This window comes from Ursus arctos, chromosome X (genome assembly GCF_023065955.2).
Source record: "Ursus arctos isolate Adak ecotype North America chromosome X, UrsArc2.0, whole genome shotgun sequence".
NCBI lineage: Eukaryota > Metazoa > Chordata > Mammalia > Carnivora > Ursidae > Ursus > Ursus arctos.
The window spans coordinates 114,273,991-114,517,783 of record NC_079873.1 but is presented as its reverse complement, the minus strand read 5'-3'; the positions used below and the strand labels follow the sequence as shown (position 1 = coordinate 114,517,783).

Here is a 243,793-nt window from a genome sequence, read left to right as displayed (position 1 = left end):
TTATCCAGACCCTCATGAATTGTTCCTGACTTTTGAATAAGACGTGGGTGAATTTATCTAGATACGCTTACTCCTCATTTAGCTCTAGTTTTTAAGCTCAGTTTTTAATGCCCAGGGTCTCTGTTACTAATTGAGAAGCCTGTATTATAAAAGGGCCTTCTACTTCCATTAATCTGTGCATCCATAAAACATTATCTGTATCACATTAAATATATTATAGCAGTGAGTTCCGATTAGTTTCCCCACATTTTCTTCATATGGGAAACACAAGGGGTGACATTTATCAAGCGGCTAAAATATAGCTCCTTAAAGTTTTATCTTTATATACATTTAATTATATGAAATTTGAACCTGGCTCCTTAAATCCTTGATGTGCTAGTTTTGAGTCTATTTTCTCTCAGAGGCATTCCTCACCCTTCCCTGCTCTGCTCTGTACTGTAGGGATAGGGAATGACCCCCTCAAGCTGTTTCCCATGCTCCCATGTTAGCTGGCTTCCAGCTGGGTCCAACCAATGGAAAGCACTAGCTGGAGGCTTGGGGGCAGGTGGGAGCCCGGGTGTCTCTACCTCAGGCTGCATCTGTAAGAGCGGCTGAAACCCCAGCTGCTCCACACAGGCCCACCATGATTCCCATTCCTGCCAAAAGACCAGGCCATAGGCTCCAGGATCTTCCCCGCCCATCTGTCCCCTCAAGCCTAAGATGGTTCTGGCCTCCTACTCTAATCTCTGGGTTGCTTTGCATAGAGCCCCAGTTGGCTTTTTAGCTCAGCCAACACGTGTGTAATCAATTCCCTGTATTAAGTTCCATTTATTTTAAATACATGTAATGGTCTGTTTTCCAGTTTGGACCTTGACCACTGCTTTTGGCTTGAAAACTGTCTTCAGGCTCAGACAACAACCAGGTTAAAGAACCTAGCTACTGCTTTCTTTCTTGAAGGTGTTCCATGAAAAACTGGCGTCCAGTGATTTGTTGTTACATGGTCTATGCAAAAAGTGATCCTTGGTTTGGAACACAGTGGGTTCAACAAAGTCACATGGGTTTCTTTAATATTAGATCTTTCGTAGACTTTAATGCTCTAGAATGCATTGGAATTTGTCCGACAGGGTAAAATCATACATGGAAATTCCCAAAGTTATTTAGCCAGGGAGCCCACTTTTTCAAGGAACACCTAATAACATTTCCCAGGACTCTCATGTTTCATACAACCCAGTTTGGAAAATGGTGAATAACAGTAATCTCAGGCAGGCTTTTGATAGGAGCGGGGCAGAATCATTTCAGATCAATAGTGTTGGCCATATAGCAATGTTGTTTAAGTGATGAACATACTTTACCCCCCCTTTTTTTTTAAAGATTTATTTACTTGAGAGAGAGAGTGCTCAAGTGGGGAGAGGGGCAGAGGGAGAGGGAGAATCTCGGGGAGCCCAGCTTGGGGCTCAATCTCACAACCCTGAAATCAGGACCTGAGCTGAAATCACAAGCTGGTCACTTCACCGACTGAGCCACCCAGCGCCCCAGTGATGTGCGTACTTTAGATACCAGGCGGAGGTGGCTAACCTGCTGCCTCATTATGAAAATTGGAGGAGCTTGCTTGTATGCTCACTCAGGCGGCAGGAAACGGGTAGGAGGAGCAAACTTACCTTGGGAAACACCTGATTGAGTAGTACTGGAGGGAAACCCAGTTCAACACCCTCAACTTTGATGAAAGGGAAAATCCAGGCCTGGGGCATTTTATTACTTTTTTTAAGGATTCTATTCTTAAGTAATCTCTACACCCAACGTGGGGCTCAAACCCACAATTCTGAGATCAAGAGCCGCACTGTTCCACCTACTGGGCCAGCCAGGCGCCCCAGGGCCTGGGGCAGTTTGAGGCTAACCCGCTTCACGGCTAAGTGCATCGGCACGACCCCTGTTCATGGTTTCAGCTGCGGTACAATGGCACCTGGCCCACAGGAAAATGATTACAGAAAGATTTGCTTTTTGATCATCCTAGACTCTGCAGGACATGCTTTTGGGGTTCTGGACAAACTGCACAGTGGGGTGTAGCAAGAAACGCATTGGGTCAGACTTGGGTTCAGTCCTGAGGGGCCAGGGCAAGATAATTAGCTCATCTGAGCCTCAATTTTTTTTTTTTGTAAGAACTTTTTATTTGGGAGAGCGAAAGAGAGAGCACAGTGAGCACACAAGTGGGGGGTGGGGGCAGAGAGTGAAGCAGACTCCCCCCGAGACAGGAGCCCAACAAGGGGCTCGATCTCAAGATCCTGGGATCATGACCTACGCGGAAGGCAGATGCTTAACAGACTGAGCCACCCAGGCGCCCCTGAGCCTCAGTTTATCTGTAAGAATTTGGAGTTTAATGATCTCCACATAGAGATACTGCGGAGATTAAATGAGGTATGTGAAAGCATTCCATGAAGTGTTATGCAGACAATAGCTAACAGTTTGAGTATTCTATAGTTAGCTCAATTTAATGTCCTCTCCCATTAATATTTTTATGCTTTACTGTGCTCTTTCCCTTTCCTTTTTTTTTTTTTTTAAAGCTCTACATCCAATGTGGGGCTTGAACTCACGGTCCCATGATCAAGAGCTGCATATGCTACTGACCGAGCCAGCCAGGTGCCCTGATTTATTGTGTTTTGACTGTTTTTTTTCAAATCATAATTTAGAACTAAATTCAGACTAAGTTGCAAAAAGTACAAAAAATTCCCATATACTCCCTATTCAGATTCTACAAAATATAACACGGTCACAGTTTCAAAAATCATTTAACATCGATAAAACCTATGATAGCATATAGCCTATATACCTCAGTTAAACTCACCAAGTACCCTCCTCATGTCCAATTTCTGGTCCAGGACTGAACTGAGGACCACATACCAAGTGAGCCAGCTAGGCACCCCAATTTTTAAAAATAAGATTTAAAAGAAAAAAATTTAGAAAGACTATTTATGAGAGAGAGAGAGAGAGAGGGAGAATCCTTAGCAGACTCCCTACTGAGCACCGAGCCCAGTGCGGGACTCAATCCCAGGACCCCAAGATCATGACCTGAGCCAAAGTCAGACACTTAACTGAGCCACCCAAGTGCCCCATTAAATTTTGTTTTTAAAATATGCTCGTTTATTTTCGTTTGTCTTTTCTAAGTAAGCTCTACGCCCAGTGTGGGGCTTGAACTCATGACACCAAGATCAAGTTGCATGTTCTACCAACAGAGCCAGCCAGGAGCCCCCACGATCTTTATAATTTTGAGATTACTGGTCAGTTATTGTGTAGAATTATCCCTCAGTTTTGGTGTCATGCTTTCTTATGGTTAATATTAATAATTAGCATTCATATTGTGATGGCTTGTTTATTCATGCCATTGGGGGTGATATAATGATGGAAATAGTGTTCTGGTTAAGCTTATGGACTCTAGTCAGAATACCTATGTTCAAAATCCGGCTCTAGCAGGGATGTCTGGCTGGCATGTAGTGAGTTTGAGCCCCATGTTAGGTGTATTTTACTTAAAAAAAAAAATCTGGGGCAGCTGGGTGGCTCAGTGCGTTAAGCACCCGACTCTTGATTTTGGCTCAGGTCATGCTCTCAGGGTTGTGAGATCAAGCCCCAGGTTGAGCTTTGCTTTCAATATGTCCGTCTGCTTGAGATGCTTTCCCTCGGCCCCTCCCGCCACTCATGTGTGCACTTGTGCATACTCTAAAATAAATAAATTTAAAAAAATCTGGCTCTACCAGGTAGTGCAGGGCGGGACTGCTGAAAGGTTGCTTTTCTTCTAAGTACTGTTATTGGAAAAACATTGTTCTCTTTACAGTTCTCTTATTTGTATCCATCTTTTCTCTTCAATTCCCCAAGAGCCCGTAGAAGTATCTTCCTGGAACAAAGGCCCCTCGCTAAGGGCAACCAACCTTCCAGGCTTGCCTGGAACTTTCCTAACGTCAGCACTTAAAGTTCCATGACCTGGAAGACCTTTCACTTCCCAGCTGAGATGGTGTGGTATGCTGAATAACAGCCCCCCGAAGATGTCCACGTCCTTCCTAATTCCTTGAACCTGTCAATATGTCACCTTACCATGGAAAAAGGGACATTGCAGATGTGACTTAAAGATCTCGAGCTGGAGAGATATCCTGGATTATCCACATGGATCCAATGTAATCACAGAGGGAATGCAGGAGGGTCAGACTCAGAGATGTGACAATGGGAGCGGAGAGATTTGAAGATGGACCAGGAAGGGATCATGAGACAAGGAATCACGTTACTTTTTTTTTTTTAAGATTTTATTTATTTGAGAGCGAGAACACGAGCAGTGTGTGTGGGGGGGTGTATGAGGGGCAGAGAGAGAGGAAGCAGACTCCTCACCATGCAGGGAGCCAGATGTAGGGCTCAATCCCAGGACCCTGAGATCATAACCCGAGCCGAAGGCAGACGCTCAACCAACCGAACCACCCAGGCGCCCCATCACAAAACCTGGAAGTTATAAAAGGCAAGGGAGCAGATCTCCTCTAGAGCTTCCAGGAAAAACACACCTTGATTTTAGGACTTCCAGAATTGTAAGAGAATACATTTGTGTTGCAAAAAAAAAAAAAAAAAAAAAAAAAAAAAAAAATCTTGCTCTACCAGACGGTGTGACCTTGGTTTGTGACTCAGTTTCTTTATCTGTCAAACGGAGGAATCTGAGTATCTACTTCATAAGACTGAATTATGAAAGGCATGAGTACACACCATAAGTCATTAGAACAGCGCCTGGCACACATTAAGTGCGGTTTAAGTGTTACTTGGAGTAGTTGTGATTTTAGTGGCTTTACTGGCAAATTGATGAAGAGACCAAGGAAGCAGCAGGCATTTTAACTATGAACATCCTTTGCCCCTCTCCACACGAAGAGCCAGGGCCAAAGACCTTCTGGTCCACCAAGAGGTGCACTGTTCCTTTCAGCCAGAGGCCCGCTCCTAGCACTTGCTCTTCAAGCCCACGAGGACTTGCTTGAACCACAAGCAACATTTCTTCAACACAAATGGTTAACATACTAGGAACCGAGCCCATGTTTCCTTGCCCGTAAGTTGCTGGGAAAATGTGTCGAATCAATTTTACAAAGTTGTGAAATAATTAGCCCCTGTTTTTCTGACTATTCCCAGAACTCAGGCCTTCAAGCTTCATTAGTATGCGGGCAGCTCGTCAGCCGTGGACCCACCCACTGAATAACCATAGTGATAACCTCAGCCCCTAACCTTTCTATGTGCTTCTTGCTGAAGGGCCAAACCACTCAGACCCTCACAATACTTACTTTATTGGCCAATCCTGGGGAGACTCAGCAGTGAGGCAGCTCCCCACAAAGCTGGATGGGGGAAGGGAAGGAAGCCTGCACAGACTAATTAATTCCAAGAAGGTAGAAAGAATCTACCCCAGCTACATCTATAAAAATTTGGTAAATGACAACTATTCATTAAAAAGATCAAAGCAATAAAACACCCCTTAATATAAAAATAATGATTTCATCTGAATAACAAATGGTATTTTGCAAAGCAGTTTTGATCCCTTTACCTCATTTGACCACCCCTCACCCCCAAGACACCATTTTACAGGCGAGAAGGGGACTGAGAGGGAAATGGCTCAAAGTGACAACGCTGAAAACTTTAACTCAGGTCTCACCTCCAAATACAGCTCCTTTCTCACTTACCAAAAAATAAAAAGGAGACACCTGAAATTAATATAACACAGTATGTTACCTATGCTGGAATTAAAGAAGCTTAATTAAAAAATAAAAATAAAAACGAAATTCACTAAACGTAGGTCGAAGACTTAACATGATCAGAAGGCTACAAAAACATAGAGACTTAAGTGTAAAAATGTAATGCAACCAGCTATGGTGGAGAAAGTTCAGTTTCTTAGCAGTCAAGGACAGTAGGGCTTTCACAAGATCTGAGATGCAGGCTGAGCCAGGGGGAGGGGATGCAGAGGTGGGAGGGGGAAGGGATGCAGAGGCGGGAGGAGGGGCAGGGAGAGGGAGGTGTACACACACGCTTTTGGACCAAATTTCAAGCGACTGTAGAATCGCTGCATGTTTGGATACTTAAGAATCAAATGATTTCAATGAGATCGAGACACAGACCACATATCACACTACCTCCAATGTGTGGGCAGCCGAGAGCACACTGCCAAGCACACACTAGTAGATTTTCAATATGTATTCACTGATTTGGCTGCACTTTTATCTATGCAGACAGTCCCACTCAAAACTCCCAGAAAAACTCTACCCTCCCCAAATTAGGTATTGCCCTAAAATGCCAGTTGAACGCATGTAGAGACAGGCAAAGAGAAAACTAAAAAACAATTTCCCATCACCATATTGCTTCTGTATTTTTATGTCAAACTGAGACCTTCCCAAAAAAAGAGGCTCAAATATCAATCATATCATACCAAAGTTTATTGATACATCAAACAAAAATTTCTGTAATGAAAAAGGCAAGTTGCATTCATAAAAGATGGCATTCACAGTCATTATAGAAAGCAACGACATAGATGTAAAAAATTGCTTAAGTGAAAAATGTAATATTGCAGTCCCATTTTGCAAGCTGAAAAATGATTTTGTTAACACTTGCATAAAATCTGCACATTTATATACTGCATGTTGTTAAAAAAATTCCATCACTAAATTATTGTGAATTTTGCAAATTTAGGCCTACATTTATACTGTTGCTGGTGTAGATGTTGTAGATTCGGAATCTATGTTTTATGTTTAGTAGGTTACACCTTCAAACACTGGACAACAGTTGTGAAAATTACAAGGACATCTTGATAGTTCAAATTTGTTCAAATGATGGGTATGTGATCCTATTATTACATTTTTCCCCTTTCTCTGTCACAGAATAAGGTGGTTAGGTTGTAGTGCTAAGAATACTGTAGGATGGCTTACTTCGAGTGGTTATATCTGCTAACCCATGCTAGCCATTTTTCAGCTCATTAATAAAATATCTTTCAAAAAGGAAAGTCGGGTCCCTCTCAACGATCTAGGCCATGATTATCACTGTCATGAATTTGAGCTGCAGTGTAACGTGTAGCTGAGACAGGACTTTAAATCCCCCTTAGTCGCCTTTCTTCCTGGCTGCGAGGAATTTTACATGCCACCGTTAACGTCTCCACTGCCCCGGATGTTCTGATTATGGCAACCTCCAATGGTTTGCGCTGAACGAGTCTCTCTCTACACTGTGGATCTCTCATTTGTATTCACAGTCCCTCTAGTACTTAGTGAAACAACAATAACAACACAGCAACGACTCTAACACGAACAAGAACAACAAAAAACATCAAAAGCTTTCCTGGGTCTGATTTTTTTAGCTCTTTGGAATAGGCAAAGAATATACAGACTTTGTTTTCAGTAGATAACCTCAAATACAGGCGACCAGAACACAGCGCACTGGCTAAGCTGTGAATGACATCTAACAAAATACCCCAAAATAATACTGATCGGTGAGAACAAATGACATAATGAAAAAGGGGCATAATGACAGATTGGTTTCTGATAACTGTAATTATGTCCTTCCTAGAAAAATGACACCTAGACATTAACACAAAATCTATATGGAAAAATCAATGTGCCACGTGGACCATATAAATACACTGGTAGAGACTGAATTCAATACTTTTCTAAATCAAGGTACAATATAAACACTAATAATAATACAGGCATGCCAGAAAGACAACCAAACATGGAAACCGGTATGAAAACACCTAGTAATCTCTACGCCCAATGTGGGGTTTGAACTCATGACCCCAAGATCCAAGAGACGCATGCTTCACTGACTGAGCCAGCCATGCGCCCCGGAAAACGCTTTTTAAGAGCCCACTTCAATCTAGTCGTCAAATGTAGCCATTTATATCCAAAAGGCGTGTTTCATTTTAACATTTAATAAAGACGTTTCACATTTATTTTTATGTTTTAAGTGAACTCAGTAGGAGGCTAAAGCCTCCTTCTAGTCCAGTAAGTTGAGGACTTTACCAAAGTGAATCTCATGGTTTAAAGTGAGACCATCACCTAACCATGTTTGCTAAGAGAGAAAACATTCATGTTCAGAATCATGGCTTTGTAGGCTGAATCACCACCGTCTTGGGATGGATCCCTCTTTCCCAAATTGGTAAGTTAAAAAAAAAAAAAGTGCTGCATATACGCACAAACGCAGCCTCCTTCAAAAAACCATCATTAACAGTTTGAAATAAGCTATTTTCCCCCCTCTCCACAAAAAATTATAAAAGACTGATGTTCAGATGGCTTTACTTTTTATGTAACTATGGTTTTGCCTATCTCACCTCAGATCCCAGTAAAACTAATATAGGAAAAATCTGTTTTATCTTAACTCTCTTGACAGGCTACTTACTAAGTGATTGGAAATGTTTTATTTTCAAATCTAGTAGCCACACACCCATTAAGTAGGATTTAATTCAGAAGAACAAAAATAAAATACGCAATTTTTTTGATTCTCACAAAAATATCCAGGATGAACATTCTTTTCACGTAAGGGTTCAAGGTATTTTTCTGGCAAGGGTAGTCTATGAAGACAAAATTAGCATGTGGGTGAACAGAAAGGATTAACTATTCTTATGTACTGATACCATTTAGTCTTCTTGTATGTTCAAGTATTCCTTTCATATGTTTGAAAAAAAAATAATTTATCATTCAGCAGGAAAAAGAAATGTGATCCAAACAGCCTATTTCTTCTGCCAGGCAAAAAAAGGTAAGATTAGCAAAGTCTATTCATTCCCATTGTATGACTTCTACTTTATATTATATTTAGATCCATTCACAGAGTTCATGGGTTAAAAGGAGCACTCATTTGGTAGTTATATTATTCTATCTAAAGCCAGAAATTCTAATTATTCGTGCTTTCAACTTTCACGTGATTCGTAACTTAGAGCTTTGGCCGTAATGGCTACTTAACAGTAACTGTAAATGCTTAAGAGAGTCATTTGGTATTTTAATGGACATTGATTCTGAACCCTAGACATAAGAGAGTGGTTTAATTTGTTGCATATTGAGTATCCTGAGATGGTAACTTTTTGTAGTTGTTTCTTCCTGCTTTCTTTTTTAGCTGTAACCATTGTCAATATGCTTGTAGGACAATAACATAGGCAGTTCAAGATTCGGATTCTGAAAAATTTAAAATATACAGAGTTAAAAGGTTTATTTTAACAATAATGTGAAGCCATCTGTTTAGCATTTGCAAAAATAAATCAAGTAGTAAATTTTGTTATGAGAGTAAAGGAACGATCTGAAAGTGCCAAGTTTTATTCACATGCAGGGGGAAAAAAACCTGACACAATAACCAGTTTTTAATCCTTTCTTCATTTGTTAGCTGAATAGATTCAGACTTGCTTTCTGCTTTTGGAATGCTCCAGGGCTCTCCTGTCACTGTTCCCACAAGGACTCTCTGGTCCGTGAGCTCCTTGAAAACACGGAGATTTTATTTTCCTATCTCCAGCACCTAGCCAGGTACTCGGACATGTTGAACAAATGAATTGATTACTGTTTTTTGAGGATGTGTAAATTTTGACAGAGGAAGTCTAAAGATATACTCAGTTTTGAAAGGCTGTTGTACAAGTATTTTTCCTTTACTGAAAGAAACATGTTTCTTCCCCATATAATGCTGAGGTTAATTTTCTTTTTGGTAGATCATGTATCTATGAGTCAATGGATGCTTCTGTTTTTCTTATTCATCATCTTTTTAGAAAAGCGACCACAGAAATGTCCCGAAATCTGTAGATTCTTCTCTGTCCTCTGAACATTATCAAATGCTATTACAGGGATAGGGCGTGGTAGACCAACTGATCACACAGTAAAAATCAGGTATGTTGAGAAGTGGAAGTCTTCGATCTCGGGAGGGAGCCTAACTTTCATTCTCCACTCTAAAATCCAACCTTTTAAAACAGGAATAGGGGAGGGCCTTCAGGGGTATGCTATTTTCTTCCCATTTTGGTGCACCTTCCTTGCCATGACTGGACTAGAAGTCCTCTAGAATATGTTCCATTTCTTTCATGTTCCCTACTTTCTTAAGAGTTCTTCACGTAGCAGGGTCATGGTGACTGAACCGCACCAAAATAAGGCTGCCGTTCACATTGAGAACTTATAAAAGGAGTCATGCAGCTCGCTCATCAAGCGACAAACTCAGTGGCTGAACTACTTGCCAAGTATTTTCCTCGGAAGAAAAACAACGCTACACGAAAAGATATTCGTGGAAGAAATAACTATGTTAAAAATAAAACAATTGTTTAAAAAATAAAACTTCCTCAATTCTATGTTCCTCATCCTTTGTTATTGTAGGATTTCAGGCCCTGGAGAGGCCAAAAGCAGAAGCAGTGTCTGCTACCCAACCTAGTCTCCCAAACCACAGACCAAGCTAAAGAAAGCAATCCAGGGGGATACAGAATTAGCTGGAAACAGTATGGCTAAAATGCACCATACAGCTTAGGACAAGGCCATCCGGGACAAAAAGGTAAACAACTTTGAAGGCTACCGGGAAGCAGATCATTACTGAGGGAAGATACAAAGCAGGTGTCACTCAAAATGACTGGAGCAAAAAGAGTCTGCTTCCCGAAGAACACCGAGGATGCAGACTATGATAAACCGTAGGCGATAGAACCAAAGTATTCGTGCCATTAGCTTCGTTCTTATTCTTTGCTCAGGGGTGGGGGAGTTGACAGCTGATGAAAACATGGGCCTATGAGGAGGATTCACACTTGTTAGCTCCAAAGAGAACTGAACTGCAATTTCATTCCTGATGATCATTAGTTTTTATGTGTGCATGAAAGACGGCCCTCCCCTAAGCTGTATTGAGTTTTTTCCAAGCTGGTAAGCTTGTAAACTTCATTCACGAATTACTCTGAATTCCTACGGGTGGATAAAGGACCTCTCAAGGCCTGGGATGACAGAGGCCCTTGCAGTGGGAAACAAAATACACACAAAGGAGTCATTCCGAGTTCAAGGACTCCTCCCATGGCATATCAATTCCTCCCGACTATTTTTTGGGGGTAAATGAAACAATATGTTACAAAATGAATTTACTCATTTTTGGAAAAAACAATTCTGAAGCAGTCTACATAACTAGGCTAGCATCCCCCTGAATAGCTAGGAAAGATTTTACCTTTACCTCTGAAAGTTGAAACATTTAGCTTGAATAAAACTTGACATTAAAAAAGTGATTAGATTGGTTCATTAATTTTGGGGATCAGACATTTACGAGTACATTAGGTGTATACCTGCAAACACACAGACACAGCACATGGAGGTACAAACACACCGGATTATTTCCACATACTTCCCAAAAGAACATGCAATGCTAAATCGACTTGACAGTATACAGATGCAATTTTGGAATATTGATTTTCAATTTTCTAAATGATTTTTTAAAATCCAAATGGTATTTCCTAATCAGTATTAACGAATACCGCCATGACAACTTGCCCCTTACAAATTCAATATACTTTCATTGTATTTTTATTGCCCTTCAAGCTCTGCAAAATGCCTAACATTTTATTTGGGGGCTTAACAAATTTCAAATACAGATTTTTCCCATATTCCAAGTAATGCATCTTTATATTTTTTGTAAAGAATCGTATAAAGTTCACCACACCAACAGCAGAGAAAATTTAGAGAGTGGTATTTTCATTTTTTTTCCTTATAATGCTGTTAATCTGTTTCTTTAAAAGCCAGCCCGCTTGTTTAACACTAGGTACCTGTTACAATATATTAGATTCGTCTGAGAATGTTCGTAAAAGAAGAGGTCTGACTGAAGGTCTGGCGGATAATGAGTCAGATGCCCTTTTACAGCTCAGATTTCTCTGTAATAGTGAGGTAAAGATACTTAAAGAAATCATTTGAAGACTGGTTAACCTACCTGGTGATAAAAACGTAGAAGAAAAAAATCATTTCCTATAGACTACTCTTTCAGCCAAGAGTACAAATGATTACACTACAGCAAACGCATAACATTTAAATGAATATATATTGACAGGCCTAAGAAAGTCTCCAACTCGAATTGAATTGTTTTCATGGTAGAAGTATGCAGACATTAGTAGTGTATGGCAAACTGGGGTTTTTGAAATGACACCGGTAGGCTGGTTATGTGGTAGATGAGTCAATATGGTTTGATTAGTAAACCTTACCATCCTTTTGGTGAACACCTCTGAGAGTTGTGCTGGTGCTGAGTGTATCGAACAAAGAGAAATTTGTGCAAAACATTCCTGTCTTGGTGAACAGACTAGCTCTAACACGCTGTGGCTTCTACTGCGGACCAGGAATCAATGGGACTAGACACTTACAGTCCAAGTGTTTGAAAATCACTTCCTCTTCAATGTGACAAATTGAGAAGGTGAACAAATGATTAAAGGAAAATGACAAAATACTCTTTTAAGTATCAAATAGAAGATATAAAAATGAGTAATGAGAAATAATTTTTCATAAAGAGTCAGAAAATGGTGTCAAGCAAATGAGAATGCAAGCACGTTGGTACATTAAGAAAGGAAATCACCTTATTCACTCCAAGAGAAACTGTGATTGCTGGAAGTTTGAGAAAGCATGAAGATAGTAGATGTTCCTGAGGAAGGGAGGCGTTTCGTTACCTTGTTCACAATTGCACAAAGGGTGGAAAATTGCAGTAGAAAAAAGAGAAATGCAGAAACCAAAAAAAAAAAAAAAAAGTAAATATTCTCTGAAATCTAAGACATTTAAAAAGAAACCTTGAGAATTCGAAGTCGAAATGACATGTTAGTTTTGAAGGCATTACTCTCTGAAGTAACAGTCAAATTAGAGTTGGGAATAGTCTCTATTATATGTGCAAACTACTATTTCTCTGTTTAACAGTTTAAAATTATTTTGTTAATGGGAAGATTGACTATTTTGAATAAAATAATTTAAAAATACGCTTCTCATTAAAATAAGGCTTACTTCTAATCTTTAATTCAGTAACCTACATTGTTCAAAATCCATTGGTCAGAGAGCTATGTCCAGGGTCCATCACCAATCTAACCTTGAAGGAACTCTCTGCCCTATCCAATCGCATAGATACAATATGAAGGGACTGACTGCTCTTGGGCCCGTACAGGTTAAAAGCCTAACAAAACTAACACAGTGGGAAGATACCTGGTGAAACCACACTTCAGTCCCATTTATCGTTGGACCAATGCTTAATTTCCTTTATTCTAACATAATTTGGTTGGTTTCCCCCTTTTCTTACAGACACCTTTTTAAAAGGGTAGGCTAAAGACCTATGATTTCTCCTTTAAAATGCCTAGAGAAAGTAAAAATTGTTAACTTCAAGTTTAATCAGAAAACCCAACAGGTTATTATTTTTCCTTCTTATTCCATGCCTGAAGTTATAAGCTAAGTCACAGAGTTGGTTTTGGCATTGCCCAAGCAAAACAGAAGATGAGTGGTCAACGATGGGGACGAGTTTAACAATTCTGCTAATTAAGATTACCCATTTTATCTACTTAGTGACTAATGAAAATAGGTCTTAAAAAAAAAACCGGCGAAAGTATCATATGCATCTAGCAGAATCTAATAAACAATAAAACTTTTAAAGGCAAATACTTTGACTTATTCATATTATGTTTTAACATAACCATATTTTTTCCTGTTCATATTTTACCTTCAAGTTGGTGACATGTTGGCAACATGCAAATTACCAATTGATAAAGCTAGAGAAATCTATAGTTTCTGAGAAAAAAAATTTAAATTGTTCTGCCTTCTATTTTGTGGGCAAAAATCTCGCAACAAAATGAACACGATACCAAGCCCCCCACCCCCATGTTTAATATACGAGCCTAATTATTTAAGACTGCAACTATAAGCACATTTTGGTGCACTCAAAAGCTTACATCCGACCGTCAGAGATAAAAGTACTTCTATGAAGCAGAAATTTTAGGAGTTAATAGATTAGGTTACTTTATAAAGGAAAAAGAAAGGGAGTATGACAGTACAGAAGGCAGTGGAGAGCACGGAAAGAGTATCTGAAGCAATCAAAAACCGATATAGCCAGCAAGTGGTGGGGGGGAGGGGAGGAGTGAAGGAAGCGAGATAATGAGCTAAAAGAGGATGAAATTTCCACATTCCTTTGCAGTCATCTAAAGAGCTTTGATACCAGCTCAGGCTCAATGAGCAGTATGTCAAAGAGGCCAATGCATAAAGGTCCATCTCAACAGCCACAGTGTTAGGATTCAACTTTTTGTCTAATCCAGTTAACAGGGCTATTATCTATCCTTACAACCCACGGTTGTACGGGACACTGTGAGAATCACAATCGTCATCAGCCTTGGCACCACCGTTATTAAAAGGATAAGTTATAGTCCCCCAAATTTTCCCAGTGCTTTCTCTGGGAATTTTGCTCAGACAGCTGACATTCTTCCTTTTCCTGTCTTCCACTCCGAAAGAGCTCCCTCCAGAATGGAATATTTCTTCTAGTTTGTGCAGACATCCCATGCTAGGCATGGCCGTGTTGCTAGGTCCATTTCCATTAGCTTATAGTGTTCCAGGGTCTAGTAGGGCTAGGTCCCTTTCTGATGGTGGTAGTTTACGTGGGAAAACTTCCATAACGTGTTGAGAAGAAGTCTTCCACTGGATATGGGGAGTGGTATTTACTACTTGGCCAGAAAGTTCAGGTGTTACTTCACTGGTTAAGAGAGAGCCCAACAACTGTGCTAGGAGACCCAACTTTTTGAAATACCAGAAATCCTAAACTTTAAATTTCCTTTGAAGTGTTATCTTGTTCCACTGTTTGGTGCTCAATGGCGGTTTCACCATGTCCTGTCAGCAGCACGGTGATGTAGCTTTGTCCATTTATAAGCTAAAGAAAAGCCTTATGATCCTTAATGATAGGATTTTAGCTCAAAAATGAACCACACTGCTGAAAAGACAGCTGAGGAATAGGTAGCTTAAACGAACCTTTGAGTTAAATGACCGAGGGAACCTATTTTCGAAGAAAGTAGAATTCTTTACAACGCTGATGTCATGACAGAACTCAGCTGGGGCGGAGGCCGCCATACCAGCCTCTTTCCTGGCGGCTTCAGGAGGTCGTGACTTGAAATAGCTCAGATGTGTTACAACACGCCGTATCACCGAGTCCACTATTCTGCTTTATACCTGCTTACAGAAGAGCTCCGTATAAATCCCCTTTATAACTTAACTACAGTGAGAGCTCCCTGTGAGCTGGGGCTACATCTGGTTCATCCCTGAATTACTGAGACCTAGTATAGTAGCTAACTTATAGTGGACCCTCAGGCAATGTATGCTGAATTGAATGGAATCTAACAGAAGGCTGCTTCTATAATTGTTAAATGTAAATGGCCTAGCTTCGGATTCAAATGCCAGAGCCATTTTCACTACCCGCCACTGAGTTCCTTCGGAAAGCAGCTGCCAAGACCCACAGGAGGACAGCACGGGCAGCCAACTTGCCACAGGTATTTCTGGCTCTGTGCACAAAGGATCCAAGATGCTAACTGGTTGAGGTCCAGGGGGAATCTTCTACCTCTAGGTAGGGACACACACTTTACCCCATTAGGGAGCCTGTCGGGTATGAGGCTGACCCAGTGTAAAAGAATTTTTTGCCTCTCTTTAAAAGTGAGGCCAATGCCTTAGCAAGGGATACTAAAGCAAGAAGGAAGTCACCCGGGATGTCAGACGGCTGGTGATGAAGATACTCTTTCTCCTTCATCTTAAAAGTGGCCTCTGCCTCTTTGATATGGCCAAACAGGGCCTTATGTAAACAGATGTGACATCAGAATAGCCATGGCTGCCATGTTTCAGTTGGCCTTTATGCATTCATACGCACTACTTTGCTCTTGCATTTTCTCACAAGGGAAAAAAAAAAAAGAGGCAGTGCTGCTGAGTGCCCACAACTTTTTGTCTCATCTGCAACTCTCAAAAATCCCGCAGAGTCTGAAAAACCATTTAGCATTTCAGACACTGGATGTAAAGAGAGATGTTCATCAGTAGGCGGTTCAACACATGTTCTGGTTCAATGAGGGTAGGAATAAATGAATGAGTGAGTGAATGAATGAAGGTGATTATGGACATTTTCCTGATTGTTCTAGCACACCAGCATGCCAAGCTATAGCACAGACACTAGAATTCCTCCTATCATGGACATAACCCATGGCAAACAAATTTCATGCTGAACCTCATGCTTTCAACAGAAGTTCGTCATCTCCTGTCTGCATGGAAAGAAGATGTTTTACGTCTTTATCTGTGACTGCTTTGTAGCCTCCCTCCATTTAATTTATGTCAAAGTCACCTCCAGCCAGGGTCTACTTTTGTTTTTTTAAAAGAAAGGGCCTCAGGAAGAGGATAAGATGGTATGTTTGAAGGTTTTGATTTCGGAGATTTTTGTATCATCTTTAGAGCATGAAGCTGGGTGTGAGCCATTACTTAGCATGAGCTCCATTAACCCAAATAAGAAAAACATTTAGGAGCGTCCCAAAAGTGTACTCCCAAATAAGGGGACTAGAAGAGCACCTCAGAGATCCTTCCCAGACAAACTGTCTATTAGAACAAGGCACCAAACCACTTTCTTCCAGTGACATTTTTTATTTGGCTTGATCTAAATTGCCACTTGAGCCATTCTGGGAAGAACCTGTTGTATCATACCTGTTTTAGCCCTTTTAGACCTTTTACTAAGGTCGATGCAGACAAGTAAATGCCACTTTCCCATCCTAAGACTAAACACCAGGCCGGAGGGAGTTAGTAGGGGCCTACTGGAAGGATTAAAGAGTAGACTAAGGCGGTCTTAGCTAGGCTCATGTTACTGGGGGCACTGCCACCCACAAGGCATGCAGAAGCAGCGAGTTAAGGCCAGTTCTGACCACCTAACTGTACAGGGATTGGCTTTGCATACCAAAATCAATGTGGCTGATTCCACTGGTAATCTATTGATTTTGACTGGGGCTGATACTGACTTACCGATCGTGAAGGTCCTCTTTAACACAGCTAGTCACTAAAGATTTTCTCATTATAATCATTTTAGTTCCCTACACCTACATGATGCCAACCACTGGAGTCTCTCAAATCAACAGGCCAAAACCAAAATCAGACAAACCAGTTTTGTGGCTAAACTGGTTGGCAAATCTGATCGAATAGGTCTGGGAGATATACCTTAGACTATTTCCTGAAAATACTGCATTGGAGGGACTATACAATCGAGTTGGTGTCAAGAGGATAAAAACAGCATTCTGTTTGGCAAAATGAGTTAAGTGCTGGCAGGAAGAAGACATATTTAATTAATCTGTTGGTCAAAATTTGCCAGAAGTTTTCTTTTCCAAGCTAATCTACCCCTTTCACTTTAAAGGCTTTTTAGGAATGTTTAAAAGATACCCGACAATGCAGGGCCAAGCAATTAGGCTGGCAAAGGGTAATAACTTCTCATTCCCACAAGAAATTTACAATTTAAGCAGCAAAAATAAAAACACACTCATAAAACAATCTTAATTTTTACAAGTGTGTTCAGGAGGGTAAGGATGCAGAAATCACATCTAGGGAATTCTCTTTGGTTTAAATATACTGCTGGACAGACAGGGCTAGAAGCGACACAGAGATTAAGCAGCACTATAATTAAAGGAAGGGGAAAGGTTTGAAAGAAGCAAATTGGGATTATCAACTGAAAAATCTGCAAACAACCCACAGGGAAATTTCTAAGGTTAAAGCTGGAATGTTGGTGTGGAAATTCCTGGTGTGAAAATTCTAGGCTAAAAAAAAAAAAAACCACCCCGTTTTTTCCATTTAAAATTCCATATGGAGCATATGAGATACTCCATATGGATTGCTAAAGGTCACATAGAACACTATTAAGGAATCTACTTACCACCTGCATTGGATAACGAAGTTTTTACTATACTTTTTATGCAGAAGAGGAAATTAAGTGATGAACCTGTAAGGAGGGGTTTAACATGCTGTAACTAATGCAAATCTATTTAATAAGGTTTTTAGTTCATGGCAGATATTGAAGCCCCTTCCAAAAATCAACTTTTAATATAAACTTAGTTCTTACCCTGGCACTTCTTCTTCTTACATTCTTTAATACTATCAGGAGAATCTCAGGGAAAAGGCTGATAAATATTAGAAGAACTATGGCCAACCATGTAGATACAGAAGACAGCATTTGAGCAAATACGAAATACATTCTCTGTTGTTTGAGAAAAGGCCTAGAGCGGAAAGAACACACAGAATGGAAAGGAAATTAGTTCCCGTCATATGAAACAGATGTGTAATTGAAACTATCTTTTGTATTTACAGGGACTCTTCTAATTACACACATTAATAGAAATATTTTTCTTTAAGAATATCCCAAAAGTACCAAACAGATTTCATTTACTAAATATTTAGTGAAAAAAGGAGTGATAATTAAAGGGGAAGAATGACAGTAAAATGCATCTGAGTTGAAAACCAAGCAATCAACTTTAAAACTGCCACCTGGAGAATATTTATTGGCATTAGAAAATACTGGAGCTTCAAAGATATTCAAGAGCAACGGTTAATTTTTACGCTAACGAGCATTTTATTTCTCAGCTGTTTTGTTAATATGAGAATGGACTGTGCTCTACATTCAGAAATTTAAGACGTTTTTATATGCCCCCTCCCAACTCTACATAAAGATAGAAAGGACTGTTGAGCTTCTCTTTCTACCATTCTTATCCACAGATACATACTGAGTATCCAGGGAGTAAGCTGGCAGAAGAATACTGCTAATAGGACATTAAGTCTTGGAGTCCAGAAATCTAGGACCCCTCATTCTGATGTTGGATTTCATTCTAAGTCATCCACTGAACTGTCTGGTGGCCAGAGAAAAGCCTCCCTAGGCTAAATGTTGTTGGAAGCAGAGGGGGAGGAAGTGTAAAGTGGCTGATCAGGGTTGGGATGCACAACAGACTCTCCCTGGATTAGGAGCTCTGGACAGATAACTGGTTGTCTCATTTATTAGATTACCCATTGGGCTCACTGAAGATAAACTGGTTTCTCATTAAAAAAAAAATATCGATGTTTGTGCACTCTTATGTAACATAATAAAATCAAGCTTTTGGCTCTAGGTATATGGGGCTAGAGTGTGGCACAGGAAGTGAGCAGAACAGTGAGATGGAGAATTTTATGAGGTCCGGGCTAAAAAGGTTTTCCAGGGTCCCTACCATCCAAAAAAGAATTATGCAGAGCTCTACCCTTCACTCTAATTCTGAAGGGAACCCTGACTTATTTTCTAGGCAGTTAATTGACCATAATAAGCGTCCAGTAGACAACTAACAACTAGTCATTGGGTATTCCGCACAGTACTCACAATACTCTGTAATTAACAGCTCTAGATCTATCTTTCTTTCTTTCTTTCTTTCTTTCTTTCTTTCTTTCTCTTCTTTTCTTTTTTCTTTTCTTTTCTTTGTTTGTTTCCCCTGCCCTGCAGCTCTAGATTTTTCTTTATCTTGACACCTATGGTGCTTTATGGGGGAAGAGCAAAAAACAAAAGCTATTATTCTTGGATTGGGTCTGGAGCTCAGAAATCATCATTCTCACTGCTAAACCCCAGAGGGGTGTGTCACAATGCCTCAGGGTTGAATGTGTCCAGAGGTAATAGCTGAAACCAGCATTTAGCTGAAATCTCACACAGTTTCTGGTCATATTTTGCTGGTTGCTTTGTAATTTTATATTCATGTAGTAGCTCAACTCAGCTCTACTTATGGATAGCACTACAGGCTACGAAATAAAAATAGATATATTTCATTTTTAGTAAGTATCGCTAATGACTAGAAAGAGGTGTAACAATATCTTAATCATTTAAAGGATTTATTTTAATCAATAAGGAATAGTCTGTGGTAAGAGAAACTAGTTTGCTAGAAACATTTTATTCTTGTGGAAATTTTGCATTAGTTCAGATGCTGATTACACAGATTTATAGACAGAACTATGGTGCTCTGGGCAGAGTTACAACTGTATATTACATTAGGTTAATCAACTTTGATTAATTTATATATTATTAAAGAAAACAGAGACTTCTGTCAGCTTCACTGCTTCAATAATTACCTCTATAGGTGCTCAATATATGCGTGATTACATTTTTTGGAACTGCTTAAGTGATTAGGTAGTTCATATTTTTATTTCTTAAGGCTTTTATTTAAAAAGCTTTTCAAAACAGTAAGAATTTTTTCTAATTAAGTCTCAAGGGATAATAAACACGGCCTCACATCTCCGTGATAACATGGAATGTTTTGTACCTGTGATTTTGCTCAAACCAGTGAGAAAATGTACTCCTAGAATCTCATTCTATGGCTTCCCCTAGCCATGCTCTCTGCTGCCGGCATCCTTGTCAAGAGAAGCCACTGATTAATGAAAACACCTACAATATTTAAAAACAAAATAAAGGCCTCTGGGAGTAAGAAAAGGAGATGACAATCTGACTTCTTTTCATTCCTTATAACTCTCCCAGTCACAGCTTCTGTGTCCTTCTCACTAGATCCTAATCTCCTAGAGGGAGGGGTACAGCCTATTCATCTTGGTTTCCCAGAGTGCCTCACACACAACAGATTCCGAATAAACATCTACCGAACCAAGATGAACTCAAGGAACTTTAAGGCCACACTGTAGAGTCTGCCTTTACCCCACCCCAAACAATGAGACGTGATTTTAAGATATAACCCTCTGAATATTAAGTGGTATATATTCTTTCCTTGAGCACAAGTATAGTGACAAGATTGACAGTAATATACCATAAAGAGAATAGAATCCAAATGGATAATAGTGTATCTACCGGCCACCGTGTCCTGTAGAAACTTCAGAGGATGAATATTTCCACTGGAAACCACATGAAGGGCTAGAACCTGCAGTTTCACTTCACAGAGAGATGTTTACATACCTTCAAGTGGAAAGATTTGGGCAGGGGCTACTAGAAAGGAGGACTTTTGAATGACTTGTATAAGTCGATATACTTGCATTTGAAATCTTACCTGAAGTTTACTTCCAGCCCATTAATATTAAAGACCTGCCATCTTATATAATCAACACTTTAAAAGTATAATTAATGTTCGCACAATGTACATATACATATATCTACTTTGTTATTTTACATATTACTCACACATGTTCAGCTGCTTACCAAATAATTCCTCCCCAGAAGAATGAGAAAAATACATAAAAGGCTAAAGAACCCCAAATCACAAAGTGATTTATCCATGTCCAGAAACGAGTATCCAAGGCGAGCTGAAAAGATACAACACAGGAGACTTCATGATGGGTACAACCTACACCAGGCAGTAAGTACACTATGCTGAGAACTTGCATACAATATGATACCTATGGGAGGATCTCACTTGGGCCAGGCAACTAGAAGAGAGGGAAACTAAAAGAAGAATAGAACCCAGACTTTTCAAAGGGCTAGGCTAAGAACGAGCTAAGTTCTGTCCCAAGGCCTCTAGACCCAAGAGGACAGGCTTGGAGGTACGATCAAGCAAGTAGCTGGTAGGTAAGGGGCTGCAGAGGCCTCGCTACTGAAGGAAGGGCAGGCACTGAGGTAACTGTAATATCCTCAGACTGGAGCCCTAAGTCCTCAGGTAGTGGTGGCTGGGAAGCTGACGACAAAAGGAGAAGGCCTAGTTGGTGGAGGCAGGTATACTGAAAAGTAGTACAAGAGGGAAGGGTTAGTTAGCAACCATACGAAGGAGTCTTGATAGCTCAAACACAACAGATGGGGATTATTAAATGCAAAGGCAACCAGCTCCACACACCTGGCACCATGTAGCAATGAATCACGGGCCTGACTAGGTAGTGTGCCTTTCAACTGCAAAACCCTTATCTAATCCATTAAATTAATAACATTTTCAGTTGCCTTAGATTTTAATCCCTCCATGTTTCTGCCAGGGCTGATTGTTTCCTTAGATTGTGGCACCTGGGATTTTCAAATGCAATCTAAAAATAAAAAGTATGGTCTGTTCTGCTTGTTTAAAATTTCTGGGCCACATGGACCAATATCCAGGGCATTTGATTTTTGAAGAGGAGGTGGTGTCTCCGTTTTTTTTAACTTGCTGTGACACCCTGGTCCTTGACTCCCTGTTCTAAGTTTCTTGTTCATAAATAGGCTGTTGAGAACATTGTTAATATAGACCAGGCTTGAATTCCCACCTCTGGGCTGCTAGGGAGAGGGTCACGATAATATCCATCCAAAGATGAGAGAGTGAACGTCTTTTGAGGGACACATGAAAGATACTACAGTAAGGCCCACTTTAACTATGAAGGCTTTGGGGCCATAAGCAAGACCAGAGGAAACAAAGGCGGGGAGGCTTCCGTCTGAAATCCTGATCCTGTGAAACCTAATAATAAATAGCAACAACCAGCAACTATTGTTCTGATCACATTCTATGTGCCAAACGCTTTATGTGTATTCACTAATTGACATCCCACCAAAAATCCTAAGAGAGGAAGGTACTACTTTTATCTCCATTTCACAGAAGAAGAAATGAGGGTACTGAGAAACAAAGTCACTTGCCCAAAAATAGCAGCTAGTAAGTGGCTAAATGGAGATGAATTGTAACATTTTCTTTTGCAGTCCTACAATATTACTGAAATAGTAGATGAAAAATGCAAACATATGTTAGTTCTATTTGGTATGACAAATGCATCAGGAATAAAAACTTAGAGAGGAAACGATTAGAGGTTCTTTGTCAGTCATACTTCTGGAATTCTAGTTCCACTGAGCATACTGGAATTCATTTACTCATTCTCAGATTCCACGTGAAGTGTTTATTACTGGACTGATCATCAAAAGAATTTGATTATGCTTTCAAGTATATTACATAACTGCATGTTAATGCCAATGATTCTTGTATGTTACCTGCTGCATATTGTTATGCATTTCATCACTAATATGGATAAATTTCAGTGATAAATACATTATATAAAATTTCATCTCTACTGAGCTCTTTTGCACACATATCTTGCTCCTGGATACCTACTCAACTGTCTTAAGTACTCCCATTCCTTTGAGGCCTGGTGTTTGTAAACAGATACATAATCTTAAAAACTATTCAAGTACTTAACATGGAAACACAAAACACACACACACACTCACAGCCTATTTATATACTACTTATACTGTCTTGAAGAAAGAAGAGGCAGATTTTCAACATAACTATGGTGGACGAATTTTTCAAAAAATGAGACAAAAAGGATAGACAATATTCTGGAAAAAATGGATCACAAATAGCATGCCAATGTCTAAATATCTAACATCATACATATTTCAGTAAGCATTCAGACTTGAATAACACCTGCAATACAATAGTATGAAACCAGAATAGTTTGAGACCAGAAAGAATTACAAAAATGGCATTAAATATATTTGAATAAATAAAAATCTAACCTTCAGAGTTACAGTGAATACTAAGACTGTAAAAACAATGGTTCCAAAAGTCCAGTTTCCATATACCTGAAAAACATTTAACAATTACATGCACCATGAATACACAAGCCTGCTTACGAAAATAAAAAGGCAAATTTAATCTTGGGTGTAACTGCTAAAGATTTGCATATAAAATATTGAGGGAAATATCTGATCAAAAGATCAGGCCAAAATGTTGGATTTTACTGTGACCCTAAATTTTCTTGGACAGCTACAACACACTTGCGGTTGGTAGGGTTTATTTCCATTACGCCATGTAGTACCGAACAGGGAACACACTGGTGTAATAAAGGCAGAAAAAAACCCCTATTCCACTAACAGTAATGTTCATCAAAACAAGTCATTTGAATGATTCATGTCTCTAAAGAGTTTGATATGGGCTTTCTCTGTAATAAAGAACTAAAGCTCTCAAATGAGGGCTAATTTGTAGACAAAGGGGCTCACATTTTAAAAATAGAGTCTAATTTTTTTGGCGGTAAATATCAGAGCAGTCAGCATGTGCACATCAAAGAAAAGCAGAGAGCATGTACAAGTCCATAACTATGGCAATGAATGGCACATATGCTTACCAAATGCTGTCAAGATCTGAATGCATAACATTAAAACAGAAAATGAAATGTAAAACGTTTTAAAAGAACAATAAAAAAAATTAACAGAAGCGAAAAAAAAAAAGGATCTGATCAAATCATACATGGTGTTGTTTAATCGCTGATAGCAGTTCTTACACTTACTGTAATTTTAGCAAACATTTAGAAGGATGGTGACATATACGGTCAAGTCTAATTTGGTTTTCACAAACTCAAAATGGGTGATGGATAAGACACAGGCTGGGGAAGTACTACATCTGTATTTCCTCCACAGTTACTCAGTGACTAATACTTTTTTTTAAGTAACCTTTACGCCCAATGCCCAACGTGGGGCTCGAACTCACGACCCCGAGAACAAGAGTCACATGCTCTACTGACTGAGTCAACCAGGTGCCCCCAGGGGATTAATAATTTCAAGGGAGTCATATTAAACCAACTTGTGTTAGTCCAAATTAGAAAGGTTTTGGCCTGTAGTAACCTAATTTCAAAGTAGCATTCACATTCATTGGGCCTATTACTTCTTCAACAGATGTTGACTGTATAGGTTCTGGACAGAGTTACTGTACTCAGTAAATCATTTTTGAACCTTAGCTTTGCTTCACATTATAATGATAAAGAATGAGTAACCATTAAACAGGAAGTCCAGAAATAGCAAAGAATGAACGTAGTGAAAGCACAGGTGAAATGGTGGGCTCGAGCCTCACCGTGTGGCCGTGGCAAGACCTCGCCCCACCAGCGGTGCTCTCCCAGAACATAGCCAGGGGAAAATCATCCCACTGCAGGCGCTGATTTATGTACTCACTTGCTAGGAAGGCACTGGTAGGATGAGGATAGTCTTTTTGGAAAACACTATGCTTCCACGGGGAAGGGAAGGAAATTCCATCTCTTTAACTATCGGGCAAACACGGCAAAGATATGGTAGCTACACCCTTCAACTCCAAGCACGAAAGGCCACTAACCATAGGAAGGGAGTGGGGCCAGACTTTACTTTTAAAACAGGAAAAGTCTTGGGGAGCCTGACTGGCTCAGTCAGTAGACCATGCGACTCTTGATCTTGGGGTCCTGAGTTCAAGCCCCATGTTGAGGGGTACAGTTGACTTAAAAAAAAAAAAGGGAAAGTATAGGGGTCTAAATTCTGAAGTCCTAAGAACTCTGTTCGTCTATTAAAAATTACAGCCAAGTTAAGCTTCCAGAAGGTTTGCACGTAAGCTCTCTAGTTAGCCATGCACACGGGAAGTGGTTTCTTTTTTAAATTATTATGTTCAATTAGCCAGCATACAGTACATCATTAGTTTTTGATGTAGTGTTCAACGACTCATTAGTTGCATATCACACCCAGTGCTCATTACTACACATGCCCCCCTTAATGTCCATCATTCGGTTACCCCATCCCCCCACCCCCCTCCCTTCTGTAACCCTCAGTTTGATCGGGAAGTGGTTTCTTACTTCAATACTTCTGTTGTTCTAAAAAAGTTCTAAGAAATAAATGCTGCCCTTAAGAAAAAGTTTACAAAATTATTACAGCTAGATTGTATGTATGATAAATCCAGTGCCTATAGATAAAAAATAAACCATGCTTACAATACCAAGATGTAATGAAATATTTTTTTACCTTTGCATTTTCTTCTAGGGATGAAGTCTGAAAAAGAAAGTAAGTCCCAAAGAAGAACACTGTCCCTTCAAATGCAGCTAGAAACGTCCAATATAAGAAGGGTCCCAACTGTAGCATGGCATTGCCAGAAATTTTCCTATTGAGAAATGGAAAAAGAAACCACAGGTTAATGAATCTCTGTAGGCTGTCTACTTAAAGATCCAGTGAAATGCCAAACGTGCATATAGGTGTGACCCTGTTATCATGAAGAGGGTACCCCAGAGGGACTGGAGAGCCATACTGAGCCACAGGTTCATCTCCGTGCAATTGTTTCTAGACTGAGTAAATAGTCAAAGCACTAAGTTTAAAACTCTGGCCACTGACAACAATAACATCATCAAAAATAATTAACTCCCATTTATTGAGTACTAGGTCAGTAAACCGGGTTAAGAGATTTATATATATTGTCCGTTTCTATCCGCATAAAAACCACACGAGACAGGTACTTTTGTCAGTCCCATTTACAAAAAATGAGCCTCCAAAAGATGGATCAGAATGGTTCCCAAACTACGATGCACACTGCAATCACTTGGGGATCTTTAGAAACACTGATGCCTGACTCCCACCCTCAATCTGATTTAACTGGCATGAGGTGTAATCTGGGCATTAAGAGATTTCTGAAGCTCCCCAGGTGACTCCAGTGTGCAGTAAATTTAGAAACACCAGCGTAGCAGCACGCCCGAGTCATTCAGTTAGTAAGGGGACGTGCTGGTATACAGCCACAGACTCATCTGCCTTCAAGTCATATGCATATGCTCTCAACTGAGCTACCACGGCTTTTCCAACTACAATTGCTAACATATTTCTTTTAATCAAGATTTCTTCTTGGGAATGTAACCTTTTTTAGGCCTCAGGGTACCCTTTATATTTTTTTCAATTGAGTCAAATAATGTTTCAAGCTGTGTAGTCATGTTTTCATAAATGGCAGGTGGATCAAAACTTTAAACTCTGTTAAAATAACACAATCTTCTCGGCACAAGTTGGAGTGTTAAATATGGCTACTAATTCTAATGGAGCAGAGCTGCAGGAAGAAGATGGGTTTGTGCAAGGAATTCTTTTGGCTTCCATATCAAATTGCCTTTTTTTTTTTTTAAGAAAGAGAGTGTGGGGCAGGGAGAGAGAGAATCTTAAGCAGGTTCCATGCTCTGTGAGGAGCCGGACATGGGGCTTGATCTCACGACCCTGAGATCATGACCTGAGCCGAAATAAGTCGATCACTTAACCGACTGAGCCACCCAGGCGCCCCTCAAGTTGTTCTTAACATTTATCAGAAGGTAGGTAATCACTGATACAGCACACTGTTGCCGATACCACACAGCACATCACTTGGCTTTATCGAATAAGAAACACCTTTATAATGTAAATGCAAGTGATCCTTGTTCACTTGGTATTGAGTACTGTGGGGACTGCCGAAAACATGGCAATTATGTAACTTTTACCTACCAGGACTTCTAGGTGCATGAAGGAATTTGAAATCTGGGGGATGCATAATGCAATGTGTTGCTGTTTGCCCCAGAAAAACTGCAGGAGCAAAGAGGTGGCTGCTTCTCCGAGAAGAAACAAGCTCTCCCCACACACAATAAGTCACATTCTCAAGGCAACTGGGAGCCACAGGGAAGGCACCTTCCTAAAGATTCTTGCGATGAGTGCCCAGCAACTGCCAGCCCCGGAAGCTTTTGCGAGTCATTGAATTTGGGCTGAAGCAGGAGTGGATCCTGTCTTACTGGACTGTCTCTGGGAGTACACTACACACCGTGAGACGAAGGGGAGGGGATCATGGTATGCTGGGTGATATGCGAGGCTTTCTAGCTGCCCTCAAATGAATGACAAAGCTGTTGGAAACTCAGAGTATGACAGCCACCATGAAGGAGAACACGAGAGAAAATGAAGATTTGGGGGTAGTTGCCCCGAAGAACAGGCCCAAGCACCTGCCTATGACGGGAAGTGGCAGGTGTACTGGAATCTTTCTTTCGCCTTTTAAAGCTGTAGAAGAAACAAACTATGCCTCTTCCCTCTACAGAAGAACGACAGTTTACTATTTAAATTTCTCTTAGAAGCATGAACATATCCGAATAGACCGTTTCGTGTCACAATATTTGGGAAGTGCCCGAGTCACTATGTCCCGGCAGGTGAAATTTGTAGTATGTCACACGATGCCAGCCGTAATATTAAGCGGTACGGCTGCAGACAGGGCCACAGAGGATGACTAGGGCTTCATGTTTCCAAAGGAATAATCGGGGTAACAGAGCAATCTACAGTACAGGTGCCGGCGGAGGTCAGCGTCTCATGGCTTTCCTTCAGTCAGGTGTAGCAAGTAGACCCTCTACGGAAAATCACCTGTGACCTACACCTGTCATTCCCTAACTAAAACTTCACGGACACCCTTAAAATAATTTGTACTCAATAGCTTTCTTCAGGTTTTCAACATTCTTAATGTATGAGAGCGCTCAGCATAGCCCTGAAGTTACGCGGAGGAGGGTGTTAGAATAAGATTAATAGCTCCCATCTACTTGAAAACGATGTGCCAGGGACTGTTTTAAATTGTTTTACATGTAGTCACTCATTTAATCCTCGCAAGAACACCGTGATTGGCTGCTACTGTTACCCATATTTTACCGAAGGTGAAACTGAGGCACAAGACAAAGTCACATGTTAGCAAGAAGCAGAGCCGGGACTGGAGTGCAGGAAGCTAGCTGGAGCTCTCGGTGGGACTGAATGGGAGGGATTTTGCTCCCTGCCGCCAAAATCCCACCTTAGCCAGAGCAGCCGCACTACTGGACTTCACTGTGACTGTTGTCCGGAGACAGAGCACTGCTGCTCAGTGTTTGAAAACCTCCAGCCAGCTGGAAAGTACACGGGGCTAGTCATCAGGGGGACTCCATTCCCATCTTGATTTGGCCTCTAGTTACACCATGTGTCCTTAGGTCAGTCATTTCTGGGCCCTGGTTGCTCATTTAAAAAGAGAGAGCATGCAAACTGATGCTCTGTAAGATTTCTCCTAGGCCTTCGATGATTCCCCTCTACATCTAACTATCCCCTTGCCACAAATACAGGGAAAAGCGGAACACGCTAATGCCAGAAAAATGCTGTCAGCAAACTCCAGTTTGGGGAAAAGTCTGCAAGATAAATGACCCAGTTTTGTCAACAAATAAATTTCCAGGTTAACCTACAGGTTAAAACACATGGACTTTATATTCTGATTCAAACAGGCATGCTATAAAGAGAAATGAGTCAATGTGGGGGCGCCTGGGTGGCTCAGATGGTTAAGCATCTGCCTTCAGCTCAGGTCATGATCTCTGGGTTCTAGGATGGGACCGAGCCCCATATGGGGCTCTCTACTCAACGAGGAGTCTGCTTCTCCCTCTCCTTTTGCCCCTCCCCACCATTCATGCTCTTTCCCTCCCAAATGAAATAAATAAAAAATCTTAAAAAAAAAAAGAAAGAGTCAGCTGGAGAAATCTGAACCTTGACTGGATGTCTGATAATATCATGGACTTGTTAAAGTTTTAGGGATGATAGGGTACTATTATTTTTTTAAGTTCTTTAAGAGAAACTTACTGAAATAACTATCTTATATAATGTTTAGTATTTAGTAAAAATAAGCCTAAGTCTGTAATAGAGGAAACAGGGTTATTCATGAACTAGGACAGACCCTGAACTGATAATTATTGAAGCTGAGTAGTGAGGATAGGGAAGTTCACTTTATTACTAGTATTTTTTTTTAAAGATTTTATTTATTTATTTGACAGAGAGAGAGAGAGAGACAGCAAGAGAGGGAACACAAGTAGGGGGAGCGGGAGAGGGAGAAGCAGGCTTCCCGCTGAACAGGGAGCCTGACGCGGGGCTCGATCCCAGGACCCTGGGATCATGACCTGAGCTGAAGGCAGATGCTTAACGACTGAGCCACCCAGGCGCCCCTATTACTAGTATTTTTGCTACTACTGTGCATGTCTGAAATGTTCAATTTTTCCGTCTTTAAAATAATGACAGATTTTATAAAGCTGGTTAAGTCTAGCAATTACTAAATGTAAGTTTAAAGAAATCCCTTAAATTTGTGCACCTTCACTTCATACAAATAAACCACCCGCGTCGCTCTCTTGCACTTGCTATCCACTATTTAGCAATGCTTATCATCTGCTATAAATTAACATCTTCATCCTTAGGTGTAGGCTTAACTTATAAAAATCCAACAAAATCATGCATTAAGCAACTGGCCAAGTGCCCCATCCATACAGAAAAACATCCATTTACAACTGACACAAAATGGATGTAATGGCTTGATGCGTTCATTATTTTCTCCAGCAATACGGTCTTAGAACAGGGCTAACAAAGTAGAGGAGCCTATGCTTCTGGGGCAGTTGAAGTGTCGGAGCACCTGGGTGGCTCAGTCGGTTAAGCAACCAACTTCTGGTTTCAGCTCAGGTTATGATCTTGGGGTCATGAGACTGAGCCCCACGTTGGGCTCCACACTCACTGAGTCCACTTTGGATTCTCTCCCTCTGCCCCTGCCCTCACTCACATGTGTGTACACGTTCTTTCTCTAAAATAAATCAATAAAATCTTAAAAAAAATAAAAGAGAAAGTCTAACATAATATCAGTTCAACCCATTATAGGTAGGAATCAATACTCTATAAATCTTTGTGTGTGTCCTTTTTTCTTTTTTGGTAGTTAAAATAGTGTGCCTTCCTGTGAGACTCCAGAACTCTATGACAACGTAGGTTCACGTTTTAGGAATTAGTAGATTTTCAACTAGATGGTTCACACATATTCATGGACAGGACCTACATCTAGGACACAGATCATTTTCCTATTGAATCGTACGGTTTAAGTAGCTCAAAATTCAGAACAGAACCATGTAATCCAATCAGGTGGGCAGCTGTGTCCTTCCTATCAGTGGATGAAACGAAACCCACGATTTTGAAAGTCTGACATGGTTTTTAACTCTATGTTCTACTTACATATACAATCGGGGATCTGAGGTCAGAGTGTCAATGTTGATGTGCTGCTCCAGCAGACTGTAGGCCAGGATGGGCAAGGATGTGAAGCAGATATTGTACATTGTCAGGTAAGCAGCATCATACAGTGGCTGAAAGGACAAACAACAGAAGAAAATATGAATGTGTTTGCAAAAATCACAAGCTGAAACAAGACACTTTCCTCTCACGCTTGTTGTGATAGCAAAAGAAGTTAATACATAAGGTCACTCTCACTGATAATTACAGAAAAGAAATTAACATATTGTGATGTGTCGTATTAATATATCCTCCCTTTACATAGGCTCTTATTCAGAATAAGGTCTATTTCTAACAAATATTTACTAATAGATTTTGAAAAGATCTTTCAGTGAACAAAGACGAATGAAATACAAGCCTGGAATCCCTCAGGGAAACTGAGCATAGGTAGTGGCCAGCCTGTGTCATAGTGGTTTAGTTGTTAATATTTTACATGGTTTTCAGTATCACTATCAACCTTCTCTAGGTTCTATTTATGACACTGAATGTGGCTATTTACTAAGGATTAAATAAATGTATTTACAAAAACAAAGCTAAAAATATGTACACAGGCATGACTTCCCTAGGCTCCAGACCAAAATTTCCACCTTTCTGCTGGCTGTCCCACAGGCATCTGCAACTGAAAATGTCTAAAACCAAACTCATTCACTTTCCCCTTAAATCTGCTTTCTCCTATGTTCTCTCCCTCAGTGAACAGCCCCCACCATGTGGCAACCTGAGTAGCTATCTTGGTGCCTGGCACCACCTGGGCGCTCAAGAAATATTTTGAAATGAGTGATTGTCCTATCTCACTAGCCATTTCTTCTTAGTCTCCTACTGCCTGAGCCCTCTGTTGGAGTGTTCCAGCGCTCAGTGTTTGGCACTTCATACTCACTCCCTAGGTAATCTCACCAGTTACGTGTTTTAATACCATCCATTCACCGAACATTCCCAAATATTTATCTCTGGCCCAGACCTGTCCCCACATATCCAGTTACCCACTTGTTACCTCCTGGAAATGTATTTCAAACCTACATCCAGAACTGAACTCCTGACCTGCCCTTAGCTCAAACCGGCTCCTCTTGAAGTATTCCCCATCTCAGGAAAGGGCAACTAAACCTTGGTGATCAAGCAGAACCAAAATCTTGGATGCATCCTTGACTCTTCTCTTTTTTCACACCCACATCCAGTCAATTAACAAGTGTTTACTGGCTCTACCTTCAAATATATTCAGAATCAGATCACTTCTCAGCATCTCCACAGTTACCTCCCTGCAAGCTTCCTAAATGGCTCCCTACTTCTTCCCCTTGACCTACGGTCCACACAATGGCCCAAGCAGTTCTGTCTGAAAGTCAGTCAAATCAAGTCACTGTTTTGTTCAAACTCTGCAGTGGATTCCTTTATCTCTGAAAGTTAAAAAAAAAAAAAGTTCCTACAAAGGGGTGGCTATACAGTCCCACTTGATCTGGCTTCTTCTACCTGTCTGGCCTTATCTCTTAGCTCTCTCCCACTCCAGCAGCAGTGCCTTCCTCACTGTACCTCCAACGCGTCAGGCACACTCCTGATTTAGGACTTCCTTTGACCTGGCTGTTGCCCCTGCCTGGAACACTTTCCCTTCAGATATCCTCATGGATTACGCCCTCACTCACAAGTATCAGCGCAAACGTCACCTTCTCAGAGAGACCAACCTTGATTTAAAGTTGCCGCTCCCTTTCTCATGGACACATTTCTCCTGTTATCTTGTTTTTTATTTTCCTATAGGACCAATCACCTTTGATCTTATGTTATACATTTATTATTTTTACTGTCTCTCTTTACACTAGAATTCAAGCTCTATGTGGGCAGGGATTTTTATTTACTTTATTGACAGGCATAACTTGAGAAAAGCAAGGCAGCGCCCCATATCCAGACTGTCCTGGCACTCGCAAGCTAGGCACTGGTGTTCTCCTGTCGAACACGAACAATTTCATAGAATAACAACATGAAATAAGGCTATTCTGTCACCATGATGGATCAAGACAAGAACATGACCACTCCATAATCACGCTGAACACAGAATATGAATATTGTCCAAATCAGAACATTAACCAATATCCCTGTTCTAGTGAATAGGGGTGACTGTTGTTTCTTGACCAATGACACCAGTAGCCTCCGAGTCTTCAATCCTCCTGGTAAGATGTACTGAAATGCTTACCCCCACCTACTGACAGCATCCAATCAAGAGGAAGCCCCCCATCTTAAACTTTTCCCCAAATGGCCTAATTCAAGCTCAAATCTTTTTTTTTTTAAGGATTTTATTTTTAAGTAATCTCTACACTCAACACAGGGCTCGAACTCACAACCTCGAGATCAAGAGTTGCACACTCTGACAGAGTCAGTCAGGTGTCCCAAGCCCAAATCTAAGATTTTTCTAATACTCTCTTCCTGAGAGGCTCCATTGTACCTCATGTTGTTTCATTAACCTGTTCTGGTTTTTTTTGTTTGTTTCTGTATCATTTATTTCTGCTGTAATTTTCATTATTTCCCTTCTTTTGCTGGCTTTAGGCTTTATTTGCTGTTCGTTTTCTAGCTCCTTTAGGTGTAAGGTTAGGCTGTGTATTTGAGATTTTTCTTGCTTCCTGAGGTGGGACTCTATGGCAATATAATTCCTTGTTATGACGGCCTTTGCTGCATCCCAAAGGTTTTGGACTGTCATGTTATCATTTCCATTTGCTTCCATGTATTTTTAAAAATTTCTTCTTTAATTTCCTGGTTGACCCATTCATTCTTTAGTAGGATGTTCTTTAACCTGCATGTATTTGTGGTCCTTTCAAATATTTTCTTGTGGTTGACTTCAAGTTTCATAGCACTGTGGTCTGAAAATATGCATGGCATGATCTCAATCTTTTTGTACTTTCTGAGGCCTGTTCTGTGACCCAGTATGTGATCTATCCTGGAGAATGTTCCATGTGCACTCGAAAAGAATGTGTATTCTGTTGCTTTAGGATGAAATGTTCTGAATATATTTGTGAAGTCCATCTGGTCCAGTGTGTCATTCAAAGCCATCGTTTCCTTGCTGATCTTCTGCTTAGATGATCTGTCCATTGCTGTGAGTGGGGTGTTAAAATCCCCTACTATTATTGTATTACTGTCAGGGAGTTTCTTTACATTTATTATTGATTTATATATTTGGGTGTTCCCAAGCTGAGGACATATTTATAATTCTTAGATCTTTTTGATGGATATATCCCTTAATTATGATATAATGCTCTTTTCCATCTCTTGTTACAGTCTTTGTTTTAAAATCTAGTTTGTCTGGGGCACCTGGGTGGTGCAGTTGGTTAAGTGTCCGACTCTTGGTTTCGGCTTGTGTTGTGATCTCAGGGTCATGAGACTGAGCCCCAGGGCTCAGTGATCAGCACAGAGTCCACCTGGGACTCTCTCTCCCTCTCCTTCTGCCTCTCCCCGCCACGCTCTCTCTCATTCTCTAAGATGAATAAATAAATCTTAAAAAAAAAAATCTAGTTTATCTGATATAAGTATGGCTACTCTGGTTTCCTTTTGACGTCCATTAGCATGTCAGATGATTCTCCATCCCCCCACTTTCTTTTGTTTTTTTTTTTTTGAGAGAGAGTGTGAAAATGGGGGGGAGGGGTACAGGGAGAGGGAGAAAGAATCTTAAGCAGGCTCCACACCCAGTGTGGAGCCTGACATGGGGCTCGATCTCATGACCCTGAGATCATGACCTGGGCTGAAATCAACAGTCAGACACTTAACCAACTGAGCCACCCAGGCACCCCCATCCCTTCACTTTCAATCTACAGGTATCTTTAGGTCTAAAATGAGTCCCTTGTAAGCAGCATATAGATGGATCTTGTTTTTTATCCATTCTGATACCTATGTCTTTTGATTGGAGCATTCACTCCATTTACATTCACAGTGATTATTGAAAGAGATGAGTTTAGTGCTATTGTGTCACCTGCAGAGTTGGTGTTTCTGGTGATGTTCTCTGGTCCTTTTTAGTCTTTGTTGATTTTGATCTTTTTTTTTTCTCTACTCAGTGAGTCCCCCTTAAAATTTCTTGCAGGGCTGATTTAGTGGTCATGAACTCCTTTAGTTTTTGTTTGTGTGGGAAATAATTTCTCTCTCCTATTATGAATGATAGCCTTGCTGGATAAAGAATTCCTGGCTGCATATTTTTCCCATTCAGCATGTTGAATATTTCCTGCCACTTCTTTCTGGCCTGTCACGTTTCTGTGGACAGACCTGCTGCAAACCTCATCTTTCTTCCCTTGTAGGTGAAGGACTTTTATCCCCCCCTCACTGTTTTCAGGATTCTTTCCTTGTCTGTATTTTGTGAATTTGACTAGGACATACCTTGGCTAGGGTCAGCTTTTGTTGAATTTAATGGGAGTTCTCTGTGGTTCTTGGATTTTGATGTCTGTGTCCTTCCCCAAATTAGGGAAGTTTTCAGCTATAATTTATTTGAATAAACCTTCCGCGCCTTTTTCTCTCTCTTCACCTTCTGGGACTCCTATGATACGAATGTTATGTTTTAATAAGTCACTTAGTTCCCTAAGCCTATGTTTGTGGTTCATTACCTTTCTTTCCCTCTTCTTTTCAGCTTCATTATTTTCAATAATTTTATCTTCTATATCACTGATTGACTCCTCCGCTTCATCCATCCTCATCTTTATGGTCTCCACTTGGGACTACATCTTGGTTATAGCATTTTTATTTTCGGCCTGACTAGATTTAAGTTCTTTTATCTCCATAGTAAAGGATTCTCTAGTGTCTTCTATGCTTTTTTCAAGCCCAGCTAGTATTTTATAATCATTTTTAAAAATTCTAGTTCAGACATCTTATTTGTATCTGTATTGATTAAATCCTAGCCCTGAGTTCCACTTCCTGTTCTTTCTTTTGGGGTGAATTTCTCCATCTTGTAATTTTGTCCAGAAAAGAAAGAAAACAAAAAACCCCACAAAAAAACAATAAAAAAGAAAAACCCAAAAAATCCAAAACTCTCCCCAAAAACCTAGATCCTGGGTGTGTTTTGGTCTGGTGGTTAAAAGACTCTAGATCCCAAAGTTATTTAAATAAATAATAAAAATAAACAAAGAAATACAAAAATATAAAGCATATATAAATAAAAATTTTAAAAATTAATAAAAATTCTACAAAATGAATTGAAAAAATAAGAAAATAAATGAAAAATAATAAAAAAATAAAGAATAAAAAGTAAAAAGGAAGCTAGATCCTATTTTCCTCTAGAACTGAAGCTTTGCAGCACTTTATGAGCAGTAAACTTGGTGCAAGCGAGTTGTTTGTGCTGGTTTTCTGGGAGAGCAGCCTGTCATAATGATTCTCAGGTGGACTTATCCTAGTGGAAATGCGCCTCCAGGGAGCAGGGGGGCGGGGCTTGGTGTAAGCAGCTCCAGATTCCACTAGGTGGTGCTGTTTTGCTCCCTGAAGGCTTTCAGCACGGATGGGTGGGATGAATATGGTGGTGCACCACTCTAGCCCCAGAGCTGAAAGTTCCTGGCCCCTCACTCCTCAGTGAGCCCTCATAGAAGAGCAGTCAATCACTCCTGTGTCCCTGATTTCCAGCAGAACCCTGCGTTCAACTGGTCTGTGTTCGAGCTTTTTTTTCCTTTAATCTCAGGCACACGACTGAGTTTCAAAACTCCAAATTTTAGGGACTACCACAGCACAGATGTGCATGGTTCTTCTGGGGGAGGGTCTTGCCACACTTTTGGTGGTTGCCAGCCCCTGCCAGGAAAGCGGTCACACAACCGTGCAGGGGTTCGCAGTATATGGCAAAACAGAGCAGAAAGCTGGCACCAAGACTCACTGTTCTCGCGACCCAGGGGATTCTCAGACCACCGTGTCAGTCCCGGGATTACGCCCTGCTTTGCTACCTGAGCACCTTTAAGCTGGGCACATCCTCCACTGTAGCTGACTTTGAAAAGTTCAGATTTTTGCACTCTGCCGCTTATGATACTTTGCAGTAGACTCTAGGCTCCCTCCCCGCCACTATATCCACAGCTGTATCTCCCCCAGTTCAACTCTCCGTACCTCCTACCTTCCAAAAGGTGTTTGCTTTTCTACTTGTGGACTTGCAGTTTTTGTTCTCTCAGACCCCCCTCTGGTTGATTTCTTGGGTGTTCAGAATGATTTGTAACTATGTAGCTGTGTTCAAGGGAAAAGACATACTTAGGGTCGCCCAAATGCTCCACCATCCCAACTCCTTCACGAAGATTTAAACTCAGCAAAAATTATCTACTGAATTGAAAAGAACCCCCAAATAGGTGTTTTGTTCCTTTTAATTTTCAAGGGAGAGGATTAGTTTGTTGGCACACAATACTATATTTTCGTCGGAAACTACCCCATTTTCACTAATGAGAAAATTGAAAACAACAAACAAACAAAAAGATTGCCTGGTGAGTAATTTAGTCTTGAATTTCACTCAAACAAAAGCAGCATCAATCTACTTTTGTTCCACTATGGGTACTTCGATGTTACATGAGAGATAATTGTAATTCTTAGATGCATAATTAGGAGACAGAATGTTCTCAAAACAAACAACAGGTTTAATTGATAATAGTTTCTTTCTTTTGATAATAGTTTCTTATTAAACATGCTACAAATGATTTCTTTTCACATAGGAAAAAGACCAGTACTATCCTAGCTTTGCTAAAGAAAGAGATGCTTTTGGCTTAAAAGAATCTGAATCCTGGTCCCATTTCTACATTCTCTGTAGCTTGCTCTCCAATTTCCAGGGTTGGAGAGAACATGTGATGTGGAGTTCAGCTGAAAAAGGCTGTCTCCCTGTATGTACTCTAAACAGATTTGCAATAATGGTTGCTACATCCAGCACTAGCACAAGGCCAAAGTAAAAAATAAAGGTACTGCACATCATGCCACCACCTCCGGGAGACCTTCTTTTTACCCCACACCTTTTCTCTAAGATGTCTAACAGCTCCCTCCCTCCTCTCCTTCAGATCTCTGCCCAAATGTCACCTCAGAGAGAACTTTCCAGATCATCTCTAAAACAGCAGACTTCTGCATTCATACTCTACCAGTTTATAATGCTTTACTACCTGACATTTGTATGACTGCAGTCTGTCCCCCTAACACCATACTGCAAACTCCATGGGGTAAGACTTTGCTTTGATCACTGTTATATCCCCGGCACTTAGCCTGGCATACAGTAGGCACTCAAGAGATACTCATTAAATGAATGAACCTACCATCTGAGCAACTGAGGAAGCCAAACATCAACTCCTATGGAAACCTCAACACCTAAGGTAATCTAAGCAGACCCCAGACAGACTAGGGTCTGAGTCTCATCTGGCTTTATAAGGAATAAGTCCCTTCTTCATACAACTTGTAAACACACTCTTTTCAAATTAAAAACGTTTTAACCAGATTAAGCCAATTTCCTCTTAGCACTTTGCTACAAAATTTGAAATGTCTTTTTATTTTTAAAAAGATTTTATTTAGGGGCGCCTGGGTAGCACAGTCGTTAATCGTCTGCCTTCCGCTCAGGGCGTGATCCTGGCGTTCCGGGATTGAGTCCCACATCGGGCTCCTCTGCTGGGAGCCTGCTGCTGTGTTCCCTCTCTCGCTGCTGTCTCTCTGTCACATAAATAAATAAAATCTTAAAAAAAAAAGATTTTATTTATTTGACAGAGAGAGGGAAGAAGAGAGTGAGAAAGAAAGTACAAGCAGGGGGAAGGGCAGAGAGGGAAAAGCGCGATGCAGGACTTGATCCCAGGACCCTGGAATCATGACCTGAGCTGACGGCAGATGCTTAACCCACTGAGCCACCCAGGCACCCCTGGAACGTCTGTTTAATACTTGCACTCATCCACGGAAGTGAGGAATATGAAACATTTCATCAGTAGTAATCTGAACGTTCAGACAAAGCAGGTTCATCAGAATTTAGAAAACTCTCTGTAACTAATACTGTTAGTTTTGCATACAAGAAGGCCGCTGGCACTTCCTACAGCTGGTAGATGATTAATTCATAAAGCATCCTGCTGAACTGGCACCACGGACTTGGTGACATGGCACTGATGTAAGAGATAACGTACCAAATGAAGAGGCAAGTTCTAGGGAAAGAGAGCAGTCACTTCCCATTCAGAAGAATGCACTGTTAAAAATACTGCCATGAAATTAGGAAAAAAAAATCACTTCCTAGCAGGAGGAAGGAAGCATGCCTTGAAATTTAGAAACTGGGTTTCTAATGTCTGTGGCGATGCTACCATTAGCTCAGCTTGGCAAAATCACTGAATTCTCATAGATTAACTACAAAATATCTAAGTCATTGAGTAATACAGCTCCTGTATCGGGCTATACTTCCACTAGAAGCAACGCAAGATCCATTTCAGTTGTTAAAGCTATAAATGTGCATGCCCATCCCACCACTGATGTATCAAAATAACATCCTATTCTTTATGTAATAACAGATGTTCAGAAAACAATAAAGGACAAAAAATGTAGAGCTGCTCAAGTAATCCAAGGCTCTATCCAGGGATCACGGCTTCTTGGCCGGTTGAAATATCAACATTTTTCTAGAAAATCAACCTGAGAAACTGCAAAGGTGTGAGATTTTATTCGATGAAATATTAAACTACACCATTTTAGGATTATTGGAAAACATGGTTTATACTGAGTAAAAGAAATACTCTTAAGGTTATCTCAACTCCAAGAGGAGGCACCAAATAACTTTCAAGAAGAAAGTAATAAGAACATCACTAAAGCAAAGACATAAACATTTGCTCTTGTCAAAAACTAGGGCAAGAAGATCAACTGTTGAACCAAAAAATTAAAAAATAAAATAAAATTCTTTTACTTTGAACATACCTCTCTCATCTTTACAATCCAATACATAAAATGGTAATTTATTAATAGCCAACATAAAGTACATTATAACAAATAACTAGGGAAACAAACCTGTTGTGAGAATCCACAGAAGAACTGGTATAAAAATTGTGGCAAAATGAAACAAAGGTTCTGGAAAAAAATGTAAAAAAGAGTTAATGTTTTCACTTGAACTTTCTAAACTAACACAGGATACTGTACTCCAAATAGTCTACGGTCAATCCCAAGCCCTTCTAACACCACAACACAATAAATCTCTACTAGAGTTGTAAGCAAACAACTCAAAGACAAGTGATTAACTCGTGTGAATACCAACTTTTGCCTCACCAAGCAGAAAGAGGATCTCAGTTTAGGAGAACCTCTTGCTATTCTTCCTTGAGGGAAGAAATAAGTTCATACAAATACAAACATTTAGGTATTACCCCTTAAATGCCAATGTGATTTGCAATATCAACGTAAGGTAGACTGACATAAAGCTCCAAGTGTACGTTTCAAGTCAATTAATGCCAATAAACAGCGAGGATACTGTCACAGTATATGTTGACACTAACAGTATCAGCTGATGCTTTACTGTCTTTATTACTGCCTCATCAAACAACTGACATATTACTGATCACCCATTATTTGCAAAGATGGTATTGTGGGTAATACAAGAGAAAACAGAACAAAGCTTCTTACCCCCTAAGGGACTTATTTAATTGGGAGAACACTAAAAACAAACAGGAAAAAATATAAGCTGAGAATTCACAAGACAGTAAAAGCCACTAGGTAGGACTATAAATACTGAAATTAATGTCTTCAGGCAAAATCATCAGAACTAGTATTTTCAAATGAGTGCCATCTGTCAGGGTAGGATGGGACCTTATTTGAGTGCTGCTGTCACTTGTTCATGATGTCTCTGGACTTCTCTTTGGGTAGCTCTTCAAGAGCCCATTTTTGGGCTATGTCAGAACACTAGTCTCTTTCCTTCTGTCACATATTCTCACTTAGCTAATTTACCAGGCTAGGAGACTTGAAGCTGTTTTTAAAAATCCAATGTCTCCTCGAAGGATGAACATCTGCCATAACTGAGGATATTTAGGTAAATATACTACAGGCTCTGGAGGATGTTCCTAAAGAAAAATGCTATACATGTATTGAGTTAAGTCCTACAGCATCGGCGTGTCAGAGCTCCCAAGGTCATTTCTTGGAAGGGTGACACTTACGTGTATGCATCAATTTTGGTAGAATGTAAAACCATACTTAAAAAAAAAAGTGTTCTGAGGTTGGAGGAGGCAGTACTCAGTGGGGATTATGGGGGTGCTTTGTGGGAAGGGAAGGTCTGACTCTCCCACTAGAATGTAAGTCCCATGAGAACAGAAACTTTGCCTGTCTTATTCCATTATGAATCTTAAGGTCTTAAAACTGTGCTTGGCACACGGTAACACATTCAAATGTATCTGTTGAATGAATAAATAAATTATAACTTGAACAAGGTGTTAAAGATGGATAGGATATGTTGACAGCAGGAACCAAGGCAAGGGACATATATTTTAAACACAGAAGGTAGGACAGGGTCAGACCATGGGGTGCCTTAAAAGGCAGACTAATCCTTAGACAATGGAGAGTGAAGTTTCTGGAGCACAGGTTAAAAAGTGGCAGTTTCCCAACATTGACTTGGCTGAATGATGCAAGGTGGACTGAGCGGAGAAACAGAAGGCAGGAACAACAGTCACTGAAGCACTTCAGGAGTGAAGCAATTATTACTTGAAGATGCACTGGCAAGGGAAGGGGAAGGAAGGCTTTTCAGCCCAGCCAAAGAGGGTTGAAAGTATTAGAAGTCACCCTGGGATAAAAGGCAGCAGTAGAAAAGGAATACTGCTAAGTCAGTGACTAAGATGATAATGGGCACAGAGATCCTAATGAAGACAGAGGGCATTAGCTACGCAAGTAATTCCCTAAATTGGGAACAGGGATATGTTAATTACTGGCCACTGGTAAACAGCCGGGTCAATGCTTGTTTTGTTTTCCTTAGCAGAGCATTCCTTCCATCTGGTGGTAGGCGCCTGAATTGCAGGCCAAAATCTTGAGGCAAACCAGGCCTCAGAAATGGGTTCAGAGCGCTAGGCAGATATGCATGGCAAATCTTCATGGGCTCTCCTACTAGGGGTAAGTAAGAATAACCACCTCCCCAAGTGGGGCTGTTAAATTACTGAGTTCAAGGCCTGAGAGAACCCTAACTGTGATGTACAGAGTCCTGGACTGAGAGTAAATAAACCTATTGTGCAAATCTAGCTCTGCCACCTCTGAGCTGAAGAGGGGAAAGGCAAGTTTCGTAAACTCTCTGAGCTCTGCTTTCCACATATTTTAAATGAAAATAATAGTAATTGCTCATAGGAGATTTGTGAGGATTGCCTAAGAAAATAAAGTGCTTTTGTCAACCAGCGAAGTATCTTACACATACTGGGTTAATCATCATTATCACCATCATCTATGTTTGGCCTGGATACCAGCTGATACTGGATGACAGGGTCTTAGCAAACCTGTAAACCCGGGTTCACACTTACGTATGTATGTATTTACTTATTTTTTAAGATTTTATTTTTAAGTAGTCTCTACACCCAACGTGGGGCTCAAACTCACAATCCTGAGATCAAGAGTCACACACTCCACTGACTGAGCCAGCCAGGCACCCCAACACATTTTTTTTTTAAACATTTTTTAAAGTACGCTCCATGCTAAACATAGGGCTCACACTCACAACCCTGTGATCAAGAGTTCCATGCTCTACTGACTGAGCCAGCCAGGTGCCCCTCACAGTTATGTATGTCTTTTAGAAAATATAAAGCTAGTAAGCCCGGGAATTGATCACAGAAAACTGACACACAAAAACAGTTGCTGTGCTTTCCCTTCTGTGAAATATAGGGCATGAAATCCAAACACCATAAAGGTTTGAATCATTTCACCTGCACATGAACTTGGTAATGCACCCACAAAGTAGAATCTAATTAAGAATTTTGGTAATTTCTATCCCCTGGTAGACGAAAATGAGTAGGCAGGCTCAGTTTAACATGAACTCTAATGCTTGGTGATAAAAGAAAACCAAGGTACTGCTGGGAAAATGACCTCAGTGTCCAGTCATAGGGGTTTGGAATCCCACACCATTATCGTGTTTTAGGTGAATAATTAACTGGGTGAGAAAATTGTTCACAATATATTATTAAGTGAAAAGGGCAAAGTGCAAAACAGTATGGTTTAGGACTGACTCCTAGTAAGTATGGGGATTCTTACGGGGTGATGGAAATGTTCTGGAATTACTGGCAATGGTTGCTCATCATAGCGACTACACTAAATAACACCGTATTGTACACTTTAAGTGTATGATAGTGATTTCTGTTATGTGAAGTATATCTCAATATAAAAATTGAAAAAAAGCCCCAGTAGGGTATAAAAACAATACAGGGGCACCTATATTGGTTGGTGGAGCATGTGACTCTTGATCTTGGGATTGAGTTCAGGCCCCAGGTTGGGCATAGAGCTTACTTGAAAAAAGAAAGAAAAAACACCCCCCCCAACCCAAAACCGATGTCAACACAATTCCATTTATATAGAACAGTTCACATAAAATGTCACCATTGGTTCTCTCTGTGGGTACGATTATAATTACAGATGACTTCAAAATCTTCATTTTGGAAAAAGAGTTATATATAAGAGGGATTTGAGAAAAGTCACTGTTGCATGATTTTCCTTTCGATTAGAGCATTAAGTCACTAAGCAAGATTCTCAGAGAACCTCCTCTTGAAGAGAACCATGCCAATGTTTTACATACTTAAAAAATAATTAAAATCAATCAGGATTAGAGAGGAAGGACCAAAATGGTATGCAAACAAAAATTTAACCTACCTCTATTACACATAAATAACATAACCACACAGAAATGGTGGAAAAGGAAAAAAAAAGTAACCTTGGAAATAGTATTTTGACTATAAGGCTGAAGACAAAAAGAAGTACATAACAAATATATCACTCAAGGTAAGTTGGTTGCTCACAGGATTATGAGTTAGCAATTCTGAAACTATGAGTATTCTAGGATTAAGCAAGTAAATAAACATACTGAGGATAATGAGAACTGGGGTTCTCACCACTGGAGAAATGAGTTACAAGTAAGGAAAAGGGGAAGGGCAGAATGAAACTTTGTGGTGTTGGCTGGAATCAAAGGACCAGTATAAACTGAGTTCACATTCTGGGTTCATACTGCTACCTATGATTCTGGCCCAACGTAGCTGTGTATGCACACACACACACATATACACAGATATAAACAGATTTGTGTGTATACCCATACATATTTCCTAGATCTATCCACTGACAAGGCCTAGAACCAACCGCAGCTCAGCAGCAACGAGCACAATTAGCACCCAGATCTTGATTTCTAAATGCCATTGGCAAATAAAAGGAACCAGTGTTCCTTGGAGAAATGTCTGAATCCAGGACTAGAGCAGGAAAAAATACAAGATGAGCATAGAATATCATACAGTCCCAGAAAATAAGTCTTCAAAAAAGGTTGGGGAGTGGGGGAGAATAGGGAGTTGATGCTCAGTAGGTCTAAGGTTTTCGTTTTGCAAGGCAAGTTTTAGAGCTCTGCTGTACACCACTGTACCTACAGCTAACAATACTGTATCGGACGTTTCAAAATCTGGGGGCGCCTGGGTGGCTCAGTCGTTAAGCGTCTGCCTTCGGCTCAGGGCGTGATCCCAGGGTCCTGGGATCAAGCCCCGCATTGGGCTCCCTGCTCTGCTGGGACCCTGCTTCTTCCTCTCCCACTCCCCTGCTTGTGTTCCCTCTCTCGCTGGCTGTCTCTCTCTGTCAAATAAATAAATAAAATCTTTTAAAAAAATCAATCTGTTAAGCGGGAAGAGCTCATGTTAGACATTCTTATCACTATAAAGTAAAGAACGATGGGGATATGTTGAAAGAACACAGGCTAAATTTGTGACAATCTGAGTTAAGAGAATAAATAACAACAGGAACAGATCTTTAACTCATAGAATAAAGTATGTATTTTAGTAGCAGAATGCTCTTTAGAACCCCAAAACACCATCTGAATCAAGTTATCGAAGTTAACATTATCCTGAGGGAGACTACTGACAACACACGCCTCCTGGTATGATGCACTAAGCAGGTTACAACACTGCTTCTATGGTATTGGTGCCAAAAAAGCATAACCTGAATCTCAAGATAAGCAAACATTAGACACCCAAATTGAGGGACATTCTACAAACTGGCCAGTACTCTTCAAAAATGTTAAGATGACGAAGACAAAGAAGCCAGGAGTATTCCAGTGTAAAGAAGACTAAGATAGGACAGCTAAATGCAATCATGAGCCTGAAATGGACCACAAAGAGATTATCAGTGGGACCACTGGCAAAACTCCAATACTACATGTAGACAAGTTAATAACATGCCAATTAATTTCAATTTACAGATCTTGATAACTATGTTGTGTGTTATCTAAGGTGTTAACAGTATGACAAAGAGTATATGAAAATTATTTCACTAATTTCACTTTTTTAAAGTCTGAAATTATTTCAACACAAAAAGTGAAAAAAACTTTAAAAATTATACCGAACAGAACACAGGACAAGAGATCAAGTTCTGGCCTATGTCGGCTTAAAATGATTTTCATACTTTAGACGTTACTTCACCTTCATGTATGCCAGGTTCATGAGGCATAAATGAGTGGCTTGTTCTATATTCATGGGACTCCAAATTGTGCCCTGAGGAATCTGTGGGCAAGACAAGGAAATAGAGCAAGGAAACAGCCCTGGATCCATCATCCTTCAATGTATGCAATTCTGCTTCTATCTGCTTCACCTGTGTAATTTCACTTGAAAAGAGGACTCTGCTACTAAAAAGAGTAGTTTGGAATACTGTTTAGGATAAAAAGGGAACCAACTATTGATAAAAATGGTACAATGTGGATGAAGCATAAACACATTATGCTAAGGGAAATAGGCCAGACACAAAAGAGCACATATGATTTTATTTATATGGAGTTCTAAAACAGGCAACTCTATAATGTGCACACTGCATAAATCATACCTAAATTTATATTATATGTTGTTAAGTATCACTATATGTTGTATAGCAATATAAATCAGATTAGTCACTGGTGCAAGGTAGAGGAGTCTGACCGGGAAAGAGCACATGGGAACTTTCTGGGGTGATGGTTACATGGATGTATACATTTGTCAAAATGGAACTGTACACTTTTAATGGGTACATTTTACTGTATTTAAACTCCACTTCAGAAAGCTGACTTAAAAATTTCATCCCAAATTGCTTGCATTAAAAGGAATTTCTAGTTTCTTTCTTTCTTTTTTTTTTTAAAGATTTTTTATTTATTTGACAGAGTGCATGGGGGGGCAGAGGTAGAGGGAGAGAAGCTCAAGCGGAGTCCCCACTGAGCAAGGCTTGATCTCACGACCCTGAGCCGAAATCAAGAGTCGGACGCTTTACCAACTGAGCCATCCAGGAGCCCCAGGAATTTCTAGTTTCTGATCCATTAGATAGATCACCTACGTTTTCTAGTTTCTGATTCATTAGATAGATCACCTATGTTTTGTCGACTACAAATCTCAGTACTAAGATAGCAAAAGAACTATGAAAGGTGGGAGGAAAATACTATGACCAAGCTGAACCAATGCTGGGTAAGATGGTGGTAAGTTCAATTACAGATATTTCGTTCCATACCTTATAGAAGAAATACTGTACAAGGTGTGCTATTCTCACATAATATAGATGTCCGTGAGCCAAGAGCAGTTTCTTTAAATGTTTAAACTTCGGAACAGCATAATCGCTATTCCTGGCTGCTTGGCGACCTTCTTTGCCTTTAATACCTGAAAGAGAGAAAATCTCTATGAGTATTTTATAAAATAAACAACCTCCTGATTTGTTGTTTTCACACTTTTAACTTGTTTATGTGGCATAGTTCACTCGTATACATTTTTTTTAAAGATTTTATTTATTTATTTGACAGAGATAGAGACAGCCAGCGAGAGAGGGAACACAAGCAGGGGGAGTGGGAGAGGAAGAAGCAGGCTCCCAGCGGAGGAGCCTGATGTGGGGCTCGATCCCACAAGGCCAGGATCACGCCCTGAGCCGAAGGCAGACGCTTCACCGCTGTGCCACCCAGGCGCCCCTCGTATAAATTTTTTTAACCAAAAAGTGCTGTAACAGTGACATTGAGTGTCACCAATAAAAAGTAAAACTTAGTTGGTAATTACTTATTTATAACATGATATAAACAATTAAATAGAATCATTGTTTTAATCATTCAAGGCAAAAATTAAGGAAAAAATTATATCTGAAAATTGATCTGAAAAAAAGGCACTTAGTGCGTACACGTACATGCCCCTACACAAGGGGCTAGATTGCTTTAGCAGCTTAGAGACCTGGGGTTTGTGGTCTAGGAGCTCAGAACTGAAGAGTTACAATGAAATGGTGAAGTCCCATCACTGAATGAAACTCTGAGTAGTAGCGCAAGTATTCCATGAGCTCAAGGCCCTTTCCACATTGAATAACTAATGAGTACAACTGAGAGTTCCACAATAAATCGGGTTACTTCCAGATGGAAAGAATTTGGGAATCCAAACTGCAGTAATAATAATTCCCAAGATACCTATACCATTATTTCTTCCCTTCAAAAAACAAACAAACAAAAAACCAAAACCAAAACCAAAAAAAACCTTGCCGGGGTGTTAGGATTCCTGCCTATCAGCAGCCTGACATGGGAAAAAAAAATGGTGCAGGCAGTAGAAAAAGCTGTTGTTGCATGCCAACATATAAATTTGACACTACAGCCCTAAGTACCCATAAATATTGCCATGTGGAAAACCAGCCAACCAATGATCATTTCTTAGTCCCAAACAGTCAAGAATCTCAGAAGATATAGTGCAGCAACATAAGCAGGCGATGTGGCCGGGGGCAGAAAATCAATAAAATTTCATGCATGCTGTCAAGGTGAGAGCTAAATGATCAACTGCAGTGCCAGTAGGTCTGGGAAATTCACTTTACTTGGCTAATATAAAAATATCCTCTAACTTTGTATTGCTACGTTTCCACCAGGGGTAGGACTTTGGGATGGACACATTAGATGAGGACCTTCATTAAATGAATAATTATCATTCCCAAATTAAAATTCAAGATGAGCAACCAAAACATTCTCTCTAGAATAGAAGACTGAGCGACCTAACAAGCAATACTGATACCTTACAGCCGCCATCTCATTAGGTGGTTCTTACCTATTCCCACATGGGATTCCAAGATCATACTAACATCATTGGCACCATCACCTATCGACAGTGTTATCGGGCTGCCTTTTAAATTCTTCACCATTCTGACAATCTAAACATTAAATATAAAAGAGGTACAGAACAGGTCAAAGCAGAATGTGAGACTACTATATTGCACGTATATGCCTCGTTCACACTTGTAAATGGAGGCCTTGCGAACAAACAGAAAGGTAGTTTGTGCATATCATGTACAATAGCCTTGAATTCTCAGAGGTAAAATAACATAGCTTTTCAAATGTCACACCAGTGCCCACTTTTTTTTTTTGGTTCCATGCATATACGAAGTGTCAGAAAACCTTGCCTCCTATCTATAGTAGAGGCCAACATATTTCCTTGTCCTTGCTTCATGTGTCCTTTCAGATGAGGTGTTGAATGTGACAGTGGAGACCAGGAAGCTCATTTGAGGTAACACGCATAGGGTTAGTGGAATAAGAGTAGAAGTTAGAGAACAACGCTTCTAGAACCTCTCCATCTCTCCTCTCTGCAGATACAACCACTCCCTTCGGTGCATTCCCATATTCCCAGGGACTTCCCCAGTGGTAAATTCTTTTTTTTTTTTTTTTGAAGATTTTATTTATTTAGTTGAGAGACAGAGACAGCGAGAGAGGGAACACAAGCAAGGGGGGTTTGAGAGGGAGAAGCAGGCTTCCCACTGAGCAGGGAGCCCGATGCAGGGCTCGATCCCAGGATTCTGGGATCATGATCTGAGCCGAAGGCAGATGCTTAACGACTGAGCCGCCCACGCACCCCCCCCAATGGTAAATTCTTACACCCATCCAGCTGCCAACTAAACTTTACCAAATCTCCCAATACCCAGTATAATTTCATCTCTTCTACAGATAGCTGCGTTTTTAAATGGGGGCATCTTAAAGGTGGTGAGATGAGCAGAAAGTTCCCTGAGGTATGTGTATAAAGCCTGTCACTATTCCCTGAGTGTCTCTTCAAGATGTGTCAACGGCACAATGCAGCTCACTGCTGTGCTCACGGCAGGTACCGAATAAAAGAAACCTTCTCCTGGTGGAGTCACTTGTGGAAGTATATTGGGTAAGCAGCCGCCCTCCCACCCTATGTTTTAGATAATGACTGCTTTATGCGTCACCCCTCAAAACCCTCTAGAATCTGGCAGCTTTAAAAAAGTGTCTATAATGCAGAAGCTAACTAATGCCTTGCAGAAATTCTGTCCTCAGAATTGCTTTCACCAGTTAACATAAATAAAATCCATTTTCAACATAAGTGATTAAAAATAACTGACATGAGGCTAAGCCACCCCACAGTCTTTTCTTTAAACAAAATTCAGTCAGGTTTTAGTTTACTAAATTGCATACAGAAAACCCACATCCAATTCCATTGAACACGAAAATAGTGTTATTGTGGCAGGCCAGCTTTCCCCTATTCCCTCCCCTCAACTTGGTTCTTTGAAAAAATTTTGAGAGACTCTCAGAAATAATCTGTAAATGAGTCAAAGACAAACTTAAAGAACCCACACTAACTTTTGTGTTTGATGGCCTACAATTATGGTTAACCTAATTGCACCTATGAAACTTGTGCAGTAATGATTTGTACCTCAAGGAAGAAAAAGTGCAGCCCAGAAAGGTCTAGGGAAGGCGATAAAATTAGCAAGGGTGACAGCTTCTGCATGAAAATACAGATTAAGAAGATTAAAGGTCGTCCTTGTGGAAAGATAAAAAGATATATAATCATGGACTATAAAATCATGAAAGATTTGGTTAGAGAAACACAGGTTTTTTTTTTGTTTTGTTTTGGTTTTTTTTTTTTTTACTGTGCCCCGGGTCACCTGGATTAAGAACTTCTCCTCAATCTCTAAGGTAGCTTCATGCGAAAGAAATCAATTTGCCAAAAACTATGTATCGACCAACCACAACTGCACACAATGCAACGTGCAATGTCATGTGCAAATATCCAAGAAAGACAGAAGGCTGGTCACACACCTTAAGAAACATCTAATGGAACAGTAGAGACAGGGAATGAATACAAGAATATTAGGCAACCAGATTAACAATAAACACTAACAGTGTGAAGTATCTGTGCAAGGGAATATATAACACTGTTGTCTAAGTTGTTCACATAAAAATGCCCATGATGGCAGAGAAGGGAGAAGACACTACATGCCAGAGTAATCCAGGAATGATTTCACAGAAGGGAGAGTAATTTTATTTAAATCATGAAAGATGGTTAAAGATCTGTGTGGATGGGAAAAAGAGGCTTGGAAGAATACTCCAGAGAGAGGGAATGGCATGCTCTAAGGCACACAGCCAGATTAAGTACAATATACGCTCAAAAGACAGACTGGCTCGACCAGATCAGTGCGTTTTCATATGGGGGGCATGGACAGCTACATCTGGGTCCAGATCAACAGACAGCGATACTATGAAAGTGGTCGCAGGGTGCAGGAGGAACAGGAAGAAAAGACAAGACTGCAGGCAAAGAGCCAAGTTAGGTGGCTAGTTACAGGTAGAGTTCAATGAGCAGTTAAAGGCTTGCCATCTGCCAGGAAAGAAGAAATGAAAAAGACAACGTACTAGAAAACGGACAGAATTTGGTGACTGAAACCACATGGAAGAGTAAAGCATGGGGGAAGTCACCACAGATTTCAAGGTTCTCAATCTAGAAACCTGGAAGTACAGTGAGCTCAGTAACTGATGCAAAAGAAGATAAGGAAGACGATGGGCTCTAAAGAGAGCTGGGTCGAGATAGTAATGACAACACCCAAGAAGACGTGTTCAGTAGGCAGCTGGAGAAGAAAGTAAAAGCCTAAGTATTTGGATTGGAGAAGCGACTGCAAGATCACCTGTATGGACCTAACAGGAGAGTGGGTGATATCCCGGAAGATGGGATTAGAGCGAAGGAAAGAAAACAGGCCGAGGACTGAACTACAGGGGGGCTCCATACTTTGGCTGGGAGAAGCAGTATGGGGTTAGGAATTCAAATAACCACCTGGGCAGTGAGTAGCCAGAATCCAATGAGCAACCTGAGCAACAGACAATAAATGTAGGGGGAAAAAAAGAGAGACTGCCTCTGACTAAAGGGACAGATTTCTATGGCTATGGCTCTGGTAGGATCTTCTTCCTCAATTGGGGCTAATCAAGGCTCTGAAGGTTGAAGGAAAAAAAGAGCACCCGATTGTGGTGGGGATTGAGAGTGAGAAGAAAGTAGACAGAGACAATGCCCTCAATTAGGATGGGCTGTGTGTGTGCGTGTGTGAAGCAGGGAGTAGAGTTCGTGTGAAGGACAAACCAAGGACACAGCCATTCCTTGGGTCTAGAGTAAGCAGTTGAAGACTATGAAGAAGTAATATGAAGGTATGTGAAAGAATACAGTGTGTACAGAAGTGAAGAAATTTGTAACTGAGACTCTAAGGTTCTTTGTACCAAGTGCAAAAAAGCAAGGTGAAGCAGATCAACGCGGGCTGGAGGAGCTGGAGAAAAGAGCATATGGGAGGTGGCCCCTGAATTGGGTTTAATTATGAGTAAAATTTCCGTTAGGCCAAGAGGAATTCAGAGAGAATTCCAGATGAGGAAAGCTTTGGAGGTTGGCATGAGCACAGCAAGGGGAAGGGACACAAAGGGAGGACCAACCAAAAGGAGTGGAGGACTCAGGCTGGGTACGGGAATGACAGTGGACAGAGCACGTAGAGACACGATAAGGGCCAACATAGGTGAGCCTGAATGCCAGAGTCATCTGCCTTTCATCCTCAGGGACTAGGAAACTATGAAAGGATCTGAGAAAGAATATATAATGGGAGAAATGGTGTTTTAACAAAATTAATTTGGGAGTGTGGCAAGAGATTGAAGGGGGAAGGGGGAAAGCCAGGAGACTGACGAGGAGGCTAAATCACAGAGTCTGTGTGTGAAGTCACAGGACTTGGACTGGGATGGAAGTGAAAGGTTTAAAAAGATGGCACATAAATGAGAGCTATGATAAAAGGTAGGATCAATGGGGCACAGTGACTAGATAGTGAGTGAGGGAGAAGACAGGGGTCAAAGGTCGTTTGGTGACTTAGGGAGCAAAAAAAAAATGTGGTGCTGGAGACAAGAATAATGAAGACAAGGGAGAAAATACACTGGCCTGAAGGTGAAAATTATAAGATCTGTCTTGGACACTAGAATTTAATATGACAGTGGGGATTCCACATGGAGCTGTCTAGCAGGCAGCTAGAAATACAAGATTTCATGTAAAGGAAAAGTCAGTACCAGAGACTGTCAATGAGAGTCCTAGAAATTCATGTTTAGAGAGACAGGCTATAAGTGAAAAGCAGAAGGAAGACTTAGCCCCAGAGAAAAATGATAATTAGTGAGAAGTGAGAAGATGACACAAAATAAAAAGACACTAGGTTGCCAAGTAGGACAAAAAAAAAAAAAAGTCAAGACTGTGGACTATAGACAGAAACCCAGGGAGGAAAGTTTTAAGGAGGATATGACTGATAGTGTTAACTGTGGCAGAGAAACGAGGAGGAGAACAAAAGACAGCGCGATGGATTTGGCAAGGAGGTCACTGCTGGCCTCCAGGTGATCCAACGGACGTGATGACATGAGGAGAAGAAAGAACACACGGGGCTAATGTCACAGAGGAGTGAGGAGCAGTGGAATGGAGGCAGCACGCACCAAGCACTCATTAGAGAAGTCTGGAAGGCAAGGAATTGGACAGCCAGCTTGAGGGGACAAGAAGCATGGGTTCATTCACACTGGTGGGCAGACCTCTGAATTTGACCGCGAAGAAGCAGCAGCCTGGGAAGATGTAATAAGGTAAAAAGGGCTCTTTGAAGAAACAAAAGTGAAGTGAACATTTGCACATATGTGTATAGAAATCCCCGGAACGGAACATTATCTAATACCCGTTACCTGGGCTTTCTGTAATGGCGCCATCCGGCAGCAGAGCACTGCAGTGCACTTCATGCATATCTGCAAGAAAATGCTTTTGTAATTGTTAGAACTGGAGTCTTGACTAGAATTTAATATGAGTGACAATGTGGAGCCATCGATGATTAATCCATATTCCTGATGTTCTGTCCATGCTCTGGAAAAGAAAAACAACGCTGTTAATTGAATCTCCTATACATTCCTATTTTGAAACCTGATTGTTTTTCAAACCACAAAGAGGAGGGTCCTGAATAAAAATCATCATCAATCTGGTTCCTGAACCTATAAACTGTAGAGAAGCAACTGTTTTTAATGAAGGCACAACAGACATTTTCCCATGACGTCTTTGAGACTCAAGCTGCCCATATAGATGCTAAGTTCTAAAAGGTATAGAAATAATGGACTTTGGCAGCTGGTCTCTGTGTAAGAAAGTCAAGGCGAACTGTGGAAATTACAGATCGGTCACTCAAACTCTGATATGGAGACAAATCATTAATCTAAAAACTTCTTAGTAATAGAGGAAAAAAGACAAAATGGCTTTGGGTATACAAATCACAGAAGACCTCTTCCTGAATGACAAAGCCTGTCAACAGATCTGGCTTCTCAAAAATGATGGAGAGCCTAAAAAGACATGGTGCTCATTAAAATATACCATTCAATAATGATATATGTTCCTTAAATAAGTATCATTTTATACTGGATTAGTGGTTCTCAACCACAGCCTTCCCATTAGAATCACCTGGACAGCTTTAAAAAATTGCCCATGCCTGAGGTCTATTCCCAGACAAATTAAATCAGAGTATCTTGGGCAGCGCTTGGTTATTTACAGGTTTATGTTTCAGAAAGCTCTGTAGGTGATTCTCATGCATAGCTAGGACGACTAAGAGATATTAGGGGCTAGGAAAGACAAATATAACAGGTGCAAGTACTTAAGAATAACATGTGGGAGGGGCTCCTGGGTGGCACAGTCAGTCAAGGGACTGACTCTTGGTCTCGCCTCAGGTCATGATCTCAGGGTCCTGAGATCGAACCCCATGACGGGCTCCGCTCGCCCTCTCCAACCCCACCCCCCCCCCACCCCGGTGTGCATGCCCTCTGTCTCTAAAATAAATAAATTAATCTTTAAAAAGAAAAAACCATATGAGGGAAAACTTATGACTGAGAAAATTCTACCAATTAACATGTCATTTTTTTTTGCAATTAAGAAAAAAACAGTGATTAATCAATTTTTGCTCAGGGAATCCTGGATGCCACTGGAGGACCAGTGCAGCGCAAGTATTAGACACAGCACGACCTCATCATTATCGATTCGTTTGTCTAATTTTAGCCTTCCTGAAGCTTAATGTTTAAGGGAATCTTGTTAAAATTCCTGAGAATTTTGTTCAAGTGTAGATTCTGACTCACTAGGTTGGTGGTGGGACAGGAGATTCTGCATTTCTGACAAGCTTCTAGTGATAATGGAGCGCTGTTCCATGGAGCAAATGCTTGAGTAGTGAGAGCCTAATATGCCTCCTCATTCGTTTATTCCATATTCCCTCAGTGTATATACTAACACTATGGTATTTTGTGCTTGTCCATACTCCGCTTCATAATCTTAGAAGCATGTTTTATTCACTAATTACAGAGCTATCAATCATGTGTTCTCCTTTGCTCCTCTACTCACAGAGCTGACTTAATGTGCAGAGAGCAGTGGCTCAATAACAAATCAAGCAATATTTATAAGCATCAATCCTAAGTAGGACATATAAGAAGAATGGGAAGAATCATTAACGCATCTTTCCCGGGAGAACAGAGAAACTTCCTTGAGGTGACAGAAGTATACATGGGAGAATATATGCAAACAAACAAGATACTAACTGGCTAATAGCCAGAGGTTGGGACAGTAAATACACACAGAAAAGACCAGTGGAACTGAAGGACAAGGCAGAATGAGATGAGGGGAGAGAAGTATGCTGTGGTGCACTAGGAAAGCAAGGTGAAAAGGTCACCTGAGGCCTTTGCTGCGACCTCATTCTGTGTATAACGGAGAACCACTCATCTGGCAGAGGGACTTGAGGGATTCAAGGCAAGAGTTGCTAGGAATTTGAAGTGCAGCACTAGCGGGGAAATTGGAAACCTGAATAAGGCTCGGTGGCTGATGTGAAGCGGAAAGGACAAAGAAACAGAAGCTGACAAAAGTGATTCTGAGTCTGATGCTTATATAACTTGAGGGAAGTCTGTGCCCCACTCCAACAGATGAACCGTAAGAGGGAATGTTCTGAGATGGTGAGTTAAGTTTTTCTGAAGCCCTGGCTTTTACAGAAGTACCCCAGAGCTGCTGAATGGTGTTATGGACTGAACCGTGTCCGGTGCCCCGCCCCCTTCCCAAGTCCTACGTTGAAGCTCTAACCCCCCATGTGACGGTATCTGTGACTAGGTTTAAGTGAAGTCACGAGGGTGGAGCCCTTATGATGAGATTAGTGCCCTTATAAGAAGAGATACTAGACCTTCATCTGTCTGTGCCATGTAAAAACGCAGTGAGAAGGTAGCTCTCTGTAAGCCAGGGAGAGGGACCTCACTGGAACTGGACTCCAGAAATATGAGAAATAAGTTTCTACTGTTTAAGCCGCCCAGTCTATGATATTTTGTTACGTTAGCCAGAACAGATGAAGACAAATGGACAAGTAACATGGAATTTGGACTGCCTTTATAGATACCATTTGGCTAAAGAAAGGAAATATTTATGACAAGCAATCAATGAGACCATGTTTACTCTCACAGATGCCCAAGTGCCAAAACAATGGCTGGTTTAGAATGGGCCACAGCCTCATAAAGGCGGGAAAGTTGTCTGTAAAGCCTGTTCAAATATTAGACATGAGGATCCAGATAGAGCACAGCTGTTAAAAACATGGGCTCTGGATTTGGATAGACTTGTTCCACCCCTTATTAGCTGTGTGATCTTATATAAGTTACTGCATCTCTCTGAGCCTTACTCTATCTGTAAAATGAAGGAAATAGATAGCCTTACTGGGCTGCGATGAAGACGAAGTGAGAATAATTATATAAAGTGCTAATATTGTTCCTGAAACAAAGGGTATGCTCAAGAAATGTAAAATAATATCATCTAGGGGTCTCTGGATTTAGTGCGAGCACATCCCGTGGCATTCCAGAAGAGGCAGCTGATTTGCTTATAGCCATAGTAAATTCCAGCACCTGGTTTAGGCAAGGCTAAGCCTTGGTCAATGATCTCTGGGCACGGAATTATTATGTATCAGTGGCTTTCCTTGAGACCCTTAAGTTCTATAAGCTCTTCCTAAGCAGCCCGTTGAAAGCAGAGTTGAAGTGGCCATGTTATTAACAGCTATTTGGTTCCCGGAGGAGTTCTGGGGCATGTAAATCCACAGAAAAAATGGCTCCAGGACCTCAAATTACGTGGAAAGTGTTATAGAGACTGGTTTCCTTATATTCAATTGAAAAGACCACAAAAAGGAGTATTTTTTTCTTGCCATGGACCAAGCTGGAGGATCAGTGCTAAATACCCAAACCCTAAACATGAAGAAATTGAACTACTTTTCTAAACCTTGAGAAATACAGGATTGTCTTTTGAATTAAAGGAGAGGTGAAAAGTGCTAAATAATCTCAAAGGAGCCATCGGCCCAAGTCCTCAGGGAAGGTTTTAACTTAAAAGGACAAAACACCTGCAAACAAAGAATGATAAATCATAGAAAACGGAACCTTCTGCATAAACAGCTGTGATTTACATTTATACCCACGCCTAAGTATAAGAAACTGGTGCACTCTCTTACTTTTTAAGGCTTCTAGTACTTTTAGGAAAATCATGCAGCAACTTCTTACGATATTCTATCAACAGTTCATGTAATCGATCTTCTTTCCTTTCACTTTCTTCGATGGTTTTTGTAGTCAGTTCCAAGAGCTCAGTGCTGGTTTGGAAGAGGCGGCACGCATAGCAGGTGGATTTGGCCGTCTCCATCTTGTCCCCAGTAAGCACCCAGACTTTCAGACCTGCTGCATGCAGAGCTTCGATGGTCTCAGCTGCTTGATCCTGTAGCCTGGGAACACAAAGGAAACCTTGCTATCCTCAGAGATTCCTCACAGAGATTCTGCAAGAAGGCTTGCAAAAGAGGATATTTTTACAATTCACAGCAATTCTGGAGTCCTGACACATTATCAGTTGGTTTTCTTATATATTCTCTACTCTTGCTGGGAGTATTATCTCTGGCATGGTTTTACTTACCAAAATGAATTTCAAGCAGTGAGGTTTGGAAAAGTTAACGACATCTCTTCAGGTAACTGGTATCCAATGGCGGAATGGAGAACCATCCCTCTTAGCTAAAATGTTCATAAACTCACCAGACATTCTTATTCACTGTCACTTTACTATAGTTCATTAAATTTTATATCTCACCATATAAATACTTAACATGGTTCGAAATGGAAAGGGCCAAACCTAGTGAGATATCAAGGGAAGTTAGTGAATCCCCATTGCCGAGGAGCTTTGAGAATAGGAAAGCCAACCATCCCGAGAGAGAATTTAAGCATAAATCCGAAAGGCACAGAGAGAAGAATACTTTCTCTGAGTTCCCTTTGGTCAGAGAACAAGAAAGAAATTAGACTAAAGGAATCCCATTAAAATTTTAAAACCTTCTAATGTGGCTGAATATACATATATATATGTACGTATACAGACATATGTATACATACATATACATACATATGTATGTTTGTGTACATATATATATGTAACTTTTTTTGGTGAAGTCTCATAATTTGCATTTATAATTTCTTCAAAACTCCTAAAATATTAAGAGTCTAAAATGTATTCTTTCAGGGAGATCAATGCTAGAGCCCTACAATCCTGTCTAGTGGAGCTCAGCCTGGAGAGTTAAAGCAAATTCTTTGAAAGTATGCAAAAACATGCTCTAGCCTGTCGAACCAGGTTAGAATGAGCTCTTACGTTGTTTGCTCTCACTTGAATTTCCTTTCCGCTCATTTCTGTCTGTCAAAATCTTAGCAATTCTATCAGGCACCAGCTCAAAGGATGCCTCTAGCACAAAGCTCTCAATACATCATAAGCCTATTTCATAAATATCTGCATAAATAAATGGATGGCTTTGTAAACATTCAAAAGATCTTAGAGACGACAGATTCATTCTTTTTTTTTTTTTTAAGATTTATTTATTTATTTATTAGACAGAGACAGCCAGCGAGAGAGGGAACACAAGCAGGGGGAGTGAGAGAGGAAGAAGCAGGCTCCTAGTGGAGGAGCCTGATGTGGGGCTCGATCCCGGAATGCCAGGATTACGCCCTGAGCCGAAGGCAGACGCTTAACGACTGCGCCACCCAGGCGCCCCATCATTCTTCTAGACCACAAATATTTAACTTAAAAAAAAATCATTCCCACAAATAGTTCAAAGTCTGGTCTATCAACAGATCTGAATAGAAGATTTCAAAATCTGAGAATAAATTACCAATCTGGACAGATACCACCCTAAATGGTCATTAAAATGACAAGAATATCATTTTGTAATTACTTGTCTTCCACCGCAGTGGCTCCAATTAAATTCATGTTTGTCTCAATATCATCAAAAACCTTTTCCATTTTTTCTTCTCTGTCTTGTAAGGCCATTTTTGCCTCTATGAGCTGTCTGTTAATTCTTTCATAATCATCTGGAGCGATTTCTTTGAAGGCTACACAAAGTGTCCGATACCCGTCCTAGAAACAAAGTAGGAGATCTCTAGTTATCCAAATAATTGAAAAAAAAAATTCCGCACTCTCTTCAAATACTCTCATTTCACTGTACAAAAGAAATTCTGATATATGTTTAGTTAAAATAAAAAACACTAAGAGATTGCAACTAAAAAGGTAACATTCAGTTAGGTTCAGAATAACAAAATAATAGCTTTTAGAGTTAAAAGAAAAAAAAGCAGAACATAAACCAAAGATTCTTGAAAAGTCTTCAAGTCTGCAAATTCTGAACAGAAACTTGCTCCAGGATAACGTTTTACATTAAAGTAAGGAACATAATATTTCTAAATCCCCCAATAAAAATGGACCATAAAAAATAAGCTAAAATTCATTCTAACATTTAAATAGCAATCCCATAAAATAGTCATCTTTAGCATCTCTAGAGGGATATAGGCTCACCATTGCATTACGTTCCACATGGGCTTTAGTTAACTCAATTTCGTGATTTTGCACCCTGGGGAAGACTGCTGAGTCTGCTCCTTTACAAAAGAGAAGTATGTCTCCTAAAATAAATAAAAAAACAAGTTCTCAACTCAGAATTTTAAGACTGGTATTGGGATTTTACTAACAGGTACCTATCAAGGTGGCCTCTCCCACTCAGCTACTGTGTATCCTCAGCCTGCCCTGCAATGTTCCCCCAAATGGAATGAGACATCTTGACCTTTACTTTCATAGGACAAAGCTCACTACCTCTTAAGACCGATATGGACACAAGTAACTCAAGAGTGTACACCAAGTACCTCTGTTAGAATGTACTTCCTTTCAGGGAATCATGGGAGACTGTACTTATGTCAAGGAGCTCCTTCTGAATTCTCTGAAAATGTTGTCAAGCATGTTCTAAAGTGCACACATGGCATCTACAGATGTCAAGGACCAAACCCAAGAGCAAATAAAATAAAATCATTTTGAATAAACTATTGAGGTTGCTTTTAAAAACAGTGGCTTGGCAGTTTGTACTGGAAACTTGAAAATAGCACCGTAGAATGCCAGTATAAGTATGGCTTTATATCAGTCCATGCATCCGGCAAAGTAGTCACTGTTGAGCATTAAGAAACACACTTCACCTTATAAAGCAAAACGCTGAGTTCAAGAAGTTAAAAAGAAGTATAGCTCTGAGGTCAAGGCCCTTGACAGACCACTTCCCCAGACGTCACACTATTTGCAGTGGAATGCATACATGCATGTGTACAGGTAAGAACACCAAGTATTTCAAATGTTAAGTGGTTTTCTTTTTTAATTTTCTCTCACACATCCACAGTGTATTTAAAAGTCACAAAACAAATTTGGCATTCACATAATGAAATCAATTTCATGACCGGCAGGCACACCACAAAGTATGAATAAAGTGGGAAACGTTCCCTCAAGGGTCTGCCATATCTTCCCATTCTCACGCTAAGGAATTTCGGATAGATTTAACACTAAAAGGTAAATTACTGGGATTATAAATCAAGGAAATTTTGAAAAACCACCTAGGGACAGACAGTTACAGTCTCTCTCTTTCACACACACACACACACACACACACACACACACACACACACACACGCAGAGGCATGTGGGAGCCTGCAAATAAGGCAGGAGTGCTCCCCCATGGCTCTTGCTCAATCTGAGCAGAAGGTATCTCAGCTACCACGGCTCTTCCAAAGGACAAGGGGGAACCCTGGGATGATGGTACTGGTTCCAATGCAAAGGGCAAGCTTCATCCCTTTGCCAAACAAAGAGCCCAGCATGCTGGAGTAAAGCCACCATACCCTTTTTCCCAGCAGTCTGGCCCTTAGTCATCCCTAGCTTGCCTGTTCCCCGGAATTATAAAGCAGTAGGGAATGAGGAGGAAGGTCAGACAGGGAGAGCCAGCAATTGTCTAACACTCAAGAATTCTACTGCTAGTTAATCTCAAACCAACCAATTGTATGGGGCTGCTGCATGTCGACATTACTGGTGATTGGTCAGTACCATGAACTATAAAGAGTCACCCTTTCAGTTTCTGTTTGGACACTCAGGACTGGAGAGTAGAGTCAGTTTCCAAGAAAATGCATATACTGTCATACGAGGGGTTCTGCCACTGACAATTTGGCAAACTGAACATATGTGCTTATATAAATACATTAAGGCATACATGTTAGTTACCGCTTTGCATGACTCCAGGCAGTCATCTATTACTACATGAGATGTTTTCCTTTCTTAAAATAAGTGATCAACATACAAATCTACAAATGGAAAAAGAGAAAAAGTCAAGTGTTTAAAATGTATACCTGCTTGAGTCTTCACAATGACACTCATGCGACGACGGACAGAATCGAAGTTTAAGGTGTGAAGAAGTTCATACCTTTATGAGCAGAAAAATGAGAAAAAGAAGTTCATACATTTATGAGGAGAAAAATGAGAAAAAGAAAATATCTAGAACACAGTGAGAAAAATAAACTGCCACAGAAACATCCTGAATAGAATTCTCCCCTTTTGGTAAGGGTTGCCGGCCGAGTGCACAACTGGCGCTTTCCGTTGGGCCTCTGAAATTTTTCTGCACTTAGAATGTGGTGTCAGAGGATGCCAGTGTTGGTTAAGGGATATCTATATCCTCTCATTAGATTACTGCAAATGGTAAGGAGAGAGTGACTACACAGGACTGGCGGATAAAGAGCTGGAGGGGTCTAGAAATAGTCTCACCCTGCCAATCATTTTAACCATCGATGGGGTGTTTACTATTGGTCGAGCACAATGCTAGGTACTGGAAAACAGACATGAATCTGCCTGAGTTCCTTCCCTCGAGAGGCTCATCGCGTGAGAAGGGAAGCGGAGGGTGATGAGCTGACTCCCTCTCAATCTGCCATACGCTATAATAAAGGAACTCACAGGGCGGATGTGAAAGTGCAGAAAGAAGATATCTGAAGGAAGGCTTCCTGGAAGAGGTAGTGCCTGGGCTGTCTTCTGCAGAGCGACATGATGAAAAAAGGGTGTCCTGGCATCATGAGTAGAGAAAAGGGCATGTGCAAAATAGTTCACTAAAGCGTGAAACTAGTTGATAGGGGCACAGCAAGAGGGCTAAGCAAGGGCTGGGAGCTAAGAACACTGTGGGCCATTTCAGAGGTTTGGAATTTTATCCTAAGAGCAATAGGAATTTACTGAAGGGTTTAAACAGTGGAATGATATGATCAGATTTGTACTGAGCTAATAAATCAGATGAAAGAATGCAGAAGAGTAAAAATAAGAGTTAATTATTACAAAAACGTGGGGAAATATTTTTTGAAAATGAGCAACTTGGACACAAGTATGTGACCTAAAAATATTTACCATGAAGCCTGTTTCTGATGGGAGTGAGCAGGTCACCAGCTCTGGGATGTATGTTAAGAGATCTTCATGTAGCATTGTCATTTGGTGTTGACCAGATGGGGGCACTGTTGTGAACTGGCTAGAATCTGGACTTTAATTAAAGGCCCCGGGCTCCTGGTAGTCAGGCCAAAGAGCCTTTGCCTGGCTTTTAAGCATCACTTCCCAAAGGGGTACATTCCCCAAACGCATCTACACATATTACAGGTTTCTGAGATGGGTATCATGAGATGCTAGAGGCCAGAATAGAAGTCAGATAAGATAATTACATTTCAAGTTCAGATGAAGGAATTCAAATTAATCACAGAGCCTAATTAAAATCTGCTATTAAAGCCAAGGTGGTTTTGTTCACTGGGATCTCTACAGGGGAAAAAAAAACAAACCAACATCCAAAACACTGCTGCCTCAGGGTACTTGCCCTGGGGCTCACACTTGAGCATGGAGAATAAGACAAAGCATCTGACACCAAAGCTGCCACGACTGGCTGAGCTTGCAATCCCAGAGTGATTGGCTGGGTTCTAGATAGCAGAAGGTTCCATGCAAGTTCATGGATTCTTCTTGCAGTGTGTGCTGGAGACCTAAAATTGGCATCTGTGTTTCAGAAAGAAAGTCCAGGCCGACTCTCATTCGGGCTATTGGACCTACATGTAAACCACATAGGAATAATTTCCACCGCAAGTCCCAGTTTCTACCTCTCTATGAAAAATGTCTTCTGCTCCAACTACCTCTACACAAAACTCCAACCGGGAAAGCAGAGTCTTACACACTTATAGATGTAATGCGTTTCCTTTGTTGCTCATCCTAAAGGCACCCAAGGTTGACTGTGGGGTTAAGACGTGATAAACATTAAACACAAAGTGCTACTTACTCTTCTATTTCTTTTCTTTGGTTCTCTACTCTCATATGGCCATTCCGAATTCCCACAAATGTGAACCCATACCTGTCAAAAGCAACAAAAAGACCTTTGTGTATCTCTGAAGAACGATTGATTTTCCCCTGCACTGGGGTTACTCATACTTGTTTATTGTTTTCTTCTCTCTCATGTGAAAAAAATCAGTCTATAACTAGACTTCTCTTTACTGGCGGAGAAGACAGGAAAGAGGAAGTCAAAGCCCAGTCACAACTTGTAATCAAGAGGCAATTTGTAATTCCAATTCTGTAGCAAACACATTGGGCGACCTTTTAACCACTTAATCATCTCAGGCCTCAAGGGTAAAACAGGACTGTCAGTTACAAAGTGACGTCCAAATTGCTGAGAGCACTTCAGAAGTGACGTGTGGTGTACAAAAAGCGGCCACTGTTATATAATTTGCGGAGTATAATATGAACACTTGGACTTCTGTTTGGTATGCATACATAGTAACGCAAGTTACATCTATGCATTGCTATTTTCTTTTCGGTCTTAATTGGCTAGGTTTGGGGAATTTTCTAAAACCTTCAGATAAAGCAGTTCAGCTTTTTATTAATGAATATTTAGAAGATAAGGTTATTGAAGCAAACAGAGAAAAAACAACTCCAGTCCTCCTGTGATTTCACTTTCTCAGAAGTACAAGAAGTGCTTACTTCTTTTTTTTACTCTTCAAAAATGCTAATGTATTTCTCTACAACTTACCTCAGGGTTTTTAAAACGGCCTTATTGAGGTATGACTGATATACAAGAACTACACATATTTAATGTGTGCAATTTGAGAAGTTCGGACACGTGCAAACCCCCATGGGATTCTTACCAGAGGCAAGGTAAGAGACCTATCCAACACCGCTCACAGCTTCCCTGCGTCCCACTGGTGTTCTGTTGTTTGTGGCAAACACTTAACATGAGATCTACCCTCTTAACAAATTCTGAAGTGCAAAGCACTGTGTTAACTATGGGTACAACGCTGTACAGCGGATCTCTAGAATTTATTCATCCAGCCTAACAGACGTGCTTACTTTTTAGCTCCTTTCACCAAAGCGATTTCATCTGGTGAAGAGGACATGTAAGTTAATTCAGCCGACTCTGTAGGTCCGTCAACGGCATCATTTGTTTTAATCTCTACAGTATGACATAAACACAAGGCACGCAGAAAGAGCTCTTCTCGGTTCTGTTGAACAGTAACAGAAAAATGACTCTATTATTTTCCCTTTTGATCATTTGGTAGTCAGTGAACAGAGACAAGGTATTAACGTGAGAAAATGTTATAACCTCCAGCAAACTGAGTAGCAGAAATTTCTAAATCCCTAATACTCAAATGAGCTCTGTATCCTCCCTTGGACCTAACGGCATCCCTGGTTCTCAGCTAACGTACCCTAGGGGCTGTGTTAACTCATTCAGGTTACTGTCGCGCCACCTCATACTAAATCAGTGAATTCTTTATGGCCTAAAAGAGTTCATTCAGTATCCAATTCACAACTTGGCAATAGCTCAGGTGCAGGGAGACTTGGGTTCATTTAACGTCTAGACACTCCTGGGACTTGAATGATTTCAAAAGACTTCATTCTTGGAGCAGCTCGTATTTTTAAAGACAAAGCATAAAGAATTATGATCATTATGATCAGACAGGCAAGTGAAATTTTTGCCCAAAAGCCGTTTTCCACAATCCTCCCTATTTATAAATTCTACTTGTTAACAATTTCCAGAGGTGTTCGTGAAACAAGAAAGTTGAAGTCAAAAGAGCAAATGGTTATTCCCAAGTCGCTGTCATGCACTCGGAATCTTCATTTCTACTACACAAAGTTAACACATGCACACAGAGTTTGATTTCTCAAGGTAAAATGGTAATTCAGAAAATGCCACCTTATCTGCTTTGTCAAAATAAGTTAAGGGTCCATCAGTTTGAGAGAGTCCATCAGTCTCCTGAGCTGCACCTTTATACTTGTGCCCATCTATGCAGCACTCGATGAATTCCATGCTATTTTCAGTGAGTGTTCCAGTTTTGTCTGTAAATATATAATCCACCTAAAAACAAGGACACAAACATATGCAGTTTTACCTTCTTCGGTGTGATTAATTTTTCTTTAAGCTGTAAGGCAGGGCTCTTTTCATATCCATAGCAAAGCAGTGTTTCTAAGACTTCTCGTCAAATGTCAGGTAGTTACAAAAGCAGTATTATGAGAAGAGTGTGAAAGGAATAAGAATTTTTTTTCAATTAAAAAAAATTATTTTAAGTAAACTCCATACCACATGTGGGGTTCCAACTCACAACCCCAAATTAAAGAGTTGTATGCTCCACTGACTGAGCCAGCCAGATGCCCCTGAACAAGTATCTTTAAATGCGGTATCACATGTCCAAGGTAGACACACTCGAATACAGAAGATAAATAGGAAAGAAAAATGTGGGTATTTTATCAAACTAAGAAACTTTCAGCTTATTACTCATCGATTTTGATGTAAAGAAGTTCTAAAATAAAAATTTTTCCAAGTGGGAAATAAGAATATACTGACCACTTATTATACACACACAGAAAAAAATTATTTGACAGGAACTTAAATTAACTGGGATGTAACAAAACTTTTCCTCGAAAAGTAAAATTTTCTATGAATATACTGGATTGAAGTAAAATGTACTATATAATGCAGACAGAATCACAGAGTATCGATGGTCAGGAAAAATATTAACAGCTACTAACGTTCAAAAACATAATTGAAGTTTCTTTCCACATACTGTGTATATTTTTAGATACTCCTGAAAAAAGTTTCCAAGTTAAAAAAAAACCAGTTTATAATAATAGGTTAAAATATAATATAAGCAAAAAAAGTATAATATAAGCATTCTTTCATAAATAATGGAAAAAGTAAGCTATGAAATAAACTTTCCATGTAAAATAAACCATTTTGAGCATTTCCATTTTATCTCAGTTTTTATCTCTTCTATTTATAACATCTGGCTTTTGGAAACCCACAATTTTGTCCTCCTTTTTGGCAATTTATGCTTAAATAGTTAAAATTATGGGCTGACAGGAACAAGCATAAGCACAAGATGAAGGTTTTCATTATGTAAGGGAGAAAGAGATGAACTCCAGCAGTAGTTGCTTTCTAATTATTTTTCAAAGCTTTTCACGGGAGCAGCACTGGCACAAATATAGCATTTCGATCTTCCTTTTTTTGCTCTGTTAAGCCAGCCAAGTTTGAATTCTCTCTTTAAATTAATCCAAGTGGTATTATTCCTGTATCATCTAGATTTTTCCAGTTTAAATAAAACCCTTCGGGACTTTTTTCTGATCAAAATTATTTACCTTCATTTTCCCCTGAAGGTTGTCCTGGGTTACTGCAGCTCCTACACTTGGGTGAGCATTAACGCATCTAGAAATCTTTTATAAGTGTCAAAGGTGGTAGTTTAAAAAAATATATCGTGCAATTGTTTCCCTACATACAACATTTTATGCAGTATGGATCTGCATATGATTAAGCTCATAGGTATAGGCCAACAAACTATACCCTAACACAGTAATTATCAAATCACAGTGTGCACCACACTCACTCGGAGGGCTTGTTAAAACTCAGATCGCTGGCCTCTATTCCGCAGTTTCTGATTCAGCAGCTCTGGGGCACGGCTAGGTAATGTGCACTTCTAATTACGTTCCCAGGTGATGCTGATGCTGCTGGTCCAGGGATTGTACTTTGAGCACCACTGCTCTAATACGTGCCCTGTACTCGGCAAAGGCGGAGGAGAGGATCGGCTGTTGCTAAAAAGTATTCTCATATTTAAAGGAGAAAGAGGACTAAAGAGTGAGAGGCTGCTGCTTGCCTGACTCTCCATAGCCACTTCCCCTCTACTGGTGGGTTTGAGCCTGCTGGAAAGGTACTTCGCTATCGGCAAGTTCAAACTCTTCATTTTATGGATGCAAAGCCTAAAGTGAGACAGCTGTTCCAGACTGGAAAGAGCCCTGAACTAAAGGTTCATGAATGCATGGAAATTCCTATTTTGTGGGTCAAAAATTTTCATATCGTTCATCCTAGTGGAACATCTGGATTGGTGTCTTGGTTTCACCACCTATTAACTTTGTGACCTTGGAAAATTCTCATCTCTGTAAACTTTAAGTATTAACCTTAAATAACCAACCCTGCTGCACAAGGCTGTAAAGATTGGAAAATAAAGTACAACAATAAATGTTTATAAATGATAAGGTATTATATCGATGCTGATAGTCACTGCTGTTAACTTGACCAAAATCACACAGTACTGGACTCTTACCATATCTCACATGCCCTATTTTTCTGATCAATTATCATCACATTACTATAGTTAGGTATGATATGTGTGTTTCCCTAACTGAATGGTGAACAACTTGAGGACTTCTGGTTTACTTTGTAATAGTAACCTCAGTACCACGAACATATTCTTGATATACAGTGCAAGTCCAATACATTAACAATGGGACTGAATTACTGGAACCAGAGTAAATACCCAGACACACCATTAGGCATAGCTGTAAGACTTGAAGGGGATATAAAGCAGGAGGCTACCCCAAAATATTTTCAAGATGGGTTGAAACCATCTGGTTGCCTAAAGACTGATGCCTGATTATAAAAGACTCCATTCTTGTCCAACTGAACTGAACAGGCTACTTCTGTTGTTGTTTTTTTAAAATATTTATTTTAGAGGGAGAGAGTGCGCGCGTGGGCGCACAAGTGGGAGGGGAAGAGGGCAAGGGAGAGAGAATCTCAAGTAGACCCCACGCTGGGCGCAGAGCCTGACCTGGGGCTGGATCTCACAACCTGGAGATCACGACCTGAGGTGAAACCAAGAGTCGGTTGCTCAACCGACTGTGCCACCCAGCTGCCCCTACTTCTTTTTGTTTCTCAAGTCAAACACTGTCCTAAACATATTTTCCCGTTTTTTCAATATCAGTGTGGGTCATTTTTTTAAAGTTGGGCTCCACGCCCAGCATGGAGCCCAATGCAGGGCCCAAACCCATGATCCCGAGATCAAGACCTGAGCCAAGACCAAGAGCTGGACACTCAACCGACTGAGCCACCCAGTCACCCCTCAGTGTGGGTCATTTTAAAAGAGATTAAGCAAGTATTTGCAATGGTATTGATGGGACCTAATTGACACTACTTTTTATAACATAAAAAGTCCTACAGATCTGAAATTACGACTCATCAAGGAGGAAACTGGTTACACTTAATTTTGTGTGTACTGGTCCATTGAATGCTAAATGGCCTAGGAAACTATTTCAAGACTTCTTTGCATTTTCATTCAGGTAGCTTCTGCACATATAAGCTGATAATGAAGTCAAGTTGTTTTTACACCATATAAATTAAAGTGGTGGTCTGGCTATTAACTCAGTGATTTGACTAAATGACAATCACACCCAGAAAGGCAGGTTTGGGTAGGGGAAAGAAGTGGTAGCTGAAATGAAAACTGTAGTTTCTTTTCACTGATCAAATTTACCAGATCATTACCCAAAGCTCTACTTTATTTTCTGCAGTGTGAATACAGCCTGAATGATAGGAATGAGATTACATTCCTATAGGTAATATGGAATCTGCTGAGGTGGGGATCTGAAGATGTAAGAATCTCATTTAGTGGCACCTGCCTTGGATATTCTGCCTGTCTCTAGTGAGCATTAGAAGTCACATGCGGCATGATGGCTGTTCTATTTGCAGTGTCCTGGGGCTATGGCCGCATTCATCCTTGGATAGGTGAATCCACAGAGCCAGGCACTGGATCTAGAATCGGCAGATTTACTCAACTGAATCACCTGTCAGGGAAAGTTCACCAGAGGTGGCTTGTAACTCAATTTTTTTTTTTTCCCACGCAACAATGCTGTAGATTGATGCTTTTTACTGGGACTAGAGTAGTTCTGTTCAGACAGCTCTGTTTCTGGATGAAATCTTCTGGTTTAAAAAGACTAAGTAAGGTCAGCTGTGGCAGCTGAAGTCACCTTCAAAAGAATCTTCTGGGAACAATATCTAAGGGGAAAAAGCATTTGTTCATTCATTTCTCATTTTATCCTCAGTGACTCAGTATCTCTGTGGGATGCACATTCCACAGTCTGGGATCCTGGAGTCATGGAGTCAGGTCTCAACAAAAATGATATCTGGAGTGTCCTTTCACCCTTGTGACTGTCGTTGTGAAGATGGCACTTCGGTTTAGGCAAGGCTGGGTAAAGAACAGAAAGAGCGGGGGCAGCGGGGGGCTAAATTCAGGAAGAGAGTTTTGAGGTGTGGATGCAACTTGGCACCATTTAAAACCAGTGTGAGGCCCTGTTCCAGCCGCACAGTTCCAGTAACTGAATCTGCATCTCCCAGTCACAGAAATGACATTTCCACAGCCTTGACATTCTAAATATCAAGAGAATTAAATGAAAGCCAAAAAATTTCCCCAGCTTGTGAAGATCATTACGTGACACACAGTAAATTCAGACAAAGGGAAAAACTTTCTCAACACTGATGAGAAAAGCACCTACAAAGTCATCCTGTGAAGAATTACAGCTAGACTGCACTGCGTTGGGAAACAAATGCACCTGGGTTAGAAATGAGGCCACAGCCTGGGCTGCACTGGTATATGAAGCAAAAAGCATTGTGAGGAGTACATGCCCTCACATTTTGCCTTCATTTAAATTCCTGCGCTGGAATCAACAACGCTGCTTGCTAGGACCATATTCCGTCTTATCAGAAACGTACCAAGAAAATGTCAAGAGGACAACTCTGGTCAATGTTGCTTATGGAACAAAACACATTTATAAAACAGCTTTATTTACTACCCCATAGTCTATCCCTAAATGGTAATAGATGGTGATGAAGACCAACTACATGGGTCTGTTCCAAAGCAAGAGCCCGTAATCTAACAACATCACCGGGTCAGTTTTAAAGAAAATTTCTGTAACACTCAAATTTAATATACAAATCAGGATACTCCTCAAAAATGCCAGCAAAATAAATAAATAATTAATGCCACAGCTATGAAAACATTGCTTGTCTTTTTTATGCATAAAGGAACATCTGAATCACATTTCCAAATGTGAAATGGTCACATACATTGGTAAGCCAAAGTATAAGAACAGATATTTTCACTATATTAACTTATTTTAAGTAAAAATATATTCTAACCTGACCAAGTTCTTCATTAAGGTCTGATGTGTTGACCAGGGCTCCTTCATTAATTTCTTCATCATAGAAGTCCTTATCCCATGAAATGAAGAAGGAGCCCAAGAATTTCTGCATTTCTACCGTGACATACATGGATACAGGAATGATAAAGTTGAACAGAACCATAAATGACAGGAAGTCAGTGAACATTTTCAAAACCTAAAACAAAAGAAATAGTTCGTGCTGATTAGATACACAGTTCTATCAAACAAGTACAAAATAAAGAACTAATTAACTTTCTTTTTATTTCAATGCTGAAAGCACTGCTGCTGCTATTTTATTGAGGGTGTTTTTAAATGTTGTTGGCCAAAATCCTTATCACAGTCTGTGACAACATTTAAAAACACCCTCAATTTTGTCATTATACTTCAGTAAAGGTACCTTTTGACTTCACGCTTTTTCATTTCCTAAATTCTCTGCCCTCTCCCCAATATGAATGTAGGATCAAAGCTTCTGTGTAGGCATCTATTTTTTATATTCCTATCGTGATATATCACAAGCTCACATATAGTCACATGCCAGAGAACCTTGGTGAGTTGTTTAAAACTCTTAACTAAAGAGCTAAAGATAAGCACAGATGCCTGAAGTACAAGAAAAAAAATACTATAAAACTTCTTAAGTATCTAATAGCTTAGGGCTACCATACAACCAAGAGAAAACCCAGAAGCTAACAAGAACTATCATTATCTGAACAACATTTCAATAAAGGGTGGCTTGGTCACAAAGTACTAGAGTTAAAATTTTTAGCAAGAGTTACAAGTTCCAACACAAAATCGATTACCTTCAAAGTTTCCCGCTCTTTCTGAGTCTTTTGGTTATACCAAGGTTCATCGTTATAGGGGGTACTTTGCCAAACGTACTTTAGAGTAGTGCACACTGCAGCTTTGGTCAGTAAGATAAATAAATACACAATCAGGAAGGCATTAATGGATCTGAAAAATAAGATATTACGGATTTAAAAACTATACAATTAAGATATCAAACACGTATAAATTAAACCATTAAAGTTTCCTAAAGCTTCTCTTGTGTGCACGATGTGTAACCACAGCACAAACCTGGACGTATGAACCTCAGTTATCACTGCAGAACCCTAATTTTCAGGTGGTAAAGTGGAAAGGACAGCTCTGACCTGTCTGTTGGCCACCGATGCTCCCCAAAGTGCCGTGGCTGACGAGCTTAACACACCTTTTTTTTTTTTTTTTTAAATAAGGATCCTATAAAGTGACAGGAGACACACATGCATATATAGTATCTACTCAACCCTTATAGAAAGAGTAGGTTGTTTCCATTTCCCTAAATCCTAAGAGTTTGCAGAAGGTGGGGGAACAAATGTGAAATCCTCAAACTTAGTATGGATTCTTTTAATCTGAAAGTAGGGCTACGGAGAGGTTAACACTGATACACGGGATATCCATGGCAACAACAGAGCGAGATCCATGCTGTAGCAATTGGCTTGAAGCTCTAGCTGGAGACTATTATCTATGTTGTTGAACTTCCTTACATACAGCAACCAGAGGAACCCAAACCACTATCCAGCAGCAAAAGGGAATAAATTTATATTTCAACTAAATGTTGCCTTTGAATAGCTACACGAGCTTAGGCAAATCACTCATCTCAGAGACCATTTCTTCATCTGTAAAGCAGACAGGCTAATAGGAGTTACTCTATGGAGCTGCTCAGAGGATTAAACAGAATCAGACATACAAATCACTGAGCACAATTCTGGAACATAAAAAGTGCTCAGTGTGGTAGCTGCTATTATTAATAATTGGTGTTTTTTGTTATGGTTGTTATTCAGAATTACTGAAAAGTAACTATATTACAGTTCAGTTGCTACTAAAGAAATTGTGGTACACACTAACTTTTCTTTCTTTTTTTTAAAGATTTTATTTTTTTATTTGTTAGAGTGCGTGCACAAGCAAGGAGAGCGACAGGTAGAGGGAGAAGCAGGCTCCCTACTGAGCAGGGAGCCCGATGCGGGGCTCGATCCTAGGACCCCGGGATCATGACGTGAGCTGAAGGCAGACGCTTAACTGACGGAGCCACCCAGGTGTCCCCACACTAACTTTTCAACAGCAGAACGCTTCTGAGATTTCCCTTGGTAGTTCAAAGCCATTTTGGTTTCCATCCCAGTGTAAACAGCAACTCCTAAGGAATAAAAGAATACAATGAAAACTAGGTTACAAGTACGACTGTCAACCAACTCCCCACTAAGTTGGGTCTATCCATTTTCCCCCCATCTATAAAAGTAGGCATTCTAAACCTTAGTTACCAGCTGACATATCATTTATAATATAATTTTAATTCTATATACCTTATTTGTCATATTTAAAGTTAGTTTATTTACCATCTTATAAATTCCTAACACCTAAAAATAGGCTTAGACTGAGTGGCAATTAACAGCAATGTCCAATTTTTAACATGCACTATTCATGCACAGGCTTTACAAAGTGTATTTCTGATAAGGAGATCTTAAAAATTGTTCACCATATATCTTCTTGGTATTTTTTAGTGTAGCTCCTTTCAACAAGAGATTTTCAGGTCCCAAAGACCTAAATGAAAAATGAACACAGCTTATCCAAACAGCCCAATAAATATAGCATCATCAACTCTGGGGACATATTTTACCCTAACACACATCTATCTCCAAGGGGTTCAGAATGTATCTTTCCGCTTATATCATATGCTTACTCCCCAGGATGAGCTGAAAGATCTTTCCCTCTGAACTTACTTGAGGGGACAGCCCAGATGGAAGCATAGCCCAGCAGGAGCCAGCAACACACAGAGGTAAAGAGGTGCACAGAGATAAAAGGGTTCTGAGTCACAGACAGCGAGAACAGTACAGAGCAGCAGACAGCAAGCAGCAGAAAGAAAAAGTGACAAATAGAAGACTGGGGAAAGCAGCCATCAAAGTGGGAAAGACACACTGACATATTTAGAGAGAGTAAGCCCGCCTTTGGGGCAATCATTGGGCGCCCGGCGTTTAAATTCCTTTCGAGCATGGCTATAAAGGCCAAGTGGAAAAATTGAGGTAATTAACTGGATGATAGAAGAGGGAAGAAAACATCCCTTTTTATATAAATTGCTTCATTATAAATGATTAGCCTTTCATTTTGCTTCAGTCCAGGTAATTCTCTCAGCTTTTTATCTACTGCCTTACCCCTCAATTGCTCTCCCTTAGCCACTGTTCTGCAGGTATACTCGCAACAGAGTCTGTCACTGCACAACCAAGAACCGAAAGCACAGTGCCCAGAATAGATCTGGGAGTATCAGTCCAAGGGCCTGGAGCTCTGCGATTTTGGACACCCTCGGCACCATTTGCAACACCACCCCCTCCACCCACACACAGAGCCCCTACCCATCCCAAGGTTACATTACTTAAGACTCACTACTGGGATGCTGGCTAGTTAATCCAGGTTTATTCACCTCTACATCCTTTTCTCTAAAGAAAAGTATTTGGGTATTTTAAGGGGCTTTAAAGAGAAATATACCCGCCTCCTCCCGAATAGGACAGATTAAAGGAACAACAAACTAACCTGGCAACCGCCTCAAGACTATTACTATAGATATTGATTCGCCCAACAAACCTGCGAAAAGAACATAACGGCAAATGTGTCTTCTATATCAAGGTAAAAATCTATATACCACGTAAACGAGAATGAATCAAAATACAAATAATACAAAAGAGATAAGACTGAATGAACTTCAAAAACCTATTATATTTCTGGGAAAAAAAAGTTATGCTGAACCAACAGGATGTGTAACATTTCCATATAATTTAAAAAATAATATTATGGATTATAAGAACACAAGGATTCGAAATTGATTTTCAAACGCTAGTTGGCCCTGTGCATGCACACAGCACCCGCACTCATTTATACGTTACATAAATAATTAACCTCTAGTTCAGATTCATGTGAAGAAAGGTTTCCGGTGCTAACGCACAACTTCCAAAACCCTTAGTTCAGTGGTTCTTCCACTTGTGCAGGCATCAGACTCACTGGAGTGCTTACTACACTGGGGATTTCAGGGCCCCATCCCCAAGCTTTTGATTCAGGTGAGAATCTGCATTTCCAACAAGTTCCCAGGTGACGCTGTGCTAGCCCAAGATCACACTTTGAGAACCACTGCATTAGTCTTAGAAGGCAAACATTTGATTACCATCTTGGAAATCTCCAACCTGTGCCTTTCGGCTGATCTCAATACTGAGCTTGATCTGATCACTTAATATGGCTAGGCACATGAAAATCTGCATTTCTCCAAAAATGGGGCAAGAAGGCCTAACTCTCCTTAACAAGAGAGTTATGAGTATTTTATAATTTGCATTATCATTGTTTTCCAGGCAAATTGAACTATTATTACTATATACACAATGTATGACGGTCTGCTCATTTATTCACCACATATTAATTGTGCCAGTGTTGTGGTAGGTGCTGGAGACGCACGAGTAAGCCAGAAAGACATGTTCCTTCCACTACAGACAGACAAGTTAACAGGCAATTACAATGTAAACCATCACCACACAGGTGGTGTAAATACAGGTATTCTGAAGTCACAAAGCAAGGGCACTGAATCCAGTCCAGGGAAATCAGGAATAACCTTCCCTGCCCTAAAATTCTCCTTCATATTTAAGGTAAATGAAAAATTTTGGAGTTGCCATATAAACATGCAAAAATGTATATTGGTCTCTAACACAGGCAGAATCAGTCACTCCTTTTTCTGTGATTCCATGGGCCTTTTACTCCATTCTATTATGTCGCTATACCATAGGCCTAGCTTTAATATATATTTTATCTGCCCTGAAAACTCTGAGCTCCCTGCAGGCAGGGAACAGCTGTTTTGTTTTATGGTCCCAGTTCCTACTCTCAAGGTGGATACAGAAGAAAGGAAAGAGGAAAGAAGGAATGACGGGAAGGAGGGAAGGCATTGTTCTCGTGGTAGGATGAATACTTTGTTTTTCCACTACTGTGCGCTGGTGTTAAGCCACATCCAACCATTTGGTCCCCCATTATGACCAACAGAATTCATTAACAAGATGCCTGGCATGGGAAATTGATGCCATCTGTAAGAGGGAATAGAATGAAATTAATTGGCCCACGTGGGGATAAAGCTTGTTACTCTACCCTCGTTAACAGCATGCTCTAATCAACCAAACTAACCAGTCTTAACAATCCAATGCCAAATTTCTGACAACCCACAATGACTGTCAACCAGCAAATCTACTCCAGAAAGCCTAAGTATAGTAAAATAGAGGAAAGTACACCATTTCACGGCTCCCTCAACTTAACTGTTTACTGTAGACAAAAAGCAGCCTATTTGAAATACTCAGTTCATCATAATCATCATAAAAAAGGATAGTGCAGGGCCCCATATCCACTTCCTCTCTTTAATGCTGGATGACATATCAAGTGGTTTATTTTTGTTCTAATTAGCTCTGATTAATGCATGAATCTGACAGAGAAGCCTTATGAGATAACATAATCTTAAAATTTGATAGATGGTCATGTTTACAAATAACAAAAATACAAGAAAAATCACAAGTACAGTGTCTGGGCCCACAATGATTTATCTTAGGCTGGTAGTGAACAAGGCTGATTTGATTCATTTCCCTGCCAGAAGGAAAGAACAGCTCATAGAAACACGAATGGAGGAGGGCTGGAAAGTGGTGGGTGTTACTTTGCAATATTGGTGGCAAAGAGCAGCAGAGTCAACAGACTATCAGACAGCTGTAGAATGCAACCAGGTGATTCTTACTTGTAGAGGTCAGGCTGAGGCTGCTCACATTCAATTGCTGCTCGGAGGGTATCAATGGACTCGGCTGTACATAGTGCAATGGTATCCCGTACCGCATAATGTGTCTAGATGAAAACACGCAGAAGAACAAGCAAAACCAAGAAAAAGGGATTCTTTCCATAATCGTACACCCACCTTATTCCAGCAACACAGTATGTTTTAGTTAGAGGCTTTGGTAGAATAATATAAATATTGATGCACATTTCCCACTAACTAAATTTTATGGTATTATTCTTCAAATATATTACAAATAATTAGAAAGATAACCCTGCTGCAAAGGGATTTAAAAGATAATGAAAAAACTAAAAGCTTTTCCTGATAGTGACAGCAGGGAGAATTCCATTTGTAGCATGCATATCCTTAACTGAAAACCCAGTGAAAAATTTAATCCATTTGCTTTTTCTCTTATTTATAGAACTGAGACCTGTTATTCTGTTCACCATAGAGTATGGGGATATCAATGTGATATGAATTGAACATAAATAACCCTCTGGGTCATAAGAAGGCTAACATTTTACCAATAGAAAGAAAAAATTCATTAATACTTCCACTATACAAATAGCATAATTAATTATCTTGAAAATGCTCAAAGAGGCTACATTTCATAGGAGGAGCAGTGATATGATGTGTCTTGCTTTAGTCAGACAGTTGGAATTGTCTACTAGTGTTTATTATGCACTTGATTTACCCAGAACTTAAGGCAGGCTCCAAAAAACCCATTTATAAATCATCAAAGGAGGGCTAACACAGACTCAAAGACTGCACCACTTACACAGAAGGGAAAGCTGTTGCATGGTCTTCTGGGAATATTACGGAACTGCCTGAGCTCTATTTAAAGCTCTCCTCTGATTCTGAAGACCTATGTACTTTTAGCTGATTTGATTGGATCAACTTAACTGAAAAAAGAAATCACTTAAAAGTTTTCTTCCTCTAAACAACTTTTTCCCCTACTAGGGAATCTTTAGGTAGATTTCTTGATTTTTATCTTGACGTTTCCTCAAATTAACTTTGTTTTTGAACAGTTTAAATGCACTAGTTCATCACCATGCCCTTGAAGTACAGAATTAGTCATCTAACAGGCATTTCAGTTCCTGTTTCACATACTGACTCCTGGTTCTCGACTCCAGATGGAAAAAACAAGCAGAGAAAAGCCTTCAAGGATACACCCAGAGGTGAGCACATTAGTGCCCTTCCTTAAAGGCAGCATACAGAGGATACATTTTCATACCCTGTGGAGCTCTGGACAACGGCCTAGAACTGATTGCCAGAAAGTACCATGGAAATAAGTTATCCTCCAATTTGAGCAAACTTACTTTAGCTCACTTATAATTCTTCCTAGCTGCAATGAACAAATATTTGCCAAACAAAACCCTAAGGTATTTTTTTAAAAAGCAATCAAACTACTCCAAGACAGAGTTTCTATATGCCACGAGTAAACATTTTTAAAGAAAATATTCATCACTTTTAAAATAAAAATAGATCGGTGGTTAGAGTACATGAAGTTATTTTTATAATTACATAGTTTAAGCCTATAATGACATTCATTTAAAAAAGCCAAAATAAAACATCATATGGGATATGTCAATATCAAATGCAAACAGTGCTACAAAAAACGTGGTGGCTTTTATTTGGGGCATGGATTTTCCTCGATGAACACCAGCCTTTTCCCTAAAGTTGAATAATTGCTTAGAAGTTCAAACACAGGGGCGCCTGGGTGGCTCAGTTGCTAAGCGTCTGCCTTCGGCTCAGGGCGTGATCCCAGGGTCCTGGGATCGAGCCCCGCATCAGGCTCCCTGCTCCACCGGGAGCGCTGGGAGCCTGCTTCTTCCTCTCCCACTCCCCCTGCTTGTGTTCCCTCTCTCGCTGGCTGTCTCTCTCTCTGTCAAATAAATAAAGAAAATCTTAAAAAAAAAAAAAAAAAAAAAGAAGTTCAAACACAATTATATAAAAGCTGCCTTCAAGTATAAAACTTGCCCAAAGAGGAAAAAATAAGATAAAAGACTGGGAGCAGTGGGAGGCACTAGAATATGATTAACTATCCTGAGCTCGAGATGTTCAGGCAAGGTTTACTTTCCATTACCTTGCAATTGGATTCCCCATCGAGACTGGCTGTAGTAACGTAACAGGTTCCATCACCAGTGCAGGAGGAGAGAAGAATAAGATCACAGGGGAAAGTTTCATCTGCCTGTACTTCTACTACATCACCAACCTAGTAGAGAGAGAAAAAGAAATATAAATATTCGTAATTCCAAACAAAGCATTCATTATACCTCAAACTAAAGCCAAAACAGCAGCGAGAGACTTCTCCTGCTCCTAGAGAGGGTCTCAGCATCCCATGCCACGTGAAAGATAATGAAAGAATATCATTCAACATTTGGAATCCTCTGTAAGGTCACAAGGACTGACTGATGCAGTCAGATTACCTTACTATTGAACTTTACTTTCATACAGACGATTTCAGTACCCAGGCACCCATTCGCTCTCTGATGTTTTTTTTTTTTTTTTAAGATTTTATTTATTTATTTGATAGAGATAGAGACAGCCAGCGAGAGAGGGAACACAAGCAGGGGGAGTGGGAGAGGAAGAAGCAGGCTCATAGCGGAGGAGCCTGATGTGGGGCTCGATCCCATCACGCCGGGATCACGCCCTGAGCCGAAGGCAGGCGCTTAACCGCTGTGCCACCCAGGCGCCCCCGCTCTCTGATGTTTTTGGCACTGCTGTTTGATAAGACAACGACCATTATCAGTTCATGAATGAATCAAGAAAATCTGCGTGTCTCAACCTGAGCACTTCCTTGAACACTGGGCAGCCACTGTCCTCCTCTGCGTCGTGTATATTTTAATATGCTTTGCCTTCCACGTGCTAATAGCTGTTACTGTTGGGTGCCGAGTCCCTCTTTAGTGCTCGGAAAAACTTGGTTAATTAGAGGGGCACCTATTTTTCCCATAACATTTGACAAAAAAAAAAAAATAATTTTCAAATAGGTCACTTTCCAATAATTCATCTGCTACCAGAAGAATCCATTAATATAGCCATGAGAAACAATTTCCTCTCAGCAAGTACCCAAAGCTCAAGTACAGGAAAAACATGAGAAGAAATCATGAACCATTTCTAGTACAGATAATTTAAAATGTAAGGAATAAATCATAATGGTTAAAAGGTCGAACTTTTTCTTAAAGATTTTATTTATGTATTTTGGGGGGGAGGAGCAGAGGGAGAGGGACAAGTAGATTCCATGCTCAGCGCGAGTCCAATGTGGGGCTCGATCTCCTGACCCTGGGAACATGACCTGAGCCGAAATCAAGAGTCAGATGCTTAACCCACTGAGCCACCCAGGCGCCCCAGAAGGTAGGACTTTGTAACCTGACTTTATGGCCCAGCTCTGCCACTTCACCACATAAGCTCGGGTGAGTGCCTCAGATGATATGAACTCCCTCGAAGGATTGGTTTGAGCATGAAATGAGGACACAGGTAAAGTGGTTAGCCAAGTACCTGGCACATATTCACCATTTGATAATTATTATGAATACATGGCAACTACTCTACTCCCAACCTATGAACAGTGCTAACAGTTGTGGGGAAGGATATAAGAAATCGTCCAGAATTCAGCGCTTCCCGAACTTTTTCATACCGTGGCACACAGAGAAAATGATTAAGTGTCCGCTTTGTACAGCACCTCAGATAAAGGGAGGAAGCTGTCCTTGCCAGAAGACAACCCACTTTGGGTGCTGAGTAAATGACACACCTGTCTTCTATTTACTACATGATTTGGCAGAGAAAGATGAGGATTTCAAGACCTATTTGGGAACAATTTTATTTTCTTGCCAATCTTAATCGCAGCCAAGAGCAATAGCATCAATAACTGAACTAATTTGTAAATAATATTTTGTTGGATCTTCCCTTCCTCACTTACATAAACACTTATGTTGCTTACATAAAACCACAATCTATGATTAAATACACAGAAGACAAATAACAAACAAAATCCTAAATCATCTCAGAAGAAGGAAACGCTCATTAAAGAATGGAAGATAATTCTCAGGCACATAAAACCCACGAATAGACAATTTCTTCTACAACACGTATGATTTGCTCAGATAGGAACTATAAAGGTTCTATACCTGGAGTGCAAGTTGAGGCTGGTGAGATGGCCAGAGGGCAGATCTCAGAGGGCTGGCAGCCCAGGCTCAGGTTAGGCCTTACCCTAAGGCAAGGGGGGCAGGGTGGGAAGGGGCTTTTAAAGAAAGGGAACAACAGGGTCCACTGAGACACTCAACTTGGGCCCTTTCCATTTAGCATGTTAAAAACAGTAAGAGAACATCACCATCCCTCATGATAAGTGTTCGAAAAGGATAGATAATCTACACAATTATGTGTTTTTTTAGTTCATCAGAGAGCTGAGGTTGCGAGGCAACCAAGTGAACTGAATTTCAAAGGGCGAAAAGTCCTTCCGAGGAGACACAAGAGAAACGCACTGTTTCACAATTGACAAGGCACAGGAGCAAGAGATGACTGCCATAAAAGGGCAGAAGAAGAAAACAATCAGATTCGAACCGATTCTGAAAGGTTTGGTAGGAGCTAATGTGACACTGTGAAATCTGCAAACCTGAGAGAAAAGAGGAAATCATCACCACTTATCATTTCTTCTTTCCAGGCATCCATTGGGTGCTTGTGAGAAAACACGAGGGCAGGAGAGGACAGGAGCCTTCCCTCACCAGTACGGGCATGCCAGTTGTGACTGACCACTGCAGAGACAGAGGCAAAATATGCCAGAATCGTGGCGCCTTCTCTCGTTTGAGGCAAAAGCCATCTATGTGTAGGAGAAAGGCAAGAAAGCCTCCCTGGCCTAGTCTCGGGAAAACAACACCACTGCTAGAGGAGACAGAACAAACACCGTCTGCTGCTGGGGATGGGACAGAAAACCCATGGGTCTCGGGGCCCTAGGGCTAATAAAAGGCAAAATTCAACTGCCATTGGAGGTGGGGTGGGAGCACTGAGACCAAGTATTCAGTAGTGAGGCAAAGGTGCATACGCACCGCTTAATACTGCCATTGGAGCAGGAGAACCAAGAAACACTCTGTTCCTCCCAGGAGCCTTGCAATACTAATAACAATAAGAAATCGCAATCTACCGCCAGGGGAGGAACAGGAGTACTGAGCAAGGCCCTCTGGCCCCCCAGGCCCTACACAAAGCACGAAGCAACAGCAAAGCAGCACTCCCAGGACTGGAATTTCCAGTGGGGTACGGGAAGCAGCAATAGCTCCAACGAACACCAAAGCTAGCTCGCGACTCCCAACTAGACTGACTTAACCTTTACATCCACGCACCGACGGAAGAGCTGTGCCCATTTCAGATCATAAATTCTATTTACCTTGGTTTGAAGCACTGTTTTACATACAATGTCCAAAATTCAATTAAAAAAAAAATACAAGACACACAGAACACATGACAAAAATGACCTAACATCAAGATATAAAGGAGTCAGCACAGGCCCAATCCCAGAAACGTTGAGAATTTGGATTATGAAACAGGCATGTAAAAATAAAAATCGCTATGATTAAGATACTGAAATATTTCGTGGAAAAGGCAGACAACATACATGTGTAGATGAGGAATCTGGGCAGAGATGGAAACTCTAAAAAAAGTCAAAAGGAAAAAGATTTCCTTCCATGGGCTTATCAGCGGACTAGATACAAAAAAGGAAATAATCAGAAAACCTGAAGAAACTCTTCCAGTATTTCTAATACCAAAACCCATATTCCCTTCCTTACAAAGAACCATACTTTTACCTTGGAATTCCTCAAGTCCTCTTTGCCGGCTTTCTTCTCTATATTCTAGGATTCGATCCAGTCCCATGGCTTCATGTACCATCTACATGTCGACGAAATCCAAATTTCAATTGCCAGCTCAAACATCTCTAAGCTCCAGGCTTGACAATCCCATCTGGATGTCTAACAGGTATCTCAAAATGAACATGGCTAAAATGGAATTTTTGATTTCCCTTTCACTCTTACATGTCACTAAACCTATTCTTCTCCCAGCCTTCTCCATCTTATTTAATAACCAGAATTTTGTTTAATAGCTCTACTTAATTCACCCAGTTGCTCAGGCCGAAACCAAGAAGGTTATCCTTATTCTTTTTTGCTCTTTTTCTCCCTCCCTGAATCTAGTACATCACTAAGTCCTGATGATTCTACCTCCAAAAAATATCCTGAATATATCCATTTATCTTAATCATGAGACAGGTGGTACAAAGTCGTGGTTATAAGCACAACTCATAACCCAAACTTGTTTCAAATCCAGGTTTTCCACTTACTCGTCATGGACAAGTTTCTTAATCTCCCTGTGCCTCAGTTTTATCATTTGTAAAGAGGGAATAATCAAAGTACCTACTTCATAGGACTGTTATAAAGTAAGGACTAAATCAGTTAATAGAACGTGAAAGGGAATGCCTGGCATATTCACGTTTATATATAAATGTTAACTACTATTTTTATTATTGTTATCTCTACTACTGTCACTCCCTGGTTTTGAAACTATTCAAAAAATTTCCACTGCATCGAGGATACACACAAGTTACTCTCTTACTCAACAATAGCCTACCCACTCCCCCAGGCAAGCAAACATTTAGATACTTTTAGTTTATAGGCATTTCTTGCCACACACAAATATTCCAGAAAGGGCTGAATCAAACAGCATTTCATACAACAACATCAGCTGATTTAATTAAGATTATACCTGGTTGAGATCAGCCTCAAGGCAAAGGAGCCTGATGAACAGAAGGTGGAAAATGGGGTGGGGGTCTTTCTAAGAGGGTGGGGGTGACAGCAAAATCAGAAAGAGGAAACAAGAGAAAGGGAGAGATGTGGGAAACATTTACTTGCTTCACAATTTTACTTAGGGCCCTGGGAGCAACAGACTTAATGCTATGAATCATTTAGGCTTCTTATGCTGAACAACAATGTTGGGTTTCTAAGACCGGTTGGGCAACTTCAGATCCTAACCACTCTAGTTGAAGGTCTTCCCTATGGGATGCAGAGAATGCAGAAAAGAAAGAAGGGTGATAGACATTCTATGTCAATCTCAGGTAACTTTCCCACTCTGTAGCCTTTTCCCCATTATTACTAAAAGAAGATGCGAGACAAGTTACCTATTGCTGTAAATATGGAGAACTTATGTCCAACCATTCCCGGTATTTAATAAATAATTCAGCACTGATAATACTTGATAAAAGTACAGGGAAGAGAGTACCATTTTTAATTAATTCCTATCACAACTCTGAACCTTTTGGGAATGGTATTTTCACCTACCCTCTTCTCTTTCTGTTCCACCCATCTTCTTTCCTTGTTCTGGAGAATTTGATTCCTATTACCTGTCATATTTTAATCCATATTCATATAGAAATATTTTTTAAAAAATTGTATCTTGGAAGATCAATAAAATCAACACACCCTTAGCTAGACTAAGAAAAAAAGAAAGACTCAAATAACGAAAAAAGACATTACATCTGATGCCACAGAAATAAAAAGGATTGTAAGAGACTACTACAAACAGGCACTGGAGGAGATAATGCTAAGTGAAATAAGTCAAGCAGAGAAAGACAACTATCATATGATTGCTCTCATCTATGGAACATAAAAACTAGGAAGATCGGTAGGAGAAGAAAGGGATAAAGAAAGGGGGGGTAATCAGAAGGGGGAATGGAACATGAGAGACTATGGACTATGAGAAACAAACTGAGGGCCTCAGAGGGGAGGGGGGTGGGGGAATGGGATAGACCGGTGATGGGTAGTAAGGAGGGCACGTATTGCATGGAGCACTGGGTGTTATACGCAACTAATGAATCATCGAACTTTACATCGGAAACCGGGGATGTACTGTATGGTGACTAACATAATATAATAAAAAAATCATTAAAAAAAAAAAGAGACTACTACAAACAACTATATGCCAACAAATAGGATAACCTAGAATAAATAGATAAACACCTAGAAACATACAACCTGCCAAAACTGAATCATGAAAATATAAAAAATCTGAACAGACCCAAAGCTAGTGAGGAGATTGAAGCAGGAAAACCTTAGGGCTAGATGACCTCATAGGAGAATTATGCCAAACATTTAAAGAAGTAATAACACCAATTCTTCTCAAACTCTTCTGAAGAATCAAAGAGGAGGGAATACTCCCAAACTTGTTCTATAAGGCCAGAATTACTGATACCATTTTACCAGGAAAAGACAGTATAAGAGAAGAAGACTACAGACCAATATCTTCAATGAATATTGATGAAAAAATCCTGAACAAATACTACCCAACCAAATCCAACAGCACATTAAAATGATCATACACCATGACCAAATGGGATGTATCCTTGGGAATGAAAGGATATACACAAAAATCAATCAGTGTAATGCAACACATAACAACAATAGACAAAAGCTATATAATCATCTCAAATCAATGCAGAAAAAGCATTTGACATAATTCAATACTCTTTCATGATAAAAACACTCAATGAACTAGAAAGAGAAAGAAAAATGACCTCAACATAATAAAAGCCATATATGAAAAGCCCGCAGCTAATATCATACTCAGTGAGGAAAGAGTGAAAGCTTTTCCTGTAGTATCAGGAACAAAGCAAAGATATCCACTCCCAGCATGGCTATTCAACATTGTACTGGGAAGTGCTAGCCAGAGCAATTACACCTGCCCCCACCCCCCAAAAAAGGCATACAAGTTGGAAAAGCAGTAAAATTATTCTGGTTTGCAGATGACATAACATTATACATAAAAAACCCTAGATTCCACACACACAAAAACCTATTAGAATTAATAAATGAATTCAACAAAGTTGCAGGATATAAAATCAACACTCGAAATCAGTTGCATTTCTATACACTAACAATGACCAATCCAAAAAGGAAATTAAAAAAGCAATCTCTATTTATAATAGCATCAAAAGAGAGAAAGCATTTTGGAATAAACTTGACCAAAGAAGTTAAAGACTTGCACATTGAAAGCTACAAAGAACTGCTAAAAGAAATCAAAGATAATGAAAATAAATGGAAAGCCACTTCATGTTCATGAATTGGAAGACTTAAGACTGTTTAAATGCCTATACCATTCAAGCAATCTGCAAACTCAATGGAATTCATACCAATATGCCAATGACATTTTTTGCAGACATAGAAAAAAATTCCTATAAGTCATATGGAATCTCAAGGGACCCCAAATACAGAAAACAATCTTGAAAAGAAAAAACAAACTTGGGGAGTCTTCACACTCCAGACTTCAAAACAAACTACAAAGCAACAGTAATTAAGACAGTATGGTACTGGCATAAAGACAAATATATAGACCAATGAAGAGAGAAACCACAAATAAACCCTTAGCATACATGGCCAAATGATTTTCAACAAGGGTCCCAAGACTATGCAATAGGGAAAGGACAGTCTCTTCAACAAATGGTGTTGGGAAAGCTGGATATCCATATGCAAACAATGAGGTTCGACTCTTACCTTACACCACATACAAAAATTACTCAAAATGAATTAAAGGCCTAAATATAAGGGGCACGTGGGTGGCTCAGTTGGTTAAGTGTCTGCCTTCGGCTCAGGTCATTATCTCAGGGTCCTGGGATCAAGCCCCACATCGGGCTCCCTGCTCAGCAGGGTCTCTGCTTCTCCCTCTGCGTGCTGCTCCCCCTGCTTATGCTTTCTCTCTCTCAAAAAAATAAATAAAATTATAGAAAAATAAAAAGACCTAAATGTAAGTCCTAAACTTTTTAGACTCCTAGAAGAACATCAGGGAAAAGCTGAATTCAGGACATTGGATTCAGTAATGATTTCCTGGACATACACCAAAAGTGAAGGTTAAAAAAAAAAAAAAATCAACGTTAGAAATGGGAATATATTGGGGCACCCAGGTGTCGGTCGGTTAAGCATCTAACTCTTGGTGTTGGCTCAGGTTTTTGATTTCAGAGTCGTGAATTCGGGCCCTGTGTTGGGCTCCATGCTGGGTGTGGAGCCTACTTAAAAAAAAAAAAAGAAATGGGAATGTATCAAACTTAAAAACTTTGCACCAAAGGAAACAATCAATAGAATGAAAAGGTAACCTATGGGATGGGAGAAAATACTTGCCAATCATATATCTGATAAGGAGTTAATATCCAGACTATATATGAGACTTCTACAACTCAACAATAAACAAATACCCCAGTTAAAAAACAGGCAAAGGATCTGAGTAGACATTTCTCCAAATAAGATATACAAATGGCCAAAACGCACATGAAAAGATGTTCCACATCTCTAATCATTTGGGAAATGTAAGTCAAAAACACAATGAAATATTTCACACCCATCAGGATGGCCACCATCAAAAGAACAGAAACTAACAAGCGCCGGAGAGGATGTGGAGAAGTTGAAACCCTTGCACACTCCAAGTGCAAAGGTAACATGATATATCCATATGGAAAACAGTATGCAGGTTCCTCAAAAACTTAAAAACAGAATTACCATATGATTAAGAAATTTTATTTTTGGGTATATATCTAACATAATTCAAAGCAGGATCTGAAAGAGTTATTTGTACACCTGTGCTTGTCACAGCATTATCTACATTACTAAGAGGTGGAAGCAACTCAAATGTCCAACTACTAAGAGGTGGAAGCAACTCAAATGTCCAACTACTAAGAGGTGGAAGCAACTCAAATGTCCAACAAATGAATTGATAAAGAAAAGACAGTATGCATACTAAGGAATATTACGTAGTCTTAAAAGAGAGGAATTTCTGTCATATGCTACAACATGGATGAACCTTGAAGACATGACGCTAAGTGAAATAAGCCAGTCACAAAAGGACAAATACTGTATGATTCCATTCGTAGAAGTATTTCTCAAAAGCACTCAGTCATAGAAACAGAAAGTAGAAAGGTGTTTACCAAGGGGCTGGAAGCAGGGGGAGTTTGTGTTTAATGGGTATAAAGTTTTAGTAGTACAAGATGAAAAGATTCTGGAGATCTGCTGTACAACAATGTGAATATACTAACACTACTGAACTGTACACTAAAAATGGTTAGTTAAGATGAGGGGGGGATACCTGGCTGGCTTAGTCGGTGGAGCATGTGATTCTTGATCTCAGGGTTGTGAATTTGAGCCCCACAATGGGTGCAGGATTTTTTTAAAACAATAAAATCTTAGTGGCGTCTGGGTGGCTCAGTCGGTTAAGCTGCTGACTCTTGGTTTCAGCTCAGGTCATGGTCTCATGCGTCCTGGGATGGAGCCCCAGCGTTGTCAGGTTCCGTGGTCAGCAGGGAGTGTCCCTTAAGAATCTCTTCCTCTGCTTCTCCCTAACCACCCCCCAAAATAATAAATCTTTACAAAAAATAAATAAAAACAAAAAAAAAATGGTTAAGATGGGCCCTCTTGGGGCCTCACTTTCAAGATGACCAAGAAAAGAAGGAATAATGGTTGTGCCACAAAGGGCCGCAGCCATGTGCAGGCTACTCACAGCATCAACTGTGCAGTTGCCTGCCGAAGGTCAAGGCCATTGAGAAGTTTGTTACTGGGACCAGAGTAGAGGCCACCGCCATCAGGGCCATTTCCAAAGCGAAGGTCTTCTAGGCCTATGTGAGACTGCTGTCTGTGAGACTACATTACTGGGTGAGCTGCGCCATTCACAGCAAGGAAGCCCAGAATCGCTCTCCTGAAACATGGAAGAACCCAACACTCCCACACCTACCCCGATTTAGACCCGCGGGTGCTACCCCACCACCCCCACCAAAGCCCAGGTAAGCAGCTAAGTCCTTAAGCACTGAAGAAAAACTGTTGTCTAGAAAAAAAAATAAAATGGAGATTATACTTTAAAAAAATGGTTAAGATGGTCAATTTAATGTTATATGCTTCTTGATCACAATAACAAAATGAAATAAAAAAATAAATAATACTTTGAGACTGAGATAAAATATTTATAAAGCACATTATGTGATAAAAGACTGTTATCCAAAATATTTTAAAAAAATCTTTTAAAACTCAACGATAAAATGAGCACTCTGATTAAACAATGGGTACAGACCTGAATAGACAACCTTATGAAAGAAGATATTCAGATGTCAAGGACGCATATGAAGAAATGCTGAACACCATATGTCATCAGGGGAATGCAAATTAAAACAAAAACGAGATACCCACTACACACCTATTAGAATTGCCAAAATTCAAAACACTTGACAACAAATGCTGGCCAGGATGTGGAGAAACAGAAACTCTCATTCAGTGCTGATGGGAATGCAAAATGAACAGCGTCTTTGGAGATAGCTTGGCAGTTTCTCACAAAATTAAACATGCTTTTACAATCCAATCCAATAAGCACACTCCTTGATATTTACCCAAATAAATTAAAATCTTATGTCCATGCAAAAACTTGCGAAGAAATGTTTATAGCAGCCTTGTTCATAATTGCTACAATTTGGAAGCAACGAAGATGTCCCTTAGAAGGTGAATGGATATATAAACTGGTCCATCTAGACAATGGAGTATTATTCAGTGCTAACAAGAAATGAGCCATTGAGACATGAAAAGACATGGCATAAACTTAAATGCATATTGTTAAGAAGCCAATCTGAAAAGGCTACATACTGTATATGATTCTAACAGTATAATATTATGGAAAAGCAAAACTATGGAGAGAGTAAAAAGATTAGTGGTGACCTGGGGTTGGCGGGATGAAGGGATGACGAGGCAAAGCTCACACAAAGGATGTTTAGGGCAGTGAAATGATTCTATAGGATACTAATAATGGTATGGATACTTCTCATTAGACATTTGTCTAAGGCCACTGAATTTGGAACAAGAGTGAACCCTAATGAAAACTATGGACTTTGGGTGATGATGATTGTGCCAGTGTAGGTTCATGGATTGCAACAAAAATACCACTATGGAATGCTGATAGCGAGGGAAGTTGTACACATGTGGGGAAAGAGGGTATATGTGAAATCTGTACTTTCCTCCATTTTGCTGTGAACCCAAAACTGCTCTAAAAAAGTAAAGTTTATTATTAATTAAAATACAATCTGTTGGGAGCAAAAAAGATTATTTGATATGCACAGGTCTAAAATCTTATTGACTGGGATCTTATTAGGTAATAATCAACAATGATTAACTTGGATCTTGGCTGATAGTAAAAAATAATACTATCTTCCAATTCTCATACATTGCTGGTAGAATGCAAAATGGCACAACTGCTGTGGAAAACAACTTGGTGGTTCGTGAAAAAGTTGAACACAGAACTACCATATCATGTAGCACTTCTACTCCTAGTATATATCCCAAAGAACTGAAAACAAGTGTTCAAACAAAAACTTGTCCATGAATGTTCATACCAGCAATGTTCATAACAGCCAACAGGTGGAAAAAACCCCTAAATGTCCATCAACTGATGAATGGATAAAGAAAAAATGGTAGAGCCATATGATGGAATATTTAGCCATAAAAAGCAAGAATTACTAACACATGCTACAATAATAACAGACCCTGAGAACATTGAGAGAAGGCAGACACAAAAGGCCACATAGTGTCTGATTCCATTTACATGAAATAATCTAGAATAGGTAAATCCATAGAGACAGAAAGAAGATTAGTGGTTGCCAGGGCCTGGGTGAGGAGGAATGTGGCATGACTACTTAATGCCTACGGGGGTTACCTTTTGGGGTGATGAAAATGTTCTGGAACTAGATAGTGTTGGCATTTGTATAACAATGTGAATGTACTAAATGTCACTAAATTGTATGTTTTAAAATGCTGTGTTTTTACCACAATAAAAAAAAAAGAACTACAAAAATACCTTGATTTTTTCACTCTCTTTTCTCACTCGCTTTGCATTTTCAATTATGTAAACAGTGCTCTTGTTGACTTCATTGTCAGCTCTGTGTCTTAGCCAATCCTCATATCCCTAGAATAAAAATAACTATAGTTAAGCTCACATAATACAGTGAAGTTGTTAATAAATTTCTATAACCCCCTCTATGAGTCACCAGCAGATATTTATACTTATAGTATTAATCTCAACTCACAGTGCTAAAGAGACAACATTGTTCATTTTTACAGCAAGAACTAAGATACGTTTTCAAAATACCCTTTAGGTAAATAGCTTTACTGGTTTCTCCATTCTACAGATAAGTATCAATGAAAATATAGGCATCAGAAGCTTAATATTCTTCAACCGTGAAAGGCTATGATTTATTCTTCTAATTCTACTCTTATTCAAGTTAATGTTAATTTCTGTACTTTTTAATTTGACAATTTTTTTCTGGATTTTCTTATAGCTCACTTAAATATATTCTTATTTATATTTATACTTATTATATCTTATTTATATTTATACTTAAATATATTCTTCTGTAGTAGACTATTGGGAGTGATCATCACCAAGGAAATGTAATTCCTCCCCAGTGACAGAGAACAGAAAAGGCAAGTTAGGATTATTTTGGCACAGAATCCATGATAAGGAGGTCAACAGATAAGGTTTTGGAGGTCAACAGTTAAACTTCTCCATTGACGGTGGTAAAGGAAGCCATAAATTGGTGGTCATTTTTTAGAGTTAAAAGTAATCAGGGAAAGGTCTAATGGCTCATTTTAGTTTGGGTTTTTTGTATGAAGTAAATTTAAGCCAAAAGAACTAAGGAAGGAGGATGTTCATTTGTTTGAGCATGACCTCTTCTCCTTTTTACATCACATTGCTTTTTTTCTTTAGAATAATGTCTGTACCTTTTCAAATGTAACTGTTTAAAAAAAAATCTCTTGATCGCCTTCCGCTTTTTTTCTCCAGGGCTATATTCATTCTTGTTCTGTTCCTCTTTATGACAATGCTAGGCTATCACTTCCTATGGCACTTTCTGTGATGTCAGTGAGGAAAGAAAGGCCTAACATGAACTAGTATAGGGAGTAAAATGAATCAGTAAGAGCTTTTGTAAACCATACAGGCTATTCTTGGAACCAGCAATTCTATGATGTTAAAGAAAATAATCCTAACAGCCGAAGGGAAAGAACATTCCAAAAGTCTTTATTTAGCAACCAAACACTTGATAAAATATTCTTGCAGTTTCTGGTAGGCAAGATAGAAGACCAGATAACCCCGAGAGGAAAGGTAAGCTCGTTCAAAATACCATTAAACAGACCATCACTTTCGAAGTTCTTGAGGATAGTTTTTAAAGCTCTTTGGTAAGTACTGTCTAAAAGTATGTTTGCAATTAGTCAGGTCCAATGGACTGTCCAGTACATGATAAACGTTGCTGACCCATCCTTTACCTCCACTTTCCCATTTCCACTTTCAATTTCATGTGGAATTTTTCAAAGGTACTATCATATAAACTGGTCAAAATACTTCAAAGACGTCAGCGTCAGACACCATGGCAATTGTCAGCTTTGATGAAAAACAAGAATAAAAGTCTCCTCTGGCCACCACCCACTTCGGCAGCATCAGGGAAGACAACAAATATCGAGTACTCGTGCTCTTGAGTTCTCTGCTTTAGGCAACAACAACAACAATTCACTAGAATGGGAATTTTTCACAAAGATATGCCACACTGAAAAAAATTCATACACATTAAAAATTCACCTCTCATTTCCTGACTGAGCTGTACCTTCTGCCTTCTTTCTTTTAGGGTTACAACCCCACAACACAAATACTGAGGAAAAAAGGGGCAATTAAAGATGTACCTTACGGTCATTTTAATATGTTTTCAATAGGAAGTCAAATATAAACTAAATCCATCAAGGATGCTGCTCACTCTATATGAATATGAAAAAGGACCTTGGGCAATGATACTCAAACCAGATGGGACTGAAATGCAGGCATAATTGGAAATAAGAAATTTACCTGCTTGATGGCTGTAACAGTTATAACAAAGAAAAGCGGAAGTCCACTGGTAACCGGGCTAGTTGGTGTGTCTACTGTGACCTAGGTAAAGAATGAAATTGAATATAAAAGGAAAATAAGCCATTCACTTATATGAAGGACTCACATGCTGCCACCATTTCAGGCAGAAGTACAGACAAAACATATCCTGGTAGCAGGGCCAGTGTTAACTTTCATTAAAACAAAAGCAATCCACAGAGCAGTTAGTGTAAGGAACCAGTTCTAATTCAGGCTTAGTTTTCATTCCAGTTTGGCTTCACGCCTTCAATGAAATAGAACCAATCATTTACCATCTCTTTGTTGAGTACCATTCTTTCAGCCCCTGTGCTATCAGAGGCCAGGCTCTAGAGATGTTGCTTTAGATAAGATAGAGAGTAGTCCCTGCCCTTGTAAAGCTAACAGCTTACAGGAAAACTAGACAGTCGAACAAATGAAACGCTGAAATCTAAAGAGTAAAGCAGAGTTAACTAGATGAAAGATGGACTTTCAGGCAAGCACACAGGACAGCATATACAAAGTCTCTACAGTAGGAGGGCAGTGGGTGGGGGGGCGCACATGTAAAGAAAGAAAGAAGCCAGAGGCAGGACAGAGTGTGGTGTAAGATGGGGCTGGAGAGGGGGCAGAGGAAAGCCCAAGCAGGGCCCTCTAGGCTAGAGTTCACTGTTTATCCCATGGTGGGAAAGAGCTGAAGCTGTTAGGCAAGGAGAGCTCCCATGAACAGAACTGCATTTTGAGAAGATCACTCTCCCCGATTTGTGGATAATAGAATGTAAGCGTGAAGGTGGGGAGTTCACGTACGAGGCTACTGCCATAATGCACGTACAAGATGATGGCTTGGACAAGGGGGGGCAGCAACAGACATGCAAAGAACTTCCACGGATAGTTAGGGGTTAAAATGGTAGGAATGGCAAGGAATTTCTTGTCAGGGGTGATTAAAGATGACTTCTAAGTGTCCGGTGAACACGGCTGGGTAGATGTTGTCATCGTTCACTGAAACAACAAATACCGAGAGAGGACTAGACCTGAGGGACGGAGGACCAGGAGTTCAATCTGCCCCTACTACTCACTTTCATCTCTATCCCCACCCAGGCTGGGCTCTACCACACCCCCCGAGTTAGGGACACAGGCTTTTACGTGGCTGTGGGCCTTCATGCACAGCGTGAGACACCCATCTGGCATTCTTCACCAGGTCAACTTGCTCTAATCTTTCAAGGCTTAGTTCAGATATCATCTACTCTTTAAAGCCTTCTTAAGCTCCTCTCGGTTAGAAAGACATATTAACTTCCACTGTATCTCCAGAGCATGATGCTCGTGCTACTTTTATGATTTGTACTGCATTAAATTAAATGGATACATGACTGTAACATACATTCCTTAAGGACAGAAAAGCCGTATCTTGATCTTCATTGTATCTGCTAGAATCTTTATTATCTGGAATACTGCAAGGCACACAGTAGGTGCTTGGTATACATTCACTGAACCGAACTGAACGGTGTTTCACGGGACAAAGAACGACTCTTCTGAGCATAATTTTGTATGCAGTTTATTTTATGTGTTTTGTAAGGTATCTTACCATGGATCTAGAGTAGCTCCTTTTCAAATGCCCCATCATTTAAGACTGAAATTAGCCCTTTCCCATATCACAACCCAGATTGGTTTTAAGTAGCAGGGCTAAATTAAATTACAGTGCCATTTACTCAAAGCCTCAAAGTGGATAAACAGAAGCACTTAACATTAACAAGGCATTGGAGCAATTTCACTGGGATGTTTCTGCTTCGTTTACAAAATGAAACGAGGGAAAAAACACCCTTACTGTAATAAAATTTTCTGGGGGTAATTTTGGTGAGGGACAACTTATAATGACTCATAGACTTAAAGATGGAAGAAGCAATTTAAGATGTCTAAGATTTAAAACACAAAACATTAGCAGGAACAGAGAGAAGATCAAGTCCACCAGGCTTTCACACTTAAATGAATGAGGGAGAGCAAAACAGGTATCAGGAAGAAAAGTGATAACTTTTCAATTAAGCTGAATCTGGTGTTTAATGAAGTAAAATTTAATTTGAACTGTTTTCAATTTTAATACATGCTATTGTATTTAATGGTACACAATATATGTCCTTCTAGGATGAACAAAGATATGAAATCCATGAAAGTTTTTAAACAAAGTAACAAATTCTCAACAGGTTTCCTAGTAAAAATGCTACTTTGGAAATTTATAAAATCATATAAATCTTAAACTGTAATATTAGTACTTTAAAAAGTTTTATTAAAACAAGCCCTAAAACATCTTTTTAGACACAGGGCATTTTAAAGTTAGAAATGGATTGAAAATCTGTTTGGAGTAATTATGTTTCTAAAAGGGGAGTGGTTGTTTATGGAGCTCTTACCTGCACAAGGAAAATGATGAGAAAATAAAAATTTGCAATTCTTCTAAACTGTTCAAACAGATTCTTTGGGAGGAAATTCCAAAGTGTATACTGTACGGGAGAAAGAAAAAAGAGTATCACTAGAAAGGAAACTTGAAAAATTCTAATAACAACTCATATGGGCCAGATTATCACAATACTTTGAAAACATGTTAAAACCCAGACTTCACACATACAAATAAGCATACACTTAGAGGTATACTATATAAGAAATAAAGTTTTCATTTGGAGTATCACAACTGGGCCATTTAGTCCCCAGTCTTTGCTTTCCCTGACCTGATCTAAATTAGGTTCCTTGTTAGGTGTTCTCAGGTCATCCTATACTTCCTTGATAATACTCATTACAGTGAATAACTACAGATGTGTGCATTTTTTATTAAAGTTGCTTGCTCACTCAATAGGCAGTAAGTTCCATAAGGACAGGCTGTTCATTTGTCTTTTCATTACTTTTCCTCCAACACCTAGCAGACACAAAGTAGACACTCAATAAATTAGCTGGATGAATGAATGAACAAATTAATCCCTCTGGCTCATCTAACCACTGGAGTCTGGATCATCATCACCAATATAACTCTGACCCCCACCTCCATGACAGTCGAGGTATACACATAACCTTAGGTCATAGAGGCTTTCACTTTAATCAACAACATGCCATACTGGGCTTTGGTAACTGGTAATAGGTTAAAGGTTTGATGCTAAGTAGTACATGGGCAGGAGAAGAAAACTCCTGGGCCAACTGTTGAATCACATAAGACTTTCTCGCTAATATCTTAAGCTCAAGGATGAGGTCATTTAAAAATCACCATAAGAAGTTGCATTTTCTAGATATCTTAATAAAGACCAGAAACCAGAAAGAAAGAAGTGTTTCTTAACCTAAAAGATCTAAATTTATACTTAGATGATCTCCACCACAAATATGGTGAGAAAATATCCATTGAATTAGGTAAGATGACTGAAATGCCATAGTTGCAGAGCATGACACAATATACGTGAATTTACTAACCTCTCTTTAAAAGGCTTATGGGCTCAAGATTCAGGGAATCCCAAGAAAATGAAGATAAATGGAGGCAAACATATTCAGTAAAGGAGCTGCATTACAACCAACAGCCAACCTAGAAGGTTCTTCCCCCGGATTCATAGAAGCGCTTCAAGGAAGCTCATTCAAAATGAAGTACAAAATTACAGTGAGATATCACCTCACACCTGTCACAATGGCTAAAACAGAAAACATAAGGAACTACGGGTATTGGTGAGGATGTGGAGAAAAAAGAACCGTTCCTCTTGCACTGTTGGTGGGAATGCAAACTGGTGCAGCCACTGTGGAAAACAGTATGGAGGGTCCTCAAAAAGATAAAAAATAGAACTACCCTATGATCCAGTACTTGCACTACTAGGTATTTACACACAAAATACAAAACACTAATACAAAGGGATACATGCACCCCTATGTTTATAGCAGCACTATTTACAATAGCCAAATTATGGAAGCAGCCCAAGTGTCCATCGATAGATGAATGGATAAAGAAGAGGTGGTGATATATACACAATGGAATACTACTCAGCCATAAAAAGGATGAAATCTTGCCACTTGTAACAACATGGATGGAACTAGAGAGTATAATGCTAAGTGAAATAAGTCAGAGAAAGACAAATACCATGATTTCATACGGATGTGGACTTTAAGAAACAAAACAAAGGTAAAAAAAAAAGAGAGACAAACCAAGAAACAGACTGTTAACTCTAGAGAACAAACTGATGGTTACCAGGGGGGAGGGGGGCAGGGGGGCAGGGGGATGGGTAAAACAGGGGATGGGGATTAAGGAGCACGCTTGTCGTGATGAGCACCGGGTAATGTACAGGAGCGTTCAATCACTACACCACGCACCCGAAACTAACATTGCACTGCATGCTAACTAAACTGGAATTTAAGGCCTTAATAAACAACAATGAAAAATGAAATACAGAATTGTGTGGATATGCAGCAATTGGGGGAAGAGAATCCACACTTTTTATCAGGTTCCCAAGGCAGCTTGTAACCAAAAACAAAAGGGATCAAAACCACTGATCCAGTCCCTTTGAAGCTGATGTAGTCCAGGATCAGCACTTGACTGTCCCAATTACTTAGGATCAATTTTCTAAAACAATAAGCTAAACTCCCACAACAGGCTAACAGCTGAGCTTCTGGCTTGTTGACCTTCTGTTCCCTAACTAAGGGGTTTTTAATTAAACAAACAAACATCAGGGACTGTTAGAGTCCTCTGTGGGGTGTTAACACATCAAAAGGGAACATTTTTGTTGTTGTTTCTAGGCCCCCACGGTTTGTTTACCACTGTTTTAACTTATTAAATGAACTGCTTCCTTGGGGAACTCTGACTATTACCATTATAGGAAACTATTGCTATATGCTCTCTTCTTTCCTGCATCAGGTCATGAGCTATTAAGATGTCAGGGAACATATCGTAAGCCCCCTTAACCACAGCTGCCTAGAACAATGTTTGGTACATAGAAGGCACAAGAAATCTTGATCTTAAGTGTTGGCCATTTACTCCACTGCTCCACACCAATGTGAAGTAGAACTTTCTCTTTTTTTAAGTACCACTCTTTCTCCCGTGAATTCGGAAGAGTAAAGGGAGTCACCACCACACTAGGATTTAGTAACTTCAGCTAAAAAGGCACCATCCAGGGAGTGTGAAAAGATTCAAAGAGATATCCAATAAATTCTACTGACAATCTGAGTTTTAAAATGAGGTAGAATGCTAGTGTAATTTTAGGCTTGAAGCTTTAATTCAAGACAGTCTTTCACATAGGAGTTCTAAATTTAACCTTGGGCATACCTTCGAAGTGTTAGGTGGAGCTCACGGATTCTTAACCCACTGTAGCACCTTCAAGATTGAGGCTCAGAATTTTTTAAGGGAAAAAATGTGTAATGGGGCAATATGATGGAAACTACAGATCCTAGCAGCAAGCAGCCAGGGCTCCTTTGGCTAAAGAAGGGGATTTCCAAATGTCGTACCAGCTACAAAATTCGGGTGATTCCCAAAGGTTCCTGCTGATTGTATTCAAGTAGGAAGGCTGCAGAGAACAAGGTTTTTTATGAAAAGTATTGTGTTCCCCAAGAAGAAAAGAACACTAATTTTATCAGTAAGTAAAATTTAAAGTAGGTCACAGTATTGATCTTCAGTGTTCCCTGCATTAATAAGATTTATTCCCAGTGTTACACTGGCATTATGGATGGCATTGGTAAACAAAAAGCACCCATTAAGAGAAAGGTATTTTTTTCATCGAAGGGTTAAAAAAGGAAATCAACACTTGCTACAAAGTTGGAAGGCAGCTAACATATGCTATATAAATTGTACATTTCTTCAATTAAAAGATTCTGGTGAAAATACAAACAGCCAAAAGACACTGTGAGGAAGGAAAAGTTCCAATTATCAAAATATTGTTCTCTCCAGAATGGACCCAAAGGCCTCTTTTAAAGAGAGATCACACCACACAATCAAAACACATGTACTGCTCAGGACCGTAGTAATAGTAATCACAGAAATGTAATTTAACAATACCACCTACCATTTACGGAGTCGTTACTATAGGCCGAGCACAGCGCTTAAACTGTGGATTATTTTACCCTCACCACAATCCTCTGAGGTAAGTACTGTTAATATCTCCATTTTACAGATAAGAAAACTGAGACACAGAAGGGTTCTATGCCTTACTTTAAATTCAAACCCAGGTCTTCTGTCTACAAGGATGAAGCTCTTTACCACTACGCTATACATATGCTCTCCTCTTCTAATTATTCATTGTATTAAGATTTCATTCTTTTTCTGAAGTTAGTATTCCGTCAGTTCCTTTTTCTGCTCTAGAGCTTTTAGGAAAAAGCGGATCACTGGTAAACTACATGGCCAGTAAACTAGAAAAACTGTAAACATGTAATATTTACAGAGAAAAGACAGGTGTTAGTTTATCAGTGTAGAAATGTGCACTTCTTTATTCTGATTTCTAAAAGATACACACAGAGATATATATGCAAATCTGTTCAGAAACAATCTTTATTTGCCCCATGAGCTCTTGACTATTAAAAAAAATATCCTCATGGATTGTTTTGCCTACTGGCAAAGCTGAAGCTAGATAAAATATGAGAAATATTATATTAAATATGAAAAGATTTGACAATTAAACAGAGTCTTCTAGTTCTTTTACAATGTGAAATTGCAAAGTATATTACAAGAAAATGGTTATCATTAGTTCAACGAAAGTCACTTTACCATCAGTGTGTGACATTATCATCTTTCACATAAAACACTATGGGAAACAATAATTCCCTAGAAAGTATTTTAGATTTTGTTTGATGCAAAATGCAAGAGAAAACAGAGAAAGGAGCCCCAATAGCACAATGATGTGAAAAGGGATTTTTATTCAGAACCACGAGACCTGATAAAGCAGTTCTGCTCCTGACTTTATTGCTCACTCTGCTTGGTGACCATGGCACTAACTTAATTTCTCTGGGCTTGCTTTCTCCATCTGTAGAGTCAGCAAGTTGAACCGATAATCTCCCAGGATCTTCCAGTTCTGTAAGTCTATGATTCTGAGTCAAAGGACTACTACTGTTGTCTTGGATCCTACAGGGTGAGTTACAATTTTCAATCAAAGGACCATTCACTATCCTGGGCACAGGTATGAAAACTTCTGGCTGAGGACAAATTTTCTGCCATAAGGTTCAAGGTGAACAGGAAATAGACATTTTACCCAAAGACACTCAAAGCGTTCTATAGGCCAATAGACCTGGGCTCATTAGGCAACAGTTTTCACTCATTCTGTCCATATTTTACATGTTAATCTCCTACCTAAATATAATCTGTACTATGTATCACTACCTCAAGAGAAATCACACATGTTTGAAAACCAAATGTTAAATTTTTAAAGAAAGGGAATAATTTTGTTTCAGGTCTTAGGTGTTTGCAAACTTGCAGTGATCCAGTTGTCACTAACGTTTTACATCTGCCTTGCCAGGCTACATGAGGAAGTGAGGAAAGTCTATCGAGATCTGTCAATCTATCAATTACCTGCCATCTAGCACGTAGTACTTAACCTGGTCAGCCAAAGGTAAAGATTAGCAAGCTGATATTAGTAAAATGAGGACGACCGGGTACTAGAAACTATAGAGACTGCTTATGGAACATCAGCTATAAATGTCATTCTAGGATAGCACCCTCCGAAAGAATGTAAATTATTTAGAACCTAGTCCATCCACTTAAGAGAAATTCAGGAAGCTTTGGGCAAGCAAATAATTCCTAGTTTTAGCACCCTTTAAGGCTTAACGTAATATGTATCATCAACAGGCACTATGAATAACAAGGGAAAGCAAGTGACTAATATTTCAGCTATGACAAGACAGAGTGATACTGTTTAAGAAAAACAGCCTTTTGGTGGCATAATGACCACAGTTTGTATACGGAATAGGTACACATCTGTGTATGCATATATAAACACACCAGCTTCCTTGGAAGCATAAAGAAGTGCCATTATCTGAATCACTACATGTATCTATTGAATTAAAAAAACAACTTACCTTAGATGAGACTATTCTATTATCACAAAATCTTTGTGCAATGTAAGCTTCTGTTTCTGAAACTGGATGATTGCCAACGAACACTGTGCGTGTACCAACTCTGTTCTCTTCTCCAGCACACTGACCAAGAGAAAGGGGGGAAAAGTCAGTTTCTTATCACATTTGTCCATGCTTCTGAGCTCAGAATTCTCACCTAAGCACATCTGACAATCCTCTAGAGACAGAGAGAAGACAAGACAGAGTACCAGAGAGGGGAAGAAAACCTTGTTAGGTTACTCAAACTCCACTAGGCTCTTAGTTGCTGACTTAGTGAAGATTAGTGGGAGGGTTGCTTGAGACAACTGTTCTGAGGCCAACCCTGCTATTTTAAAATACTTAAATTAAAATTAATCCTAGAAAACCAGTATTTTTACTGCCATTTTTCTTTCTTCCACAAAATCTCAACCATCACCATCACAGCAACACACTCAAAAGGTCAGATTGGGAATATTTAATTTATCATATGACAACTATTGAAGACCATCTTGTCAATTCCTTACCAGAGAACATAAAGCAGAATGCAAATTGCTTCCAAACAGAAAATAATTACTTGTGAGTATAGCAAAATAGAATGGCTGTCTCTAATGATGATCAACTATTTCTACAAAGAGAAGTTGAAATTCTTTGGTTTTACAGGAAAGACATCCTTAGTGATTTCTCAGAGCCTACTGTCAAAAAGTCCCATTTCACACAATATATCTCTAATGCCCTTTTATATTTATTTATTTATTTATTTATTTATTTTATTTTATTTTTTTTTAGAGACGGAGATGGGGAGGGGCAGAGGAAGAAGGAGAGAGAGAGAATTCCAGAGCAGGCTCCATAGCCAGCATAAAGCCCGATGCAGGGCTTGATCTCACAACCCTGAGACCACAACCCCAGCCAAAATCAAGAGTCGGTTGCTTAACCAACTGAGCCACCCAGGTGCCCCCACTTTTACATTTTTTAAAAGTAGGTTCTAGAAGTTGTAGAATCTAGAAGTTCGAAGGTTGAGCTCCATTTTACCTTACCCTTTTACTTCACTGAGGTTTTACTCCATTTTTTTAAAGATTCTCCAATAAATTTATTTTGTAAATTTTTTGCATTTTATATTTTATTGGCTTACAATTTAGAAAAATTTATACAATTTTGAACACTGAACTATTTATCATTTTAACATGAATTCAGATATACTTCAGTTTATTTCTAATTGACCTTCAAATGCAGCAGCTCATGAGTTTAGTGTAAGTATTCTTGCCACCCCATCCTACTGTCACTGAGTCAAAGTTCAAGATACAGACAGATACAAATACAAAACACACACATAAACAGACATAAACAAGCCTTTTATGAAGTAAACAAATCTTTTATAATGTAAATAACAGTTCCCTTTTGGAACTTTCTATATCCAGTTCATGCCTTTTCTGAAATTGGGATATTCACACACATTAGACACAATCTTTACAAAGCAAAGCTTTTATCTCTTTGCAAACTCAGGTAATTCTTGAGAGCAATATTTTTCTTATTGATCGGAAAAGAACAGAGTGTGGAAGGTCAAAGAGGAAAAATCACTTCAAATAATCAAAACAGAAGAGGTCTGAAAAATAATACATTTAATAGTGTAGGGAGAAAAATTTTAAGTATAGATTCTATTGAAAATATTGATATTCAAAGGAATAGCTTTGGACCCATTGCCAAAAACTCAGATTTTTTTCTCAGTTAATTAAAACCAAGAGTGTTTATTTAGGAAGATACATTAAGTCTTTGAAGTAAGAATGAAAGAACCATACAATTTAATTTCTATATAAATGACTAAATATACAAAGCATCAAATATAAACAGTAGTGTAGCAAGAAAATAAATTGGCAGAAATAATTTACTCAACCAGTAGCAATAATTAAGACAACCATCTGAAAGATATTCTGTACACTAAGAATGAAAAAAATGTTGTTACACGATTTTACAGCATACAACGGAATTCAATTCTAATTCATTACTATTATACTTCTTTCTTCTTCAGTACCAGTGGACCCACATCATCCCCTATCAATTCACTGTGTTTATTATGTGAACCATCACATGCAGGAAAGTCTTGGAACGTCAACACCTATAATACGCTGCTTTAATAAGACACAAATCTTCAACGTTTATTTCATTCACCACTTTGGGATTTTCCTTTTGTATTTTAAGATTAATCATGCTTGGGGCGCCGGGGTGGCGACTCTTGGTTTTGGCTCATATCATGAACTCAGGGTCATGCGACAGAACCCTGCCACGGGCTCCCACTCAGTTTCAAGTCTGCTTATGTTTCTCTCTCCCTCCCCCTCTGCCCCGCCCCCCCCCCCCGCCCAACCCCACGCTTGCTCTCGCGCGTGCGCGCGTGCGCTCTCTCTTGCAAATAAATGAATAAATAATTTTAAAAAATTAATCAAGCTATCGTTTTTTCTTTGAGAGGAATGGATAAATTGCAAGGTAGCCAAGTAGCGCAAGTACCCTCAAGAAAAGCAATAACCGAAGCCATTCTGAAACTGTGGGCTAAATGAACTGTAATGCTCTCGGGGACAGGGAGATGCTTTAGATATTCGGGAAGCTGCACCTTCACGATGCGGGCCAGCTCTCCAGCACCATCCTCTCCAGCAGTGACCACTCCTCTCTCAGACCCACTGCTCTCCGGCTGAGCTGCCATGCCTCTACTCTTCAGGATAACACACTTTTTAAAAAAGATTTTATTTGAGAGAGAGAGTGCACGAGTGGGGGTGGGTGGAGGGCGGCGGCAAAGGAGAGGGAAAAGCAGACTCCCCACTGAGCAGGGAGCCTGAGGCGGGGCTTGATCCCAGGACCCTGAGATCAAGACCTGAGCAGAAGGCAGACTTTTAAACCAACCGCCACTGCGCCACCCAGGCGCCCTTGGGATAGTCTTCTTTGATGGTACTATATTATCATGTTTGAGACAACCATATATTTAAGTCAAAAAAAAAAAAAAAAAAAGATAGGAACCAATATCTACATACATATTTCCATTATTTTTTAAAAAGATCACTCCCTAACCCAGAAAGTTTTAAAGTACGTAGGCTCAAGGATTTTCCTTCCTTTCAATGATCTATTTAAAAAGCCAAAGATGTAATAATCCTGACCCCAAAGTAATTATTTTAAGCAAGACTACTTAGAGATTGCAAAGTTCTCCAAATGTTTGTTTGGATGTATTTCAATCTAAATTTTTGTACCTTATATCGATATTACAGGGAAAATGATTTTGCAGTTTAAAAAGTAAAAATCAAACAAAGGTAGAGATAAGAACTCTTGACTCTTCATTTTCATTAAAGCTTATTAAATAATTATTTAGTGGGGTACTGCTTTCAAACTCTGTAGGGAATCAATCAAAAAGTAATTGGGATAACCCTGGCATGGGTGAACAGAATCTCTATCCATGGCAATGTAGAAAAAGTCAGTAAGTATCTGTGCTAGACAGCTTAGCTATTTACCCACTCACACAAAGACAGGACATTATTAGAACAACTGATTGTACAAGGTCCTTCGCATGCTAAGACTCCATGGTAAATTTTCAAACAGTTCCTGGTTATCGTTCCAATAAACAATACCTTTATCAGAATGGCAGCTATAGGGGACGCCTGGGTGGCTCAGCCGGTTAAGTGTCTGCCTTTGGCTCAGGTGATGATCTCATGGGTCCTAAGATCAAGCCACGCATTGGGCTCCCTGCTCAGTGGGGAGTCTGCTTCTCCCTCTCCCTCTACTGCTCCCCCATGCACTCTCTTTCTCCCTCTAATAAAGTCATAAAAAAATGAAAAGAATGGCAGCTATATACATTTTGATTCAGGGACCAACTTCTTTGTTTGCAACTGTAACATACAAGGTCTGACATAGCTTACTGGTAAGAGCACTAAATTTTCCATAATCTCCATTTTGCAAATTGTAAACAGAAAGTGAATACACCTTGCTAAAGTAAAGCTCATTCTGCTTCACCCTTACCCTCCCCTTCTGTTGCAAATTATGGTCTTTGCTGTAGTCTCTACAACAGACCTGAACCTTATAATGTACAGATTTGAATTACGGAAATTGTCAAATTACTTGACAATTCTGCATATACATATACAACCTTTAATATTTGTATGGTTGTTTAGTTTTTCACACAACCAAGAAGACACTATAGAGTAAATAAGGAAGAGTTACCTTTTATGCCAGTTCTCAGATCATTCTACAAATGAAAAGGAGGAAGAAGAAAGGAGAAGAGGTAGTGGGGTCAGTGAAGCGGGATGTTTCCTGCACTGCTAATATAGATTGTTCCCCTTGGTTAACAGTGGCCACTGATTAAGCTTAAAAGAGAAATGAACCAGTAGTTCCCCAATTCTGAATTGTCTTCAACTTTCTTTTCTGGCAGGTAATGGCATTCCAGAGAACAAAAGGAAGGAACAAGCTTAACACAGTTTTTCAGGCACATAATATTTTTATGAATTCCCTACATTTGAATGGCATTTAGTTTTACTAAGAGCTTTCCCCATACATTATCTCTCTGATCACTTTCAAATAAGGCCTATGTGACCTCTATCTCTATTAAGTTGGAGAAAATGGATTGAAATTGCTGTGTAGGTTTGGGAGGGTGGGGAAGGGTGCTCCCGGCAGTGATCATTGTTAGATGATGAAATAGGGGCCTGAGAGGAGCTGTGTAATGTCCACTCCTGAGCATTTTTTAAAAAAGGACAAAGCCTCCTCAGCCCAGGCAGATTTGGGTTTGCAGCTGCCTGGGACTGGGGCTGGAGTGGGGTGAAATAGAGGACTTTTCCATGCCTGCTTCACCCTAAAATCTGAAGAACCTACAATTTCTGGTAGAATTTGCTCTAACTTATAACATTGTTGTTTGCATAAAAATGGCAGTGCTGAACTCAAGCATAAATTTCTCTGTAATTTTCCACTTGCTGCCAATGTTGAGTGTTAAAAACAGTAGTTTTAGGTTCCCGTGATTGTGAATAATGTAGGTGCTTTAGCCAGGGCAGAGAAACTCCAAGTAGGAATCATAAAAAAAAATTCCCTTTTGGATGGCACACGATGTTGTCTGGAGTGGGAATGTATGATTCCTGCCATCTCATAATGAATTTTAATTTATTAAGAGTCCATCCTGTGTTGAACTGCTTCCCAACCAAATGTCCTTAGAAATGGCATTTTTAAAAAACTGAAATATGCTGGCATGGATTCCACTTTAATGACACGTCATACACTACAATAAAAAGTATGGGAGGGGCGCCTGGGTGGCACAGCGGTTAAGCGTCTGCCTTTGGCTCAGGACGTGATCCCAGCGTTCTTGGATCGAGCCCCACATCAGGCTCCTCTGCTATGAGCCTGCTTCTTCCTCTCCCACTCCCCCTGCTTGTGTTCCCTCTCTCGCTGGCTGTCTCTATCTCTGTTGAATAAATAAATAAAATCTTAAAAAAAAAAAAGTATGGGAAAATATTAAAAAATATAATATATGAGTTAACAGAGAAAGCAATTCAGTTTTTTTCCTCAAGATAAAAGCCACCCTTTTGTGCCCTTGATTTATACTTCCATAATATAAACAGTATTGTAGGGGGAAAAAAAGGTAAGTAATTTATACCAAAACATAGTGTCTCAATAAAAATCAGTGAAATGGCACTATTATTCAACTAGTACCATCTTAAAATCCCATGCCTTAGCTTGTCGTAACACATAAAAAGCTGTTGAAAGTATAATTTGTTTCTTGATTGCCTCTAGACTACTCAATAAGAACTGAGAGAAAATAGAGACCTCAATATAAGACTGTCACTATAAAAGCTGGCACAGAATCTAAAACAGAGCTCATGTCCTCATCCTTTCCAGGTGCTTGCAGACTTAAAATGTATCACTTAGTTATAGATCAGTGGTTCTTAATTCTGGCCACACATTGGCTTTAAACATAACACCAATGTCTCCGTCTTATTTAATATTTAATTTTTCTGGAAGCTCCCCAGGTGATAACACTAATTTGCAGCCCATGCCTATGAAAACTGCTATAGTCTTTCACCCTGAATTAGTGACTGCTCTTAACTAAGATCTTACAAGTTTTTAGTACACCAGCCATAATCCCACATTTTTAAAGTAATTAAAATAATTTAAACAACCTGCTTTTCAAAGCATAAAAATACAAATAACCCTCAAATAGTGCCTCCTCCAATCGCTTTAAGCTGCTCACAAAATGAGATTCCCCTTCAATACTTCTTTTGCATGTGGTTAATCTACTATCAATTATTTAGATCATAGATAATGAAAATTATAGGCCCTGATATAATGCAAAGCTACTCAGGTTGTCAGTAAATCATCACTGATGTCATCCCTGGCAATTACAGCATTGTTTTTACTTATTAATTTTTATATTTAAAAAATTTTTAAAGTAGGCTCCATGGCGCCCAGCATGGGTCCTGAACTCCCCCTGAGATGGAGACCCAAGCCGAGATCAAGAGGCTCAACCCACTGAGCCGCCTAGAAGCCCCACAGCATTATTTTTATTGGTCATCAGACTGTTCTTTGTGAGTTATTAAAGCAAATGTTAAGTATTTGCTCAGAAATGAACAAAAACGGATTATTAAAATTCTGAAAACCTGGCAACGATTTAAAACTGTTCTCTGCATCCCAGCCCTAAAGCTATTTTCTTTTCTGAAGCACTAGTATTTTTGAACAGCATAATCAGTCTTAAAAAGGTCAAATGAACTCAAAATTGAAAGAAAGAACTAGCGTTTCAATCAAAATTTCAGGCGTCTATTAAAATGCTCCTAAAAGTCAGTATTTCTGTCCTAGGGTTGGAGGGGTGAGGGGCAGGGGAGGAGAGGCACCACATTGCCAGGGAACATTTCCAGTGTATTAAGTCTCTTGGTTAAAATTGCTACAAGGTATTCAGTGGTCACATTGCTAAGGTTTCCAAGCCCACTCCATTATAGCAAGCCAAGAAGAATAGTCTTGATGTGTAATTGATAGTTTTAACTCTAAAAGGAGCCTTAAAATCGCACTTTTCAGATTTTGCTTTTACGGCATCTTCTTAAGTGATTAAGCCGTCTCTCTCCTTTGCCAGGGGTAGTGAAGCAAGACCAGGAGAAGACATTTTGTGTTGTCTTGCCCTTTAAAGCTTAATTATGGTCATATTAACCAAAAATCTCAAATACCTGATCAAAAGACAACTGAATATTCAAAGTACATCCCTAGGCACAAAGACTGTCTCTAACTAGGCATTACCTGATGGCAGCACATTTAACTGAACAGAATCTGCTATAGGAAATGGATATTAAACCCCACAAAACCTAAAATCAGCAAGCACAATGCTTAGGACTTAGGTAAGAACAATACCTCGCTTCGAAACTCAAGAGTTAGACTTTGATTATCAAAAATGTGATCCACTGAGCAGTTTAATTTCACCAGGGACAATCAATTCTAAGTGTTCTCAATCTGATCCCCCTCCCCACCATCCCTTTACTCCAAGAACCTCAGGGCTACAGAAATGTGGCTCTAAAGATGAAACACAGCTGTCTTTAGGATGGCTAATAATCGACTAATCAAAACTGCTATAAGCATTTAGTAATTCAAGACTCTAACAGGAATTTTCTTAATGATTTAGAGATTCTTCCATTTACAGAAAGTAACCTGAGATTCTTAAAAGTTCTGGCTGGGGCTCAGCAACTCCACTTTCCTTGTTGACAGCTCTTACCCTAGAGCCTGACAATATGCACACAAATTTGAGATGAACTCAGCATACAGGTCTGTAAGGCTTGGGAAGTTACTTTTCACTTTCACTATCCATAGCTACATACCACCCTGCATTCCAAACCAACCTAAAAACTTAAAAAACTTTCAAAATCTAAATAGAGAGGCACAAAGCTTCTAAGGATAGGAACAACAGTGACACTGACTGATAATCCTGCTAAGCATTTACCATAGCCCTAAGGAAATGGATAAAAATGTATATGCAAATAGAAAGCAACAAGGCCCCAAGACCTCAAAGACCAACCTGGCTGAAAAGAGATCAGAATAAAATATAGATCACAAACCTCAGAGGCAGGAGGGAAAGATGCGACCATCTGCATACCAACATGTGAAACCGTGCTTGCGACCATCTGCATACCGACATGTGAAAACGTGCTAACACAAAGGCAGCTAAATCGCAGAGAAAACGCTGCAGATTATCAAGCAACTTGTACCAACCCCTGCGATCCTTGTCAAGTTTCTCAGAATTCGGGAAGACAGCCAACTGTGGCTTGCAAGTTTCTGTACCTCCGAGGGAGGCGGCAAAGGCAGCACTAGAAGGCCGGTTTGTTCCTTAAGACTTTGAAGCAACACGCCGGTGTCCTGGCCTCTGTTATCGCACCATTTGCCATCTTTTTTGTTACTCTTCTCCAAACACCTGATTTGCCTTTGTAACTTTTGATTTCAAAGTATCCGTTTTAAAATGTTAATATCTTGTACCACAGAGTATTTTGAGTATTTTTCTCCACATCTTGTAAAGTTCTTTTCTAACCCATGCCTACAATAGATGGACCGTGACAAGAAGTGGAACTAAAAATATCAAACTTTTGACAAAAGTTCAATTGAACTCTGGGTTCTCATCAGGTAAATAGTTTAAGAGGAAGAGATACAATGTAGGCATTCTCTCTGATACACTGAGTCACCCCACCAACAGAGTGACTATTACTGTATACTGAAGATTCAAAAACGTGTAGCAATATATATATATATATATATATATGGCCTAAGCAAATGGTTTTTGTGGAAAAGTCCCTTAGGGCTGAAGGATTTTTTTTTTTTATCACTTTTTAGAGATCTCACAGGGAAGAAAGTTTTATCTCAGCAGCAAACAGTAATGTCTAACAATGGCAAGGAAAGGAACCACTGGATATTAGAGTAGAAAAATGCCTTTACCAATATCCACCTAGAAGAGACAAATTCTCATCCAAATATCACTTTCTAGGTCACCAGAGAAGAATTTTCATTACAGCGTAGGAAGAGATAAACCCTGGCAAGAGCAAAAAAAAAAAATATATATATATATATACTGTAAAAGAGGTGTCTGAAGTCCCGAACGGGGTTTTATCTCCCATTTCAATGATAGCATCATTACTATAAAGGTGATAATAAGTTTTTAGAAAGGTCTAACAGCTCAAATGTATGCTGGAGTATGTCCAGTGGAACCAATGAATGCATTCCCCCCCCCCGGTTTTGTTAAACATTACACAGAAAGCAAACTAGCTAGAAAATAAATGTCCAGCATGTAAACGTAATTGGTTTAAATAGCACATCCAGGCTATAACTATTATTTTAACATGCCCAACAAAAGAGGTAAAAAACAAGATTCCACTGTGGAGGAAGGTTGAGTTGAATAATCAAGAAAATAAGGGGGAGGGGCTGAGTTGTGACTCAAGCCTCACAAAAGGTAGCTCCTTCTAGAGTGAAGTATTTCTCACCTTCCACTGAACCATGTTTTTGTGGCAACCTTCTTGGCTCAAATTACAATGTCTTTAAAGAAGTCTGTTCTTGAAAACAGCACCCTCCCTATAGGTGAAGGCTTTCAGGGCAAGGTTTGGAGGGAACAGGAGAAGCAATAAAGACATGACCCTGGGAAGTATTATTGATACCTATGCTTGTATTATACACCTTAGTATATACCTATGACTTAGGTGAGCCTCCACTTTCTTAACAGCAAAAGAAGGTCACAGAACTGAAAAGACTGCTTATTGTAGGATGAACAAAACACCCAGAGATCACCTTAAAGGACTGTAAAGGCTATTTACTTGAGAAGAGGATGAAGCTTGCAGATACTAACCAACTATGTGAATATAAAATTCCAGGAACTGGGTCAGCAGCACAGAACTAGGCAATGGTCTCAACATAATTCAGGTGTAAATGTGTTATTTACAGCAAGAAAGTTTCTGGCTCTATACAAGAGGCATAGGCAATTCTGAGGTCATCCCTACACAAAGGGATGGGGTGAATTATGGCCCATTGGCAGAGAGTGCTTGGCGTTGAAAACACTGCTCCTTAGCGTGCATGAAGAGGACTACAGCTGGCCAGGGGGGTTGTCAGGTGACACATCTGCCCACGAGTGAGGGCCACTCAAGGAGTCCCCTGGTGCCTGCTGTCTATAACATAGGCCATTAGTCCTTTGGAACTGTTGATCTGACGTCATGGATGTAAAATTAGCAAACCATTTCTCCCTTCGTGGCAGAGCACATGGTCACTTGGGAACTGTCCTGGAAATACTGATGGTGTCTCTAAATCTCCCTTCTCTCCTCCCAAAAGCTTTGGACTCGAAGCTGCTGTGCACTATAAAGATTGGGTGCTGCTATAAATTTAACAGTTGACCTGTAATTATTCCTAAAACATGCTTAAAAGACTCATCAGAAATTAGCAATATGTTTGAAGCATAATGTATAACTTTCAGTATACTGAAGAAAGACCACATCAAATAAATACTTATTTATGGTTTCACTGTATTACATATGTGTATTATTTGTGTATAATAAAAACTGATTCGTGAAAAAAATTTTTAGGGGGAAGGAGGGGCATTGGGGGGGGAGAGGGAGACAGAGCGAGAGAATGAATCTTAAGCTGGGTGTGGAGCCTGACTTGGGGCTCCATCTCACAACCCTGAGATCATCACTTGAGACAAAATCAAGAGTCAGACAGACACTTAACTGACTGAGCAATCCAAGCACCCTGATTTGTGAAATTTTAATATGCCTTTGGGTAGTGCCAACTAGGAATGTCACCATAAAATGGACTGCGAAGAATATCAGAATACATCACACAATGTTTCCCAAACTGCATTACATGGGACAATAATGGTTTCTCAGAGAAGGGGAAAGGCTGCTCCCGTAATCCTCCCTACTGGGCAATGCTATTCCTTTTTCTTTTCTTTTATTTTTTTATTTTTTTTAAAGATTTTATTCATTTATTCGACAGAGAGAGAGACAGCCAGCGAGAGAGGGAACACAAGCAGGGGGAGTGGGAGAGGAAGAAGCAGGCTCACAGCGGAAGAGCCTGATGTGGGGCTCGATCCTGCAACACCAGGATCACGCCCTGAGCCGAAGGCAGACGCTTAACCGCTGTGCCACCCAGGCGCCCCATCTTTTCTTTTTTTTAAAGATTTATTTATTTTAGAGCAAGAGCGCACGCACAGGAGTGGGAGGGGCAGAGGGAGAGAGAATCTCAAGCAGACCCCATGCTGAGCATGGAGCCCGACATAGGACTCAACATGGGGCTCGATCTCACGACCCTGGGATCGTGACCTAAGCTGAAACTAAGAGTCGAATGCTTAATCCACTGCACCACCCAGGTACCCCTGGGAAATGTTATTCTAATATATTTCTTAACCTCTTCACAATCAGTAATTTCGGCAAAGCACTCAATATTGGCAAGGCACTCAAGAGTATGAGGTGAGATAATTGTTAAATTTGTGACAACTTCTCTCCATGCATGCCAAAAATAGATAAGGAAAATTAACTGTTTGGCCATGATCCCAAGTGGGTCCTTCTGCTTCTAAGGATTAATTATGAGAGGCAAGAAACCAGGAGATCTTGGTTCTAATTGCCTTCTACCGATTAGTCTGTGTGTGTCTTGGGGAAGTCCGAGAATTGATGTCTTTCTAGGTAACTCAAGGAGAGCTTGACTAAGTAACCTAAAAAGATCAGGGGAATTGGGGCCAGATTTCTAGCAATAAAACATGAAATGTGGTTTTGGATGTTGTATCATTTGCCACCTGTTTCAGCCTGGACCAAAACAACAACAACAAAAAACTATTCAAGGGAGGGAAGAGATTACTTGTTTGAGGAAAAAGAGTAATTTACAAACCAATACACATGAGAAGATAATGTTTTCAGGATGCAATTTATTCATAGGCTTCAAAGTAGAAAAGGAGGGAAAAATAAAGGAAACACAGGTCACCAAGACCAAGGAAAGGCTCATGTGCCTTAAGGGTGATAATTTTGGTACACTAAAAGGTACATTAGCTTTTCGGGGCTTTAAGAATGCCCATTTAAACTACCACAGTGTCAATTTATTTAATGGTAACCTTTATAAGTGAAAAAATGAATGCCTTCTCAAATGTGCCTGTGACCCAAGGAAAACAGTTTATTCTTCTGATAAAATAGAATGAACTTTATGTCCCGGCAGTCAGGGTACAAACAACCTCAAGTTAAAACAGGTTAGGATTAACCGCCATTAAGAACAATTTAAAAAATTTATGAAGCACTTAGAATTACAAATTTTACTTGTATAAAGGTTTTTTACTATAAAATGAAACACACGCAGAGATATAAAACCACTTGAAAGAATTTTTATTAGAGCAGACACATTCAAAATGTATGACTTCTCAAAAACAAGCACTACTCACACTAAAGGTCATACCACCCCCAGACCAAACATTTTTTTGTTTTGTTTTTTACCAAATAGGACAAACAGTAATTTGAGGTTCTGTTCAAGTACATGATTGAAAATAGCAGTCAGATATTTCCAAAGCACACATAGGGGGTATTTAGAACAATTATAAGAATTTTACAGCCAACATTAAAAATACCTGGCAAGCTCTGAACAGGAAAAATGCTTTCAGCTAAATCATGAAACAGCACAGTGGTTGTAGCATTAAGTGATTGTTGCTCAGTGGAACACAGCAGATTAGTTGTGACGAGTACTCGATAATTAAATGTGCACAAAGACTCAATTCTCCTGATTGCAATGCATTTCACTCTACTTCACTTTATTATAAAAGGCATATGTGTATGCAAATGTGTTAATACATTTCTAAGTCTATTCTTACTCTACTCTGTAAACTCAGATACAATGTAAAACCTTCTAAACACCAACAAAGAATAAACAATTACAGCATTAGTTAAGGGTAGAAAATGGCAGAACCTAAGAGAACGCAGATGATTCTTGAAGGTTAGAAATTAAAAAGCATCTGCACATGTTAGCATTATTACTGAGGGCCAATTGTTGTGGACTGATAACTACGGATGGGCAGGAATAATCTTATAGTGCACTTAAGTATTCTAAGATGTCCTGTTTCTGTCCATTTGGTTCCCAGCCATTTGCTATGGTCTCTGCCCTGGACCAAAGATAAGCAGGTACATTTCTTCCCTGGGCGCTGGGCACAGTTAGCTTAAAAAAAAAAAAAAGAGGAATAAAGGGAAAGAACAAGGAAATGGGTAGAAATATAAATGTGTCAAACCAAAAGAAAATTACCTGTGATGAGAACGTTCTGCTCTAAGATTGCATGGGGCTTCCTCAGCATTCTCAATGCAACTCGCAAAAGACATCTCCAGTAGAAGAGTTTTTAAGCAACACATACACTCAAAAGGAAGAAATTTCTTTAGATGTCAGATTAGTCTTTTAGACCTCATCTTTGATCCTAAAAATGGTGGGTAAGACGAAAAGGTTGGGTTCTCCTAATACTTGCAAGCTTTTCTTAGAAGGCAATGTACCAGAATGATGTTGGACACTGATTTTACAGATTTAGAATCCAATTCAGTCCAGTGTGCCCCTTTGAGCTTCACTGTAACGTTTCATAATATTGAGCAACAATGTGATAAGGTATCAAAGAATGAAATATTCAATGCAAATAAGGGGAGGTTCATTCATGCATTGAATTAAATTAGATTTTACATATTTGAGAGAGAAAGAGCACAAGCAGTGGCGGGGGGGGCAGAGGAAAAGGGAGAAGTAGACTACCCAGTGAGCAGGGAGTCAGATCCCAGGACTCAGGGATCACGACCCAAGCCGAAGGCAGATGCTTAACTGAGCCACACAGGTGTCCCTCGTTCACGTATTTTAAAGATAACAGTCTTCTAGGGTGGCTAGAATTTTCAAATGACATGGAAAACAAAAAGTGTTGGTGAGGATATGAAGATATTGGAGCTAAACAAGGAATTATCATGAGCCAGCTATTTTACTCTTATGTATATACCCCAAAAGAACTGAAAACAGGTGTTCAAGCAAAAACTTATGCACTGATGTTCATACAGAACTATTTACAATACAATCAAAAAGTGGAAACCACTGAAATATCTATCAACTGATGAATGGATAGACAAAGTGTGGTCTATCCATCCAATGGAATACTATTCAAGCGTAGAAAGGAGTGACTACTGATATATGCTATACCATAGAAATGAACCTTATAAAGATTACACTAAGTGAGAGAAACAGACACAAAAGGTCACATATTATATGATTCCATTTAGATAAAATATTCAGAACAGGTAAATCCATAAAAAGAGAAAGCAAGTTGGTGGCTGTCAGGAGCTGGAAGGAAGGCAGACTGGGGACTGACTACTTAAGGGTTATGAATTTTCCTTTTGAGATGATGAAAATGCTACAGAACGTGATGGATTTGGTGGTTTCACGTGTGAATGCACTAAATCCCACAGAATCATTTTTAAAATTATTAATTTTATGTTACGTGAATTTCACCACAATAAAAGAAAGTAACACCTGTGCCTTATAGCAGGTCACGAGGCAAAATTGTTAATACAATTGATGCCTCCATTCAACTGGTATTTACTACTATGCAAGATACTGTAGATAAAGTGATGAATAAAAAACTGACACCCTTTCTGCCTTTAAGGAGCTTGGAGTGTAGTGGGGGAGACCAGATATTAATCAAATACTTACACAAATCAGCTAAGTAGCAGGAATGATGGCTGCGTAGCGTTCGGAGAGCTGACCCAGCCAGGACCACGTGACCACCACACACAACAAAAGCCTGATCAGATAGACCGCTCCTCCAGTCCCCGTTTTCATAGCTTCCCACTGATCTTAGAACTGAAAATTAAAATCCTTACTCTGACCTGCAAGGTCTTGCAGAGCCAGGTCTCTTCCTCCTGTTTCTCCAACCTTGTCGTGCCCCAAGCCTCTCTGCCTTGTTTTCTCTGTTACAGCCCACTGGCCTTCCTTCCAACCCACTTCCATCCTTCCTGCTCCAGGGCTCCTAATCGAATTGAATACTCTTCCGTCTCCCCTGCACCTTCTTAACCTGTAGTCACCCATTAGATCTCTCAACTATCACTTTCTCCTGAAAGCCTTCCCTGATGGCAATTCAAATGAAGAGAGACCAATAACCTTTTCTCCAAAATCTATGCCTGCTTCAGAAATTTACAATGAACAAAGCAAAAAGAAAATCTGAATTCAGCTTTTCAAAAAGCCCTAACTCCAAGTCTCCCCAAAATTCTCCTCTGACATTCAGCCAAAGAAATCCTTTGTGAATTCCTTGACTTTGCAGAAAGTGTGTTTTCTTAAACCTTCTGATTAGTTTCAATAAAAACAAGGCAGTGATTGTGGCAATAAGAACTTTGTATTGTCTACTGACACAAGCTCATTAAACATAATTTAATGTGGCTGGTTATTGTGATGCTTTGTTAACTGATTTATATACACTTCAGACAATTTTATGCACAGCAGTATTCAGATTCATCAATCGCAGTTGATTAAACAGTTGATTAAAAATGGTGGTTATGGTCATTTCTGTTAAAAAAAAAAAAGTCAGGCATCAGGCCAGGAATATAATCCTCAATGTAACATTGTTTCTGTGAAGAAAATTAGATTAGACTTATATTACTTTGACTTCCATGAATATAACCTGCCATAATGTACAAGGACAAGTTATAGAAGGTTTTCAGGAGGGCCCACCAACTAGCTAGTATGCACTGTGAAACAGAGGCTAGGTCCAAGGCAAACACAATTCAAATCAGCCGGCCATGCACTGTTCTTTTCAAGTCTACCTCATTCAATAATCATAAACTGGGGCAGGGTATTTTTTGCAGCACTGATTTCTCTGCAGGAAGAGCACAGAGAAGTATTACTAACATACAGAAAGTCCCACACAAAAAGACTCTGCTAAAGCTGTCAAAGGACATTTATACAATATTAAGATTATCCCTGTGCTTTTGGGAAGTGAAAATAAACTGCATTTTAAGAGTAACATCTCAATGATTAACAGATACTATTTATATAGTATTTGATATAACAATTTGTAATGAGGCTTGCATAAAGGGTTTACTAATAAGTAAACAACAGCATGTAAGCAGCACCACTATTTCTTGGATCATAGCTTCCAGTCTTAAAGAACACTATTGAGAAATCAACACAAAATCCAGATACCCTACTCCAAGTGAAAACCAGGACTAGTTCGTTTTTTTTCAGTAGTTTTCAGGTTGATATGGCTGTTGGTACAATGGGCTGTCAAAGAAATCTATTTGTTCAAATGAAACTTCAAATAAGAATATTAGAGCCCAACATTCAAGAGCAGCACAGCCATAAGGAAAATCTCTCCTTTCATCAATATTCAAAAAACAACCTAGTGAATTTTCTCCCTTCAGTTTTTGCTATTCCTATGCCGAGACTACAGTGGACCTTTTGTAGAAAAACAACTCAAACACACAAGTGGTATATTTAAAAATTTTTAGCCATTCTGATAGCAGAAAAGGCAAAAAGCAAAAAAAAAAAAAAAAAAAAAGTTAAATGCTCTGGAGCTGACAAATAATGGAACCTAGAAAGATGTGGGTTTTTTTGTTTGTTTGTTTTTTTTTTGGTTTCTAAGTGGTCATTTTCCCAGAGGCGCCTGGGTGGCTCAGTTGGTTAAGCATCTACCTTGGGCTCAGGTCATGATCCCAGGATCCTGGGATAGAGCCCTTGTACCCCGCTCCCTGCAGGAGTCTGCTTTTCCCTCTCCCTCTGCCCCTTCCCCTGCTTGTGCTCAAACAAATTAAGTGGTAATTTCCCTAAAGAAAATCCTTCCTTCTTACTATTCCCCCTAGCTAACTATGTTTCTGAGACTGGGAAATCTCAGGTTATAACTCAAAGAAGATGAGCCTAGGGGGCTCCCTAGGCCCCCACATAGCTTGCCTTGCCCAAAATAAATGAGCACATTTGAAACTCCAGACCCTCTACCTGACCCCTCCAAGGTTAACAATCTTCCCCCTGCCACCCTGCCAGTCAACAACTTTCCCCCTTCTTTACCCTTTAACCATTTGCCACCATGGGAGGTCATTAGTCAGGAAGCAGGGGCAGACTGGGGTACACCCCAATCATTTAGCTCCTTTGTCCCCTGTATGTTACCTCTCACTGACCTCTTAGCTGGGGTTGCACCCCAATTCCTGACATACAATCTCATGGGGTTGACCAAAGAATACAAGTAGGACATAAGAGAAGGAAGCATATAAATCCACTTGTGGCACACTGCTAAGTAAACACACAAGTAGGGAGGAAGAATAAGATTTGCTGAAATGCAGAGGCTGACTAAGGCCAGGTAGAGTTAGTGCAGGAAGATTTCCAGATTAATGCATGTCAGAGCCTTGGGGAACTTTGACCTCTTTTAATCCAGACTATGATTAAGTTCATTTTCAAATCTATTATATATTTCACATGTGCCATGTTCCAAAACTAGATTTTGGATACAATGACAAGAGGATTTTATTTTTAGTCACATACTGTGCTTGGTTTCAGGGCTTCTCTAACACAAGCCTGACCTTTCCTAGCCATTCCAACTACATTTTCTACTAGAAATCCCGGGCAAGAAGGCTCTGCTCCTATCAAACTAGTCTCCCTCCTCATTTTCTAAGTATCGCAGCTTATTCCCAACTGCTGTTCCCCTGGACTGAAATTACCTGCATGAGTCTCCTTGAAAGTAACCTGAAGGTTCAACTATGCCAAATTCAGCAGTCTAATCAAAAGACCCTGTGACATATGGAGGGCTGTAGGTACATAAAATTGGCAAACCTTTACATATTGGCTTTCCCCTCAAGGTGATTACCCACTGGTTCTTGGAGCTCTTTGTCTCATTCTTCTAGTATACATTTGTGATTTGCTTCCTCAATAAGGATAAGCAACACCTAAGTATGTTATAAAGAGATGAAGAATTCTATAGATGGATAGAAAAGTAGATGGACAGAGTGACAGAATTACAGAGAAACAGATATGGCTCATCATTTGACTCAACAGCCTGGCCCCAAAATCAGTATATCATTTAGAGCCCTTTGAGATTACCAAGGATCATCAAGCTATGAACTGAGACGAGAATACAATCTGACCAAGGCTAGAGTCTCAAAGTTTAATCATCTCATATCTTCTAATGGGTCTAATTTTGATGTTCAAAAATCAGAGGCATTCTGACACTTTCCACTCTAATGACCTTCTTTCAGAAAGCCTGGCAAATACAAAGTGGTTTCAAAGTGGTTATACAAGAGATGAGAAAGAAAGACGAGCATACTGGCTGGGTATATGGGTTCTGGAGCCAGATATCCGGGTTCAAATCCTAGTTCTGCCCCTTACTAGCTAAGCGACCTTGGCCAAATTCCTTAACCACATTATGTCTCAGTTTTCTTATCTGTATAAAAGAGTATGATGCTGGTGATAATTTATGAGACAATTAAGAGACAGTGCCTTCAAACACTAAATAAATACTCAAATGTTAGTTGCTGTTATATAGCACACGGAAATAACAAATTCCTTTGCTGCCACTGACCAGTTGCTTCCAACACCGAAAAAACATGTCTACATAAAAAAGATGTAATCCTAATAGCTGAAATATATCTGCAGGGTTATTACACTTGCAACACAGTGGCACAAATGAAATCAACGTGAACATTTTCATAACCAGAATAAAAAAAGAGATACAATCCTTGTAAAGTGGGAACAGAGAGAAAGAAAGCATGCTTATAAAATCAAAGTGATGATGGATATTTAAGTGACCTATGCCACACCGACCAGATAATACTTAATTAGCATATGAGCATAAGACAGAATAGTACATTTTGACTTCGCTTAGGATTTCAATGGAACTAGAAGACCTATAGGTCATTCACAATACTTGCAAAAAAAAAAAAAAAACTAGAGCCAATTTCAAAAGGCTCCTCAAAGGTTATGGTAAATGACTCAGCTTAGGGTTGGAATTCAGGGAGTATCAGAGAGGGGAGGGCTCTGGCTTAAGCACTAGGCTGAAAGCAGGAATAAACAGCAAGTGTACTACCCAGCTATGAAATAGCACACAGCTCTGCAACACCTGCAATGCAGGGAACGCTGGGTGCTGAGAGTAAGAGGAAAGGGCAGACACAGGCAGACGGTGTGAGAAAACCTCCCATCCTGACCTTAGGGGAGGAGGAGGTGGTCAGAGCTACGGGATGCTGTGGACAAAGAGAGAACCACAGGTTTAGTCCTGGAAACAGCTGGCCTCAGACATTCACCTTCTCCCCCTGTTCCTTCACAAAAAATCAAATAATATGTCCAGAGGTGGAGATCCCCTAAACCAAAGGCCTATCCTTTTCTAAAACTGAAACAAACATGTAAAGAGCATCAAAAGAGGCAGGCACAGTGATAACCATCATTCCTATGCTAAACTCCTGTTTTCAAGATATTTAGAGAAACTGGGGTGCCTGGGTGGCACAGTAGGTTAAGCATCTGACTCTTGGTTTCAGCTCAGGTCATGATTTCAGGGTCGTGGGATGGAGCCAGGAGTCAGGCTCTGTGCTGGCCCTGGAGCCTGCTTAAAATCCTCTCCCTCCCTCTGCTCCTCCTCCACCTCTCTCCTTCTCTTAAAAAAAAAAAGTGAGAGAGATTTAGATAAATCGCCATAAATATTTCTGCTTTTTCATTAATGTGTTTAACAGTTAATCTTTACAAATCTTTGAAATCATTTTTAAAACATGCTTATGCTTGCCACATAGGCTGTCCCATTCATTTTTTTTTAAAGATTTTATTTATTTATTTGGCAGAGAGAGAGAGACAGCCAGCGAGAGAGGGAACACAAGCAGGGGGAGTGGGAGAGGAAGAAGCAGGCTTCCTGCGGAGGAGCCTGAGAGGAGCCTGATGTGGGGGTTCGATCCCAGAATGCTGGGATGTCACACCCTGGGCCGAAGGCAGACGCTTAACGACTGAGCCACCCAGTCGCCCCTGTCCCATTCATTTTTGATGTTTAAATGGATTTGCTTTGGGAATAATTAAGAAATCAACTCCTACAACAAGAGCGAAGTTGTAGGCCACTACAGATCGCTCAATCTGTTGTGTGATAATCTCTATCATATAACTTTCATTATGAATCTTCTAATTTTAATGTGATCTTCCAAAAGTAAGTTTGTCTTATACATTTATACCTAAAGGTTTATAGTAAAGGAGTATACATTGCTTGACCTTAGCCTCTACCTGTTACCTGGTATATAACAAACTGGAGAAAGATTTGCTTTCTTAAATAATACCCCCCCCCGAATTCCTCAACAGCTAAATTCTGAGATTTTGTGGTATCACTGGCTATAAATCTCAGTATTAATCACCCTGGACTTGGTTTAGTAGACTGAAGTCTACCTGATAATCAGGATTAAAGAGCTAATCAAAACTGGCTTTGTAAATGTTTAAGTAAGGCTGGGTTCAGCAATTAATTGTCCATGGCATAATGCAATCCCAACTAACTCCTAAGGTTTACTTTTGCCATTGTTCTTTCTTTTTCTTTATAAATAAATAAATAGATACATTTATTCAAATGAATAAACACCCAACCACCCAGTTGCTATAGGGAAAACAGGACTTGGGCTTTGATGGTGACCATAAAATACTATGAAGAAATTCCTTCATTTACTCCCAGGAATAAACATTTAAAATTTGTTTAAAAAAACTAACTATGCAAGGTGATGGATGGGTTAGCTAATCTTACTGTAGTCATCATTTCTCAATATATACGTATTTCAAATCATTAGGTTGTATGCCTTACATTTACACAATGTTAAAAAAATTTTTTTTTAAGATTTTGTTTTTATTTATTTAGAGAGATGGAAGAGAGCACTAGCATGGGGAGAGGGAGAGGAAGAATCTCCAGCAAACGTCTCGCTGAGCATGGAGCCTGACACAGGGCTCGATCTCATGTCCCTGAGATCATGACCTGACCCGAAATCAGGAATCAGACACTTAACTGAGTCACCCAGGTGTCCCAATGTTGTATGTCAGGTGAATTTCAATATAGTTGGGGAAAAAAAATTGAAAGTAACACGAAGTATACCATAACTAAGGATTTTGGCTGCACTTCTAGAACAGTACGTTTATTGTTACAATTTATAATTTGAACAAAGCAGACTCTCATTAGTTAAAATAAACGTCAGAGTTTGGGGCAAGAAACACATAAACTAGAACTCTATTCAGGCTCAGACCCAAAGAGCATCTGCAGAGAGAAAAGACTAATGAGAGCCAATTGCCAGGTACTCCTATGGCACTCTGGACTATTCACGTGGCATTTATTGCAGATGTCAACCAAAAAAATTTGGGAACCCCCAAACCAATTACTTCAACCCAGGACTCTCATCCAACTGCCCATCCTCATCCTCCTACTGCTCTGTGCTTTTCTCCACCTCCTATTCCGAACTCCACACTGTTCCCCTTCCCTCCCTCTCTCCTAAACCACTGATTCAACTGTGGGCCACACAATCTGCCATCCTTGTTAATCAAACTCTCTACAGCCTTAACATCAGAAAACCTCCCCTACAAATACTTGGCTTCCCTGAGACTGGCTTTCTTTTCTTTTTAAATAGAAACATCACTTGTATTGACAAGTTAGGGCCACCATGGACAGCTTCCAGAACAGAAACAAGACGGTCCCAGGATAATGGAGTGTAAAATTGCAGCAGACAGGTTATTACTCTCATCCTCTCCCCCACCACTATCTGCCCCAACCTCCTCATAATCCTGCTCAAGGGCAGCCAGCCATGTCCTCATGGGAGCCTAAGAAAACTCTCCTTCCTCCATGCCCCATTCATATACAGTGAACAAAGGCACACTTGGCATATGAGAGGTCAAACTTGCAGTCCAGGCGAGCCTAGGCCTCAGCAATGGCTGTGGTGCTGCTCAGCATGTACAAAGCTCACTGTATTTTGGGAAACCTGACTCTCTTCTGAAGACTCTTTCCTAGAGGGGTAGAAGTCAACCTCCTTTTGCCTCCCCATTGCTTATACGGTCCATTAATCCAACCTCATGAAAAGTCCCTCCTCCCTTGGGGCTCACACCCTCTGGAGATACAAGCTTTCAACCCCTCTGTGTCACGGATATCATGTGTCCTGGTCATTTCCCTTCATTCATTTGGGTCACTAGCAGCCTTTCCATCCCATCCCCTGCCATTATCCTATGAAATTTTAATGTTCATGTGAACGACACACTCCAAACTCCTTTCATAGTTCTTGGACTTCTCGATCTCTAGTGACCTTTACTATCCTTCATTATCTTTATCAATCAGCTCTCTGATCACACAGTGATAATGACTGGAGACTTTGAAATTTGGCTTTTAGTCTTATTCTTTATGCCAACTCTTGCCACACCGTTGGAAATTCCATCAATCACGTGGTCAACTCACCCAGAAAGCTAGATTTTCAAGTTCCAGGCCTCTTTTGCTCTAAGGGATCTTCACCTTTGCTCTACTTTAGCCAGCTACTCTTTGGACAGACTAGGATTTGTTATCACCTACTGTTTCACCCCTGATACCTCAAAAAACAATAGGTCTCTCTCTCTCTCAGCTTTTCAGCTCTTTCACTCCTACTACAAAAGCTCTTTAAAACCTCTAGTCTCTTTGCCAAACTCCTTACCTTTATTTCCCCTAAGAAGTCTGAACACCATGCTCACTCATGGAACCTATTCTCTCACTAGCCTCAATTCCTTCCCAAACTGGCTTTCTGCCATGATTGACCTACAAAGCCCTAAATCCACGACCAGTCTCAGAAACTGCTTTCTTTATTCCTGCATGAAGGAGCTAGAACCGTTTTTGATAAAAACCACACTAATGCGAAGAATGATGCCATTACAAATTCCTCGGTGTCACTGCACACACCTACCTGTCCTTGTTCACCTCACTCTCCACTTACACAAAATGCCCTAAGCTTTATGACTCTCCTCAGGTACCCTACCACACTCCTCTCTATAAGGGACACCTTGCTCCTACACCCCTTTAAAAAATCAGGGTCACCCGGCAGGCCTTGCCTCACATTTCCTTGAGTGTGCACATCAGCTTTCCCTCTCATTTCAGAAGAGGAGATTTCTCCTGTTCAAGACCGCTAAAGAGCTTCCCCCTATGTTCTTGTTTGCACCATCTTTTTGCACCAATAATTATCCCATCTCCCCTATATTGTCAATGACTTCACATTTACTCTCTACCTTCCCCATGCCTCCTTAGCTCAAGTATCTTAGGGTCCTGATTTTCTTAAACACACACTTCACACACTTTCCTTGACAGAGTACCCTCTTCCAGCCTTAACTCTTTCCTTCCCTACATAAGCCCAATATTAAAAATAAAGCTCCTTTAGGGCAGGGATTTTTTGTTTTGTGTTGTTCACTGGCATACCACTACGGTAGAGAAGGGCCAGGCACATAGTAGGCGTTCAATAAATAATTGCTGAATGAATTTGTAGCGCCCTCAAAAGAATACATGCACTATGTCTACTTTCTCACCTTCTCTCCATTCATTAAGCCCTCTGTCTGTAAGCTGCTTCCTGCCCCCATACGCCCACACCGCTAACTTATACACCCACAGCTCTAACTTGCCAAACTGAATGAACAGTTCCTTATTTAACCTCTCTAATACCGACACTATGAAACTATTATCTCCTTCTTGGAAGACTGTTTTCTTCTCTGCTTCCACAACATCACACCTCCTCTTACCTCTCTGGACATTCCTTTTAAGTCTCCTTTGCCAACTCTGCTTATCCAGCCCCGCATATTAAATTACTAAATGCTGGTATTTCCCTAGACTCAGCCCTCAGCTCTCTGTCCTCCACCATTCTGCATGCTCTCCCTAGGAAACCTAATCTACATGCATGGCTTTAATTATCTACATGCTGATGACACCAAAAAAGGTATGTATCTTCAGCCCAGATTTCTCTTCTGAGCTCTACACACAGAGGAAAACAATGACAACCACTGGCAATTTTGAGGGCTTATGTTCCAAATTGCAGTTCTAAGCTCTTTACACGTATTTCCTCATTTAGTACTCACAACCAATCTACTAGGAAGGTACTATTATTCTCACCATGTAAAAGTAAGGAAGTCAAGACAAGAAAGGAAAGCAACTTGCTCAAGGCCATGTAGACAGCTAGTAAGTGGTACAGCTGGTAAAACAGTGCTACGAGTACTTTTAAAAATAACAGCTTTATTGCTATATCATTCACATATCATAGAATTCATTTGTTTAATGATGCAATAGTTTTCAGTATGTGCAGAATGTTGTGCGACGATCCCCACAATCTAATTGTAGAAGATTTTTTTTTTTTTTAAGATTTATTTGAGAGAGAGAGAGCACGAGCAGGAGGGGCAGAGGGAGAGAGAGAGAATCCCAAGCAGACCATGCTCAGCATGGAGCCCGACTCGGGGTTTAACTGATCCCAGAACCCATGAGATCATGACCTGAGCTGAAACCAAGAGTCAGATGCTTAACCGACTGTGCCACCTAGGTGTCCCATAATTTTAGAACATTTTCACCACCTCAAAAAGAAACCTGGTACCCATTCATTAGCAGTCACTGATAGGAGTACTTTTTTTTAAAAGTAATCTTTTTTAAAAAAAGATTTACTTATTTATTTATTTGAGCGAAAGAGGGGAGGGGCAGAGGGAGAGGGAGAGAATCTTCAAGCAGACTCCCTGCTGAGCGCAGAGCCCAAGGAGGGGCTCAATCTCACAACCCATGAGATTATGACCTGAGCTGAAACCAAGAGTGGGACGTTTAACCAACTGAGCAACCCACACACCCCATTTTCAGTAATCTCTACACCCAATGTGGGGCTTGAACTCATGACTCTGAAATTAAGAGTCACACGCTCTTCCAACTGAGCCAGCCAGGCACCCCTGATGAGTACTTTTAAGCTTTTACTTTAGAAACTGAAACTTTTTAAGATAATTACATTCAAAAAAACAAATAAATACAATCAGTTAAGCCAGTTAAGACAAAAATGGTTTCTTTTTTAAAAAATGTACATGTATTAGCTTTTACAATACAAAAGATTCTTTTTAACGTGCTTAAAAGGGAGTTTTCTACCAGGATTGGATTTATGCATATGCTCCAGCAAATTCAAACAAGAAGGAGCTAAATATTCCTATAACTAGACAAATACTGCAGCCTTAATGTGTTACCAGAAGGCAGACACACTCAATCCTCACATGAATAACAGTGAAAAGGAGAATATCTTTAGTAGACTGAAAAATGACCTCTCCTTACATGCACAATTTTACACGATGCATGTGTCTAGTTACATGAAAAATGAAACCAATTGCTTAAAAGCAGAAGAGTGTGTAAATGGCAATTATCAACTGCATAAATGACACAAAGGAAAAGAAACTGTTTAAGAGAATAAGATGAAAAAGGCTTTTTTAAAACAGAAGAGTTCATTAACCTTTTAATGACTATAATTAGAGAAGGTATTTCCATGCTGCTGCAGGTGAAGAGACGCAGCATACTGCGCTGTTGACCCCAGCTTTCCTGGCCTGGTGACTGCAAAGTGCTAATGAGTGATTTCCAATCTAATTTACCATTTAAAGACTTGGGAAAGACCAAGAAAGAAAAAGCAATAAAACAGATATACAGTTTATAAGTGATAGGAGAAAAGAACCACCACTAACGAAAAGCATCAGTATCTAATTTTATGAAACAATTCTTTCACATGTCTTATTTCTGGCTCTTCCCTTCTATATATACCGTGCCTCATTTGAGGTTCAAAATGTGTTACTTCAAAGTAAATCAGATTCGGATCCCACAGCTCCTAATAACCTTGAAACCATCATTGGCGTGAAAGGGCAGCTCTTTATTCCCATCTGGGATGAAGTATGATGAGGTTGAACTCATCTACTGGAGGCCTGAAGACACTTTGCTCAAGTCAGCAATCATTAACTGAGCACCTACTATGTCCTAGATTCTGCATTGGGTGCTGGAGACTAGAGCGGAAGAAGACGCTACCCCTTACCTCACAGTTAAGTAGGGAGGAGACATATATCTAATTAAGGCAGAATATCAGCACGGATTTAACAAGATTGTTCTGTTTTTGGACCAAGTTCAGACTCCAATTTCTGTTCTAGAAAACATGGTGAGCCCAGCTGCAAAAACCATGTGAGTCATGGCAGAAAGAGATTAGTTCCAAAACAAGTGGAGAGGGGGGAAAGGGTAAATCTGAGAAAGCATGACAGTATTCCTTCACTCACTAATTCAGCCATTTCGAATATCTTAAAAATTAAGTACCTACTATCTGCCAGGTCCAGAGGATATAAAGAAGAATAAGATTCTGTCTAATATTCCAAGGAGGTCTCAATTTAGTGAGCACAGCAAACAAACAGTGATACCGCATGCCGGCAAGTGGAGATCACAATAATGACGACAATAATGGTTCACACCTATTAAAGATCTACTGCGTGCCAAGTATTGTCCAGTGCATTTCATACATATTAACTCCTTTACTCTTTACGACAAACCTATGAAGTAGGGGGCTCTTAGTTTTCCCATTTTATAGATGAGGCAACTGAAGCACCAAGAGATTATATGACTTTTCTAACATTGAGTGGCCAGAAAGAAACAGAGCCAAGATTTGCATGTTGATAAACTGACTCAAGCCTACAACCTCCACCCCAATACTACACTGTCTTAAACAAATGCATAAATCAAGATCACGTCGTCCTGGATGATAGTCAATCAGAGCAAAGCTATGAAGTAGGTTTTATCATCCCCCATTTAGGAAGGAGGAAACTGAGGGGCAGAGATGATAACTAAATCACTCAAAGTCTTCCAGTTGAGTAGCAGAGCTAGAATACAAATTGGAATCGGCCATAAATCTCTTTCTCGATTAGAAACAGCAGCTCTAACCACAGTGGAAAAGTGAACCACTAGGTATAGAGTTCTTCCTGAGTAGTAGCATCATACCGAAAACATATTAAGAGTTTTTAAAAATGCCATAGGCATGCAGTACCTCGGGAGTAACGGCAGCAGCATCTGCGTCTGCATTAAATAGTTACCACAGAAACTAGTAATTCTTCAGGACTGGCAATACACACTGCACTTCGATTTGTTTTGATAAGAACAGAGAGCCCCGGAGGAGAAGACAAACAGGACAAAAGACTGACATCCTGGTTCTGTGGGCAGTGTAGTTGGGATCTGCTGTAATTACTCTGTGTGCCACACAGAGCCTTGTTCGGGGATGAGAATTCTGTTACCTGTGGACTTTAATTTCAAAGTGATTTTACCTATGAATTCTACCACTTAGGAAAACAGATTTGTTTTCAGCATTCCTGAGAAGCATATTAAAATAGCACTCATCAGGGCCACACAGCAGCCTGAGTGGTAGGGAATTACTAAGATGCTTTATTCAAATGTCAACAACTGATGATATACAGAAACACTGCTTCGGAATGAGAGGGGAGACTAAGAAGGTTGTATTCATGGAAAATTCAACATTTCCAAAAATTGGTGAAAAAAAAATTCCTCAAAATATTTTTAAAAGTACTAGCAAAAAAAGTATTTTAGAATAACTAAAACATATGTAACCATGTTGAAGATTCTTTGCATATCTAAAATTATGTAGTTTATATTACATAAAATCAATCAGTGTATGTGTGATATAAATATTATAGTTTAAGAGCTATTAATTTTTAATTTACACATTGAATATCCTTTCCAGTATATTTTTGAGATTTAACTGCTCGCGAATAGTGCTACAAGTTTCTCAACTTTAAGAAATGCAAGGCTATTTTTACTTTGTGCCAAGTTTTGAAAAGTAGCAAAAACTTGCCAATCAGGACAAATTATCAACGTTTGAGATAAATGACAACGGTCTAGGATTTCTTACCCAAGCGTGTCACAGATACAAGATACTGGGGGTCAAAAACACCTTGGGTCAAAACCCTGGCCCTGCCTCTTATTTGCAAGGTATATCACATTTGGCAAGTTACTTAACCACTCTGTACCTCACTTGTCCTATACGTAAATTGGAGCCATACTATATTCCTAGAAGGATTCAACAAAATAACACACATATAGTGCCTGACCCATACACAGTTGGCACTCAGTAAGTGTTAATTTCTATCACCCACCACCCACGTCTCCATTTTCTGGGGAGAAAAAAATTAAATACTACTTTGCCAGATGGAGCTTAGTACATACACAGTTCCACTTTCCAAAATACCAAGATGGATAGTTTTCTGCCTTTTCAGCATCAGGTTTCAGGAAAAAGAATATTTGCCTATTCTAACTAGATGCCAGTCTTTACAAGCCTGGAACAATTTCTTTCCTACCTGCAAGAGATGGAGGGCTTTGAAGCTTGTGAAAATGAAGCAAGGTGGGGTGCCTGGTTGGCTCAGTCGGTTAAGCGTCTGCTCAGGTCACAATCCCAGGTGAGCCCCCCCTCGAGCTCCCGCCTCACCAGGGATGGGGCGGTGGGGGTGGTGGTGCTTCTCCCTATCCCCCTCTACTCACGCTCTGTCCCTCGCTTTCTCTCTCTCAAATAAATTAAAATCTTAAAAAAAAAAAAAAAAAGGAAAAGAAAACGAAGCAACGAGTTAAAAAAAAAAAAAAAAAAGGATCTCAAGTGAGACAGATCCACTAGCCCAAGCCCAGCCTGGAATTCTATAATAGCATCAATATGCCTCAGAAACGGAAGGGGCGGGCTTCTAAGCTCGGACTCTGAGTGGGCTTACTGCTCTAATAAAAGCCAAAGTTCAAACGTTCCCATTTTTGCCTAAAAGATTTATGGTTTTCCTTGAGCTATTCATGTATCTAATTTAAACACAGACTGCTACAGTAATTATTAAAAACCCCAAACACTAATATGACAAAATAGTTTTGATAAATCTGTTTAAATTCCATTCAAACCTTTATTTCACAAAGAATTATTTGATACTTTCAAGTGTACAATACTAGACCCAGCTCTGGAAATGCAAAGATAAACACGTAGCTATACTGAGTATCTCTCTAAGGCCAACACCCTAAAAGACGGGTAACAATAATACTTATCGAACACTTACCACATACCAGGTACTCTTGTAACATGTTATATAGACCTATTTAACCATCGTGACAACTTTGTAGTAAATATGACTATTAGCCCCATTTTACAGAAAAGAAGACTGAGGCATAGAGTAATTATGTAACCTGTCCATGCTTACAGATAAAAGGTCATGAGCAGGATATGAAGTCAGACATTCTGGCTTCAGGTAGAACACTTTTTTTTTTTTTTTTTTTGAGAGAGAGAGAAAGAATGAACGCATACGCAGGGGCACAGGGAGAGGATCTTTTTTTTTCTTTTTTTTAAGATTTTATTTATTTGAAAGAGAGCAAGAGAGCAGGAATGAGGAGAGAGGCAGAGAGAGAAGCAGCCTCCTTGTTGAGCAGGGAGCCCGATGTGGGCCTCCATCCTAGGACCTCAGGATCATAACCTCAGCTGAAAGCAAACGCTTAACTGAGCCATCCAGGTGCTGCTGAGAGAATCTTAAGCAGGTTCCACGCCCAGTGCAGAGCCCACACAGGTTCAATCTCACAACCCTGAGATCATGACCTGAGCCAAAATCAAGAGTTGGACACTTAATCGACTGAGCCACCCAGATGCACCTAGATGGTACACTCTTAACATATACTCTCCAAGGCAGCTGAAGTGAACATTCTTTAAATCACTCAACAAATTTTCACTGAGTGCTTACCATGTGCCTGGTACTGGTTTCGACTGTGAGAATAGGGCAGTTAACAAAAGATAACAAAAATCCTCATGGAGCTTGTATTCTAGTAGAAGACAGTCAATAAACAAATAAGTAAAATATATAGTACTGTAGATAGTAGTAAGTGCTAAAGAGCAGTAATTAAAGAAGGAAAGTGTTGGGGGAGGTCACAATTTCGAAGGAAGGCTTCCCTGAGGAGACATCATGACTAAAGGAGGGACTCCCCACTTTGCTCACACACGGACACAAAGAAACTAAGGATTTCCCCCATGGCTGTGGTCTCTAAAAACTCAAAAGGCAGTAGTGAAGACAGGCACTCAAATAGATGATTATAACCCAGTGTGGTGAATATAACTTCAGAAGAGCTACAGGGAAGAGGGGGCAGAAAGGGTGCCTAACTCAAAACAAGTCAGGGGTTGGCAACAAATTACTGAATGTGATGCCTGAAACAAGTCCTACCAAGCTGAGTAGGGGTTAGACAGACTAAGAAGAGGGAAGATCTAGCAGAGGATCCAGCATGTGCAAAGGCCCAAGGACAGAAGATGGCATGGAATGATTGAGTGACCTACAGGAGTTGTCCTATTGCTGAAGGAAAATGTGTAGGGAAAAGAATGGTGAGAGGTGAGGCAGGACAGGGACCAATGACTGCAGTGACCTCAGCAGAAACTACTGAGGGACTGGACCACAAGCTGCTGCTCTGAGGACGGTAAAGAGTAAATGGAGTTGTTTGAGCAAAGAACTGATAGGATTTGGAGGCCTATTGCTTGGATGATGGCAAATGGTGGCATCACCCACTCACATAGGGAAAGCAGGAGGACCAGATCTGTGAATAAAGGTGATAATGAGCTGTTTTGGACATAGTGTTGCTTCTGAGGGGCCTATAGGAAAGCTAAATGGACCCCTGCAGTAGGCAGTCCCAAATACGGGTCCATAGCTCAGGAGAGCACTGGGCTGGTAAAGAGATTTATTCTTCACCTGCCCACATTTGACAACTGAGGGCATGACTTTGCACATCACCCCACAAAAAGAGAGTCAAGGACAGATCTTTTAAGGAACAATATTTTAAGGGCTTTCTATGGTTTTATAAAACTGGACAATATATACAATCCATACATAAAAGGTATATATAATTCAATGGTCTACAGCATGTTCAAAGTTGGGCAACCATCCACAATCCAGTTTCATAACATTTTCATGCCCTATAATCAACCTCTGTTAACTGTTAGCAGTCACTCCCCACCTCCCGCAAGCCCCAGGTTATCAGTAATTTACTTTCTGCCTATTCTGAGCCTTTTCTATAAATGGAATCATACAACATGCGGTCTTCTGTGTTTGGCTTCTTTCACTTAGCATAACGTTTCCAAGATTCATCCGTATTGAAGCATGTATCAGTACTTTGTTCCTTACTATGGATGTACAATATCTGTTGTATGAACATGTATTCATGAGTTGGTGGACATTTGGGTTGTTTTCACCTTTTCGCTATTATAAACAATGCTGTTATGAACACTTGTGTAAAACTTTTTCCGTGGACATATGTTTTCATTTCTCTTGGGCATACACTTAGAAATGGAATTGGTAGGTCATATGGTAATTTCATGATTAACTTTTTAAGGAACTGGCAAGCTGTTTTTCACAATGAGGCACCATTTGCATTCCAAATAACAAGGTATGTGGGTTCCAATTTCTCTGCATCCTCACCAACACTAGTTATTTCCCTTTTTTCTTCCAAATGGTCACCCTACTGGGTGTGAAATAGTATCTTGTAGTTTTGATTTGCACTTCCTGAACAACTAATGATGTTGAGTACCTTTTTTGGCCACTTGTTTATCTTCTTTGGAGAAACTGTCTATTAAAATCCTTGGCCCATTTTTCAGTTGGATTATTTGTCTTTTTATTGTTGAACACACACTGTTTTGGAGCTTTCACTCTGATGCTTACTACCTGTGGGACCTTGAACAAGGCATTTAACCTTTCTCTTATCAGTTACCTCACCTATAAATTGGGAACAATAATAGCACCTACTCCAGAGTGTTGTGAGGATTATATAATGTTGGTGATCATTAAATGACAGCTATTATTATTCAAAATAATATTTATTTATTTGAGAGCGAGAGCATGCACATATGAGAGCACAAGCAGGGGTGAGGGGCAGAGGGAGAGGGAGAAGCAGACTCCCCGCTGAGCAGGGAGCCCAATGCAGGATTCGATCCCAGGATCCTGGGATCATGACCTGAGCCGGAGGCAAATGCTTAACCAACTGAGCCAACCAGGAGCCCCTCAAAATAATATTTAAACACATTTTTAGATATATATGTTCAAGTATGTGATGATGATTTTCATTCTTATTGTTCCAAAAGTTGTTTTTACAGGGGCTTTATTTTCAAATTATGAAGTATCAAATAGAACTATCAAAATAGAAGCTTTTAATAATAATATCATTAGTCCGATTTTTAAAAATAGCTTGTGTGGGGGAACCTGGGTAGCTCAGTTGGTTAAGCATCTGCCTTCAGCTCAGGTCATGCCCCCAGGGCCCTGGGATCAGCCCCACAGTCAGGCTCCCTGCTCAGAGAGGGGTCTGCTTCTCCCTCTGCCCCTGCCCCCTGCTTGTGCTCACGCTTTCTCTCTCGCTCAAATAAATACAATCTTTGAAAACAAAAATAGTTTGTGTGATTCTACAAACAAGAGTAAAATGTAGATGAATGTTTAACAGCATTGTTTATAATATTTAAAAAATGAACTAAATAAATCCAAAAGTCCATCAGGAGAGTACTATTTAAATTAACTATGGAATAGTCAAATAATGGACTACTGTGCAACTGTTAAAATACATGAGTAGCTTAATATGTATCAATATGCAATCATCTCTAACATATATTAGGTAAAAAAGCAAATTGAAAAATACGATATATTGTATGACACCAACTGTATAGAAAAAACATATGCGTGCACATGTGTGTGTTTATACTCCCACAAACATAAATAAGAAATTTAACAGTGGTTACCTCTGAGGAATAGGGCTGCAAATGAAGGCGTGATGTCAACTTTTTTATACCTTCTAGCTTTTTTTTTTTTTTAAGATTCATCTATTGAGCGAGAAAGAGAGCGCTCACGCGCAGTGGGAGGGGCAGAGGGAGAGGGAGAGAATCTCCAGCAGACTCCCCAATAAGCACAGAGCCTGAGGCGGGTTGACCTCAGGACCTGAGTGGAGATCAAGAGTCAGAGGCTTAACGGACTGAGCCACCCAGGCGTTCCTATACCTTCTAGTTTAAAAAATGTTTAACCACATAGAATACTTTTCAACTTAAAAAAATACTGACTATTGATTGCCAAAGAAATTTTTCTCAAACATAGCTATCCTAGTTACCTAAAATGCAAATTAAAGAGACAGACCCTGGATTAAAAGAAATCACTGTTATTGGTTTAAGGATTAGATAAAAATTTATCTAAATTCTATGTTATTAATAAAGTGCACTTTAGTCTGTGCTTGGCTGACATAACTTGAGTTTTTTTTTTTTTTTAAGATTTTATCCATTCATTGACAGAGAGAGAGACAGCCAGCAAGAGAGGGAACACAGCAGGGGGAGTGGGAGAGGAAGAAGCAGGCTCACAGCAGAGGAGCCTGATGTGGGGCTCGATCCCAGAACGCTGGGATCACGCCCTGGGCCAAAGGCAGACGCTTAACCGCTGTGCCACCCAGGTGCCCCTAACTTGAGTATTTTAAGACAACCCAAGGAATTAAAGTACAGGAGTGATATCTTTAAACAACTAAAAATGGATTTTGACCAAAATAACTTTCAAAAGAACAACAGCAGCATCTGAAATGATCAACAGTAAGCTTGATGTAGACGAAGACTCACCAAGACACCAAGTAAAAATCCAACTTTATAACAGTTCCTATAACCTACCAAATACTCTCCCTCCCCCCATGGGTTTCCTATGGTTCTATTGTACTGTCATCTAATCTGCTCTACGACAATATTAAAGGAAATTTCTACTTTCAGGATTTTCCAAGAAAGACAAGAAAAAGGGGGTGGAGTGGGGGAACTTTATCTTCAAATGCTTGAAATGAAAGTATTACACCCCTATATCTAGACAATACAATCTTCTAAGTATTAGGTACTTCTGGACAAGTCACTTAAAAATTTGATGTGTGGAAAGAGTGAAGGGGGCTTCAGTGAGAAAGTGGGGCTTCAGCTTTTATAATCAGTACTTTTAGCATATAATGCTTTGCCTTGTCCAAAGCATCCCCAAATATACAATCTAGTTATTTAAAGTTACTGAGCGTAACGAATTTTTAGTCTGATGCAGCAATTCGCATGAATTCATGTGACCAGAAATGTGTTTATTTTTCAAAGAAAATGACCTCCCAAGAGTAAAGGAACCACCCAGCTACAGGGCTTGTTTTTCTTTTCAATGCAGCTTTCTTATCTGCAAGTTGCCAAATATGAATCTCTATAGTTGTTTTATACAACAGGGCGGACCTCAAGTGCGGTGATACAATCGCACATTGTTCAAGGAATGCTAAATTCTATTTAAAATGTCTATGGCTTTTTGTTTCAACACTGAGTACATGTTTGTAAATCTGGGCTTGATTCGTAATATATTTTTTTAAAGATTTTATGTATTTATTTGAGAGAGAGAGAGGGAGCGAGCACGCAAGCATGAGCAGGAGGGGAGGGGCCAAGGGAGAGGGAGCAGCACACTCCTGGCTGAGCAGGAAGCCTGAAGCCGGGCTCGATCCCAGGACCCCAAGATCATGACCCAAGCCAAAGACAGACACCCAGCTGACAGAGCCACCCAGGCGCCCCTTGATTTGTAATATTTTTATCTAAAAAAATCAACAGCATGACAATGGAGATTAATGGTGCACTCTTAACATAAATGTTGACTGGCTCCATCCTAAGGACAGCAAGTAGAGTGGTGGTTGATAGGAGATGGAGGAGTGAATGAGGAATTTTTTAATGGTACAGTTTTACAAGATAAAAATAATTCTGAAAATGGATGGTGGCAACCATTGCAGAACAGTGTGAACGCACTTAATGCCACAGAACCATACACTTAAAAGTAGTTAAGACGGTAATTTTTGTTGTGTGTATTTTACCACAATTAAAATAGTTCCACAAAACTGAATCGGCTTGTTTCTGAAGCATTACCAAAAAAAGCTGACTGGCTCCAACGACACTGGGGTTAGAGTGCCTCCAACGAGTACCAAACCAAGGATTATTATGATTCCAATTCCTTGAGCCTGAAGACCATTAAGAACAGAAATAGAGTGCTATGGGCACAGCTTATCTGGATTAACTTCCAGTTCTGCTCCTATGTGACTTGGACAAGTCATTTAAACTTTGAGCTTCAGTTTCCTTCTCTGTAAAATATGGAAAATAACAGTACTTAAATCTCACCAGGTTTTTCTTTTTTAAAAAGGTCATTTATTTATCTGAGAGAGAGGGAGTGCATGCACACATGTGAGGTGGGGGTGGAGGGGGGGAGGGAAGAGGACAGAAAGAGTATCAAGCCAGCTACCTGCTGAGCACAGAGCCTGATGTGGAGTGATGCGGGGGCTCTATCTCATGACCCTGAAATCCTGACCTGGGCTGAAACCAAGAGTCAGACGCTTAACCGACCGAGCCCCCCAGGCACCCCCCTCACCAGGTTTTTCTACAGATTACTGAAAGAATACCTGTCGAGTACACATGACACTCAGTAAACCCTAGCTATTATTAGCAACCACATGAATATACAAAGTTGATTTTCCCAAACTGAAGAGAGAGACACTGGTGCCCATTTTGGCAAAGGTTTTAAGAGGACAAGTGGATGTGTGTGGCTGTAAACCAACACTCAGTGCTGATTCCAGGCGTTCTCCCCAAAGGATGACCAATTATGGGGTTTGTGGACTCTAGGTTGAATCCAGGTTTTCTCAAAGGATGTTTCTGAGAAGGGCAAAAAGTGAATCCCCAGGGAATTTGGTCAACATGCAGAGCTCTCAGCCCCAAGCCAAACCTCATGAATCCTAATCTTTGGGGGTAAGACTTGGGGATCACATCCATATATGACCCTAATCAGACAAAATGAGGGGAAAGGCAAACCAAAGGGGATCTGGCTCTGCAGTAAGGCTTCCTAATTTCTCTTGCTTGATTAACTTTACCAGCAGATGGTACATGGATCTTGACATCTATTTACACGACCAGCCAAATGTCTTGTCTAATTTAATTTTCTTCCCTCTCTTACCACTCCTCCTCCTCCTCCTAATCTCATTCTTTGATGGAAAAGCCAAATTTAGGACTCAATTCTCTTGCCATCATACCACTTTCATTACCAGTTTATTTACTTCCATTGTGGGAAAAGAAGATGAAACCAAATGTCATGTACTCAGAATAAAACTGCACACACTTAGGTATTTTAATATCCATTTCTGGGATCTACCTGGATTCTCAGCTAGCCACTGAAGTCTTGGTATTGGTCTTCTCATGCTCTTTAACCAAGCAAAGAAAAGCACCTTTGAAGAACCTTCCTCAGGGAAAACAAGATACCAACCTGGGGACTCTTTGAGAACAATGACAATAATCCTGGAGCGTTATTAACCTGAAGAGTACCCTGGCCTTTGGGGAAGTGTGGAATTTTCTTTAGGACACAGGAAGACAAGGTTGGAAAATGAAAAAGGAAAAGTCACAAGTTTTCTCAGAAATGCTTTTCTCTGAGAAGTGCTTCTAGCTCATTCTTCCTGTCAAGTGAACAGCAGCCTTATACATTTTACCTGACAAGAAAACACAATATTTCATCTGCAGTTATCAAGAACTGACAAAAGGGCCAAACGGTCTGCCACCAGCCACTAAAACCTTCCCTAGTGCTTAGACTGTAATAGGAAGTAGGGCAGTTTGGGAAAAGAAACAAGAACAGCAACACCTAACCTTGAACCTTCACTCCCAACTTACTAGAAAAGTTATTGATAAAGTATCAACTGGAAGAAAACACCAGAGCCACTTTTCTAACAAGAGGAACATCAACAAAAATGGTGTTTTTTCCTGAAATGATTACATATAAGTGACCCTAGAGAAAACCATTATCTCCAGAAGCACCCTACCAGCCACATCAAGTTTTTCAAGTTCTCTTTCCAAACAAAGCAGAACCTGAGGCAGAAAGTGCAGTTCGAATTCCTAATACAATGACTTTCTTCTTAAGAAGAAATCTAAGCTGCAAGTGATAACACATCTGCATCCAGAGCTTTACAGCAGGAATAATAATATCACGCACCTCCAAGGATCTGTGAGAGGATTCTGGGAGATAACTGTGTGTGAAGCACTTGAAACAGCACCTAGCATTTAGCTGCTGTCATTGCTGTTAGTTTTAAGAAAAAGTTACATGCAATAAAGTTTAACACAATCAAACATTGTAGATTAATCCTGGTAATTTATTGAAATGGAAAGCTGACTTTAAAAACCAAAATGCAATAAGAGAGTTCTTTAAAACAGAGAAGAAATGCTAGCAGGTGAGCACTGACCTATCCATGGAACATACTACCAAGAGAAAAAGACACTGACACTACCACACACCCACACCCACACCCACACAGGGCACACATCATGCATCTGTGTTCCTCTCCACCCATTTGCCAGTGACCAGCAAGGGCTCAGGCCCTACCGCTGCTGTCCCAGACCCAATTCTTAAAGGGTCCCTGGTCTGGGTTTCTGTAAGGCCCATGGCCCATGTGTGGTATCAACTATTAAACCATTCCTGGGAGCACCTGGGTGGCTGGCTCAGTTGGTTAAACTGTGTCTGACTTCAGCTGAGGTCATGATCTCAGGGTCCCAGGATTAAGCCCCATGCTGGGCTCCCTGCTCAGCAGGGAGTCTGCTTTTCCGTCTCCCTTTGACCCCCCCTCACCTCCTCATGCTCCTTAGAGCATAAATCTTTTAAAAAATTAAAAAAAAAATTCCTCTACTGGCATTCTTCCACATCATTGTTTAATTGTTTATACTTGGATTTCCTTTTAGCGCCTCAAAGGGAAGTTAAGAAATAGCAATTAACATTAATGACTGGGGGCACCTTGGTGGCTCAGTTGGCTAAGCTGTGTCTGACTTCAGGCAAGGTCATGATCTCAGGGTCCTGGGATCGAGCCCCATGCAGGGAGTCTGCTTCTCCCTCTCCCTGTGACCGCCCCCCATGGTCTAAGAAACAAAATCTTTTAAAAAATTTAAAAAAACCAAAAAACCAAAAAAAACCATTCCTCTACTGGCATTGTTCCACGTCATTGTTTAATTATTTATACTTGGATTTCCTTTTAGCACCTCAAAGGGAAGTTAAGAAATAGCAATTAACATTAATGACTGGGGGCACCTGGATGGCTCAGTCGGTTGAGCATCTGCCTTCAGCTCAGGTCAAGATCCCAAGGGTCCTGGGATTGAGCCCCATGTTGGACTCCCTGCTCAGCGGGGTGTCTGCTTCTCCCTCTCCCTCTGCCGCTCCCCCTGCTTGTGCTCTCTCTCTCTGTGTCAAATAAATTAAAAAGTTTTTAAAAAGAAAAAAATTATTGACTGATATTTTAAAAGACACAACTTATCACCCTGCCAAGCACAGGCTGTATCATTTGTGGTGGTAACAACCTTTAAGGTGGCAGCCATAGGCTAAATAATACACATGGTCAATACGAGAGCAATGTCCTTATTTGTGGCTCAGTCGCTCACTGAGAACCACTGACCAGGCTGCAGCCCACTAACCACAAGCTAAACACACCTAATGACAGTACAGGTGACAGGATCCTGAACAGAAGCAATAAAGAAGTTAAAGAACTGACTAGAATCCAGGAAGGTAATAGGTAACACACTTCCACAAATCAGCCATGCGCCACAGATGCCTTGCAAAAACCCACTGTGTTGCAACTGGGAACACATTATCTTTCTTATCAAGAGGTAACACAGAACGGTAAAAAGAACAAGAGTTTTACACTGATAGTCAGGCTGCTTGGGTTTGAACCCTACCTTTACCCCTTGAAAGCTTTAATGACTTTACATTGTTTCATCAGTTCCCACTGAAAATATGGAGAGGGGTCAGTATATAATGAATGCACAGACAGGTCCTGGCACAGTGCCTGGCACATAGCTGGAGCTCAATAATTACTAGCTGTTACCATGAAAACAATGAAAATGATGTGTAGGTAGCCAAAAAAACCGAAAAAGGCCTATTTGACTAATAATGTGGGCAAAATAGCAAACTTTAAGAAAGAAAAAAAATAGTAAAACCAAATACTGGAAATATTAGTTACTAACAAAATAAAATTTTTTAAAAAGATTTTATTTATTTATTGGACAGAGAGAGACACGGCGAGAGGGGAACACCAGCAGAAGGAGTGGGACAGGGGGAAGCAGGCTCCCAGTGGAGGAGCCCAATATGGGGCTCGATCCCAGGACTCCAGGATCATGACCTGAGCCGAAAACAGACGCTTAACGACTGAGCCACCCAGGCACCGTAAAACAACTTTTCTTAAATGTGTTAACAGGAATACCTAAGGAAAAGTAAGCTTGATCATATGATTAAGTATATAATTTCTGGGTCAATTATGAAGAAAATATGACACCCTGAAAGGGCTTTCAAGAGCATCGGCATAGATTCATTCATTCAACAAACATTTATTGAACATTTACTACACACTAAGCAACGTTAGGTACCAGAGACAATGATAAATGATAAAAACAGAAGTATGTGCAAAATGCTAAAATGGGCACAGGGCTCAGAGGCGGAAGAGATTCATTCTGGCCCAGGAACTGTCTGAGAGGGGAGATTCAGGACAGCTTCACAGAAGAAACGTCATTTGAGTTGGGTCTAGGACTTCATCAGGGAATGGGAAGAAAGACAACTTCAGAAAGCGGGAACAGCAGGAGCAAATACCTGGAGATATCTGGCAAACCCCTAGAGGTGTCTTGAGTTACCTGGGAGCCTGCAAATAATCCAGTATGGCCAGAGACCAGGGTATTGGGGAAAGGAGGAGTCATGGCAAGGAGGCTCCACGGAAGGCCCGAGAAAACCTGAGAGGAATTTCAGCACCCTTAGGCTTTAGCATAGAGGTAATCGAACAGGGCAGACTCACGTTTTTTAAAAAGCACCCTCGTGATAAATCCAAGAAAATAACTACTTTAAAAGTCAGGGTAAGAGCGCTTGGGTGGCTCAGTCCCTTAAGTATCTGCCTCTTGGTTTCGTCCCTTAAGTATCTGCCTCTTGGTTTCGGCTCAGGTCATGATCTCAGGATGACGAGATCAAGCCCTGCCTTGGGCTCCCACTGGGCATGGAGTCTGGTTAAGAGTTTTTTTCCCCGGGGCGCCTGGGTGGCGCAGTCCTTAAGCGTCTGCCTTCGGCTCAGGGCGTGATCCCAGCGTTCTGGGATCGAGCCCCACATCAGGCTTCTCCACTGGGAGCCTGCTTCTTCCTCTCCCACTCCCCCTGCTTGTGTTCCCTCTCTTGCTGGCTGTCTCTGTCAAATAAATAAATACAATCTTTAAAAAAAAAAAAAGTTTTTTCCCTTCTACCCCTCCCCCCACTTGTGCAGCAAGCTCTCTCTCAAAGTAAGTAAATAACATCTTAAAAAAAAACAAACTCAGGATAATAGTTATTTTGGATGGTTTACGACTGGGATGGGGCACCTGGAGGGACTTCTGGGCTGGCTTCAAGGTTCTATTTTTTTGATCTGGATGGAGATTTTAAGTATGATTGCCTTGTAATATTGTATTAAGCTACGTATTTGGTTGTTTGGTCTGTTGAATCCTTGCATAGTCTTATAATAAAAAAAGCTGAGAAAGCAAACACCCTCTTGTGACATTACAATCAGACTGGGGAAAAGAGGGAACTAGAAGGAAGATAAGAAAGAAGGTATTGCCTCTAAAAATAAACGATGATGAGGGTCAGAGCAAGGACAGTGGGAGTGAGGAGATAAACCCATTTGAGATACATCTTTAGAGCTGACTGCCAAAGGCTTAGAGAAGAGATAAGTGAGTTCAGATTTGGACATGTTGATATTTCTGGGACTTCGAATACTACTTTCCGCCCTTTTAAATTTATGGCTTTCCTTTGCCCTGGTACACATCTATTGATAGTAATATTCTATTCCCTATCGCTCATAATTCATTTCGATTCATATTTCTGGCTTTAAAGAAAAGACAGGAATAGTTCTTGATGTAATGGTAAGACTTGGAAGAAAGGAGGAAGATGGTTAAGAGAGGAAAAAATGAAACAAGACGAAACCAGAGAAGGAGACAAACCATAAGAGACTCTTAATCTTAGGAAACAAACTGAGGGCTGCTGAAGGGGAGGGGGGTGGGGGGACAGGGTGGCTAGGTAATGGACACTGCATAGGGTATGTGTTGTGGCGAGCGCTGTGTGTTGTGTAAGACTGATGAATCACAGACCCGTACCCCTGAAACAAGTAATACATTATATGTTAACAACAACAACAACAAAATCTGTTTTCTGGGGAAAAAAAAAGAGAGAAAGAGACAGAGATGTGTATAAACACACATAAAGGGGAAGCTCTTTGGTGAAATTAACAACTGGTAGTAGTGAAAGACAGAAGTAAACGAATACCATCCCAAGTGAACTATTCTACTAAAATGGAAAAGATATGTAAGACAAAGGCTCGTAGGTCAAAGCTTCTCAACCCGATCAACAAACATCATGGAAGGGAATGCATCATGCAACCATCTTTTTCACACGTCTGGGACACAGTAGTTATACGCACCTCAAGAAGAATTATAGTAGAAATCTGAAGGTGAGAGAGATAAGTCAATGAGAAAAAGAAGAAGTACTCCACAGCAGGTCAGACTACAGCGGAGGAGCAAGTGGTTTTGCTTATGTATAAGCCAAAATGAACTGTCCTCACTTGAGAGAAGAGATGGACATCAGCAACTGTGTTAGATTAATTACAGAACAGGCATAACAGCCCAAGTCCCTAGAGTCCCTTGCTGCTTTATCACAGAACAGGCACTCACCAAATGCATGAAGAACCCACCTTGACAATACTCAGAGAGAAACATAAGTTTTACCCTCAGACCCCTGCTTCTACTGCATAATCATAATAAAACCTAGCTACCATTTATTGGATAAATACTCTATGTCAAGCACAGTCTAAAGCCCTTAGCATGAATTACCTGGTTGAATCCTAACAACAAGCCCGTGATGGAGGTGCCATTATTCACCCCCACACTGCAGATAAGAAACCCGGATCCCTTCAAGTGGAAACTCTGGAGAAGTAAGACATGAGGGAGACTGCATAGGACAGACACGGACCTGGGCAAAAAGGAGCACTGGCTTCATACATGGTTCAACCCAGGTCACCGGGGTAGACCATTACATAAGGATAAGGGGCTAAATCTCTAGTTGCCGATAGTGATTTTGTGGGACCTTATCTTCAGCAGGTCTCTTTCCTCTGGCAATATGTGCCGGTGGCCAGCCATCAGTGGTACTGAGATTTGGGATGCTGGCCAGCTCTCTGTTTCTTTCCATCAGAAATATGACCAACATCTGGCAGTCAGCAAACGTCAAGATGAATGAGTCTTCACTAATTCATACATTACAAACTGGAGTGTCCAAATTGGTCAAATTTCATTACAGAATTACAGTTCAGCTGCAATGAATACTAAATACATATGAGCCATTAGGTGGGACTTTGAAATCTCTTTGCTCTATGGAAATTTCTATTCTGGTAGTAGTTGTATGAGATTTGATCTTTATCGCACTCTTCCTGGCAGCAGTAAAATTCCATTTCCATCAACTGTTTCCTCTCAGGAAAGAAGTCTCTCAGGAAATATTCAAAATATTGTTCTCAACAAAGTTCTCAAATATGAATCATTTTCAAGTGCCAGGAAGATACTCCTTCCCCCACCGTTTTGCATCATAATATACTTTCCCTAAAATGACGGGTTTGGGACACATTTGCAAAGAAGAAAACGGCAGAATAAATTCTTCATTCTTGTCCCGATATGGCTTTGCTCAAGCAGTTCACTTTGCCTCAACTTATCTTCTCCTTTAGATCTGCTCATCCAAGTCCTACCAATTCATTCATTCATTCAACAAATATTTCCTGACCACCTCCTAGTTTTTTTGGTTCTGTAATAGCTAGTAGGGCTTCAAATAAGTGTATTAGGGATTAACCAGGCAGAAATTAAGGGATGGTCATTGTAGGCAGTGGGACCATCATTGTGACCTGCTGAGAATTTCCTTCAAGGAGAAATTCCCCAGAAGAGGAAGCATTTATTTAAAGCTGGCCTTTTAAGGACAAGTGAGAGGAATTAGAAGGAAGAAGAAAGGCATTTGCGGAGGCTAAGAGGCCTCCAATTACAGGCAGCGCAACTGAGCTGCTGCCTCAGAAATTCATCCTAATGTTTGTGCTGAAGCCATACTTCCAATGGGCTGCACCCGACCCATGAGTGAATACACAGCAGGGGTAGGACTCCACTGACCTGGATTACCCAAAGGCTTTTCTGAACCTTCCTTCAAAGGCATAGCAGCCTAGAAAGCTTCTGCCTAAGCTACTCTCTCTTCTCTTCACTAGGGGTCAGACTTGCATCATAGACTAATGGCACTCCCATCCTTCTCATCTCCCTCCTCGTGGTCTTTCACACAGGTGGTGGTTTTCCTTAACAAAATCCTTGCCAGTTTAATCCTAAATTTCTGCTTCTCAGAGGACCCAGATGAAGACAGCATTCTCCAGAGCGCCCAGCATGAGTCACTCAGAGGCACGAAAAATCATGAGCTGCTCTGAGTGCCCCAAGGAGTGGTATGTGCCTAGAGCTTGCTGTGGAGCTGTGGGTACAGAGGGAGAATAATCTGGGCCAAATCAGAGAAGGCTTTGTATGTCTGATAAGAAACTTGGACATGTTCCTCTGGGAGACAGGGAACCACCAGAAAGTTTTAAGCAGGGAAAGGGTATGTGTTTTCAAAAGATTGTTCCACTGGCAGAATGGAGGATGGACTAGAGGAAGCACAATATGGAAGCCTCTTTGCATATGCTTTCACCTTGTCTGATAGCTTGTGAAGTCCTAATGAGTGGAATCAGATTTTTAAAATTTTTTTGGTTTTAATCTCTGTGCCCCCGTACTGATAGGAATAGTGTTTAACACAAAGTAGTTACTCAAGAGACCCCAGCAAATCTATCAGGCTGGGCCTCACCTTACTGCCCAACATTTTAAATTAAACCACCTTTCAAAAGTTTAATGACCAGCCTTTGAACATTCCTGCTTGGACACTGGAACTCTGTCTAGCCAATCTAGAAAAAGAAAGTTGCATGTATGACGGGTAGAAGTTACTCCTCAAACTTTATCCTCCACTAATTAGGTATTTCATGAACTCTCTTTGAAGCCCGGCATCTAATCACATTTGCTGATCCTAATTGCAAAGACAAAGGTCATTAGTTATTTAGTTTTTGAATGTTTACCAGGTCAATGAAGTTTAGAGTCACATAAGGATCAAGGCCCAGAGGTCTTATGCAAAGAACACTGAACAAAAATCAGAACTGGGTTCCGGATACTGGTGCAATATCGGTGATCTTTGAGAAAACATATTGCTAAGGTCTATTTTTTTCATCATAAAGGAGAAATAAGACCTTAATTTATAAGGTGAAAATTAAATTAGAAGATGTGGTCAATGTGCTTTGAAAACAGTGTATGTGAACTATTGTATTGTCACTAATTTGTTAGAATGGTAGATCTCAACTTAGGAGTTCCTACCCCCCACCCCCCAAACAAATATAAGGGCAGCAGGAGGAGCCTCTGGGAGATGATGAATATGTACATTTACCCTGATTGTGGTGATGATTTCAAGGGTGTATGCATATGTTCAGAACCCATCAAATTGTGTACATTAAATATATACACGGTATTTTGTAAAATGATCACAGTTCGATAAACCTGATTTAAAAGGACTAATGATTACCAATTCTGATTTACAACACCACCAAGCAATGGTATGGTATTATACAAAAATCCCGAAATACAATAGACTTTCCTTTACTTTCATCTGTCAAACAGCACTTTTAGTTGGAAGGATAGTGCTAGGAAATTAAGTAACAATGACAATCAGTTCCCAGAAGCCATGGATTGCCGCAGCCGGAGCCGCAGCCAGAGCCAACAGCCCTCCTGAGGTCCTGGACACTGAAAGGCCATTTGATGATGGCCTGATGCCCTTTCTTAGACTCAGCCATTTTTAAAAATTGTTACCTCCCTGACTTGACTGATGAAAACACAGCTCTTGGGCCCTACTTGTGATAACCAAAACCACCTTACTGAAGAAAGGAATCACTACCTTCAAACAGTCTGAACTGGCTTGTGCAAGTTAAGAGAAGTGAGTTTCGGTGATTCAGAAATGGTCAGATCTGCATGAGCCAAGGGACTAGAGCTAGCTATCCATGGTTGGTTGCCCATGTAAAATGAAAATGGCATCTCTAGTCCTCCTGGTTAAGACAATCACTTCTAGACCACACAAGCACAGAGCCTAAAGCATTCGGCTGTACCTTTTAAGCCTTCCAAATTTGCAAAATGATTTAGTAAATTGGTATTGTTTTGACTTAGGGAGGAGGTAGGTAAAAAGTACAGGAAATTAAGTCCATTTTTATAAAAAGGAACTTGCTGTAGGCTATTTTGGTAAAAGAACTGAATAAACTACAGAAATCATCTTAAGTTCCATTTGGCATTTTCCAAACCCAAATTAATTATTTCATGCATTTCCTGGTAAGAAATTAGTGATAGTAATGGACACCACTATATTGAGCACATTGGACATGACTATATTGAGCACATTCTATGTGCAAGGCACTTTACGAATATCATCTGTACTCCTCATAACAACCTGTGCTAACAGTTTACATTTCAGACTTTTTTAAAGATTTATTTATTTGAGAGAGAGAGAGAGAGAGCGAGAGCGAGCACGTGTGTGAATGGGAGGGAGGAGCAGAGGGAGAGAATTTCCAGCAGACTCCCCTGCTGATCGGAGCCCAATGCAGGGCTTAATCTCAGGACCCCAAGATCATGACCTGAGCCGAAATCAAGAGTTGGACGCTTAACCAACTGAGCCACTCAGGTGCCTCTACATTTCAGATTAAAAAAAAAAAATGAGTCTCAGGGAGACAAATGTGCCACAAATCAAGTAAATGGCAGAGCTGAGCTATAAAACCAAGCTATCCAGGGGTGCCTGGGTGGCTCAGTCGGCTAAAGTGTCTGCCTTCAGCTCAGGTCATGATCCCAGGGTCCTTGGGTCGAGTCCGGCATCAGGCTCCCTGCTCAGCTTTTCCCTCTGTCTGCTGTTCCCTCTGCTTGTGCTCACTCTCTCTCAAATAAATAAATAAAATCTTAAAAAAAAAAAACCCAAACAAACAAGATATCTAAAAGCCCAGATTTTCAAATAGCAATAAAAGGTGGTAGAACATTTCTCCCTTTCCTTATCTCACTCTCTCCCCCACCCTCCCTTGTCTCTGCCCACCCCCAACACCCCCCACACATGCATTCATTACCAGAGAGAGGCAATATAATCTAGTGGGCTGATAGGAGTTTTACCAAACAAACATGCATTTAAGTTCTGACCGTAACCATTTACTGCAAGACTTCAATGATACAAATTATTTGTTGGACCTCAATTTCCCATTAAATAAGGTTAAAGTAAATAAATGTACTCATTGCCTAGTACAAAGACACCTGCTATATTTGTTGCCTGTTCCCTTGCTCTTTTAATGGCTTAAAGAACAATTGAAGATGAAGAAAAGCACTCTACCTATATTACATTATAGGTGAGGTTAGAACTTCCCTTAATAAAGACGGAGGTGGTTCTAGTGACCTATAAAACACACATATGATTAAGGAATTGCCAACAACTTTGTGGCATCTAACTACAATTTTTATCTATAAAATGTAAGAGAATAATATATAATGGTCACAGGGGATTTAGTCTAGGAATTCAAGGTTGGTTCAACATTTGTAACTCAAGCAACGCCACTGACAATAACAACAAAGAAAGAAAATCCATACGATTATTTATATAGATGCAGAAAAAGTATGACATTTGTTCAACAGCCATTCCTGATTTTTAAAAATACTCAAGTTAACTAGAAATGAAAGGTAACTTCCTCAGCCTGATAAAGAACATCTATGAAAAAAACCTATAGGGATGCCTAGGTGGCTCAGTCAGTTAAGCATCTGCCTTTGGCTCTGGTCATGATCCCAGGGTGTTAGGATGAGTCCCGCATCGGGCTCCTTGCTCAGCGGGGAATCTGCTTCTCCCTCTGCTTGCCCACACTCTCTCTGACAAATAAATAAAATCTTCAAAAAAAAAAAGAGAAAAAGAAGAGCAAGCCTATAGCTACCTCATACTTAATGGTGTTAGGACTGAATGATTTCCCTCTTAAGATCAGGAACAATGCAGGGCAACCACACTTACCACTTGTATTCAACATCATACTGGATAGAAGTCCTAGCTAATGCAGTAAGGCACAGAAAAAAATACAGATAAAACTGGAGAGGAGAAATAAAACTGCCTTTCCTCACAGAAAACATAACAATCTAAGTAGAAAATCCAAAAGAACCTACAAAAAAACTACTAGATCTAGTAAATGACATCACCAAGGTTGGAAAATATAAGATCACTATACAAAACTGAATTTTGTTTTTATACACAGCACTGAATAACTGGCAACTGAAATTTTTAAAAGCACCATTTGCTATGTAGCACCAATAAAATATGCAATACTCAATGTAACAAAGTACTGTAAGATTTACATGTTGAAAACTACGAAAAACATTGATGAGTGAAGTCAAGATACTAGTAGAGAGCTACATGTTCATGGATCAGAGGACTCAATATTATCAATATTGCAATTCTCTCCCAAATTCATCTATAGATTCAATTCAACTCCAACTCAGTATTCAATCCAACACTCAATAAAATCCAAGCAACCTTCTTTTTAAAGAAATTTACAAGGTAAAAAAAAATTAAAAAAAAAATTTACAAGGTGATTCTAAAAGTTATATGGAAAAACAAATAAGCTAGGACTACCAAAGCAATTTTGAAAAAGTTGGAGGACTCAAACCCACTGATTTCAAGCTTACTATGAAGCTACAACTATTCAAAAAGTGTGATACTGGCAAAAGAATAAACACATAGATCAATGGAGCAGAGTAGACAGTCCAGAAATTGATCCACCCATATACAGTCAATTGATTTTTGACAAAAATGCCAACTTCATTCAATAGACAAAGGACAGTCTTAGTCTTTCAATAAATAATGATGGAATAATGGGGTATATTTATATTTCAGTGAACCTCAACCCAAACCACACTCTAGACATACAACTTGAAATTGATCATAGACTGAAATGTAAACCCTACAGCTAAAAAACTTCTAGAAAAAAATACAAGCACATCTTCATGATCTTACATCTGGTAATTATGTACAAGAGAGAAGAAACATGAACCATAAAAGAAAAAAAATTGATCATGTGAATTTCATCAAAATTTAAAACTTTTGCTCTTTGGAAGACAGTAAGGAAAAAACCCCAAAAAAACAGACAAGCCACAGACTGCGAAAAATATTTAGAAAACAAGTGTGATAAAGGGCTGATAACCAGAATATATAAAGAACCCTTAAAATTGTATTAAAAAAAAAAACTTACCCAATGAGAAACAGTTAAGAGACACTTGCTCAAAATCATTAGTCATTAGGAAAAATGCGGAATAAAATTACAAAAAGATATCACTAGCTATCTACTACAATGTCTAAAATTGAAAAAGACATACAATAACAACAGTGTCAAGGATATGGAGCAACTGGAACCTTATATTGCTGGCAGGAATCAGCAACAGTGCAGTTTGACAATTCCTTATAAAGTTAAAAACACACATTCTAAAACCCAGGTATCCCACTCCTTGGTATTTACCTGAGAAATAAAGACATATATCCACACAAAAACCTCAATATAAGTGTTTATAGCAACTTTATTCATAACAAAAAAAATTAAATGATCCAAATGTCCATCATGGTGAATGGATAAACAAATTTTGATACATTCATATAATGGAATTTTACTCAGCAGTAAAAGGCAGCAAACTATGGATAAATGCAACAACATGGATGACTCAAAAGCATTATGTTAGGCGCACCTGGGTGGCTCAGCTGGTTAAGTGCCCAATTCTTGATTTCAGCTCAGGTCATGATCTTGGGGTTGTGGGATCGAGCCCCATGTTGGGCCCCAATGCTCAGCGGGAAGTCCGCTTGGGATTTTCTCTTTCCCTCTCCCTCTGCCCCTCCCCTTGCTCACACTCACTCACTCTCTAAATAATAAATAAGTAAAATCTTCTTTTTAAAATAAGCATTATGTTAAGTGAAATAAGCAAACTCAAAGACTACACATTTTGATCCCATTTACAGGAAATTCTAGAAATGATAAAACTACTATAGAGACAGAAGTAACAGTAGTAGTTGGCCATATAGGGAGGGGGTTAACTACAAAGGGAGGGAATATTTTGGGTGACAGAAAGTTCTATTATCTTGATTTCAGTGGAGGCACAACCTATAGAATTTTGTCAAAATTCGTAGATTTGTAAATACCCAAAAAGGGTGAATTTTACTGTATGTAAATTATACCTCAATAAACCAGAAAAAAAAATGCATACCACCTCAGAAATGGACATCTATTTTAGGCAGAGATCTACAACTAATCAGAATGAAAAGTGCTGAGTTTTGATTATAAGTTTAGGAATTGTGATTAAAGGACAGAAAGGGAAGACTGACAAGGACCATGACAGTTTTGTCTGTGTCTCCTTCACTGTTCCTTGATATCGTTGTGTAAAAAAGGGCTCGGGTAGGAAGGTGATAAATGCATAATTTAGGACCAAAATAGCCCATTTGCTATTTATTTGAAACAAATCAACTTAAGATGATAAACGGCCACTAACTGTCCTTACCAATTGCTTGAGTTTGTAGATGACTCACTTAAAACAACTGCTTGAGGAGACAGGAATGTTAAAGTACTAATTTTCTTCATTTTACAACTGTTCTGATTTACAAGAGCAGGGAAGAAGCATTTTCATTCTATGCAATTTCTTTGTCTTGATTAGAATTTTTCAGACTCACAGTAGAAGCTTATCTTGGCAGCAAAGGCTGTAAGGGTGCAAGAAGGTGAAGAGTTGCCCCAAGCCCCCCACAGGGCCTTTCTCCCTGTTTGGCAGGCTATTTAGTTATAGTTGCAGGCAGGTGTCTAGCAGTGGATAAACCAGCACGCAAGGTCCTGGGTTTGCAAGGAGCTCTTGTCAAAACAGTGGTAGGAGTCTTGTAAGTAGCATTCTCAGAGCCCAAGACAGACCTAAACTGAAAAATAAACTATAGAAGACTTGCCCTCATTTCTTCACTCATTTGTTCAACAAATATTTACTGGTTGCCTATTCTCTGGCAGCCTCTCGTTAAGGCTGAAGACAGAGATCAATTCCTGGCCTAGATTAGCTTGCAATCTGCTGGTGGGCATGAACGAGAGGTATCAGGTGCAACACCAGTCGACAGGCCAGAGTGTACCTTCACTGAAGAGGAGATCTACAGTTTTGATTAATTCTTTCTTGCACACCACTTTCGATTAGCTCTCAGTGCCCCGGAGTTCACCAAGACGACAAGACTGGTAGTTGTTCCAGGTAGCAGGAACAGCATGTATGACAGAAAGGTAAGTAAGTAAAATGATATAGCCAGGAAATTGAACGAAGTTCTGGGGCGCTGAGAGTCTGGTGAAAATGGTGTATGATGAGACCAGAGAGGTAGGCATGAACCAGAAAGGTTGAGGCTTTGTAAGTTGTGCCAAAGAGTTAGATGTCAGTTTGAAGGGGAGACAATGGGAAGCCTATTAACAGAAGAGTAACAAACCAAGATTTGCATTTAGAAAGATGATTCCAAGGGCAAGTCAAGGATAGACAGAGGCAGAAGGTAGACGCAGAGAAGTCCCCCCTCCTTTCTTTTTTAGGTAGCTGAAAAACTGGTGGTGGACCAGAAAAAGATGGTGTTAATTGAGGCAGCGGAGAGAGCCCCTTCACAAACCAAACCTTCAGTCATGCAGAAGGAATGACCCATTCTCCTACCCATGGTACATCTCTGGCTAGCAATTGTGATTGCTTATTTCTCTATCCCCCACTAGAGTAGCATTTTCCTAAGGACAGGAATGGTAGTATACACACACAAACACACACACTTCCAGTGCTTGGCTAACAATAGATGTTTAGTAACTGTGTTGGCTGACTGAATGAGTAAATAAATAAGTGACTGAATTGATAGTTTGGGCCCAAGAAACCATTAGAGAGCTGTTGTAAAATGCCACTGATGGGTTATTTTGGAAGTTGATAAGCTACCCGTTACATGGAAAGTTGAACTGGATACCTTTGGAAGTCTCTTCCAATGTGAAGATCTTAGGATTCAAGGCCACTCCCCTGTGAAAGTAATAAATGGCTGAAAAAGGACTATGTGAGATGTTCTAAAGAAAGCTAAAAAATTGGTCCAATGAAAAATGTCAAGGGGTGAGTTTGTAATATCAGGAAATAACTAAGACAGCTAAAAGCTGACAGATTTTTGGGGGTGCCTGGGTGGCTCAGTCGGTTAAGTGTCTGCCTTTGGCTCGGGTCATGATCTCAGGGTCATGGGATTAAGCCCGACGTCCTTGGGCTCCTGGCTCAGCGGGGAGTCTGTTTCTCCCTCTCCCTCTATACCTCCCCCTGCTTGTCTCTCTCAAATAAATAAAAATCTTAAAATAAAATAAAATGAAATAAAAGCTGATAGATTTTTTTTTTTATAAAGTCCCTAGGGAAAGAAAACAACTGATTGTCAGAATTAAGCTTCTGAAGGCAGGCAGTGAGGTACATATCAGGCCCTTCCGTATTAGAGGGAGGGAGAGTGTAAACCCAGAAGCAAGGTCTAGAAGGAGATCGAAGTAGGCAAGAGTGCATAATTAGAAAAGGAGAGTAGGCAGCAATAGGCAGAGGTCCACATAGGTGAGCAGTGAGCACCAGGATACTGAGCAAGGAGAAAACAGACAGAAGATGACAACAGGGAAAATCTGGTAAAAAGCAATTAGGCAGTAAGCATCAACATTACCATCAATGGTTGGCAAAGTCCCAATGACAGGCATGGGTCTAGGCAAAGCTGAAGTTCCCAAGAGGCCTGGATAAAAGAAAGCATATTCCTACCCTGGGGTACCAAGCACTGTACCCAGATAAGGACTTCACAGAGATGAAACAGAACAGGGCCCAGTTTCTAGCACAGAAATACAAATCCAGTCTTAATCACAAGGAACTAAGCAAGAGAAGCCTTACAAAAACCTAAGCACACAAAGTCAGAATGAGACTAGCAGACATGCTGACCTGCTGAGCTAAGCAGCTTAAGGTTCCTGAAATTCTACCCAATTCAGAACAGGCTGGGGCCCAGAGCCTGGTTCAGGGCTGACCTGCCCCAACTCTGTCCACCAGAGAGCTGTGAAGACATGGAAGTCAGCAGGGCTCAGGGCTCTCCCAACATCAGACAGCATGAGGCAAGGCCATGAGCAGAAAAGAATACCAACGAAAGAGAGAGACAGTGTGTCACATGGGAAAGAGCAAGGAAGAGTAACACAGAATTCCGATTACAGAGATCTTCTCTGTCCACTTTTTATCAGGCATCAGTTCCGTGGTCAAGATTCATGCCCCCAACTGCATATACAACGTTTTGTGGGAAGATCAGATTCCCACATTTTTTCCTAATGTACTGTATCATGATCATGGATGATCATGAACGTGTAACTGAGGGGACGGCCCATATTGCGACTCTTGCTTCCCATTCCGAAACACCAACTTACACGTTCTTAAGGGGTTTAAGCAATGCTCTGGCCTATCTACTCTCACTGTACAGATGAAAGTCTGAGGACCACTGAGGAAAGTTACATAAAAAACTACCTCAAAAATTACACAACAAACTAGTGGCAGACCCAGCAATACAACCCAAATGCCTTTGCTCCTTCCACGTCTGCAGTGTCAACAAATCTGGTAGAGATACCAGTCATTAGGAAGCAAAATTGAGTTAAAATGCATTCACTTCTAATTTTTAACCCTTCCCACTGAGCTCACACATAGCCCAACAGAAAATCTCCTTCCATCTGCACAGACATTCTTTGATACATTGACAGAATGGAAATCCACTAGAGGTTACACAATTTAGATTATCCAACTTGAAAGCAAGAGAAAGCCTCAAGCAACACCATCTGATTATGAGATTTTGCTGCTTTGGAGAATTAATCAAATTCATCCTAGAGGCTCATCTGCTGCGTGACACACTCATTCCTTGATATCGACACTCCCCGACAAATTTCAACACAAGATGTGCTGGTAACTTCTTTTCCTAGTACTTTCTGATCTTCATCTGTTACTATGACTAGCATTTGAAGAAATGTAAATAAGCAGGAGGTTGCTTGATCCCTAATATCTATATAATCCTTTGTACTTATATGAAAAGCTGGGGAGATAGAAAGGGTCTCATTTACAGGAATACTTTTCACTGTTACTTGTGAATATAAAGTAAATGAAAAGAGAAGGTGAGAAAGTCTAATAACCGGCAAATCATGAATAATTGAGTTGCTATAACATTTGAAAAATGTGACTTAAATTATTTAACAATATTCATCTGTAATCAAATAGAATTTTGTTGAAAAACTTGGTATATTTAGAAAAGCTAAACAAATATACATGGCACACCAAAACTTAACCTTGACCAACTTTCGTTACCTACAAAGTATAGGCTGTTTCCTTAAGTATGCTTTATTTTTCCAATGAGTGGGCCTTGAATAAAAAACCCTAAAATTCACCTAAAACCACATTTTCTTTAACTCACAATAACTTCTGTTGAATAAATAAGTGAAATGAACCACATTCATCTCCAGAATCACAGAGGTAAGAAAATCAATAAAAATCTCTATTTTAAAAAAGGGTACTTTACAATGAAGAAATTTGACAAATACTACCCCAGCTAGGTGATCAAGTTCATACCATCAGTGGTCATACTGATACTATATTTGGTGGGTACAATATGATGAGAACAGCCCTTTACTTCTCTAGTCTTCTTCCTAAAAAGCCATAACCCATGTCTTATCTTGAGGAAAATATCAGACAAATCTTAACTGAGGGATATTCTACAAAATCCCTAATCAGTACTCTTCAAAACTGTCAATGTCATCAAAACCAAGGAAAGTCTGAGAAACTGTCACAGCCAAGAGGAGCCTAAGGAGACGTGATGACTAAATATAATACGGTATCCTAGATGCGATTCTGAACAGAAAAAGGATATTAGGGACTAGCTAAAGAGATAAGATAAAAGTACGGACTTCAGAGAATATCTATATTGGTTCATTAACTGTGACAAATATACTGTACTGACTGATGTAAGATACAGGGAAACTGGGTGTGGGGCATATATGCGAACTCCCTGTATCATCTTTGCAAATTTCCTGTAAATCTAAAACTATTCTAAAATAGTTTACTAACAGAAGTTAAAAACAAATTTTGAAAATGAGTACTAGATGGGCGCCTGGATGGCTCAGTCAGTTAAGCATCTGTCTTAGGCTCAGTTCATGATCCCAGGGTCCTGGGATGGAGTCCCACATCCGACTCCCTGCTCAGCGGGGAGCTTACTTCTCCCTCTGCCTTGGCCTGTGGCTCCCCCTGCTTGTGCTCGCTCTCTGTCAAATAAATAAATAAATAAATAAATAAATAAATAAATAAAATCTTTTAAAAAAAATAAGTACTGGATTCTTACATGTAGTGAATAGCTATGATATATAATAAAGATATCAGACAGTGACCTTGAGAAATCAAGAGTATAAACCTAAATACTCTTTAGCTCTCCCTTTTTGGCATCTCTCTCAAATTCAGGGAGTCCTCTTAGACCCCATTAGCCAGAACTTACATTAATAAATACATGCAGCAAAAAACAAAACAAAACAAAAAAAACCACCCGTTTTTTTCTATTTGCCTTATGGCAAACGTGTTGTTTTCGGTTATATAAAATATATCTAATCATAATAAGGCATGCTGCTCGTTATTTCCTCTACTGAGGAGTCAAACTAGAACCCCAAAACTATTACTAATGTACTAAAGCTTAACTTGAGCAAAAAACCTAATTGTTTACTTTCTGTGTGCCTTTCCTTCTGGAACCATCTTTCTGAGAAGTGCTTTAAGTGTCTGTCAGATGCCAAGAACATGAATCAGGGATGGGTGGGGAAAGAGGGAGTGGGGCTGCTGCAGGCCATGTTTCCAGGTAGCTGACCCTGGTTATCAGTCATTGAGCAAGTATTATCACTTGCTTGAATTCCTTCTCCATCATCCTTTGCTCCCTCTGAATCTGGCGATTTCTAGGAACGAACTTTTTTTATGACACATGCTGTATATTATTTGGTTTGGAAGAAGCTTTGTGTTTATGTGAAGTAAAGCAATGTTCTTTTTCAAAGCTCTCAGTTCTTAAAATATTGGAACTTGCAAAAAGCACATGCAGGGTTGTTATTATCCCTTCAGATCAATAGCTCAGTCACTGCTATGAGATATTAAAAAAGGAGTTAGGAAGACAAGACAATCTTTAGAGTTGCATCTATTCTGGCAAAAGAAGCATAGCAGAGAGGCACAACATATTAGAGACCACCTTAGCAAGTGAGTTCCTGCCAAGCAAAAAAAATCCTGCGCCACTCTATCTACCTAAGTGTTTTCCCAGTGGTTTTAGCTAGCTGGCAATTGAATTCTAGGTACATCTACAGACAAACAGAGGCTTGGAAGCTGAGGAATAAGAGCGGATGTGGGCAACAACTGGACATGGGAACATTTGAAAACACATTAACTAACTGCCCCCAGCACAAATATTCACAAAAATCTTCATTAATTTCACATCCCTTCACCAACTGAATACACTTCACAATTTAAATAAGCATTTGAAATTTGTCAGTTGCATATACCTGTCTCTGATTAAAAAAAAAAAACTTAAAGGAAGATACCACAAAATAATGGAGGAGATTCCACCCAGTAAGAATGATGTTATGTGGAATCTCACATTTAAAGAACAATCTCTTGAAGCGCCTGGGTAGCTCAGTCGTTAAGCGTCTGCCTTCGGCTCAGGTCATGATCCCAGGATCCTGGGATCGAGCCCCACATCAGGCTCCTTGCTCAGCAGGAAACCTGCTTCTCCCCTGCTTGTGTTCCCTCTCGCACCGTGTCTCTCTGTCGAATAAATAAAAAATAAAAATAAATAAATAAATAAAAATCTCTTGGGGGCATCTGGTTGGCTCAGTCAATAGAGTATGTGACTGTTGATCTCAGGGTCATGAGTTCGAGCCCGACGTTGGGGGTAGAGTTTACTTTAAAAAAATCTCTTGGGGGAGCCTGGGTGACGCAGTCAGTTAAGAGTGGCCTCTTGGTTTTGGCACAGGTCATGATCTCAGGGTCATGAGATTGAGACCCACAGATCCTGTGTCCCCCAAGGCAGGCTCTGTGCTCAGCAGGGAGTCTGCTAGAGATTCTCTCTGCCCCTCCCGCTCATGCTCTCTCAAATAAATCAATCTTCTTTTTAAAAAATCTCTCGGAATATACTTAGTCTTATTTCCAAAGAGTTTAGTATGGAAAGGAGAAAAAATAGTAGCTTCACAGTGGCAGAACCTGGTAAACATTGTTTTAGACAGTGATTAAGGTCAACACCCACAGCAATTATGTTGAGGATATGTACTCTTGATATGGTGTGATGCAAATGGCATTTCACCTCCCCATCTTCCTCCCAAAACTCAATAGCCCCAGTCTAACCATAAGGAAAACAGTCAAGGGGCGCCTGGGTGGCACAGTCGTTAAGCGTCCGCCTTCGGCTCAGGGCGTGATCCTGGCATTCTGGGATCGAGCCCCACATCAGGCTTCTCCGCTGGGAGCCTGCTTCTTCCTCTCCCACTCCCTCTGCTTGTGTTCCCTCTCTCGCTGTCTCTCTCTGTCAAATAAATAAAATCTTAAAAAAAAAAACACCTGCAATTAATTTTCTATGAATCACCTAATAGTCACCAGGTGGGAATGGTCTTGTCAAAATAGTGGCCTGGAGTCAAACAAGGAGCAAATTTAAAGCCAATGGTAAGGGACATCTGGGTGGCTCAGTCGGTTAAGCATCTGCCTTTGGCTCAGGTCATGATCTCAGGGTCCTGAGATTGAGCCTGGCTTCCGGCTCCCTGCTCAGTAGGGAGCCTGCTTCTGGTTCTCCCTCTCCCTCTGCCTGCCGCTTCCCCTGCTCGTACTCTCTCTCTCTCTCAAAAAAAAAAAATAATAAATAAAATCTTAAAAAAAAAAGTCAAAAGCAAAATCAAGGACGAGTGACCTTTAACAATGTAGTCAATCCATCAGCAGTATGATGGTGTAGCACAGCCCCAGAATCTAAATGTAGCCAAGAATATGCACATCAAACCTTGCTAATACTTCAAAACGCTTTAGATATAAGTCTAGAAACTATGACATCCTAAGCTTTAGCAAAAAAATACTTTTGACCCTGTATAATTTCAAACACAGAGCTCCAACATGTGAATCGTGGGCATTATCGGTTTTACAATCATTTCCTGGAATTGGATGACACTAGATAAAAGTCAGATTCAGAGGTGAAGGCTGGAAAATACTATACAATTTTTAAAGTCCAGGTTTGGGTTGACTGATCAAGTCGGCCTTGTCTACATTGCAGTGGACCTCTGAAGACATCAACTGATAAAATAGCAGGAGAGGGAGGGTAGCGGCTGAGTAGTTGTTTATGGCCTATTGTTGGTTAGAAACAATGTAACTTAATTTCAAAATTGGCTTAAAACAGCACTTCGTATTTTATTTAGCCGGAGTCAGTCTTCAGTCAATATATTTATAGAACACTGGTTCTCAAACATTATTATGCATCAGAATCACCCGGAGGGTTTGTTGAAACACAGGTTGCCAGGCCCCACCCAGAGGTTGTGATGCAGTAGGTCTGAATCAGAGGCCTCACAATTCCATCTCTGACAGCTCCCAACGTGAGCTGATACCTGTCTTTTGTCAACATTCCGACATTAGAAAACCTACGATCCTAAATAAAATCCAAAACCAAATTTAAATGATTTGGGAATCTTCTGCTCTTTTTCTTCAGCAAACAAATATTTTTTGAGTGTTTATTCCAGCGCCCAGGATTACACTCGACACTGACTCTAGATATAGAGCAGCGAATAAGTAAAAGCACACCTGGCCTCTTAGATCTGGTTCTACAGGGGGAGGCAGCTAATAACCAATTTCAAGACTCATTATTAATCACAACTGCAGAAAGACCTACTTAAGATAAGTACAAGGGGCTACGTGACCCTGTGAGACTGGGTAGCCTGACCTCGGAGGGGGTAAGGGAAGACTTCCTTTAGGAAGTGACACTTGAGCTTAGTTCTGAAGAATGGGGTCTTTGGGGAGAGGGTTCCACACGGCGGGAGCAGTGTGCAGCAGGAGGGTAGAACCCTGAGGGAAGGCCACTGTGACTGCAATGCACAAGGGAAGGGTCAGAGGTCAGAGATGTTGCACAGGCAGGCAGAGCCTGGCAGGCATGATAAGGAGTTTAAATCTAACCCTACGTGTGAGGAGAGCCCACAAGGGAGTCTTATCATGAAAATGACTTTAACGTAAGTTAAAAAATCAGTCTAGCTGCTTTGCAGAGATGGGTTAAGAGTGGCAAGAGTGAGTCCAAAAAATATTCAGAAGGCATAATGTTGGAATCTGGTGATGGACTGCATAAGCTGGAATGAGAGAGTGAAGGAAAGAATCAAGGGTAACTTCTACGACTGTATAATATGCTGTGAAGGGATTATGCTTGTCCAATCTGACTTGTGTTGTTCTCTGTGCCTAGGAAGAGACAACTCACAAAAATAAACAGCAGGATGACAGATCAGATGCTTCCCTTTTCCAAGAAGGGAAAATTCCTTTTGAGAGCATTCTACATTAAGCCCAAAGTGAACCTTATTGTCTCCTTTCACTACTGTGGAAGCAAGACCGACAGGGTTACTCCTCACATTTAGAAGAGTATTTAATTTTTACCTTTTTGCATGGCATCTATCGCTTTCTGCCTTGTATTTTTGATACATAATCTATGTATCTCATTCTCTTTTTCTAAACTGTAAGTTCTCTAATGAAAAATAATAATTACTACAACAGTAAGAAATTCCAGAGACAATCTATGTCCTGAAATCTAGGGGTGCTGGAGGTGGGAAGGGGATTAGAGAAAAAAATAGGCAAAAAATCCTTTCCTTTCGTCCCACTAACCAAATGGGTTGTCCTTTAAAAATGGTGCACAGGGGGCGCCTGGGTGGCACAGCGGTTAAAGCGTCTGCCTTCGGCTCAGGGCGTGATCCCGGTGTTCTGGGATCGAGCCCCACATCAGGCTCCTCCACTATGGGCCTGCTTCTTCCTCTCCCACTCCTCCTGCTTGTGTTCCCTCTCTCGCTGGCTGTCTCTATCTCTGTCAAATAAATAAATAAACTCTTTAAAAAAAAAAAAAAAAAAAAAAAAAAAAAAAAAAAAAAAAAAAAAAATGGTGCACAGGCGTAGAAAAAGGTGCTCATTTATGTATTTTACATTGGAATATACTTAAATCAGCACTGGAATAGAACGAAAATAGTGAAGGGTTGTAAAGCACTGCTTTCTGTAACTGGAAGAACAACTTAAACAACATTTGGATGACCAAGGGGGAACATGGAAAATACTTCCATTCTTTTTAATGTCACCACATCCCTAAAACTGCACTGACAACAGCTGACTAAAATTAATGTGAGTTCTACAGCAGGCTCAGGTCATAAATAATTCTAACTCTTAGGAAAAAAAAAAATCACACCCTCCAACCCCCCACAAAACCCCCATAAAACAAGTATGTGCAACAGTCTAAACTGAGTGTTGCAAAGGGATCTTAGTTCCTTCTTTCTCAGGGAGTTAAGCTTACCATCTCTTGAAGAGTCAAGACAAAATCCCATAATCCAAAATCTGTGACCAATGTCTCAGTCCGGGTCCTAGCATTATAATCCACCAATCCAGCATTCATCGGTTAAGACCTTCTTGTATTGCTTGCTCTCAGTGAAACTGGCATAATGGTGCCTTTCCACTAGCCACTTTCAGATAAGGTCTAAGATTCGAGCATGTTAAAGGCAGCCCGGCATTATGGTAGTGGGCCTTACAACAACTCAGAATGGTATTTCCTGCTCATAGACTTCATTCAGGGTTTTATTCAAAAGGCACCTTCTCATGGGGCGCCTGGGTGGCACAGCGGTTAAGCGTCTGCCTTCGGCTCAGGGCGTGATCCTGGAATTATGGGATCGAGCCCCACATCAGGCTCTTCCGCTATGAGCCTGCTTCTTCCTCTCCCACTCCTCCTGCTTGCGTTCCCTCTCTCGCTGGCTGTCTCTATCTCTGTCAAATAAATAAAATCTTTAAAAAAAAAAAACAAAAAACAAAAAACAAAAGGCACCTTCTCAGTGAGGCTTTCCTTTGTCACCCTGTGAAAAGCGGCAACCTCCTGCCACCTGATACTTCCTATCTTCCCTTCCCTGCTTCGTTTTCCCTTCATCACTCATCACCCACATACAAGCTATTCCATCATTTATCTTGTTTATTGTTTGTTTCCCTGTCTACTGATTGTCCTCTCCTCCAAATCTGTTCTTCATTCTTCTTGAGCACCTGGGTTTTCAGCTAGAAACTACATTTCGTGTCTCCCTTGCAACTAGGGTGGACTGTATGAAAAAGATTTCTTCAAAGGTATGTGTGTAATAGAGATGTGTGAAACTTCACTGGTCATTTTCATAAAGACGTTTGCACAGAACTCCCTCTTTCCTTCTGGCTGGCTGGAACTTGAAAATCAACTGCTAAGGAAGGTTAAAACTGCCCCATTAGCCTGGGACCCTGAATGACCTCATGGAACAAAGGCTGGTTCTTTGCTGCGGGCTATTACTCCAGAGAAACAAACGCTTACCTTTTTAAGGCCACTGCATTTTGAAGCTCTCTGTTACATCAGTTTACCCTTTGCCCTAACAACACCCTCCCACATTAAAATGTAAGGTCAGAGGCACCTGGCTGGCTCAGTCCGTAAAGCATGCGACTCTTGATCTCGGGGTTGTGAGTTTGAGCCCCACATTGGGGGTAGAGATTACATAAAAAAATAAAATTAAAAAAATATATAAGGTCCATAGGGGTAGGCGTTTTTGTCTCTCTTGCTCACCAGTTCATCCCGAGCTAGAATAGTGCCTGACGCTTAGTGACTACTCAGTAAATATTTATGAATTGATTATTAAACAGACTTTACTATCATTCCTCCTCCTCATCTCCCCCAATCACCTTTATGGATTCAAGAAGTCCAGATTACAAGATTCAAATTGCTCCCAAGACAGTGACCCAGAAGTTCCTATACCCCATTCACTTCCATGTCCCCACTCCTCCACTGAGTGTGCCCTTTAGCCCCATGAGCCTCCTTTCAGTTTCCCAACGTGCCAGGCTCTTGCCCAACTCAGGGCCTCTGAACAAGCTGGTTCCAATACCTACTCCCAGGCTCCTTTGCAGAAGTAGTCCGTCATTCCCTCAGCTATCTGTTTAAATGTTATCTCCTCAGGTGGAACCTGTTCACTACTCTTATCAAAAACAGACCCTATTTCTGTTTCTATTCATTTTACTCACAAGTTATGAAAATGAATAAGTACAGTATTTGTTGGCTTGATTTTAAATTGTAAATTAGATTATAAGCTCCATAAGGACACGGACCACTTCCGTTTTTACTCACTACTTGGTTCCGGGGAGGTGCTTAGCATAGTGCTGGGCTGGTCAGAAGTCGATAAAGGGGTGAATGAATGAATGCACTAAAGATGACTGTTTTTAAATATTTTGAGGTAGACATGAGTTAAAGCATATGTAGCTTCACATAAACGCAGTCTTCAAATGTCCTTGACTACCACCCTGACAATAATGCAAGTTTCTATCTACGGGGATATAAACTAATGCACATTCTGGTATACTTTTAAGTGTTAGAAGGATTATCATTCCTCCCTTCCACTATGAGTTTTTAGTTGCTAACAACCAGGTAGAATTTGAAATGACTCCTATTGGTATGATGGACCAAAAGCAGCTTTTACCAGAATATCTCTCTCTCTCTCTCTCTCTCACACACACACACACACACACACACACACACACACACACAAATGCAAGTATAACTAGAAAAATCTGAGTAAGATTGGTGGCTATTACCAATGTCAACACTCTGATTTTGACATTACACTGGTTTTGAAAAATGTTACCTTTGGGAGAAACAGGGTAAAGGGTACACGAGGGCTCTCTACTATTTCTTACAACGGCATGCATAGCTACAATTATCGCAATACAAATTTCAATTTCAAAATGCTGCTTCAACAACAGAAACTCTAGGATGCTGCAGAATTCAACTGGTTATGTTTCTGAAGAAAACAGGAAGGAAGAGGGTGGGGAAATGAGTCAAAGAGAAGGAAAGCAGGAGTGAACATGAAACTTCACAGTGGGACAGATTACTACATTACACTGCACTCTCAGAAAATACAAGTACATATCCTCACAGTCTACTTCAGGTCACAATGTCAAAGCATAAAAGGCTGTTACAGAAAACCTAGTTCAAGCCCTTGCATTTTAAAAATCTGAAAAATGAGGCTCAAGAAATAATTTGCCAAACTTGAAAACTTTTAGAAAAAAAAGACGACTAGCTTTCCAATTTTGGCATAGCCAAGGATTGCTTAAACAAGATAAAGCACTAACTGTAAAGAGACTGAATTTTTAACCACATTAAAATTAAGAACCTGTTTATTAAAAGACACCAAACAAAATAGTGAAAGGACAAGTCACCAACTGAGACAATATCTGCAACAAATATAACCAACAAAGGATTAATACCCCAAATATAAAAAGGATTCATAGGGGCGCCTGGGTGGCTCAGAGGGTTAAGTGTTTGCCTTCAGCTCCAGGTCCTGGGATGGAGTCCCACGTCAGGCTCCCAGCTCAGCGGGAGTCTCCTTTGCCCTCTCCCTCTGCCTCTCCCCCTCTCTCAAATGAATAAATAAAATCTTAAAAAAAGAAAGGATTCATAACTGTAATTCAGTCCGAAACCCAATAGAAAATAGTCAAAAGACATAAATAAGTACTTCAAAGGGAAACATAAATGGCCCATAAACATATGCAAAGATGCTTGACTTCATCAGTAATCAGAGAATTGGCAAAAAATAAGTCAGACGATACCAAGTGTCGAAAAGTATGAAGCAATAGGAATTCATATGTTGCTAATGGGAGTGCATACTGGTAAAACCATTTTGGAGAACAATTTTACCTCTTCTTGTACAGCTGCACATTTCAAGACCTATCATTGAGTGTGCATGTCTTCTTATATTTACACCCAAGTGTGTGTGTTTGCATGTGTGTATGTGTAGCCTCTACATACACATACACGGACTCACGGGAAAACACCCATTACAAATATACACCAAAAGACACATATTTTCTGATCATATGAGGAAAAAAAAACACCTGCAAACAACCTAAAGGTCCACTGACAGAAGAATGAATAAATTCTGGTATATTTCCAAATGAATATTACTCTGTACTGACAATGAATGAAACACAGCTATGTAAAACCTTATAAGGAATCATAGAAATACAATACTGAGTAAGAAAAAAACAGTATACCATTTCTATAAAGCTCAAATTAAGAAAACAAAACAATATATTATCTAGGTTTGCATACATATGTGTTAAAACTATTTTTTCAAGCAATGGAATGACCCCTAGAAACAGTTAATTGTTAAAGAGTAGAGGGGAGGCAGGAGGATGTGGGAGGGAGACAGGAGGATGAGACAAGAAGGTAACACAGAGGTAGAAAGAATTATATTGGTAATGGTCTCATTTTCAAGTTAGGTGGTAGGTATATAGGTATTCATTTTATTATTATGCATATATTTCACATATATTCTGTATGCACCAAAGATTACATTTTACAAAGATAATTTCTTCAATATGGAAGTGATTTTCCTAAGGCTATACTGATGGTGAATGGAGGCACGAGAACAGAAAAGTTTCCAGTCCCGTATCTCAGACAACTTCCACAATATTAGGTTTATACTGGGAACTAAAGAGACAACTGTTGATGCAACATGAGTTTCATGACTTCTTAAATTATTAATTCCAAACATGTATTCTATAAATCTTTTGACTGATTTCATTTGATTTTGATTACACTGCTTTCATTAGTAACTTTAATATGTCATATGTAATATGCCTTATTTTGCACAAGAATATTTTAATCGCACTGCCTTATATTTTAAAACAGGGATATATATTATACTGATACTTTCCATTAAGGTCTAGGATCTAACCTAAATAAACAAATAATTATGACTTTTAAAATAGATTTATAGAATGCCATTTCATGAAACTGCTCCCTTGCCATGGTTATTATCCTCTGGTTGAATCACTGGCTATAATAAACACAGCAAGCACCGAATTCTACCCCACCGTACTATTGGTTCTAAAATTTATACATACGAATTGTCTACTCACTGCACCCTACTGTCTTCTAACAGCTGTCACTCAGCCAATCCAAGGGCTGCCTCTCCATCTACTACTGTGCAGCTAATTGTGTTCATGAGTACAGACTAGTAAGAATGTCTTTGGGAAATAATGTCAGGTGGCCACTAGCAAAAAAGACAAGGGTGGTGCTCCCCAGGAAGACTGCCTATCATATTTTACCATCACCAAAAATGCTCTCCTTCATTTGAGCTGTTAGCTAAAGGTCAATATAATCAGAATTGAGTTTAATTCTAGAACATAGTACTAACAAAGGCACAGGTCTACATTTGATCCCCATTCAGGTCAGTGTAAAACCAAAAAGTATAACCACTACTAAAAGCCAATGAACAGCCTAAAATTTGTCATTGTTCCCATTCAAAGTATAGGCAGTTTAGTCTACGCTCATTAAAGAAACTGAAGTTTGGGTAGAGTACAGTCAAATGAACAATTAAGAGACGGAGACCTGAGGAATAACACTGATAAACAACCCAATAGAAAACATTAACAAAATTTCACTGCTTGACTATGAAGCTTAAAACAGAATTATCAAGCTAGGAGAGAACTTAAATACAGATGACCCAAGAGCCCTCACATTCACAGAAGAGGAAACAGGACATGGATGACAAAGCTGGGCCTGGAATTTGGTATTTCTGAACTCCCATTCACTGAATAATCATGGATAAGCCACTTGCCCTCTCTGTCCGCTTTCTCTGCTGTAAAATGAAGAGGCTAGAAAACTGGATGGTCTCTAAGACTCTTCACCAGTTCTAGGACTCGCTGAGCCTTTACAGACCACGTAGCAGTCTAAGCCCCTCATGTGATAGATGGAAAGTATAGCAAATTAGTTATTTATGGTAAGGTCTTTCATTCCTGATCTATATACACTTAAGATTGTTCATTCACCTTCACATGATCACATAAGTGTGATGGCTAGGGCACCTGGGTGACTCAGTGGTTAAGCGTCTGCCTTTGGCTCAGGTCATGATCCCAGGGTGCTGGGATCGAGCCCCGCATCAGGCTCCCTGCTCAGTGGGAGGCCTGCTTCTCCCTTTCCCACTCTCCCCGCTTGTGTTCCCTCTCTCGCTGTTTCTCTCTGCCAAATAAATAAATAAAATCTTAAAAAAAAAAAAAAAAAAAACCAAGTGTGATGGTTAATTTTATGCATTATGTTGACCAGGCCATGTACTGCCCAGATATTTGGTCAAACATGCTGGGTGTGTCTGTGAGGGTATTTCTGGATAACATTACTACCTGAATTGGCAGAGACAGTAAAGCAGACTGTCCTCCATAATGCTAGTGGACCTCATCGAATCAACTGAAAGCGTGAAGAGAACAAAATGACTGACTCCCCTCCTCGGCCTTCCCCTCACCCCCAGTAAGGGGGAACTCCTCCTGCCTAATAGCCTTCTGAGCTGGGACATTGGTTTAACCTGCCTTTGGTCTCAAACTGAAACAATGGCTCTGGAATTGGAACTTCCACTGTCAGCTCTCCTGGTTCTTGGGCCTTCCCACTCAGATTATACCATTGGCTCTCTTGGGTCTCTAGGCTGCTGACTGAGGGTCTCAGGACTTGTCAAATTCCATAATCATGAGTCATTTCCTTAAGTTTATACGTATATACATACACGTATATATGAAGTTCTAATATATATGAAGAAATTTATTTATATATACACATATAAATAACACTAAACATTAAATATTTACACGCACACATACAGAGCCTGCTGACTCTTGTTTTCTCTGGAAAACCATATCTACAATAAGCAAATGCATATAATGAACGAATGCTTGTAAAGCACTTAATGCCAGGAACTTACCACTCTGGTTTTAGCTGTTGTTATAACGATAGACAAAGACAACTTACAACTAAATTCCATAAACCTACAGTGTATCACTGAAGCCAAGGATCAGTAATTCAAGGTACTGACTGGAATAATTATTTCTGCACACAGCCTAACAGAACACAAATGCCTGTACTGAAGGTAAAATGAAAAATCAAAAAATAATAAAACCCATTTCAAATTCTGATCCATATAAAATAATAAGATTATTTCCATCCTCATGTATTAAAGGCTTAAATCAGGCACTGAGGCATTAGTGACACAGCAATAACCAAAAATGGTCACAGTTCTTACCTTCACGAAACACTATGTAGGGAGGAGGTTGATACTAAATATGTTAGCAAAGGAATTTAATATACAAATGTAAAGCCAATTGTGATAAGAGTATAAAGGGAAGGTTCATAATGCTATGAGAACCTGCAAACCTGGCACTGAGAGAAGGGCAGGGACAGCTTCCTTGGGGGAAATGATGATTAAGCTGAGCTCTGAGATATGAGCAAGAATTGAGGCAACTGACTGCCATAGAGAAGTTTACCAGACAAGAGAAATGATATATATACAAAGGTCCTGTGGCAGAGAGAACACAAAAAATGAGGAGTATTTTTTGCAGAAATAGAAAAACCCATCCTAAAATCCATATGGAATCTCCAGGGACCCCAGATAGCCAAAACAATCTTGAAAAAGAACAGGGGCACCTGGATGGCTCAGTTGGTTAAGATTCTGACTCTTGATTTTGGCTCAAGTCATGATCTCAGTCGTGGGATCCAGCCTCATGTTGGGCTCCACGCTCAGCATGGAGTCTGCTTGTCCCTCTCCCTCTGCTCCTCCCTGTTCTCTCTCTCTCTCTCTCTCTCAAATAAATAAAATCTTTAAAAAAAAAAAAAAGAACAAGAACAAAGTTGGAGGATTTCCAAAGATATCACAAAGCTACAGTAATGAAAACAATGTAGTACAGGCATAAAGACAGGCATACAGACCAATGGAATAAATAGAACGCAGAAGTAAACCCTCATGTATATGGTCAAAAGATCTTCAAAAAGAATGCCAAGGCCTCTCAACAAGTAAAAGACAATCTTTTCAACAAATGGCACTGGGAAAGCTGGATATCCACGTGCAAAAGAATGAAGCTGGATCCTTACCTTACACCACATACAAAAGTCAATTCAAAATGGATTAAAAACCTAAATGTAAGACCTAAAATGATAAAAATCATGGAAGAATACATAGGGGAAAAGCTTCACAACACACTGGATTTGGTAATTATTTCTTGGATATATCACTAAAAAGCCCAAGAAACAAAAGCAAAAAGACAAATGGGACATCAAATTAAAAAACTGCTATGCATCAAAGGAAACAATCAACAAAGTGAAAAGGCAACCTATGGAATAAAAGAACATGTTTGTAAATCACATATCTGATAAAGGGTCAACATCTAGAGCATATAAGGGTTAATATCTAGAGTATATAAAGAACTGCTACAACAGAACACAAAAACCCAAATGACTTGGTAAAAAATCGGGAAACCACTTTGAACACACATTTCTTCAATGATATACAAATGGCCAAAAGCATGTGAAAAGATGCTTAACATCACTAATCATTTGAGAAATGCAAATCTAAACCACAGTGAAATATCACCACACACCAATTAAAATGGCTGCTATTAAAAAAGTGTTGGCTAGGACTTGGGAGAAGTTGGAAACCTTCTGCGATGGTGATGGAATGCAAAATGGTTCAGCTACTTTGGAGAACTTCAGAGGTGTCTCAAAAAAATAAACATAAAACTACCATATGACCTAGCAATTCTGTTTTTTTTAAAGATTTTATTTATTTATTCGACAGAGATAGAGACAGCCAGCGAGAGAGGGAACACAAGCAGGGGGAGTGCGAGAGGAAGAAGCAGGCTCATAGCAGAAGAGCCTGATGTGGGGCTCGATCCCAGATCGCCGGGATCACACCCTGAGCCGAAGGCAGACGCTGTGCCACCCAGGCGCCCCTGACCTAGCAATTCTACTTCTGGGTATACAGCCCAAATAATTAAAATCATTATCCTGAAGAGACATTTGCACACCTCTGTTAACAGCAGCATTATTCACCATAGTCAAGAGGTGGAAACAACCCAAACATCTATCAATGGACGGACGGATAAACAAATGAGCTATATACATACAGCCTTAAAAAGGAAGAAGTCTTGTCACATGCTACTGCATGGATGAATCTCAAGAAAAGTGACATAAGCCAGTCACAAAAAGAAAAATACAGTATGACTCCATTTATACAAGTATCTACAGTAGTTAAATTCATAAAATAGAAATTAGAATGGTAGTTGCCAGGGGCTTGGGGGGATGGTGGGGATAATGAGGGAAATGAGGAGTTGCTGTTTAATGGGTATAAAGTTTCAGTTTTGCAAGACGAAAAAGTTTTGTATATCTGTTGCACAAGAATGTGATTAACACTACTGAACTATACACTTAAAAAAAGTTTAGGATGGTGGGGCGCCTGGGTGGCACAGCGGTTAAGCGTCTGCCTTCGGCTCAGGGCGTGATCCCGGCGTTCTGGGATCGAGCCCCACCTCGGGCTCCTCCGCTAGGAGCCTGCTTCTTCCTCTCCCACTCCCCCTGCTTGTGTTCCCTCTCTCGCTGGCTGTCTCTATCTCTGTTGGATAAATAAATAAAATCTTTAAAAAAAAAAAGTTTAGGATGGTAAATTTTATGCTATGTGCTTTTACCACAATTAAAATTTTTTTTTAATTTTAAAAAAGATTTATTTAATCTATCTTGGGGGGGAGGGCCAGAGGAAGACAGAGAGTCTTAAGGAGACCCCAAGCTCAGCGCGGAGCCCCATTTGCAGGGCTCGATCTCATGACCCTGAGATCATAACCTGAGCGGAAACCAAGAGTCGGATGCTTAACCCACTGGGCCACCCAGGCACCACCCCCCAATTTTTCTCTCTTAAAAAAAGTAAGAAGTGAGGAAGAGCTGTGGGAAAGTTTGGCAGTTCCTCAAAAAGTTAAACACAGAATTACCACATAACCTAGTAATTGCATTACTAGGTATATACCCAAGAGAACTGAAAACATATGCCCACACAAAACATGTACAATAATGTTCAAAGTGGCATCTTTCATAATGATGGTAACGTGTCCATAATCCAAATGACCATCACCTACCTGATCAATGGACAAACAAAATGTGGTGCATCCATGTGGTGGATTACTGAGCCACAGAAAGGGATGAAGTACTGACAGACGCTACAACATGGAGTAAAAAACCGTGAGAATATCACACTAAATGAAAGAAGTCAATCACAAAAGAGCAACTACTAGATGAGTCCATTTACATGAAATGTCCAGAACAGGCAAATCCACAGTGATGATAAAGTAAACGGGTGGTTGCCAAACCTCGAGGGAGGGATTGGGACGAACAGTTAATAGGTACATGATTTCTTTTTGGGGTGATGAAAATGTTCTGAAATTAGACTGTGGTAATGTTGCACAAAATACTTAATATGCTAAAAACCACTTAATGATGAATCACTACATTCTACACCTGAAACTAATATTATACTATATATTAACTAACTGGAATTTAAATAAAAACTTGAAGAAACACCCCCCCCCCAAAGACCCCACCTAAGTATACACTTTAAAATGGTGAATTGTTGGGGCACCTGGGTGGCTCAGTTGGTTAAGTGTCTGCCTTCGGCTCAGGTCATGATCTCAGGGCCCTGGGATTGAGCCCCACATCAGGCTCCCTGCTCAGTGGGAGTCTGCTTCTCTCGCTCCCCCTGCCCCTACCTGTGGCTTATGCTCTCCCTCTCTCTCAAATAAATAAAATCTTTAAAAAAAAGAAAATAAAATAGTGAATTGTTTGCTATGTGAATTATATCTCAATTTTTAAAAGTGAACAACAACAGTGAACAACAACAAACAGTGAAGAAGAGTACAAGCTTATACTGGTTGGGTTTTTATCCAGGGAGCAGAGGAAAGTCACTGAAGGCTTTCAGATACGCATTTGTAAAAGATCCCTCTGATGCTGCATGGAGGATACACTGGAGAGGGCAAGAGTAGATGAGATCATCTACTCCAATGGCCTGGGTAGTGATGGACATGCAGAGAAGTGCACAGCTTAGAGAGCTCTTTCAGAAACCAAACCTACCAGATTTGCTGTGAGATTAGATGTGGGAGATGAAGGGAAAGGCGGTGTTAAGGATGACTGCTCCGTTTCTAGCTTGAACAAGTGGGTCGGGGATGGTGTCATTTACTGAAAGAGGAAGACTGGAGGAGGAACAAATATGAAAGAGGAGAGATGTTGATGGCTTGGACTAGAGTAGCAGTCATGATGAGAAAAAGAAAAGTGCATCAACATCATGTGGAGACACACCGGTTGAGGGAATAAGATGTAACTCGTGTTGCGGTAATGCACAATGACATAGTCAAGGCTGAATGTCTATTAAAGAGCCATGCTGTCTAGTGGTAGTGAAACAGAAGTGTTACTGTGAAGAATGTGCTCCTGGACCAAGGCCTGATCCTCAGCTTTTTAAATCCAGTCATACCTTGGAGACACTGCAGGGTCAGTTCCAGACCACAACAATAAAGTAAATATCACAATAAAGTGAGTCACATTAATTTTCTGGTTTCCCAGGGCATATAAAAGTTACATTTACTAGGGCTCCGGGCAGGCTCAGTCAGCAGAGCATGTGACTCTTGATCCCGGGGTTGTGAGTCTGAGCCCCACCTTGGGTTTAGAGAGGACTTAAAAATAAAATCTTTAAAAAAATTATGTTTACAATATACTGTAGTCTATTAAGTGTACAATAGCATTAACAATGTACATACCCTAATTTTAAAATGTTATTGCTAAAATCTTTATTGCTAAAAAAAAAAATGCTAACCATCATCTGAGCTTTCAGCCAGTCATAATCACTTCACAGATCACCATAACAAACATAATAATGATGAAAAAGTTTGAAATACTGTGAGAACTAACAAAATGTGACAGAGACACAAAGTGAGCAAATGCTGTTGGAAAAATGGTGCTAACAGGTACGCTCAACACTGGGTTGCCATAAACCTTTGATTTGTAGAAACATACAGTATCTGCAAAGCACAAAAAAACCGGGTATGCCTATAAATGACTATCAGTGGGGTGCCTGGGTGGCTCAGTCAGTTAAGCGTCTGCCTTTGGCTCAGGTCATGATCCCGGGTCCTGGGATTGAGCCCCGCATCAGGCTCCCTGCTCAGCAAAGAGCCTGCTTCTCCCTCTCCCTCTGCCTGCCCCTCTACCTACTTGTGCTCTCTCTGTCAAATAAATAAATAAAATATTTTTAAAAAATAATAAATGACCATCAGTACTCAAGATGATGAACTATCGACCACAACGTCCCCACATAGTAAAAGTTTCTGAAAGTATGCACTCATTATATAAGCAGGTCAAATAACTATATACTACATGAAGCAGTGTCTTGAAATATTACCCCAGATGCTTCCATCCTAGTTCCTACCTTATGGCTCCCACACCAAATCAGAAGACCGATGACCACCATCACTGGAGTCATGGATTTCAGAAGAGTCTACAGGAAGATTCCTGTAGCTATTGTTTTAAAGACCAAAAGCTGCCTGAACTCCATTTTTAGTTTTCCCTTTTTTAAAGTTTAAATTTCACCGCAGCAAACATAAGGCATTGAAGACCAAGGTTTTGGTCTTTCTCCAGCATGGAGGTGGAACCTGTGCCTTCGACGTTGACTGGTTCCGCTGCTCTAAGCACCATAAGCAATAACTTGGCCCAATTGCTCTGGTAATTGCTTCTTCCTGTAATGAGGCTGTCCGTCCCAAAAATTCCATTAACTTCAATACTCTGGGTCCCTTACCACCCAATTCATATGCTACCTTCTCTACCAATCCCTCCCCCAGCCACAGCAGAGTGAGATTCAGCGCCCTCTTCTGAAAGTCCGTCACACTTACTGTGTGTGCCTCTTAAAAGGAGAGCAGCACTGATCGATGACCAAATGCCTTGTAGGGAGGCTGGTCTTGCACATTAGCTTGTCTCTAATAGACTGCAAGCTACTGGAGAGCAGGGCTGTGCCTTACATATACTTCTACAGCACACACAGGGCATGAGTGTTCAAAGGAAGCCTGTGTGATTCATATGAATCTTTTCAGAAAAGAAGCCAGAGTAAATTCTGCACTATAATATAGATCCCTTAATCCATACTATTGCCAACTACATTAATTGTGAAGCTTAAAGAACATTCCCACTGCTTACACAACAGGTGTCACTTACATAATCTGCTCTACCCAGCTGTTACTTATTTGTGACAGTTCGCTCCTGGCTTCTGCTCCCTGTTGATTTGTCGGATTACTACATCTTTCAGTACGAGTTCCTGATTTATTGCTTGCCCAAATCATAAAACAATTATTAATTTTCCTTTTTGATAACAGCAAAAAAAAAAAAAAAAACTTAAGAATAAACAGAGATATCCCTGGGGTTTTTCATGACTGTAAAACCAAACACTCCTGGATTCAAACAATATTTATAAGTATTGCCATAAAATTCATTTATTAACCCAAGAATTTCATTCCTTTTTTTTCTTTTGGTAGGTTTTTCCTATATAGTCATCCTTCACTAAATACTCTTCAGTATGCCTGCACTCTGAATTGTGTTACCTCCCACCCCCAAATTTTTAAGTCAGCTGCCTATGAGCTAACAGCTAGCCACGTACAGAATGCAATGAGGTAATGATGCAAATGAGTGTCGGGACTATGGGTAAATGAATGGAATAAGGAGGGGAGGGGTAGTCACGAAAATCCAAAAGTCAGGAGAAAATGAAAATCCACGAACTTGGTGATGCTCCAGAGAGGAAACCAGCAAGTGTTGACGCTAAACTGGCAGAAACATCAATACTTCCTGGCTCCCCCACTGGGGGCATCAATCTACCAGCGGCAGGCTGCTCTTCTGCTGCAAGTGACAAAAAGTCAAAAAGTGAACGCGTGCAACAATATGAAAAACGATGACCCGTAATCCAGAAGCATGGCTGCGTGCAGCAAAGAAAAGGTGGTGGTGATTGCTGAGAGTCTCAGTCTCAACTCTGCTGATTAGCTTAAAGACCATGGCCAAGTCATTTCCCTTCATTGAAAAATACCAGTATTTTGTAACATTAATGTGCAGGAAAGAGCTAATATAGCAGGCCTGAGACTGCTATTCTTAAAAAAGGCCTGCTTACAAAGCTGCTATCCAGCTGGGGATTTGGATTTGGGGAAGGTTCCCACCACCCTAAATGGTTAAGAGTAGCCAGCTGTGCTTAAACTCTTGACACAAACAATATGGTTTATGCTAAATCCTGTTTTCCTTCTGGGAGTCTGGAATTTTGGCACATACCAGGCAGAGGGGGTCTACATGACCAGGTCCCAATAAAAACCCTGGGCACGGAGTCTCTAATGAGCTTCCTTGGTAGACAACATTTTATACAAGTTATCACAACTCGTTGCTGGAGGAATTAAGCACAACCTGTGTGACCCCAGTGGGAGAGGACCACTGGAAGCTGCACCTGGTTTCCTCCAGACTTGGCCCCATGCGCCCTTTCCCTCTGCTGACTTTGCTTTGTATCCTTTTGCTCTTAATAAATCATTGCTGTGAGCACCACTATATGCTAAGTCCTATGAGTTCTGCCAGTAAACCATGAAACCTGGGAGTGGTTTTGGGGACCTCTGACACAACTGGAATAATGTGGAATAGTCTACCACACATTTTCCCAACAACCTCAAGCAGTATTACATTCATTCTGTTGATGAGGAAAAGTAAAGTTCAGACAGGTGAACAGAGAATGTATACAGAAAATAAATATTTCAATGTTTATGACATTGGTGTTCTTAAATTTTAGTGAATTTCAGAACCATCTGGAGTGCTTGCTAAAAATGCAGTTTTCAGGGACCTATCACCTGAGACTCGGATTCAGGAGGCTTGAGTCCTTAGAATTTGTTTACAATAAGCACCCCAGATGATTCTTATGCAAGGAGTCCAAAGATGACATTTTGATCAATGCATTGATGTCTATGAACCACAGTGCCCAATTTCCCAAGCTGGGCAGTAAATGGCAGAACTAGAACTTGCACCAACCCTTTTAACAAGACTAAATCTCTTTTCATAACAAACTCCTTCCAAATCCCTTCAACTCTATAGTTCATCTGGTCTGCTGTCTTCTGGCTACAGGTATCCACCCGACTAATGGCAATGAGGTGCAAACAGGAAAGTATTTTACATTCCCAGCACCAAATACTAAGTGATATCCTGAATTAAAATAATGCACACTTACCAGGGAAAGTCAAAAGATACACAGCTCTTGAAGAGTAAACACTGCAGCTTTGTTTTTCAGAAAAGACTTGATGTGCTGGTGGCAACAGAAAATATAAGCTTATGAAGGGCATTTAACAAAAAATATATAAATTTGCTTATAATTTTAGAAGTTGAGGACAGTATATTAATTATAGCTTTTTATGTATGGCCAAGGAAGAGGGAGGTACTACAAATAATCTTCTGAATTAAGAAAACGGCCTCATGTAAACGCTAAGGTTTTTCTGATTACTTTTCAAGCAGGCATGAAAGTATTACTTTTTTTCTGATCATTTTCACCTGCGACTACAGATTCAGACTGTGTTAACAATTCAGTTCAGGGCACCTGGGTGGCTCAGATGGTTAAGTGTCTGCCTTCGGCTCAGGTCATGAGCTCCAGGTCCTGGAATTGAGCCCCATATCAGGCTCCCTGTTCCGCAGGGAGTCTGCTTCTCCCTCTCTATCTGCCTCTCTCCCTGCTTGTGCTCTCTGTGTCTCTCTCTCAAATGAATAAAACCTTAAAAAAAAATTCAGTTCACAACAAAACTGCAAGTATTTATTGAGCATCTACTGTTTTACTTGAAGCTACACTAGCTGCAAGATTATTATCAAGAAGACTGATTTTTTCAGGAATACCTAGACAAAGAAGAGACTAGAAAAATAAGCCACCATAATACTTAAACATACAATGAAGGAGGCTAAAAAAAGAAATATCTGCTTGAACAGGATAGGCCTCACTAATCCTATATTCTATTAAATATATATGGGGCAAAAAATGTGATGACAATGTGTACTTCACAAATACAGATTAACCTCCCAAATCTGGATATCCACGGTCCAACATTATCTATAAGCCAGATAATCAAGAAGTCAGCCAAACCAGCAATCCATCCATACACTGCAGTAATCGAGGGGCTGTTTGCCAATGTGCTGGCATAGGGCAACCCACACCCATATCTGCAATGCTGAGCGCTCATTCATCATTAAACTGCAGTAGTGTTAACATATGCTGCAGCCATGCTAATGTTTGTTTTACAATCACCACTGATCCACCCCTGTTCTAAGCCAAGAAGGTTAAGTGTGAAGTGAACAGAAATAAACTTGAAAACGGCACCTAACTCACTTATGGAAGCCCAGGAACTCCCTCCACCCAATTAGAAAATTCCTCTCAATCTCAGAGTCCAGATGCAAAAGATTAATCCGTATAAAGCACTACAGATGTACAGGAAACTCCACCTCCTCGATGGAAAAAACAAAACAAAACAGTATTTTTATTTTGTGTCCCATGCCTTCGCCCTGGGAAGAACTGATCAACCATATTAGACAAGCAATCAGCCTTGATGATTTTCCCCATAAACCAGTATATGAATTCACTCATGGGCTAGTTCTTCACATATCATCCAAACACAAGGAAGTTAGTCATGGCTCTCCCAGGGGCCACTGGCCATCCTTTACCTACCAGAACACATTGCCCAGCTGGTGGTTAACTGGTAAAGTAGGTGAGGAAACAAGCTCGTTTGGAGAGCTGCATCAGTATGAAAATGGCCAGCTTCACCTGCCCAAATCTTACCTCTGCTAAAAGTTCATTAAGAGCACTGGAAACTACCTGATTTGTAGGCACTCAATATTGCCCACTAATAAAGGGTTGAATAATGAGCCACAGTCATAAACAGGAGCAAACGGTAAACCTTTATAGAAGGTATTTAGAAGACCTTCAGAATTTTATGTTGCTTAATCAAAAAAAAAAAAAAATCAGGAAAAAAGGACCGAATTTGTTTTCAGGCTATTTAATATATAATTCAATAGTAAATAAACAGTATTTATTTCAAGTAATAGAGACTCATCCCTAAATAGATTTCCCACCTTACACAGAATCAGACTAGCATCTATTTGCAGAAGAGCAGTGTGCCACGTATAGGTCATATCCGAGGGTCAAACACAACAAATTCCTTTTTATCTGAAATCCAAACAACCAGGAATATAATGGGATTATACACTCTATTTTTGGTAGAAAGACAACTGATAAGTAAGCATACAACAGTAACTTCTTCATGAAAATCAAGTTTCGGGGCGCCTGGGTGGCGCAGTCATTAAGTGTCTGCCTTCGGCTCAGGGCGTGACCCCGGCGTTCTGGGATTGAGCCCCACATCAGGCTCCTCCGCTAGGAGCCTGCTTCTTCCTCTCTCACTCCCCCTGCTTGTGTTCCCTCTCTCGCTGGCTGTCTCTCTCTGTCAAATAAATAAATACAATCTTTAAAAAAAAAAAAAAAAGAAAGAAAATCAAGTTTCGTGGTACGTCATAAATGTGTTGGAGATAGTGTAGTCACCATGTCCTCTCTATAGCTGTGCATGTAATAATGATAATGAAAGCTTCTGAAGACAGGGCCTCTGACTTGCTCACCCATGTGTCCACAGGGCCTATCATAGTGCCCTACACAGAGTAGGTGTTCAGTGAATATTTGTTGAATGAAATAATGCTCTACAAGATCATAAAATAACACAATCATCTAATAAAGATTATACTATGGTCAGTATAGTTTAGGCATTAGGTGTATTTATTCTAGTATTTAGAAAATTGGTAATCAGTATATGGTATACCCCAATGTTTAGGTTCTGATCACTCAATTCCAATTTGTGTGTTGTGGGGGGGGGGTCCCCTCCACCAACAAGCAATTCTCAGACCAGATACCAGCTGTGGTGTCTTACAATTCAACTCAATTCTGGAAGTATCTACCCAGAGATAGCATCAGATGGCTCCAGTTAAGGGCTCAATCCTACAACACTGCCCACCTCCCCACACTTCAGATGCCAGTCTCAAGTCCACATTAACATCTGTGCTTCTGACCACCCGACTGCCAACTGGAGGTTCCAAAGACCCCCACCTAGGGTTTCAGCCACCACACACAAGTCCACAGCTTCCTCCTCAGGTTCGATTAATTTGCTAGAGCTACTCACAGGACTCAGAGAAACATTTCACTAGACTACTGGTCTATTATAAGAGGATATAACACAGGAACAGCCAGATGGAAGAGCAGCACAGGGCAAGGTCTGGGGTAAGGGTGCAGAGCTTCCGCGTCCTCACAGGGGCACCACTCTCCCCAAATTTCCACATGTTCACCAACCTGGAAGGTCTTCAAACCCTGTCCTTTTGGGTTTTTATGGAGGCTTTGTTACAGAGGCAGGACTGGTATCATAACTCATTGGCCATTGGTGAGAGACCTCACACTTCAGGCCCTCTACCCTCCTGAGGTCTGGGGGTGGGACTCAAAGTTCCAACCCTCTGAACACAAGGTTGGATCCCCAGGCAACCAGCCCCCAACCAGAGGTGCTTTCTAAAAAGTCGCCTCATTAACATAACAAAAGGCACCTTTATTGCTGTCATCACAGGAAATTCCAAGGATTTTAGGAGCTCTGTGCCGGAAATGGGGACGGAGACCAAATATGTATGTCTTCTTACAAATCACAATATCATACCCAATTAACTAGAACTCATTCTTTAATTATTCTTCATAAGAAGGAATTTGCTCTAAATATCACTGTCTATAAGTGATAGTTATTATTTATGTGGAACACATAAAAGCTGTTCATTCAAAAAATACTTATCGAACTCCTACTATGCACCTGGCACAATGCTGTTTCTGCCCCCACCAGCTTTCAGGTTAGGGCAGCCTTTCTCAATTGGAATTCCTCATGTGCGGATGCATGCATAGGATACAGTTTATTATACGCAATGGATGCCCTAGGGCATGAGGGCTTAATTCTTAAAAACTGATCAAGGAAAAAAAACTGATCTAGGGTGCCACACAAGTTAAAAGGAAATTACAGTAAGATAAAAAAATGTTGCTTTTAGTAAGGTCAAATTCAACTGTTAAACCTAGCTATGTATGGGTGGATGGAGGGATGGGTGAAATAGGTGAAGGGGATGAAGAGCACACTAATCTTGATGAGCACTGAGTAATATATGGAAGTGTTCAATCACTATACTGTACACCTGAAACTAATGGAACACTGTATGCTGGAATTAAAAAAAAAAATCCAGCCATGTATGAACTACCTGGTAGAAGCCAAGATGCACAAACTACTTCTAAGGCTTGTGTGAATGTAAAAATACTGCAATACACACATCTGAGTAAATTTCTAAACATAATAAAATGAATTCATCAATATTTTCCAGGCTCAGCAATGTCAGGGCAAGGGTTTTAGTGAAGTGAAACAGGGGGAACAAAAGCTTAATTACCCTGATAATTGAAGGAGGAAACCGAGAACCTTCTTGCTCCAAAAACAAAAACAAAAAAAAGAAAAAGAAAAAGACAACAGCAATTACCTGAATTATTTTATTAATTGCCTCCAACATTGCTTCACTGGACTGGCCTTGCCTTGGACTCAAAGTAATAAATTAGTTACCGATTTCATTAATTATTTTTAATATTTTTGGTCTTATTTTGAATTTTCATTCCACCTTATGCAGTCTAATTGCCTTCCAGTTCTGGGCCTCTTTGATTCGACGACATTTTCTGTGTGGTATCACTATATGCTGCATGCTTCATGGAACCAAAGCAGTTTGAGAGCTTCTAGAATCAGAGACAAATTGTTTCCAGTATTTTACACTCACAATTTAAGCTTTCATTTATCAATGACCTAGAAATTCATGCCTGTTTAATATCACTCTGACAAGCTAAATTGACAGCACCTACTTGGCCAACTCTCCTGAACCTACTTTATCAAGGAATGTCTAATTTTGAATCTTTAGCCTGAAATAATGTCAAAAAGGTCTGGGGGTGGGGCACCTGGCTGGCTCAGTCGGTGGAGCATGGACCCTTGATCTAGGAGTGGTGAGTTTGAGCCCCACATTGGGTGTGGAGCTTATGTAAAATAAAACATCTCTTTAAAAAAGGGGGGGGACTCACATTGTTTAGCCTCTCATTAAGCCTTTAAAACCCATGTGAAAATGCTACTGTAGGGGCGCCTGGGTGGCTTGGTCGTTAAGCGTCTGCCATTGGCTCAGGATCAGGTCCTGGGATGGAGTCTGGAGTCAGGATCCCTGCTTAGCCAGGAGGCTGCTTCTCCCTCTCCCCAGCCCCCTGCTTATGCTCTCACTAGCTTTCTCTCTCTCTCAAATAAATACAATCTTTAAAAAAAAAAAATGCTACTGTAATCACTAGGAATTTCATGAAGAGTTAAAAGGATAACATAAAAGTCCCTGACCCCTAAGTCTCAACTAGTCCAGACTTCCAATTAGGCATGCCTTTAAAGGAAATACATTGTATAGACAAAGCTACTATTTATTATTATATTTATGGAAAATGGAGATGTTGATTGGGAACAGATGGTGCTTTTATTATACTCAGACACCCAACTCTTAAATCTTTTAAGACACCCCCTACATGCCTAAACCCTAAAATCCTACACCAAATCCACCAAATTTCTTTCTACCTCAAAACTACCAAAAGTCATAATTCATTGGAAAAAAAAGAAGTCAAGGCCATGTCTTTAAGAAATACAATGAAGTACTATTTCTTTTAGCTTGAAATTGGAGAACCTGAAGAAATAAATGGCATTTTTAAGACGATTCAGCAAACACTACTGAGCCATAGAAGATGATGCTACTCCCAAGAGATACTTACTTTCCACCTCAGGTTTAAAATGTAAAGCCCTATGGCAACATATATCTAGTTTTCAGTGACCAGCAACTACAATCACCACCACTGTAATTCCTGTCATGTTCAAAGTCAATTTTAGACACATATAGGTACACACAAAAAAAACAATTTTGAAAGGAATTCGCAGCCCCACTTGTGAAATATGAAAGCCATCATAAGACAGCATACAACTTGGACTATATCAACATTGCTGTGCAAGTCTCAAAGTACAACCTAAATCTTGAATTGTAGCCTTCTAGTGATTTAAATGTAAGTGCTCTTCAAATAATCTCTACCAGGCAAAAGATGAGGACAGCGGACTTACTGATCTAGGGGAGATAAAATTTGCCCCCCCTCCCCAATTTCCAATTCGTTCTTTAGCAATGAGTATTCAATACCATAATTCACATTCAGTCCAATGGTTTGCAGATTAATTCCTTGCCCTAGGCCTACGGCTCAGCTACAACTCCTGAGAACCTTCCAGCTTATTGCACTGGTACAAATTCCCAAGACTTACCATAGTCATGGTTGTGTAGGAAAATGTGAGCAGCCGGGTATTTCAGGCGAACAATGAGGTCAAAGCTCATTTCAGTGTGCGTGTAAGTGATTCTCTGCAGAGATCCTGGTCGGGGATGCAAAGTACTGGCCTTAAACCTGCAGGCTGGCACCTCAACGACTGCTGCAAATTCTACTGCATGCCCTAGCTTCCTGGGCCAGCACTGCTTAATTACAGACTCTGATACAATGCAGATCACTCTTAGCAAAAGAAAAGCAAAGGGGGCTTTTAGACCAACACTTGGGTTGTATGGTTTCAAATGTTCAAATCCTTAAAAAACACACTGGGGATGTCAGCACCTCAATTTTAAGATAATGACTTCATTAGGAACCAGAGTCCAGTTGTTTTCGACTATTCAAGTGCCCTGGGAAAAGATTAACCTTCTCCAATTATTACAATTAGCTCTCTTTGTCACCTTTCCCTTTTTGTCAGCCCCAAACAACACTCCGAGATCACAAGAATCTATGTGAAACAGAACTATGAAGTACAATGCTTTTGTACCTTCTCAGGCTAAATGTGAGAAACCAATTTTAGTCACTTGCTTTGGCAAAGCATCCAGTACAAGCCAATTCCTATAGATTTCAAGATTCTTGATATGTACAACCTCTTTTGCTCTGTGCCACAGGTAATCTGCTCCAATTTCATAAGACAGGTTTCTTTCTGGGTGAGGTAAACATTTAGAAAAACATTAACATAGAACTACTGTGATAATATCCTCAAAAGGGATGTACAATTATTTCTTTCAGCCAGTGTTCATTTGTGAAAGTTTCAAATGCAGCAAAAAAATGAGAGCAAATTCATCCGACGCCTGAAAAATGTTAGCAATGCTTTGATAAGGAATAATCACATGGAAAGGGCCAAATCGACAAGTTCTCAAACATGTATTTTAATGGGGGTGGGTGGGAGCGCACAGCACTCAACCATTTTTCTGAACGACTGAAAAATCAAAATTTACAGATGAGCCCTTTCCTTCACATCATTGGCAGAAATAAAATCCTATTCCCGCCACCTCATCTTCTTGAAATTAAGGAAGTTGCTACAAATAGCAGCATAGAAGTAAATGGTCCCGGTTTTGCTCCATTCTTAATGTACTCTCTAGGAGTAAACAGGTTACTCAAAAAAAAGTCAGTAGCCAGAAATCGCTTTTCCCTAATGCCAAACTCCCACGGAAATGCAGTTCCCTTTTCTGGGGATTTGCAAGGTAAACGTGGACGGAGGAATCCAGCCGGAGCCTGCTTTTTCTCACGGGCTCAATGTACGGGGCGTTCAGTGCTCGGTGAGGTTTCAGACGCCGCGGTGCAGCCTCCTCGCGTCTCCACATCCACCCAGCCCACTCTGACAATCGCCTTCGCTCTTATTATACCCTAAAGGTGAGGTTCTTAGGCTGGGTCTCCAAAGTTTGCTCGGCCTCTGGTCAGCAGACCCCCGCCCGGCCGATCCCCGGGCAAGGATGAGTCCTGCCCTCGCCTCCAGCCGCCTCAACCCCCAGGTCTTTTTTTGGGACACAGTGACAGGTCTAGGTTTACCTCCATGTGCTCGTGGCAGAGGAAACAAAAGAACGCAACCTCCCTGATAATAAAACGCCATTTTCGACTAATTGGCAAACGGAGGGGCCCCTGGACCGGTCCCTCCACGAATCCCACCACCATGCGGCCGGAGGGCGGCCCCCCGTCGGAGACAGAGTTTGCAACACCCCGGGAAGCTCTGGTTAAATTGTCCGGGGGGAGGGGGACTCTGGGAGCCCTACCTGCCTCCCCACCCCGGCCGCCCGGGCAACGTGGTTCAGTTAAAATCTAAAGGAGGGTGGTGGTGGTGGCTCCCAGAGATGCAATTATCCCCTTAGAAAATTGCTCCGAGGGACCCAGCGAAGGGCTGGCGAGCAAGCAAACCGCACGCGTGGAGCCGCAGCGAGTGTACTTACAAAACGATTAAAGCTCCGGCGGAACATCGCGACGAAGGTTGCCGGGCGCCGAGCTGGGCTCTACTGAGCTGTCTGGGAAGGTGCCGTCCACAAAACACACTGCGGCGTGGGCCGGCGGCGTGAAGCGGACGGCGAGGCGGTCGGCCCCGCCACCGCCTGCCCTCCTAGGCTCTCCGCGCTTCCCCCGCCCCCCAGCCGCCCGCGCCCTCGCGCCCTGGCGCCCGCGGGCCCCCCCCCGCCCCGCTCCCGCCCCGCCTCACTCACAGCCCGCCCCCGGCCCGCCCGTCCCGGGGGCGGCGGCCCCGCCGCTCCCCCTGGTCTGGCCCGAGTACCGCCGCCCCGCTGCTCCCTCAGCAGCCCGCCGAGAAGGCGAGCTTGGCGCGCGGGGGAGGGATGGCGGAGGAGCACTAGGCTCCTCCCGCGGGGAGGGGGGCGCCCCAATCTCTCCGCCTGCGCCGGGCTCGGCACCCCGCTGTCTGCACTCTTCCCCGGCGCAGCGCCACCGCCCGCCCTCCCTCCCCGCCGGCCTCGGCAGCTAGCCCGCGTGCTTCCGCCCCACTTGGGGCACGGGGGACCCCCCCGGGGCACCCCGCGCCCCACCTCGCCTCAGCTCCACACTACTCCCCTGCCCCGGCCCTAACTCGACCGCGGCACCGCTTCGCTCGCAGCCCTTTCTTGGTCCGCGGCAGCCGCTCCGCCCCGCGCTTTCGTCCCGCACCCGGGCTGGGGAACCACTGTGCAGTCCGCCGGCCCGCCCGGAGCACGCGAGGCAGCCGGGCTGCCCGCTACGCGGCGGGGGAGGAGCCGGGCTCGCAGTGAGGAGTGGGGACAGGCAGGGCACCGTGGAGACCCCGGGGCGGAGCGGGGGGGATTAGTTATGAAAGCCGCCCCCTCCTCATCTGCAAAGGCGCGGGTCTCCCCACTACCCTCGCTTCGCTCCGCTCCCACCTACGCGGCTCTCCCTCCTCCAGTTCTTTCTCCCGTCCTGCCTCCCCACCTAAACCGTCTTACTTCCACTTTCTCTATGAGGTTGTAAAGTCAGGCTTTGTGTCGCTGCTGCTGCGCAGCGGGGCGGGATTTCCCTGCCACCCCCCCACCCCAAACCCCTCCCCCTGGCCCCCTCCTCCGCGCATCTCCCAGAGCATCCTGGGAGTTGTAGTCCAACCGTGTTCCCGTTCCGCCTCGTACTGCGGGCTGGGAGCTCCCCCACTCGCCCGGACGGGGTTTGCCCAGAGGGTTGAAGGAGGAAGCGGCTGAGACCGCTGGGCCGAACCGCGGTTCTCGGCACCGACTGGATGTGGTGGCCAGGAGTGCTCGGTAGATTCCCGCGGTGAGAAATGTGAGGAGGATAAACGAGGCAAATCCTTGAATGCTGGGAGCCTTCCCTAGAACTCAAAATGTATGCTCCAGGAAACCCTCTACACTCTCGGCTCCTAGTTTAGAACTGGAATTTGTGAAACTTAAAAAATTAAATATAAAATCTGAATCTAGAATTACCACGAGACCGGGCATCCCAACCCCCACCTCAGCCGGTTTACACCGCCCTGTTGGCTTGCCCCGAGGCTGCTGGAGAAGAACTTTCAGATTCCTCTATAAAAGTAAAGATGAAGTAAGTGGAGAGTTGAGAAGCATTGACACCAGCCTCCTGCCGCACCACATTCTCCTGCCAGTTTAGAGCTGGGGACAGGGTCCCGCTACACCACAGGCCTCCCCTCAGGTCGTGAAGCGCCTTTGCCGCTGGGCACAGGCGCTTCTTTTCCTCTCTGGGGTTTAGATTCGTTTCAGCAAATCTTTACTGGGCATTTTCTTTGTACCAGGCACCGTGTGAGGGGCTGGACACGGCGACTTCTTAAAAGACCTCCCCACCAGGGTGGTTGCAATCTAATGTGGGGGGGGGGGAGATAGCGACATGCAAAATCCACGTTTGAAGTAATGGCTGCTCCAGTAGAGACTCCCAGTGCTGAGGGAAATTCAGCAGAGCGGTATTGCATCTGAAAAAGGGCTGGGGAAGTTTTCCTGAAGGCTCTGGAGATTGAACTGGACCTTGAAAAATGGGAAGGTTTTAGAGGGTGTGACCGAAGGAGCCCAGTGGGCAAAGTCCAGGCCGAGGGCGAGAAGGCGCCGTGCAAGCTAAGAAAAAGAACACACAGCCTTGGCAGACGCCCGGGATGTGTGGGTGGGGCGGCGCGAATGAACATTAAAACCCGAAAGGATCTTCAGTACCACCCTATGAAGTTTGAACTTGATTCTGCGAGCACTGAGTAGCCCACCCCCAATGAAGTGCCAATGCAGGAGACTTGAGGTATGTTCCCAAATTGTCTTAATTGCCAAGAAGTAATACGATGGGAAACATTGCCAATTCTTTCCCTATTATGGTTCCTTCTGTTTTTTCACACTTGAGGCTAGCATCTAATGATGTTTAAGATTTATGTTAGATGTATATTAATCAGATATTAGGATATTTTATTTTGGCAAAATGGATCTAAGGTTTTGTTCTCTACAATTTCAAAGATTAATTTTCGAACAGAGTTTATTTTCTGGCTTTATTGAACACAGCAACTAATATAATTTAATTCACTAACCATTTGTTGAGCACCTACTATGTGGCAGGCTCTGTTCTAGATTCTGGAATTTGGAGGCGGGAGCAGTGATTATCATTTGTTCTAGGAATAAGTCTAGAATTCTTATCAATAAAATACATCCTTATCAATAAAATAGGTAATAGAAAATGAATTTAGATGTTGGAGATGCAAGTACTTACTAGTAAATAATAAGTAATATCTTTCTATATAAAATTTTGTTAAACAAAAGGAAAAAATGTACTTATAGATTCAAACAGATCAACTTTTCAAAAAAATTTTTCTTCTTTTTTTAAGTAATCTCTACACCCAGTGTTGGGGGAAGGGTTCAAACTCACACCTGGAGATCAAGAGTCACATGCTCTATCAGCTGAGCCAGCCAGGTGTCTCTCAAATAGATCAACTTCTTAAAAAAACTGGAGAACTAGGGGTGCCTGGCTGGCTTAGCCCATAGAGCAAGTGACTCTGATCTCCGGGACATGAATTTGACCCCACCGCCCCCCCAACATTGGGTGTAGAGATTACTTTAAAAAAGAAAAAAATTTAAATTAAAAAATTAAAGAACTAGAAATTATTTTGCAGTATTCTCTCACACACCATTGTGTATTATCTCACATGCCGTTGCTATGTTGTCCAGTTTAAAAGCAAGGCATTTAGGATCCCCCAAGATATAGCAATATTGCTGGTCACATTTTCATTTGTTACTGTAATTTTGTTATCTCTATGTCCTAATTGTTTCATCACAACACCTATACTCATGGGTCCAGACTAATTTGCTTGACTATAAAAATGCAATACACAAATCAAAATATGCTCAGCAAAACACAAAATTTATGCAAGGTAATTTTTTCCCATATCCAAACCTAACTTGAAATTAAAATTACTCTCATAAGAGCCCTTTAGAATTACTTTCCTTTGTGAGCTTCTTTAAGACAAGAAGAAATTATTTTTCTTCTTTTCAGTACCTCTTCACAGTTTCCAAAGAAAACCTAGGTGTTGTAGAAAGCTGTTGTCAATGACTATGAAAAGCAAACCCATCCGCCAGCATTTTTCATTTGGCCAACTGCATAAACAGAACCGCAAAAACTAACTTCCTCCTGCCTAAACTGTCAGAACCTGTGGTACATTAACACCAGCTCTTGTGGTGTATCAGCTGACTACAGCAGAAGCCCCAGTCTCCTGCAGGCAGGAATTCTGAGGAAGCAGTCTTCTGTCCTTATTACCATCTTGATTACATACAATGCTTACCGTCAGAAAAAGGGAAAGTGTTCTTCCTCCACCATTTCAATTCTGCTGCCCCATTTCTACGCAAGCCCCTCAGAAGCCCTTCTCTATTGCTTCCCTTACTCTTTCCCACCTTCTACCTCAACCCCTCAGAAATCTCACCATGGCGAATGGGCAGAACAACCACTAGGGCACAGGATGCTGTCCACACCTGGGAAGGAGAGGAGCAAACTGCTTCTGGGATCACTCAGTTGATCAGCAATTCATGGATCCATCAGGAAGGGAATGGTGAGAAGGAGACACTTTTTCCACCTAATACTAAAAAAAGAAAAAAAAATGAAGCTGGTATATCAGCATCTAAATCACTGCCATCAGCAAGTTGAAAAAATTTAACGGTCTCTGCTGAGTTTTCAAACATACTTTATAAGACTACATTTTACCCATTTGAAATTTCTTTCTCCCTTCCAGGTCTGGCCCTAACACTTACTTGAGACTGATTTTATCCATATCTTCCTAATTATTGGCTCTCTCCAATTCATTCTGCACACTGCAACCCCAGAAATCTTTGGAAGACAGATCAGATCACTCCCCTACTTAATGACTTTTCAGTAGCTTCTCATCACTCTTAGGGAAAGTCCCAAATCTTGCCTTAGCATCACTTACAAGGCCCTGAATTCTCTGACCCCTGCCTTCTTCTCTAGCCTAAAAGTGGTCCTACTCCCCCCTCAGTCACCAAGCTCCACCCCACTGGTCACCTTTCATCCCTTGAGTTCCCAAAGCTTCTTTTCCCCTGACAGTTTTGCACATGCAACCATCTCCACTGGAATGCTTTCATGGACTTTGCTATTCATCCTTCAGATCTCAGCTTAGATGTCACTTTGTCAGATAAGATCAGGGCTCCCTGTTGTAGTGCTCCAAATAGCCCATATTAATTACATCGAGGGCACTGACAAATGAGGTTAGTAATCATGGAGAACAGCAGAAGTCCAAAGGGATCGTAGATCATCTAATGTTGTTTTGCTTTTCAAAATGGGGAAGCAGGTGTATTCTAGTAATCATAATACCAAAGTTAGAACTCTGACTATTAAAAGGATACCAAAGGCATGCAAGTTAGAGCTCGGACTATTAAAAGGTGTATTCTAATAATCATGATACCAAAGGCATGCAAGCTAGAACTCTGACTATTAAAAGGATGGGGTATTTTAGTACAGTGGAAGAGGCAATCTATAGGAACCACAGTGAATTCACTGAGGTATAGTTTGGCCTTTAAGATTCTGAGAAAATGATTTCTAATTCAAAATTCTATATCCTCCCAAACTATATTGGAAAGATAGACAGAGACTAGAGACAGAGAAGATGATATGGCACAAAAAGAGTAAACCTTTATCTTCCATAATAAGTCATTAAGTCAAAATATATCAGTATAGTTATATTATTTAGAAGTAAGGAGGTAAACACCAGGAGAAACAGCTAAAATAATGAAAAATACTTGCCTCTGGATGCATAGATTGAGAATGGAAAAGAATGGGTTAAGGGACTTCTCTGTTTTCTCTTTATAAGCCTTATAACTAACTTTTAAACTATGAGCATACGTTATTTTCATAAAAATAAAAATAAATTTGAAAATACAAATAACATTTGGACATGTAGACAGGAAGTAGGAGAACATTCTAACCAAGATAAATGGCAAAGATGTGGAGGTGAAAATACTCCAGTAAATGGTAAGCAGTCCTGCCTACAGGAGCAATGGGTCCATGTTGAGGAGTAGTAAATGATGTAAAATTTAAACCTCCCTTCTCAGGAAGCAAATAGAATACACATTCCATCATGTGAGAGAGTAAACCAAGAAAGAGGAAGTCATGAGATCTAGAAAATGGGATAAACATAAAAGAGAGGTGAAGAGAATTCCCGACATGGTAATAAAAGAAAGTTTGAGGTAGACAGCTGTGTGGCACACCTAGGGAGCAACAAGGCTAAAGGAGAGTGGGAAGATGGAGGGATATAGGAGGGATGTCTCTAGAGAAAAAATTTTTTAAAATTAACTGATAGATTACCTGATGTGTTTGACCATGTGGAGAATAGTATTCAGAAAGGTTTTACAATTCTGTGGGAAATTAGTGAAGAATTAGTGGTTGATACATAGAAAATAAAGCCAACTAAGAAAAACCAAGGCACTTTGTAACTCCAGGAAAAACTGAAAGTTGCACAAAAAAGTAAATGAGTCATGATAAAATGCTACTTGGCTCCAAAGTGAAAGCCATTTACATAGCCGTAACAATGAAAACACTGTCTTACTGATTTACTAAATTGCAACTCTTTTGTAGGATGAAGGGCACACAAGTTGGAAAGGGTAATGTTGTAAGAGGTCTAAATCTGTATCTTCCATAAGAAGAAGACAATAAGTACTATCTAAAAATTGAAAGATTAAGAAACATCAGTATAAGTACATTATATAGAAATATGGAAGTAAATACTAGAAGAAATAGCTAAAATTTTTCCAAGTAGTTGCTTTAGTAGTACAGATCAGAAGTTGGAGAGATGGAATAGGGGTTTGCTTTTTTCTTTATAAGTCTTATTAATCTAATAACTTTATGAATATGCATCACTTTCAAAAAAATAAGCATTAATAAAAAGATAAATAGCATTCTGAATGGGCAGAAAGGAAGGAGAGCATTCTAGCCAAGACAAACTGCAAAAATATGAAGTAGTAAGTAGATGTCCCTAGCAGAGTGTGGGTTCACAATGGGGAGTAGTGAAAGATAATTTTAATAGCTATCAATTATTGAGCACTTGCTATGTGTCAGGTACTGTGCTGAGCACTTTATACACACTATCCCATTTATTTTCACTAACCCCATATGGTACCACTATTATCCTCATTTTATAGATGAAGAAATGGAGAAGTTAGGGAACTTGCCCAAAGTCACAGTTAGAAAATAGCAGAGCAACGAGTCAAAAAGATCTACTAGACTGCAAATCCATACCCTAAACCACCATATTTTGAAGGCATAATTGACAACATTTGATCACTGGTTTAATTTATGGGACAAAGGAGAGAGGTGAATTCAAAATGACTCTAAGGAATTAAGGCTCTGTGAGTGGGAGAATGATATTTATTCATTTTAACAATTGACTGCATCCAAGCAGCGCAGTGAAGCTACAGCAATGAATGGAAGCGATGTGATCCCTGTCTCATAGAGCTTGCCATTAGTCATACATAGGAGAATCATTTGTGGGAATATCGGTGGAGAAAATTGTGAGTTCGGTTTTTAACTACGTTGAAGTAGCAATAGAATGCTCGAAAATGTCCAGTATGCAAGGAAAATGTGGTATTAGAGCTTGGTATAAGATGCTGTAACCTCAGAAATCTATCCCTGGTCAAGGGAAATCAGGACTAAGAAAGCCTATTTCATTTCATGCTTCAGAAAGTATGCATGAGCTTTAGGAGTATACTTCCAATGGTAGTTGGGCCAGAAGCCAGATTGTAGCTTATAGGTGTAAACCATTCATTCTCAAAGCTTGATGGTTAAAGAAGAAAAAAAATTGTACAATAACAAGTGGGCCGTAAGGATAAGCAACTTTTTTTTCCAAACAGAAGGAGACCTATATATGTGTAAAAGCAGAGAGGGAAGGATTCTGTAGAAAGGAGAAGCTAAAGATTTCAGAAAGAGAAGATAATTGAGAAAGGAGGGTGTGAAATGAGGTAAGGGCATGAGGCTCAGGGTTGAGGGGTGAGGAGGGACCCTTTTTCCTCTAAGACAGTAAAGAAGGCTGAGAGTGAATCAAATGGTCTTAGATGAAGAGGATGCACAGGAGTGAGCATCTATTTTTGAGTAGAGCTTAGTTTTTCTGAGAAGGTCAATTGGGGAAGAAGGTGGATCCTCATAAGGAATCAAAGAATAAAATTTGAAGTTCAGATCTGAAAATTAACAAGGCTTTTGGGTACTCAACGGTCCTATTTCACCACTTTCTACTGTTTAAAATAATTGCAGATTGCACCATCCATCAGTCTTCCTGATCACTTAATTCAAATTTTATCTCACCCAGGCTAACATTTAGGTACTAAGACTCAGGCAGGATGCCATCAAAATCCATTAAAAATGGCTCTCTTCCCAGCAGTGATAGTGATGTAAACTCCCCTTAACAATCAAATCCAACCTTGAATTAATTAATATCTCTGTTGGTGTCCGTTTTAAGTCATATAGTTCTTACTGGCTCACTTTCTAGCATTTTTAATTTCATTTGGCACTCTTCAGCAAGTATTTAGTCTGTCCTACTTGAAAAGGTATTTGCCATTTTGGTTTCACTTATTTCTTGTCACAGGATATAACTATAATACACCAACATGCACAAAACACATAACAAACACAAGAGCTTCTCGAGGGCAGGGCCATGCCGTATTTATCTGTATCCCTATTTCCAGGGAAGAGTGTGACATGTTGTTAAAGCTCAAGAAATGCTGACAAAGGAATGAATGATAATCTGTGTGCTGTTCTGGGGAGAGACCTAAACTGAGATCCAGGAGATGTCAATTCCGGTTGTTATCTAGAGCTTCCCTTGAACGAATCACATACATTCTCTGGACCTTATTTTCTCCATGGGAAGACGAGGGGATTTTATGAGGGTAAATTTTACATTTACCATTTTTAAGCTGATAAAATTTCAGGTTTCCGGGTGGCACTATTTGGATTGCTGTTTGAAACTTGTCTAAGTCCCTGACTAACTCATTGGTCAGATCTACAGAGTAGATCTGTACCTCAGGTAATCTCTCCTAGACATAAGTAGACAACCAGAGGTGCTACTCAAACCTCTGTCCACTAGGAAGATTTCCCTTCCCTGGTATCTTTTTAGGGTACCCCATGGTGGGGTTGTAGTGCTACAGTCATCTACTTTTACTTTCAGATGGTGCCAGGTTAAATATGCAAAGTTACGTATAACCAGGCTGATGTATTTCTTTTTCATCTTAAGTCATTTGGTCATAGGTAACTTACCAGGAAGCCACAGGTATGGATTGAGCAAGGGCCCGTGGGAGTCTGGGCCACCCATGTATGGAACTAACATATGCCTTCAGGGCTGCTCGGGCTCTGTCACCAGCTAGACCCCAAGACGTGTTCTCTACTGCTCACCTGCTTGGACGCACCAACCTTTGTCCCATATTTTTCCTTAAGCTCTTCTTTCCAGCTTATCTCTTAACAAGAGACCCAAAGGGCATAGCATCCTGTGGTGGAAACCGAAACTACCCCTCAAGCAAAAGCAACTGTCCAGACAAAAAGTTTCCGGTCACCCTAGAGCACCCAGACCAGCTTGAACTTAACTCCCAACTCACACCTGCACAGGTGGACCATGAAGTGACTGACAGTTACCTTTACCGCATTATAATACTAAAAATCTCTGCCCAAGGAGGAGCACACGTCTCATTTATATAACATATGATGTATGCATAGGCACGTTTCCTTAAGGCTCATGCGCCACCTTATGCCCACCTCTACATATGATGACAAGGCTCCCCTATTCAATATTCATCCTAACCCTAAATTAAAGGATCCCATTCACTGTCGCTTAGGGAGTCACAGCTTTGGAAGTTATTCCCTGTGATCTCATTATTTGCTGCAAATCAAGTTTCCCTTGTGCTACCACGCTACCTTGTGTAGTTTCTGTGACTTACCAAGGAGCAAACTCCTATTAGTTCGTTACAGCTCTATTCCACATATACATCTTTCACAGGATGATGGAATAGTTCTCAGCACACCAGACTTTATGGGCAGGCAGATTAGATGACACTGTTTGTGATCGGCAACCTGTGTCTTTATCCTCACCTAGCCAGGCATTCAGTCTCCCCCAGAAAACCATCAGCAAACCAGGAGATTCTTCTCAAAAGGAGAGCTCCCAGCAAAATCGGAAATCAGTTGAGGTGAGCAAGACAGACATCCCAACAGGTGTCTACTAGACTTTCTCAAACTCTCATGTCCCTCACTTTCAAACGCCTTTTCCTAGCCCCCACCTGAAGAGCCCAAGGCTCTTCTGCAATCCTCCCTTATGAATAGAGGAATGAGATCTGATAAACCTCTTCAATCTAAGAATTTGGAGACTTTGAAATGTGTTTAGATGTTTATAAAGAACCACAGGGAATGAGCAATGCTAAACCAAAGTAAAGAGTCTATGGTGATGGGATTTAAGTATCAATAGGTAAACTATTTAGGTGTGTAGTGAAGTGTCCCTCACTCCCTGCCTTTCAGCTCACACATTGAGACTGCCAGCTACTCTGCCCAATACCTTCTTTACAGTTGTGGGGAAAGCCAAGTGTCCTCTCTGCCCCATTCAGCCTACTTTTCGATATTCAGTACCTCCTTGTTCCACCCTCCTTATACCACACTGCCATATCTGTGGTTTATGAGAATTTTCCTAACCAATCCTGGCTTGAACAGAGAACACCCACCAATTTAAAAAAAAGACTGAACCCATCAAATAAATTAAGTACTTACACTGTACATTTCATTAATATTCAGAGTAAAACTGCTTCTTTCTCTGTGTGTACGTACATATAGATTGGACATAATCACCCAGGCAACCAGATAGAATATGGACTTCAAAGGAATAATGGTCTTGTCATTCTTCACAAGAAGTTAATTAGCTCCTCTCCTACAGATCACTTCTGAGACTGTGATTGGTAATGTCTCAACTCCTTCTCAGCTATAAAGTCATAATTAATAGTTAGTCTATTTCTCTGGTAACTGTTATTTTGTGATTACTGGGCAATCTCCTATCATTAATGACTGTTTTACATTACCATGGGGCAGGCATACTTTTACTGACCCTCAGGCTTCCATAGGACGTTTTTAGCCAGGTCTAATCACTATGAGGTTCCATCAGACACACTCCCCTCCCCAACCCAACATGATTATCCAAATGAAATTCAGTTAAAGGAATAGAAAAATCACAGAAGGGTTGATAGATCAATGAACCAAATATGTGTATATTTGTCAGGCAACAGTTTTCTTTTTCTTTTTAAGTGCTCACTAGATCATTATCTCCTTTGGGCTGCATCCATTAATTATTTCTCAGTGTACCACAAGTTTAGTGTTCCCTAAAGTGCAGGACTCTTTGTAATTGCCCTGATTCACTACAATTTAGGATAGTGCTTCCTGGATGGTGTATTTGTAATATGTACAGAGTCCTGATATCAGCAATTTTGTATTTAATAGAGAGATGTGAGACTGTTTCACATTTTGGCAGTCTGTGACGTGCCATATTTGTCAACAGTGAGTCCCTTTTCTGCCTCCATGCCAACCGTGGTTCTTGAGTTCGACTAAGATAGAATTCAGAGCCAAACTCTCAAGTGAGCAAGAGTTTAATAGCAGTTAACAAGAAAGTACACTCTCAAGATGGGAGAGTGGGCAGGCACAGAGATGGCAAGTGCACTGGGGGTCAGGGTTGTCTTTTCTTTTTATGTTTGCATAGGTTATTGATCATAACTAGGGTGGTCTCTGACTGAAGTTGCTTCCAATCATCTAAGGGACTGCTCCTATCGGTCTGAAGGGCGAGTTTTGGCCCTATAAGGTCCTTGTCGTCCTTGTCGGGACTGTCATGGCAGGCATCCCCCTTGGTGGGGGGAGGAGGGAGGGTTAAAACTGCAGTGTAAATGTATTTTAACGAAGCTATAGGTTGCTGTAGGGCAGTGGTTATAGGGAACAATGCATGCATATTCCTCCCCCAGTCTTTAGCTGTGGTTTGGAACTTGGTTTCCTCCCTTTTATTCAGTTAGAAAGTATTTGTTCCCTGCTCATATCTAACTAAGTGCCCACTCTATCATATTAATATTAGTTGTTGTTATTAATAATTATTATTTAGTGGGAAAAATCAATATCTTCTTTGGTTTAAACCAAAGCTGTCTCAGGAATATATGGTAATTTCCCTAATCAGCTTTTGTTCTTGGCCCAAATCATAAACAATATTCATGATCTCAAATGTACAGAGAATTTATTTATAGCCTCGACATACTTTTCCATGAACTGTTTAAATATCAATATAGTCCAAACGAAACCTGCCAGGAAAATAAATGATTTATATTCATTTCTGTGGGTGACCTTCCATAGAAAGAAATTAAGGATTGCATAACTATAAAGAATAGATAGAAACAGGTAAACGTTCAACAAACTGCTGTGATTATAGGTGATGAAATTATATATATTTGGAGTTTTCTGTGTACCTTATATTTCCCTCAGGTAGCTACACAATGACCTTTAGCATATTTTGGAGGAAGACGTATGCTTATTTCAATTTCTTCCTCAATTGCAGGGATGGCAAATATATGGCACATATGTTGTCACTTCCCACTCCCAAGTTCATAGCAGACAATGCTAGTCAATCTTGGTACTCTTTGTCACTGAATTTGGAAGTAAACCCATGATCTTTTGCAATCCTGGCGTCTTACACAGCTATATGAATCGATCAGAGTGATCACCTGAGATGGAAGCCTTTTGTCATTCTTGTTCTAACCTTAAGAGTTCATGCCATGTCTTAGTCAAGGATCAGCGGTGACAAGGAGTACAAACTTACTCAAACCAGTTTTAAAAAGGGACATTTATTATAAGAACACAACAGACAATATTACAAATGTCTGGACTATAAAGAATAGCCAGGCCATAGAGTGATTGAAACTAGAATTGTCAAGCAAAAACAGCTTGCTTGCTCTTTCTCTCAGTGACCACATAGTATCTCTCTTCTATGCTCTGTCTCCTCTTTCTTTTAACTATCATCTACTTTCTCCCTAACATGCCTTCCCAGCCTTACTGTACATGTTATTTAATTCAAACATCCACATAGTTCTCTAGAGTCCCTGTGTCTCTTACTGAAAATCCTCAAGAAACTATGTCTGATGGCCAACTAAGTTATGGGCTTCTAGGAAGTATCCAGTTGTCTACTTTTGGTTCTTCAGGGTTGGGGGAGTGGAGGTTAGGGGAGTGGAATCACATTGTAGGAAGGGCTGTCCCTCTTAGAAGCTATAAGCTTCTGCAGGTTATACCTGAAGAAGTTGGCAGATTGACTATCTAATCTGCTTACGTATATTCTCCTATTTGTCCTCCCTGAGTAGAGTTGCCAGATAAAATACAGGATGCCCAATTAAATTTGAATTTCAGGTTAATTATGAATATTCTTTGACCTATGCATACCAAAAAATTATTCATTGTTTAGATGAAATTCACACTTAACTGGGCATCCTGTAGTTTTTAAAGATTTATTTATTTATTTATTTTAGAGAAAGAGAGCACAAGTGGGGAGAGGGGCAGAGGAAGAGGGAGAGAGAGAGAGAGAGAGAAGCAGACTCCCTGTTGAGCTCGGAGCCTGATTCGAGGCTTGATGTGGGGCTCCATGCAGGCCTCCATCTCACAACCCTGAGATCATGACCCAAGCTGAAATCAAGAGTTGACTGCTTAACTGACTGAGCCACCCAGGTGCCCTGGCATCCTGTGTTTTTATTTGTTGCATCTGTCAATCCTATCCCCGAGTCTTCGTCTGGACTCACTCCTTGAGCTGGTACAGTGACATTTTCCCAGTAAGTCATAGCTGTTACCTTAGAGTGTGGGTAAAAATCCTAAACTAAAATATCTCTGTTAGAGATTCAGTATGTCCACAGCAATAGTGCAAGTTTAGAATATTGTATGTTTTACTATTATTGGCTCTATATTAGAAGACTTGCTATTTTCTTTCAGGCTGATTTTAGTAGAGTTTTTCCGGGGGGAGGGGAATGGACTATCTCTTCCACAGAATAGAAGCTGGGGTGCTTGGGTGGCTCAGTCAGTTAAGTGTACGACTTTTGGTTTTGGCTCAGTCATAATCTCAGGGTTGGGGGAATCCAGCCTCTCCTTGGGCTGGGTGTGCTCTGTGCTCAGTGAGGAGTTTGCTTGAGATTCTCTCTCCCTTGGCTCCTCCCCCACCTCAAATAAATAAATAAGTAAATAAAATCAAGCTGTTTGGGGGCAGAGTCTAACTAATGTTATTTCTATGTACATCACTCAATAGTGTTTGGAGCATCATGAATACATAACAAATGTCACAATTTCAAAAAATAGCTTTCCTGGAAGAGTTTCTTAAAAGAAGTTAAAGTGGTGTTGACCAGGGCTTGTGGCTCTTGGGTAGGCTTTGTTTTAGGTTTTCAGGACTACTCATTCCTCTTCAGTAACCAAATCAAAAGCAATGTACTGATTACAGAGGACTGATTTATTCATTAGTGGCTGGCTAAGACCCAATAACCCACCACAACGTGCCATTATGAGGTTGATTGTAGATGCCACTTACACTTTCCACTTAGGAAGGGGGCCTCCATCTTTCCACTGGAATTGTAATCTTGGGGCCAACCTGTATATTCATGTATGGAGAGAGTGTCTAGCTTGCCCAACCAGCACAATGGATGAGGACCCCAGAGCTGTCTCACATACCCAGTCATAGGTTACGCAAAGAACATGGGAAACATGAATCACCCTTCAAGGCAGTGACCTTATCTGCTAGTGACGTGTGACCTAATGCATGCTAACCTCTGAACAATCAGATTAGTCGCTCCTTTTCCTAGGGGGAGGAGTCAGTGCAATTGATGAGTGTAAAGGACACATTCCTCCTTAGCACTCCCCTCATATTTTTCTGTTATTTGATTTTAACTATTTTTTTTTAGGCAATAGCAACCTTTTTTTAATCTTTGTAAAAATTTTATTCTTTATTGGGGGGGTGAGCACAAGCAGGGGGAAAGGCAGAGGGAGTGGGAGAAGAAGATTCCCCACTAAGCAGGGAGCCCTACATGGGGCTCAGTCCCAGGACCCTGAGATCCTGACCTGAGCCAAAGGCAGATGCTGAACTGACTGAGCCAGCCAGGCACCCCAGCAACCTTTTTTTTTAAAAGATTTTATTTATTTATTTGAGAGAGAAAGAAAGAGAGTGCATGAGTGGGGGTGGGGGAGGGGCAGAGGGAGAAGGAAAAGCAGACTGCTGCCTGAGTGGGGCTTGATCCCAGGACCCTGAGATCATGACCTGAGCCGAAGGCAGACACTTAACTGACTGAGCCACCCAGGCCCCCTAGGCAATAGCAATCTTCACCAAGTATATTAGTTTCTTAGGACTGCCATAGCAAAGTACCACAAACTGGGTGGCTGAAACAATAGAAATTTATTATCTCACAGTTCTAGAGGCTAGAAGTCTGAGATTAAGGTGTCAATAGGGTTGTGCCCCCCTCTGAAGTCACTTACAGAAGGATCTTTTCCAGGTCTCTCTCCCAGCTTCTGGTAGTTTGTTGGCTTATAGCAGCTTAACTTCAAACTTCACATGGCATTCTCCGTTTTCTTGTTTGGGTCCAGCTTTCCCCCTTTTATAATAGCACCAGTCATATGGGATTAGGGGCCCACTCTAGTATGTATGACCTCATCTTAACTAATTATACTTACAGCGACCTTATTTCCAAATAAAGCTACATTCTGAGATACTGGGGTTGGGACTTCAACATATGAATTTGGTGGAGAGGCATAATTCAGCCTATAAACCATGTATCTCTTGCAGCATCTCCTGGATTTCTTTCTGCTCTTATTCGAGTACTTCTTACAAAGTGTTTCAGTGTGGAGGTTTGTGTGGCAGACCTTCTGAGGCCTTATGCTTGAATAAAACTTGTATTACCTGTGGTACAACAGAGGTATATAACAAAATGTGAGCTTTAGAAAAAGAAACTAACAAAATCTGGCATATATACAGGACCCATGGGATGTCATAGTCACACAAAAATATTTTTTCCATCCTGTCCAGCATCGAGTACCTACTTAATGAATAGGAGAGGCATTCTTTGGGAGACTGGCCACAACATAAAAGTGGTTTAAAACTCTAGAGCACCATAAATCTCTATTTTAGATGTGTATTGTTTGGTGCGTGGTAACAGTAAATGAAACAAGAAAAGTGGCTTGAATTAAAGTATAGTAGTTCAGACTGGTTTACTGACAGTCTGCTAGTCTAGCAATTGTCATATGGATCCTGAAATAGCTTACCCCCATCACTTCAATTTTTTAAGTCGATATATAATATGCTCTTATTATTTTTTTTTCAAGATTTTAAAAATTTATTTGAGAGAGAGAGAACAGGAGCAGGGAAAGGGGCAGAGGGAGAGAGAGGGAGAAGCAGTCTCCCCGCTGAGCAGGGAGCCTAACATGGGGCTAAATCCCAGGACCCCGGGATCATGACCTGAGCCGAAGGCTGACACTCAACCAACTGAGCCACCCAGGCACCCCTACTCTTATTATTTCTTATAGTAACCTCAAGAAATCAGCATAGAAAGCTTTGTTTTCAGCAATTCCACTCTTTGTCATTGCTGTTCTTTCAACAAAACTACTATCACTTACCAACAACTATCACTTTCAGAAGTTGGCTGCCTGGGGCGCCTGGGTGGCACAGCGGTTAAGCGTCTGCCTTCAGCTCAGGGCGTGATCCTGGCGTTATGGGATCGAGCCCCACATCAGGCTCCTCCGCTATGAGCCTGCTTCTTCCTCTCCCACTCCCCCTGCTTGTGTTCCCTCTCTCGCTGGCTGTCTCTATCTCTGTCGAATAAGTAAATAAAATCTTAAAAAAAATTTTAATAAAAAAAAAGAAGTTGGCTGCCTTTATTGTTAATAATCTGTAGTATCTGCCATTAGTTCTGTAGTACATTAGAATTTTATTTAACTTTGCTGTGAATGCCTTTATATTTATTTAGATGATTATGTGGAAATTAAAGGTAAGAAGCTCAGTCACATTCTTGTATTCCAGTTTGTAGCCAAGCAATTTAACATTGATTTTCTTTATTTATTTTTATTTTTATTTATTTATTTATTTAATTTATTTATTTTTAATTTTTATTTTTTAAAAGACTTTTTTCGTTTTATCTCCACACCCAATGTGGGGCTTGAACTCATAGCCCTGAGATCAAGAGTAGCATACTCTACTGACTGAGCCAACCAGGCACCTCTTGATTTTCTTATTTTGCAAAATGGCAGAGAGATACAGTCCACTATTAATATTTCCAGGACTAATTATTCCAGCCATTCATCATCATAGGCCTTTGTTTCTTCTTTTAACTCTTTGTGATTACCTGTCTTTGGTCATTTCAATAAGTTACTAAAAACTAGTGCATTTGCCTAGGAAAATAGGTGACTAAGGGAAGAGGTTGATGATAGAGGATATATATGAATTTTTTTATCAGTAAATTTCTACTCTTCAGAGAAAATGGCTATATTGTTTCTATATTTAATTTTTAATTTTTAAAAAAGATTTTTATTTATTTGAGAGAGAGTGAGAGAGAGAGAGCACAAGCAGGGTGAAGGGCAGAGGGAGATGCAGGGTGTCCAACGGAGGACTCGATCCCAGAAACCTGGGATCTGACCTGAGCTGAAGGCAGCTGCCCAACCAACTGAGTCACCCAGGTGCCCTATATTTTATTTTCAATTTTTAATTTTTTAATGTTTAATTTTTTAAAAAGATTTTATTTATTTATTTGACAGAGAGAGACAGCCAGTGAGAGAGGGAACACAAGCAGGGGGAGTGGGAGAGGAAGAAGCAGGCTCCCACCAGAGGAGCCTGATGCGGGGCTCAGTCCCAGAACGCTGGGATCACGCCCTGCTTCGAAGGCAGACGCTAATGACTGCACCACCCAGGCGCCCCCTTAATGTTTAATTTTTAAAATTTTCATTTTATTTTTTAAAGTATGACATTTATCGCAATTTATTTTTTCTCCTTCCTCAGCCTTTTCAATGTGTTATTTTGATTCAGGCACATAAGAGGATAATTCTAAACAAGTAGAGCTATCTGAAAGTTCTTAGATGTAAGCTATAATTAGCCCTTGCTTGTTTCAAAAATGGTCCTTTCCGTGCATTATATAAATAATTGCAAAACCAATTAATCATGCTTAACCCTTGTTTTCTAAGGTCACAGCAGCACAGGAATAATTGAGGGTTGTATATTGAGTTACAATTAAGGAGATACTTGGCTGAAGATCCAACGGAGCTTTTTTCTGACTTCTCTTTTCCTTCCTATGCTACTTTTAATTTTTAGGGATTGCATGCAGTGTGGCAGGGACTGTAGGATTTGGGGAATTGATAAAGCTGAAGACTTTTACTGACTCACTACTTGATACTACCATAAACATCCCACTTGCGATGTATCACTTCTTTCTGGCCACTTAAAGATCTGTGATCCCTGGCACCATGCAATGCTCATCTGGCCTCCCCACCCCTGGTAAAAAGTGGTCTTCTTGCTGAATGAATATTCCTTCAGCTCTTCAAGCAGGAGGATAGAAGAGAGGATCTCAAAGCATCGTTTCAGCTCCATGATCATATAGTTTCATGTAGAAAATATATGTGAGAAATGTTTGAAATCTAATCTTTTAGCACCTTTTTTTAAAGTGATGTTTAAAAGTTTTTAGAAAAAGCTGTACTAAATAAAAGGAGCAAAATACAATTCCATTTCAGTCCCATAGCCAGGAGCAAGGTATGAGTTGTGGAGATGAGTGTTAAGGAAGGTGGATTCAACAGGAAGAGAGTGGGGATGGTCTGAGAGGGAAGTGCCATGTTTGAAACTGGTGTCACAGTGCCTTCTGGAGGGAGAATGGAAATATAAGGAAGCCATGGGCCCACCAAGCATATGATCCTGACTTGCTGAACAGCAGAAAAGAAAACAGAGCGAGAGAGAAGGAAGGAGTAAAGTACCGTGAGAGATGAGACAATGCCACAAGAAAGCCAGGAAATAGAAGTTTAGGACTCTTTTACTTAAATCAGGACATTTCCAAGAAGTACTAAGACTATCTGTTAAAGTGATAGGACTTAGTTACTTAGGTTGGGCAAGTTTCTACTGGTAAACTTTTTTTTCCTTTTTTTTTGCTAAAGTTCTTCTCTGACTCATGGTACATATTTTTATTACTTATTCTATACTGGCTTTATGTGTGAAGCCCCCATTAATGTATTAGAATTTTGCATATTGAATGAGCTTCAAATATTCTGTGGACTCCTGCTCTATAATTAAATGTGGTTTAGAAAGGAACATAGATACTCATGCAGATAACTTGTTCTTACGATGTCATTATCATTGGTTGTCACTGGCAGTTAGTCATTTTAATTAGATATTAATATTCACAGATTTTAAAGTATTACAAATCTCTAGGCTTCAAAGTGAGAAAGAGAATAGAGCTTAGATTATTTGGTTTTGCCTACTAAGGCGTTGGTTGAATTTAAACTGAAAACCATACAATTTCAACTTTTACAATTTTTCAGGCTACTAACAACTCAGATTAACTCCAAAATCATTGCACAATATGAAGCTAGATTAGCCAGTGAAATTGTAATTTTGAAAACAGGCTTAGATGCTGTCAAATCCTGATCAGATCATTTGAACAGAGCAGCCATTAAAAAAAAATTAGGAGATGGATGGGGAAATTTGAATACTGACTAGATAATTATTATTAAGGAATTATTGTTAATTTTTGGGTGAGATAATGGTAGTGTGTGAATGTACTTTTTAAAAAGTAATCTCTATACCCAACATGGAGCTCAAGCTCACAACCCCAAGATCAAGCATCACATGCTCCACCAACAGAGCCAGCCAGGTGCCCCTGTGTGTATGTATTTTTAAAAGTCATCATCATTAAAGATATAAATGGGAAGGGGAATGGATAAGAGTATAAATGAAATAAGATTGGCCACATAATGATAACTATTCAATCTGAGCAATGCTTATGTGGGCGTTCATTATATACTTGCTCTAGCTACTTTTGTGTATGTTTGAACTTTTTAAAATAGTGAACAGTTTAAAATTTTAATCAGAATTTTCACTTGTTGGGGCGCCTGGGTGGCTCAGTCATTAAGCGTCCGCCTTCGGCTTGGGGTGTGATCCCGGAGTCCTGGGATCGAGCCCCGCATCAGGCTTCTCCGCCGAGAGCCTGCTTCTTCCTCTTCCACTCCCCCTGCTTGTGTTCCCTCTCTCACTAGCTGTCTCTCTCTCTGTCAAGTGGATAGTAAAATCTTAAAAAAAAAAAGGAATTTTCACTTGTATTTGTGAATTTTTAAAAGACCAGGCTTTTCTAACCCAGAAAAATTCTTTCTTTTTTTTTTTTTTTAAAGATTTTATTTATTTATTCGACAGGATAGAGACAGCCAGCAAGAGAGGGAACACAAGCAGGGGAAGTGGGAGAGGAAGAAGCAGGCTCATAGCAGAGGAGCCCGATGTGGGGCTCGATCCCATAATGCCAAGATCACGCCCTGAGCTGAAGGCAGACGCTTAACCGCTGTGCCACCCAGGCGCCCCTAACCCAGAAAAATTCTAATCCTTTATAGTTTGTCTTTTAAAAAAGGGCAATATCAGTAGGAAATCAAATCCATAGCGCCACAATGCTTTTTATTTATTTTATTCTTGTTAACATGACCTGATTAATTTTGTTGAATCCAGTATTTCTTTTTTTAATTGAAGAATAATTAACATACAATATTGTATTAGTTTCAGGCATACAACATAGTGATTCCATATTTGCATACCTTATTAAATGGTTACCACGATAAGTAGCAGTCAAGGGGACAGTGATGTTAGAAATGGCTATCAGGTGTTTCCCTAACTCCACCAGAACTAAGCACACAGAGCCATTTCTGCCAAGCACTGGGCGCTATAGGAAGATAGTCTTAAACTGCGAGGACTGTGTGTAAACATTAAAAAATCAACTTGAAAAAAAACTTAATTGGGTTGAGATTTCATGTGAAGGCTAATCCAAGGGAAATAGGAGTCTAGGGTACCCATTTTGCAATTCCTTTTTAGATTTGTGTATGTGCATATGCTCATGGTTCCCATCTAAGTGACCAGATCTAAGTAAGATACATCAAAAGAATCTTTTGCCTCTAAAATGCAATAATAATTACAGTAAAACCATTTATGTCATGCATTTAATTACTATTTTTTAAATAAATTGCTTCCAAGATGAATAGGACTAATGTCAACAATGATTGCAGATAGATTTCCTACTATCAGTGTTTTAAAGGATGGTGAGCATAAAATAGTTAGCATAAGTTTGCTTTTTCACATGTGGTTTTTATTTTTATTGAGTCCTTAATTCTCTTGGGTGCCTTTAAGGATGGCTTCATTGCATTTTATGTTGCAAATAATGGTTATCTCCCTTTCACTGTCATCACTGTCATATGTCATGATATCACTGCTACTCACATTGCCACAGAATACATTGTTTCTGTAATCTCCCTCATGAAGGGACTTGGAAAAAGACTTTGCTTCACTTGGAGAAGGTGAATTTTGAGCATTTCTACCTTTTGCCTCAGAAATATTATTGACCCAAGGCTCAGAAGAATTTCTGCAAACAAGGCATTTTTCCTTATAGCATCGACAAGACCTGATTAACCGAGGCCTAGATAACATGCCTGCCTTACCTGTACTAACTGACCTTTTTAGATTACGATATCTAGGGGATTTGGTTAGTTTCTGTAAACTGGATCGCTTGGGTGGCAAGATTTGCTTTTGTGGACGGGGTGGCTTGGTTGGCCTGACTGGATATTGTAGACTAGCTGCCCAAGGTGGCTTCACTGTCTTATTTGGATAGGATGAACAGGCCTGACGACCTAGCTTACGGGCATGAGCTAGCTTATGTGGCTTTTCTAGATTACGTGTTCTATATGACTTTCCTGGGTGGGATGACCTGAGTATTTTTTGTGTTTTTGATGGCTTATATGACTTTTCTTGACTTGGTAGCCTGTTTAACTTTTCTGTACTAGATGATATACATTGCTTTCCTGGACTCAAGGGCCTGATAAACTTTTCTGCGCTGGATGGTATGGATAACTTTTCTGGACTTGAGGGCCCAGAAAACTTTTCTATACTGGATAGCATAGATTGTTTTTCTAGACTGCATGGACTGGCTATCTTGGATTCACTAAGTGATATTTTGGATGATCTGGATGACTTGGCTGTCATATCTTCTTTCTTGACCCTGAAAATATAGAAAATTTGGAATGTGACATCTTTAAACAAAAGAGTACTGTTGCTGTCACTAGAAAACACAGGCTACTCTGTCAGTTTAGACTTCTTGGTCTTTTTTTGGCTCTAGTAGAAAAATTGAACACAGTAAGAATTGAAGTGTAGTAAAAACCATGACTTGGGTATGACATAGATATGAACTCATGCTGAATACTTTTTATTTTTCTTGAGAGTATTTTTACTATTTCAGATGCATTAGATAACCATATAGCCTACATATGGAATGACACAAAGTTGTTTCTGGTCTATTGTTGAGAAGGAGAGAGAGAGCTTCACTTGTTCTAGAAATTAAACTTTAAAAAAAAAGTCACAGGTTGGGGGTGCCTGGGTGGCTCAGTCAGTTAAGCATCTGACTTTGGCTCAGGTCATGATCCCAGGGTCCTGGGATGGAGCCCTTCATCAGGCTCCCTGCTCAGCGGAGTAGTCTGCTTCTCCCTCTCCTGCCCGCCCTTGTGCTCTCTCTTTCTCTCAAATAAATGAAATCTTTTTTTTAAAAAAGTCACAGGTTGATATGTAACTCATACACAACTGTCACAACTTGTCATAAGGACAGAATAAACTCTTTAGACCAGATTCACTGTTTCCTCTCATATTTACACCATCAAGTTATCTATCCATGCATATTTATATTCACAATTTTCCTCTAAAACTAAAGGAATAGAGCACTGGTATATTTTAGTCATTGGTCCTTATATTGGGAAATTTTATCAGGGCCAGCCTAATCCTCCTATATGAAAGGCAGGGAGTGAGACAATGAGAAAAAAGACAGTGAATAATTTTTGCTATTATGTCTTAAAATGGTGGATTATCCAAAATATTTTATTGTTTTTGAAATGCACAGACCCAACTCTCTCTCTCCTTCTTTTTTTTTTCTTTTCAAATTATTTATTTACATTCTAGTTAGATAACATACAGTGCAATACTGGTTTCAGTCTCTCCCCTTCTTTATTCTCCCTGTCTTATTCGGAAAGTCAAGCCCTCTTTTCCTAGACTCAATTTATAATGAAATTAATAGCCTGGGGCTCAGCTGAACCCTCAGTAGGAGATAGTTTTAGAATACGCTAAAATTGATAACGTACTTGAGAATATTTAAGAGCTGATATTGAAGTGAGGGTATCCACCCATAAGATGAGCTCTTTAGAAGTCTAGGGTTAACATTAAGTAACCATAACAACAGTGAAATCTCTACCATATGTATACCCACACCTTGCATTCTTAATTTAAGGGTGTAAAACTTACGTTCCTGCTTTGGGTGCATCGTCGCTCATACAATTGTAATGGAGAAAACAAAAGCAGGTAAAGACAAAAGCAATGATCATAATACCAATTATGATAACGAGTAGACGTCTCCTAAAATTGTCCATTTTAGTCTCCATTGATTCAACGTGCTTAGGTCCTGTCAAAGAGACTGTTTCACCAGAAAAATGTGTTAGGTAATCCAGTTTTCTTCCATTTGATAGTGGTTTGCCACTAAAGGTCAAAATCAAATCTTTTCATCACTGATTTTTTAAAGCATGATAAGTGTTCCACTGTCATTTTCCTCCCTCTATCACATCCCCAGCCATAGTCTAGATGCCAAATATGAGAGGCATCGCTGGCTAATCAGTACAGTTACCTTGGTTACCCCTGCATCATGGCTTGCTCACCCCATTACCTGATTTTGAATGTATGTATGTCTTGCACATGTGAATGCACTTGAGTGTTAATGTTTGTGTGTGAATGTGTATGGTGGAAAAGGAGATAGGACAAGAAAAAACTCTTGTTGAAGCCTACTATATGTTAGGTACCATGCCAGATTAGTTGAGGACAGGGGTTGGTGGATTTGGGTGGGGAAGGGGAGTGAAGGGGGACAATATGTCTATACCCTATGCTTCTATGTTGCTTGGATTTTTCACACATAAGTAAAATTCTCAGGTGTTTTCCTAGAAATTCTTAAAGACCTACTAATGGTAACATACAAGAAACAGCAGATTTCTTAAACACAGCTAGCTGTCTAATTAAGGCTCAAGTGCGTAATATAATAGATCCTCATTTCTAAGTTTTAAGGTTAGGCACATACCTGTAGTAGAAGATCCATCACTTTGGTTTGTATTTAAACAACTGTTTGTCCAAATGGACAAAAGTAGGACATAAATAAAAAGATTCATGTCCAGGGATTTGTTCAAATGTTTCTTCTACCAAGGAAACTACTGTATTTGATATGGTTCAGCCTGCTCTAGGGGTTTATGACATCATTAGCATTTTGTGTCATATTCTGACAACATAATCTCACCATGGAGAAGCCTGAGCTTCTGTGTATAAATACTGTCAAATGTTTTTTAACAGTTTATTTCTCCACATCAAATATTCTATCAAAATCAAATCAAGAAGATTGGGGCATTATTAAAAGCACAGAGGGAGATATTTAGAGAAGATAGGTAAAATGGGATTGCTTTAGATATTGAAGAACTATTTCTCCTTATTAAATGGTAAGGAGGCACTTTGCAGCCTGTAGTAATTCTTAAGTGTTGTAGGGGTTAAATCATCCTAGGGTATAAGTCTATAGGATTTTTTTTTTAAGATTTTATTTATTTATTTATGTGACAGAGAGACAGCCAGCGAGAGAGGGAACACAGCAGGGGGAGTGGGAGAGGAAGAAGCAGGCTCACAGCGGAGGAGCCCGATGTGGGACTTGATCCCGGTACGCCGGGATCACGCCTTGAGCCGAAGGCAGACGCTTTAACGACTGCGCTACCCAGGCGCCCGGATTTTTTTTTTTCTTAACAAAATTAAGATATTACAAAGCAGTAATAATTAAAACAGTATGGTACTGGCATAAAGATGGACACATAGATTCAATGGAATATAACAGCCCAAAAATAAACCCACAATCATGTGGTCAATTAATCTTTGACAAAGGAGGAGTGAATATACAGTGGAAAAGCTGGGCAGCCACATGCAAAAGAATGAAAGTGGACCACTTTCTTTCACCATACACAAAAATAAACTCAAAATGGATTAAAGACCTAAATGTGAGACCTGAAACCATAAAAATCCTTGAGTAAAGCATAGGCAATAATCTCTCTGACATTGGCCATAATAACACTTTTCTAGATATGTCTCCTGAGGCAAAGGAAATAAGAGCAAAAATAAACTATTGGGACTACATAAAAATAAAAACTTCTGCACAGTGAAGGAAACAATTAAAAAACCCTAAAAAGTCAACCTACTGAATGGGAGAAGATATTTGCAAATAGTTTATTCAATAAAGCATTAGTATCCAAAATATATAAAGAACTTAGACAACTCAATACACAAAAAACAAGTAATCCAATTAAAATATGGTCAGAAGACATGAACAGAGTTTTCTTCAAAGAAGACATCCAGATGGCCAACAGGCACATGAAAAGATGCTCAACATCACTCATCATAGGGAAGTGTAAATCAAAACCACGATGAGATATCACCTCACACCTGTCAGAATGGCTAAAATGAAAAACACAAGAAACAAGTATCGGCAAGGTTGTAGAGAAAAAGGAACCCTTTTGCACTGTTGGTGGGAATGCAAACTGCTGCAGCCACTGTGGAAAACAGTGTGGAGGGTCCTCAAAAATTAGAAATAGAATTACCCTACAATCCAATCATTGCATAATTGGGTATTTTCCCCTCAAAATACAAATACACTAATTTGAAGGGATACAAGCACCCCTATGTTTATTGCTGCATTACTTACAATAGCCAAACTATGGAAGCAGCCCAAGTGTCCACTGATAGATGAATGGATAAAGAAGATGTGGTATATATACACAATGGAATATTATTGAGCCATAAAAAAGAATGAAATCTTGCCATTTGCAATGACATGGATGGAGCTAGAGAGTATGATGCTAAGTGAAATAAGTCAGTCAGAGGAAGACAAATACCACATGATTTCACTCATATGTGGAACTTAAGAAACAAAACAAATGAGCAAAGAAAAATAAGGCAAACCAAGAAACGAACTCTTAACTATAGAGAACAAACTGATGGTTACCAGAGGGGAGTTAGGTGGGGGAATGGATGAAATAGGGGTTGGGAATTAAAGAGTACACTTATCATGATGGAAAAAATAATAAAATGATTTAAAAAGGGGTAAAAAGAAATTAATAATTACAATTCATATCAAGGTTTGGTATGATACAGAGAATCTCATCTTTTCCTCAAGATCTCCTCATCTTTTCCTTGTGAACTAAGTTTCAGAGTGCCCCAAACTATTCTTTTATAATACAGTAACTGTTTTTTTACTTAAAAATGAATTGTAATGGGGGAGCCTGGGTGGCTCAGTCAGTTAAACATCTGACTCTTGATTTTGGCTCAGGTAATGATCTCAGGGTCCAGCCCCAAATGGGGCTCTGCACTGGGTATGGAGCCTGCTTAAGATTCTCTTTCTCCTTCCCCCTCTGACCTCCCACTCCCAAATTGTAATGATTAGTGAATGCTGGTGAAAATAATGATGTCTGTAGTTAATATAAGGCAGTAAAGATTAGAAATCAGTGTTCTCTTTTTAAAAAAAAAGATTTTAAGTAATCTCTACACCCAACGTGGGGTTCAAACTCACAACCTCAAGATCAAGAGTTGCACTCTCTATTGACTAAGCCAGCAAGGTGCCCCTAGACATTGGTGTTCTTAATGCTTTGAAATTAATGTTGAAAAGCTGAAGTTCATTCTTTGGATTAACTTGACTGCCACACTGAGCATATCTGTATTGCTCCCTTAAAATGTTCAATTTTTGGATGCTGATTAGAAGCTGTCTGTGTTCAACTCCTCTATTGTTAATTCTGAAGTGTTATTTACACATTGTTCTGGTGCACCTTACCTTAGTTCCTTTCTCTGTTTATTAAATCTACCAATTGACAGAGTAAACACCAGGTAAAGCAAAGAGGTGCCTTTGTTCTGTGTGATTATTGTGCAAAGCAACTAAAGCTGCTGCCACAAGCTCCAGAATAAAACCTGACTCTGCGCAAGTATAAAACTCTAGGGGCAGGCATAAATGTTTTGACAAAAAAATGAATATTACTGAGGGAATGGGTCTTGTCAATTTTCCTAAGCCACACTACCCACTCACAAAATTTAATTTAATTTTAATTTAAATTTGCTTTTTTTTTTTAAGATTTTATTGATTTATTTGAGAGAGAGTGAATGCAAGTGTGAGAGAGTGAGCGAGAGCACAAGCAGGGGAAAGGTGTAGAGGGAGAGGGAGAAGCAGACTCTCCACTGAGCAGGGAACCCGATGAGGGGCTCGATTCCAGGACCCCAAGATCATGACCTGAGCCAAAGGCAGATGCTTAACCAGGTGCCCCAAAATTTAAGTTTTCAAATAAAGTAATTAAAATTAACTTTCCCCACCTCTTATACTTCAGTAACCTTATTTATCTGTCAGAAAAAAATATTAAGGTTTGAATAATCCTTTAACCTTTTTATTGAGCTGCTGCTAACCATCAGGCTGAAGCTCAGTCCAATCATTCATTTACTCAACAAACACGGAGTGCTCCTATAATGCGAGATACCATGCTTAATGCTGCACATCCCCAAATAGGCAAGATAAAAATTCTTGTACCCCTGGAACTTATATTCAAGTAGAGAATACAAGTAATTACAAGATAGTGTGAAGTGGGCTATATTAAGACAAAGCACAGTCCTTGGGGAGTGAAAGATCATTCTAACAGTTATTGGAAAGTATGGATTAAAAGGGAACTCAGTCTGTTGGGGAGACCACTAGGAAGAAGAGAGAAGATGGTTCCCAAAATTGAGGTACTGAGGATAGAGATAAATGGATGAATTTTTAGAAATATTAAAGAAATTGAATTGACATGATTTGGTTCATGATTGTTCAAAGGAAGGAAAGGGAAGAGTTGAGGATAGCTCAGAGTTCTGGCTCAAATAACTGAGTGACTATTGGTCCTATTCATTGAGACAGAGGACACAGGCGAAGTTGGACTTTGAGGAGAATGGGGGTAGTAGAAGTTGATGAGCTCAGTCTGGGTTATATTGAGCTTAAGGCTTTTATGAGATATCCAAGTACACATGTCCAAAAGCCAGTTAAATATATGGACTGGAAGTTCAGAAGATGGATTCAGGGTGGGAGTCATCAGCATCTAGAACAGGCTTCTTTTTTTAAAATATTTTTTTATTATGTTAGTCACCATACAGTACATCCCTGGTTTTTGATGTAAAGTTCAATGATTCATTAGTTGCGTATAACACCCAGTGCACCATGCAATATGTGCCCTCCTTACTACCCATCACCAGTCTATCCCATTCCCCCACCCCCCACCCCTCTGAAGCCCTCAGTTTATAGAACAGGCTTCTTAACACTTTTTGTGCCTTTGGCAATCTGGGGAAGCCTGTGAACCCCGTCTCAGAATAATGTTTTTAAATGTACAAAATGAAATGCATAGGATTATAAACGAAGTGAATTATACTGAAATAGTTATCAAATACAAAAATTGTGATGCAATAATACATGTAATTATTGGTTCATTAAATAAAGAGATCTAGTGGTGGATCTAGTAACTGCTATGAACTGAAATAATTATAAGCATAAAAATATTTTGAGATATTTGTAACAAATATATATTAAACTATACATGATTTCTAATAATGGCAAAGTCACTGACACTGGTTATACTACCGTGGTTTGTTGCCTACATTCGTTATTAGGAGAAATACTAAATTTTCATTAGAGATTGGTGAAAATAAAAAATCTGTTTTTACCTGTTCAAGTTTACAAATTGTCTGAATTTGATTCATGTACCCAAGTCAGAAACCCAATCTAGAAGCTAACTGAAGCCCATTGGAATGGATATGATCAACCCAAGGAAAGAAGGTAGAGAGGGAAAAGTGCCTAGGACCAAACCCCGAGGAACCTCAACATTTAGAAATTGAGTAAAGGAGGCTGATCTAGCAAAGAAAATCAAGAAATTCCATATGAGTTCACTCATATGTGAAATTTAAGAAACAAAATAAAGGAGCACAGGGGGAAAAAAAGGAGAGAGGCAAACTAAAGAAACAGACTCTGAAGGATAGAGAGCAAACGGATGGTTACCAAAGGGTGGGGGATGGAAGGATGGGTGAAATAGGTAATGGGGATGAAGGCGTGCGCTTGTGATGAGCACCTGGTGATGTATGGAATTGTTGAATCACTTTATTGTACTACTGAAACTCATATAACACTGTATGTGACCTAACTGGAATTTAAATAAAAACTTAAAAAAAAAAAAAAGGAAGTGGCAGAGAGGTAGGGAGGAAAACAAAGTATAAGGTCCTAGAAACCATGAGAAGAGAGTTGTTTAAGGTATGAGGAGTAGCCAACAATGAAAAGTACTACTAAATGTCTGACAAGGAGTTAAAATGGATTGAATAAAGAAAAGGTCACTAGTGATCTAGGCAAGAGTACTCTTTCAGTGGAAAGGTAGAGCCAGAGGCCAGATTTCAGTGGGTTGAAGAGTAATTGAGAGCTAAGTGAAGTTCGTTGGTGTAGACAATTCTTTCAAGTTTGACTGCAAAGGGGGGATATAGGGTGGTTGCTGGAGGGATATGGTAGCCCTAGGGAGGACATTTTGTAAAATGGAGAAGCCCAGCTCAATTAAAAGCTGATGAGAAAGAGCTAGTTATGGGGGAAGGTGTGGAAGCCACCAAACAGAGAGGAGATAGAGGCAGGCTTCTTAGGGGGGCAGTATAGAATGTGATAGAACTTCACTGCTCCCAGTGAACAGAATTGCAGATGGAAAAGCTGTAATCTGATACAGAGCCATTGAAGATGGGAGTAGGGATGGGAATAAGGGGAATAAGGGGCTGGGGGAGGAATTTGAAGAATCTGATGGCTTCTGTTTTCCTAGTGAATGACAAGGGAACTCATCCTTTGCAAGGAGAAGGGGCAGAGGTTTGAGGACTGGAGAGAGTTTTGAATAGATGCTGTGGAGAACAGAAAGACTGAAGAAACTATCTGATGAGATATGGTTGGGAATTTTGCCCTTTCTCTGGCTTAATGAGAAAAATATGTTTCCCTTTAATGATAAATTATTTCTATAGTAGTTGACGTGTTTATTAAGCTAAAAAATTAATCAGCATAATGAATACTACTTGGGAAATAACTAAGGGCTGCTGCATAATGTAGCATTTAACTTTCTGAAAAGTTTTCCCTGACACCCGTTTTCTGTGGATATATAACTAATGAACCAGTGCATACTGTTCAAGGAGCTTACTCATCTTGGAACTCTGAAGTCTAGGCCCTTAAAGCAGGGTAACCACAACACCTTTGCTTGGTAGATGCTCTGGTCTCCCTTTGTTCAGCCTGTCCTCTGCCTGCCCTAATTTCAGCTTCACATATGAACAAGAACAGTCTATTTGTAGGAAATTTTCCCTGAGAGGTGTGTGTGGTTGGATGATCCTGTGGCGACGGTGAAAGCGTTTTCCCAAATGGACTGGCTCTTTCAGTTTTGTGTTGCATAACAATAAGTCATTTTCAAACATTTATTGAGGGTTTCTTATGAGCCTTTGGAGTTTCAGTGGTAGAGACAATTGAGGGGAGTGGGAAACGGACATTAAACAAAAACAAGCAGTGATAGATACTATAAAGGTTCTGGGAAAGTCAATAGCAAGTTTGATTTCATCAAGAGGGTCAGGGGAAGCTTTCGTAAGGAAGCAACACTGGGGCAGTGTTCTGAAATATGAGTGGGAGTGAATCAAGAAAAGAAGAGAGAGAATGTCCTAAGTGGAGGAGACACAAAGGCAAAGGGCCTGTGGTGGGAGGGAGAGCAGAAAGTTGGAGACCCCAAAGGAAGGTAAGAGAGTGGAGACGAGAGGTTTGGGCCTTGTAGGTCAGCTTAAGTGCATTGAACTAATCTAAGGACAGTGGGATTTCATTGAAGAGTTTCTGGCTTAGAGACTGACATAATAAAATCTGCATTTTAGAAAAATCACAATGGCTGTTGTATGGGAAATAGATTGGAGGGGCACAAGTAGGAGAAAATAGTAAGATAATTAGGAGGCTGTTACAGTGGTGATAGAAGATGGTGGCTTGAAGCATAGTAGTGGTGGTGAAGATGGAGAAAAATTGATGAATTTGAGAAATATTTTGATGGTGGGTAGGACTTGATGGGTTTGCTTTGGGGCATGAGGTGGAGGGAGGTATCAAGGTTGATTACTCATTCAACAAAAGACTTGTCTATTATGTGACAGGAAGCTTTGTGTTAGGCAGGGAGCATTCAAAAAGACATAGTCCCTACCTTCAAGGAGTTTGGAATCTAATGGGAGAGACAGTGAAATAACCAATCACTAGGCAGCATAGGTGTGTAATGTCATGCAGGTATGATGTCACAGGAACACACAAAAAGAGTATCTATTCAGAGTGGGGACCCCTGGAGAAGGTGACCCTTGAGGTGAGATGCGTGTGTGTGTGTGTGTGTGTGTGTGTGTGTTTTAAGATTTTATTTATTTGAGAGAGAGAAAGAGAGAGAGCGTGTGAGAGCACACATGAGCTGGGGGAGGGGGGCAAAGGGAGAAGGAGAGAAAGAAGCAGGCTCCATGCCACCCTGGGCTCAATTCCAGGACCCTGAGATCATGACCTGAACCAAAGGCAGACACTTAAACAACTGAGCCACCCATGCTTCCCATGAGACGTGGTTTTTAATTCATTTGTTTTTTAATATGGGTAGGAATTCCTTGAACCCAAAAGGGAGGAAAAGAATGTTGTATTGCAGACAGATAAATCAACATGTGCAAAGCATGGTTGAGGGAATTTCTTTTCCATGTGGCCAAAATGAAGAATGTGGGGAGAGATAGCAGGAAATGAAGCTGGAGTGGGTGGGCAGTGTAACCCTTACAAAAGGCCTTTCTTTAAGTCTTTTTCCTCATCTCTAAAATGAATAGGAAAGTGATGAAAGGACATGGTTTACAAGGGTAGCAGTCTTTGAAATCATACTTTTGGGATCATTGGAATAGAACAAAATTAAATATTCTTTGAAAAATACAACTCACTTTTACCCTTAAGCTCTAAATAACTGCTCAAATACCTTTTAACAGTATAAAGATCAGAAAATGTTATTTTTATATAATGCTACATATCAATTATATCTCCATAAAACTAGAAAGAAAACTAAAAAAGGAAAATTTTATTTTATTGCTTTTTAAATAAGATGATCTTAATTTAATGCTTATAAAGTGAAAGAATATATTTGTCAACTCTTTAAGTCAGTTCTTTTTCTAATGATGGGTAGTTGGTAGACAATATCTTTTTTTTTTTTTTAAAGATTTTATTTATTTATTTGACAGAGATAGAGACAGCCAGCGAGAGAGGGAACACAAGCAGGGGGAGTGGGAGAGGAAGAAGCAGGCTCATAGCGGAGGAGCCTGATGTGGGGCTCGATCCCATAACGCCGGGATCACGCCCTGAGCCGAAGGCAGACGCTTAACCGCTGTGCCACCCAGGCGCCCCGACAATATCTTTTTTTAAACAATATTATTGACTATATTCCCTATGGTGTACTTTTCATCTCCATGACTTATTTATTTGACAGCCGGAAGTTTGTATTTCTTAATCCCCTTCACCTATTTTGCCTATCCCCTAACCCTTCATTTAGCGTAATACCCCCCCCCCCCCCACATCTATCCATATTGTCACAAATGGGAAGATTTCATTCTTTTTTATGGTTGGGTAGTATTTCATTGTGTGTATGTATATATACCATGTCTTTTCTATCCATTCATCTATTGATGGACACTTAGGTGGCTTCCATGTCTTGGCTGCAGTAATGGCTGCAATAAACATAGGGGTGCATATATCTTTTCAAATTAAGGTTTCATTTTCTTTGGGTAAATACCCAGAATGGAATTACTAGATCATGTGGTATTTCTATTTTTAATTTTTTGAGGAACTTCCGTAGTGTTCTTCACAGTGGCCACACCAATTTTTATTCCCACCAGTAACGCACCAAGGCTCCCTTTTCTTCACATTCTCACCAACACTTGTTATTTTTTGTCTTTTTGTTGCTAGCCGTTCTGACTGGTGTGAGGTAATATTTCATTGTGGTTTCTCTCTTTTTTAAGGATTTTCTTTATTTATTTTAGAGAGAGAGAACGAGAGAATGCACATGAGCGGGGGGAGGGTCACAGGGAGAGGGGAAGCAGACTCCCCACTGAGCATGGAGCCCAACACGGGGCTCCATCCCAGGACCCCAGGATCATGACCCAAGCTGAAGGCAGACGCCTAAGCAACTGAGCCACCCTGGTGCCCCCATTGTGGTTTTGATTTACATTTCCTGATGATTAGTGATGTTGAGCACCTTTTCATATGTCTGTTTCTCATCTGTTTGTCTTCTTTGGAAAAATGCCTATTTAGGTTCTCTGCCCATTTTTTAATCTGATATTTGTTTTTTTGCTGTTGGTTATATAAGTTCTTTATATATTTTGGATATTTAACCCCTTTATCGGATATATCATTTGGAAATATCTTCTCTCATTCAGTAGGTTGCCCTTTTTTATTGTTGTAGATGGTTTCCTTCACTGTGCAAAAGCTTTTTATTTTGATGTAGTCCCAATTGTTTATTTTTGCTTTGGTTTCCTTTGCCTGAGGGGGTATATCCATATATATATTGCTAAGACTGATGTCCATGAGATTACTGCCTATGTTTCTTTATAGGAATTTTATGGTTTCAGGTTTCACGTTGAGGTCTTTTTTTTTTTTTAAAGATTTTATTTGTTTATTTGACAGAGAGAGACAGCCAGTGAGAGAGGGAACACAAGCAGAGGGAGCAGGAGAGGAAGAAGTAGGCTCCCAGCGGAGGAGCCTGATGTGGGGCTCGGTCCCATAACACCAGGATCACGCCCTGAGCCAAAGGCAGACGCTTAACGACTGAGCCCCCCAGGCGCCCCCACGTTGAGGTCTTTAACCCATTTTAAGTTTATTTTTGTCTATCGCCTGAGGAAGTGGTCCAGTTTCATTCTTTTGCATGTAGCTATCCAGTTTCCCCAGCACCATCTATTGAAAAGATTGTCTTTTCTCCATTGTATATTCTTGCCTCCTTTGTCATAGATTAATTGACCATATAACTGTGGGTTTCTTTCTGGGCTCTTTATCCTGTTCTGTTGATCTATGTGTCTATTTTTGTGCCAGTGCCATACTGTTTTGATTGCTATAACTTTGTAGTATATACTGAAATCTGGGATTGTGATACCTACACCTTTGTTCTTCTTCCTCAAGATTGCTTTGGTTATTAGGGTGTTTTGTGGTTCTTATAAATTTTAGGATTATTTTTTTCTAGCTCTGTGAAAAATGCTATTCGGTATTTTGATAGGGATTGCATTGAATCTGTAGATTGCTTTGGAAAGTATGGACATTTTAACAATATTCTTCCAATCCATAAGCATGGTATATCTTTCCATTTGTTTCTGTTTTCTTCAATTTCATTTATCAGTGTCTTATAGTTTTCAGAGTATAGGTCTTTCACCTCCTTGGTTAAATTTATTCTTAAGTATTTTATTCTTTTTGGTGCAGTTATAAATTGGATTGTTTCCTTAATTTCTCCTTCTGTTACTTTATTATTAGTGTATGGAAATAGAACAGATTTCTGTATATTAATTTTATATCCTGCTTCTTTATGGAATTAATTTATTAGTTCTATTTTTTTTTAGTAGAGTCTTGAGGGTTTTCTATATACAGTATCATGTTATCTGCAAATAGTGACAGTTTTACTTCTTCCTTACCAATTTGGATACGTTTTATTTCTTTTTCTTGTCTGATTGCTGCAGCTAGGATTTGCAGTATTATGTTGAATAAAAGTGGTGACAGTGGACATTCTGTCTTATTCCTGATCTTAGAGAAAAAAAATCAGTTTTTCACCATTGAGTGTGATGTTAGCTCTGGGTTTTTTTATATATGGCCTTTATTATGTGAAGGTATGTTCCCTATAAACCTACTATGTTAAGAGGTTTTTTTTTTTTATCATGAACAGATTTTATATTTTGTCAAATGCCTTTTCTGCATCTACTGAGATGGTGATATGGTTTTCATTCTTCCTCTTGTTAATATGATGTATGAGATCAATTGATTTGTGAATTTTCTACCATCCTTGCATACCTGGAATAAATCCCACCTTGTCGTGGTCAACTATCCTTTTAATGTATTGCTGAATTTGGTTTGGTACTATTTTGTTGGGGATTTTCACATCTATGTTCATCAGGGAGGTCAGCCTATAGCTTTCTTTCTTTCTTTCTTTTTTTCTTTTTTTTGTAGTGTCTGTCTGGTTTTGGTATCAGGGTAATGCTGGCTTTGTAGAATGAATTTGGAAGTTTTCCTTACTTTTCTATTTTTTTGGAATAGTTGGAGAAGAATTGGTATTAACTTTTATTAATAAATGTTCCATAGAATTTACCTGTGAAACCATCTGGTCCTGGACTTCTATTTCCTGGGAGGTTTTTGATGACTGATTAAATTTCATTATTTATATTTGGTCTGTCCAAATTTTCTATTTCTTTCTATTTCATTTTTGGAAGATTGTTTCTAGAAGTTTATCCATTTCTTCTAGGTTGTCCAATTTGTTGACATATAATTTTTCATAATATTTTCTTATAACTATTTGTATTTCTATGGTGTTGGCTGTTATTTTTCCTCTTTTATTTCTGATTTTATTTATTTGAGTCCTCTGTCTTTTTTTCTTGATGAGTCTGCTGAAGGTTTGTCACCTTTTTAATCTTTTTTTTTTTTTTTTTTTTTTTTTTTTAAAGATTTTATTTATTTATGTGACAGAGAGACAGCCAGCGAGAGAGGGAACACAGCAGGGGGAGTGGGAGAGGAAGAAGCAGGCTCATAGCAGAGGAGCCCGATGTGGGACTCGATCCCAGAACGCCGGGATCACGCCCTGAGCCGAAGGCAGACGCTTTAACGACTGCACTACCCAGGCGCCCTGTCACCTTTTTAATCTTTACAAGAAACCAGCTCTTGGTTTCGTTGAACCTTTCTATTGTGTTTTTAGTTTCTATTTAATTTATTTCCACTTTAATCTTGATTTCCCTTTTCTAACTTTGGGCTCTGTTTGTTCTTCTTTTTCTAGTACATTTAGCATAAGGTTAGATTATTTATTTAAGGCTTTTCTCGTTTATTGAGGTAAGCCTGTATTGCTATAAACTTCTCTTAGAACTGCTTTTGTTATGTCCCAAAGATTTTGGACCATTGTGTTTTTATTTTCACTTGCCTCCATGTATTTTTTATATTCATTCATTCATCCATTCATTTATAAGTAGGCTCCACACCCAGCATGGAGCCCAACACGGGGCTTGAACTCACAACTCTGAGATCAAGACCTGAGCTGAGATCAAGAGTTGGGTGCTTAACTGACTGAGCCACCCAGGTGCCCATGTCTCCATGTACTTTTTGGTTTCCTTTTTGATTTGTTCATTGACCCATTGGTTGTTTAGTAACATGTTGTTTAGCTTCCATGTGTTTGTGTTCTTTCCAGTTTTTTTCTTGTAATTGATTTCTAGTTTTATGCCATTGTGGTCAGAAAAGATGCTTGATATTATTTTAGTCTTCAATAGGCAATATCTTAAAGCCAATATTTCAGAAATAGCTTCCAAATTAATTTGAGTATTAACATCATATTCACAATGGCTACAAAAACACTTGTCTTTTTTTTTTTTTTTTTTTGCTTTAACGCAGATACATATGATTTTATTTGTAGGTTTCCATGACTGGCGTGTTAGAGAAATTGATTTCACTTAGAAATTCCAGGGTGGAATTTTAGAGGCACCTGGGTGGCTCAGATGGTTAAGCGTCTGCCTTTGGCTTAGGTCATGATCTCCCAAGTCCTGGGATCGAGCCCCACGTCGGGCTCCCCACTCAGTGCGGAGTCTGCTTCTCCCTCTCCTTCTGCCTCTTCCCCTGCCCATGCTCTCTCTCTCTGTCTCAAATGAATAAATAAAATCTTAAAAGAAATTCTGGGGTAGAATTTTGATTAAAATTGTGCATAATAGATGTACTTAAAATCCCATTTGTTGCTTCGGGTTTGTTATTATTATTATTGTTGCCAGAACTAGGCTGATGCCCAGTGAAGCACTTGCCTCTGGCACAAAATTTAAGGGGTGCTCAAACACTGAATAATACAGATAAATAATATTTTAATGCAGTATTTTAAAATAAAAATTAATGCAAAAAATCCACGATGTAAAAAATGTCAAACATTTTAAATAAAGATATGATCTGACCCTGTACTTGCTCCCTAGTCCTGTCTCTGCATCTTTATCCTGTAGGGTTATCCTTATCCTTGTCCACTTTAGGAACATTTTTGTAAAAGATTTATTTATTAATTTAAAAAAGATTTATTTGAGAGAGAGAGTGCTGCGTGGGGTGGGGCAGAGGGAGAGAATCTCAAGCAGACTCCCCACTGAGCATGGAGCAGGACTTGGGGCTTGTTCTCATGACCCTGAGATCATGACCTGAGCTGAAATCAAGAGTTGGACAGTTAATTGACTGAGCCACCCAGTTGCCCCAACATTTTTTAAAAAAATATCCTTGTCCACTTTAAAAAGAAGAGGGTCAGGGTCAAGGACTCAGCCAGTGCTTCCAAACAGGGCTTTGTCCTCAAGACCCCTAGAAATCTCTCTAGGTCATCTGCCCCAGGGCTGTGCTCCTGGGAGGCTGTTTGCTGATTCTCTGTAAAGAATGCCTCTTCCCACTTTCTTTCTCCTTGGCTCTCCTTAGCCGAACCCTTGCCACTTTCCTGATTTCCCCCCTTTTATCTGATTGTCTTGCTCCCAAAGTCTGGCAAGCATCGTTCCCATTGGAATCAGTAGTACCCAAGCTTGTCCTAGCTCCCACAAGGCAAATATGAATCCTCTGCCCTTTTCCTAATGAGACACAGAACAACCTTTCTGTGTTTTCCACCTCATGGCTTTCTACTGCCCTCCTGTGGGCCTTAATTGCCAGTGCAACCCCACTTCGGCTTTCAGTTATTTTCCCATTAGATTTTTTTTTTTTTTTAAAGATTTTATTTATTTATTCGACAGGATAGAGACAGCCAGCGAGAGAGGGAACACAAGCAGGGGGAGTGGGAGAGGAAGAAGCAGGCTCATAGCAGAGGAGCCTGATGTGGGGCTCGACCCCACAACGCCGGGATCACGCCCTGAGCCGAAGGCAGACGCTCAACCGCTGTGCCACCCAGGCGCCCCCCCATTAGATTTTTTTAACTAGAAAAATAACATATGTACCTTATAAAAATCTCAAGCCACACAGAGGTATTTCAGCATTCCTTTATCCCTTCGGTTCTTCTGACCCTTTGAAAATTGTTCTAAATATTCCTTACTCATGGCCTGCCAAGATGCCTGAGATCTTCATCTTTATTTTTAATTGCATTTTAAAATTGCATGAGGAATATGTTAGTCTATTCTCATTATGAAAAATAAAAAATACAGAAATATGCAGAATGAAAAATTACAGAGTCCTTTCTTTTACTATCCCACTCTTTTGCCATTCTAGAGATAATGACTCAAAGTTTCAGGTGCGTCTCACAGATCTTTTTTTACACATTTACATACATATCATGTACATAATGTACACACACATACCAAACATAAATGGGATCGTTCTGTAAATATTGTTTTTTGGGGTTTTAAAATTTGCACAATTGTTTGTATACCCATGTTCACAGCAGCATTTTTCACAATAACCAAAAGGAGGAAACAACCCAAATGTTCATCGACAGATGAATAGATAAACAAAATGTGGCATATGCATACAGTGGGATGTTATTCACCTTAAAAAGGAATTAAATTCTGAGACATGCTACAATATGAAAGAATCTTGAAGATATTATGCTATGAAATAAGCCCGTCACAAAAGGACAAATACTGCATGAGTCTACTTATATGAGGTATCTAGAGTAGTCAAATTCATAGAAACAGAAAGTAGAATGGTGGATACTAGGGTTTGGGCAGAGGGGAGAATGCAAAGCTATTGTTTAATGGATACAGAGTTTCAGTTTGGAATGATAGAAAAGTTCTGTAGATAGTTGTACAGCAGTCTGAATGTATTTAATGCCACTAAATTCTGCACTCAAAAGGGTTAAAATGGTAAATTTTATGTTGTGTGTATTCTACCTCAATAAAAAATAGAAAAAATTGCACAACTAATACCTAAATGATTTCCTTGTAGAAGACTCACATGTAAACATTTACAGTGTAAAGCACGAGTGACCCCATTGATCGCTTTCCCATCCTATTCTGCTCTCCTGAGGTAATGGCTTTCAAACAGTCTGGTGTGCGTCCTTTCAATTCCTTTTTTGTGCATTTACGTACATTACAGAACGTAGGTCTAGAGCCAGCCTGGGTTAATGGGGGCTTCTGAGTGGGGGCTGCACTGAGTATTAAATTAAATAATACAAGTATAGCAGATAATATCTGTGACATTAAAAGCAGGAAGTAGGGGCTAGAGGGAATTTGAGGATGGGGGCCAGAAAGGACAGCAGAGGAGCCCCAGAAAGAAAAGTGAGTGGCTGCCAATCAAATCTGGCATTCATCTTTATGGGGAAAAAAAAAGTAGAGGAGATACAAGGAAACACAGATTGAAGCATAGTAATAAAGGAGAATTTAATAGACTACTCTCATTACAAGACAAATCAAATAGACACAAAATTATTAAGGAGGTAGAAGCCACAAACAACACAACAGAGTCAATCTTATACAGGGAACTTTGCACCCCCTCTTTTTTCTCACAGCATGATGACTTTTTTTTATCTGCTTTGAACAGGGAATCCAATATTTTGGAAAAGTACTTTTCCACCCCTCAACCTGGTCCTAATAAGGTCCAGCAATCATACAATTTCCTCTCTCCAAGCCATAAGGGTGGGCATGTGGCTCAGGCTAGACCAGTAATAGTTTTCTATCCCTGGCCACAGTGATTGGTTTGCGGTTTGCCATATGACCCAGGAGAGGCCAATCAGAGGTCTTCGCCCAGTTTTTTCAAACAACTAGGGTGTGAATTCAAAGTTGCTTGTGCCATGGCCCCTGTTGGCCGGAGTAAGCTAATTTGAAAGAATAAAACTCTTATAAAGAGAAACATCAACATGAATGATGGAGAGAGTTTTCCAAGGAGAGTCACAATTCCAGTTGTTACTGAGGCCACTGCATTCCTGCCTTTTTGGTGGTTTGATTATATGTATCCATATATTCCCTCTTTTGTTTTGCTGATCCGAATTGGGCTTACGTCATTTGCAACCATAAGATTTTGAACTAATATAAATTGGTGTGGTGTGTGTGTAAACAATAGGATGATACCACAGGGTGCCCTGAGCTATAAATTCAGATCAGTAGGCCAAAAGCAGGCCTAATATGCTTGGTCTCAGGACAGTAGCCCCCTGCTACCCCTCTGTAGCACAGGACAAGCTACTGAGTTAGAACAAGACTGAGGCCGCTGTTCACTGGAATTTCACATTCCTCCTACCAGCAGTTACCAGCATACTTCCTCTTTGCAGTCTTGAGCTTTTTAGAAAAGAAGACTGTTATCAGCTGTCCCTCCTTATGCCTCTGTGCTTACCAATAAGACTTTCCTGCCAGTGCAAAAGCATGTGTGTTCTCTCCTACACACACTCACAACATGTGTCCAAATGTGTACTCTCAAGCACCTTCACAAACACATACATAAATATATGACACCTCAGGTGAGAACTTATAGGAAGCATCTGTAGGACTAGAAATTATGTTTTATTTTTTGATCCTATATGCCTGTTAATGTGCTCTAGTTATTACCACATAAAGGGCGGAAAGCAGTTTTGATCTCGACTGCCTGTCCAATCTCAATTTATTCCGTCACAGACATTAATGAAATTGCAATAGGTTGTTTTCTAGAAGGTCTTGAACATCCGCAGAAGGAGATCTTGTCAGTCCAGTATCCATTTAACTGTTTTTGCCTGTTCTGCCATCGTGTGGACAAGAAGCACAAATGCTATGGAGATAATGATCCAACTTTCATTTGAAAAGAGTTCTAATGATTAGAGATACTTTTCTCTTCAGGGGTGGAGGAGTAGGGGGGAAGGACACTGGGAGAAAATATGAGTCCCAAATCAAGAAAGATTGCCTACTTTCACCGAATCTTTACAACTAGTTCCGGCTGGGGGGCTTGCTCATCTGAACGCAGTGTCTCTCTGAGGAGCTAGCACTTAGTGCTACCAGGTGCCCGGCAAAGAATTCCTATAGTAGTCTTCCCAGTGGCCAGCTGGGTAGGCATTATCATTGCATTATTTTCATTTTTAGATGAGCTTAGTGAGGCTTAGGGCTGGCTGAGTAGTATGCCCCAGTTCCCAAAGCTAGTAAGTAGCAGAGCCAGGATGTTTTGAAAATAAAGGGGAGGGCAATATAAAATAAAAAATTTTATTAGGACATTACATACAAAGAAATATAGGTGATGTATATATCAACTATGAAGTTAAATAATAAAATGAGTGCTCATGAATCCACTAACTTCAGAAAAGAGTACCATCCACACCATCGAGGTTCCTTGTGTGTCCTTATGCTCCTGCCTCCCTGCCCTTAGATTCTGACTTGTTTTCATTTCCTTGAATTTCGTTAACATTTTATTTCAAAAAGTGTGTGTCCCTAGTTTTGCTTAATTCTGAAATGTATAAAAATGGAAAGATATTTTACGTTTCTTCTGTGACTCCTTTATTCACTCACAATTGCTTTGACTTCCATCTATGTTGCTGTATGTATTTGTAGTTCTTTTTTTTCACTGATGTTTAGGCCTCTATTAAATGAAAGCACCAGAATGTACTCATCGATTCTCTTGTTAGTGGACACTTAGCTTGTTTTCCAGCTTTCCACTGTTACATCCAATGTTGCTATAAATGTCCATGTACTTGACTCGTGGTGCGTGTGTATAAGAGGTCCTCTAGGGAATATACCTGGAGGAGAATGGCTGCATGACAGGGAATGTAAATATTCAACTTTTATATGATAATCTAAAATTCTTTTCTAAAGTGGTTGTATTAATTTACATTCCCACCAGAGTGTGAAAGTTCCTATTGGTGCAAATCTTTGCTATCATTTGAAGTTGCCAGAACTTTAAATTTTGGCCAAATTAGTGGGTGCAAAATGGTATGCCAGTATGATTTCTAGGAGTTTGTAAAATTTGTATGTTTTCGAGTTTAGTGGCATGAAGCTGGATCACTGGATGAGGTAAAGAGACAGCATTCTAGACAGAGGGAACCGCTTAGGAAAATATCTTTGTCTATTCAAGTTGCTGTAACAAAATACCACAGACTGGTGGCTTTAAAAAAAAAGAAATTTATTTCTCACAATTATGTGGGCTGCAAGTCCAAGATCAGAGTGCCACCATGGTTGGGTCAGGGCCCTCTCCGTGGTTACAGACTTCTCATTGTGTCCTCACATGGCAGAAGGGACTAGGGCTCTCTGGGAGCCTTTCTAGAAGGTCACTAATCCCATTTATGTGGGCTCCACCCTCATGACCTAATCACCTCCCAAAGGTTCTACCTCCTAACACCATCATATTGGGCATTAGGATTTCAGCATATGAATTCTGGGGAAACATAAACATTTAGACCATAGCAGAAAGGATTATCAGTCAGGGAAGAGGTTGTTGCATTTATAGAACAGGAAAAAAAAAAGTCACTAAGATGGAGAATAATGAGTTTGACCCTGCCTTGTTAGCTAACCTCTCAGTAGGTCACATCTTGCCTGATTTGACCTGTGGAATCTGCCAGAACCCACCTACCAGGCCTGATCTCTTCTGGCCAGCTCTCAATTATTGCATCATATAATATGGTGAAATTGTGTTTTAACTTTAACCAAGCCGATTCAAACTGGGTCTTACTCTCCTTATCTTTTATCAGATAGCTTTAACATTTGGATGAACTTCCAGAAGTTTATTTCAAAATATCTTTCTTATCATTCCATCACTAGTTCATTGCCAGTCCTTCTTTGATCATCAAGCAACTTTTTATTTATTTATTTATTTTTTAAATTTGATTTTTAAATAATCTCTACACTCAATGTGGGACTCGAACTTACAACCCAGAGATCAAGACTTGCAAACACTACTGACTAAGCTAGCCAGGCGCCCCTGATTATCAAGCTACTTTAAAATTGATTTTTGAAATGCGTGTGGACTCTCATGTGGAGTTCTGAAGGATGTGTGAGAATGAATTTTCAAGAATTTATTTTAGAACTAAAAATTATCTTTCATTTCTTTGGCCCAGAACAGGGAGAGACCCTATAAACTCAGCAGCTGTAAATTATGGTTATCTTTGTTCTTTGGGAGATTGAGATGCTGGTTGAGTGAGTCTGATGGTCTAGCTCAGGTTTTCCCCATTGGATTGCAACATATAGACATAAAAAACAGAGCCCAAGATAAGGGTTTTAATGATCGTGAACTAAGTGATGTTTGCCTTTGGCTGTCTATAGTAGCTAGATTCTGATGATGGCCCTCAATGAACTACACTATCTGGTATTCATGTCCTTGTGCAGTCCCTGCTGCATTGACCTGTAGAATGCTGTGGAAAGAATACTGTGTTGGTTCCAGAGCCAGTCTTTTTTTTTTTTAATGATTTTTTATTATATTATGTTAGTCACCATACAGTACATCCCCGGTTTCCGATGTGAAGTTCGATGATTCATTAGTTGCGTATAACACCCACTGCACCATGCAATACGTGCCCTCCTTACTACCCATCACCAGCCTCTCCCATTCCCCCACCCCCCTCCCCTCTGAGGCCCTCAGTTTGTTTCTCATAGTCCATAGTCTCTCGTGTTTCATTCCCCCTTCTGATTACCCCCCCTTTCTTTATCCCTTTCTTCCCCTACCGATCTTCCTAGTTCTTATGTTCCATAGATGAGAGAAATCATATGATAGTTGTCTTTCTCTGCTTGACTTATTTCACTTAGCATTATCTCCTCCAGTGCTGTCCATGTTGCAGCAAATGTTGAGAATTCGTTCTTTCTGATAGCTGAGTAATATTCCATTGTATATAGGGACCACAACTTCTTAATCCAGTCATCTGTTGAAGGGCATCTCGGCTCCTTCCACGATTTAGCTATTGTGGACATTGCTGCTATGAACATTGGGGTGCATATGGCCCTTCTCTTCACTACGTCTGTATCTTTGGGGTAAACACCCAGTAGTGCAATGGCTGGGTCATAGGGTAGCTCAATTTTTAACTTTTTAAGGGACTTCCACACTGTTTTCCAGAGTGGCTGTACCAACTTGCATTCCCACCGACAATGTAGGAGGGATCCCCTTTCTCCACATCCTCTCCAACAATTGTTGTTTCTTGCCTTGTCTATTTTTGCCATTCTAACTGGCGTAAGGTGGTATCTCAGTGTGGTTTTGATTTGAATTTCCTTGATGGCTAATGATTTTGAACATTTTTTCATGTCAGACCCAGTCTTTTTTTTTCATTCAACATTTTTTCTAGCTTTATTGAGATATAATTGACATATAATACTGTGTAAATTTAAGGTATACGATGTGATGAATTCGATATACGCATATATTGTACAAACGGGTGAGCAGTAAAGGTCAGGTCTTGAGGTCTAGCTGGTGACACAATCACAAGCACAGATTATTACCTGTGCTTTTGACTGACTGGCTGTAAATCAGAGGTTCCCACGACTCCTTCCTTGAGTTTGATTAATTTGCTAGAATGGCTCCCAGAACTCAGACAAACATTTTTCTAGTTTATTTTAGCTTCTTTTAAGTAGGCTCCATGCCCAATGTGGGGCTTGAGCTCACAACCTTGAGATTGAGAGTTGCATGCTCTACTGACTGAGCCAACCAGACACCCCAAGATCACCAGTTTATTTTAAAAGGATACCAGTGCAGCCAGATGGAGGAGATGCATAGGACAAGGTATGGGGAAGGGGCACAGAGCTTCCAAGCATGCCACTTTTCCCAGATCTCCATATATTCATCAACCCAGAAGCTCTCTGAACCCTGTCCTTTTGGGCTTTTATGGAGGCTTCAATATGTAGGCATGGTTGATTAAATCATTGGCCATTGGCGATTGAACTCAATTTCAAGCCCCTCTCCTCTCCCTGGATGTCGGGAAAATAGGACTGAAAGTTCTGACTCTCTAATCACTTGATTAGTTCCCCTGGGCAACAAGTCCCCATCCTTAAGCGCTTTCCAAAAGTCAACTCATTGGCGTAAATACAGTTGTAGTGGAAAGGAGAGTTATGAATAAGAAGACACTCATTTCACCTTTATGCTCTGAAACTATTTCAGGAACTGAGGACAAGAGACCAAATATTATGACAAATATGGTCCCGTTGCTCTTATTGCTTTGGAAATTCCAAGAGTTTGGGAGCTGTGAGTCAGGAACTGTGGATGAAGACCAAATTTATAGAAGAAATATATTTTGGCCATCTGAATAACCAAATATATATTTCTTATAAACCACAATATTACAGTATGTGAAAGTGAAGTGCTGATGTAACAAAAATTGAAAACATGTGGCAGCAAGCAAAAGCTGAAATGGCCTTGTAGAAACAGTTAGTGAAGGCTGAAGGAAACATTTATTTTTGAGATTTCTTAGCCAAGATGTAAGAAGTTTACCCTGCTGGTGGAAAGGCCACCTGGAGTGGAGAGGCCTCGAGATACAAGGAGAAGGAAAAAGGGCCAACCTTTCCAGCCAGGCCTTCAAATGACTGCAGCTTTTATCTTGCTATCTAACTACAGCCAAATCAGAAACCTCAAGTGAGACCAGCAAAAGAAATGCTCAGCTGAGCCAAGTTCACTCACAGAACATGTGAGATAATAAAATAGTTGCTGTTTTAAGCCATTAAGTTTTAGGGTTTTTTGTTATGCAAAATAGGTAGCTGAAACACCTCTTCTGGCTTCTGGCTTTCATTGTTCATCTACTCCTCTAAACAAAATGACCTCATGCTGCCATATATATATATTCAGGACCCATAGCCATAAAGTACCTCTCTATAAAATAAAAAATAATGTAAAAACAAATCAATCAAAATAAAAAATAAAATAGAAAAAATTAGTATTTCAAAATATTAAAACATAAATTAAATAAAGGCTTTGGCAGTGCAGCAGATAATCGTTGAGGTCTAGGTTGTGGAGTCAGATGGCCCTCAGATCAAATTCCTGCTTAGAACTTTCATAGGTCATCTAAGCATTTTGTGACTTTAATTTGTTAATCTGTCAAATGAGAGTCAAATGACAAAAATAATACAATTTAGTAATGAGTTTGATGTTCTTTATTTTTTCCTTGTTTATTAAAAAAAATTTTAATTATATTTTAAAATTTAAATTCAATTAATTAACATATAGTATATTATTAGTTTCAGAGGTAGAGTTCATTGGTTTGTCAGTCCTATATCACACCCAGTGCTCATTGCATCACGTGCCCTTCTTAATGTCCAACACTCAGTGGCCCCACCCCCAATCCCCTTCCCCTCCAGCAACTCTCAGTTTGTTTCCTATGATTAAGAGTGTCTTATGGTTTGTCTCCTTCTCTGATTTCGTCTTATTTTATTTTTCCCTCCCTTTCCCTATGCGTCTGTGTTTTGTTTCTTAAATTCCACATGAGTGAAATCATATAATTATCTTTCTGTGACTGACTTATTTCACTTAGCATAATACCCTCTCGTTCCATCTACATTGTTGCAAATGACAAGATTTCATTTTTTGATGGCTGAGTAATATTCCGTTGTGTATAGATAGATAGATGTACCACATCTTCTTAATCCATTCATCTGTCGATGGACATCTGGGCTCTTTCTGTAGTTTGGCTATTGTAGACATTGCTGCTATAATCAATGGGGTGCAGGTGCCCCTTGATGTGCTTTAGTTAAGAGCAAACAGTTCATGGGTCAGGGGAGTACAGTGCCTCACAAGCAGTGGAGCACTCTTCCCCAGGGATTTTGGGCAAGAGTGAGTTTTATAGAATGTTAGAAGAGGCACTGTGGAAACAGCATGATTGCCTTTGGATTTTCTGGTAAGACTAGCAGGTCCTGTTTTATAGGGTAAGGTGAACTAGCTAAAGCTGAGTTGGAGGATCATGCTTGGTGTATGTTAGGTTTCCTGGACAGTGAGGCAGTCCCCATATGTGTGGGCTGACTTAGGTGTAGATTTATGACGTGGGCCAGGCCACTGGGAAGCATCCATTTTGTGGGTCCTGATATACAAATTTCCTTTATTAGGACAAAATGGTACCTATCTCTTCCCAGGTTTGTTATGCAGATAAAATAACCATAAACATCCTGATTACTTTAAAGCTATAGAAAGAGGAGCACCTGGGTGGCTCAGTTGGTTAAGCATCCAACTCTTGATTTCAGCTCAGGCCATGATCTCAGGGTCATGAGATTGAGCCCTGCATCAGGCCCTGTGCTGGGTATGGAGCCTGCTTGGGATTCTCTCTCTCCCTCTCCCACTGCCCCTCCCCACTTGTGTGTGAGCTCGCTCTCTCTTTCTCTCTAAAAAAATAAATAAATAAATAAATAAATAAATAAAGCTATAGGAATAAATGTCATTTCAAAAAGCTATAATTAATTAATTTTTTGGTTTTAGGAATAGAATTTATTGATTCATCACTTAACATATAACACCCAGTGCTCATCACAGCATGTGCCCTCCTTAATGCCCATCACTCCTGTAGCCCATCCCCCACCCACCTCCCCTCCATCAACCCTCAGTTTGTTCTCTATAGTTAAGAGTCTCTTTTTTGGTTTGTATGTTTTCATCTTATTTTATTTTTCTTTCTCTTCCCCTATGTTCATCTGTTTTGTTTCTTAAATTCCACATATAAGTGAAATCACATGGTATTTGTCTTTCGCTGACTGACTTATTTTGCTTAGCATAATACACTCTAGTTCCATCCACATCGTTGCAAATGGCAAGATTTCATTCTTTTTGATGGCTGAGTAATAGTCCATACTATATATATATATATATATATATACCACATCTTCTTTATCCATTCATCAGTTTATTGACATTGGGATCTTTCCATAATTTGACTATTGTTTATAGTGCTGCTATAAGCATTAGGGTTCATGTGCCCCTTCGAATCAGTATTTTTGTATCCTTTAGATAAATACCTAGTAGTGCAATTGGTGAGTCATAGGGTAGTTCTATTTTTTAACTCTTTGAGGAACTTCCATACTGTTTTCCAGAGTGGCTGAATTATTTTGCATATAGGAATTTATTTTGGGGCGCCTGGGTGGGTCAGTTGTTAAGCATCTGCCTTCAGCTCAGGGCATGATCCCACAGTCCTGGGATCGAGCCCCACATCAGGCTCCTCTGCTGGGAGCCTGCTTCTTCCTCTCCCACTCCCCCTGCCTGTGTTCCCTCTCTCACTGGCTGTATCTCTGTTAAATAAATACATAAAATCTTAAAAAAAAGGAATTTATTTTTATTAGATAATCAGCAATTAGCCAAACTAGCCTTTTGTGAAAGCTGAAAATTACTCAACCTACTCTCTCTGAGTCCCAGTTTACATAGAGTCTGCAAGAATGCTTGCTTTCCATTGTCTACCCACAACAAGCAAGTTATGGTCTGAAGAGTCACCATTCACTTGTATTACTGTTATTGACCTATCTCCTACAGTCTTTGGCTTTTTGCCCTTGCCTCAGACTCTGCCTGTCATCTGGGGACCTGCTTCACATTCAGCTCCAAGCCATTACCTTCAAGTATTTCATATACCTGGTCACTCATCTGTCATTAGCTAAGACAATTTTTTTTGATATTTGTCAATCTTCGAGGAGCTCCCCAATTGCACTCTTGAGAGAGTCAGGGGAGGGACAGAGAAGGAGGGAGAGGGACAAGGAGACTCCATGCTGAGTGTGGAGCCTGACACAGGGCTGGATCCCACGACCCTGAGATCATGACCTGAGCCAAATCAAGAGTCAGATGCTTAACTGATTGAGCCACCCTGGTGCCCCAAGAAACCTACTTTAAATATAAAGACACAAATAGGTTAAAAGCAAACAGATGGAATAAGATATGCCATGATAACACTGGACAAATGAAAGCTAGAATGGTTATATTAATGTCAAAGTAGATTTAGGACCAAAGAATATTATTGAAGGTGAATGAAGTTGCTTTGTAATCATAAAAGGGTCAATTCATCAAGAGGCAAAAATAATCCAAACATTTATGTGCCTAAAACCAGAGCTCCAAATGTATGAGGCAATACCAGAAGAACAGCAAAGAGAAATAAAATTACAGGGGGAAATTTTAGTTCTTCTTCAATTATTGATAGAACAATCAGGTGGAAAATCTGGAAGCATGTAGAGGAATTAAGCAACACTATGAACCAACTTGTCCTAATTGCCGTTCATAGAAGATTCTACCCAACCACAACAGAATACACATTCTTTTCAAGTGTCCATGAAACATTTACTTACATAGAACATACACCATGTCATAAAATAAGTCTTAATAAATTTAAAAGGATTTAAACTGTACTATTTTACAATAATGAATTAAAGATCAATAACAAAAATATATCGAAAATCCTCCATATATTTGGGAACTAAATAACACATTTCTAAATAATCCATGGGTCAAAAAGAGATATCAGAAGAGAAATCGGAAAGTATTTTGAAATGAATGAAAATGAAAATACAGCATACTAAAATTTGTAGGATGCTGCTAAAAAGTGGTGCTTGGGGGAAATTTATAGCACTAAATGCCTATGTTAGAAAAGGAGAATGGTCTCAAGTCAATGACCTCAGCTTCTAGCATAAGAAACTAGAAAAAGGAGAGCAAATTAAACTCAACATAAGCAGAAGAAAGGAAACAATAAAGATCGGAGCAGATGTAAATGAAATGTGAAACAACAATAACAAAATAGAGGAAAAGTCAGTGAAACCAGATGCTGTTGATTCTTTGAGAAAATCATTAAAATTGATAAGCCACTAGCCAGACTTACCAGAAGAAAGAGAGAAGACACAAATGACCAGTAACAGGAATGAGAAAAGTTCTGTCACTACAAATTCCACAGATACTAAAAGGATAATAAAGAAATATTACAAACAAATGTATGCCCATAAATTCAGCAACTTAGAAAGACACAAATAACCCAAGCTCCACCAATTATTAGACTGAAGCCTTCAAGAAGTTAACTCAAGTGGCTAAGCATTGGTTTCTTTGTAAAATGGTGGGGTTGTTGAGGAGTAGATGAAGTTCTTAGCTGCTATCATCATTACCATCATCCTCATCCTCATCCTCCTCCTCCTCCTCCTCATCATCATCATTTGGAATTCAGACTTATACAGCAAATGAAGATCTGGATGCAACCGAGAAGAAACCATGTGATCCACGATCAGCTACTTTAGGAGTTGTTCGATTTGGTAAACCATTACCTTTGGACTCTGATCTTATTCAGTTTTCTCTTTCTATCTAAAAAAGTTTCCTGCTCACTTGAGAGCTCTTACAGGTGCTTTGTGCATTAAAAGCCCGACTAATCACATCAATAAATTGTGCTGATAAAAAGGTTTGTTGTTTAAGCCACTGGAAATTTCAGTAATTCAGAATACCCAGGGAAAAAGAATCTTTAGAGCATTCTATGTACATTCCTGGAACCTTGAGTGGTAATTAAAATTCATTCAAAACGTTTTGCTAACCTGACTCAAAGTCTAATTTAAGACACTACTAACCAAATGTTCAGGTGAGGGTTTGTTCGCCTGCTGTGTATCTTTTTTCAGCTGGGGTTCCTCAGCTGAACGTTGAACATAGAAATGTTTGAGTGACTATTTTCTCAATTTCTCCCAAGGAGAAATGACTCCCAAGGAGAAATGACTAATACCACTATAGATGCGTAGGAGAAAAGTTAATTCATTACATAGAATGGATATCTTAGGGATCAGGGATTAATTTCCTTGCAGAACTCCAGTTGAGAACTGTTCATTTACAGAAATGAGACACCATCCACCATCCTCACAGGGATGCTCTGGGGATTATCAAGATAAAGTCTTCAACTCATGAGAAGCAAACTTAATGCTGTACTCTAAGATAATGTCAAGTTTCTGAATCATTATGATTAGACTGAAAGTTTAAAAAATGTTTATTTTGGGGGGCACCTCGGTGGCTCACTTGGTTAAGCATCTGACTCCTGATTTCAGCTCAGGTCATGATCTCAGGGTCGTGGAATTGAGCCCCGCATCAGGCTCCACGCTCACTGGGTGGAGATTCTTTCTCTCCCTCTTCCTCTGCCCCTCCCCAGCTCACGGGCACATGCTGTCTCTCTCTCTCAAAAAAAAAAAAGGTTTATTTTTTTGAATAAAGTACCTATGTTCATGATTTGATTTTATTTACTTTTGAAAAAATTTGTTTATTGTAAGAATTTGTTTAATGGTTCTGCATTGTTTTTATCTCTCAAATTAAAAAAAATCTTTTTCTCCTTGTTAGAGATGGCACTGAGTTTTTATTTTTTAATTTTTAATTTTATTTTTAGAATAATTTATTTAATTTTAGTTGAAGTATAGTTGATGTACAATATTATAGCAGTTTCAGGTGTACAGCGTAATGATTTGACATTTATATATGCAAAATACTTACAATGATAAGTAAGTGCAGTTACCATCTATCACCATACAAAGTTATTACAATGTTACTGACTTGATTCCCTATACTGTACTTTTCATCCCCATGATTCATTTATTTTATAACTGGAAGTTTGTACCCCTTAATCCCCTTTACCTATTTTGCCCATCCCCTTACTTCCTTCCCTTCTGGCAACCATAAGTCTGTTTCCTGTTTATCAGTCTATTTCTGTTTTGTTTTGTTTTTTAGATTCTACATATAAGTGAAATCACATGGTATTTGTCTTTCTCTGACTTATTTCATTTAGCATAGTACCCTTTAGGTCCACCCATATTGTCGCAAATAGTAAGATCTCATTCTGTTTTATGGCTAGGTAATACTCCATTACTCCCATATCTTGGCTATTGTACATAATGCTGCAATAAACATAGAGGTACATATATCCTTTCAAATTAGTGTTTTTGTTTTCTTTGGATAAATATTCCTGGATAATATGGTATTTCTTTTTTTTTTAAAGATTTTATTTATTTATTTGACAGAGATAGAGACAGCCAGCGAGAGAGGGAACACAAGCAGGGGGAGTGGGAGAGGAAGAAGCAGGCTCATAATGGAGGAGCCTGATGTGGGGCTCGATCCCATAACGCCATGATCACGCCCTGAGCCGAAGGCAGATGCTTAAGCGCTGTGCCACCCAGGTGCCCCAATATGGTATTTCTGTTTTTACTTTTTGGAGGGAACTTCGTATGGTTTTCCACAGTGGCCATACCAATTTGCATTCCTACCAACATGGCATGAAGGTTCCCTTTCCTCCACATCTTTCCCAATACTTGTTATTTCCGGTCTTTGTGATGCTAGGTGTGCAGTAATATCTCACTGTGGTTTTTATTTACATTTCCCTCATGATTAGTGATGTTGAGCATCTTTTCATAGGTCTGTTGGCCATCTATACATCTTTTTGGAAAAATGTATTCAGGTCCTCTGCCCATTTAAAGAAAAATTTTTTATTTAAGTATAGTTGACACACAATGTTACATTAGTTCCAGGTCTACAACACAGAGATTCAACTTCTTTTTTTTTTAAAGATTTTATTTTTATTTATTTGAGAGAGAGAGTGTGCATGTGAGCCCAATTGGGGGGGGCGGGGAGGCAGAGGGAGAAGCAGAGGGAGAAGTAGAGCGTCTGGGAGCTGAGCAGGGAGCCCGATGTGGGACTTGATCCCAGTCCTGGGATCATGACCTGAGCCGAAGGCAAACACCCAACCAACTGAGTCACCCGGGTGCCCCGAGATTCAACTTATTTATATGTTATGCTATGCTCACCACAGGTAAAGCTACCATCTGTCGCCATACAACACTATTACAATATCACTGACTATATTCCCTGTGCTATGCCTTTTATTCCCCTGACTTATTCATCAGATTGTTTGTTTTTTTGGTGTTGAGTTGTGTGAGTTCTTTGTGTATTTTGTTTTTTTTTAAAGATTGTATTTATTTATTTATTTTAGAGAGATAGAGAGAGCAAGTGCAAGCTGGGGGAGGGGCTGAGGGAGAGAAAGAGAAAATCTTAAGCAGGCTCCACGTGCTCAGTGCAGAAACAAACGTGGGGCTCTATCTCATGATCCTGAGATCATGACCTGAGCCGAAATCAAGAGTCAGCCACTTAACGGACTGAGCCACCCAGGCACCCTTCTTTGTATATTTTGGATATTAACTCCTTATTGGGTATGTCATTTACACATATCTTTTCCACTTGATAGGTTGCCTTTTCATTTCACTGGTGGCTTCCTTCGCTGTGTATGTTCACTATTCTTAAAATTGGAAACATAAATAAAAAATATTGCCCAGAAACACACCACCTAGAGATAGTCAAATTAACATTTGAGATGAATAGCCACCCTGGTTTTTGAAAAATCATTTGTATATATGTTTAATACAACTGATATCCTAGAAGTTTGAAATTTAAAGAATAGTTTTCCCTTAACATCATTCACACATAGACTTTTGAAGTTGAAAGGGATTAGGAAGAGAAAACTGAGACTCAGGGATTGGAAATGATTTGCTCAAGGCAGGGCAGTCAGGGCTGAGACTGCAGACTTCTGCTGCATAGCCTAGAGAGATTTTTTGCTCTTTCTTCACTGTGCTGTCCATCATTGGAGGTCTGCTAATTGGAGGCTTTAATTGAATATCTTTTTCCTTAAAATATCTTTCTCTTTTCCTGTCAAGTATGCTTAAGAAAAATCGGCTGGAAATTAAGGGGAGAGGGAATTGGTTAACATATTGTTTAATTAAGTCCTAATATCATCCGTTCATTCAAAACAACTTTTGAGAACCTGGTTAGTTAGATATTTTTCTGGCTCACTTTTTTTTTCTTAGAAATGTGTATTGGAAGGTCAGAGATAGTGCTAGTGAGTGAAATGGGCCTAATTGCTTTATAACATGTTTTTAATTTAATGTTTAACAAAGGCAGTTACCCTACGTGCAAATCAATAAACAAACAACCAAAGCTGATTGTCAGGCAACGAAAAACACCGCAAGTTGATTGCTGCCGGCCTGGTTTCCTAAGCACAGTCTAATGCAATTTGAGATAACCTTGAAGCTTTACACAAGTCTTATTGAAATAGCTATTTTGAAATAGTTTAGAGTGGCCTGTAAGTGATTTCAGGTAGCTTATAAGTTGTGTCAGATATCTCAAAGTGCCTTTCCGAATTCTGACCATGTTTAGCAAGAGTTGAAGATCAAGCTCAGAAATACATTTGTGGGTAATAACAAAGAAAGTGGGAAGGACTGAAACTGTGTGGTTTAAGGGGCACCTGGAAGGCTTTCTTGTCCGAAAAGCTTTTTCTCATCACATGTCAAGTGCCTGAAATTCTTTCATTATCGTCTCGAGCCATGCGACTAAGCAACTGCCTTGGTGGGGATTAGTTATGGGAGCGTAGGTGAGGAGACCAAGAGGGACACAATTACTCTGAAGGGCAGGTGGCTTCAGTAGGTGGTCTCCTCAGGTTCTTTGCAGCTTTGTGGAGACAAAGGTGTAGAGGCTTTTGTCTAAAGTTTATTTTCCTCCTAAATACAGTTTACTTCTAAAACAAGTCACATTTTCCCCCCAGTAGAGGTCACTTTGTTTAACACACAATTCTCATGTACTATGTAAAAATGTTATGCTTTGCAACTCAAATTTTTCAAATGTACTGCTCTGCAGGTTGAATTCTGGGTTTGAGTTTGCTTAAAGTGAGAACAATCTTAAAATTTAAAAAATGAATGCATTTTAGTAAAAGAAAATAATTTCATCCCTTTATCTGAAAGACATATATTTCAAAAGTCTTAGATTGCCCTCCTGAATCCTTAAAGCATCAGAACAAAAATCTATCCTTACAGCAATGATAACAGCTGTGTCCTAAAACTCACCTTCAGTAGTGAAAAAGTAGATTAACATCATCGTCCAAAGGGTTAGGATGTGACCTGTGGTCTTTTATAACTGCATTTTAATAATGTACGACTTTCCGTATCTGTCTTCACACAACTTGGATGTTTTCTTACAATGTGAAGGCATGGATTTTAAATGATCCATTAAAAAATATAATGAGTTACAATCTAGATATGTTCAAAATGTCTGACAGTGCAGATTTAAACTAGTAATGAAGACAGGCAGAACGAACTACTTTAACAAAAAGAGCGTAAGGGGGAGCCTGGGTGGCTCAATCAGTTAAGCATCTGCCTTCGGCTCAGGTCATGATCCCAGGGTTCTGGGATCGAGCCCCACATTGGGCTCTCTGCACAGTGGGGAGCCTGCTTCTGCCTGCTGTTCCTGCTGCTTGTGCTCTCCTGCTCTGTCAAATAAATAAATAAAATATTAAAAAAAGAAAGAAAGAAGAAGAGCATAAGAATAGTGAATGTGCCATGCTAGTAAGGTGTTTGTGGTAGTTGAAATTATGCCACTTGCAGACCATTAACCAAGATGTTAAGTTAGAACAGTGACATTATGGTTTATGTTTCCCCTCTGCTTTCTGAGTTTTCTTTTAATGCTGTTATAACATTTTTGTCAGTAGCTATGTTTGTATGTGTGTATATCCTACTTTGATTAATAAGGATACAATGATACTGTTTTTGCAAATTATAATTTTTTAAAAATATTTTATTTATTTGAGAGAGAGCATGAGAGAGAGAGAGAGAGAGAGAGAGCGCACAAGCAGGGTGGAGGGGGAGAGGGAGAGGGAGAAGCAGACTCCCCGCTGAGCAGGGAGCCCAATACGGGACCCAATCCCAGTACCCTGGGATCATGACCTGACCCGAAGGCAGACGCTTAACCAACTGAGCCACCCAGATGCCCCGCAAATTATAATTTTAAAAGTTGTCAGCAGGGAGACATTATGATGCAGTTGAATGGGGACTTGTTTGAGAAATCTGGGGACCTGGATTTTAATCCCAGCTCTGCCACCATGGTCAAGTGATATCCCCATTCTGTGCCTCTGTTTCTCCATGGGTAAAATGAAGAGGGTGGGTGAGATGGTCTCCAAGGTCTCTTTTTTAGCCCTCAGTCCTTTTTTTCTGTACATGTATTTAACGATCACTCAAAGTACTTAAGATTTTAAAAGGTGAATATAAGTTTAAAGATTGTTTCTACCAGAATTTTTGCTTGAGTTGGAGCAGGAAAAGCAACCCCATCTTTCTTACAGCTAACACAGCCATGCCAGAGCAGCTCTGACAATAGGCAAATACCATAGTGGAAGGAAACAATGGATAGGGCCTTCTGTTTATTGCACATATCCACTGAAAATGGTAACACTGCAGAAACAGACCAGCAAAGAGGGAAAACGGGACCAGTGTGTAAACATCAGCAAGCGTTTGCTCATAGAAGAAAGAAGAGAGATGTGGGTCTGGGCATGTGACTAGATAAATTCCACATAAAAGCTGCCTTCTTTGTCAAAAGTATGGAAGAAGGTGTGGGCTTTCAGCCCCAGTGCTGACACTGAGAAACTTATCTGGGTTTAACTGTACGGAGAAGGTAGATAGAAACCTTTCATTTAAGGATATAATATTAAGGTTGGTACTCTGAAGTCAAATTCTAAAATTCAGGTGGAGGGGTGCCTGGATGGCTCAGTCGGTTAAGCATCTGATTCTTGATTTTGGCTTAGGTCATGATCTCAGGGTTGTGACATGGAGCCCCATGACAGGCTCTGCACTGGTCGTAGGGCCTGCTTAAGATTCTTTCTTTCCCTCTCCCTCTGCTCCCCCCGCCATGTGCATACTTTCTCTCTAAAAAAAATTTAATTAAGAAATAAATAAAATTCAGGTGGAGAAAATGACCAAATGTTCTTCTGTGATCTGAGTATTGTACTCAAGCTTGAACTCTTCTCATCTATGAACAAAGAAAGGATTCGCATTTGACTTTTTTTTATTGTAAGTGCCTTTAAACACATAGAGTCAGTTGTTTTTAACTTTCTATTTTGATATAATTTCAAACTTAAAGAAGGGTTGTGATAGTAGTAAAAGAACACCTGTGTACCCTTTTCCAAGATTTACCAGTTATATACATCTTCCCCCAGGGTTAATCCAGATCCTCTGAAAAGCAGATGCCAATGAATGATTAAATGTGCAAGAATTTTACTAAGGAAAATGCCTGTATGAAAGGAAGTAAGGAAAGATCTTGGAGAGTCTGAGAGTTTCGTCAGACTGCAATGAAATTTTGACTCTGGATGAAGGAGACTAGGAGAAAGACTTGAGTGAAAATTATCATAGATTGCTGTCTGGTCTGAGAAATTCCCTGCCTTCAGGGAATTTTGAGCCAAAGTCAGTTGACAGAGGAGTTCTGCTCACTAGGTCCCACTAAGTCAGCATTGAGTAGTGGCCAGAGGGAGGTGTGGCCTTCGTGCAACAGCTGAGGCCCTTGGTTCGTTATGTTCCCTGTGGTAGGAGGTCTGTGAGGTACACTGTATGGCCACCACCATCAGTCACACAGATAAACTCCACACGTTTGTGGAGTCACTTCTGTGTAGTTCCCATGGACGTTTCTTTCCCAGGGAGAGCTCAGAAGAAGGTAGTTAGAGGGATGGACTAAAACCCGTGACTGCAGTGGGTCCTGGGGACACAACTGGCATTCATCCTCTCCCTCGTGCACTACCCATTCTAAATTTACCTGGCCCTCAGCTGTTTCTACCGCAGATCTTGGTCCTTACCTGGTTGGGACCCAAACCTTCGTTCATGAGTGGTATGAGGCTTTCTCTGTCTGGGATTTCTGTATTTCTCTGTTCACAGTTACAGTGGGTCAAGGGAGTAATAGGAGGTACCCACGCAGAGCACCTGGGATACACATGTAGTTCTTCCTTGCCACCATTGTGTAAAAGCCGCTCTGCCTCCTCCAGAACACCAGGATCCATTACCCTTGCCGGGGTGGTGACTCGTCCTCTCACTTCCTGGTCCCTGGGCACAAGGAATCCGAAGTGCTCTGGGATCAGCTCTGACTTGTATTTCATTGGGAACTTTGCTGTGTCCCCTGGAAAAGTGTACCCACTTTGGGAAACAGAACCTCCAGCCTTACAGAGCCCATAGTTGAGGGGCCAGAAAGCGTAAGTCCCTCAGTGGGTCATTAGAAGTAAAGACAATTGACGCCACTCGACTTCCAACTCTAGGTTCCCGGATTCATGTATCCTTAATACTGGGGTACACCCCATAAAGAGGTCTGTGATTTAATAAATACACGATACATTTAAGATTTGCTCTATTTTCAGAGTGTTTCTTCTAAGCTGACACTTCAGTTGTAGCTTTAGAAAACTGTTGCAGCATTGTTTGAGACCACCTACCTCTGCCTGGTATGGTATGTCATGTGACCAGTGGACCATGACCATTGGTCCATTCCATCACCTCCCTTGCTATAGGGGGTAGTCTCGTTAGATGCTATGCTGTGTGGATACCAGGCCTATGGATCAGGAATTCCAAAAGCCCACAGATAGTGCAGCTAGCAAGTAGGCTTAAAGGCAAACTTGTGTCTGGGTAAGTACCTATCTCTGTGTGGATGAACTGCCGGCCCTTTTAGGATTGGGGGGAGGCCAATATAGTCCAACTTGCCACCAAGTGGCCAGTGGTGTCTTCAAGAAATAGTATCATACAGTGTTGGTCTGTATTGCAAATACATTGGGTATTTAGAGGTAACGATACTAGATTGGACTTCTTTGGTGGGAGTTCATACTGATGGGCTCATATGTACCTTCTGTCTTTGCCACTATAACCATTCTATTCATATATTCATCTTGGAAGTTCTGGAGTGGTGGTGACAATGGCTGGCTAATGTTAACTCTCCAGGTTATCTTGTCTACTAGGTTGTTCAGTGCCACCTCTGCAGTGCCTATTTATACTCATTCCCTTATATCCATCCACATGCCTCTATACAGAATGACTTATCCCTGATCTTTAGTCCTTTTCCTTTCAGATCCTTAACACATGGCTAGCCATTGACCACTGACCAATAATCTGTATATATTTTCACCTGAGGCCACTTTGTCATCTATACAAATTGGTTGACCAGGTGTGCTGCTTGGCCAGCTATGCTCCCTAGTGTAGGCAGTCTGTGAGGCACAGTTATTTTATCATTCTCTCTCTCTTCCATGAACCATTTGAAAGTAATAAAGACATCATGCTTATTTACTCCTAAATACTTTAGGCTGTATTTCCTAAGAACAAGGACATTCTTGTACATGTACATAACCATATACATAACCACAGTATGATTATCAAAACCAGAAAATGTAGCATTGAAATAATACTATTATCTAAACTATAGTTAATATTCAAATCAATTGTCCCAGTAGTATTCTTCAGAGCTTCTTTTTTTCTGGGTCCTGGATCTAATCTAGGATATACATTGCAATTATTTATCATGTCTCCTTAATCTCCTTTAATCTGGAACAATTCCTCAGTTTCTCTTTGGCTTTTTTTAGACCTTAGAATATTTGAAGAATAAGCCCTGTCATTTTGTCTCTAAATTTGCATTTTTCTGCTGTTTCCAAATAGTTATATCAGCAAGAATAACAAAAGTAAGATTTTATCTTTCTCTGTTTGTCATATCAAGAGGTACATGATTTTAGTTTGTCTCAATATTGCTGCTGTCAGCCTTGATCTCTTGGTTTAGGTAGTGTTAGGATCTGAATGTGTCCCCCTGAAATCCATATGTTGAAATCCTACTCCCTGAGGTAATGGTATTAGGAGGTGGGGTCTTTGGAATGTGATTAGGTAATGAGGGTGGAGCCATCATGATTGGGATTAGTGTCCTTGTAAAATAGGCAAAAGAGAGCCAGCTTCCTTGCCCTTTCTGCCATGAGAGTTTACAGTGAACAGGCCACCTAAGAGGAAGCAGGCCCTCACCAGATCTGCCAGAGCCATGAACTTAGACTTCTCAGGCTCCAGAACTGTGAGAAATAAATATTTATTGTTTGTAAGCTACCCAGTTTGTTATTTTGTTATAGCAGGCTGAATGGACTAAGACATGTGGTAACCACCAGGCTCCTCCACTGTCAAGTTACTATTTCCCCTTTGTAATTAATAAATAATCGTGGGGAACTACTTTGATGTTACATAAATATTTTTTCTTTATCAAAATTTCACCTACTAGTTCAGCCATCCATTAAAGATTTTGTAACTCCATCATTCCTTTTATGTTTGAATTTTACTCTAAGGAAAAGCTTTTCCCTCTCACCCAATAATTAACAATTTAGTTAACTAATGTAAGAATGGACTCATGTGTTCTTATTTTATTCAATGCATTATAACCCATTACCATCATTATTTGTTTTGATGAATAGATTATTCCACATTTCACCACTGGAAGCCCGCTGGCTTCTGTATTCTCTTGAGATGTCTGTATCATTCTCTGACATTAGTTTCTGGCAGCACAAGATGCCAAGGGGAAAGGACTGTTGCTTTTCTTTGTTTTTTGTTGGTTTTTTTGAGTGTAGTTAATACACAGTGTTATATTAGCTTCAGGTGTACAACTTAGTGATTTGACAAGTTTATACATTATACTATGTTCACCACAACTGTAGCTACCATCTATCCCATTACATTACTATTATGATATCATTGACTATATTCCTTACACTCTGCTTTTTATTCTTGTGACTTACTCATTCCATATCTGGAGGCTTGTATCTCCCTCTCCTCTTCACCCATTTTGTCCAACCCTCCACTTCCTTCCCCTCTGGCAACCATCAGTTTGTTCTCTAATAGTTCTAACTCTGCTTTTTGTTTGCTTATTCATTTATTTTTTTTAGATTCCATTTATGAGTGGAATAATACGGTATTTGTCTTTCGCGGTCTGACTTATTTCACTTAGCATGATACTCTCCAGGTCCATCCACATTGTCTCAAATGGCATGAGCTCATCCTTTTTTATGGCCGTGTAATATTCCATTGTGTTTATATACCATATTTTCTTTATCCGTTTGTCTGTTGAAGGACACTTATGTTGCTTCCATGTCTTGGATATTGTAAGTAATGCTGCAATAAACATAGGGGTGCATATATCTTTTCAAGTTAATGTTTTTGTTTTCCCTGCATAAATTCCCAATAGTGGAATTATTGGATCATGTCGATTTTAATTTTTAATTTTTTGAGGAAATTTGTACTGTTTTCCACAGTGAATGTACCACTTTACATTACCACCAACAGTGCATGAAGGAGGGTTCCTTTTTCTTCACATCCTCACCAACACTGTTGTTTCTTGTCTTTTTGATATTAGCTATTCTGACAGGTGTGAGGTGATAATCTCATTGTGGCTTTGATTTTCAGTTCCCTGTGATAGGGATATGATGTGATCACATAAGATGTGATAGTGAGCATCTTTTCGTGTGTCTGTTGGTCATCTGTATGTCTTCTTTGGAGAAATTGTCTATTCAGATCCTTTGCCCATTTTTTAATCAGATTGTGTTTTGGTGTTCAGTTGTATAAGTTCTTTATATATTTTGAATATTAATCCATTATTGGATAAATCACTTGCCTGGCTTCTGTGAGATCTCACTGCCTTTGTGGGTGGGCCATGGCTTGTTTTTCTTTACCACTCTCTGCTTCTGTAGTACTCATTGTTCCTTGGGGAAAAAAAGGTAGAAGAGATTTTCAACCTCATTTAGTAATGGGAAAAATGCAAATTAAAACAATAGGGGGTTGGAATAGGAGATAGAGCAGTATAGTGTTTAAAAGTATGGTTATTAGAACTAGACTGCCTCTATACAAATACAAGCTTTGTATCTTGCTAGCCATGTGACTTTGGACAAAGTCACTTAACTTCTCCTAGCTTCTATTTCCTCATCTGTGGAAAGGAGTATAATAGTAATTGCTTCCTATGGTTG

At 40.1% G+C, this 243,793-nt stretch overlaps 2 protein-coding genes, 1 non-coding gene and 1 pseudogene across 9 annotated transcripts; 2 read left to right on the top strand and 2 right to left on the bottom strand.

The window, feature by feature from the left end:
• Positions 1 to 6,388: 6,388 nt before the first annotated feature.
• Positions 6,389 to 182,311, bottom strand: ATP11C (ATPase phospholipid transporting 11C). 7 transcript variants are annotated; one of them, XM_057314780.1, is made up of 30 exons: positions 107,607 to 108,226; positions 99,547 to 99,666; positions 93,939 to 94,028; positions 91,510 to 91,590; positions 89,476 to 89,583; positions 77,717 to 77,845; positions 75,598 to 75,701; positions 73,380 to 73,430; positions 72,331 to 72,395; positions 71,910 to 71,991; positions 70,625 to 70,775; positions 69,805 to 70,002; positions 64,543 to 64,704; positions 63,699 to 63,850; positions 62,638 to 62,709; positions 60,698 to 60,771; positions 58,845 to 58,948; positions 58,231 to 58,412; positions 56,485 to 56,748; positions 52,682 to 52,856; positions 47,772 to 47,874; positions 46,222 to 46,367; positions 39,562 to 39,621; positions 30,592 to 30,719; positions 25,594 to 25,729; positions 23,356 to 23,421; positions 21,097 to 21,200; positions 18,013 to 18,166; positions 17,827 to 17,892; positions 9,058 to 9,128 (listed from the first exon to the last, which is right to left on the bottom strand). In XM_057314780.1, exons 1-29 carry the CDS (start codon positions 107,676 to 107,678, stop codon positions 17,863 to 17,865), a joined length of 3,363 nt encoding a protein of 1,120 aa, XP_057170763.1. In that variant the 5' UTR covers positions 107,679 to 108,226; the 3' UTR covers positions 9,058 to 9,128; positions 17,827 to 17,862. The 7 variants fall into 7 exon arrangements, with proteins under 7 accessions (XP_026335534.1, XP_057170757.1, XP_057170763.1 ...); XM_026479749.4 differs by lacking the exons at positions 17,827 to 17,892; positions 107,607 to 108,226 and adding an exon at positions 182,119 to 182,300 and having other exon boundaries at positions 6,389 to 9,128; XM_057314774.1 differs by lacking the exon at positions 17,827 to 17,892 and having other exon boundaries at positions 6,389 to 9,128; positions 107,607 to 108,225.
• LOC123002286 (40S ribosomal protein S26-like) lies at positions 87,079 to 87,428 on the top strand (annotated as a pseudogene).
• LOC113241902 (U6atac minor spliceosomal RNA) lies at positions 145,995 to 146,119 on the top strand. The gene has a single exon (XR_003311745.1). It is a non-coding gene; the product is annotated as a U6atac minor spliceosomal RNA (small nuclear RNA).
• A 20,695-nt stretch (positions 182,312 to 203,006) lies between the features above and the next one.
• Positions 203,007 to 206,089, bottom strand: CXHXorf66 (chromosome X CXorf66 homolog). Its single transcript, XM_044392436.2, has 4 exons — positions 206,002 to 206,089; positions 205,182 to 205,338; positions 203,528 to 203,895; positions 203,007 to 203,473 (listed from the first exon to the last, which is right to left on the bottom strand). Exons 1-4 carry the CDS (start codon positions 206,087 to 206,089, stop codon positions 203,007 to 203,009), a joined length of 1,080 nt encoding a protein of 359 aa, XP_044248371.2.
• Between the last annotated feature and the right edge of the window lie 37,704 nt (positions 206,090 to 243,793).

Bases quoted from the DNA above. Each gene is read 5' to 3' on its own strand.
- ATP11C (XM_057314773.1), bottom strand. From the start codon at position 107,678: ATGCAGATGGTCGCAAGCACGGTTTCACATGTTGGTATGCAGATGGTC. The intron at 75,702-77,716 runs GTAATGGAAAGT...GTTTTCATCTAG, and splicing joins ATGGGGAATCCAATTGCAAG to ACACATTATGCGGTACGGGA. The intron at 25,730-30,591 runs GTAAGTAGAACA...ATTTCTCAATAG, and splicing joins TCAGATCCCCGATTGTATAT to GAAAATTTCTGGCAATGCCA.
- CXHXorf66 (XM_044392436.2), bottom strand. From the start codon at position 206,089: ATGAATCTTTTTATTTATGTCCTACTTTTGTCCATTTGGACAAACAGT. The intron at 205,339-206,001 runs GTATGTGCCTAA...TCTCTTTGACAG, and splicing joins TGATGGATCTTCTACTACAG to GACCTAAGCACGTTGAATCA. The intron at 203,896-205,181 runs GTAAGTTTTACA...CTATATTTTCAG, and splicing joins GATGCACCCAAAGCAGGAAC to GGTCAAGAAAGAAGATATGA.